The sequence below is a fragment of the Electrona antarctica genome (genome assembly GCF_951216825.1).
Source record: "Electrona antarctica genome assembly, chromosome: 20".
NCBI classification, from domain to species: Eukaryota; Metazoa; Chordata; class Actinopteri; order Myctophiformes; family Myctophidae; genus Electrona; species Electrona antarctica.
Genome location: NC_136801.1, coordinates 12,271,872 through 12,503,682, shown reverse-complemented (window position 1 = coordinate 12,503,682; position 231,811 = coordinate 12,271,872). Strand labels below are relative to the sequence as shown.

At 42.7% G+C, this 231,811-nt stretch overlaps 5 protein-coding genes across 6 annotated transcripts; 2 read left to right on the top strand and 3 right to left on the bottom strand.

The window, feature by feature from the left end:
* Positions 1 to 8,661: 8,661 nt before the first annotated feature.
* pou6f2 (POU class 6 homeobox 2) lies at positions 8,662 to 124,618 on the bottom strand (the record flags this gene model as incomplete). The annotated part of the gene is made up of 11 exons (XM_079489319.1): positions 124,566 to 124,618; positions 119,392 to 119,514; positions 115,642 to 115,831; positions 92,938 to 93,035; positions 86,724 to 86,943; positions 61,505 to 61,848; positions 40,631 to 40,771; positions 31,305 to 31,511; positions 25,814 to 25,970; positions 21,847 to 22,015; positions 8,662 to 9,178 (listed from the first exon to the last, which is right to left on the bottom strand). The coding sequence occupies exons 3-11, from the start codon at positions 115,811 to 115,813 to the stop codon at positions 8,662 to 8,664; spliced, it is 2,025 nt and encodes a 674-aa protein (XP_079345445.1). The 5' UTR covers positions 115,814 to 115,831; positions 119,392 to 119,514; positions 124,566 to 124,618.
* Positions 124,619 to 127,109: 2,491 nt separating this feature from the next.
* On the top strand, positions 127,110 to 162,874 carry vps41 (VPS41 subunit of HOPS complex). The gene is made up of 28 exons (XM_079489450.1): positions 127,110 to 127,324; positions 128,346 to 128,384; positions 131,373 to 131,480; positions 135,205 to 135,282; positions 136,993 to 137,067; positions 139,320 to 139,382; positions 141,285 to 141,350; positions 143,902 to 144,021; positions 145,598 to 145,744; positions 145,839 to 145,905; positions 146,415 to 146,512; positions 146,981 to 147,110; positions 148,511 to 148,626; positions 148,954 to 149,072; positions 149,665 to 149,746; positions 150,488 to 150,580; positions 150,712 to 150,839; positions 152,489 to 152,633; positions 153,186 to 153,227; positions 153,329 to 153,379; positions 154,192 to 154,329; positions 154,478 to 154,532; positions 157,213 to 157,353; positions 157,535 to 157,671; positions 157,883 to 157,982; positions 158,755 to 158,799; positions 158,907 to 158,983; positions 162,531 to 162,874. Exons 1-28 carry the CDS (start codon positions 127,301 to 127,303, stop codon positions 162,615 to 162,617), a joined length of 2,571 nt encoding a protein of 856 aa, XP_079345576.1. The 5' UTR covers positions 127,110 to 127,300; the 3' UTR covers positions 162,618 to 162,874.
* A 1,146-nt stretch (positions 162,875 to 164,020) lies between these two features.
* Positions 164,021 to 180,740, top strand: LOC306913509 (uncharacterized protein). Of its 2 annotated transcripts, none has more exons than XM_079490209.1 (10): positions 164,021 to 164,117; positions 165,650 to 172,928; positions 173,045 to 173,147; positions 173,319 to 173,400; positions 173,696 to 173,801; positions 174,666 to 174,797; positions 175,616 to 175,705; positions 177,325 to 177,468; positions 178,132 to 178,316; positions 178,974 to 180,740. In XM_079490209.1, the coding sequence occupies exons 2-10, from the start codon at positions 165,651 to 165,653 to the stop codon at positions 179,143 to 179,145; spliced, it is 8,292 nt and encodes a 2,763-aa protein (XP_079346335.1). In that variant the 5' UTR covers positions 164,021 to 164,117; position 165,650; the 3' UTR covers positions 179,146 to 180,740. The 2 variants fall into 2 exon arrangements, with proteins under 2 accessions (XP_079346335.1, XP_079346334.1); XM_079490208.1 differs by having other exon boundaries at positions 173,693 to 173,801.
* Positions 180,741 to 183,208: 2,468 nt separating this feature from the next.
* On the bottom strand, positions 183,209 to 193,154 carry LOC306912863 (uncharacterized protein; the record flags this gene model as incomplete). The annotated part of the gene is made up of 4 exons (XM_079489318.1): positions 183,209 to 187,691; positions 188,730 to 189,722; positions 190,520 to 190,676; positions 192,492 to 193,154. The coding sequence occupies 4 exons, from the start codon at positions 193,152 to 193,154 to the stop codon at positions 183,823 to 183,825; spliced, it is 5,682 nt and encodes a 1,893-aa protein (XP_079345444.1). The 3' UTR covers positions 183,209 to 183,822.
* Positions 193,155 to 214,597: 21,443 nt separating this feature from the next.
* On the bottom strand, positions 214,598 to 217,034 carry LOC306912913 (transcription factor Sox-17-alpha-A-like). Its single transcript, XM_079489372.1, has 2 exons — positions 216,482 to 217,034; positions 214,598 to 216,003 (listed from the first exon to the last, which is right to left on the bottom strand). The coding sequence occupies exons 1-2, from the start codon at positions 216,819 to 216,821 to the stop codon at positions 215,075 to 215,077; spliced, it is 1,269 nt and encodes a 422-aa protein (XP_079345498.1). The 5' UTR covers positions 216,822 to 217,034; the 3' UTR covers positions 214,598 to 215,074.
* Positions 217,035 to 231,811: the final 14,777 nt, after the last annotated feature.

Here is a 231,811-nt window from a genome sequence, read left to right as displayed (position 1 = left end):
TCCAGCCACTCTACCCCTGAGCCACCGCCACCCTGTACATGCATACATACATACAGTACCTACATACACCACGTTTATGTGTGTGTGTGTGTGTGTGTGTGTGTGTGTGTGTGTGTGTGTGTGTGTGTCTGTGTCCTCCCATGTACTATACCCTGAGTATCGGCTAATGCCATCAGGTAGGAGGTACGAGGTCCATGCGTGCAAATATAATAGGTACAAGCATTCCTTTGTCCCTCTGTCAATCACACTCCTTAACAGAGTCCTTGCAGAGGGCAGACAGGGTAGGGGTCGAAGGTTATGAGGTGATGTTCTTCCTCTTTTGCACTAGGTATGTTGGTGTGTGGTTTTGTACGGGTCACTGTGTGCCTTTGTTGTCTTGTATTGTACTGTATTGTATTGTATCTGTATGCTGCAGGGCGGGTCCTTGGGGTCCAAGACAAATTTCTCCCTTGGGAGACAAAATAAAGAAACCCTGACCTTGGAAGCATGGTGCGTGTTCAAAATGTGTAGAAATGTGTCAAACTGTTGTAAGGTGTGCGGCCAGAGCCCTATGATGTCATCTAAAAATCTGAAATACATTATGGGTTGTAGTGGACACTTTGCCAAGGCCTCTCTCTCCCACTCACTCATGTATATGTTTGCATTAATTGCATAAGTCCCCGGGGGGTCCCCGGAACATCCAGACCAACAGCAACGTGCCCAGGGGGCTAGCTGGCCCGGTTCCGGCGAGCCGCCCTGCGTCCGAAACGGTCGAGAAATTACAGAGTTACCGTGTGGGGGTCCCCAGGTACAGTACTACTGTACTGTACTGTACTGTACTGTACTGTACTGTCACTGTACTGTACTGTAACACCCCAAATCATCATATATACATTTAATGTGTGTGTGTGTGTGTGTGTGTGTGTGTGTGTGTGTGTGTGTGTGTGTGTGTGTGTGTGTGTGTGTGTGTGTGTGTGTGTGTGTGTGTGTGTGTGTGTGTTAGGCTGCGCAGCAGTGACATTTGGTTGTGAAAACTAACCAAACGCTATTTCGTGCTCAGACAGACCCAGCCAGCCATGCAGCCAGCCAGCCAGCCAGCCAGCCAGGGACAGACCCAGCCAGCCAGGGACACACATAGCTGTCTATAGGACTCAAAAACCCACAAAAACGCACTTAAGCTGCAAGTGCAGACATTTTTACCATTGAGCCTGCTTGCTCAGGGGATACATTGAATCTTGACCTTCAGGCCAATATTGTGCCTAGGTGAGACATGACCTTTGACCTATGATCTAAATGTCTCGATGGAAGAGCAGGGAGACACAATACAACCACCCCACATATGGTATTAACATACTCTACCTGCATATAGATTGGACAACATTACATTTCATTCATTATCCCATAAAACATCTGTTTCATTTTAGATGTTTGCATTGGCTATTCGAATAGCACTATTTCTCTTTTAGGAAAAACAAATAAATAGAAAAAAATAGAAGAATCTTGAAAGTGTGAGAACTACTGGTTTAAGGCGGCCTCAGGTATTAAAAAAAGTGAAGCTTTAAGTGCAAGTACTTTGTTACACTCCACCATATGGCTACGGTGTTGTTAACAAAGTTGTAGTCCATAGAAGAAGAATATATATAAAAATTTTAGCATCGACCAACAGTTTCAGATGCTGACAAACAGACTTGGGTCAGGCAGCACTGCATCTGACAATTACATTGTTAATAGAACCATGGGGGATATAAAACAAAAGAATAACAAATAATGCACACCGCGTATCAGCACTCAAAAACACATTCAGTATTTTGAAATCAAGAAGGGGGGGGGGGGGGACTGAAAGGAAGAAGAAAAGACATTTTCAACATCAGTTTTCAGTCTAATGTTAATAATTTATGTTGTCTGTGCTTTTTATGATTATTATTTATTTATTTACCGCCGTCTTTTTCCAGCAGGCAGTCGGTTATTTCAAAGGCATCGTGGATGAGGCGTCTGTTTCAAAACTTTGGAGTTTAGTTTTCCAAAGGCTTTCACCCAAGAATGATCCTTTCTCCCCCCCCCCCCCCCCCCGTCCTCTCTTCTCCTTGTCTTGTTATTGTTATTTGTGCAAGGCAAATACTGTACATGAAACATTGATGTGAAAAATAACCCTGATATTTATACATTGTTGTCTACTGACCGTATTGAAATCTAAACGAATTGCTAGTGACCCAGGAGAGCATGCTGTATGTATGCTTGTTAGCTTTGTTTAGGTACAAAGGCTCCAAAACGTGTATACATACCAAGGTGTGAAGGTCATTGTGCCCACAGTTTCATAAATTCATAACAGAGATTAATCCAACAGAGAGAAAGGGAGAATATACGTAATCTTTTCTCTGTCACCTCTGCCTAATCGGCCCTGTTGTCGGGCATAACCAACTATCTGTTCTCTTCTCTATTATATCTTTTTTATACTGTTACGTATGTACAGTATGTGCATGGATTTGACTTAATCTTGGACCAATGAAAAGTATTTTAAAAGCGCTTCTGAGTAAACCTCCTAACTCCATTGGAACCTTAAACGTTAGGTGGTATGTCGTTCAAACCACCTAACTCCAATTTAGGTTGTTTATTTTCCGTCTGACTTGAACAAAACAGATATGTCCACATTACTTGAGCTGTATTTGGGTAAAGTGATGATAATAGCCTATAAGGAGGACACATTGGCCTTTCTGACGATGTATGAAATCACCACACAGACTTTGATGAGGCAGTATTGTTTTTTAGTTTTTTCATTTCCTAAAAAGTTAATATTTTGGACATAGTTGGTTTCTGCCCGACACTAGATATATACTGGTACACTGTAGTGTGTATAAAGTTTATTATAAAGTATTTGGTAGATTATTTCTCTGTCGTAAACAATGCTTCTTGGAAATACCTTTTATACTATTGGAAAAAGCCTGTTAATTTCCCTTAAACGGTGCCCCATTTGTAAAGGACATGCATGTGTGAGCTGCCCACTACAGTTCAGTATGTGGGTTGAGTTCATGATAAATGTGACAAAACCTTCTCTGCTCCAAACAGCTTATGGACTCTTGTTTGGTGGACTGGATGATTGAAGTCGACTCATAGTTGAGCCGTTGCTATACTTTAGAGGAAAAGGAGCCCGTTGAGGTAGTTCTGGCATATACTGTATGTATGTGTATATGGTCATTGTCGGGTATAAACCTCTTAAAAAACATGGCTATGCTCAATTCAAGGCTTCATGGGCTGTGTAATGATAGAAAGTAAGTCATTTTTGGGTGAACTACTCCATGTGGCCTATAGTCGCTTCTTTTGGGCTTGTTTTCATAGACCTGCATGGTTCCTTATTTCGTTCCTTATTTGGCAAATTCTGGCAACACTGGCTACAGTATGTTATGTATGTTTCTGTGTCTATCGACTCCCTGGCTCAGGCCATTTGTTTTCTGTAAATAAGAATGTGGTTTCATTCAGCTTAATTGCCTTTGCTCTAAAATAAAGATCTATTGGAAACAAGACAAGACATTTCATGTCAAACAATTGTTTATTACTAATTATGGTACAAATCAATATGACAGACATGAAGCTTTTTAGAAATACACAAAGTGCTGCTTAAAGTCTAATTACTCCTTCAGCGAAAAAGTGTGCGTGACACGTCTTGTTTTTGTCTTGCTCGACTAAAATTACATCTCCAACTCGTCAGACCGTCGACACATGACATGACGCATGACACTTCCTTTTGCATCAAGCATAAATTAAACTTAACTGACCAAACAGATATTGCTCTATAGATTAAGTAGTTTTCACTCTATAAAAATTAAAACCAACCTCTGCAGGCTCTTTAAACTTTGGTTTAGAGTTCTTCATTATTATTGATAAAATGTTAAAACCAGTTTGTGTGTGTGCGTGTGACTGTGTTGATAAAATGTCAAAACCTTTAATGGTTCAATGTTGATTATCTTCTTTCTTTTTCTTTTATTTTTAATTGGGTAGCTAATATCAAATGGCCATGATTTGTCTCCTATCTGATGACACTGTTTACTTAGCCTGGCTAATAAGACAGACCGAAATGGCCTGCCCCACGACAGTGTTGTGTGATATTAGTCTGGCTTATTAGCCAGGCTACTGTTTACTAGGCATGTAACGATATATTATCGTAAATCGATTAAAATTGTGATAAAATTGCAATTTGAATCGTGATGCAAACAGCAGAGGTGCAGAAAAAGAGAAGAAAATACAGGATCTTTGTAAGAGAATTGATTAAAAAACTGTATGTATGTTTGTAACTGTATTGAAAAGATGATGAGAAGAAAAAATCATGAACATTTGTATTGTGAACCATGACTCGAACCGTATTGTGAGTTGAATGAATCGTTACATGCCTACGGTTTACCTCACAATACAAGAGATTCATAACAGACAAATCAAATAATATATCGCATCTAGAACGTCATAAAACATGTGGTGGCCCAGGAAAAAAATGCTTGCTAGAAATAATGAATGAATGTCTCACATTATCATTGTTAAACACGCACGCACGCACGCACACACGCACGCACGCACGCACACACGCACGCACGCACGCACGCACGCACGCACGCACGCACGCACGCACGCACGCACGCACGCACGCACACACACACACACACACACACACCAGGGGTGAACAACACAGCCAACAACAGTTAATTCAAAACAACAGTACAGTGAAAGAGTAGTGTTTTTGTTTTCTTTCATGTGTTTGCATGGCATTTGAATTGAAAAGGACAAGTATACTGACTGAGGTACAAACAAAGAAAACAAAAAAAAGTTCCAACTCTTCAATTCTTCTTTCTTTCAACTTTTTTTTAAAAGATTGTCAACATCGTGAAACTATTTAATCTGTACAATGTGCATAACTATAGGGCTTTGGTCCAGCATTGAAAAGATGAGTGAAGGCATAATAATTCTGTGTTTCTTTTTTTGTTTGTGGTTCTCTGAAAACCTCAGAACAGAGTGTGTTACACCGGGAGCCGGCATGGTTTCTCATAGTACATTTAGTCTGGTGGTATAGCTGGTCAAACAGTGAAGAAACACACACAGATAGGAATTAAGTTCTTGGCCAAAGATTCGTTTTAAAAACAAAACAGTAAAGTAATTTTCCTGGAAGTAATTTGAAAATGTTCAAATCTTTAAAAAATTTAAATAAAATTAAAAAAAGAAGAAAAACATTGTATAATAAAGACAAGTGGATGTTCGGTGGTGTTGCAGACGAGTGAATGTGACGGATTATGATAGATGACGATGCAGCACAAACCGACGCGTACTATATTTGGTACATGTACGTTGGTCCTTGGCATGTACAGTATGGATGCTGCCTGCTATTCACCATGTTGTCATCATGCTTTAAAATACATTTTTGGTGGGAACCCATTTTGGTGTTTGAAGCATTGTGTTATACTTTAGCTAATGAAAAATAGCAGATCTAAAAGCTCATAGCGCGGCACCGAGTGTAGGTCTGCTATTTTTGAAAAATGGTGAAAATGTGGTCCAGATCTTTGAATATAATTTCAGAGTGAACATTTTAACTCAAATCTTTGCTTCTGGGGCCTAAATGGGTCAGGCCTAAATGGGTTAAAAGCCATCAAGACCATGAGGCCGATTCTACGAATGCCTTATGAAACAGTAGTTCTCACACTTCCAGAGATTTTTCAAAACTGTTGAAAAATGCCAGACGTACAAGCTCGCAGTGCGGCACCAAGTGTGACGTGCTGTGAGCTTGTAGATCTGCTATTTTTGAATAGTCAACGCAAAAATCTCACACAGAAAAAGTAAAATAAAAATGTATTATAATCAATTCTACTTTATGGGGGGACACAATGTTTCATGCTTTACTTTCCTTCTTTTTTTTTTTTTTTTTGCATGAAATGTATGTCGGAATTATTTGTTATCCCCCAGCAAGAATTATATTCAAAACAAACCGACTTTAGCAACACACGAGGAGTGGAGAGGGGAGGGGGGGTGGGGGGAGTAGAGAATGGTTTATCCCACCAATGTGACATGGAAGGAAAGATATTGAACAGACATATGACTTGGAATACATTGCATCACATTTCAGCTCAGTTCAAATTATGTTCACTCGCTGTGACATGATGTGACACTTTTATCCTCTTTGTCTTCATGGATTTATGTGAATTAAATAAAGTATTGGTGATGGTGGTGGTGGTGGGTCTGGTCTGCATTGTCCCCAGGTAAAACAAAAACGAAATACAGTACTTAATCTGTTAATATATAGTAATTACTCAAAAGATTTGTTTTACAGTACATGAGGTGAAATCCTTGAAGCTCTCAACGAGAGTCTGATCAGCTGAATAACAGGACTTTCTAATCTTTGTGACCATGTCTAAAATCACCCTTCCTAAAGGGTCTGCATATCCAATTGTGTCCGTGTGTGTACTGTATATCCACCACACATGATACTATTTTAACAAACATATTGTCGCTGTGCTGTCATGGGAAGAAACCTTGCATGTCCAAAATGTCATAATTATTCAGATCGTGAATAATAACTGTAATAACGATCAAAGCAGGAAAACAAACTAGAGTTTTCAATTTCATCGATGGCATCACTCAAAATTATATAACTGCATTTTTATCCTAAAGAGATTTATTTGGGTAAATTCAAAATCAGGAGGGGTTGATTTGAAACCATGCAGAGGCAAATCCGTTATTAAAACAATAAATAAACAAACGAATAAATAAATAAATAAATAAATAGAACAAAATAAAACATTGAATTGCAATAAAAAGGGGTTACAACAGACACTTTGATCAAAAACGAACAAAAAAACAACAACCAAAAGACATTACAGTACATTAGTCTAGTTTTTTGTAGCATGAAAACCCCACTGACTGAATAACACATGAAATGATAGAAAAGGGATACACAACCATGTCCAAAACAACTAAAAAGATAAAATCTTCCCGAGTCCTTGAGCAGAAGTGATGTGTTCTTTGGCTATCAGGCTTTGGCAACAGAAGGACATGGTAGTATACAGTTAGTAGATCCAAACGAAGCTGCAGAATATAGACTTGAGAGACGCCCTTAACCCATTAAGGCCAATGCTACAAATGTCTTCTAAATCCGAACCACTGATACAGAAAAACTATATCAGTGGTACTCAAACCTTTTCATGTCAAGGACCCCCAAAATGCTATGCATTTGGCTGTGGACCCACGTGTGAAAAGGTTTTGTCCCAGGGACCCCAGAAGCAAAGATTTGAGCTAAAAATGTGACTTTAAAAATATATATATATTCAAAGATTAGCACAAATTCTCACGATTTTTCAAAAATAGCAGATCTAGTGAAGCTCTATGAGCTTGTACATCTGGTATTTTTGAATAGCCAAAAACATCTAAAATGACACAGATGCTTTCCTAGTTTTAATGGGTTAATGACAGTCCCCCAGTTCACTATTCTTTTCCGATGTCCCAAAAATAATTATTAAATGATCAATAAATACCTGTAAAAATTGTATAAAGTTTACACCATGACAGAACATATTTTGCAGATGTAACACAACTTGGAGGCAAACGTTATGCAATTGCTTAACAGCAAATTTTACATTTTTTTTTCCTTTTTCCAAAAGAGAACTTCAGTGCGTTTTTAAATATGAAGATGGTATTTTCCCCCTAGATATTTACATACAAACAATGAAGGAAAAAGTATAAGCGAGACAAAGATAAAACGTGTACCCAACCTCACACATACATATAGCTTAGATTTGCTAGTACAAATGTAAAAATTTAGAACACATTTACATTACAAAATTATTCTTCGTACTCAGATGCAACAGACTTTGGTAAATAGTGTTTTTGATTTGGTATGTTCTCTTTACTAAATCCCCCTCATCACCGGAACCAAAACTTTTGGGAACAATATTCTGGTCTGTTTGGCCAGAATCTAATACTCTTTGAAACAGCACACTGTATGTTTGTACACAATTTTCAAGATATTAATCTCTTTTTTCACGTTTTTGGTTTTTTGTCAAGGTCATTTTACATACTGTAACTTGTGGTGATAACACTGACAACACATAGTTTTTGTTCGCAAACTCATGACTCGCCATAGCTCCGTTCGGAACCTCTTCCTCCGCTATATAGCTGCGAGATGAGGTTCCACTCCGCAGGGTGCCGGCAGAGTGTGATACTGGCGAATGGTGGCCAACAGTACAGCTTTGTACGTTATTGCCAGTTCCATATTTTTTGGCTGAAACTTCCGGGTGGTAAAACACTACGAAGAAGAGTGAGAAAATATGGAACTGGCTGAAAAAGGCGACTTAAACACTGTCGCTTAAATGTCCTTGACCGGGAAAATTTCAAATAGCTGAGAACAAGGAGGACTACCTTTACTTTTTGGATACAATGTGCGGAAAAAGGTAAAAATAGGAACGTTTTGCCACCGTTCACCGGTTTCACACTCTGCCAGCACCCTACGAAGTGGGTCCTCAACTCAGAGATATGGAGGAGGGTGATGTTCCAAATGGGGCTAGACTCTCCATCCAGTTGACTTCATAAAAGTTTTTTTCTCTTTTTATTATTCTTTTTTATTCTTTTTCAGTTTCGTTCCATTGTGGTTTCGTCCACTTTGTCGTTTCAAGACTTTTCGCTCCAACCTTTTCTTTTATTTGGTAAAAAGCTCTGTCAATTCGGGAGCTCCTCGAGGGAATCGACGAGAGGGTCCATCGTCACCGAGGCCGGGCCGAGGTCGAGCTCGCCGGGCTTCAAACGCTTTATCGTGTTTTTCAACGCCTGCCTCTTGTTGCAGAACCAGACGCGCACCACCTCCCGGTCGTAGTTCAGTTTCTCCGCGATCTCCGTCATTTCCTGTCCGGACGGGTGCGTGTTCTTCTCAAAGTGACTGTTGAGGATCTCCAGCGCCTGCGGCGTGAACGAGGTCCGCCGCTTGCGCTTTTTCGAGGGCTCGCTGCCGATAAACTCAGTCAGGTTCTGCATGCCGGACCGGTGGCGGGCTTCTGCCTCTGCCATCCAGCGCTCGAGAACAGGCTTTATCTTCTGGGCGCTTTTAGGGGTGATGTCCAACTTCTCAAACCTGGCAGGATATAAAAGGCCAGGGTTCAGTTTGCCTGTCAGACTGCTACCTATAGTGTTCTCTTGGGCTTCCTGTGGTAGGAAAAAGTGGCTTCTCAGGATGGTGTGTCTGGGGAGAATTGAAGAGAGAAGAATCTTACTTTAGGTGCCCTGTGCCAGAACATAAGGATAAGCTGCCTGTCTTTATAGTGAATCGGTCTCCTCGAACCAGCATGCCATTGGGAGTGGGACCAGAGACTCCTCGAACCAGCATGCCATTGGGACTCAGTGGGACCAGAGACTCCCGGCATACAGGCATAAATCCATCATGCCAAACGCCCTCTATGTCAGTGGCTCTCAAACATGAAGGTCAAGGACCACCACATTGGTACCGGTATTTGGTCCCCGCGCGGGCCCCCATCTGGAAATACTTTGTGCCCAGGGATCCCCAGAAAAGAAGATTTGTGATAAAAGTATAAAACATTTCAAAATGATAGTCCCAAATCATCCGATTTTTGTCACGATTATAATGTTTATTTCTATTGCAAACGTATACAATTGGGTTAATGTGATTAAACTGATTGAGACACTATATAAAATATTTCTTTCTGGGGACCCCTTGACCCCCCCCCCCCTTAACCCCGGACCCCAGTTTGAGCACCACTGCCCTGTGAGTTCCACGACTGGGAGTACAGCGGCAACGGGAGGTCATGGTTGCCATGGGGATCAAGTGGTGTTTGGATTCTCTGCCCCAGATTGGCAGTGATGGAGCAAGGAGACCCTGCTATTGGCTAGAAGTTAAAAAGTTAGCAAAAATGTAAAAAATAAATAAATAAATCAAATAAATTTAAAATGAGAGCAAGAATCACACCAATATCCCATCCTTCTGTCAAGTGATAAAAACAGAAGAAAAAAAACACAATTGGAAGCACTTAAATATAGAACTATCATTTATTAATACAAAATAAGCTTGAATTATTCATCTAAATGTACATTTAATACATTTTTCTAACTTTTCTTCCCCATCTTATATCCTACTATACAACCTCTCTTTGTATTGTATATTTAATATGAAAAACATTTGCACTCTAATCTTGAATATTTTCACACGTTTTGTGGTCTCTGGGCACATAATTCTAATATTGTGCACTTTGGCAAGCCTCTTATGAGACTATTGTAGCTGTTCCCATTATAGTTACTGAAGACAGCTAGCCGGTGACTTAAAGCAGCAGTATGCAACTTTTTTTTAGGAATAAAATGTAATTTTGTCTATAGTGTTCTCAGGGGATGAATTTTATTTTGACCATCAGGTCAAAATTAGTGCCAGATTCTGTTTCTACGTTAGACATGACCTTTGACAACATCTAAATGTCTCAATAGAAGAGCAGGGAGACAAAGTACTACTGTACCACCACAATTGTATAAGTTATATTGTATTAACATACTCTGCCATATAGATTGGACAACATTACATTTTATTCATAAGAAAATACAAGTTGCCACATACATAGTGCCACTTCAATGCACTGGTCTAATGTAGTGCTATTTGAGCATAAACATTTGGACATAATATTATGACACATTTATTTGTGGATTTTGTATTTTATTAATGTATAAATCACACTGTAGAATGGCTATTAAGAATATCAGTATTATTATATTCATTATTATTATGCTATTGTGGAATTGTGGTACATACAGTATACGCTTTTTGTTTTGTTTATTACAACTAAAATAAATTATGACGTGCTTTGTAAAAAATACATTTGTTATGACTGTGTGTCACTGGAGGTTTAATACACTATTAATATAACGTATTGTATCATGTACTATACAAGTACAGTGTCACTGGTTTAGTGGAAGGACGGAGCTGTACCTTAACAAAACCCCCAAAAAACAACAACAACATCTATCTGGGGTTATGTGGTGCTTGTCGTCCCAAAAGAAAAGCCCAAGGTACTCTCTACTAGTAGTTTCACAGAAAGAGGTTTGGGACAAAAACGCGAAGTGCAAAGATGCTTTTAGGTGGACTCAAAATGGACAGGCAGTTGGCAGAAATTCACAGGCAAGTGGTGATGAGACAGAACAGCACTACCAGGAAGTGCTCCCTCTCTGAGGAACAAACAACGCAACAAGAGACCTTTTTAGGAATGAGGTGTGTTACTACTGTACGTATACAGAACAAAGAGGTAACCTGCATGAATGCTCGCCCCAAAACACACTCGCCCTCATCTTTAAACCTCAGTTTAGGTTTAGATATCGTACTGATACTAATATTACTGCATACTGGATACTACGGTAATACTGAGGTTACGTTTAGGAATAAGGTTAGGTTTGTATATAGTTTTACTGAGGTTATGTTTAGGAAAAGGTTAGGTTTGTATAGTTTTACTGAGGTTATGTTTAGGAATAAGGTTAGGTTTGTATAGTTTTACTGAGGTTATGTTTAGGAATAAGGTTAGGTTTGTATAGTTTTACTGAGGTTATGTTTAGGAATAAGGTTAGGTTTGTATAGTTTTACTGAGGTTATGTTTAGGAATAAGATTAGGTTTAGGCATAGTTTTACTGAGGTTACATTTAGGAATACGGTTAGTATAGTTTTACTGAGGTTACATTTAGGAATACGGTTAGTATAGTTTTACTGAGGTTACGTTTAGGACTAAGGTTAGTATAGTTTTACTGAGGTTACGTTTAGGAATAGCAGTATAGCAGTCTATGAAACAATGAAAATTGTGTCAAACCACGCTCATCAGGTTATTATACATTTCATTAGACACTACCACATCTGTGAGATAGAGCATCATTGGTGTGATGATGTCCTCATGGCTGTCCCTTTCTGATCAAATGTGGACGTGGATAAAACTAATAATAAAGTCCAAATACAAAGCTGAGAAATAGAAGGAGACAAGATGGAAGTAGGCCTACATCTGTCACTGTCACTTCCCCTGATCCTGTGTTCAGACCCCCCCCCCCACACACACCCTCAGGTACCACCAACTCCCTCTCCTCCTCAAATGTCCATGTCTCTGTTGATGTTAACTAAACCAAAGCATGTGGGGTTTGGCCCTCTACTTAAAGCATGAGGAGATGCCTGTCATGTCCAATGTCATACAAAAATAAAATTGTCACAAAGGCATGTATAAGAGTCCACAGAGTGTTTATTTTTTTGAAGCTAATGGTCTTTAATGTATGTTATAAATATTTCAATTATGCACGGTTTTGAATATTTCATGCGTGATTTTTTTTAAGACTTTAAACATTACTTGGTGAAGGGCCGTTGCCTGATAAGAGAGCTGCCCTCTCTGTGGAGTTTCACATTTTATCGGCCGTTTGATGTTGATGTAATGAAATTTTCAAAGGTGCGTGGCAGCGCTGTGTCACATATTTAAACAGGGCAGGTTATCAGTAAAGCAACATGCATTTCAGGGGTACATTTAAAATTAATGTGACGTTTTGCTGCAAACGCAAGGGAAAATTGTAGTGCAGAAACCCTGAACATTAACAAGTAGTGTAAATTCTTTCGAAAGCTTACTTACAGTATTTAACACAATGTTTCTCAAAGTGGGGTCCAGGCACTCCCAGGGGTCCATTGTTTTAGTGGACCGTTCGCCTTTTATTCGTTTTACTGAGGTTAAGTTTCTGGTTTAAGGACTTCCGTGTTTTGTACCATATTGTATATATAAGTACAGAACAAAGAATGTTCGCTTTCGCCATCTTTGTTGAAGAAGAGTCTGGGCAATAGTTACTGAGGTTACGTTTAGGAATAAGGTTTAGGTATAGTTTTACTATGGTTAAGCTTACAAATAAGTTTAGGGTAGGCATAGTTTTACTGAGGTTACGTTTAGGAATAAGGTTACGTTTAGGCATAGTTTCACTGAGGTTAAGTTTAGGAATACAGTTAGGTTTAGACATACTGTAGTTTTACTGAGGTTACGTTTAGGATTATCTGGTGGCGACTATTCTGAGATTGCCGGATTTGAGTGTGTTTTGTGGCGAGCGTTATTGTATCCATGAGGGGGTTCCAGGGGGTCCCCAGCAAAACAGTAAATCAGTTTAACCCTATATACAGTTCATCGGCTATTTGAAATTCCTTGACAAGAACATGTTTGAGAATCACTGATTTAATAACTATTCTGATAATCAATGTTATTCCATTGTATACTATAGTATGCGACTGGGCACCCCCCACAATTACGCCCCCTTCTGTGACGCACATGGAAATGCTTCGCCCCAATGCTTCGCCCCATTCATTATGATGAATTCCTGTTCTGTTCTTTGACTATATATAGAAGTGTCTATTTGTACGTCTCTAAATGTTTTGATGAATTGAACAAGGTGGACCCTCTTGTAAACAAGTGTAATGCTTAATTGGGTTGTCCACTCACAGTTAACAGTCTTTGTATTGAGTTTGTGCTTGAAATGTACTGTAATTCTGCAAACTGTTAAAAATATTACAATCAATCAATCAATCAATCAATCCCTTGTCATGCGTCACATTGCAAGAGGACAGCACTGCCCGACTTTCCTCGTTGGTGGGAAATATTGCTCAACGCTGACAGTTTTTTTTTTACCTAACTCCTGTAGTCTTTTCTCACCAAGTGGGCCGAGTGACATAAAAAGGCATAAAACTATTATGCCTAAACCTAACCTTAATCCTATTAAAATAATTTGCGGCGCGTATTAGAAGATAAATAAACACTGTGAAGCATTCGATCCTGAGGCACTCGGATTGAAAGGCTAATGCTTGACAGGCAGCGACGCCACAGTGTCATCTGGTTTGGCAGAAGTTTTTGGGATTATTTAACACGGTCCGCTCATAGTGCCACGTGCGTCACAGAAGGGGGCGTCACCAATGGAGCGTGTCTTGAGTGTACAGGGTTTGATAAGGTCTGGCCATATATGGAGCGTGTCTTGAGTGTACAGGGTTTGATGAGGTTAGATCAACATATGGAATGTCAGAACAGGTCAGCTCCATATATGGAGATCTAAGGGTGGCCGCGGGGGCAGTGTCTTGAGTGTACAGGGTTTGAAGAGGTGACGTGTCACAAGGCGTAACGGGCTGATGGCCATATATGGTGGCGTGACCTGACAGACAGACAGGTTTTGCAGGTTTTTCATATACTAACTAACTATACTATGCTATACTACCTCTTTAAATAATGTGATGATTTGATATACGCCTCTTCGTCTGACATGAAACAGAATTGTCGGCCTGGGCCATGGCTCAGTGGTCCAGGCACCTTGGCTGGTAAAATTGGGAGTCGAGCCACCTTGTCTCTCTCCCCATTTCCTGTCAGCCTACTGTCTGTCCCTCCATACAAAAATATAAAATAAAGGCGAAAGCCAAAAAAACAACAGAGTTGTCTTTGATAGATGTGGCTCACATACTTCATATGTCATTATAAGTGTCATCATTCAAGTGTAAAGAGTACAGAGAGGGATGAGATGTATTGTGTTGCTGTCAGGGAGAGACCTCACATCTCCATATCGTTTTTCATAAATGAATGTTGTCCCCATCTACAAGCTCACAACACGTTGTGATGCGTATATTCTCTATAGTGAAGGTGGTTAAGTGTGCCTGTGGGTTTTATGAACATTGAAACAATTACAAGTATTAACAAGAGCTTGTGACTAGATAATAAGTTAACTAACTAATAACATTGGATTTTAACCCGTTCAAACACGTATGAATGGCCCAATGGCACAATAACTATAACAATAAAAGTATAACTAACAATAAAACTGTATAATAAAGGTATAGTTGCACCGCTCAGTTCACACAGGTGTGATTTTTTTACCTTTAAAAAAAATCCTGTTATCAAATTATTATACATAAATTCAAGGCTGGGGTGTGCAATTGATATAAAATAAGTATTTTTTTGGGGGGGAGGGGGGGTTAAACTGTTTTGTATATAAGGTTTCCACCCGACGACAGTGGAGATTGTCTGATTACCTTATGAATATGTAATGTACTGTAGCATTTATGATGAGCGAGCCTCTCGGCACCCAGTAAAACATGGTAATCTTATTAACAGATCATCTCCTGTCAAGTTCTCTCATGCCAAAGCAGAGTGAACGGGCCATCGTATGCCTTAGTAATTATTTAATGCTTTAAAGTGCTTTCGTGTCTAATACTCCGCAGCGCGTTTTGCATAAACGACATGGGGCTGTCAGGGCACAGGGTGGGGGGGGGGGGGGGGGGGACTCGGAGAAGACGTGACGTACTTACAGTAAGTGCATGAGAACTTAATTCGTCAGGTTGTTTAATTATGTATTTAATATCTTAATCTTGTCTGTTAAAGTTTAAACGGAATGGCAGTTCCAGGCGGCAAACAATTAGGCGCACTAACACGGCTGAGTGGCTTCATCATCTGCTGCTATATGCAGTCTTACTGAAGTGACAGCTAACCTGTGGTAATATGGAAATAATATGCATTATATATTTTCTTTTGTAAAATGAATGCCCTACTCTTGCGTCACACAAAAGCATCAAAAGTAGCAGATCTGAAAAGTAGGGATGCATCGTTTTGCATAAACGAGTCAAACGACATGGGGCTGTCAGGTCACAGGGTGGGGGGAGGGGTGGGGGGACTCGGAGAAGACGTGACGTACTTACAGTACTCACAATACCCTTCTTATACCATGTTTGTATATACTTTTGCTCTCACTTGTTGCTTTGTTGTTGTTTTTTTGTTTGTTTTTTTCTTTACATGCTCTTGTTGTTGCTCTGTTCTTGTTTACATGCTCTTGTTGTTGCTCTGTTCTTGTTTACATGCTCTTGTTGTTGCTCTGTTCTTGTTTACATGCTCTTGTTGTTGCTCTGTTCTTGTTTTACAATACATGCTCTTGTTGTTGCTCTGTTCTTGTTTACATGCTCTTGTTGTTGCTCTGTTCTTGTTTACATGCTCTTGTTGTTGCTCTGTTCTTGTTTACATGCTCTTGTTCAGCACTTTGGTTTGTCTTCGGTCAATGTAAATGTGCTATACAAATAAACTTTGATTTGATTTGATTTGATTTACAGTAAGTGCATGAGAACTTAATTCGTCACGTTGTTTAATTATGTATTTAATATCTTAATCTTGTCTGTTAAAGTTAAACGAAATGGCAGTTCCAGGCGGCAAACAATTAGGCGCACTAACACGGCTGAGTGGCTTCATCATCTGCTGCTATATGCAGTCTTACTGAAGTGACAGCTAACCTGTGGTAATATGGAAATAATATGCATTATATATTTTATTTTGTAAAATGAATGCCCTACTCTTGCGTCACACGAAATCATCAAAAGTAGCAGATCTGAAAAGTAGGGATGCATCGTGCACCGATATATCGGTCGCATATTTGCCATTATCGCTATTGGCAAAAAAAAGGTTACAGGAGTTTTTACACTATGGTGTTTGTGATATGAAATGTAAGCTTACCATAATCACAGTAAACATTATCACGTCATATTCGAGGGCTTTGTTTTAAACTCTAGTCACTTTCAGTTCAGCACAGCTGAGGGGTGTGTCACTGTGCAGCTGACGCTCGTTGACACTTGTTAAAGTTACTTGCATCAAGACAGAATTATTTTTGGGGGCACAGTGGCACAGTCGGTAGTGCTGTCGCCTCACAGCTAGAAGGTCCTGGGTTCAATTCCCGCTGGGGACGCTGTGGGCGCTGGGGGTGTGTGCCCATACCCGAGGCAGGGTTGGCGAAACGGTCTTTCTGTGTGGAGTTTGCATGTTCTCCCTGTGTCCCCTAAGGTAGGTACCCTTACAAAAAAACATGCAGTAATCCTGGTCTCTAAACTACCTCCCCCTGGCCAGCCGGGGCGCCTGATGGAGGGGAAAGGAACTGGTCGGAAACAACGTGTTCCTTCCACTACGTCCAGCCGGGGATACTCTCCCCTGTCAGGTGAAAAGAAGCAGCTTGGACTCCTCATGCATAGAAGGAAGCATGAGGTCAGATTTATTTTCTTCCTTGGCACAAAAGGGGGAAATAATAACACCACAAACTAAACTAGAACTAAAACTCGAGTGCCTACTTGTGCGTTGCAGAGCGCGCAATTACTGTCGACCGCTACGAACTTTCAAATCTCAGCCTCTCTGTAAAACAATGAAATTAAATGCTAAAGTCGGGTTATAACTGGCCGTCAATGGTGAAGTAATTACGATATGTTTCAATATTGGTTAGCTAACAGGTAACGTATGTATGTGTATGTAAGTTGTAAGTTGAAAAGTACTATATAATACTGTGGTCGGCTGGGTTTTTTATGCATATGCCGTGGTATATATACTGATTTTGAGTGTGACGTAATGAAGATATGTATCAATGCCAGGATATAACTGGCTTTCGATGGTGACGTAATAAAGATAGGTTTCAGATTACATACATGTATACATAGAGACATTACCTTTAATCCACCCGACACTGAAACATATCTTTATTATGTCACCATCGAAAGCCAGTTATACCCCGGCATTGATATACAGTATAACTTCATTACGTCACTCTCAAAATCAGTATATATACCACGGCATACGCATAAAAAAGCCAGCACGACCACCTTACTTTTGCGCTCTGCTTGTGCAAGTAATAAACAAATATCGCTATCAATATCGGCTCTCGGCTAAATTGTTATTTTAATCATCAGTCTTGGCCAACAATTTCCATATTGGTGCATCCCTAGTGAAAAGTAACAGCTTTGGACATGAGATTTGGAGAAGCTTTCTGAAAACAGAGTTTACAAATTGCTTTGCACACCGGTATTATCAAACTAATGCAAATAAACAAATCAAAGTGATACAAGTGATGAGATGAGATATAAAACAATATTGAAACGATAAAGGACTATGAAGATGCATAGAAAATAACAGCTAAACTGCTAAACTGAGACAAAACATAAATGGTTGCACCTCGTGCAGAGTCAACTGGCAGCAGCAGCCGTCAAGAACATCTTTCATTCTTTCTTTCAAGGCTGAGAAGAGCAGTTCCTATAAATTAGGCAGAGTCACAATGAAGAGACTAGTCTGTTTGGCTCTTTTGGCCTGTTTCGGATCTAGTCCGCCTTCTAAATCCTAACCTAAGTTTTCTTTTTTTGCTATATACAGTACAACATCTAAAATGACGCAGATGCTTTCCCGGTTTTAATTGTTACACATAGGCTTGCCCGGTCTTAATGGGATAGGCGAAGTACAAGCTTGTTTTTCAGTAAAGTCGCTTGTAAATTATTGGTAGTTTTTGGGGGCTTGTTTCTAAAACGTAGTTTCTTATTTGGACTTGCTTCCTAATGCTTCCTAATTGCTTCCTAATGAACCCGTGGTTCTCAAATATTTTCATGTCAAGGTCCCACAAATGAATATATGTATTCTCCAGGTAGCTCCCTAGTCCTACCAAACAGACTACAGATTACTACAGACTGGCAGTCGAATGAACTCGGGAGATCAGTCGTTTGAAAGGTGTGAAAAACATGTGCGGAATGCACCTGAGAGTGGACACCGACAGACGGCTACTATGGTGCTACAAATATAGACTATGGCTTGATGTCTTTTTTCAACAACAAGCCCGGCATCGAAAGCTTCTCTACAATTTACGACGTAAAGCAACAGTCTACTCACCGCCCATTCAACAGCAGATTTTTGGGAACAGATGCTTCCCAACATTTACCACCGTCGCCGTCCGTGTGGTGGAGAGCTACAGTACGTTTAAATGTAGCCAGGCAGCCCTGAGCTGTACTGTAAGACTGTTGCTCTAATTCATAAGGGGTTCAAAGGTTAACAATGTAGCAAGGGGCTACATTTGACTTCAATAGAATTCAATAGAATCTTATCGATCCTCAATCTCAGCTGGCAACCAGTGTAAGAATGCTAAGATGGGAGTCTCTTCTTTTTGTGCAAGTTAGAATGCTACAGTAGTTGTGCCATTTTCCAACAGTTGGAGACAAGACAGAGATTTTTCACTAAGATCTGTAAAGAGAGTTGCGATTTGACTTGAGTTCTGATTCCTAAAATTGTTCCCCAAAGATCAGGTCACTGTAGCAGATAATTCAGGACCAAATGAATCCATCTCAGATTTGTTCTGATTCAACTAGAGAAGTTTGTACAAGTGGTAACATGGATTAAAGCTAAATAAAATCTCATGAGTACTTTCTACTTTTGGTACTAAAAAAGTTTGTATTGTCAAGTCACGATATGTAAAACAGTGTGAAAGGAGGCCGCTGCACTAGTGCCGTTTCCCAACAATTAACAATTAACACAATATGCAAATGTATTATGATGTTTTAGTAATTTTGTTTCTGCTGTTCTGCATACTGCCAACGAGTTGAAGGATTGTTGTTTATTGCTTACCCTTTGCTTTTATATGAAAATCCAAGACTATTGAGATTTTTTTGGATATTGGATATTGGATATTGCTAGTTTGACCACTTTAATGCTCTAAACTTTAAATTTATTTATCACTTGACAGAAAGGATCAGATTGCTGCAGATTAAAAAACAAGACAATCAAAACAGGACTGGTGAGAAACGCAGAGACTAACCGAATATTATTTTTAAATAGAAAAACACCAACTAAACATTTTTGAAGAAATACTCCAAATATGTCATTATGTCAGGCAAAGTACTTTTTTAGTTATCTGAATTTTTAGTTATGAATCATAGATTATTATTATCGTAGGTACATATTTTGTAATTGCACAATTTCAATAATTTCATAATTGCATATCGGTCGATAGTGCTGAGTACCGATCCGATACCAGTGTGTAAAAAGTCTAGGTCACAGTGGTTTTCAAAGTGGTTATTTTATAGCCTGGGTTCCAGCCTGATTCGCTGCGTTCCGCAGATCTGAAAATGTCACTGCGCTACTCAGTCTGGAAAGTCTCCTATTCTCCACAGGTAAGTGGGACATATGAAGGTTGAAATGGAATCTTGGCTTCTGATTGGTCTGTGGTGCGGTTTGAGGAAAAACACCAGTTTGACGTATCAATGCGCACTGTGCAGCTACTACTATTGTCCTGCAACGTCCAGTTATCGTTCACTAAACTCACCCCACACAGCTACTGCTGTTGTCCTGCAACGTCCCCTTATCGTTCACTAAACTCACCCCACACAGCTACGGCTGTTGTCCTGCATCGTCCCCTTAACGTTCACTAAACTCACCCCACACAGCTACTGCTGTTGTCCTGCATCGTCCCCTTATCGTTCACTAAACTCACCCCACACAGCTACTGCTGTTGTCCTGCAACGTCCCCTTATCGTTCACTAAACTCACCCCACATAGCTACTGCTGTTGTCCTGCAACGTCCCCTTATCGTTCACTAAACTCACCCCACATAGCTACTGCTGTTGTCCTGCAACGTCCCCTTATCGTTCACTAAACTCACCCCACACAGCTACTGCTGTTGTCCTGCAACGTCCCCTTATCGTTCACTAAACTCACCCCACACAGCTACTGCTGTTGTCCTGCATCGTCCCCTTATCGTTCACTAAACTCACCCCACACAGCTACTGCTGTTGTCCTGCAACGTCCCCTTATCGTTCACTAAACTCACCCCACACAGCTACTGCTGTTGTCCTGCAACGTCCCCTTATCGTTCACTAAACTCACCCCACATAGCTACTGCTGTTGTCCTGCAACGTCCCCTTATCGTTCACTAAACTCACCCCACACAGCTACAGCTGTTGTCCTGCAACGTCCCCTTATCGTTCACTAAACTCACCCCACACAGCTACTGCTGTTGTCCTGCAACGTCCCCTTATTGTTCACTAAACTCACCCCACACAGCTACTGCTGTTGTCCTGCAACGTCCCCTTATCGTCCACTAAACTCACCCCACACAGCCGTCTTTCTTTGTACTACTGAATCTGACAGTGGACTACTGAATCGTTTACTTTTTACCGTAGGTTTTTACTCTCAAGCATGGACAGAGTGGCGCTGACTGATGACGTATCAGCAACAACGTGGCTACGTAACAGTTGACGTTATGAAATGCGAGTCAAGCAGCCTCTGTCAAGACTGAGAGTGACAATTCAGAATCACGGAACGCAGCGATACAGTCTGGAACCCAGGCTAGTTTCTTTAGGGGGTTCCAAATGGACCTTTACAGTAACTGACATAGCATCACGTGATGATAAATGATATGGTATCGGATCGCCATACAGTAGACTGGCATACTCGCCGATACCAATACCAGCATTTTAGGCAGTATGGGCAGCTTCTCCAATACTGGTATCGGTATCGGAACAAGTCTGGTAATTTTGGACCAGAACTCTACAATTTTGTTCGTAATTCTGCGTCAGTGGTTGTCAGTGGTGTAAAGTAACTATTTACTCAAGTAGCACGACCTGGACCAGACGTGGACCACTTTGTGTTGAAAACTTTAGTTACTAGTTACTTTGTAGATTATGATTATTATTACAAAACATACACTAACCACTTCAGCCCATATATATTTCGGCAATTTGAAAATAGCCGAAAAGCTCAGCTATTTTGAAAATATTTCTATACATTTTATTTATTTGAAAACTTGTGAAATGGTACATTATGCCTAATGAGTACTTTCTACTTTTGGTACTAAGTACATTATGAGTATGACGGAAATACTTTTGCACTTTATGCCTAATGAGTTCTTTCTACTTTTGGTACTAAGCACATCATGAGTATGACGGAAATACTTTTGCACTTTTACTCAAGCAAATTTTGAATTCCGGACTTTTACTTGTAACAGAGAAGTTCTACATTGCTAGTATTGATACTTTTACTTAGAAAAAAACATGTGAGTACTTTTTTTTCCTCCTTTTTTTTGGGTTGTCCTTGTTCTTACCTGCAGATGGCAGACTGGCTGTAGGCAGGTCCCTCGGCGGCACTGAGCGCCTGGCCCACCTGGGTCTGGGTGAGGCCCAGGGACAGCCGGCGGATCTTGAACGCTTTGGCAAACTCCCGGATCTCCTCCAGGTTGACCCCGTCCACTTCACTGGGCGCAGTCTGGGGGTCTATGAAGCAACACGTACGGACATATGTTTTCAAACTTTTTCATTTCAAAGGCCCATTATTTATTCTGCATTTGAGCCACGAACCACCATTTCATTTAGATGAGATTGAGTCTCTCATATCCAAAACTAAGTCATATTTTGTTGTTGTTGGATAAGATTTTGTCTACAATTCCTTGCTTTTGGCAAAAGTTGATCAAAATAACAATTCTTCTACATTCTCTAATTGTGTAGACTTCTTGTAAATTAAGTAATGCAGATGTTTAACAATAATTTAACTCTTGAGAGCGTAAAATGAAATCAGATGGACTGGATTTGTTTTTATGTTAAAGCACTATATTGATAGTAATCATTGCTATATAGAGTGTTTGTTCAGTCACAGGATTCTCCCTGTCTCTCCAGCTCTTTAAATGAATGAACAGAAAATACATTTCAGGTCCATCAGCTTCATCAGCTTCACAGTGTTCCAGTTACGAGTTTGTCTGCTCATACTTTGTTTTTTCACTTCCAATTTCACTAGTTTAAATCAGTATCGTGTCGTGAGTTCTCTATCCCGATTGGATAAAATTGATATCCCAACATGAACATGCATTTTCTGTTTGATAAAGACCTGTTACTGAACAAACACTTTATAGCAATGAGTACTATCAGAATATAGAGCTATATAACACTTATTTTAACCAAATAAAATAACTTATCCCACCTTTAAGTTCATTATTTTTCTACAAGCAATGTTCAAATCTATTAGGTAATTAGAAATTATTTATTTTACGGCTTTATGCTGTCTCCTAGATTCATTCATTCATTCATTACTATATTGTATGCTATACTATACACTCCTCTGGAGTGCGGATAAAAATGTGCCATAGTAAACATAAATCTACTATAAAAGCACATTGACACAAATGGATGGACACAGATGGACTGAAAAGGTAGATAGATGTGGGGCAGAAGGCAGCATTCTCCGGATTCCTTTTCATTCCTCTTTCTGTGTTGAAGAAAACAGACATTCTCCCATTTACAATAAAAGCAAGCATCCCGGAATGCATTAAAGTATCATTCCTGCTCCTTCCATTCAAAGAGGATGACAACTGACAACCTCCACGCCATAAAGGCGTGTGTTGTTGGTAAAAATGATATCCATCTTCATTCAAAGAAATACACATTTTTTTTCCTCTCTACGGGAGAAATGCTGTTTGTACACCACCAGCTTTTTCCATCCACATTTAAGCCTCTTTGAAAACGTAACTTCCCTGGAGCATTTGTTTTTGAAGAATTTCCCGGCTAATAAAAAGCGATTTCACATTGTACATCAATGTCAGGTGCCCTGGCATCCTGCTTACCAAAGCAAAGTTTATGCCCCTGAATTATTCATCTTGGTCATTATCAATGAATTATTAAAAGGAATCCTCCATGCGTATTTAAGCAAAAATCTATGGCGCTGCCATCTCGCAGTGCCTCATAAGTGATGCGTGGCATTCGGGAATGGCAGTGCGCGCCTCCATACGTGTGAACATTAACCTATTTTGGGCGGGAACCCCTTTTTGGTGTTAGCATTATGTTATGCTTTAGCTATTGAAAAATAGCAGATCTACAAGCTCATAGCGCGCCACCGAGTGGCGCGCTACGAGCTTGTAGGTCTGCTATTTTTGAAAAATCGAAGAACGACTGACATAGAAACATAGCTTTTTCAGAAAACTGTCAGGATGTAGAAGACATTTTTAGAATCTGATCTCAGGTCAGAATGGGTTAAGGAGAGGCGGCAAGGGACCGAAGACTCCTAAGTTGACTGAAGGCGGCGGGATGAGCATTAGCACCTTCGTCATCTTCATCTCTCAGGGGAGATCCAAGCAGGAGTTGTCTTTACTTTGCGCTCATAGTTGAAAACTGTCCACTGAGGCGGTCTTCATATTAAATAGCACAAGTTTTTGTTTTGATGTGGCATTTTTGCTTCGCTGATAATTCCGGGGGAAATAAATAGAGTTGTTCCGATACCAACGCTGCCAATGTGGCCTAGAATATCACCTGATGATATGTCATTCACAGTCATTTACTATTTTGAATGCTTCAGTTGGCGTTGCACTACTGTTTTATACTCTTACTGTATTATTTTCCTGACTGCACATACATTTTTATTTATTCTTAGATCAGTGGTTCTCAAACTTTTTTAATTTCAAGGAACCCCATAACTCTGAGTGTACAAATGAAACCCAATAGACCCGTAACCTATAAGGGTCCATTTGGACCCCACTTTGAGAGCCACTGTCCCAGATTATCTTCGGTATCGGATCGTTACTCGGTATCGACCAATACGCAAGTTATGCGTATCAGAATCGGTATTGGGAAGTAACAAATGGTATCGGTACATCTCTAGAAATAAATCGGACTGTCGGTGCACAATAGCAGTATATACGTTGTCACGTACGGATGACACTCTCGTCGTGGGATTTGCGCTGTGCACTATATAAGCATATTGAGGATAGATGGCTTTTACTTTCAGGAGAAAACATTAACTTCATTAAACAATCGGACTGATAGGACTGCTCCATTGTGCAGCCTCGGAATTGGCTTATAGGATATTTGCCAAGGAAGGGGCAAGCAACAAACTAAACTAAAATGTCTACAAACAGTTGATCAATGGCAACTTCGTTTCTATTACATTGCCCGGCATTGTAGTTGCCTCTGAAATTAGTTTACCTGGAGCTTAAGAGAATCGACTCTGACAAATGAAATTTATCTGAATAAAATAGTTTTTTAAGACGAGGGCATGCTGACAGGCTGTAGCCTAGTGATTTATAAGGCTCTGGCCAAGTGCCCGGGCAATGAGAGAGTGAAGCTTATGTTCATTATATAAACACACACAACTTCGGAATTGACATAGCCAGGGAGAAATAACCCACGTAGACTAGGACAGGGTTGGATCAATCAAGCTTCCTATACTGAGAGCCATGTAAGCACGGCATGTCCGTCATGTTCAGTGCCCGAGCGGTGATGTTAATTTAACAAATTTGCCATAAATCTCACACTAATGCTACAGTAAGCAATATGCTGTGTTCAGGAAGCTTCACTCGATATTACATGCAGTTTACAAGCCATGTGGTATATGTTCTCAACGTCAGGTCCGGGGGACCACCAACGGTCCAAATGGACCCTTAAAGCATATTTATAAGTTTGTTTACTGACTGTAACAACACTGTTGTTTTAAATGTGCTCTATAGCCCTCAGGGCGTCTTACTGCATGGTATTACAGGTCTGTAACTCTGAGTGTACACATGGAACCAAATAGACCTGTTAAATACTGTGTGGATTCCCAGGGATAATGCATAATTGTACTTCTCTCATAGTAACAGACTTGTAATCTACAGTAGGTGCATGTGTACTTATGTTGGATGTAATTAAGGAATATTCGTTCATTACGATTACTGCAACTGCTCTCTGTTCAATAGAATAACATGTATACACTATACAGCACAGGCACAGATAAGCTTTGAACTTCAGCCTGACATTGACAGGGTTCCCGCAGGTCCTTAAAAAGTCTTAAATCGTCTTAAATGTGATCAAATGTATTTCCATCAACCAGAAAATTATGCATTTACAGTATGCAAGGTTTTATAATATATATGTGTGTGTGTGTGTGTGTGTGCGTGCGTGCGTGCGTGCGTGCGTGCGTGCGTGCGTGCGTGCGTGCGTGCGTGCGTGCGTGCGTGCGTGCCTGCCTGCCTGCCTGCGTGTGTGCATGCGCGCGTGCGTGCGTGCGTGCTCTTGTGCCTGGCTGTGTGTGTTGCGTTGGACACTACTTACTGCTGACTAACTGTCCCACACTGAGGGCAGAGGAAGAGGAGGAGGTGGACGATGAGGAAGAGGCCTGGTGGAGAGGGCTCTGTCTGTGGGCCATGTGGAGGCTGGCCTGCTGCGACGGAGACGGACCGCTCTGACCCTGCTGAGCCTTGCAGGGCAGCTGGATGGATACACGCACGCACGCACACGCATGCATGCACACGTGCACACACACACGTGCGCGCGCACGCACGCACGCGTCACACACACACACGCGCACACACACACACACACACACACACACACACACACACACACACACACACACACACACACACACACACACACACACACACACACACACAGACACACACACACACACCTTTATTTGCCGTTCACATTTTTTAATAAGACATTCTTGAACACAACACTATCTTTATATGCCGTTCACTTATTTTTTAACAAGACATTCTTGAACACAAACAGTGGTAGATGCAGAAACTTGGGAAACTCAACAATAATGTTTCAGCATACAGATCACGGATAGAATCAGAATCTGCTTTATTGTCCCATCACAGTTTTACTGCAGGGAAGAAGAGAGGGGGGAGATCAAGGCAGGAAAAGAAAGAAAGTTTGAGCGCTTTTGACACAAAAAGTACAAGGGTTTTAATTCTTCTGTGTGTGTCTTAGATATATACAAGCTTTTGCTGCAAACGGTACAACCGAAGGGTCTCTTATAGCTTATTTACAGGCTTTTGCTACAAACGGTACAGCTGAAGGATCTCTTAGCTAGAAAGCATCATCTCCTCCATAATGTATGTGGCGACTGCTAATTACCACAGACACTGAACAGAATTTAGCCTTATTATAGCTCTTGGCCTGCATGGGCATACTTGAGCACCTTGGTAAGGAATGCGTCTTCCATGGGCCCGGCTGTGGCCATCACTGGCCGAATGTACAACCCATTTACAAAATGGTCGCACGCACGCACACACGCACGCACGCACGGGCGCACACACGCACGCACGCACGCACACATGCACGCACACATGCACGCACGCATGTATACAATACGTACGCATGCAGGTCGCAGGTTGATGAAGCAAAACGTTGCTGTCTGGCTGAAACCTCTCATCTCCATATTCCAACTGTTTGTGTTTTTCCGTAAATCAACGCTCTGCTTGATCGTACATCAGCGTCACACAAAAGCATCAAATGTATAGCAGGTCCGCAAGCTCGAATAGTTTCAAGCTTGCAGAGCTGCTACTTTTGCTGTTTTTGAATTTACATCGTGAAAAGTCAAGTAAAGGTTTCGGACATATGAGGTTTCCACCCGACAGAGAGGAAAAGCATGCCCACTTATATCAGCACAATATCATGTCAACAGCCATCTTAGATAGATAGACCTTGATTGATCCTGCAAAGGGAAACAAATGTGCAATTACACATTAATCATTGAATTATCGCAAGCTGCAGGGGGACGCAGCAATAAGTCAATAATGCCAATTACTGAATTAGCCACTTCCAACTGCACATACACATCAAATGACCAGACATGATGATGACGACTATAATAATGGCAGCCACACTTTTTAGAGTGACAGTGTGTGGAGGACAGTGTCAATACTACAAAAGACGACCCACCAGACCCTATATCCCACTGGTTCCCAAACGATGGGAACAAACGGGCACAAATGGGCACAAACGACCCATTTGTGCGTCGTGGACATTTCTTTTGCCAACCCCAGCCAGGGCATGGGCACTGATGACGCGGAGGAGAGAGCACGCTCCCAGCACCCCCAGCGGGAGTCAAACCCAGGACCTTCTAGCTGTGAGGCGACAGCGCTACCGACTGCGCCACCGTGCCCCCAAATTATATGTATTTGTCCGGACTCTCCCCCTTCCATCTAAAATATGTTGTGACCCCCCCACCCCCCAACCAGATTTGTGTTGCTAAATGTTCCAAAACAATATTCAAGATCATTTTTGAAAATAGCAAAGGTTGTGAAATAGCCAATGCAACTAGCTTGTAAAGTGCTTATGTGAGCCTATAATTTGTATAGTCGCTTCTCGTGGGCTCGCTTTCATAGACCTGGCTGCTTATTTGCCTTGCACAATGAATCTGGCAACGCTGTCTGGAAGGAGCTGGCATAGGTGCTGGCTCAGCCACAGCGGTTGTATATTCGGCTGCCACCACCCCCACCCCCTCCACACACACACACACACACACACACACACACACACACACACACACACACACACACACACACACACACACACACACACACACACACACACACACACGCACACACACACACAGCACTTTGGAGTGAGAGCGGTTCATGACAATTAGGGTGCGTTTCCTCCCGTCATCAGACGTGCGGTGTGGAAGCTAATAGCAGCCCGTGGCAGAAACATGTGGAGATTGTGGACACAGCGGTCCTCCCTCCTCCTCCGTATCAAACATAATTCATGATCTGCCGCGCGATGCACTACAGACGGCGGCGGGGGAAAAAACGATGTATTTTCATGTTTAACCCATTCTGGGCGGGAACCCCTTTTGGTGTTTTAAAGGAGCATTCAGTGATTTGGGTGATTTGGAAAACCACCCAGTCCGCCCCGGTAACAAAATGTGCACATGCACACGCTCTACAGTGGGGGGAAGTGCAACAGCATGTGCACCAAGTCCCGCCCCCACACATGATTGGAGGAAGGCCCCTCTCATCCTGATTGGATGAAGGCTTTGCCACCCGCCACCAAAACTGAAACTAGGGTTTTTTGACCCCAGGGGCTCACTGGGGACTCCTTATATGGTCAGCACACTCTATAGTAGGAAGGATTATCCAAATAAAAAGAAAAAATAAGTGTTCATATTTGAATGAAGCGAAATCACTGAATATACCTTTAACTAAGCATTATGTTATACTTTAGCTATTGAAAAATAGCAGATCTACAAGCTCATAGCGCGCCACCGAGTGGCGCGCTATGAGCTTGTAGGTCTGCTATTTTTGAAAAATCGTAAAAATGCGGCACAAATCTTTGAATATATATTATTTCAGAGCGAACGTTTTTTTTTTTTCGATGTCAGGCCTAAATGGGTTAATGCACATTGGAATTGCTCTTACAACATCAAGACGGGGTGTGTAACCGTATACACGCGTCTCTCTTCGCTGCGCTGGAAGTGAAGGTCGTCGTCTCTGCCACACTAAAAGCTATAGAGGCTGGCTCCGTTTTCCACTATCCCTCTTTTGCTATTAATTATTTTCTCTCGCGGCGGCATGTGTTTGTTTGGATGGTTTTTTTGGGGGGTGGTGGGGGGGGGTGGGGGGGGGGATGTCAACAGCGATGCACACACTGTCAGTGGCTGTTGACAGGCCCCGGGTAGAATTATCTGGCTTCACTGGGAATATTTCTAGACTGCATGAAGCTCCTTCTGACAACCGTAAATTATGCCCTCCCGTTGGAACAATGTGTACACGAGGACGGCTTTGAGGTGGCGACAAAAGCATAAAGATTATTACATATGCATTAATTCATTCAGGAGTGTGATTGAGTGTGCCGTGTGGCCATGGTGACAATTAGGGCGTCCGCGGCGGGTTCATCCATCCATCCTAGCAAACTGAGGAGGCCCTTTGCCATAAACCGCTATACCCTGTAATTCAGCACTGACGATGTCATTACCATGAAGGCAATAGCATTTTGAACGGGGTGTGTCCCTGTGTGTGTGCGCGTGTGTGTGTGTGTGGCTCCCTTCCTGCACCCTTACAGTAGCACAGTATAGATACTAGAAAAAGGAGGAAGGGGGGGGGGGGGGGGGGAGGGCGAGGGGGAAGAGTTACCGTGCATGTAGGCCTATAAGCCAAACTCTATACTGTGCAAAGAAAGACGACACGAAACAAAACAAAACAGACAATTAATTAACATGGTGATACTGATGTGTATTTTTTTCTTTTTTTTTAATGCTGGACACAGAGGTTCTCTCTCCCTTTAAACATCTGATCAAAGAGAAACTCAAACGGCTGCAGTCAGAGAGGACAAATCAGAGGGTTTGAGAGAGTGTGATTGAGGATGAGAGAGGAGAGAGAGAGAGAGGGAGGGGGGGCAGGGCCAGAGGAAGGAGTGTGTGTGTGTGTGTGTGTGTGTGTGTGTGTGTGTGTGTGTGTGTGTGTGTGTGTGTGTGTGTGTGTGTGTGTGTGTGTGTGTGTGTGTGTGTGTGTGTGTGTGTGTGTGTGTGTGTGTGTGTGTGTGTGTGTGTGTGTGTGTGTGTGTGTGTGTGTGTGTGTTGCCACACCGGGTGGCAATGCAGGAGTGGACTGGGAAATGGTTTCCTCTGGTGGTCCAGCCTGGGACATACCCGCTGACTGGTTGTTAGAGGGGGTTTCGAACTTAGGATGCAGGTTACACTACTCCTTGTGCCCATGGAATGCTGGGTGACATGACATGCTTGCTGTATCGTGAATGAGGACATATGCCTTGATTTTGTTGATGTAACTTTGCTGCACCTGAACTATTTATGTCCTTGTATGCAATTTCCTCTATGTGGACATAAATAAATCGTTAAAACGTGTGACTGTGTGTGTGTGTGTGTGTGTGTGTGTGTGTGTGTGCGTGCGTGCGTGTGTGCGTGCGTGCGTGCGTGCGTGCGTGCGTGATAGTTTTATAAATGGGGTGATGAAAAGTGATGGGTTTTTTGTTCAGCTCTTCAGGGGTCTGCAAGAGCGAAAGGTTTCCTGACAAGCGCTCACATTATTACGCGCGCCCACAGAGAAGCATGCACATACAGACACGTGTGCAATCACGTGTGCAAAAAAAAAGAAAAGAGAGAAAAATAATAATAATAATCTGTTACATTGAGGAAAGGAACAAACAAAAGGAAAACATGAAACGTTCGACAGACTTTGATTTGTGCCCGAAGAAGTCACCACCGTATCAGTAATCTGAACTGTGCCGAGACACTAAATTTGAGCGATTTTCACTGAAGATAATGGCTGCCAAACAGTGAGATGATGCAACTGAGAGTTATATGACTGTGGATGAAAGAGCTGTCACACTCTCAAGGCGTCTGTTAAAGTTTTCGTCAAAATAAGAAGCCACAACGCAAGACTCACAGCGACAAAACTGGCCAGGCTAGTTCTGTTTGATTGTTTGCATTGGGTGCATATAGAGTATAGTAGTAGTAGTGTTCTAGTCCAGGACCACTAGGTTTTAACAGAGATTAATGATAACTGATACAGTGGGAATAGAAGTGGAAAGTGGGAGACTTAACACCTCTGAGGGCCCCTGGGCACTGAAGCTGGAAGGGCACCCCTACATGCACGTGCGAATCTTTGTGCACATGCATAACGCGCGCAAATATTACGGTATATAATTCATGAAATCAGGCCGAGAATTATCGGGCCGTTCGTGCTTCCCTAAATAAAACACAATGCATAAGATCTGTGTTTTCTCTCTCTATCTCTGTATGTGCGTGCGTGTGTACGTGCGAGTGCGTACGTGCGTTTATGAGTTACAGTACCTGCTGTCCAGGCTTGATTGGTGACAGAGTGATCCCCTGGGTGTTGATGACAGGCAGGATCTGGTTCCCGATCACCGTGGCGATGATCTGGCCTTGAGCATTGGTCAGCAGCTGCGGTGTAATTGGCTGCACCTGCATCGCCGAGTTGCAGCCGGCCCCTGATTGGCTGGCTGCAGAGTTGGGCATCAGTGGGATTGTTCCAATTATCTACAAAGGGGAGGGAGAGAGACGAGTTACAATCAGCTGGGTTGCTTTTACATCAGTGGTTTTCAACCCTATTCATATCAAGGCCCATTATTTATTCTGCATTTGAGCCACGGACGACCATTTGATGCCATTTAGCCTTTTCAGACCCAAAACTAAAGAATATGTACACATCTCCATGCTGTATTGATGTTGGTACCGTGGGAGAGATAACAATTCTTCTACATTCTACACTCTAATTGTGTAGACTTCTTGTAAATGAACTTAAGGAAAGCAGATGTTTAACAATAATGTAACTCTTGAGAGTGTAAAATGAGCATCAGTGGGATTGTTCCAATTATCTACAAAGGGGAGGGAGAGAGAAGAGACACAATCAGCTGGGTTGCTTTTATAGCAGTGGTTTTCAACCCTATTCATATCAAGGCCCATTATTTATTCTGCATTAAGAGCCACGGTTTCATTTCACACTCTCAAGAGTTAAAGATCTAAGGGCTTGGTTTGGTTACCAACTCTCTATCATTTAGCTGAGGACCACCTGGGACCCCCTCAAGGACCACGGACCACTGGTTGAGAACCACTGTTTTGTATGATGCTAACTACATCCTCCTCTGACTGGTGTGTTTGTGTCGCTTCGTCTGCCAACAGGTAGGAGGCGAGGGGATCGTCATCAGCACTTATATCCCATGAGTGCACCTGAGCCTGGCTCAAACGATTAGCTTATTGTTAGTATCTCCAGGTTGTAACAATGACCTGTTACTATATCTGGTTGCTGTTACAACCAGGCTTCCTGAGAGCCTGGTTGTATCAACGAGAATAGAGAGAGAGAGAGAGAGAGAGAGAGAGAGAGTGAGAGAGAGAGAGAGAGAGAGAGAGAGAGAGAGACGTACGTATATGTAGAAGTGTCCACTGATCATCAGTCACTAGGGTGGTTTTACAGCCTGCTGGGAGCACACTGCAAAGGTTAACGCTGAATACCTGTGTGTGTGTGTGTGTGTGCGTGTGTGTGTGTGTGTGTGTGCGTGCAAACATATAGAAACATAGTCAGCAGGGAATCACAGAGAGGAGAACTATAGACAAGAGAAGATGGTCCTGCAGTTCCAACACAGCTTTTACACTGGGTCCATGTGTTCCCACCCCCTCATACAGTACCTCTTCCTCAAGACCTCCCTCTCCTCTCCTCTCCTCTCCTCTCCTCTCCTCTCCTCTCCTCTCCTCTCCTCTCCTCTCCTCTCCCTCCCCACTCTTCTCTCCTCTCCTCTCATCTCATCTCATCTCCTTTCCCCTCCCCTCCTTCTCAATCCTCCCTCCTCTCCTCTCCTCTCCTCTCCTCTCCTCTCCTCTCCTCTCCTCTCCTCTGCTCTCCTCTCCTCTCCTCTCCTCTCCTCTCCTCTCCTCTGTGGCTGTACTCAGGAAGGGCCAGATCAAAGGGAATGGCAGAGTGTGTCACTGCAGTGTTTTAAGCTCTCAGCGACTGTGACTGTCAAGAGAGAGTGCTGCTGCTTTGGGTTCTTAGCACCTCTTCATCATGATGAAGGTTAATGTTATCTGTAGGGGTCATGGGTGCTTCCGTGCTTCCCAGAGGCAGGCCAACCACCACCACCACACAGCTCTGTTCTCCACCCCAGCCTCATTATGGCACTGGGTGGATGAGAAGCCCATCGTCGTTCTCTAAAGCTGTGTGTCATGTGGTCTGGGTCAAGGCATATGGTTATAAAGGGGGGCCTTACTTGACCTAAAATCAAGTCACTCTGTGCTTTTGAACATGACTCCTCTTTGATAAAAAGGGGATTCCATTTACAATTGTGTTTCTGTGTTGTTTTACACTACTAAGATTAGAACAAACATACAAAGTATATTGTTTCTGTCGGGGCGGGAAACCTCTTCTCCACATCGTGTTTTTTTTGTAATTGAATGCCCTGCTTGATCACAGCGTCACACAAAAGTATCACTATACAAGTCTCATCCACAAGCTATAGAAACGCGGCGTGAAGCGACGTGTTTTTAGCTTGTGGATCTGCTACTTTGTGATACCTTTTAATTTGAAGCCTGAAAAGTAACAGTTTTGGACATATGAGGTTTCCACTCGATAGAGACGCTATATATTTTGACCGTGCAGGCGTGCACATACACCAGCTGGGTCTTTTATCTCTCCCCCTGGCCTTATAGCTGCTGCTCCGCCACGGCTATAGCTAATCTGATTCCCCCTCCCTCCTCTGTCTCATGTCTCCACCCCCCTGCTCCTCTCTTTGACATAATGGGGAAGGATCAGCCGGAGAAAAGGTGGGCCGGCGATCTGTAATTCATCCCGCCACGGCTCATTTGCTTACGTTGCTTCACATTAGAAGGGAGATAATTTATCTCTCTCTCTGCGCGCCCCGCGTCGCCTCTACAAATTCCCCCTGTAATGTAGTCTCCTGCCACTTAGCATATTTTATTGCCACCGCCTGACGCTTGTGTAGCCCCCGTCCCTTCCCCTGCCTCGTGCTGTGCAGCGGGGGACACTTGTTCCACTCAATTATTCATCGTCATTGGACTAAGTGGTTGTTCTATAAGCATAATAAAAGAGCGATGTACTGACAGCTCGGCTCTCATCTCAGCCGTTGCCACCGTGCGTTGCTACTCGCCCCTTTACAAACTCGGCGTACAGCCGGCGGAACTGCGCGGCCTGGTATTCCTAAAGTAACCTAAGTAAATTATGCCTAAAACTATGCCTAAACCTGACCCTATACCTAAACTTAACCCCAGTAAAACTATGCCTAACCCTAAACTTATTTATAACCTTATTCTCAGTAAAACAAAATAAAGAATACCACAACCGCGGCACTGAGCGATCGGCGTGAGGTCGGCGGACGAAAAAAACGAGGGGCGAGATGGTTTAGGGGCGACCGTCCGTACCTGATATCTATCTTTTAGGCAACATGCAGGGCCACACCTTGGGCCAAGTCTGGTGGGTAACTTAATGGGATTGCAGCATTGAAAAACATCCTCTCATGCAACAGGATTCCTATGTCGTCTGTGACAGTGACTGGCATTCTCTCTCTCTCTCTCTCTCTCTCTCTCTCTCTCTTAAGCAGAATTAAGCAGATGGGGACCCCCAGAAATAATGGGGCCGTCCGTGTCCTGCCCTTGCGGCCCATGTAGAACTCATTAAGATTATGCTGGCGCTTGTTTCCACAGAAATGTCATCTCGTCTCACCGGCCAGGGCAATCTGTGACTTTAAGCCATCATGGTCGCTAGGCAATAATATGTCCATTCTTTTCTCTCCTCCATCCTCCGTGCTGTACTGTGAATTGAGAACCCACGTGTGGGGAAATGTTTTAAGAAGTTTTGGACTTCCATCATTCTGTCCCCTTTTGCCCTTGTAGGGGTTCACAATGATCTAATGCACATTTCCATACAGTGGATACTCTCTCTGGACATTTCTCCCTCTATTGAACTATTGGCTTTAAACTAGTTGTACACTTTGGGAGGCCAGTATCAGGTTATACAATAGTGTATTTATTATTTTTCTGAGGGTCCATTGACCTATAGGAAATGAATTGTCTCTGTACACACGGTACACATGTATCTATAGTCTATAGTCATGTGATCAAGATGGATGTGTCCGGTATTTCATATTCCATCCGAATTGGCTAACATTGGCTTCCAACGTTTGCAGCATTGGCCCGTTTTGAACAAAATGCCTCAAATCATGAATGCAGAGTGCAATTTGAGGGAAATATTGCACGCACATTCCTACTAGGCTGAGGAAATAATCACCACCACCTATGCACTTATTGGTTAGCACTCCTATGCCACTTTTCCTGAGGTGTTCGCCCAGGCTTTTTTTTTTTGTCGGAAGCGAGCCCAAATAATGACTCTTTAAAAACAAGCCCCCCAAAAAATGCAATGCAAGATCAAAGCGAACACATTTCCAAACACATTCAAGCAACTACCAATATTTACACGCCCAAAGTCGCTTATAATAAGCAGACATGGCAACCCTGGCCCTGGGGGCCCTACATGCCTTTTCCACCAAAGGCAGAGGAGACACAGTGAAGGGAAGTGCAGCCGTTGAGGGAGGTTAGATTAACACACCAAACACAACCACAAGGCACCGGGGTTAACAGAAGTGGGATTTCCCCACACACAGAGTAGACCATGCACCGTTCAAGGCATGCAGGCGATACCCTTTTCAGGTCATCCTTGAAAGAAATCTTTTTCTATTTTCTCCAGGATAGAAGCCGAAGGTGAAGTAAATAATTCACAGGGAACAGATTTGTTTTATAAATATATATATAAGAGTGCCAGGTATTAAAACTGTAGGCTACAATGAGGAACCTATTTTTTACCTATTTTTGGGGGTGTTTTTTGCCTTTATTTGGATAGTATATAGTGGAGAAGGACAGCGACAAGGAGAGAGAGAGACAGGGAGTGACACGCATCAAAGGTTGTCAGGCTCAGGAATCGAACCAGCGACTTGCTGTCAGGCTAGGCCTTTAGTGCTCTTCAATGAGAAATTACTGAGGAGGAGGAGGATATTCTTAAAACTGACAATGTAACCGTATTAACAGTATTTTCTTTGCTTAATTAACATTTTAGTTACCAAGAAAATAAAAGAAGCTTATCGATTTTCTCTCTTCAGAGGCTAAAAAGCCTGGGGACTAATGTACTGTAGTAGTTACATTAAAAAAATAAATTAAAAAAACAAGATCAAAGCGAACACATTTCCAAGGTCTTCCAGACACATTCATGAACGCATCTCTTTTATAAGACGTTGAGAACAAAAGAGGTAAAAAAGGACACACTGTCCATGAATTCCGCCCAAAAAATGATAACTAGTTTGTTTTTAAAATTCCTGGCATTCAAATTGATTGATTGAATACTTTATTAGACAGGAATGCAAAGCCAAACACTTTGTCTAAAAGGATAGCACAAAAAAAGTACTTGCGGTTTTGTTTCCATTCACGACCCCCATCTGAAAATATTTTGTGCTAGGGATCGGCCCTTGCCATCTGTGTAGTTAAAATGTTTATTAACAATATTAAAAAATGTGCAACTTTTTTCAAGATATGTTTTGAAAATAGACTATTTTCAAATATCCAATGCATATCGGATTGAAGAATTCATGTGCCCTATAGTCGCTTCATTTGGGCTTGTTTTCATCATAGACCGGGTTGCTTGTTTCTCCCGTGAAATCCACTGCAAAAATATCAGAATCTCGCAAAACACTGGTAAACATTAGCCCCAAATATATGGGGGCGGAAGGAAGCTTATAGGGAGAACAGGGGGGGGGGGACCGACCCTCTGATATAGGGGTGGTGGTACAAGTCACAGCCAGCCCCCGCCCTCCCCCCTCTCTGAATAATGCCAGGGAATAATAATGAGGAGGGGCAGCAAAGGCTATAGCTCAGGGCTTTGACCGTCTTAGTGACCTGATTATGTCAGGCAGTGTCAGCCGCCAAGATACTACAAAAGCACAGAGCGTCCCATCAAATCCATATCCATGGCGATCTGTCCCCCAGTAGCTCCAGGCTGCCTCGGAGCCGCACCGAGGCTCCATACTGTATCATTACCAGCGTTTAACATCAAGGGCTTTAACCCGTTTAGGCCTGACGTCGATATTAAAAAAACGTTCGCTCTGAAAGAATATATATTCAAAGATTTGTGCCGCATTTTCACGATTTTTCAAAAATAGCAGACCTACAAGCTCGTAGCGCGCCACTCGGTGGCGCGCTATGAGCTTGTAGATCTGCTATTTTTCAATAGCTAAAGTATAACATAATGCTTAGTTAAAACACCAAAACGGGTTCCCGGCTTCCCGCCCAGAATGGGTTAACCCGTTAAAGCAGCACCATGTAACTCTCCTCTTCTACCCCTGGATTTGAACCTAGGTTTATTCTGCTTAAGTGCTGACATTTTCTTTCCAGTGAGCTAATAGAGCCTGCCTACTTCTGAATTGAATCTTGACCATCAGGTCAAACTTCGTGTCAGATCCTGTGTCTAGTTGAGACACTCAACCTTTGACACGATCTAAATGTCTCAATAGAAGAGTAGGCAGACAACAAACTACCACACCAATTGTATAAGTTATAGTATTTATTAACATACTCTACCATACAGATTGTATGAGTTATATTGTATGTATTAACACTCTACCTTACAGATTGTATGAGTTATATTGTATTTATTAACATACTCTACTTCTACTACCATCATTAACAGTTTAAGGGCCCCAGACGGAGATCACCGTCAAGTTCAAGTTCACGGTCAGTTGCCCGAGACAGAGATTGATAAATAGGACGGAGATTAATGATATCAAAACAGGTCGCATCGCTCCACAGCCTAGGAGCGCTTGTTGCCCAATCCTCGGTGTTGCACAACAGTGACACGTCATCGAAAATGTTCCCTGCCTGTTTAGCGGACGAAAACGAAAATCTTAAAACGTTCATAACTCGCGATCTAAATCATCCCGTCTAATTATGAAAAAATATCCTGTGTTAGACGGCACTCCGCGGTCCAGTCGCTAGTCGCGATAGATGTATTCTTACCTCCCGTTGTTGTCGATCGACTCTAGAGTGGTGTGGCTATTGTTAGCTGCTACACAGACATTCACAACAACTTCCGGTCCGCCGGTAAAAGTGGTCCGGGCGCTATAAATGATGGGCACATTTTATTAATGGATTAAATAGGCCCGGGCCCTCAAGGTGCTAAAGAAAGGTTACATAGTGGTGTTTTAAGACCTGATTCTACAAAGGCCTTCTTCTAAATCAGTAGTTCTCAAATGTTTTCATGCCGCGGGCCAGTAGCTACCCTCGATCAGTCCCACCAGGGAAAAACCATCCGTTCCTCCGGAACTACTCTGCCGGGACTGGGTATGCGGGAGGATCGCATAAATCTGGTGCGTGGAAGGACTAGGCTCTGTGGGTTGACTCCTGTCCGGGCCCCTCCTACGTCTCACCAGGTCCACTCCTGCTCTCACTAGATCAGGCACCTGTGCGTTGCACCAGACTCCCAGCACCAGGCACTTCATTCAGGAGTGGTCGGCGCGGACCCCAAAATGATATGTATCAAAAATATTAAAATCATACCCGTGTGAAGTGAGTGGTGCAACTCTGTGTGGGGGTCCCCGGGGGGTCCCCGGAAGTTCCAGACCCACAGGACCACATCCGAAATGGTAGAGAAATGAGAGTTACCATGTGGGGGTCTCCGGGGAGTCCCCGGGGGGTCCCCGGAACATCAAGACCCCCAGGAACGCGCCCATGGGGGGCGAGCCGATTCCGGCGAGCCGCCCCACGTCCGAAACGGTTCAGAAATGACAGAATTACCGTGTGGGTGTCCCTCTACTGTACCCTCTGCTGTACTGTACTGTACTGGCACACCCGAAATCATCATATATACAGTTAATATGTGCGTGTGTGTTTGTGTGTGTGTTAGGTTGCGCACAGATGGTGAAAAACAACAACACAATAACGGTTAAGTTAAGCCTGAATTATACTTGGTTGTGTCATGCTACAAGCATGTGCTTCGAGTCGACGCATTGTGAGCTTGTAGATTGGGCTAGTTTTGGTGTGCGGCACACCCGTGGACTGCGCAACTATGTATACAAAAATCACCCTTTTGGCACGCATTGGCGCTGCACTTTAGCCTGGCTAATAAGCCAGACTCAAATCACACTGTCGTGTGGTATTTGAGTCTGGAGATGCCAAAGGTCTCAAGCATTGAACGTCACTATACCAAAGCCCGCCCATATTGCATACCGTGTCCCGATTGGCCACACCAGTTCTCTGGTGTAGGAAATGGGCGTACAATTGAGCCTCTCCAGACCGTAATCCGCCGGCAGGCAATTTTTTTTTGCCAACGGCTGATTCGGTCTGGCTTATTAGCCAGGCTAGCTGCACTTGACTGCAGGCTGTATGCGTGGCGTGCACACCGCCCCAAAATGAGGTGTTGGTAAGCGCCACGTTAACATGATCAGTAAAAGAGTTGTTTAAAGGTATGTTTAAAGGTAGGTTTAATGCTATGGTAAACAACATGGTCTGGCGTGGAAGGGCACGTCGCCCATACCATTATCCTTTATAATATGCCGTGTGCACCTGGCGATAAGATGATTCATTAGATAGGGTCCCGCCGTGACAAGCATCATCGTTCAAGCCTCTAGGCTACTGATGGAACAATTCTGCAGCCACCCTGTAAATATGACAAGGTCAGCGTTTTACTGCGACAGCCAGCCAGGCGAATGTGTGGATAAGAGAGAGAAGGGCTTTGTTTATTTCACCCCAAAAAATACTTAACAATAAGACATGCTGTTGACGAACTACTGCGAACTGAATGGCAGAAATTCATGTCATGGCACCCTAGGGTAGCCTGGTTAGCCCTATAGATTGCCTTGATGCAACTGAATGGCTGAAAATGGAAATTTAGAGTTTACATAGTACATGCATAAACTTTCCTTAATGATTATATATGGTTTCAGTATTTATTTATGATGTATTTCTCTATTATTAACGTTATTGTAGCGGTCAATGTGTATTGGTATTGGTAGGGAGGGGGGCGGGTGTGGATCGCGAGACATGGCCAAAGCATTTTCGTGAGTCCTCAGCCAAAAACGTTGAGAACATAGAATACCAGACATAGAATACCAGAGGGCCACGGCCGGCAGACTGAGAACCACTGGCCTAGATGATGTACATGTACATTATTGCTTGACTGGGCGTTCATCGAGTCCCTTTGGTGTGTGTGTGTGTGTGTGTGTGTGTGTGTGTGTGTGTGTGTGTATGTGTGTGTGTGTGTGTGTGTGTGTGTGTGTGTGTGTGAGCGTGCGCCACAGTGTGGGTTTGGGTCCAATGCATTGCAACATCTTTGGCCAGCAAGCAATGTTAGTAACGTCTTGTGGTTTTTAACCACTTAAATAAAATCCACACTTCCGTTTTATTGCACTGGCCAGGTACATACACGGGAAATCTTAAAATTGGGAAGTTCAGCTACAATGTGCCCTAAAAAACCTCTTGTAGATCTATCAAGCTATTTTATCAAGCTGTTTTCCCCCCTGAATAGGGTGAGGCTACTGTAGGGTTCGGTTAGATCGTGTGCATGCCATGAGGCATTAGTGTGTCATCCTGCCACGATGTTGGTCACTCACCTGTCCTTGTGCATTGGTGACCAGCTGTCCCGTGGCTCCTTGCAGATTGGACAGGGCGTTGCCGAACACCTGTGAACCGGCCATGGAGCCCAAAGCCGCCGCTGCTGCTGCCACTGCTGCCTGGCTGGCCAGCGGATTCAGCTGGTGAGGAAGAAAGAAACAATCACCACCACAACTATTATAGCCCCAAATGTTCTCATCATGGACCCATGATACTCATTCTTGTTGTTATAGATACAACATTTTCCCGACATTCTTCCCGATACCGATTCTAATTCCCAGAGTTTTCGATACTGGTATCGGTATCGGAACAACTGTAAAATTCCTGTGCTGCATGCTGTGGAAGAGGACAACACAGTGATGAAGGCTTCATAAAGCAAGCAGCAGCTCCGGTGCTTTGTTAGCGGGGCCACAATAGGCCCAAACTGCACTGGAGGTCTGTGGAGTCCAGTAGTGTAGCGAAGGACTGTGCAGTCCATCATACATGCTCCCAGAGGTCTGTGCTCCACAGCCCACAACCCAGCAGGAGGCTCCCGTGGAGGGAGGAGCAGTGAAAAAAAGGGGGAGGGAGATTGTGAATAAGTGGCCATTTTACCACTTTAAGTGTTTCCCCCGGCCCCCCCGGGGCTCCCCATGGGCCGAGCACATGCTTCTCCACCGGCACCAGGAGAACCCACGGCCCGACAACCATCTACTTCTTACAATGGAGCCGGGCGATGAGGCCATGCATCAACATATATGCCTGCCCGGTCAAGCCGCCTCGATATACGGTATACGCTTCGACTACAAAATTACTCTGCCCGTCATAACGCACTGCTTCTGTTACTTTTGAAGGAGAGAATGGTTTTAAAATGATCACCCTCCTCACTCCCATGTTGTAAATGGACCCATCTGGTGTAGCCCTGTGGTCATGAAAAGAGGCTCCCAGTGATGGTTATAGAGGCTGTAGCGCGTCCCGGCCACATCGTTGAGATTACCCATATAAATCAAGGCGATAACCACTTATTAGGGACTGAAAATGCACTGCTGATTTGGTTGCAGCACAGCAGAGCAAAGTCTTATTAGGTTGAGTAAGTAGATCAAAGAGCAGGCGGGCAGAGGAGACCACCCAATTACTCAACAGAATAGAGAAATAATAGAAACACTAGTGCTTACTCCTGGCTGGTCATATTAGTGTTCTGATGATGCACACTCAACCAGGGCAAGTGGTTTGTAAATGATAAATAAGCTAAATACTTTGTGCCTCAACAAAAGAAGAGAGAAAAAGAACAACAACCTTTTTAAATGATTTTAACTTAATGTGAGTTGAACATGTTTTTGAATGTATTATTATTTAAATTGTCATTATTATCATCATCATCATCATCATTATACAAAATATTACTATTATTATTAGTATTACTATTAATAATAATAATGTTATTAGTATTATGATTATTACATATATTATTATGAATAATAATATTATACTTTAGTATTATTTTTATAAACATTATATATTACAGTGTGGTGTGACAGTCAAGATATCCTAAATCATTTTCTTTTCTTTTTTTTCTTTTTACAAAGGGCATAAACTTCTCTCGTTTCTCTTTCCACACTTTCCCAGGTCTTCGGGGGAATTAGGTTCTGTTCAGTCGGGATCATTGAGTTGCCATTCATCTATTTTCTTACTCCCACCACCATATATTATTACACTTTCTGAAATCAAATGATGAAAAAATGCCACGGAGCGATCGATACTTTTTCATTGACAGTAAAGGTTAAGCACATTAAGAATGACACCGCATTTGTCTTATGAAATCATATTTCATGTTGGTGGCCTCAAATTGGCCGTGATTGATATTGCGTCCCCTCCGTCTGAAAGTCATCCAGTTCTTTCTCGATAATCGCAAGATTGTTCTTTTTATGTGCTCCGGTGTTTGTCCTTCCTGCGTCTCAAATGTTAACTCATTTTGGGCGGGAACCCCTTTTGGTGTTAGCATTATGTTATGTTTTAGCTATTGAAAAATAGCAGATCTACAAGCTCATAGCGCGCCACCGAGTGGCGCGCTACGAGCTTGTAGGTCTGCTATTTTTGAAAAATCGAAGAACGACTGACTGTCAGGATGTAGAAGACATTTTTAGAATCTGATCTCAGGTCAAAATGCGTTAAGGGAGTATAAAGGTGCCTTTTGACTTGACATTTTTCTTTCCTCAAAGGGCACGGGGGTTGTTGGGGAATCACAATAAATCTCTAATTCACAGTCTGACATTGGTCACGGTTTGTCAAAAAGTTAACCGATGAACACTTCAAAAGATTCAATACAGGAATGTTACATTTTACAAATAACTAGTGATAGCTGGGCTCCGACAAAAGAGTTCAACAACAGTGACATAAGCATATATATTTACCACAGTTTGTACAGTAATCATTTTGGAAACATGTCACTCCACTGTGTGATCATATATGTGCCCCGAAGTAATCTTGTCATTTTGGACATCCATCGTCGGTGATATCCACTGACTCTTAACCTTAAAACACATTTTATTTCATTTAAGATTACATTTGAGACAACGTTGACAGAGATAACAAAATAGTTTGTCTGCACACCAAATTGCCCTTTTCCAGAATATCTTGCCAAAAGAAAAAGACATATTTATTCATGCTCGTTCATAATCTGATTGCATGACTGAAATGTCCATCACATAATACTACGTAGTACAAAACGTCACTGCTGAGGTTTTTCATTTTGTTATTTTAAAGCACTATTATCATAATAGACGCTTTAATACATTTCTTGAACAAAAAAAATGAAATGAGCTCAGTAAAGCAATGTACTTTGTCTGTTTCTTTTTTTTGGGGGGGGGGGGGACTGCAGATGTAAATTTGCATCTTTGCTAAATCCGGTGGATTTACATGACATAGTTAAATCGATGTATTCATTACTATATTAAAGGAGCATTCAGTGATTTGAGTGATTTGGAGAACCACCCAGTCCGCCCCGGTAACAAAATGTGCACATGCACGCTCTACAGTGGGGGGAAGTGCAACAGGCCAACAGCATGTGCACCCCACTCGATCATGATTGGAGGAAGGCCCCTCTCATCCTGATTGGATGAAGGCTTTGCCACCCGCCACCAAAACTGAAACTAGGGTTTTTTGACCCCAGGGGCTCACTGGGGACAGGGAGGAACTCCTTATATGGTCAGCACACTCTATAGTAGGGAGGATTATCCAGAAAAAAAGAAAAAATAAGTGATATTTAGATTAAGTCAAATCACTGAATATACCTTTAATATGTTCTTCATTAATATGCGGTGTCCCGTCTAAATAAACAACTAAAGTAAAACATTAGAAAGATACATCACTGGCTGCAACCATATAAAGAGACAGAGTGTGCTTTGTCACTGCAATAAAGGGGGAAGATTGAAGGGTAAGGAAAGCTTTATCTGGGCTGAAATCTCCAAGTAAATACATGTATCAGTGAGAGGGCACCTGGGGCCGGATGGTGGATGGTGATATCAGCCAGGGATTGCATTAGCAGATAATCTGAACCACGGATCCCCTTCCGTCACCGCTGAGAAGAAGTAAATCAAACACGTTAGGGACACATACTAATAAGGTCCAGTTTTGGAGAGGAAAGATCGAGCGATAGGAACTGGCTATGATTTTAGCTGAGATGACCTGTATACAGGATTGTATGTATGTATGTATGTATGTATGTATGTATGTATGTATGTATGTATGTATTTGGTTAAAATGGGTAAGGTTTTAAAAAAGGCAAAAGCATGCTCTGTTGCACTGGCCTAAAAGTGGGTCCTCTAAAACTGCTTCAACTTCTGAGAATGTGTGTTTGGTTCATTAGCCACCAGATGGCATACCTTATAAGTATGTATGTATGTCTGTATGTCTGTATGTATTTAAAAGGGGGGCTTTTTTGTAAAATCCCAGCCTACAATACCTTAATATATTTAAAATCCAAAGTAAGGTTACCAGTGAAGGGCAACCTGCCTATTCACTGGGGACTATGCAAGGCAGAGGCGTCCACCCCCCTGAGTCCAAGTTAGACTAGACCGCATACCTAAAAGTCTTTACCACCCGTTGCAGGGCCTTCCGGTCAGACACTGTGCAGCTGTTATACCACACTGAGATACAGTTAGTTAAGATGCTCTCAATGGTGCAGTGGTAAAAGTTCACCAGAATCTGAGGAGACAGGTGAGCCTTCCTCAGTCTCCTCAGGAAGTAGAGGCGCTGCTGCGCCTTCTTAATCAGGATGGAAGAGTTGAGGGCCCAAGAGAAGTTCTCAGAGAGGTGGACAGGACACCCAGGAACTTCAAACCGGACACACGCTCCACCACAGTCCCGTTGATATAGATCGGGGTGTGGTCACAGCGATTGGCTCTCCTGTAGTCCACAATGAGCTCCTTGGTCAGTGTGGTGTTGAGAGCCAGATTGTTGCCGGCGTACCACGCCACCAGGTACATCAATTTCTTCGTAGCAGTGTTTCGCCAATTAGAGAATATCTCTCACTATACAAGCAAAACCCATTTAGCTGTGCTTAATCATCTGCTTTCCAGATATTTCATTAAGACATAGTTTTCTCAATCTGTAATTACATAAAGTTTAATGAAATATAAATACAGCAAATTCGCCTAAATTGCAAAGAGTAAACACAATAAAGTAGCCTACACCTATCAGTTATTGCAATAGTTGCTATGGCAGCATAATGGATGTGCTCTCGTGGTGAACAGAAACATACAAAAAGGAATATAACAAGGCCACATGCAGAGCTGAACGATGGTCATGTGGAGCTTGGAGAAGGTCTGCTCTGCACTTCAGTGTTACTGTAACACGCTGACAGGCATAGCGAGACGCTTTCTAGTGGAAATGTAGAAGAATGTATCTTTGATATCATCATTATGATTTATTCAATGATAGCCTTTTGGGATCATGCTATGTTATATTCTAGTAAATCTAAGGTGAAAAGAAAGCGGGGACTTATAATAACGTCCGGGATTTCTTTATTTTTCTTTATTTTTCTCTGGCGGTGCTGGGTGATGACATGGATAGGTTGGGAGAAAGAGAGCCAGAATATAAGGAGAGGGGGGAGTGAGGGTGTGTTCAACATGGATAGGCTGGGAGAAAGAGAGCCAGAATATAAGGAGGGGGGGGAGTGAGGGTGTGTTCAACACCTAAACAGGTGATTTTCCACAGCGGTGGTGCCTCTCAACAGCTCGGCAGGAGGCAGAAAATGAGAGACCGGGCCCTAGCATCTGTTCTGATTGCATGTGTTGGAGGAGATAAACAGTTCCAGTTTGCAGAGGACTGCATTGTGTGCGTCGTTCTTTTATGTCCCATATGACTCGTGGGGTCTGTATTGTGCGTCATTCTTTTATGTCCCCTATTAATGACTCCCGGGCCTTGACAAGGTTCCATGTTTGACAAATTATACACGGTGCCACACAAGAGGGTCAAAGAATACAAAATAAATGTAAAAAAGTACCTGGCAAATTGTTAAAAATGCATCCTTTGCAGTCTGTAATCTCTGTATGGGCTAAGTGGGCAGGGGTATAACTCCGGCAAGGCTCTCCGCTCAGTCCGCTGGCCGTTTGACCATGAGGGTCAGGTGTGCAGCAACCCGTGTAATCTCAGGGATAGAAGGAGAAATAGCTTTGCCGAAAACCGTGGAGAGACAACCGTATGGAAGCTCAAATTGTCTGACACAAACTATAGTGGAGTTGATTCCTGGTTTACTCTTTTCATGTAGCCACTTGAAACGTAGTCTACTTGCTTTATTGGCGTATACGTAAAAACAAAGCAATGAAGATACATCATGGATGAACTGTTGCAGACACCATAGCATGCACATACTGTACGTACATACTGTACTGTAGTCCTCTGTGCTCTATGTCAGGGGTTCTCAACCCGTGGGTCGCGACCCCTCGGGGGTCGCCAAATTATTTTAGGGGGTCCCCAAATTATAAAAAAAAAAAAAAGGAGAAAAAAGGCAAAATTGGAATGAAATATGTATTTATATTAGTTCTTCTGACCAGCTGAAATGAGCATGACAGCACACCTAGCCATTAATAGAAGATTTGAGGATTAATTAGCTCTGGTCCATAGCCTTCTACTGCTTCTACGATTCTGCCCTGCAGTATAAGGCTATGGGACTTTCAGTTTTAAATCTCAAATCGAAATCAGACCAGCCTCTCTTAGCGTATTTTAAAAGAACGTTTTTGCTACTCACCAAAACAAAGGCGGGTTGTGTCATTAGAAAGCCTACTTTCCTTAGTGGACCCCCACCACACGTATAAACGGTACTTTTTGGCCAGAAAGGGATTTTTTATACGTGTGGTGGGGGGCTCAGAGTGCGTCCACTAAGGAAAGTAGGCTACTGGTCAAATACGCTAAAGAGGAGAGGCTGGTCTGATTTCGATTTGAGATTTAAAACTGAAAGTCCCATAGCCTTATACTGCAGGGCAGAATCGTAGAAGCAGTAGAAGGATATGGACCAGAGCTAAGGATTAATCACATTAGAAATATTATCAGTTGGTATTACAGTTGCCCATAGATCCATCCCTTATTATTTCCTTATTTGGTGTTCTTCCTGAAACCATCTCCCTGCCTAAATATCAATCAGACCTTGTCGCTTTTGTGACTCTTCTGGCAAGACGACTTATTCTGATCCACTGGAAAAGAAACATACCCTTAACCCTCCCTCACATTCACGTTGGATCTCTGATATCTCTGCATGTATACTGATTGTATTGGAGTTTTTTTTTCTTCTTCTTCTTCTTGCGTGTGTGTGTGTTGTTGGTTTTTTGTATTTGTTGTTTCTGCATTTGTTAAAAAAAACCCAATAACTTTAAAATCGAATAAACAGAACGTCAGAGCAGCAGTAAAATTGGCTTAGGAATGGAACAAAAACAAAATAATTCAAAGAATAAATTGCATTTTCTTCTGAAATGAGCATGACAGCACAACTAGACATTAATAGAAGATTTGATAACTGATTAATCCCATTACAACTATTATCAGTTGTGGGTCAGAGCAGCAGCAAAATTGGCTTAGGAATGGAACAAAAACATAACAATTCAAAGAATAAATTACATTTTCCTCCTGTGTTAATAATAGATAGATTGCGTAGATGGGGCAGGTCTACGCTCCTGTATTTTAACATCAGTTATTATGGTGGTACTTGGAGAGACAGATATTTTCTGTGGTGGTACTTAGTATAAAAAGGTTGAAAACCTACTGGTCTAGAGCACATCTATAAGCTTTTTTCAAATCAAGAATCAAGACTTTACTTTGATCTCGATTCTCGACTAAATCTACAGGTGATTTAGTCGACTAAAATGCATTTTGAGGGCCTTGATGCCATCGTAATGACTGTTTTTACACTTGCTGAAAATAGCAGATCTACTGCGACGCGTTGTGGGCTTGTAGATCTGCTATTTTCAGCATGCAACCAAGTGTAAAATGGCTTATACTGGATCTCTTGTCCACTAGTCCCTTCCTAACATTTTAGTCTAGTTTTTATTTCTTGACGAAATTGTCAATATATTTAGTCTTAGTTTTAGTCATCATAGCTTAGTTTTTGTCAGTGAAAAAAGGTAGTCGACGAACATTTTTCGTCTTAGTTTTAGTCGACGAAAACAACACTGATAGTGACAGCCCACGGCAGAAGGATCCAAATGATATGTCTTCAAGAGACAATAAGGTGGCTGCACACACTGGTGGTAGCCAATATTTTATTCTTGCAGAGTAGGAAAAATAAAGTTGTAGCAAAGGCTTGTCAGTATCTGATGTGAGAAAGCACACGAGGACCCATACAGGGAAAAAAACCCTTTACTTGTACTTGAAAAAGCTAAGAGACCTTTGCTACAAACCTACAGTTTGCAGCAAAAGCTTGTAAATATCTAAGAAAGAAAACCCTTTACCTGTCATTTTTGTGGTAAAAGCTCTCAAACAAATGGCCACAGGACTTATACAGATCAGATCTTTGCAAAAATGAAAATAAAAGTATGAAAAAGCGATGTCAACTGAACGCCACCAGAGGTGATGTTGGGAGTCATCCACCAAAGTGCTCCATCTATCTCTGGCCTTTTTCCGGGCCTATACAGTCGCTTGTCGTCGCTCAAGCAAAAATGTTGCAAAGTGGACCAAAGAGCGGGGGAGGGGTTTGGGAACGAACAATCAATAGCACTATCGCTTCTGGAAGAGAAGAAGAAGTCCCTGTATCTCGGAGGGGAAACATGGACGTTATTTTTTATTGTACTCTGAACCCCACATCTCGGTCTCCGCCCTGCTCTTTTCCCACCCCAGAGTGAATGTAATCAGCTGTGACATGAGAAAACACGTTCGCCGTCTGTCAGGACTCGGCCGGTCCTCTGCTGACAGTCCTCTGTCGTTCCTTCCTTTCCTCCCACTCCCCTCCCCACCCACCCAATATCCACTGTGCTTATGAACATCAAAATGCCATTAGGCCCTCAAAAACACCTCTGGTCCCAGGGTCTACAGCCCAGGCCTCACACCGTATGGCCCTGCCCCTCTGAGGCCATCTCTGAGTGCTGGCTGTAGCTCCACCACTGGGCCTCTGCTTCAGCCATTGTGGAACAAAAACAACAACAACTGAAGCCCTTAAGAGGCACAATCGTGAGGCAAAAACCCAAAAAAACAACACAAATCGACACGGCAGAAAGTGACAGACAGACAGACAGATCAACTGGGTTGAAGATGGCATCTGACAAATATAATAGTGCCGTGTTGGGTGAAGGTTGGACGTTATAATTGGCTGAGGGGATCAAGGAGGGACGGCGGTGACGAGCGGCGCTAATGGAGTGATGTCATAAGGAGCGGGAGCAAAACGACGAGCTAGTTAAAACACGGAGGTTCGAGACGATCAAATAAGAGACACTAAACTTCAGGAAATGGACATCCCGGGCGGTGTCAGAAATGGCCCGGGCCTAATGAGGCAAAATGCAAATGGCGGCAGGAGAGAGTCGTGAAAACGTTCAAACTCACTATAAAGGAATGACGGAGTGCCAGACAGTGGTCGTCAATCTTCCCTCTCATTACCCTCATGTGAAATTAACAGCGGCTTTAATCATTACATAAAATCTGCTCCGGACCATTTGTTGGTAATTGTGAAGCACAGAGGTGCAGAGTGGATTCTCTGTCATCCATCACCGCAGCAGTATATTTCCACTGGTCGAGGGGAGGGGGGGGGGGGGGGGACACGACACACACTATGAGTAGAAAAAAAAAACAAGTTATACTACATTCCTTTTACACTATTCCTCTTCGTGAGGAATGATCTATAATATTTAGCTTTTCTCCAGTATGTATTAAACGTATAAGACTACACTGTGATTAAGTATATCCGCGGGAAAGTGCTGACCATTTCAGCCCCATGATGTGACATATTTGGTGCAGTTATTTCTGTACGGCACGCTGGTATAGTGTTGGGTTGAGAATCATGGCACCTTTAAGCCAAGGAGATGGACTATACTGCTCCGCCTGTGATTTCAAAGTAGATTCCTATACAGCTTTTTTTATTCATTGCCATAAAAAAGAAAACAAACACAATCCGTGAAGCAAAGACAGATATTATATTATATTATATGGGTACAGTATCAGAGGTATTTACCCATTCATCTTGCTTAACCCATCACAATTACCTAGCAAATAAATGTACACCGTAATTGATTTGGGGAATACGACGTCAACCACATGGAACCCACTCCATTCGTTTTCATTCAGAGGGAGAGGAAATGCCATGTCTTTTCACTTTGCTGTGTTGTCTGACATATGAATATAGCATTTGAATGACTTTAATATCGTCGTAATCAATGTCCAGTGATCTTTTGATGTCCACAATTCAATATAGAAAAGGGTCATCCTTTGCTCGCAGCTTTATAAACACAATAAAGGTAAATGATTACTCGCCACTGCGGTGTCCAAAAATACGGGCCGGTAATGAAGAGAAATGGAGGACTTTGAAGGGGGGAGGGCCTGTCAAGTGTCATTGGCCAACTCTGAGCCCCAAGATTAATCACGAGAGAGGGGCTCTGTGGCTAAGATGTGGTGGTCACCCTTGATCGATAAATGCGCCTCTCTGCCTCTCCCCCTCTCTCTCTCTCTTTCTGCCTCGCTGTTCCCTATGCTCCCTCTCTCATCTCTCTCTCTCTCTTCCCCCCCCCCCCCCCCCCTCTCTCTCTCTCTCTCTCTCTCTCTCTCTCTCTCTCTCTCTCTCTCTCAAACATGCACACTCTCATAGGCGCGAGCTAAATCAGCATTAAGTGGAGAGATGAATTGATGACAACTACAGACTTCTGTGTATTGATTGGACTTTTGTTCTGACTCTTATTTTGAGGAGTTAAGTTGAGAAAATGCACCGCTTGTGCTTGTTCTCATCCAGTTCATTTACAAAACGCATCAATTTTGCATCTCCCCTTTGTTTTTTTTACTAAATCAAATAATAAGCCATAAAATCATCAACCTGGGAGAAAAGCAACAGAAAGCTCAAGGCCCATCACTCACAATTAATACATAATCGCCTAATCGCAATTATTTGAGATAATCGCAATAATTATTTTGCATAATCTTCATATTTCCACTATTAATATATATTTTTATAGTATTAAAACAAAGTATAAAGTCTAACTAAGCCTGACTAATTTCTATTTATAATGTTCAAATGACAGAAACCCATAAAATCGTTAACCGCAACTATTTGAGCGAAAATGTATTGTCAAGAAAATGTTCATAATCGTGACAACTCTACTCCTTAGGCCAAGGTCCATTATTTATTCGGCATTTGAGCAATGCACCACCATTTGTTGATATTTAGCCGCCTCAGACCAAAACATTTTAATATTTTGTCTCAAGGACCGCTGGTGGTCTCCGGACCACTGGTTGAGGACCAGTGCCTTAGGGTGCTTGCCTTGAACTTGTTTGTTAACATTTCCAAAGTGGAGTTCACCTCAGAGGAGTCTAATGTGTATCCAAAAATAAGCCTTAGCCATCGCAAAATAAGCCTCCATCCGGGGGAAAAAACACTGAAGAGAAAGAATTCTCTGCTAATATTCCTTCAGGGACCGTAAATAGGACTCTTGACTTGAGTCTACAAGGGGGTCATAATACAATAATGTTGCATTAAAAGGTTTTTTTTTTTTTTTTTTTTTTTACAAACAGTGCTGCGCTGGCTGTATTCCCTGTGTGTGTGTGTGTGTGTGTGTGTGTGTGTGTGTGTGTGTGTGTGTGTGTGTGTGTGTGTGTGTGTGTGTGTGTGTGTGCGCCTGGTGCTCTGTTTGCGGTCACTAATGGGCATCAGAAATTACAGGCAGTAGGAATCGCGCCCCGCGGGGGTACTGGCCTCCTCAGTGGAGCGGAGCACTTAGACAGCGTCTGGGAGGAGGAGGGCTGGTGGGAGAGGAGAGGAGAGCAGGAGTGGAGGAGAAGAGGAAGGGGAGGAGGAGGTATAGAGGAGGACGAGGAGGAGGTGGGGGCTCAGAACTCAATGTCACAGGCCTGCCTCATAATTAAAGAAACCCTATTCTTTATCCACTGTTAGGTGAGCCTTAGCCCGGCCGCTCTGTCTGAGGGCTCCCCTGTGGGCGTCTAATGTGCTGGTGATGCCCCCTGATGCAAGTGCAAGGGCTGATGGGAGAGATCAGCCCATACCGCACCACCTCTCTCTCTCTCTCTCTCTCTCACTGTGGGTGTCAGAGCTGGAAACACTCTGCCCACCCAGGGAGGTTTTTCTTTTCACGGCAGGTAATAGAAGAAGGTGGGGGGATGAAATTATAAAACAGCAGAGAGAATGTTATAGCTCAGCGCTCGGTGAGTTCTTGGAAAACCCCAAAGTGCGGAAAAACACTACAAGCACTGCAGAACGTGCTGGGTGCATTTTTAATTAAAAAAAAAGTGCACATCAACAATAGAAATAATACGCCCGTACACTGCCAAATTGCACGGTATACAGAAGCAACGATTTATTCAAAGAGGCAACGTTTTGGTCACTGATGACCAGTAGTGGAAAAAGTACTCACATTTTCTACGTATAAGAAAAAGTATCAGTAGCCTACTGCAATGTAGAAATGCAATTCAAATGCACTTGAGTAAAGGTACTGTACAAAAGTATTGGCATCACAATGTACTTAAAGTACCAAAAGTAAAAGTACTCATGCAGAATGTCCCATTTAAAGTTTTCAAATAATTTGAAAATAGCAGATCTACAAGCTCACAATGCATCACATCGCAACGCATTGTGAGCTTGTAGATTGGCTATTTCCAAATGGCCAAATGTGTATAGGGCTGAAGTGATTAATGTATATATTTTGTCATAATAATCCAAATCTAACTAAGGTTTTCAAATAATAGTAGTGTAGTAAAATTACAATATTGCAATCTGAGATATAGTGGAGTAGAAGTAAGCAAGCAAGCATTGGAAATAGTAAATGTACTTGTTACGTTCCTTTCCATCACTGCTGATGACCGAAAAGTGACATGTAGCATGGAAAAAACAAACAAACAAACAAACAAACAAACAAACAAACAAACAAAACAAAGCAGCCATTCCATTCCATTCCAGAATATGGCTATAAGTTCATTTAACTCCTTGGTATTGGGGAGATGGAGCGGCAGCACCTTGCCTGGCTCTTAAGTCTGTAGATTCCCTCAGCGGCTAATCCCCTCATTTGAAGTAAATAAAAGTAGTAGAGCTTGTCATGGTCAGGCCGTTTCCTCTCATCTTACCCCCCTCCCTTGTGCTTCATAATTATTCATATGAAATGCGGCGCTGTTGATGGGCAACAGTCTTATTTTCTGCTTCAGTCAACAGTGCACATTTGTATTTCTAAATTGTGGCGCGCGCATGTTATGTAAGCTGCCTTCTTAAGAGCTGGATTTCCTGTGCATTAATAAGCAGCTAAGCCGAGCTGCTTTGCGTTTCTAAAGCATGTGACCGACGGAAAGCACACAGCCAATGGCATTGAGCTTTTTTATTTTAATTTTTATTTCCAAGTCCATTATAGTAAGATATTTAGAATTTTTGCATTTCATTATGAAAATTGTAATTACAAAACGAGCAATGTCCTAAATCTAAAATACATGAACATCCTCATCCACATTTTTGTCAAAGTTTTCTTTTACAAAAAGCGATACTGTGAGTGTGCTGTGTGTACATTATACGCACGCACGCATGCATGCACACACACACACACGCACGCAAGCACGCACGCACACACACACACACACGTACACACGCACACTGAACTGTTGTTAAGTATTCTCACTGCAACTATATCCACAATTGATTTAGAACTATAACGAATGACGCTGGAAAAGTTTAAATTAGATTGGCATATCTTGTGTCCAATGCATCTACTGACATGATGTCAGAGATAAATAATTTCACTTTCACTGACAGCAGGACACAGTATGAGCCATTGCAATTGCAAGCATGCAAAGACCATATAATTTCGAATTTTGATATAATAAATACGCAGTGGAATGATTGAGACCATTTTCTTCTTTTTTGAGAAATTAAATATGACGTCTGATGTGGAAAATCAACCGATCCATCACGATGTGCAGACGGCAGGGTGGGCCCCTATTTAATACTCATGTTAACCCATTAAGACCCGAGGCCTGTATTTTCCCCGATATCCGACCCACATCTCAAAATATGACCCCCAGAAACCACGATTTCAGTAAAAAAATCACACCCGTGTGAACTGAGTGGTGCACCTCCCCTCTCCCCCTCTCCCTCTCTGTCATTAGCAGGCAACAGTGCAGCACTATCTCTCTCTCTCTGTTTCTGGCACAACAGCACCCCTACTGGTACTCATAGTCAATAGTCACACACAAACATAGTCAGGTTAACACGGACATTGCTGTTCCTTGGAGTGGTTGCACCACAAAAAAAAAGTTCACAAAAAATGATGCGAAGCTTGCGTAGCTAGTTCAGGCAGACAACTCGTGAGCGCGCCTACCTGATCAGGTGACTAGTCTCATGCACTCTTTACCTGATCAGAGCGGCTATTTAAACGTATCTGCCTACCTGCTCATTCCTGGCTTCTCTCCTGCTGTGCGGTCGTGCGCCGTTGCTGCTGCTGTCTCCCTGCCTTGCTTGCTGCTAACCTGCTGCTCATTAAGTTTTTGCCCACCGCCTCCCCAGCATCCACCTGTAGGCTCTGTTTCTAGATCCCCCTGCATGGGGGTCCTATTCATTCCCTGTAATCCTATTCGGCTTATAACTTAACTAACATGTTAATGTTGCAGGGAATGAATAGGGACAGAGCCCTGATGCCAATCTATGCTTCTTATATCTATGCTCAATTATGCTCAATAAATATAAACTCTAAATTCACTCTAATTAGGGCTGTATTTTGCGTGTCTTAAGTACCAGGTCTTATTACTTAACTTAAGACCTGGAGGCGTGATCAATACCATTTGGCTATTCTGAGTGGCCAAAGAGCATTGACCACGCCTCCAGGTCTTAAGTTAAGTAATAAGACCTGGTACTTAAGACACGCAAAATACAGTAAGAGTTGTCTGACTGAAATATATTTAAAATTCAAAAATCGCAGATCTGCAAGCTCATTGTAGTATAAAATATGGCTAAAGTGGTTTAAATCTAAAATGACACGATGATGCTTTCCCGGTTTTAATGGGTTCACACACGTGTTAATATAACGTGAGAAACACCTGGAAAAAGTGCGTGCGTGTGGTGGGGAAACTTACAACAGTAACAACAAAATCAGAGTTGGACAGTGGTGATTCTAACAGTGGCTGACATGAGTAAAAAAGTGCACCGCAGTGGAAAGACAGTGACATGCATGGACGTCTGGGGGAGGGAGGGAGGGAGGGAGACCTCAGCGGGGAGACAAAAGCAATTGAGATGGGGCTAGAGAGAGACTGAAGAGGATGATGAGGAGGGGGGAGGAGGGGAGGGAGTGAAGGGTGGTTCTTGGGGAAGAAGAAGAGGAGGAGAAAGGAGAAATGGAGGAGAGAGGGAGACAGAGAGATAGAGAGAGAGAGCGGAGATATAGCAGACAGCCAGAGAGAGCCCCTGAAAGGCTGTTGTGGTTGGCAGCTGGCTGACCTTGGTGACGATGGGTTTTTCACTAGAGGCCTCTAATGAAGGCTGATTGCCAGGGAATAGTATGAGTGGAGCCAAGGGGAGAGCGAGGTTGAGAGGAATGGGGTTGGGGTTGGAGGGGGAGGGGGGTTGGGGGGGCAGAGGAGTTGAAAAAGAAGGAGAAGGAGAAAGAGAGCTCAGGTAATTGCAGCACTTGTATGGGTCTGAGGCCCCGCGGTCCTCCTGTGATGTCGGGGGTGCAGACTAGAGGCAGCGGTGGAGAGAGAGAAAGTAAGGAGAGAGATGTCTGCGCACGTATTTTCGGTGGTAAATTGTGGAGCGCGGCGACGGCCAGGGCAGGGCCCCCTAGGCTGTAATTACTCTGTGTGTGTGTGTGTGTGTGTGTGTGTGTGTGTGTGTGTGTGTGTGTGTGTGTGTGTGTGTGGGACGGGGAAAGAGTGGACAGGCCCAGCGTGGGGTTCTGACAGAGCGACCAAGGAGGAGACAAGGGCTTGCGAGGGACGGGAGGGAGGGAGGAGGACGGGGGGTAGACTGACAGACGATGGAGGAGGAGGAGGCCGGGGACAGGGGTGCGCCTCCCTCCATCTCCAGTCGTGTTCTTGGCCACTGAAACCAGCCAGCCGCCATGCAGTGGCTGGACCAAGGTCAGAGGCTATTAGTGAACACACAGGACGTCCTGGTGACGAGACAGGGGCGAGCCATGACAGGGACGGACGGGCAGCAACATGGGGAGACGCTATACTAGTAGTAGGTATAACGTCATGTTTTTCCACTTTACAACATCAACTCATATGGCTTTATTAAAGCTTATTTAAAAAGAAAGGCAATGTATTTTTAATAATAATCATACATTTAAATGTGCTCTATGAATTAATTGGATTTTTAGATTGTGTAATTTTCATGATTAGACCACAGCTACAGGTGTGGCCTGTTGGGATATTTAGCCACTTAAAAACTCAAACAATAGTTTGTTTGTATGTAAAATAGCAACAACAACAAAAAATAGACGATCTACAAGCTCAAATGTGACACGCTGCTGCTACCTGTAACCAGGCTAACCTTGCCCCCCCCCCCCCCCCCCCCCCCCCCCCCCCCGTGCCCATAGGGATGCTGTAGGTAGAGGTTCATGTGGTTAAAAGGATGCGATGACGAGTTATTACCAAGTGAGGCCGATGAAATTACTGCAAATGCTCAAACTGCAGACGCTGTATTTGTGAGTAAAACAGAGGGAGGGAGAGAGAGAGAGAGAGAGAGAGAGAGAGAGAGAGAGAGAGAGAGAGAGAGAGAGAGTGAGAGAGAGAGACTTGGTATAGGGTCAATGGGGGGGGTGTTCTGGGGAGCACACAGCATGGAATAAGAGAGTTGATAGGCTGGCCTAAGCCTCCCACTGCCATGGATCAGTATGTAGCGCCTCTCCTCTCTCTGCCCGGGCCGATGTAACTCACTGGAGTGGCAAATTACACCAGACCTACAGCTGTAGCCCCGACATTATGATTAATTTGATCAGTAATTTCTCCTGTTTTTCATTTTAATCGGCGCGACCATTCTGCTGTGGCAGGTCTTTCAGATCTAATTAAGATCAATTCCGGTGTAACAGACTTGGCGGTGAGCGCCGCCCCACACACCCCCCCCCCCCCCCCCCCCCCCCACCCCCCCCACCGCCACCACATCAAATCCCTGAGCTCTCTGGGCGTGGAGTAAACCCGCCGCAGCTCTAATCAATCAACTTCCAGTCTAAATCCAGCGGGCTCCCACAATCAGCCCATTAACACACTTAAGCAAATTTCATAATCTCCCCGCTGCCTATTTGTCATCGCCGCGTTGGATATTTCAGACGGGCCACGGGCCGCAGGCTTGCAGTACCGCGCATGGCGACTGTGTGTGTGTGTGTGTGTGTGTTGTGCATGATGTGTGTGTGCGTGTGTGTGGGATTCCTATTCTGTTTCAGCCAAATTAGCTGGAGTAATCGGAGTTGGGAATCCGCGACTCAAAGGCAAAAACAATTCACATTGTACTCTAATTCTACTCTAATAGCCATAATTAATGCATTATGTCTCCCATAATTAAAACTGGGGGAGATTAAACTACATTAAGGATGTAGTGACTTGACTGCCCGTATTGTTGGCTTTGTCTCCATCATCCCCTACGGGGAGGCAATTGTGTTTGGGAAGGTTAATTGCAACATAATAACACGTTCTCTCATGGCGGTTTTCCTCCATTTAGTCAACTATTAGTTGGTTGGCTGGTTGTGTGATCCAATGAGAGGCTGAAAGAGGAGTGTCACAGTATCTGTAATATTATGTGGGTTATTAGCAGCAGGGGCGGTATTGCAGCAGCTGTAACGTTGTGTGGTGACAAAAACAAGAGCTGAGTCAGAAGGCAAAGCTCTCTCATTCACGCTGAGGAAGGCCGAAGGGCCGAAACGTTCGTTGTTGCTGCTGCTGGGGGGAGAACTCTAAATAAACAAAGAATCCTAAATGGATAAAAAGTGAGTGCTGGTTTTCCTTTCTATAGATTATTGCTACCAGAACCATGCACCCGAAAGTCTCTTACTGTAAACTACTCAACTGAGTGCTTGCTTCTCCTCTCTTCAAAGCGCTTCAATAAGAGTAGCTGCCATGGCTCATGCGGGGCAGAGGGCCGGGTGAGGACCGTGAGGTTCCCAGTTCGATCCCGGGCTCCCCCAGAGTTACTGTCGAAGTGTCCTTGAGCAAGACACTGACACTGGGGGGGGGGGGGGGGTGTTCTCTCTGATTAGATAAGTGTCCCGCAGTCCCTCCTTGGACAGAAACAACTGAACCACATGATAACCGGTGAAATTCTGGTGACTGAAAATCCAATCAGTTGACGTGTGTGCAGTGAGACAGGAGGAGCCAAGGGCCATGCAGGCGATGGTTATAGGCCCAAATCCTATTGCCTGACCTTGGGAGAGCCACTGATTCGGTGACATATGGGCACATTCTCCCTCTGACCCACCCAGCAAAACTAAACCTTTTACTTCTGTCCCTGCTCACCGGTGCACAGCACAGCACAGCACATCGCGCACGCATGCACGTACGCACACACTTCACTTAATCCCATTTGATGAGCCAATATCTTAATGATGCCTGATTTGGCCCCTTCACCTCCCACCCCCCCCATCATCTCTGTCCTCGGTCATCATAATCAGCCTCTCAGCTGTGCTTTATAGGAAAGACAATCTATATAAAGCAAAGGGTCTCAGTTTGGTCAGTGTAGCATAGAGGCCAATAACATGAGATACCCCTCCCCCCGCCCCGCCCCCTTCTGTCTTTACTGTGCCCCTTGTGTTGCCCCGGAGGACTGTTATTCGTAGATTCTTGGAAATTTATCAAAGTAATGGTTTCCTGGAAATATTGCAAATTGAACAAGACGTAAGACGGTCGGTCATCTGACCACAGTGTGTATCTGATCAAAACCGTTATCCGTCATCTGGAAAATATCAGGGACTCTGTTGCTGTGGCCCCACCACGATGCGAGAGGCTCAATGTGTGAGTCTGTAAAGTGCAGTGTTGATTTTGATGGCAAATTTGTATTTAGTCTACTGTAAGTCGTTTTGGGTAGTTTTAGTCATATTTTTGTCATTGAAAATAGTTTTAGTCTAGTTTTAGTCGACTAAATATCATAAGATTTTAGTTGGCTAAATCTACACTTGATTTTGTCGACTAAAATGTATGTTGGCGGGCCACCTGAGCTTGCAGGTCTGCTATTTTCAAAGCACAACACCGGAGCGCAACCAAACATAAAATTACTTGTCTTTAGGTTCTACTGGATCTCTTCTCCACTAGTCCCTCCCTAACATTTTAGTCCTGTTTTTATTTGTTGATGAAATTGTCGCAATGTTTAGTTGTACTTTTAGTTTTAATTTAGTTTTCGTCAGTTAAAAAAGGTGGTCGACGAACATTTTTCATGTTAGTCGTCAAAATCAACACTGCATGTTGGTCAGTGCGGCTCTCATCCCCATGGCTGGAGGGAGCGTGGACAGTCGAGTCAGTGTGTGTCTGTTACAAGTTCCTACAAGTTCTGTATTCAACATGTACTTAAAAAGTGCAAAGGTATTAGCATCAAAATATAATTTGAGTATTGAGTATTGTCTCATTGTGCAGAATGTCTCATTTAGCAAGTTTTCAAATGTATAACACTCTTTAAAAATAGCCTATCTACAAGTTTAAAAACAAGTGGCTTGTAAATCGGCTTAGTAGATTGGCTATTTTCAAAAATCCAAAGCATACAGAGCTGAAGCGGTTAGTGTATGTTTTGTAACAAAAAATTACATTTCAATTAATTGTAGTGGAGCAAAAAGTACAATATCTGCCTCTGGGATGTAGTGGAGTAGAAGTAAAAGAAGGTATTGAAAATTGGAAGTACTCCATTAACCCATTTTGGGCTTTTAAAGCATTATGTTATACTTTAGCAGATCTACAAGCTCATAGCGCGGCACCGAGTGCTGCGCTATGAACTTGTAGGTCTGCTATTTTTGAAAAATGTGGCGCAAATCTTTGAATATATATTATTTCAGAGCGTTTTTAACTCAAATCTTTGCTTCTGGGCGAGGTCCCTGGAACTACATATTGTCAGATAGGTGTCAGCGGCCAATTACATATATGTTTTGGGGGTCCTTGACATGAAAATGTTTGAGAATGACTGACACAGAAACATGTCTGAGTTTTCTCAGAAAACTGTCAGGATTTAGAAGTCATTTGTAGAATCTTTTCTCAGGTCTAAATGGGTTAAGTAGAGTATACTTGAGTAAATGTACTCAGTTACCGTCCACCGCTGGGGTTGTGGGTGGAGGAAACAAATAGCCCAACTCATCCCGGCCATAAAGAAAGGTTGCACCACAACCCAATAAGGGTCTGACGCTGATGAATGTGACCGGGGACAGAGAGGCGACCCTGGCCAGTCTCCACCAGAAATGAAACCACAGGGACATAAAATAGGTTATTATCGTCACGCGGTGACAGCCCGAACGGACGGAACACTGGGGGGAGATAGATGGACAGACAAACTGACAAAAAAAGGAATTTGAAGGGAAAAAGAGCCCCCTCAAAAAACGGGCCCCGATTTCGCCGATGATAAGTGCGTGGAGAGATAACCTCACAGGATCAGCCAGCGAGGGACGGCAAGGTTTCATGTGCATAAGCACATCTTCTAACCCGGCAAAGCGAAATGCATATTCTAATAGCTCAGCGTGGACGAGAAGAGCTCCTGAAAATGATTTAAAACGCTCCCACTTGATCAAGATCAAGGGCTGACGGACGATCATATACCAGGCTTTGCTGCTGCTTGAAGTTTTATCTCAAGGTTGACCCTCAGCTCAGCGACATAATCACACTATTCAAATACACTCGCCGCTTCTTGACTTCTTAACTGATCATTGATTTCTTTCTCTTTTTTCATTGTCGCACTGATGCTGGCTTTTAATTCATTGTACAAGGGAGGGTTCAAGGGATTTTATATCACTCCAGTCGTGTAGCAGATTCATTGCGAGCGCAGTCAGCGCACGCGCGCACGCACGCACGCACGCACGCACGCACGCACGCACGCACGCACGCACGCACGCACGCACGCACGCACGCATGTACATGTAACGGCCCGGAATAGGCTCCTCACGGGCCTCTTCCGACTTCCTTCACAGGTGTTCCCACTAGCTATTAAGGGGAAATCCCACTACTGCTGCACATGCACGCCACGCACACAAACAACCATTGAACTAGCTCCCAACAACAACAGTGCAGGCATGCAGAGCGGAAGCTCTTATGAAACTCACCTGCAGCTGCATGGGCGGGGTGACGCTGACGGGCGAGGGCAGGCTGCGGGCCGGCGACTGGCTGTGCCTATGAGGCGGAGAGTGCGGCCCGTGGCCGGAGGTGGAGGAGCAGGTGGAGCCGCCGGGAGAGGGGACGGACGACTGCTGCTGTAGCCTGGGCGGAGTCATGTGATGCTGTGACAGCAGCGCGGTCTGCTGGGCATGGTTGGTCTGTTGTTGGTGGTGGTGGTGGTGGTGAAGGTGCTGCTGCTGTTGTTGTTGTTGTTGTTGTTGCTGGTGGTGGTGGTGCTGTAGCTGCTGCAGCTGTTGCAGGTGTTGGAGCTGGGAGTTCAGCGATGAGGTAGCTGTGGACGGACGAGCAGGAAGACAAGCTGTTAGGACTAGTCCCTCGCACAGATAACATTCTTTCTTTCTTGAGTATTAGTGCGGTACGAGGCCTTTAAAAAAAAAGCTCCCGTAGGATTTTTGTGCCAAAATTGATGGGGTTCAAATTTCAAAGCCAGTTAATGTCCAATTGTCATAATATTAGAATTGTTTTGTATGTTTTAAAACATTCTGAGTTGATTTCTTAAACTTTGAAAGTGTCCAGAAGAATCTTTATTGACTTTTGGTAGGGGTGTTTCCTCACCTGGGTGCCCCCGGACTGACCCCTATGCCTATAAGTTCTCATTACATTCCTCGCTCTGCTCCTGTTCCAGAATAACGTCAAATTAGATAAAAAGAATAAAAGTAGTTGTAGCTCGGCTGTGATAACACAAATGAGTAGTAGCTAATACCAGGGGTCTTCCACAGGCGGCCCATGACCCCTAGGGGGTCCTCAGAGTTACTACATGGGCCCACCAAATCTTTGAGGGTTAGGAACGTTTTTTACACATTAAACCTCTTGAACCATAGCATCCCTATTCTGAGGAGAACTTTAGAGATTGCATTGAGGTAAAGAGAAAATGCTCTCAAGCAACGTAAATTGATTGAGTTGCACTGTGGATGCAATCCGTTCCAAGAGAAGACATTATTGAAGATTCTGGTTTCATCAGCACTTGTGTCAGATGGGGCAAAAAATTACACTCTTCAGTTTGCAGATAAGGGCCAGAAGCGCTTTGAGGAGTTTGTTTGTAACGATTCATCTCTACATCAAGTCTCTCAGTGTGGGACAAAATGACGAAACTCAAGTTGAAGACATTTTCGAATTGGATGGAAAAAACGAAAGTACATATTGGAGACAAAGTCATCAAGTTGCGTGAGGAACGTGAATTGCTGGGACGATTTTTAAGCATCCAAGGCAGCCGACAAAGTTTAGTTCCCAAAGGAGACAATTGGTGAATATGAGATGTCAATAGTACCCCGTTCTCTGTGTGCTGTTGATGGCACCCTGTACATTCCCACAGCATGCAGTAGAAGGCAGAGCCACTTGAAGTTGTCCCACAGCCTGATCTGATGCAGGAAGATCTTTCAGGTATCCCACAGCCTGTCAACGTTCTGATAGGTGACTCCATGGGTGTTCTTCAGAGTATGAAGAAGACACCAACCATGCTGAAGCTTGCAGATCTTCAGGATGCATTCAACAAACTGACTATGATGTAGGACGCATTGTCTTTGATCGGTATATGGAACAGTCATTAAAGAATAAGACTCGATAGAAGAGAGCAACTTCATCTGTAGAATATAAAATCCATCCAGAGATGAAGCCCACCATGTCCATCAAGGACAGTAAAACCAAATAAATAAACTGGAGTTTAGGGTTAACCAGCTCACTAATCAATGACATGATGTATTTGTTTTTGCCCTGAAGTAGGGTAATTGAAAGGCAGAGAGTTGACAAAAGTTAGCTTTTTTTCCTTGAAAATAATGAAGACCAAATTATGATGTCTGTTTTGCATAGCTCAACTCAACTCACTCAAGGACCCCTAAATTAATATGTATTTAACTGTGGACCCCCATTTGAAAAATATTTTGTGCCATTAGTGTCACCGGAAAGACAAGAAAGACCCCAGTCAAAAGTCAGAAAAGATTATTCTGGCTACTTTAAAAGTGTAAGAAATCAACTTAGAATATTTTAAAACCTGCAAAACAACCCTAATATTATGAAAATCTGACATTAATTGTCTGGCGTACTATTATGGGAGGTCCCAAAATAGATGACCCCTCAGAAAAGGGGTGGGGGTCGGGAAAATTTGAACCCCATCATTTTGTGACAGTTTGGTTCCTATAAAAGCCAAAACAGCAACAAAAAAAAAATTGGCAAAAGAATCCTACGGAAGTACACTATATCAGTCGATACCGAGTACCGAACCGATACCAGTGTGTAATTTAAAAAATATAATATAAAGTGGTTCTCAAAGTGGTTTCCTTGAGGGGGGGGTTTATTGAGAAAAAAAGTTTGAATACCACTGATCTAAGAATAAATACAAATGCCATTAATAATTGTTAAGTGCAGCTACACGTTAGTGAAATACTAATGTCAAATAATATGATTAGCCTTCTGTAAATTATCATCAAGTGATATATACATTATGTGGCATCGGATCGGCATAGAGTAGATACCAGCATTTTAGGCAGTATCGGCAGCTTTCTCCGATGCTATCGGTATCGGAAAACCTCTACTCTCACACCTATAGTTCTCTCAATCTCAAACCAACTCTCACACACAACGGACGCGACAACATGGCCACAACAGTGAGGTGCACGATAATTGAACAACACCCTAGAATCGAGTCTCGACACATGGAAACATGTACAGTAGGAGTGCGAGTAGCACAGTGTGAGGAGTGGTGGGGACACTGATGTAAAATGCTCGGTGCCACAATAAGGTGCTGCATGATTCTAGCTTCAGTGGCAAAGAAGAGATGATAGCCAGCCTGGAGGACAAAGCTATCAAGTTTGAGTGATATAATTGCTCTCCGTGGAGCAAAAGCTCTCCATTGTGTCACTTTGGAGAAGAATGTCAGAATGTTTTGGCTTTAATGGCTTTAAATCTCGTAAGAACAGCAATCCATCTTCTCTGAGAGTCTCGAGAAATTAGCCCCCATTAACTAATTGGATTCAGTAATGGCATGCCATCAGAAGAACTCCATTTCTAGATTTAGATGCTTGTAAAAAAGAATTAACACACTTTTGAAACTGTTATCAGCCACTTAGAGATGGACTACGTACTAGTCTCTAGCACTATTAAACAGCATGGATCCACACATAGCATCTGAATTAAAAGAGCATATCAAACACTATGTTGGTGGTGTGCAGTTATGTAATTCAGCTTTACAGTAACATACTGTATGTGCAGTATAATCATTTAAAGCTGCAATAATATGTCAACATTTTAATTACCTTTTTTTTCTTTTCTTTTTTGGTGTTCAGACAGCCAGCAATGGGTAGAACTCTCCCAAAAAATGTAGTCTCTGTGACACATCTAGGGGCCGCAATCTGCATTCAAAGGTTTTCCTAGAAGCTTTGTCATTGGTCGATTTGCCTGTCTGCTTCCTGATTGGTTAGTCATTGCGACCGGGTTTTTTTCGACCAATGACAAAGCTACTAGGAACATCTTTGAATGCAGATTGCGGCCCCTAGATGTGTCACAGAGACTACTTTTTTTGGGAGCGTTCTACCCATTGCTGGCTGTCTGAACACCAAAAGAAAAGAAAAGAAAAGGTCATTAAAATTTTGACATATTATTGCTTATAGCAGCTTTAATGGTAGAATTCGGTGGTGCCATTTCTTTCTTCCTGAGAGACATTTTTGTAAGAATGTTCAGCACTTCAAATCGTTTAATCTTTTAGCAGGCGGGGGGAGTAACAACACAAAACATTTCTATGAGCATGCACAGTTGGTAGTAAGGCATAATTCATAATACTAAATGAAATATTTTCTTCAAACTGAGCTTAACAACTCCTTCAAAACAGGAGCAGTTCTAACCTTAATGTCTATAATTGACACAAAGACAAAAAGTATTGTAGATTGGCAAATTTCAAATGGCCAAAAGGGCTGAAGTGGCTAATGTTTTATAATAATAATAATAATAATAATAATAATAATAATAATAATAATAATAATAATAATAATAATAATAATAATAAATGTAATAATAATAATAATAATAATATGGGTAATAATAATATGGGTAATAATAATAATAAAACCCTACAAAGTAACTAGTAACCACATTTCAAATAATTGAAGTGTATACTTAAGTACAGTACTTGAGTTGAGTAACTGTACTTGGTTACTTTACACCACTGAATTAAATATTTTCTCCAAACTGAGCTTAACAACTCCTTCAATACAGGAGCAGATCTGAAAAATGTCTATGACTGAGTGACACAAAGGACAGAAACATTCGAGTTAGATGTTTCCTTGATCTTATGGTCCGTAAATTGACTGGATTATTTTTCAGATAAACACTGTAAGTGTGGAACCTCTGAGATGTGTATTCAGTGCTTATGAAAACAATTGACTGTGACTCTAAAACAGAGCTCCAGCTACAATACTGTACAGTATAAATTAGCATTAATGAGTACGTAATACATAAAATAGCTACAGTATAAGAAATATAAAAATCACACCCTTTTCAGGGGTTCAGAATAACATTCTTAAACCAACTCTGCTATAAATATCACAATTATAGTGGTATCGGTGATGAAAAATAAATAATTCCCAGGATACAGTATGTAAATATAGTACACTAGAATTCGGCCCGCAATGTTGCACCGCTGAACTGACTGATATGCCCATATACAGTATGAAGATCTCTGAATCTGTCAGTCCTTGTTATGCCCATATATGGTCATGCCCCCTTTTGTGCCCATATGGAGCTGACCGGTTTGTTTGCACCTGATGCAATCACAATAGATTGACGTTAGACAACGTTACACACCCCATATTTGAGGTGTAGCTGCATTGGGAACTCCTTATATGGTCATGGCTGAGTCATGGTGACATGAGCATGACATCATAGGTCCACCCGAGGTCGGTCCTACCTAAAGCCAATTATTGAGGGGCGCTTACATCACCATTACATCACCTAATCAACAGTTAGACTTTAATATATCAGCGCCCCTCACTTCACAGGGGTGTGATTTTTATATATAAGAGGATAAATAAATACAATTCAAATTCATAAACACAAAATGTATTATTTGAGGTGCTACAATTACAATTTAGGCATTTAGCAGATGCTCTTCATTCAGAGTAACTTATAATAAGTAAGGTAAACACAAGGAATTAGGCGTACTTTAAATGTAACTTCAAAATTCATCAAATACTTAGATTGCTGTCAAAGTGCAGGTAGTATGTGTAGAGTCAGTAATGAACAGAAGAGACATCTAAATTCCTTCATGCTGCTAAGAAAACATGACTAGCCTTGAGTCGAGGCTAAGATGTATCAGGTTTTTTCCAGTTGAAAAGCTGTTTTTTTTCAACAAGCAACATGGTTATTATGACAAAAGTGTTCCCTGTCACAAAACATTTTCAGATGGGGGTCCGCCACCACCACCGCCACCGCCACCGCCACCGCCACCAAATACATACAGTTGGAGGCCATCGATATTGTCCTTTTCTTTTTGCTGAGGTTTGCGTGATCTGCGCAAAACCCCTTTTGGTGTTTTAAACATTATGTTATAATTTAGCTATTGAAAAATAGCAGATCTACAAGCTCATAGCGCGCCACCGAGTGGCGCGCTACGAGCTTGTAGGTCTGCTATTTTTGAAAAATCGTGAAAATGTTTATTTCAGAAAACTGGAGGATTTAGAAGGATTTTGTTTTAATTTTGAGGTCAGGCCTAAATGGGTCAAATGATAAGGGACAATATCGGTGGCACCCAACTGTATGATTTTGGGGGTCCTTGGCATAAAAGAAGTTTGAGAACTAAGAGATTTAGAAGGCCTTTATAGAATTGGCCTTATGTCTTAATCAATGGGTTAAGCAGTGTTGGCAATAATAAATCACAGTATGTGAGAGAGAGGAAAGAAGAACAACAAGATAGTTGGTCAGGCAGTTCAAGAGATGTATGTCTCGGATGTCTATTGATAATGCTGTGTGAAACGAGGCACGGACAAGCCTGTACACAGTACACAGTACAGTACATACCGAATCAATGCACTTCAATAATTGAAGTGTGGTTGTCTCATGAAAAATGAATTAAACATCACGGGCAGATGTGCCTTTGATTAGCATGGTCATTCAGACTTCACGGAGGGGCTAAGATGAAGATTTGATCAAGATGACCCCCCCCCCCCCCACACACACACACACACACACACACACACTGTACTGTACTCTTACGTACAGTAAAGCATCAGAAAGAACAGTAGGAGAGAGAAAAAAAGACAGCCGAGTCTCGGCCAGTAAACAGTGCACTTTTTAACATCCCCCCCCCCCCCTCCCCCCCCTTCTCTACCTCCTCCTGACACATTGACACCTCCCTCACACCCCACCATGAATTATATATCATCTGCAACACGCAAAGAAGCCAAGAGTCCAATTCTCACTTGAAATGTTGGGGCAAGTTGTCTGGCAAAAGCCCCGAGTCCCTGACAGAACCCGGCCTCTCTCTTCCCTCTTTGGCACAGTATGCTGCCACGAGAAAACACTGAACCCTGTTTAAAGACAGGGGTTGGGATGAAAGGAAAGAAAGACAAAAAAAAAGAAGTAGGGGGAAAAACAGAGAATGAAAGAGATAGAAATGATATTTCTGTCAGGAAAATTATCGCAAAACCGGGGCGAGATCAAAGACGGTTCGAGAATTTCCTCCAGCGTTGGCCGGCCATTAAGGCAGGAGGAACAAGAGGCACAACAAAAGAATATGAAGCAGAGAGAGAGAGGAAAACAAATACAGAGGGAATATGGGAGAAGCCCCATGTGGCCTTATTATAAGGGCTCCACCGCAGGTAACCATATTCTTTTAACAGCGGTGCTTTATAAATTCTGTCATCTTGTTAGGACTGTCAGGACCACTGACCCTCCCTTCCCCTCTAACTGGGCAACTGGCATTTTCAAAGCTCATTCTTTTTAACTGCAGCTTGTCTGATTGCCTCGGCTGAGCACATAATCCAAAGCGGGCCTGTCTCGGCTAATTGTTTGTGCTCCTTTCCCTCCTGGCAGACACATGACCGAGGATGAGAAGTGGGGAGCTTCACTTATGATGGAGAGAGGGCAAAAGGGATGCCACCAGGATCCTATAGAGCTAATTATATCCTTCCACTCCTCTCCTTTTGTAGTGTACCCATGCTTGCTCACCGTGGTCTTCCCACTTAGACATCACGCCCGCAGGGGGCTCCGAGTTTGAGGGGCCCCCACTCTGAACAGCTGTTCACGATAATACTAATTGAACTGATGGTGTGTGTGTGTGTGTGTGTGTGTGTGTGTGCGTGCGTGCGTGCGTGCGTGCGTGCGTGCGTGCGTGCGTGCGTGTGTGGGGGGGGGTCCTTCTTTAAGTAAAAAATGAGACGTGAATTGCACTGTGGCATGTCAATTGACATGGCAGCCATCATCTTGGGACCATGAAATTTACCTGGGAGGAGCAGGTGGTTACGTGTGCATGTGTGCACAGAGGTGATGTCTTAAGGCTACGGACCGGCATGCTTTACAGAACCTGTCCACCACCTGTCTTTCTCCAGTCTGCTGGGGGTCTCTGGGGGGCTTTGGCTTCATCACAGTGCCACTACTGTAAAAATCAACTATTATGTTTTGACTGTGACGTCCCCCTGACTTGAGTGAAGTACCGAAGTACGAATGCGAGGCTTGATTGTCAGAGGTCGAAAGGGTGGGTCAAGCCAGCTCATTTGTCAGACAAACCGCTATTTTTGTTTCCTGTGTGGCTGAGGAGTGAGAGACAAGCACACAGCACTCTAATTACTATCTCAGTGGTCCCTGGCAGACATACCACCCTTTCCCCCCATCACAGCACTTGTCTCCCCTACTTTTGCAGCTGTTTACTTCATATGAGTTGTCTGTGTGTGGGTTGTACGAGCACACTGACTGATGACATAGAAAATTCATTTTTTGCGCTCAAGTCCCTGCCCATTAGCCTGGTTAATAAACCAGACCGAATCAGCCGTTGGCAAAAAAAAGTTGCCTACCAGCGGATTACGGTCTGGCGAGGCTCAGTAGCACGCCTCTTTCCTACAGCAGAGAACAGGTCGGACCAATCGGGACACGGTATGCAATATAGGCGGGCTTTGGTACAGTGACGTTCAATGCTTGAGACTTTTGACTGACAGTAGCTCTGACCAATTGCGTCAAAGAGAAAATGTTCCCCGGGAAATGAAATCCAAGTGGAGCCAGCCCAGACTGATATACCGCGACAGTGTTGTGTGATATTAGTCTGGCTTATTAGCCAGGCTACCTGCCCATCACCACGGAGGTTGTGGGTTCTAATCCACAGTGGTGCATCTGGCTTTGTCGTACATCTACTCTATGCCAACACAATTGGTGCATGTATTCCTATGGGCTGGGGTGAGGCGGCACCTATTAGCAGGGAGTGCTGGGCGGGAGGAGTAGGATGATGGCCTCCCGATTGGGGCTCCTCACTGGCAGGTGAGTCGGTAGAATTTAACAGGAGTGACAACTGACAACACAGTTAATTAATTGGAATTAATTGGCATAACGACTAAATTGGGGAGAAGGGGTATTGGGTAATTGGCTACTCTAAATAAAAAATGAAAGGCGTTTCATTTTGTAGCGTTTGTTGCACTGTTGCTCCAGCCCAACAGAAATTATTTTAGAAAAATGCACTGGACTAGTAACGCTGGATAGAGTAAGTAGATGAAGGGATATGGTTCCATCTGGAAGGGCCACTGTAGATGTACAGGCACTGGCACATGAAAGTGTATGTTGATGAGTTTATTGGCTACAGTGGTGTATACAGTAGCACAGGGTTTTAGTGTTTACTGTTCATCTTGGAACTAAACAAGCTCAAACAGATAGATGATAAAGCATGTCCATGCTCTGGGAGCACGGTGAGGTCGGTAGCACTGTCTGTCACCTCATAGCTAGAAGGTCCCGGGTTCGATTCCCGCCAGGGACGCTATGGGCGCTGGGGAGGGACATGTTCTCTCCTCCAGCTAAGAAGGTTACGCATTTCAAAAAAGATATTGATTCACTTGGGTTTTCGCTGAGTATAAGCCTATATAGAAAGCAGCTTGGCAATAGGTTGGATTGCTGGTAGGATCCTGTTATGTTCATCACATTATTTGTTATACAAAAGGGCCTGCAGTCAAGGGCAGGCCAACTTGAATGGTGACTAAGTATATATTGAAATGTTATTTAAAGAATAAGCCCCTTGAGATGCATCATCTCGTTTTAGAGGGGGTCCTCGGGCACAACACATATAGACAAAACATTACATCTTGCTGATGGAAATAAAATTCCTAGGTTGTCTATGGTGTGGTATACAAAAATGGCCATAACTTCTTTTCGCAGTGTTTCCGACAGAGCAGGCCTCTCATTCTGTGGACCTTAATGACAACATTAATAGAAAAAACACAAATAAAAAGTACGGCACGGCATGACATGATGACGGACCTGTCGCCCCCCGGCTAATAAGACTGCAAGTTTGTCAAGGCTAGGGCAAGTGCTCTGGAGACAGTATAGAAATATTCTTTTTAACTAGCCTACTGTTACAGCTTTATCTGTCTTTGGCAATGCTAGAGAGAGAGAGGGTAAGCTGAGGCTGTAATCACATACAGTAGTACTAGAAACTGAAGAGTTTCCCTGTCAGGAGTTAATGAAAATGTCCAATGTGACCCATCCTGTGTTTATAGCACCAAGCACCATCCTAGACGTCATTCCCTCCTAACAAGCAGAGGTACAAACATTCCCCTTACTGCCTGCCGGTCTGCATCACGTCCCACGATGGGAGTCCGGATAAACCACTAGGTCGCAATTGCTTCGCTCAATGAGTCACACTCATAATAATTACCCCACTGGAGGTATAAAGGAGCTTCAGCCGACGATGAGATCTGGTCATTATGTGAAGGTGGTCAAAGGAAGGTCATTTTTACTGGAGAAGCACTCGGGAGACTGATATCATCGTCGGATGATGAGTACCTCAGGTACTGACTGACCTTACCACACCTTATGTCTTACAGTAGCTCAGGTACTTACCGTACCAGATAGATAAAAGGTACTACCTGTAAATATGTAGATTATTTGTTTGGTTTTATTGATCTCTCTCCCTCTCTTTGCCTTGCCCCCTCCCTCTTCTTCCTTTTCTCGAATAAAAAACAAAATAAACAAAACAACCCCGATGCTTTCACTGCACTAAGTTGATTCTGATTGCGATCTATTCCCCGGTTAATTTTGTTCTTTAGCCTTAAGGCGCTGTACAGCAAAATAACTTCTTTGTTTAGGGTTACAGTATGGATATGTGTCAGCTTCATCATGATTTCAGGCATTTTGTTCAAAAAAATGTGTTTTGCAATAATCGACCTGCTGGTGGCGCTTCAACGGGCCAATGTGGAAAGGGTGGGATTTATTTTATTTTTTTATTTTTTTAAATGTTTTTTTTGTGGCTTTCGCCTTTATTTTATATTTTTTATGAAGGGACAGACAGTAGGCTGACAGGAAATGGGGAGAGAGATGGGGGGAAGACATGCAGTAAAGGCCGTCGGGATCGGGAGTCGAACCCGCGGCACACCGCCAGACTGGACTACCAGCCAAAGTGCCTGGACCATTGAGCCATGGCCCAGGCCAGGGTGCGATTTCTTCCTCTGCCTAGCCTCGGAAACCCAGACATTTCTATTTCCAGGGAGAAAAAAAATGTCTGTGGCCGAGTCCACTTCAATGCATACAGTAGCACAAACGTCGATCACTCTCTGCTGATTTCTGATCGTCTGCACCTTTGTTAAATTGACGCACACACGCACACATGTACACACACACACACTCCTCTCTCTCTCTCTGTCGCTCTAATTAATTAGTCTCATGTCGTGCAGCTGCGTCTAGATTCCCCCGGCGGATCCTGCCCATGCCATAGAAAGCATAGGTGGACCCCAGGCTATCCTCGGCCTAGATGGAATGTGCGTGCAAAACTTCATTCATGATTTGATTTGATTTTACATGAAAATGTGTTTCACATAAAAGTAATATAAAAATCAAAATAAATACCACTATATGGCGCTATAACAGGCCGATCTAAAAAATCCGGGGCAGAGTTTCTGCTCTGGCATCCAGGGAGTGTGTGTGACCGGGCCAACAGTGCCAAAGATTATCAGACAGACAGACAGAAAGACGGACGGACGGACGGACGGACGGACGGACGGACAGACGGACGTGGCCAAGACATAGTCTTGGCCACGTAGTCTTTGGCCTGGCGGAGAAATACAAATACTGCACACAGTATCAGTGTACAGTATACCAGTCTCGCTTTAGAGCGAGTTTACAGACTATATGTAGGCAATTGGTATTTGAAAAGAGTCAGCCACGGGTTCTAAGACCAAAACACAACGCTTGTAGGGATCCAGATATAATGCTTTCACTTTGTGATGCAAGGCAATATCAAACTGTGCTGTAGAATTCTCACTCCAGGGGAGGCATTTGAATCCTCTCCATGGACATGCTAGTCATACAGTACAAGTAAATCCCTTGTGTACTTTACAAAGTTGGCATTTGGTGACATGTACTGTACACACTCCACAGTGGTGTAAAGTAACAGTACATTTACTCAAGTAATGTACTTAAGTACACCTTTGAGCTAATTATACTTTACTGGAGTTCCAATTTTCAATACTTTAAGTTTTACTCCACTATAATTATTTGAAAACTTTAGTTACTAGTTACTTGGTAGATTTGAATGAGTACTTTTACTTTTGGTACTTAAAGTTTTGAATACTGGACTTTCTACAATAGGCTATTGACATGTGAGTAACTTCTTCCATCACTGATGAATAACGGTGAGTGTCATATTTCTGGTCGTAGTGTAATCGCTGGCAAATCCCGATACTGTACATCTAAAAGCCAAACAAGTTTGGTCTTCATACAGCTGTTAAGCTCATCAAATTCCATCCCCATGACATTACAGAAAGGTTTCTCCCAGTGATAGCAGAGTTTAATTGACATCGTCACTGGATGGTACATGTCAACAGACAGTGTAACACAGAGGTTTGGCTCAGGGCACCCCTGTACAATATGTTTTCACCCATGGTACCCCTGAATTATGACATATTACGCTACGCAAATATGTAAATATTTCCCCCTAAAATACAGCATGTCATGAGGACAAAGATTATCTTTCATCTTTCCATTATAAATTGTTAAACTGAAGTGATATTGATGAATTCCAAAAGTATCCTGCGGGGCAGCCGTGGACTTGCATCACGGCACCCACACCCTGCACTAACCTTCTGTCTTTGGGTTCTGTCCTTCATGGAGCCCACATGGCTCAGGAGTCAGTGTCCACCCTCTCCCCCCTCCCGTAAAAAAAAGAAAAGAAAAAAAAAACGAGCCAGTTTTGCTCGTCAGGACAGGCCCGGGGTTATTACAGCGTGTTCACGGGTCCCATCATGTGTCGTCAGACCGAGGCATGAGGCCGCGAGTAAAAGCCTCATGCAAAATTTATGTTCATGCGGCTGTTTCAGTGGGTGGAAGGAAAAAAAATCAATATTGCGGGGCCTGATGCGCGGGGATGACTGAGTGCTCTCTGACTGACAGTAAAAGCTAAGAGAGATTGAGGGGCTACATTTACGGCTCCCAGAAATGGAGTGGAGTAGAGTTGCACTAATAGTGGCTGCTCACCTCAAATTAGAATCTCATCGTCGGGATTATTTTTGATCACGCGCGGCTTTGATTGTGAGGGTCTTAAAGTATTGATGCCCTTAAGGTGGGAGAAAAACAACCCCTCTAGAATTCATCTTTCACTGCGGCTTCTCTGAGTATAGCTATACACAGTGAAAGGGTTTATTATGCCTTGCCTTCCTCTCCCCAACTCGCGCAGATACGAAGCGATTGTAGAATAATGAAAAGACAATGTGGGTATGAGTGGGACATCATAGGGCCTTTGTTCTGCGCTGCTCAGCTTACATTATGCTTTTGATATAGCGCGCCACATACCCACAGTGCATTTGGGGAGGCATGCGCGAGGAGGATGGAGCGCGCATACAGAGAAACGCGGAGAGAGAGAGAGATAGAGAGAGAAAGAGAGGGAGGGGGAGAGGGAGAGAAAAAGAATTCGGTGGGATGAAATAACCCCAAACAATGGGATTTGCTTTCCATTCTTCTGCCTCCATCTTCTGTCTTTAATTATTCCCTTTGGTTGTCTGAGGGAGCGTGTAAGCACTTTCACACAGCACAACAACATGCCCGGCAGCACAACACTGTCTGCCTTAGTGATGTTGGGTTGAGAGTTCTGAGTGACACGGAGCCTCTTGTGATTATTAATGCTGTTTAATACAACACAGAGCGCAAGCCACTGTGATTGGGATGACGGAGGGGGGTCGGAGGGCGAACAACAGATTCCGAAATGCACGCACGCTCAGAAACACAAGGGCGAAATGTTGAGAATTATGAACGCTTGGGATATATTTATCACCGCGTGTGTGTGTGTATATATGTTGGCCCATGCACTGCAAAAAAAATTAAATAGGCTAATATTTTGTGGACGTAACATGTAATATGCGCTATGCGTTTGATAACAGATACCATTACCAAACAGTGTACTGTGTTTTTGTACACAGGCCGTTTTAATGGAACCTCGGTTATGCTCCTGGAGGGACTCTTTGTGCCGGTTTAGTAGTTTCTTCTTTTCCTCAAGACTCGCATATGAGATATTTGAGAGCCCAGAACGATGTATGATGAATGAAGAGGCATGCTGCTTATGCGCTTATCGTGCTCACTGACTAGCAACAGGTTCAGCAAAGGGCAGCAGCAGTAAATGAAATTCCCCACTGGGACAATATATCATCAAAAGCAATGTATGCACCTGAAAGTTACAAGCCTTCTTCAAATGCGGGACATGGTGAGGTTGACGGTCGGGGAAGGAAGGGGTGGGGTGGGGTGCGATGGTGATGGGGGGTGGGGGGTTTAGGTAAAATAGGGAGGAGGAAAGAGGGTTCTTGGATGGGTGAGGAGCAGGCCAGGCGCAGAAGCAGCAGATTTTGTTGAATCGGTTCTATTTTCATATTGGCTGATCTGCGTCTTTTTAACCATTTCACTGACTGCTGCACGGAGAATGAAAAGTACGCAGGGCTAATTTCACAGTGAGAGCTCACTGAACAAAACCCCCACGGTCTGTGGATGGAAAATGGAGCTAAAGTCTACTTTGTCATTGTGAATTATGGGCGGCGTAATTCGGGAAACAGCGCTTGAGAGGGGGAGGGGAGAGAGAGAGAGAGAGAGAGAGAGAGAGAGAGAGAGAGAGAGAGAGAGAGAGAGAGGATAGAGATAGAGTTAGAGATAGAGATAGAGAGAGAGGGTGGGGGGAGGGAAGGATAGATAGATAGATAGATAGATAGATAGATAGATAGATAGATAGATAGATAGATAGATAGATAGATAGATAGATAGATAGATAGATAGATAGATAGATAGATAGATAGATAGATAGATAGATAGATAGATAGATAGATAGTGATGGGATGGGATGGGATAGAGAGTCAAAGAAGTAGTATAGGAAATGTGCTTGAAGAGAGGCAGGACGAGCGTCTATACTCTCTGTACCCAGAGACATACTTATCAATGTTCCCTCATGATCTGTAAGTAACGGATAGCCCTCTATCTCTATGTCTCTCTCTCTCTCTCTCGCTCCTGCCTTTCTCTCACACTCTCTCCAAACATGCCATCCTGTCCCGATGCCACAGGATCCATCTGTGATGTGTCCGCAGTTAGTCCAGGAAGATGGCACCCCTGGGGGACGTACATGCTCCTCAGACGTCCCAGGGGACCTTTTGAGCGGCTACTGATGCTGATGAAAAGCCCCCTCGAACTAATCCGAGCCCCCCAGATACACCACCGGGCCCATTAATTAAGGTAATTAGGCCCTGGTCAGCAATTAGCAACCGCAGATAAGCTTTTAGCCGCGGCTCAGACGACATCCCCCCAGTGGTGGAGGGGGTTTGGTTCCACACCATCTGCTGACAAATGTCGCCATGGCTTCTTTGGTTACACAGGCGAGGGAACCGGAGAGCCATGTTTAATAATGACCTTGGTGTGATCTGGGTTAGCCCCTGAGACTGTGGGAGCCCACGCTTCTTTTAACGGAGTATGACTTTAGTTCTCTTGCTGGCTCTTTTGGTCCTGCCTCCCTTTCAACCGTGGGGGAACTACCAACGCTTTGAAAATCTATATCCAGCCAGACCTTGGTATGGGAGTATAGGAAACGTTCAGTGCACAGGATATCGATCAACATTAGAAAACGCAGAGTGGATTATAAGCAGTATTGAGCGGTAGATAAAACTGTATTGACTTTCTTGTATTGTTTAAGTTGATGATAGATTTGTATTGAAAATATGTTGGTTCGTATTGATAATGATGACGACGCCCCGGCGATATTGACAAAATGATATTTTTAAATGACAATTTAGCTACACTTACACTAATCTTTGATCATGACAAACAAAACAAAGAATATAAGAGTTACAAATACAGTAATTGCATTTTTGTCAGGATTGTCACAGGGTTGTTACTATAGGTTTGTTTGTGGTTACATAGTTTGAATGTACAGATTATAGATATTTTTGGTAATTATTTACCTACATACATGTACTGTACGTCAAATACATCTCCTGTTCTGATGAATAAACAACACGATGAACCAAGAAGAACTTCTGGATAAAAGTGGAACCACTGAGCCGCAAATTCAACTCCTTCATCACAACTTTCACATCTCTAAGCGATAGAGGTTTAATGCTCTAATGACCTATGTCAAATTTCTGGAGTCACTGTGAATTCCAATGCTTTGGCAAAAAAAAAAGGGGTGTGTGCATTGTAGGATGCTGTGAGTAAGAACGGCCTGATAAAAATAGGCTGAATACACACATTCAACCTTAGAGGACAGATCATGCAATAACTCACATTACTGAGGAAATGGGAGGGGAAATAACCCATTACGACCTGCAAAGGCTGATTCCACAAATAACTCCTAAAGCAGTTGTTCTCACACTTTCAAGATTTTGAGCTTGTGTACAGTTGGAGGCCATCGATATTGTCCTTTTCTTTTTGCTGAGGTTTGCGTGATCTGCGCAAAACCCCTTTTGGTGTTTTAAACATTATGTTATAATTTAGCTATTGAAAAATAGCAGATCTACAAGCTCATAGCGCGCCACCGAGTGGCGCGCTACGAGCTTGTAGGTCTGCTATTTTTGAAAAATCGTGAAAATATTTATTTCAGAAAACTGGAGGATTTAAAGGATTTTTTTTAAATTTTGAGGTCAGGCCTAAATGGGTCAAATAATAAGGGACAATATCGGTGGCACCCAACTGTATGTGCTGTTTTTGAATAGCCAACGCAAAGATATCTAAAATGACACTGTTGCATTCCCCGGTTTTAATGGGATAAAGGATGCGGCTTTACACAATTCTACATTTGAGGCAATCTGCGATAACACCATTTTCCATTCCAGTTCAGTCCCATAAAATTACCATTAACATTACAACTCATGCAGAACACAGATAAATGTAAAATGTCACCCAATTCTGCCAGGCGGGAATTCCAGTTCCACAAGATTACCATCTCTGTCTGCGCACCCTCCCACTGCACCTTGTCTAATATTTCATTTACAACATTTCATAAGTTCATTTTCCCCTCGCTGACCATGTAAATCACAAATCAATTTTCATTTAAAATGCTTGACTACAGATTGCTCCTGAAAGCTTCTGAATGAATCGCGCCTCAGCAATATGGCAGACCTTTAATGTGAGGGGAGCGAATCTCTTGGAAATCTGTCTGGCGAGGAAAAGTATAAGAAAGAGTGCAATCTAATCGTGTAAAACAACAACTATGGGCCAAGTGGTCAAGCCATATCACAGAAAACATTATATAGGTTGTTTTGAATCGCATGCAAACAACATAGTGGCATAAACAATTATATTATATTGTTCAAAGCTGGTAAAGCTGCAAAGCTATGGTATATTTATTGTGTAGCTGCTGGCACAGCATTGGCAATATGTACCCGGTCTGCAAGATTATAAAATGTTAATTATGCTGTATGGAATTTCAATATTCTGTAAATTCCACTCTCATAAGCTATTTAAATTCCAAAGAGCTTTCGATAGCAGGTTCTACCTAATAACCTTGAACTGCAAGAAAAGCAATTTAGGGAACATGAAACGGTACAAAGTAAATAAATAGTAAACTTCGTATTCAAGGACTAAACGGTAAGTGTCAGACACTGAGGTACAATACCCCCCTCTAAAAAGTACAACATCAATTTTAAGAATCATTTTAATACTGTCTGTGACCAGCCTTCGTGGGGGCCTGCTGACGTCTAGTTACGCAGCTGTACTGCATCAAAAGTAATCAACAAACTATACTATACAAGTCGCGTGCACGCATCCGCCAAAGTTGACGGCCGGCGGTTGGGCGAGCGCTGACGCTTTGGCATGGGACGTCAGATCAACATGGAATTAATTCTGTACTGGCCATATTAGGAGCATGTCTTGAGTGTACAGGGTTTGATGAGGTCAGATCAACATGGAATGTCAGAACAGGTCAGCTCCATATATAGAGATCTAAGGGTGGTATAGCGGGGACATTCTCTTGAGTGTACAGGGTTTGATGAGGGCCGGGCCTTAATTTTCGGGCCTGTTGAGAACTCTAGTTTCCGCCGGCTTCCAGGCGCGGCTGCACTAATAATTTGGGGCAGGCCAGTCTAGAGTTTGAATGGACAGGTATCCGTCAAAATGGAGACATCGAAGAAGAAGGATGGATGGGAAAGGATCAACATATGGAATGTCAGAACCTGTTCTGACATTCCATATGGGCTTCCATATGGGCATAATTGCGACAGCAAATCACATTTACTATGACATCAGATGTCATAGTGATAGTGATGTCACGAGACCTGGGCACCATACAGTGTATATGGGGGCTTTCCCATGTATGGGTATTTTGAGTGATACACTGACGGGAATTGCACGTTTTCATAGTAAATGCAACATTCGCAAAAAACTGGTCAAACATTGACTAAATTGTCAAATAAGAAACAGGCAGCATTTTTGAAAATCTTTTTTTCGCAATATTCATCTGGGGAACCGAGTCAAACTAAATTGGAATACCTACTATTTCAAGTGCTTATCAGGGTGGGGGGTCTCCAGTTCAATTGTGATTATTTCTGGGGGTCACAGCCTGAAAAGGTTGAGAACCAGTGTTTTACAGCATGGTGTTTAGCAGTGAGGGCAGATGCAGCCATGTCTGATCAGCGTTATTGTCCTCTACTGGTAAAAAATAAATAAAGAAGAAAAAGAAAAAGACTCACCCTCCCTTTTCCTGTTTGTCTTTGGGTTTTGTGATGTCCTGTGGCATGGTTGAGCCAAATAGAGTACTGAAGTCCTGACGTCACTCTCCCACTACCCTTGGGTCAAGGCCTTATTAACCGATAAATCAGGCTGTTTTTTTTTTGATCACAGGAGTTTTTAAAGTTACAGGGGTTTTTACTCGATGGTGTTTGTGATATGAAATGTAAGCTTACCATAATCACAGTAAACATTATCATGTCATAATTATTCAAGGACAAGTCCGTCACTTTCAGTTCAGCACAGCTGAGTTGTGTTTCACTGTCCAGCTGACACTCGTTGACACTTAATGTTAATGTTACTTGCATCAAGGCAATTATGTTGTGTTTCCGCAGATTCTGTCTGAACAGTTATTTCTTATATGCTCTCCATTGTAAGCCTATGCTATTAGACCTAAATTAGCGTATACAATAATTTAACAGCAATATCCCCCAATAACATTTTGTATTATTAGATTCCCTAGAAGCTTGAAATATTATGAGCATTTCCATGCATATACTAAGATGACGTTTTTAGAGCTTTGTGTAAAACAGCAGTGTAGCAGCTCCAAGCATCCATCCATCTATCTATCTATCTATCTATCTATCTATCTATCTATCTATCTATCTATCTATCTATCTATCTATCTATCTATCTATCTATCTATTATGGTATGGTTGTCTATCAATCAATAAATCCTTGAAGGTCAGGGACCTTCATACAAGATTTGTGTTCTTAAAGGTCTGGTGACATATTTTGATGATGTGAAAATGCATCTCAAACAATGAAAAGTAGAAATAAATATATACTATATATATACTGCTATTTTCAAATGGCCGATGCATATAAGTTTCATGTCCTCATGTAGCCTAGTTGCTTCTTTTGTGCTTTTTTAAATAGCTTGCCTGTCTGATATCGCCATGCCGTCCACAACAACATGAATGTCTATACCAGTATACAGTAAGTCATGACAAACAAAGCCATACCGACAGAAAACAAATCAAAGAATCAAACAAATACCGGTACATAAATAGAAATAAAAGCCTTCGCGTAAGCATACGGGATCTGGGAATTCCGTTTTAAAAGAATCTTGCCAAACCGGGTCGTCAGATGCCATTTTCACACAATTATTGAAATACATCTAGCGGAAATTGTGAACAAAATCATCATTAACATGTTCATATAGCAACAAGTGAACCACCAGGGAGAAAAGATTTTCTTACAAGTGAACTTCAAAACAAAAAAAGATGGCAGGCAGTATTTTAAAAATTGGAATTCTCAAGGGAATGTGTATACTGTATGCACGTGTGTATGCGCCCATGCACAATACGCTCCAAAAACAAAAACTGTGAATGCATGTGTGTGTGTGTGTGTGTGTGTGTGTGTTTGATTCTAACCTTTTGAACGCTGTTCTGTACATTTTAGATTGGTTAGAGTTATTTTTTCCCTCCCCTGAACTGTCACAGAGGCAGTAACCTCACACGTTCCCAAGCTGCTTATTGAAGACAAACAATAAAACCGCTGGCAGATATCAATGGCAGAGATGAGAACCCGGCAGCAGCACCGCCACCATATCTGCTGTGGGATTGCATGGCGAACCTGCCGGCGTCAACGCCTCGTCTCTGCCGGCAACCTCTCACTCTCAATTATTTGGCTCGCTGTCACAACAAATCAATCAAATTACCACTCTCCCGGACTGTGTGCAGCTGCTCCTATTGCATCGCTAGTTGCATTAGTTTTGAAATGTATGAGGTCTTACATTTTATCACCGTTATTTATTTAATGCAACTTTCTCTCTTCGGGGCGAGCTCCTCGTCTCGTGCTGGAGTTGAATCATTAAAAGGACGACGTGGAATACACACCTCAAATTAAACGGCGCAGAGAGGGGTGGGCTGGGGTGGAGGGGCAACCTTCCGGCCTCCTCTGGGGATATAGTAATGCTATACTCATCCACTGTCCTATAATCTACATGATGATACCTCACACATGTTACATGAACCATACAGTAAGCAAGGTAAACACGAGCTAATACATCAAATGGATAGAAATAGTAATCATAGGTAAATTAATAACCTACTGAATCATCAGACTAGAACAGTATACTATCAAAACAATAAAGAATCTGTACACTGAAACTATGTATAGGATGCCAGGTCAGCAAATGAACCTGGCATCATGTCTACATAACATGCCATCTAAATTTTAACCTTTGCTTAAGCCTACAAGGTCTTCAAGGCTATGAAAAGTGGGAAAGTGCTGCTACAGCAAGTGCTACAAGCTAAGGTGGAGTCTGAAAGAGGTGAGTCTTCAGATCACGCCGGAAGATTTGGAGTGAGTCTGCAGTTCTAACCGCAATGGGGGAGTTCGTTCCACAGTTTGGGAGCCAGGAGGGAGAAGAGTCGGGGACGTGCGGTGCGTTGTCCCGGATGTTTTAGGGAAGGTTTTAACAGCTTCCCTGTGTAATCATAAAAAAAATACATCGTCTTTGCCTGCACAAGAAGCCTTGCGAGTGTGTAGAAAGACTAATCCAGCGGGCCTGTAATGAGTAGTAAGGGACACAGAGGCTTTCTATCCACAGACAGAGGTTAAGTCTGCGGCTGGAACCCTGCGGTATACATGTGCTAACCTCTGACAGGAGCAGCAGCATATCCTTGGCAGCCGAGAGGGAGAGGAGATGAAGTCTGACACGGACTAACTAGCGAGGAAACATTTGGGCTCGTCTTGTCCCCCAGGGGTCCGCCACTCTTTGGTTGGTGTAATGAGCAGAGATTTCCCTAATTTGTATGTCACTGAGGCCCACGCCTGCCTGCGAAACCCCTACCAACACAACACCACTGAGCATTTTCATCAAACCCGATTGCAGACATGCACTGGGGTCTCATTACCGCAGGTGAGTGGGACTACACAACCTTTATTGATAGAGAACTCAAATCTCTTGATATTTTTGGTTGTTTTCTTCACAGAGTGCAAATAAGATGGGATGTGCTTCATCCTACAGTATATAAGTGAGTCACAGAGAGCAGCCGTAGACAGAGAACATTGAACATTTCACACTGCTCTTCTCACTCTGCTGCTTTGATAGCCCCTTGTTCTACAAGGATAATTGCATTTTTGCTTGTTATGAAATCAGGCGAAATGTAAACCTATTAGGGTATGACAAAAAACTCTGCATGCTTTATGGAACATCCATATCAAGATATAGTTAAAGGAGTAGTTCACCCCCACCAAAAAATATTTTCTATCAATAATTACACACCTCATATGAAGCCTTGAATTCATGGATATGTTTTTGTTCTTGTCGCATTCCTAAGCCAATAATTTCATGACCCGGTCGGTCAATAGGAGACTCAGTAGATGACCACCGGCCATCAAATTATTGGTTTAGGATTAGGAATGCGACAAATGAGTCCATGATTACAAGGCTTCATGGGGTGTGTAATTGAAAAATAAGTCATTTTTTGGGTGAACTTAAATAAATAATACACAGAAGTGTTGTGTTAGTTCACCGTTGTTTTCACCTACGTATATATATTTGAAAAGCTGAAATCATGCATTAACTTTTTTCTTTTTATTCATATGAGCTGTCACATTTACAGACCTCTAGTATGACCCAACCTAGTTTCCGCCTCATGTGAAGTCAGCTAGAATGGTGTGTGCACTCTGTCACAAAAGATAACTTTCTCCCTTGTTTAGTTTCATTGGGAATTTGTTTTTACTGCATGTTTGTGGGCATAAATCATTCTGACAAATAACCAGTTACGGCCGGTGCCTGTGTTTACTGAGTCTGCCACAAGATGCTGCTCAGTTTTATTTAAGCAACCGCTCCAACTTTACAGCACAACCCCATTACAGTGATAGTTATTCATCACAGTCTGTGAGAAGAGAGCCAGCCACCCTACGAATGCTCACAAGTCTCCCCAGCCTCTTCTGCCTGGCCTGTCCACATTCACACATTATAGAGAAGGGTCGTGAAATAATGCAGAAAAAGAAAAATGGTCTGTCCATGGCGAGCATGTACATCTTCTATTTTTGAAGATTTTTGAAAAAATCTTTAAAAAGTGTATGATAACTATATTTAGAAGGCCTCGGCATCAGGTCTTAATGGATTACAAAACAAATCTGAGAGGTTATAAGAAAACACATGGCTTCCCGCACGAATATAATGCATGTAAGCATGCAGTACATAAACGCCTCAGGGTGAGGAGATGCTACGCTGCACTCCTTATGTAAACTGTACTGTATCTCCCCTCTGCTGAGAAAACAGCCAGTCCCAAAGACAAACAGCCTTATTAGCCGGTCATTAGACGGCTCATTACATTTAAATACAGCCATCGCCTCCCTCCCTCCCTCCCCCCCCCCTCCTGCCGTCTCATTACCGCGCCTCACAGTTGTCTTGCGTCTGATCTGACGCTAATTAGCTAGCAGTGTGAGTGCTGTAAAACACACTCTCTCCCGAGGTCATGAAATGAGCTGACTGGTCCCAGGCGACAGCGAGACACTGTATTATATGTGTGATTAATCAGGCCTGGGAACCCAGGGCGGCGGGGGGGGGGGGGGGGGGGGGGGGTTGTCGGTCGGAAGAGGGAATTAGGGGGGAGGAGGGGAGGGGGAGGACTTGTGTGTGTTGGATGAGGGGGTTGGGGGCGCCGAGGCCAGAGCTACGGTCGTCTTGACAGAGGTGCTGTGCCAGCAGGCCTCATTCAGCTTTGGCCGTGATGAACTCCGACAGAGGGGGGTGAGGTTGCACGGGCCGCCGCGTGGCCGGGGGGCTCCCGGACACAGTCAAGACATGTAGCTTCACTCGTGTGACTCGTGTCACTTCCCTTCCACCCACTGAGGGGACTCTTCAGGGCGCATTCCCCCGCCCGCCCTTCAGACGAAGAGGGACATGTGAACAGGCGGGGCCGCCTGTCAAGTCGACGTGGTTAAAAAAAGATCTGCCCACAGTCAGACGCATTTCTTCTTCCAAAAACAGCCTTTCCATTTCCTCCATTGGGAAGATACTTTGAATTGGAGAATTATGCCAGGACGTTATAGCTAAGTTATAATGTGCACGCTATAGCACGCAATGAGAGTGAGTGAGTGAGTGAGTGGGGTTTGTTTTCGCTCTTCGGTCACGGCATCCTTACATGTTGTTTGTCGATCACTTATCGCGGCAGGACCCTTGCCCCGCACGCACCATCATTGGGATGGTGCGTTGAAGTGCAAAACAGATGGACCTGCTGGGCCCATTATCTTTCCTTTTGCTCCAGGATACATTGAGGTCCCTCCACTGCCTCGCTGGATGTGGGGTTTATTAAAAGCTCTCCCCACAGCGATGGTGCTGTTATTTATGCATGTTTGTGTCCATTAGGCTCCTACTTCCACATTTCCTCACTCAGGGCATGTGTCCATCTACTTCCTTCCCATACACACACACACATATGCGCGCGCACATGCATGCACGCACCAACGCATGCACACACAAAGGGAGCTTCCTCTGCACTTTGTGCTGTAGCTGGCATTATTGTAATCTCTGGGCCCGGAAAAAAAAAGAAGAAAAAAAAAACACACTGCTTTACATGTAGCCTGGCATCTTTTTACATTAGCGGGCCTCTCTCATCTAAGATTCATGACTGACGGCTTCCCCCATCCATCCTTCAATCTAATGGTTATAAAAGAGACAATGTTTTAAACATTAAAATGAAAAACCATTTACAACTATGATCAAAAGAGAACACTTGGGCATTAAAGTTTAAACGGCGAGAGCGTAAGTACAGGCATGTGGACGGACGGACGGACGGATGAGGTGAGGAGATAAGGCAGGAGGAGTAACGGTGCACTCTTATGCAGGAGGGAAGAAGCATAAAGTGCCTTTTGCGCTCAGCTCCGCTGCAAAACGCTGACCTGTAATTAATATGGCTGTTCGTCGGCTCCTGGTGAGTTGGGGATGGCAGCTTTTTTTGGTGTGCAGCGCAACCCCCTGTAGAATTCTTACCTGGTCTGGGTTTCTTTTTTTTTTTACAGATGCAGTATGCACAGAATGTCGATGTGTTTTTATGTGCACTTCCATTCACTTTCTCAGTATATCGTCGCTGAAACCTCTGATCTTCTATGTTCTGTCTGATGTTCTAACTTTGTGTAAAATGTTAATGCCCTACTTGATCATACACACATAAGCATCAAAAGTAGCAGATCCACAAGCTTGAAATGTGGGGTGAAGCCGCGATGCGTTTTGAGCGTATAGATCTGCTGCTTTTGCTATTTTTGAATTTGAATCCTGAAAAGTAACAGTTTTGGGCAGATGGGATTTCCACCCGACAGAGCAGGCTGTTGTGTGAATACGTTTCGATGATCATCTTGTCGCCAATTTGTCCATCTTAACTCCATATAAGCCCAACAAATATGGCTGAGGTTTAGATAAACAAAATACACAATAAAAAAACATGGTCATTCTATGTGGCATATACTGAACCAAAAACACCAAAAAATAATCGTTTTAGTGTGAGAACTACTGATTGCAGGCATTTGTAGAATCGACCTCAGGTCTTATAATGGGTTAACCCAGTTAGACATAACAAGGCCTTCTAAATCCTGACCTGAGTTTTCTGAAAACCTTCAAATATGTATACACTCACCGGGGTGGTTGGAAAGCTATACAACATGACGTCACTGGAGTCACAGTGATAAGCGACTCACCGCTCACCCCAACACGTCTCTCTGTTTTTTACGAACCGACATTACCTAGAAGGTGAGTATGGTTATCGCCTAAAACTGGAGTATCTGCGGGCATTTTACAGGTAAGACCTAAGAAGACCCTCTTCTCACCTTGCAAGTTCTGTAGAGGGAGCGTCATGATCCCCCCTGCGGCAGCGGCAGCCACCAGGCTCTGGATGTTGGCGGTGGGGAGGGAGAGGACCAGGCCCTGCTGCCCACCCAGGTGCCCGCCGGCGTTGAAGGGGATGAGGATGGGCTGGTTCATGCCCTGCGCCGCCCCGGACATAACCCCGCCCACCGCGTTGGCCAGCTGCTGGGCCACTAGGAGGGACTAGAATAAATAACACACACACACACACACACACACACACACACACACACACACACACACACACACACACACACACACACACACACACACACACACACACACACACACACACACACACACACACACACACACACACACACACACACACACACACACACACACACACACACACACACACACACACACACACACACACACACACACACACCAGTGTTAACTAAAACTATGAGGAAAAATGTTCGTCGACTACCTTTATTCACTGACGAAAACTAAATAAAAACTAAGCTATGATGACTAAAACTGAGACTAAATAATATACTGCCAATTCCGTCAACAAATAAAAACTACACTAAAATGTTAGGGAGGGACTAGTGGAGAAGAGATCCAGTAGAACTAAAAGACATTCTCATGTTTAGTCATTTTATGTTTAGTTGCATTCGGGTGTTGCGCTCTGAAAGTAGCAGATCTACAAGCTCACAACTTGTCAGCTGCGACATGCTGTGAGCTCATAGATTGGCCATTTTCAGCATGCAATCAAGTGTAAAATCAGGCATTACAACTCCATCAAGGCCTGCCAAAATATTTTTTGTCGACAAAATGGACTGTAGATTTAGTTGACAAAAACTACACTAAAACTAAAACATTTCAGATGACTAAAATATGACTAAAACTAAATGACAATGTATTCAAAAGACTATGACTAAAACCACACACACACACACAAATATTAGAGCAAATATTCCAATTTCCATGTACACTTCAGAAGTCTTGTGCTACAAAGGTATACGAAAACTATAGAGTGATCACATAATAGTCAGATTTTATTGGAGGGCAGACACAGGGCATGTGTGTGTGTCCAGGAAACTAAATTGAGATAGGCAGAAGGAAATCAATGGGAGAATAAGGTCAGCACACCCCATACTATATAAAGCAGTTGTCACTGGAGTGACTGCATTGCTAATCAATGGGTTTTGATGAATGCAGCTGTTTTTTTGCTGCCGACTTGTGTCCATGGCCTGACACAAGTCAACACGCAATGCCAGTGGCACTGAAAGAGTTCAAATTCCATCCTTGCATGGGAAAGAATGGATAATTTGCCTGGCTTTCACAGAAATGCGGAGCGATTTGTATGTCATCTCATTGAACAAACTATCCATCCATCCATCCATCCATCCATCCATCCATCCATCCATCCATCCAAGAATCCAGAGGCGTTCCCAGGCTAGCGTGGACATATAATCCCTCCATCTGGTCCTTGGTCTGCCAGGGGATCTTATCCCAGTGGGACGTCGGCATCCGTACAGGATGCCCCCTTAGCTGGCTCTTCTCCCAGTGAAGGAGCAGAGGCTCTACTCCTCACCCTATCACTATAGACACTAGACGACAGCCACCTGTTTGAGAAAATTAATTTCTTCTTCTTCTTAACAAACATTAATGCTGCAGAAATCAGCCACCAAAATACAGTGTAATAAATAATCACCTTTCTGAAAAAACAAACAAAGAAAACATCTGCAATTGACTATTTTTGGTGGGAAAATCAGCACACCAATCCAGGCTTTTCATGTTACTTGCATGTTCACTTGCATTGATTAAAAGTTTAAATGCAGTCATACATGAGGCGAAGATATGTTATCTGAATGATCTCTCAGAGATATTTCCACGGTTGATTGATCACTTCAAATGTATTTTCAAAAGGAAGTGGGATTGCACTTTCACCAACAGGAGTGGGAACACCATGGCTTAAATCCACAAAATCAAAAGGGTTGGCGTCGTTCTGATACAATTTTCAAAAACATGTCAGCTTTTGATCGGATCAACCGAAAGTAGGCCTGACACAAAAAATTCAGCAAATGCAGCAAAATAGTATCAAATATGCAAACACACACTCGCTTGGGACAAATATGACAAAACATCAAACATTTGGCCTTCAAGTCAAACGGCCTGCCGGGCACTTGCGCACTCTATGCGGTAGTGCCCTCCTCAAATCCAATACATAAAAGGGTGACGCCACCACCAAAAAAATAGTTAAAACTACGGATGTACGGAATCTAAAACGGACTTGCCACAGTCACGAGAGGCCGTGCCGAGTGTTGACAGTGACACATTGAATAAGTGTACTGTACATACAAACATGGATATAAATTGTTGACTGACTGAATACTAATGACCGCCATAAACAATAAGCCCTCTGACAGTCCAGCTAAGTCTAGCCTGGGCTGCACAATGTTAACTCCTATACCTTGACCGGAATCCCCCCAGCCTTTAATGCCATTTGTCAGCTATCTGCTTGTGTTTTGCATGGCACGTGGGCAGCTTGCAGAGCGCAGGGTCAACTTATGTAGAAGACACACCACTAGTACTCCTGGACGCCAGGTTGCTTCTATAGGTGACAGGCTCTGTCGCTGCGATAACCCTGCAAGCACGCCTTTGCACGGTGCACAGAGCGTTTTGCATGCTCCAATGTTTGCAAACACAGGTTAGCCAATGTGAGGTTAGATGGGGCTTAAAGTGAACTCAAGAGGTCTTGGCACAAAAAAGTAAATTTATATAGGCTATATAACAGAAACTATCCTTTTTATTTCTAAACTGTTAAAAGAAAGAGACATACTGTATGGGGAGGTGCAGGGAGAAATGATTGTTGCTGGGCGAAGATAAAACAGTGGCAGTGATGCTCTCTTTCAACATTAGCTTGGATATATACGCAACATAAAAAATGACAATCGCTGAGCGGATCAGGAGCATTCAAAATGACACTTGCCATTATAAACTTCTGGAAAATAATTAATAATTTGAGATCTCAGACATTTCTCAAAGGGTGGTGATAGCTAAAGGCAGACCGTTTGTCAGCTTCAACTGACATACAGAGCTCTATGTTTAATATTGCTTTCTTAACTATATGTAATCTTGAACAGCAGCAGCAAATAATCAAAGGCACTCTTTGAACATTTCAAATCAGTCAAACCAAATGAGACCGGCAGGCCTTGACACCGAAGACAGCCTTACATAGAAGGGAATAACATTAAAAGACAATGCAACAATTATCAGATGTACCTCTGATTTATTTATCATTACTGGTAGCTTTAGAGAACTATGCTTTTTGATTGGGTACATATAGAGGCAGCTTTTTTAAAGCCCTTTGGAGATATTGAAGTATACAGGAGCACTTGTCATCAGGTTGTTTGGTTGCGTAAGTTTACAACATTACATGTCTAAAAAATGAAAATAGCTTGCATACTGTATCACAATCTCAGATAATAGGACAAGAACATACCAGTATCCATTCAGTTTGAATGTAATTATCTCTACGTTATGCCAAGACTATTTAGTGCCATATTAATTATGACTATGACCAAAAATCTAGGTGCATTTCCTTTGAAACTCTATCTCGCTGTGGCTCTCCCGTTTTTCTCTATCTCTCTCTCCATCTTCATCTCTTGATTTCCACCCTCCTTCATTCTCTCCATGGGCACTGTTGGAAACGCTGCACAATGCTTGTCAGGCCTGACAGCTGAGCGTTGAGAAGTGGTCTCCTAGGGGCCACAGACACGTACGTACGCTGACCGCATGGTGGGCTCTCCGTATAGTGGTGGGGGCCCGGGCTTATAGTCCTGTATGGGGCTAACCCAGCATCCTCTCTGCCCAACAGGGGAGAACGGGCCCTTCCATCTGCCTGGCAGCTCTGGCACTGAGAAATTGCCCGTAATCACCCAGATAGCCGACTTTTGTCATCCTAGCTCTAGCTGTGAGTGGGGAAAACGGAGAGAAGGTGGATTCATGTTGGGTAAACTACCATCGGATAATGGTTGTTCGAACAATATCCGGCTCCAGAGCGAGAATCTATCAAAACATATTGATCCTTGCAACAAGAGAATTGGGTATGGCGTGCGGAGCGCCTTTGTTTTTTTTTCCTGAAAAAGCGTTCGCTTCACAGAGGACTGTGCTGACAGCATTAATATATTAGGCTGTGACTGTTGAGAGAGGCGCCCGCAGAGGCTCGCTCTACAACCACTCCCTGCTTATTGTGTGTGTACTGTGTGTGCTGTGTATGTGTTCCTTATCCGTTACTAAAGCAGCAGCATTAGACTGTGTGTACTGTGTGTACTGTGTACTGTATGTGTTCCTTATCCGTTACTAACGCAGCAGCATTAGACCAGCAAAGGGGAATTATAATGAGTATAGACCGCTTTTAATTAGGCTCATTCCTTATTTTACGTCAGCGGAGAAGTGGAATGAGTCATTTATCAGAGAGAGTTCACACTCTATGACGTTGGCTTCACAACAGTTGATCTCTCTCTCTCTCTCTCTCTCTCTCTCTCTCTCCCCCCTTACATTTCCTCTTTTGTTAATGCTGATGAGAACTGACTGCATGGCCCTTCGTGGAGTAACACTCACTGAGTGCTGGAAGAATGAACTTATTAAGAGAGGTTGTTTGCGTGCTGAAAGAACCCAACGCGTGTGTGTGTGTGTGTGTGTGTGTGTGTGTGTGTGTGTGTGTGTGTGTACATTGTGCAAGCCTAGTGTGTGCAAACTGTGTGCACACGTTTTTTCCTGTGTTTTATTATGTGCAACAAGCACATACCTATGTGTTCATGTGTTCATGTGTGTGCGTGTGCGTGCGTGCGTGCGTGCGTGCGTGCGTGCGTGCGTGCGTGCGTGCGTGCGTGCGTGCGTGCGTGCGAGAGAGAGAGAGAGATATCGTGCGTGTGTCGTCGTTTATGCAGTGACACCGGGCAGCACTAATGAGATAGATGTTCATTAAAGCTCAGAGAGCCACCAGGCCAATAAATCCAATCAGATAGGACATATCGCCTGACTGAGCTATTAGCGGTGGCTAGAGGCTGGTGGCTCTTTGTGCCCCTGCTTGTGTCCAGCGCCACGCTATTGTCAGCTCATTACCGCCACTACTCAATCACTATGCAGGTTGATCTATGGTGACAAAATGAAGGACAGAAAATGTGCTAAAAGCAGGAAATAAGCTCTTGGCTTAGACAGCAAGGGAGTTCATCTGCATTCAGCTATAGAGCGTCGCAGTCCCCCTGACGAGCGGCCCGGGAGAGAATTTCCAATTCATTTTTCCCATAGACGTTTCAGAAAGTATTTATTTAAAGACCTGTAAGCGTCGGACAAAGCCAACTCGGATGGTGACAACATTCTTTTGGGCCGAACAAATAATTAGAAAGAAGAAAATGTATTTGATATACTACTTACTACTTACTTACTATACTTTGATATATTATTAATATACTTTCTGAAACGTCTCCGCTCGTCGTCATGAAAGGGGGCGGGACTGCGGTGCTCTATAGAGCGTCGCAGTCACGCCCTCTACCATGGACCAGGAAATGATTCTCCGTTCATTTTCCTCATAGACATTTCAGAAAGTATTTATTTAAAGATGTTTACGCCGCGGACAAAGCCAACTCGAGTCGTGACAAATCATGACAACAAACACAATTTTTGGGGCCGAAAAAATAATTAGAAAGAAGAAGAAAACGGCAGGTTACAACACTTTTTTTGTTGTTTTTCTTCTTTGTAATTATTTGTTTGGTCCAAAATATTGTTTGTGTTGTCATGAGTTGTCACGACTCGAGTTGGCTTTAAATAAATACTTTTTGAAATGTCTATGGGAAAAATGCATTGGGATTCATTTCCTGGTCCATGGTAGGGGGCGGGACTGCAACGCTCTATAGGGGTGTTTATTAAAGTAATTATTGCATTTCGATGCCATTTCATAATTTAATGGCAAAAAAGGGAAGAGAGCTCCTAAGGCACACTTGTGGAAAATGTAAAAGCCTTAAATAGCTAATGCAAATGGCTATAGAATAAAAGATACTCAAAACCAAATCCATGTGCAACAACAACTTCTGCAAACAAAGTGGATATGATTGTGAATGCTATTGGTAGGACAAGGAGGATATCATTTGAGAACCTTCTTTCAGCAGAGCATTCTGTGTTCTTTTGGCACGGTAGTTACAGAGAGATAGAGCTCTTTATTACCTGTGCTCCCAACGCATACGCCGGGTGAGACTGTCCCATCTGGCTGTGCTCTGAGGGACTGCTGCTAACGTCAGACTGCACAGAACCATCACGGGTCCCTGAGAGAAAGAGAGAGAAAGAGGAAAGAGAGAAAGATGGAAACAGAGCACAGAGAATGAGACATTCACCTCAATTCATACCTTACATTACATTCATTTTTTAAAAGGACCATACACTGTGGTCTGGTAATTCAACAAACGAAACCTACAGTTGGAGACCATCGATATTGTCCTTTTCTTTTTGCTGAGGTTTGCGTGATCTGCGCAAAAGGACAGTTAACCCATTTTGGGCGGGAACCCCTTTTGGTGTTTTAAACATTATGTTATAATTTAGCTATTGAAAAATAGCAGATCTACAAGCTCATAGCGCGCCACCGAGTGGCGCGCTATGAGCTTGTAGGTCTGCTATTTTTGAAAAATCGTGAATTTTTCGAAGGATTTTTTTAAAATTTGAGGCCCTGTTACTGAACAAACAATAACTTTGTTTTAACCAATCCAAATGCAATGATCACCATGATTCACGCTCGCACACGCGCGCGCGCACACACACACACACACACACACACACACACACACACACACACACACACACACACACACACACACACACACACACACACACACACACACACACACACACACACACACACACACACACACACACACACACACACACACACACACACACACACACACACACACACACACTGGAAGTCAGAGAGAGAGACAGAGAGAGAGAGAGGAGGGGGGAATTTGTATTTAAGTGCTTTATCAATAGCCACCGTAGCGCTGCTGAATAAATTACCACCCAGCGGAGAGACGACTCATTGGTGTGGAGGGGTGGAGGAGGGTTAGCGGGGGTGATGCATAGTGGCGGGTCCCCGATGGCCCAGATTAGTGCTGAGAGATGGGAGCTCAGCCACAAACGCCGGGCCCATATTATTCAGCCATTTACATCGCTGAGTATCACTCATCGAACCTCCCCTCCCCTCCCCCCCACCCCCCATCTCTCCTCTGTATCTTCTTTGCCCGCAGCCACGAGACACAATTAGACCTGTTTGTTATGAGGCCAGGGAGGAACGGGAGCAGACAGGGACATGATAATAAGGCTCTCACTGAATTGAAAAGGCTGCGGGGGAAGTAAAGGACATCCGACTATTTGATACAGTATACAGTATAATAACAATGACTTTAATCTCTCATGCATCGTTTGCAACGACCCCTGGACTTTTTACACTGCTTTAAAAGGGGGTTTTAAAGGTTGCGTTGACCTTTTGACACTGACTGCGTTGTATGATACCTGACTGACTGAGTCCAAAGACTGCGGGATTCCAAGTGAAAAATGTATATGACAATCATCTGAGCGACATTGACTTGACCATTGACCATAATACAATGAAAGTAAATTTTTTCAAACAATATTCACATTATGTTGATAAAATGTAGGTACTTCCACGGCTAACTGGCAAGCAAGCAATTGGTATTGATATAGTGCAGGTCCAGCAGCTTGTGAGAGTTTGTGCATGGTGAGGTGATCAATGCTTCTTATCAAGTCAATTGCCAAGATTCAGGTGTCACAGCAGCAAGTATGAATGAAACACAGGACAGGATCGAGTTAAAGCCTATTCATACTCCACTTTTAGGTGATAAGGTGACCACCGAAAACTACAACATGATGTCCCGCCGCGGTGGTAAGCGACTCACCGATCACCCAAACACATCTCTCTGTTACTAACCACCATTTGGGTGGTCACCTTATCAATAGGCTTTTAGGCTAAGAGCAAGTGTCAAGAGCCATTGATGATACATTTTAAGGGGGTCTCTATGTGATTTTGGGGGTTCCCCGATTGACAGTGAAATGACAATTTAAGGACTTTAATATATTTTTAATATAATATAATATAATAAGAAAGAAAGAAAGAAAGAAAGAAAGAAAGAAAGAAAGAAAGAAAGAAAGAAAGAAAGAAAGAAAGAAAGACAGACATTACTGTATGTCTGTTGTGAATGCATCATCTCTCATACTCTCCATTATTTGAAGTTTATTTTCTAAACAAACTCAGAATAACCAAGTGGGAGAGGAGAGCACTCAAGGCCAGACTCCTAACAGCAATTATACTAATATTGTTGACCATGAGCATAAAAAATATTTCAAAATCTTCACACAAAGACTTTTCCTTCCTCATGAATGCTTTTGTTCATGAGGAAGGCCATGCCTATACAGAATCAACTCGCCACCAAAAATCTCATTGCGCAGCTGTCAAAGTGAATTTATTTATATACTGTATAACGTTTAAAACACCACTCCGCCAACTAAAATCACATCGTCCTTACATAAAATCCAAGTAATTGGTGAACGCCATGACCTACCAAATGAACCCTGAGCCTTTGATGGCTGATTTAAAAGCCTCAAGGGGGGGGGGGGGGGGGGGGTCTGCTTTTTGTAGCTGATTCCTAGTCCTAGCTACCCCCCGACTCGCTGCCCCTTGCATCCCGATATAGGCCCATGTCCTCCGGCCTATCAACCTCACAAGCAGTAGGTGTTTCGACAGCCCGGTCTCTTTTCACCAATTATTTCACCCATTATGGATCACATGTGCGTGACCGGCCCCACCCAGTGGCATCAGTACCGACAACAATGATCCGTCTGAATGTGCACTAACATTGACTGTACCGTATATGAGAGACCACACGCGTACATATATAGTACAGTAGTTACAGTACAATGTTCTGTGTCTGTGACTTAAGTTAAAAGGGTTAATTTAAAATGTGGAAAGACCTGACACTATCCATTCAATTAAAGGATGTGTATCACTGGTTTCTTTTAAAAATTGGCCTGGAAAAATAAAAACAATCTATCAGGGAGGTAAATGTAATTTTCTATCTCTTTTGTGTTTGTAGGCAGCCTGTTTGTAGGCAGCCTCTGTAGACATTTTTAAAGCACAGCTCAAGACCCACTTCTACACTCTTGCTTTTAATTGATCTTTTAATTTTTTTGTTATTCATGCATATTGCATTACTGCTATTATTTTTTATGTTTATGCCTTGCTTTCTTTCTCCATTTCTCTATAAAGCACTTTGAGCTGCATTTCATGTCATGAAAGGTGCTATACAAATAACGTTTTATTATTATTATTATTATTGTATTTGTTGGTTGCATGTAATATTGTAATATTGTGTTCATTTTGTATGCTATGTTGATGACTTGAATACATACAGTAGGACCACAATGGAAACAAGTCCCCAGGACATTTTTGTGGCATCCTTTTGTGGCATCTGTCTTACTGTGTTTACATTTCTGACTATTTCTCATTAGAAAACAGATTTCATGAGGCCATAAGTAAGACTTATTCTATACTCAATGTATTTTGTCAAGGTATTACGCTTAAAATAATAATTTCTAGTACGGCGACGCCATCAAATCTCCCTTTAGATGGAAAAAAATAATTAACCTTTATTAATCTTGTCTCGTTATCCCCGATTACTGAAACGACCTGGTAAACATTAATTAAAGATTTCCCGGCAAACCTGTGGGCATCTCAATGTCTTTAATTGAAATTCAACTGACACCAGATAATAATAATAATAATCTACTGGGCAATGTCAGCAGGCAATTAAGCTTTCATATCAGCAGATGATTTGAGTAAATATCAAAAACCACAATAACAATCGCCTGACTGTCAATTAATATGCTCCCATAATTAATGAACGGGGTCAGAGTATTACAAAATGCCATATAATACCATCAATAAGTAATGATCATAGTTCTCATAAACGAATAGATGGAGATGGCTGTGAATAATATATTTCATTTGATAAACAGCGCGAGGACTAGCTTATTAAATAACGACTGCACTGCGCCTTTCATCGCATCACCTCACAATAACTTAGAGAGCTTGATCCCCTTTGCAAAAATATCTGTAACGTTAACACATTTATCGCCGAGGGAACCGGTCGATAATAAATAAATACACATGCACATCTTTCCCCCTTAGGATTTGTGTAATTTCTTTAACTAAATTAAATAGCTGACAGGAGGAATATCCCGGGAGTCAATCTTCAATTCTTTTTTATTACCCGATTCTTTGTGCCTTTTTTCTAATCTGCTTATCCAATGTGAAATGTTTCTTAACCCATTCATGCCTGACGTCGAAATTTAAAAAAAAAAGTTTTCTAAATCATGACAATTTTCGGAAAGATTTGAGGCACATTTTAACGATTTTTCAAAAATAGCAGACCTACAAGTTCATAGCGCGCCACTCGGTGGCGCGCTATGAGCTTGTAGATCTGCTATTTTTCAATAGCTAAATTATAACAATGTTTAAAACACCAAAAGGGGTTCCCGCCCCAAAATGGGTTAATGGTTAATGTGGTTAAACGCTAACGTGACATGGATGCGTTCCAGGTCTCAATGGATTAAATGGATTTCCAGACAGGAGATTAACACTGGATCGAGGAGGAGGGGAGAAAATGAAACAAAGATATGCTGATCAAAACTTAAGTTGAAAAAGAAAATAAAAAATAAAATCCTTTGCTGCTATGATAATACACAGCTTACACAATGAATGGGTGCATGGATTAAAGTTCTCAGTCGCCACGACTGATTTCAGTCATTTGGATTCCATAGAAGCCAGCATGTCTTCTATGGAAGCACGTTGAGCAGCGGAAACAGCCTCGCTTATTATTTTAAGCATTTGAAGTGGTCAAACTAGGAATAATTATGTTCAGAAGCATATTCCATCAAATCTTAATAGTCTCAGATATTTCATACTTCTGTGTCTGTGATTTCTTCACCTGGTTGGCAGTATGTAGAACAGCAGGAACAATACTAAAGCATCATAATGTTACATATTGTGTTAGTTGTTTAGGAAAAATCCTATTGCTAAATAAATTGCTAGTGTGAAATGGGGAGGGGCTCGTTTTCACACTGCTTCACAAAACAGGACGTGGTCATACAGTATGGCCATATCTGTGGCCTGATCAACAAGTGAGGCAGATAACATCACATAATGTATGTGTCTGTAGCCAAATGTTTAGGGCCCATACCACATGGGTGCAATGATCTGATCAGCTACTGTAGTCCCCTGTTTGATTCTCGGCTGGCCGGACACATTCACTGAATGTCATCCCCCTATACCCTCTGAGTCTCTACATGTCACTCTCCAGTGTTACTGTCAATAATGGATATATACACAGGCACGCAGGCACGCAGGCAGGCACGCAGGCAGGCACGCACGCACGCACGCACGCACGCACGCACGCACTACTTGACACTTGGCCTAACTTGAGACACTTGAGTGACACTTTGTATCTGGCAGAACAGATAGTAGTAAAATTGCAGGTAAAGCAAGCAGTTTCCACAGTTATGATTGTGCCACTTTTAGGGAAGCATTATGTGAATTTGTACATAAAGAGAATTTCACTTCCGAAGTGAATTGCAGTTTTAACCGCTTAACCCTATATGCTTCATTGAGGGGACGGAGTCCCCAAGGGGTCTATGCTAGGCCCCCTGCGTTTTCCCCTCTACACCTACTTTGCCGAGGCATACCAGCTCACAACGTGTTGCAGAATAGTCACGCTGCTATGTGGCTAACTGAATGAACGTTCTCAGTCACATCTTTCCCATAAGGTACGCCGAAATTGAGTCTTTTCTAACCATAAACAAAAACTGGAAAACCGAAGTTCATTTGAGGTCTACATAAACAGACAATGTACAGACAATATGGCACTCTTTCTAAAACGATTGTTTTATTATTACAGAGCCCAGTCGGTGTGTGATTTGATGGGTGTAACAGCGTGGCAATAATGCCAATATCCAGCAGCCACTACATGAATTCTCTTGCATTGATTACCAAAGTGGTCACTGGAGAGCTACTTTCAATGTCATACAACGCAGAGGGCTTTTATATGAGGTGGGTTGTGTGTGTGTGTGTGTGTGTGTGTGTGTGTGCGTGCGTGCGTGCGTGCGTGCGTGCGTGCGTGCGTGCGTGCGTGCGTGCGTGTCAGGGGGGGCAAAGAGCTGTATTTATTTGACATCATTCAGCCTGTCTTAATGCACACTGCCCCAAGGACACACCACAAGACAATTAGCCTGGATTTCATAAAGCGATCAGCATGCCACCTTCACAAATGCGGCGGCTTCATACATTGACAAATAGCTGTTATTGAAGGGTTTTTTCCCTTCAATAACAGGGTTAGCTTTCGCCTCAGTGCATTTGTGAATCAATTTACATCCATAAAAGAAGCTTTAACACTTACCGTAGAAATATTAGTGGAAAATGCATTATGTAAGTTGTCGAGTGTGGGGAGAGAGGCCCGGTAACGATTCAGGCTTTTCAGAATCAAATGCTAACACCTCTTTTTTTCATAATAGCCCTTTTGAAAATGCCTGACTGAGTGCATCTGTTTTGCTATTTCAATCATTGGTGTCTGACTGACCTGATAGCTGACTGTACCACATGGGAAGAATGCTCTGAATCTAGCAAATCAAGATCAGAACATTGAATTGAATTGTAGCTATTAAAATTACCCGATTTTCCCAGATTGTTCAACCATTGATTTCATCACTGCCATTGGGATTAGCAGCATATAGGCCTATAGCCTGCACATTGCAGAGAGGAGGGGTGATACAGGTAGGTTTTCTTCTGCTTCTCCTATGGCTACCAGCTCAGTGGCCTTGTGGTTAAAGTGTCTGCCCTGAGACTGGAAGGTCGGGGTTCAATCCCTGGTCATGCCTCCCTGCTTGGGAAACAGGAGATACTGGTAGGCTCCTGCCCATGGGCCTCATCATGGCTCGGCAAGGCCTTATCTCCTATGGCTCAACAGAAGTAGCATCTATCTATAAATGCACCACGTCTGTGTACGTACGTACGTACGTACGTACGTCTGAAATCCACATAACTCGAGAACCGTTTGCCCCACCGATTTGACACAAGCATTCCACACCGATATCGGTATCGAGTCCGTCTGATAGCCAGTTGTCCCGAACCAGCACAAAAGCCTCTGCCCGGGATCCGGGACATCTGCATAGACTCCATATTTGGGCCTGCTTGCCCACCCAACATTGAAACATATCTTAATTACGTCACCATCAACAGCCAATTAGGGGTATGCATACCATACATACATACCACATTTGGTCCAGCCGACAACAATACTTGCGCGCTCTGCTTGCGCAAGTAATAACTGGGTGGGTCATTCATTTCCAACTTGCGTCTGTGGGGGTCTTCAAAAGGGGGTTACTACAGTTTTACTACTACTTTTTTACCAAGTACAGAATGAAAGGCCAAGTTTACTAAGTATTGGCGGTTTAAGCGGTTAAATGTCTGATGATAGCCACTGATGACAGTCTATGAAGCTATCTATGACCATTTCATACAATATATAGTGGGGGGTCCCTGCTTCAACTCTGTCTCGACTCTCAGCTAAGAGGTCCCTGGCCTGTAAAATGTCAAAGACCACTGCTCTACTGAATGCAACAGACAGAGAAAGTGTACAGCTCTGCACCACCTTTGAAAAGATTGCAAATCACTGGTGATTTGGCTATGCATTTCATTACTCCCTCTAAGGCTCTCAACAATAACACTAGGCCATAATCTGCTGCCAATAACCCCAGGTGCTCTTAGCGAGACGGCTCCCTCTGGACCTGCAGCGTAGTAATACTCTGTTTATAGGCTATGGGCTTGGAGAGGCTGCTGCTGGTGATAGGTCAATAGTGTTTTGGAGGAAAACCACCAGAGACTGGTTTGGAGTGGCCGCCTGTAATACTATTAGCTGCATTATGTCCGCCTCTGCTGGTGCCGCAGCTATGAGAGCTGTCATTTCCTTAATGAAGAGCCCAGCGCAGGACCAGGATGAGGGGGGTAGAGGCCAAAGCACTTGCTTTCTCTCTAGGCCTCAACATTAAAGGCTGATTTCCCACCGAACGAGGTCACGGACCTCACAGGGAAGGAGAGTATCCAGGTCGTTCATTATTCTGCCAATGGGTGGAATTACGGAGTTGAGGAATCCTCCTTGGTGGCAAATATCTGTTATGGCTGGGGGCGGAGATGATACATTCTGCAAATCAATGAAATGTGTTTTGCTTCTTATCCATGTTTCTCCTCAATGTAGTTATTATGCTAATCATTTGATTCATTTCCTATACCCACACACATTTCTGTGTTGTAACTGCTGTTGTATCGTACAGACTGCACCTGCCAGTGAGGAGCCCCCACCAGGAGGACGGAGAGCCTTCGTGCTACTCCTCCCGCCAAACACTCCCCATGCTGACAGGTGCCGCCACAGGTCATAGGAAACACCCCCCCCTAGCTCTCTCTCCAATTGTGTTCATATAGATGCTCGACAAAGCCGGACGCAACACGGTAAATCGAACCCACAACCTCTGCGGTGGTGGGCAGATACTTTACCACTGCGCCACCCGTGCGCCAGGTGATGCTACTTATGACATGGTTACGCCAGACGATCGGAGCAGTCCACCTACCGATACGTCGGGGGACTTAAATGCAAGGTAGTTAAGAGTAGAACACCGGTAACAAAGTTTGGAAACCAGTCAATCATATCACAATTCAGTGGTTTTCAACCTGTGTTGTGAACCATAAGTGGGTCACGGAATGTTTTCAATGTAGAATCAAAATGCATTTTGAGTGAGTATTGTTTGTGCTTGACACACTTTTTTTTCCTTCAAAAAATGTTTTTGTTATTGATTTTTCTTTACAACATAGTATTCTCAAAGCAATTATTCACATATTTTTTTCCCATACCCCTAAATGGCAGCACAAACACTAAACAAAGAAACACCAGCATATGTCCATGAATAAAAAAGCAAATGGAATGTCCATTTGTGACAACTGATACACAGCACTTATCTGTTACTTGTGTGTGATCTTGACATGCCTTGTATGTTGCATTCCATTATTAGCCGCTGAACGGGGTTGACTGTACTTGGTCCATTCTTTTTTTACCACTCTACACCAAATAGCAGCAGCGTGTGTGCTTGCAGATCTGCTATTTCCCCCCACAATAGGGATCCTAGGGTTCAAGTGGTTAGCGTGTGTTTAAAGACTGGAAAGGGGAATACTGAATTGATGAACAACATACATATTAATTCACTCACTTTTGTGACTGTAATGTTAATTGTTAATTTTACAGCACTATAGAGCGTCGCAGTCCCGCCCCCTACCAGGGCCCAGGAAATGATTCTCTGTTCATTTTCCTCATAGACTTTTCAGAGAGTATTTATTTAAAGACGGTTACGCCGCGGACAAAGCCAACACGAGTCGTGACAAGTCATGACAACAAACACAATATTTTGGACGGAACAAATAATTAGAAAGAAGAAAAAAACGGCAGGTTACAACACTTTTTTGTTGTTTTTCTTTTTTGTAATTATTTGTTTGGTCCAAAATATTGTGTTTGTTGCCATGAGTTGTCACGACTCGAGTTGGCTTTGTCCGCGGCGTAACCGTCTTTAAATAAATACTTTTTGAAATGTCTATGAGGAAAATGAATGGAGAATCATTTCCTGGGCCATGGTAGGGGGCGGGACTGCGACGCTCTATTTTGGTGGGTCCTTCTGGGCCAAAAGTATAGCCTTTGTTCACAGATGGGTCACTACTGGGCACAAAAGATTTGAGAACCACGGCTCTACTTCCACAATGTTTTAGCAAAGAAAGCTGGGAGATTGACTCACAATAGTGATGATTCAGGTATCCAAACCAAAGAGACATGGAGAGGAGATGGTGTTTTGCTTCGATACCAAAACCAAAACCGTGTCGGATTCATGGAGAACCCCTTTGTCTTTTTCTAATGAATACAGATGACACTACAGAAATCTTGAATATAAATTATATTCATGACGGTGTAGGCCCTTTCCTCACTTACTGTATACTTACAGCATGCTCCAACTCGTGGCCACATGTCTTCTTCACCAACATTCTCTTTAAAGCCTGATTTATGCGTCAACCCTTTTTTTCCCCAATTGAGAATACCTGGAATATTTTGTCAAGTGACACGCCGCAAAAACACTTTCTCTAAATGAGGTAGAAAGAGTGCTTGGCGGTACTGCTCTTACCTGTCGCTCCCCTGACACTGGAGTGGAGATGGGACCATTACGGCCACAAGAAGAGGTAAATTGGTGAGAAGAGGCAATGCCCATTTCAAAGGTCAAGAAGGAGAGGGGGTGATGGAAGGGAGAAGAGGAGAGAGGTACCAGGGAGAGAGGAAAGAAGTGTATAGAAAAGAGAGGGGGGGGGGGGGGGGGTGTTTCGTGCTGCTCTCAGGGGATTGGAACACTTTGCACATGAGCACATCTGTTGTGGAGTGTTCTCCTCATTCCCAAAGCAATGTCAACCTGATTAGCTCAGGGTTGAAAGAGGCCAAATAACAATCCAAATTATTCCTCATCCTTTTACAGCCACGAGCGAAAGGCGGGATATACAGAGATCAAGCTTATAGCCTCGGAGAGAGCTCTAAGCCTTTTAGGGGGGATGCCTACCTCGCCATTGCTCCTCCTTTTAAATTACTTAAAGGATATTTGCGGTAAATAGGATTCTGTTGCGTGCCCCCCCCCCCCCCCCCCCACCCCCCCCACACACACACACACACGCACGCACACACACACGCACACAAAGACTATGTCCTGAGCGATCAAGGCCTATCTCACATCACCCTTTGATTTTCCTAATTTTGTTGTCAGTACTGTCTGTTTAAACAAAAATCACTCATTTGCCATACAAATCCGAGAAATAATGTATTATTATTCATTATTAAATGTCTAAGACAATACTCCCTCTGTACAGAAAATGCATTTTCAGTTTGGGATACCAATTTTATCCAATCAGGAAAAGATAACTCAACACAGGAAAAGGGGTAAACAAAGTGAAATTGCAAGTGATGACGCGAATGAGCAGCCAAAATTGGAACTGGAGGACTATAAAATTGAAGCCGATAAATAAATAGACACTTTTCCCTGATTGGCTGCAGATTGGCCACCCAACTTGAAAATGTATTGTACAGTATATGTACTGTATTTTCAGTTTATTAAAGAGCTGGAGCAGAGACCTCTGCTACTGAACAAAAACTCTACTCTGGCAATGATTACAATCAAAATATAGTGCTTTAACCTTTAAAAAAAAGAAAAGTTGGGGTCCTTGTCACGAAACGGTTTGAAAACAACTGATGTAGAGAAGGTATTTGTAGAATCAGCCTCAGGTCTTAACAATGGGTTCAAATTAAAATATGAAAATATCTACAAGCTCTCAACTCAATCTCTTAACATTGCCATTTGTCGCACAACAAAGTAAATAGGGCGTAAACGGTCAATAAACACTAGCTTGTGTTGAAAATAACACAATAGTCCTCCTCTCCCCCTGTCAGCCTATAGCGTCTAGCCAAGCGAGAGCAAGTGGTGTACATTTAGAGAGAGAGGTAGCCAGTGGGGTGTGAGGGCGGGGTTGAGGCCCTGGTGGTGTGGGACGGAGGAGGAGGAGGGGGGTAGACACTCACATGTCATGCCTGACACATCAGCCAGTGACCCCCAGGCAATCCAACACTAATGTTGCCTATGTCCTACTTTCTACCCCCTTACCGCCACCCCTCGGAACCTCCCTCCTCCAACCCCTGTTATGTCCCCCGTCCGCCTGTCCGTACCCTTATACCCTTGCCTTGTGTCTTCTGAGACGCATTAGAACAATGGATCATGTCGCTGGCAGCCGCCCACGCTATACAGAATCTATCACTGAGACGTGGCATCATCATCATCATCATCAGCTTGTACTGGTACCGCATCTCACCTCCGCCACCATGCCAAAGACAAACCAAGAATCCATCCACACATTGGGAGTTTATGTAACACACACACACACTCGGTATCTACCGATATCAGACCGAATCCACTTCTTTGCTAAAGGTAAAGGTACAGCAGCAGGAAACAAGCAAAAAAATAATCATGAAACTATAGAAGACAGACACCCGCCCAGCATCCCCCCCCCACACACACAAAAGACAATTCCGCGGCGTAGTCACATATAGACGAAGGAGGGACGTCAGAGGATGTAGTATTGCTTTGAAGCCCCATAACTCTATTCCCGCCACCGAAAAGAAGCGCCGGCGTGTTATTCCAACCTCCTCAGATATAAAGGGGAAGGAACATAATAACTTCTCCATAGCCTGGATCTCCACTGCCCTTATACTACACCCCCTCCCCCCCAAACCTCCCTCCACCACCGCCTTCCACCCACTTCTCCTGCCTCAATCTTTGGTTTCAAAGGAAGTGAATCAGCCCAGAAGGACAGAAGGTTATGCATTAGTACTGGTCATTGCTCAAAGAGCGGAGCGTTATAAATAATAAAGGCCTGTGAAGGACACAGGGGGGCTGGCGGTGGATACATCTTGGTTCACGCCACACACAAGTCAAAGACGAGATTGTAATTTCCATTCTGAAAATGTGACCCTTCGCAGCTTCAATTACTGTCTCAACAACACGGAGCCACGTCCGTGCACAGGAGATGTGTGTGCGATTCTTTGTTAGTTCTACATGAAAGGCTTATTGATATTGCCAATGGAGCACCATATACAATATGCACTTTATTTTTCTTCTTTTTGTGTGGAGAATATTTGAACACCTCTGTTCACGTACATGTACAAAACCTTTTTTCTATAGCGGCAGGAAATATATAAATAATGCTGAATTAATTTCCACGATATAGAAGAAAACAAATTGTATGGAGAGAATGAATTTCACCCACACTTATACTTACATGATCTGTATGTTAACTTGTGATATGACAAAGTGAAGTGGAAGTTCAGTTGGAGTTGAAGCCATGTTGTTAGTTAATTTGTGATGCCTATAATGTCTCTTCTCTGTAAACAATTTTATATTAAGTCATTCAAACTGGGAAAGCACATTGTGTCATATTAGATTTTAGTTGGCTATTCAAATATGGCAGATATCAAGTCACTTACAAGTCAGCCTGTACACCTGTTATGTTTTAGCATTTATGAAGTCTTGAAAGTGTTTCGAATTACGAAAAGGTTTGAGAACTACTGATTTGGAAGGCATTTGTAGAATGCCCTCCGAGATCTTAATAGGTTAATATTATTATTATTATTATTACTATTATCATCATAACCTGGTGTTGTGTGACAATGTACTATGATGTCCAACTAGGCGATGCAGTTTTCTGCCTCCATGACAAGCGCTCCCTGCTCCCGTCATGTCTTCTTTATGGTCTTACAGCCTGGCTGGCTGTATCCCCCATGCGTGCTACAGTGTATCCCCCATGCGTGCTACAGTGTATCCCCCATGCGTGCTACAGTATATACGGTCACATTAGGGAATGCGTTACACCTGTTCTTGCAGGCATGCAATGCATTAAGCCTGTTTTCACATTTGCAACACAGACAGCTGAAATCCCCATAATGAGATCCGCCTCCCGGGGAAATACTCGCACCCCCCCCCCACCCCCCTCCCTCCTTTATCCACTCTTATTTACTCAGCGTGCACCCATTCAGCGCTGGGTTTATGCCACTTTATTACTTAACCCAACCACACCACATTACCAGCCTCTTTGCATCAGCAAGCAGGTCTATCCCACCATGCATCCCACTCACTAAGCTGATTACACACAAATAATAAGGCTGCGTGCCTCCGGCTGTGTGTGCGACTGTGCGTGCGTGTGTGTTTGTGTGTGTGTTCATGTGTGTCTGTGTGAATATGTACAGTGACCAGGTCTAAGCTTGAAAGATTTGATGAGGAGTCCCCATACCTAATATAGCAGTTAAGTCAAGTGAAAGGTACTGCCTAAGATAGTTGTATTGGAGCTCAACAGATATGTTCTGGGGGGCCTAACAGTCCAGGCGCATACAGGCGCAATACAATGCAATACAATGCAACCTGACAGCAAGATGCAGGTTCGAATCCAGATCCCGATGACCTTTTCTGCGTGTCACTCCCAGTCTCTCTCTCTCTCTCTCTCTCTCTCTCTCTCTCCCTGTTTCCTGTCTATCTCCACTGTATACTATCAATAAAGGCAGAAAAGCCCCCCAAAAAATAAAAAAATTAAGATCAACTCCACCACACAAACATGTAGTGTGTGTGTGTGTGTGTGTGTGTGTGTGTGTGTGTGTGTGTGTGTGTGTGTGTGTGTGTGTGTGTGTGTGTGTGTGTGTGTGTGTGTGTGTGTGTGTGAGTGAGTGAGTGAGTGAGTGAGTGAGTGAGTGAGTGAGTGAGTGTGTGTGTGCGCGCGTGTGTGTGAGAGAGAGATAGAAGCGTAATTTGTATTAACAGCAACTTTAGTCTTGAAATATAAATACATCTTGAAAGGAGTACATGAAAAAGCCATGTTGTTGTGTACACAGAAGATGCTTTGTTCTGAATCACCTCCGATTCTCTCTCTGTTTAGGCGTTTTAGTGCTAGTGGTGGTGGTGATGGGGCTCTGCAGTGACCTTTGCGAAAACGCTTCAGAATTTTGGCAGAGCGTGTACAAATGCGGGCCATTTCATGCAGGCCGTAAGTGTACAAAATGAGTACCTCCGTTGTTCCCGCCCGGCTCTCTTTGACAGCGCAATGATAGAAGCATCACGTCTTTGTGAGGGTAAATGCAAACTGACAAGCGATGAGCCTTTAGTTGCTGAATATAATACAGAATTGTGCTCCAAGTATCTTATTATCTTGTCTGTTGATGTCTGAAAGGGAGGGATTTTGCTTGAGGAGAGGACAAGACACCTGCACACATACACATTACGCAGACAAGCATTTACGTGACCCCTTCTCTGAAGCGAGTGTGAGGTTTTTGTAGAAGATGGCTTGAGAAGGGAGTATTTTGTGGTCCCCCAGCGGAGGGACAATAGCTTTTACTGCTTCGCCCAGAGGCTAGCTGCTCAGATGGCTCAGTTGAGCTCATCAGGGGGCTGTTGTTAGTGGTTAGGTGTCTTGCTCAGGGACACTTCGGCACATAAGACTAGCTGGGCAAGCCGAAAGTCGAACCGACGAAATTGTAGGCAAAGCTAAGCCCTATACTGTCCAAGATCAGTTACATTAACATGTGGGTTACTTGTGCCAGCGCCAAACGGAAAAAATACATCTTTAAGTGTGGTCAAAGATTTCAACAGAGCCTGCCTCTCCAATTTCTTCATGTAAGGTGTTCGATAACTTGGGAGCATAATGAAAGAATGCGGCATCTCCAATGTTACGGTGGGAAGGGACCGGGTCATGCATTTCTAGCAACTAGCAAGCCTTTAGGATCCAAGGGCTTGTGAATGAACATACAACAGCAGGGAGTCTGGGAAGGCAGATGCATTGAGAGCTTTAAGTAGAAGCCACGACTTTAAAATGGACTCTGAAAGACACAGGAGCCAGTGTAGTCTAGATAGCTAATACAGAGTGAATTGTCCGCTCGTTTTGTTAGCAATTTAGCAGCAGAGTTCTGAATAAGCTGTAACCTCCAATAACCGATTGGAGGTACCGATAATAAGTGCATTGCAGGAGTCCAACTTTAGATAAAAGCATTGGTTGTTCAGCATCTAGCTGTAGGAATGATCATGCTATAAGCAATATTTCTGAGATGAAGGAATGCAGTTTTGGTTACTTTGTTTATATGGGGTTAAAAACTCAAATCAGAGTCTAAAATAAAGCCTTGCTTGTTACTTCTGGCTTAATGAAGGCAGCTAGGTTGAAAAGTATTTTAACCCATTAAAACCTGAGGCCGATCAGTAGGTCTCAAACTGTTTCTCTGGGGGCCAACTAATAAGATTTCTGTCTTTATCCTTAATTGTTTAATTAAGTTATCACTCATCCATTTATTGATTGCAGACAGCGAGGGAGCTCAAGGCATGTGCATCTTTTGGCTCAACAAATATGCGTATCAACAAATTGTGTATCATCAGTATAGTTATGGAGGCTAACATGAAATCATGCTATAACATGACATCACATACATAGTGGAATAGTGAGAACAGCAAATGCCCAAAACAGCTCTCTTGTACAACACCAAAAGTGATGAAATATGTCACTCTGACACATTTTCCTAAGACTAATTACAATTTCTTTCCCTGTAATGTCTGTTCGTAAACCAGGTTAGATCACATTCTGAGAGGCCAACCCAGCTCGTGATGCAATTCATGAGGATTTCACAGTCATCTATATTGAATATATTGAAAACTTAAATCAAGAAGAATGAGAGCAAATTAGTGAGAGCAGTTTCTTTACTACAGTACGATTATTAGCTCTGATATCGGCTTCTTTAGTGAGGTTGTCACAACAGCAGTTATGAAAGAAAAACTGTATGACTGTTTACTTTGAAATGGTATTGAAGATGCTCTTAAGAGCTATTATGATTATTGAAAGAACAGGGTCAAGACAGTGAGTGGACGTTCTGAGTTTGAGATGCCATTACATTTTGGAATAGTTTCCTGCCTTTCACAAGTTTCCTGCAGAGGACATTAGCAGTGTTATAACAAAACATTCTCAGGTCTGATGGTTGTGATTTTATTGCTAATGTGTTTTGCTAATTCTTTCTAAGATAAGAGGGAGGGTTTAACATGCTATCAATAGTGGAAGAAATAGTTGTCCTGCAGACAGGACAATAATGATGATGTGCACAGTTGTTAAATAAAATTGCTGTAATGTGATGCATTTGTATGCGAGTTTGCTATGGTCCAAAGGTACAGGATCAAACAAAAGAAAAGCACGCACATCCACTCACTAAAGCACAAGCTGCTGGGCACAGGTCAGAATCCAAAAACAGTAGAGTCTGCATGTGGATCATCTGATTTTTGTAGAGAGACTAGAGATGGTGAGGCTCGAAACGTCACGTCCAAATGGTGGAAAGATACAGTATACAAATACAAATTTGCGCTCGCCCAGCAGCCTGCCGTCAACGAGGCGAATGCGTGCACGCGACCTCGCCTTTTAGGGCGAGGTTGCTTCTCGCCCTCAGGCGTGTTACTGGTATCATTCCATTTGTACATGTGTACACTGGGTTATGGGGGTCCTTGAACTTAAAACGTTTGAGAACCACTTATCTGGGAATAAATAAAATGCCCATTAATAAAGCGCAGCTACAAGTTAGCAAACATAATAATGTAAATAGTACAATTAGAGTGTAAAACAATAGCGCACCATCAACTGAAGCTTCAAAATACAAACAGTGATGTAAATAGGTTTTCAATGTAATGGGTCCCGAGACCCAGGGGCGGTCTTTTAGATGGGTCCCAGGGACATTTTATGACTTCTACTTCAACAACGTTGGAGTACAGTAATGAGTACAGTATTTCATCCCAGGACCCCCGGAGAGTGACATGATTGTGTCCTTTCTCATGTTGGATGCAGGAAGCAGGCTATACTGTACACCAGGGGTGCCCACACATTTATGACGTGAGATCTACTTTCAAAATGACCAGCTCAACAAGATCTACCCACTGAAAAAATAAGTGTACCATTGCTGAAAATAGTTTAAATATATAATGTACCTGGGGGGGCTTTGGAATAGGGAGGGGGGGAAATTATGACAGGCAGTTTCTGCTGTCAAAATATGTCCCCCCCGTATTTAACTTAAATGCCCAATGCATTCTCAATGGCAATAACTTTGCCATGCTACTACTACTAGTCCTACATACTTACACCTAGAAACCCCATTCAAACCTATTTAGGTGCATCTTACGGTGGACATGCTTGCCTGAAAATAAATCTTTGAAATGTTTCATAGTTTTATATAGTGCAAGGACACTTCGACACCAACTCTGGGGGAGCCCGGGTTCGAACTGGCAACCTTGCAGTTACCATCCAGCCACTCTACCCCCTGAGCCACCGCCGCCCGGTTTTGGTTTGGTTTTACTATAGTTTATGACAGAATGGAGAGAGAAAGCTAAATTCATTGACAAAGTACATTTGGAATTTGTCACCCATCCTACACACCCCACTGTACAAAATAATTGATGACATTGATGATTGATGTAAATGCCATATCATCATGTGATGAATTACATGGTAACGGAATGGCATACTCACCGATACCAACATTTTAGGCAGCATCAGCAGTTTTCTATACAAACTGGTATTGGTATCCGAACAACTCTAGTGGAGACCAATATAGTTTACACTTTGGAGCACGGTCCAGTGTGCAGACTTTATTGTTTTTCCAAAGGTACAGGATGACCGTCTTTGAATACGCAAGTTGGTGCCTTGTAGGGGTGTAACGATACATTTTAACAGCGATACGATGCGTATCACAATACATGGTTGACGATACGATACATGGACGATATTGGTTCATTATGGCGATCCGATCCGATTCAATGATTTGAAATCGTTATCATTATCATCATTATCATTATGTTATTTTCTTAGTTTACTGTCAGTTTTGTCAGCTTTATTATTATTATTATTATTATTTTTTTTGGTTCTGTAAACCAAAAGGGTAGGCAATTATAAGCTTTTAGCTTCAGCCTACACCTTTTCGGGCCACTTAAGTGTATAATGTATTATGTATTATACATGTGAAAGGTTTGAAATAAACTAAAATAAAAAATAAAATAAAAAAAAAGATTTGAAATCGATACAGTAACTATTTAAAATACATTGACATTATTTTAAACAAAGTAATTAAACCCCTATTTTTATTTTTTCTTGTAAAAATTGCTAAATACCACGCACAAAAATGTAGTATTGATACAATCGATTATTTGCATAGCAAAAAGATTCGATAACGATTATTTGCAATGAAAAACGATACGATACGATACATATAGTAATTTCGATATAATACTTTGATTCTTGAAATTAAAATCGATTTTTCGATGCAGTTACTATATCGTTACACCCCTAGTGCCTTGCATGGTTTCCTCCGCCAGCGGTGTATGCATGTGTGTGTGAATGGAATGGGTGAATGTAATGCACAATCTCTGTAAAGCGCTGTTATGAAATATGGCCTCAGCTGCCTGACTCAGTGACAAAACCAAACATTTATCTGCATAAGCATATTGATAAACATGACATGATGATTGTCCACTACTGTATCGGAGAGACTGACTGTATGTGCAATATGATATGAGATGCATGCTTGTTCCTGCTCGTTCTGTTCTTATCTTTGATTCCATAATCTGCTATAGGGACGTCATACATCCACTGTTCTTAAGGCCTATTCATAGTCTGGATTTTCGGTGGTGAGGTGACCACCGCTCCGGTGGTGAGCTGACCACTGGAGCTGAAATAACGTTGAGCGGTGGTGAGTAAAAACAGAGAGAAGGGCTGGAGCGGTGGCGGTGGTTTTCTCTTCACCGCGGCTTGTGACGTCATGTTGTAGTTCGGTGGTCACCCCACCACCGAAAATCCAGACTATGAATAGGCCTTTACTCTGTATATATTTCTCTGTGTGTGTAATAAACTTCAGAAGATAATGTGTTATACTTCGCTGTCTTGGCATTATGTTCAGGTTTAGAAGGAGACTTCTAGAGGCCTTATACTGTAGATGGTCACCCAAAAATCACAACAAGCGCCTTGGATAAAGGTGCTATATAAATGTACCATTTACCATTTGGGGGAAGTCCTAGTCCTATAGTTCGGGTGCGCACCACACACGTGAACTGCGTCATGTGTCCTTGCTCTCCACCTCCTCGTTCCTCTCTACCTCCTCCACCCACACTAACTGCTCATAGTAATTGCACTCTGACTCTAAACATTTATACTGTAAGGGTTTTTTTAAAGACGCAGTGGTCTAGCTATCATCCATCAGTTCCAAAGAAACCTTCAAGCGTTAACACCCTCGAAGCAGACCTAAGGTGCTCTTAACAGCACCGGTGCTGCTGTTACACTACAGCAGGCAATCCCACAATGGATCTTTAAAATTCCATATCATGTAACATCATCTTCTCGACCCTTCAATTCATCCGGGGCGCCATGTGAGGAAATGTGTTGAGAAAGGTGAGCATCTCTCTCTCTCTCTCTCTCTATATCTCTCTCTCTCTCTGTGTATAGTTGAAGCAGAACTGTGACAAATCTCCCGTTGGCCTCTGTGTTTTCCTGCAGACACAGGTTATGTGAGCAGTATATTTCAAGGTCCAAGCCTGTGTTAACTGAAGGCCTAGCAGTCTGGGGAGTCCACAGAGGGCACTGCCCAGGGGCATGGCCACCGGCCAGCGTGATGCCATTCACACAGCTTCACCAGACACACAAAACTTAAGAGCATTTCCCAACAATCCACATTATGAGGATACATTGTTGCCAAATACAGTATATACCTCCTCTGGCTGGTGCACAACGGACATCAATTTGAAAGATAAATGAAGAAGCAAATCAACAGCATACCGCATGTTTCAAAAATGCTCTACCCCTTGGAGAAAATGGGAGGAGAATTAAAGGTTCATTGAATACCCCCCCAAAATAAATAAATAAATAAATAAATAAATAAATAAATAAATAAAGCTTAAGTGTCAGACAACTTAACTGACATAAGTAGTAGAAAGCGAGGACGAGGGATTGATGGAGAGTCAGAGATAGATTGATACATATAACTGTAGATGGGAAGAAGTAAGCGAGACTTGAGGCTTATTAGGGATAATTCCTATACGCTTTGTGAGAGAAATGTTACGTTTCACTGTCCTTGTTTAGACTCTGGATCGTAGCCTCGGGATACAGCAGATGTACCAATTTAAACAGCTGGACGGCTGTTGATTAGGCTTGATCGAAAGCTTGGCAATCCTTCCCCAAAATAGTCAGAAGAATACTGTACACTTGTAGGTCTGCTATTTTCGATGCATAAATTAGGCTTCAGATCTATACTGTAGGTGTTCTCTTAAACATACTTCCCAGTCCCATCCACATACAGATGTGGACGCACGCACGCACGCACGCACGCACGCACGCACGCACGCACGCACGCACGCACGCATGCACGCTCGGACACACACTTGTACTATTTAAATCGGAATGTACAGTAGCAAAAAATATATATCCACATTTCTATGAGTGAGAAGTGGCATCATAAATTGATGATGAACACAACATTGATTGTATGCACCAAAACATGTGAAAAGTACCAGAGGCATGCACGCAATGCTGCATGCACACGCACACACACACACACACACACACACACACACGCACAATAAACAAATAAAGAAAACAAAGGCGAAAAAGAAGTTCACAAACAAGCTCCATATTCCTCACAGCATCAAAGGCTATCATGATACATGTGCGCTTGTCAAGAAGTCACTGTTGGCCAAATGCAACCACAAAAGAATAGAATGATCATTAATATATAATGTTATAATAATAAATAGAAAATTAGAGCTACTAGGGATGGCAGGGAGTTTAACCTGGACATAAATACATTTCTTTCACGTACACGGAATGTAAATTACTAGATTTCAATTAATAGGCTCTCCTATTTAACAATTAAGCATTCTACAAATATAAATGTCAGAAATATAGAATATTGGATTTCACCCATACAATGAAAAGCTACAACGTGTTTGAAAGACTGCACATCAAGTGCTTCCAAACCTAATCGAAACAATAAAGAAATGACATGAATGCCTAAATGAGATGACATAAAAAAGATGATTCGATGATCCAACTCATTAGTATTACCCTATTTGATTCATTACTAGGTCCATGATTCAATTAGTGGGATCAAACATTTGTTCATTTACACACATTTCAAATTGAGTTTGAACAGTGAATTAATTAGGAGTTAGAACAATTATCTGCTACGGACTGCAGCACAAGCAAATACTGTGTACACTCACACAGTTAAATGATCATCTAGTATTTGTGTGAAATATAATATATTAAGTTATAATATTTAATTTCTTTCCACACTTTCTGAGATGGGATCGCTATAATTTGCAGGAAGGGTAAGTCGTTCCTTTTAATGTTACCGTCTAAATGAAAATACAAATTACGAATAAATGTGTTCCATCTCCAAGAAATACAAATGCATTGTGAATAGATATCAACAATGCAACCAGCCATCTCTTAAATAAAACAGACAAAAATAGGGTAGGTAAAATTTAGATTTTGTTTCATCTAATTATTGCATCAAGTAAAGTTGATGCAATACAAACAGCCTAATAAATGTGACAGTTACTCTCTTATCTGACACATCTATGCGGAATATTCTGCTCATTTGCAGTAAATGTGCTTAATATTCACATGTTTTCACACACACACAATTTCAAATGCTCACTGAGATTACAGCATATTTAGCCAGATGAACATGGCACCACACACACCAATTAATTTAAAAAAAAACAAATAAAAGTAACTACAACTAAAAAGCAAGTACTTTGACTTTTTCAAGGATAACATCCCATCTCAAGTGCACAAAATAATATATTCTCGCCCGAGGACAATGTGAAATACCCCCCCCCCCCTCCAAGACACACACACACACACACACACACACACACACACACACACACACACACACACACACACACACACACACACACACACACACACACACACACACACACACACACACACACACACACACACACACACACACACACCTATAGTGCGCTTCAACTTAGTTGACGCTCTGACGCCGACACGGACACCTGTCCCAACAGGCAACTTGCCTCAACATCCCTATACAGCCAAATGAACCACGGGGAGTTAAACTGGAGATGCTTATGCCATGTGTGTTGTGTGAGTCCTTTCCCACTTACCGTACAGCTTGCTGGGAGTGCCCTCTCTGTCCGTGGCCTCGGAGGACAGGAGCAGGGGCTCATCGTTGAGATCGCTGTCTGAGTTGGCCGCTTTGTCGTCCGCCCGGAGTTCTGCCGCGCTCATCTCGCTGCGCAGGGAGAGCAGCGGCTTGCTCAGCTGCCCTGTAATCATCGGATCCCGGGGAGGGAGCTGCCGGAGGGAGAGAGAGCCCAGGTGGTTGGTGCGGGAGGGGGGTATAAAAAAAGAGGGGAAAAAGAAACACCCTGGTTAGAGACGCCGCGCCTCTCACCGTATCACTCTCACTGGCTGCTTCTGTCTCCCTGCCCTTTTCACTCACTCTCACTCTCTCTACCCCTAGCTTCTTCTCTCCCCTCTATCGCTCACTCATCACTCTCTGCCTCCCCCCTCTTCTCGCCCTCCCTCCCTCCCTCTCCGGCTGTTTCTTTTTTATCTGGGGCTGCTGGTGCTGATGCTACTGTAGCTGCTGCCTGCTGCTGAAGAGCTGTTACAGATCGCATGGCTTTGCCATTATACCCCGACAGCCTTAAAGGTGATACAGGTAGATATCTCTCCAAGGGCTCATTATGACATGACACGTGTGTGTCACATCTTCAGTAAACAGTGCACTGACACTATATGGGCTGGGGGCGCGGGGGGGGCACCAGGATATAAGACCTCACCGAGGGAGAGTAAGAAAAGTAGACAGAAGACTAAGAATGTGCATGGTAATTGGATAATTTTGCATTGAATTGTCTTCACTAAATGTTAAGTCGAGGGTGACATCGTGCATTGCAGATTGAGGCAACAGGAGCTGAAGGCCTCTATTTACAGTTGAAGCTAGAGGTTTGTTCACGATAGCTGAGCTACAAAATATACTTCAGTCAACATTGACGATACAAAAGGAAGATAATACATTTTGTATAGTGACATTTAACAATTTAACAGAAACCCCTTTAGAAAACATGCTGTTTGGGAGTAGATAAGAACTCTTTAAATAACACTCTTTCAAATAAAAGATAAAATAAAATGAACTGAATTAGACAAATACAATTATGCCACGTCAATATACCAAAAACAAGGAAGCTTCAACACCAGCCAATACAATTATACAGACATTTTTAAACAGATTTCTTTATGAACCTTAAGTTAAAGACAACAATTTGTTGAAAAACTAATTCCACATAATACAGAGTAGTATAGCCTTACCTAAACAGAGCTCCAGAGAATAACAGAAAGAAAGAGGAATTTCAGAATGTCCAAAAAGAAATCAGTCACCAGCTAAAGCATGCCCACCACAGTGCAGGGACCAGCTGGTTCATACTTGCTATTACAGAGTGAGTAGTATATAGTAGTCACCTAGACCTTCATGTATCTGAACTGCTTACTGGAGATTCTAACCAGAAAGTCCCCTCCAAAGACAAGCACTGGAGACGTCACCTCCTCTTCTCTCTTTACCTCCCTCTATCCTCCTCTCTCTCTCCCCCCTGCACTCTCTCTCTCTCTCTCTCTCTCCCTCCCTTGTGTCTTCTGAGCGGAGAGTTCCTCAGACAGTGTTCAGCCCCCCAGGCTTTCAGGCATATACAGACAAAGAGCAGCAGGATGGTTTAAGGAGGAGGGCAAAAAACAAAAAAAACTCTCTCTTTATGCTTCCTTATTTATGAACCTGGTTTCAGCCTAAATAACATCTGAGTGGAAGGACAGGTGACCCCGGCATGTAGGACAACGGATGGAGCGTGAGGGGTACCCCCCCCCCCCCCCTCCTCCACCCCTATCAGGGTGGTCGATGGGGTTGCTTGCCCAGAGGGGCCTTTTGAATGCGTTCGTCAGGGGAAGCGGGGGCCTCTTTGATATGACACATGATAATCTATGAAAATGTTAATCAATAGGAATAGTTTAAGCTGTCATCGGAATAAAAATAAGAACGTGACCCCGGACAGGTCAATACTACGTGTATATACGCCCGGTAACAATGTTGCGAGTCATCAAGGGCTTCATTTGTGGAGCACTTAAAAGAAAAAATGGGAAAATGGGACACTGCGCATCAATGCACCCCTCTCTGCCCGGCGAGGTAAACACATTTTCCCCTCTGTCTGAGACGGGGGGCCATACTCTGCATGCATTTAGGTCCACCCCCCCACTGCCCCCCCGCCCACCCCCCCACCCCATTCCCATCTACTACCGCCTTCCCTTTGAGCCGCTTGATAGGTCCACTGGAGGGCAAAATTAATACCTAATTGAATCTTGCAGTCATCAAAATAATCAATAGTTTTTTATTATTTATTCTTCACAGTCTGTTGGCTGTTTGAAAGCTCAGAGGGACAGCCGAGAGAGAGAGAGAGAGAGAGAGAGAGAGAGAGAGAGAGAGAGAGAGAGAGAGAGAGAGCAGGGGCAGCTCTGAAATTTTCTACCGTTTCACAATGTAATTTTCACTGGGGCATGAGTTTGCGAGACCTGTGGAAAAAAACAAAATGAGAACGGTGGCTTTTGTATGGCGGGTGGGTGGTTGAGGGGAAAAATACAGAAAAAGATGGGAATATTTGCCCCAACAGCTTCAATAAAAAATAGAATAAAGAAGCCTGCACTGACACGTTAGAGGGGGGGGGGGGTCTTTTCTGTCCATCCTTCCATCTTTTTCCTTTTCCTCTTTTCTCCTTATTTCATCATATCAGGAGTGTGGCGGCAGTGCTCTAATGCTGGCATTTCTCTTCCTGACAGACTCCAAACAAGTGCTGGGAATGAGATCAGAGCTCTAATCTTCCCCGGCCTCAGAGGCAAGGAGGATAGGATACGTAACATATCCCATTTTCTAACACCGTTAATTACCTCATTTCAAAACAACGAGCTGGTTGTTTGGCTGTAGTAACGTGTGTGTGTGTGTGTGTGCAGTCGAGACTGTGTGTTAATGATTTCACGTTTGAGAAGGAAGGTAGTTACAGCGGTTGGTTTGATTATTGTAAAAAAGCACAACTGTATTTACCGTATGTTATACAAAGAATAACGAATCAGTCAGCATACTACGGTTCTAGTGCATAATTAATTTGATGATTGCATAGAACTACTACACTAGTGTAACATGATTAACCCATTTAACCAAATTGAATATTATAGTAATGTATAGTAATTAATGGTCTCTTTAACTTCATCTATATATATATATATATTTTTTTTTTATCCCACGATTTTGTAACCCATTTTTCACCCCTGTGTCAATTATCTAATGTGATCCTGGGCTCTACACGCCCTCCACCAACCTGGGGAGAGCAACGGACTTGAACTCATGCTTCCTTCATGCATGAGTGTCCAAGTTGCTCCTTTACACCTGACAGGGGGGAGTTTCCCTGGTTGGACGTAGCGCGTGGAAGGAACACGTTATTTCAACCAGTTCCTTTCCCCTCCATCGGGCTGGCCAGGGGGAGGCAGTTTAGAGACCAGGATTGATTATTGTAAAAAAGCACAACTCTATTTACCGTACGTTACCAAGAATAACGAATCAGCATACTACGGTTCAAGTGCATAATTCATTTGATGATTGCATAGAACTACTACACCAGTGTAACATGATTAACCCATTTAACCACATGGTTTATAATTAGTAATGTATAATTAATGGTCTCTTTAACTTCATCTATATTTTTTTGAAGAAAAATAATAATATGTTGGATTATACCAGCAATACATTGTTGGTTGTATTTTAAGTGCTAAGTAAGGGATGTGGTGTACCTTTGTTAGGTACACCACATTAGGTGTACCTTTGTTAAAGTCAATCACACAGGGCTCACATGCAGCCGGACAGGTTTGAATCTGGCCCGAGGCCCTTCGCTGCATGTCCTCCTCCATCTCTCTCGCCTGCCATTTCCCATCTCTCTCCCATCCTAAATAAAAGAAAGAATAGAAAGAAAAACTTAATCACACAACCTGTGAATGTGTGTGTGTGTGTGTGTGTGTGTGTGTGTGTGTGTGTGTGTGTGTGTGTGCACGTGTTGTGTGAGGTGTGTGTGTACACACGCAGGATGTTAGGAGGTAGAGAAGGTGTAAAGGTAGAAACGAAATGAATGAGGAAGAGTTTCTAGGGCCCATATATACCATTCCATCCTTGTTCCCTCAAGCCTCATTACTTAGTTCCGTGCCAGTGCTGTGCTCTGTAAACAGCAGATCTACAAGCTCAAAACGCATCACAAACCCATTGTAACCCATTGTGACCCGTTGTGAGCTTATATATATCTTCTTTTTGTGGCATGCAACACCAACGGACAACCAAGTATAAATCCGGCTTTACACTGCAGGCCACACACAGTGCAGGATCAGGGACAGCCACTTGATTCCCCCCCCCCCCCCCCCCCCTCCTACCATCACTGCAGAGAGAATCATAAGTGGTAAGCAGAGACTCAAAAGTGCTCATCAGATATCCATGCTAATAGCTAATGTGCTTACCACCACTATCCCTGGAGTGTGCCCCAGGCTAGGAGTTTCAATCACTCTGACCACATGCTCCGTTTTGACACTCAAGGCTTCTCCGGTCAATGGGGGGAGGGGGTCGAAAAATCAATAATTATAATCATTTTCATAATGTTGCTTAACCGTACTCAGAATGATTAGCAGCATAGTCATTGGGGACTTCTTGTGCCGACAGCAGGATATTAAATTTATATTAAGAATACACGGACACCACAAGACTGATACCCTCTCTAAAGGGAAATAATTATGTCGGAAATATAATCTACCCAAAAGAAAGCCAGATGAGTTATGTCAGGCTGATAATTCCGACTTTCGATATTTTCCTAAAACTTTAACTATTGCTTAGTTGTCAGATAACTCAATGCAAACATAAGCAATTATATAAACACATACAGTATACAACACTACAGTTACAGTATATGCTGGGTTTTAATTTACAATTGTCCTTCTTTTGTCAAGGATGTAGTGTGAAATTAATGTTAGTGTCTTTGAAAATGTATTAAACTTCATTAAAAATGACTGTTTCACTAGAGATAATGAAACAGTGTGTCCTAAATTTGACCAGTGTATAATTTGGCGGTGGCAACTGTGGCAAATCTGTATGGATCTAATCTAACTACTTTATTTGATGTTTGTTCTTAACTGTTTCTTGTTTTTAATTTTCATCCCACGATTTTGAAACCCATTTTTTTCCACTTAGTGTCAATTATCTAATGTAATCCTGGGCGCTACACTTCCTCTGCCAACCTGGGTGGGCAGCAGACTTGCTTCCTTCTATGCATGAGGAGTCCAAGCTGCTTATTTTCACCTGACAGGGGGGAATTTCGCAAGCCAGAAAGGGGGGGGTGATACGAACGTTTCTTGTCACAATGTTATGCTGCCCACACGGGCAGATGCAAAAGATACAAAGATGCTAAGCTACACAGAGTCACATACACTGTATTTGTGGTCGTTAAGCAGCAGGAGGACGTTTGTTAGCAGCTCAACCACTGAAACCAAAACAAATGTCCAACACAGATAAAATGTATTACTCCCCTATACTGCTGCAGGTTCCGTGCATGTGTAGTGTGTGTGTGTGTGTGTGTGTGTGTGTGTGTGTGTGTGTGTGTGTGTGTGTGTGTGTGTGTGTGTGTGTGTGTGTGTGTGTGTGTGTGTGTGTGTCAGTGTTTTGTGTAACTTCTGGGAGTGCTGCCGGAAGTCGTATATGTAACATAGAAACTCGTGGGGCACGTGGTGGCCAATGGAAAGACGGGATGTAGTGTTGCCAGGTCCGCGTATTGTAAGTGAGTGATAGTGTGTGTAAGTAGGCTGTAGAAAGTCAGGGTTTGCGGGCTTGTTTTCATAGACGTGGCAACAATGGTGGCGGCGGAGCCAATGGAAAGACGGGCTGCAGTGTTGCCAGGTCCACGAATTGTAAGCGAGTTGTAGTGTGTGTAAGTAGCGTGTTGTGTGTGTGTGTGTGTCTGTGTGTGTGTGTGTGTGTGTGTGTGCCTGCCTGTGACAGGCTTGAGTTAGCGTCACTGCACGTTTGCATAGTAAGTGTGCGACCTTCGGTCGCAACAATATAACTTACAATTGGGGTGATTGTTCTCCCTGGTCTTCTTGTGAGACATTTAGATCACGTCAAAGGTCATGTCTCACCTAGACACAGGATCTGAAACGAATTTTGACCTGATGTTCAAGATTCAATTCATCCTCTGAGCTAGCAGGCAGGCTCTATTAGCTCAATGGTAAAACAAATTCAGGAAACCAGGTTCAAATCCGGGGTAGAAGAGGTCAGGAAAGTTACAGTTATAATTCCATTCAAAACCAGAACCCTCTATCCTGGGCAGATGCAAAGTTGGCATGGGAGCAGGACAGGACATGGGTATAGACTAGAGATTCCAGATTCCATCTTTTTTGGATTGAGTGTACCTAGTATTTTTCATTTTGTATTAGACATGGTCTTATTCAGTTCAAGGTTTTTCATCAGAGAAAAACACTCAAACACTCAAAGGAGACATTGGCTAAAATGTATCTAAAGTACTTCAAGTGCCCAAGATGTACTAGATGTACTAGATGTACTAGCCACAGCCCCGCAACTGTGGGACATACCGTATGGTCTGGTCCTGTCAATCTTTGACAGATATCTGGAACCAACATTCTCACATATTTTCAATATGATAATTAATCCCAATCCATATACAACCATCTTCGGGGTACTCCCCACCGAATATAAGCCTTCAAAACATCTGTCAAACGCTATAGTCTTCGCTCCACTCCATAATTTGATGTATCATCCTTACTAATTGGAAATCTATAACACCTTCCTTCCTCATGTGGTTCTAGATTGAGGTTTGCTGCCCCCCATCTGAAAAACTATACATTTTAACCAAAGGGATAATCTTATCTTATTTATTTTGTATCTCTTACAGGTGCACCAATATATTATCTGCGTCAATAGCTTCTACATCGTTCCTACTGTGTTAGCCCATAGGCCTGATGTTCCAACACCACACATCTAATGTGGTATGGAAGATGATGATTTGTCTCCCCCTTAGGGTTATGAAACATACTGTTCCATTTTGTCATCATCGGACAGAATGACCCAGAGAGCATGTACAGTACTGTATAGGACTAACAGGAGGAGGATGTCAAAACAAATCATCCAGTATAGAAGGGTATATTTGTCACATCAGAAATTCATTCCTGAAGAAGATCCAAGTGATCGAAACGTTGAATTAATAAACCAGTGGAGCTGAGTTTTCCTTACCAGTGTTGCGTTATTTCTTTCTTTCTGTACTGCCGTTTGTCCAGCACCTGGGCTAGAGTGGATGACTTGCACTATTTAAGTAACTATAGACTGCAGCTAATTTGTTTCAGAATCTAAGTCGAATTTATTGGTATATCAGCGACATCAGAAACAAAAGAATTGGTCGAGCCAGTAAAAATGTTATGCTTTTAGCGGCTAAAAGAACGTCATAAAACATTACACTTTACTGTAATATATAGGCAACATTTATGACCTGTTAATGTGATAAAGTGTTATGAGTCTCCACCGACACAAAAGGCCCAAACACTCCCCAGTGGATGTCTGGTGGTTCAGGGGAGGCTGAGGACTATCAAAGCAGTGTATTAAAAGCAGCTCTTTGAAGCTTGTAAACCACGGAGCACAGCAGGTCCACATGGCAAATAGAAGCCTCTGATTGGTCTGGCGTGTGTGCGCGGTGCGCGCGTGTGACTGTGTGTTCGCACATGCGTGCGTGCGTGCGTGTGTGCGTGTGCGTGCTTTGGTATAGATTGATTCACGGGGCTGACATTCTGAAGCATCAAAGACTTCAGAGGTGTGCTAATCTGACTCCTCCTAAGAGGGCAACAACGGTTGTTTTTATTATTTTTTCCTCTTATTTCTTCTCTGAAATGCTGCTTCTTACCTTTAACAGAGTCAGACAAGCAGCCGATCACAGAAGACCGAGCTAATCATCTGTTCCTACAGGTACAGGTATGAAAGGGATTGCTGCAAATGCACTGATAGTCTGATACTTTATTTAGATATGAATACATTATGCAGAGAAATTTGATAGAGGAAAATAGTGAGAGCCAGGAAGAGAAAAGGGGAGAAGAGAGAGAGAGAGAGAGAGAGAGAGAGAGAGAGAGAGAGAGAGAGAGAGAGTGTCACACCATGGTAACACTGGCATTAAGCAGTGTTGGAATGGGACATTTACTCAAGTACTGTACTTGAGTTTAGTACAACTTTGAGTTACTTTTACATTACTTGATTATTACCCTTTTTCAATACTTAAATACTTCTACTCCACTGTCCACTGTCTCAGAGGGTATCAGGTACCGTCGCCCATAATCCATCTCGCCCTCGTTTCTTTCCCAGCCGACCACTCGGTGCGCCGGTTCTTGTATTCTTTATTTTGTTTAACTGAGAATAAGGTTAGAAATAAGTTTAGGGTTAGGCGTAGTTTTCCTGGGGTTACGTTTAGGAATAGGGTTAGGTTTAGGCATAGTTTTACTGGGGTTAAGGTTAGGAATAAGGTTAGGTTTAACCGTTTAAGCATCATTTACTACGGTTACTTAACTTACTTTAGGAATACCAGACTGAGCAGTTCCGCCGGCTGTACGCCTGGGGCGAGTTGGTAAATGGACGACTCGTTTGGTATTGTCTCAGAGGCAGGCTACTGTAATTTACTTACTTACTTACAGATTTGTATGATTAATAGAAAACCTCTTATTCAGCTATTAAAAAATAGCCGATCTGAGCTTTTGGATCTGGTATTTTAGAAAGAAATGTAAATATCTTCAAACTAATGTATTTGTTACATTGAATCTTGGTACTTTAAGTACAAGCTACATTTTGATGCCAATACTTAAAACACAAAAATGTAATACAGGATTTATTTTATTTTGTAACTGATTATTTCTAAATTTCTATTTCTACAACCACTTGGTATTAAGAAAAAGGGACATGACAGACGCTCACCTGACCTCATACAGCACCCTGTGGTTCTCCTCAAAGTCAGTGCCTCCTCAGAATCCCCTGAGAGTGACCTACAAACACACACAACCATGCACGCACACACACATGCACGCACACACTCACGCACACACGCACGCACACACACAGGGAAGCTGTGAAAATCTGATTTCCCAAAAAGGATCAGTAATTCTCTATGAGGGTGGAAGCTGCGGTCGATAAATCATTGCTAAGTAGATTGTAGGTAAAAGTTATTCCCCGTTGGTGTCTTTGCATTTAGGAATTCTTCTGTGGATGGATGTGGCTCACTTGTGACATGTTCAATCAACAAAAGGCATAGCCTACCACCATCATACCTTTAGAATTCATCTGCAATATAGCCAGAAATGGGTATGATGACAGATACAAGAAGAGTGGACACTAAAGGCCTATTCATCATACTCCAGATTTAGGTGATAAGGTGACCACCTTGATGGTTGCTTTCCTTATCCTGTTCGCTATGTAAAGCTGTCATCATATAGAACACTTTAATTACAGATGTGACTACATATTTTACAACTCTCTGTTAAAACAGAGCGTTGTGTTTGTGTGAGCGTCATGTTGTAGTTTTCGGTGGTCACCTTATCACCAAGAGTGCATGGGCACCTCAAAGTAGGTAGTAGTTAGTTTGTCCAAAATGTCCAAAAACGCCCAGTGGGACGTGCCTTGAGGACCTCCCTATAGGGAGATGCCCGAGAGGCATCCTAACCAGATACCTGAACCACCTAAGCTGGCTCCTTTCCAGGCGAAGAAGCCTGGCGAAGAAGCCTACTCCGAGTCTCTCTCGCGAGACTGAACTTCTCACCCTCTCTCTAAGGGAGATACCAGACAGCCACCCGTCGAAGAAAACTCATTTTGGCCGCTTATTCGCAACCTTATTCTTTCGGTCATGACCCACACTTCATGACCATAGGTGAGAGTAGGAACGGAGATTGCTCGGTAGACAGAGAGCTTTGCTTTCTGGCTCAACTCTCTTTTCGTCACAACAGTGCGGTACAGCGACTGCAATACCGCCCCTGCCGCTCCGATTCTCTGGCTGTTTCCATATTGCTGTTGCATTTTGTAAATTGTAACATTTTGGAACAAATAGACAATTTTAGACACTTTTCCTTATAGTGCCCATGCATTCTTCCTGTTATGGATTTAATTGATTGATTGAATTTTTTATTTCACAGTATGCAGAATGGGTACATTTCAAATGAAAGCACAAGTCATGAAGTCAATAGGCCTACAAAAACTGTTACTGTGGATGACGGGCATCGGACATGACGTTAGCAGAACATTTCATCTACACAATAATTATTCTCATGGTCGCCTGTCGCGGTAACAAGACAACTCACCCTTTTTGCACCTCCAAGTGAGTTGTCCGGACATCTCACCCCGAAAGTCCGGACAACTCACCAGACATCTCACCCCGGTGAGATGTCTTCACTTTCGGGGGTGAGTTGTCTTCACTTCCGGGGCGAGTTGTCTGACTGAATATGTACCCTTTGAGCTATTTTATATACTGAATATTTCACAAGAATATAACACAAGAGTCAAATGTACGGTCAAATGTAATGTGTGTGTGTGTGTGTGTGTGTGTGTGTGTGTGTGTGTGTGTGTGTGTGTGTGTGTGTGTGTGTGTGTGTGTGTGTGTGTGTGTGTGTGTGTGTGTGTGTGTGTGTCACACAAACATTCTAAGTATCAACCATTACTTGGAAGTAAAACTGTGTTGGCAACTTGGCCATAGATATGTTACCTGGATCCCTCCTAATTTGTTTACTCAAGATAGTTAGAACCGAAATTGAATTACTGTAATGGGTATAGGCCTACCACGGAAAGTACAGACAACTCACCCCGCAATGTCAGAAAGTGAAGACAACTCACCGGGGTGAGTTGTCCGGACTTTCAGGGTGAGCTGTCCGTCTTTTCCCTTTACCAACTCGCCCAACTTACCCCAGCGGAAAGTACAGACAACTCACCCCGCCATGTCAGAAAGTGAAGACAACAGTATTCCCTGTCGCCATGGCGGTGATGAAGACCGCTGTTCACATTGCATCATGGAAGGACATGTCAATTTTGTTTCTCTGCAAAAATGTCAACAATAAACAAAGTCCTCTCTGTCCTACAAAGCCAAAGTCCAGTAGCAAAAAAATACTGATAAATGGGTTTTCAAGTAGCCTACGGGTCGGCCAAATGAGATATTGGCATCACGCATGTAATATTACACTATTGTTTGTCCCCCAAACCAAACCGGGATACACACAAATAAGTCGGGCAGGTGTGCACGTGTGCCCAAAAACGTACTGCATTGGCTTTGTAGGGCAGAACATGTCTAGTGTCTAGCTAGCTTAGCTTATGAATAGTTTATTTTCCGTCATTATTATTATCTAATACATAATACCTCATTATCATAGATCTTCGTCTTCATAGTCTCGTTTCAAGTGCCAGTTTGTGGCGCGCGTGCCTTTAGTCACAGAAAACTCCATTACCCACAACACCCCGCGCCGGTTCTTGTGTCATGTGATTTTGCCATAGAGTATATGGATTTTGCTCATGACAGTGGAGAATGGAGATCTGGATATATCGTCAACAATGCGCACTTTAACTGTGGTATATAATAACTATAGGTAGTTACAGACGCACATAGAGATGCCTACGACTGCTTATTAAGATACGTACTTAATACACACATACACTCAAATAAACAATACTAAACAATGGCGGAAGTGGAAGATCTGCAGGTAAGCAAAAATGATGTTATGATGCTAAGGTTAGCTGGATCTGGGCGTATTTACTACATTTACTACTGTTATGAACTCAAATACATATAATATTATAATTATTAAATAGGAATAATTATAATATTAGATGTATTTGAGTTCATAACAGCTTCTATTCACAATTTCGTTGAGGTACCCTCGCTGTCAATGTTGCATTTCTAAGGAAAGCGGATGCAGGATGCTCTTGATATTTTGTTTTGTGTATGTTTACATGCCCCCTCACGTGACTGTTATTTTTCCATGCATCCTTTTCGTAGTGTCCAAGTGTATTCGTTTTAAAACAGCACAACACCACTATAGTCTCATCTTTTTGTTTTTGAGGGTCGCTCCTATGTCCAGCTTTGAGTGTTCGTGTAAACGCAGACAATGTCCTATTAAACACAAACATTGAATGCCATTGACAATGAATGGCCAGTTCTGAGTGTTTGTGCAAACACAAACATTGAATGCCATTGACAATGAATGGACAGTTTTGAGTGTTTGTGCAAACACGAACATTGAATGCCATTGACAATTAATGGCCAGTTTTGAGTGTTTGTGCAAACACGAACATTGAATGCCATTGACAATTAATGGCCAGTTTTGAGTGTTTGTGCAAACACGAACATTGAATGCCATTGACAATTAATGGCCAGTTTTGAGTGTTTGTGCAAACACGAACATTGAATGCCATTGACAATGAATGGCCAGTTTTGAGTGTTTGTATAAACACAAACATTGTGTAAACTGTTTAATTTGTTTACGGTAAACACAATACCTCATTATCATTCATGATAATGAGGTATATGATGATGGTGAGGACGCAAATTCGGTAAACACAAACATTGAAGATGAAGGTGAGGATGCAAATTCTCATTGGCCGGAATGAAATGATGTATGATGATAAGAGCGCCCATCACTTTCACACGGTTGTAATTTCTCTACATATAAACAGCAATATATATATATAACACTATTGCTGCTTACTGTCTTCTTCATACAGAGCAGGAAATCCAGTGAAGAATTCACAGATGATTCTGAGGTAAGAAACGCCTCTGGTTTTCTCTTTGAAGAGTTTTCTTAATTATCTTACAAGGAAAGATGGGGAAAAAGCTTTTATTCAGAGGAACTTCCAAATATATAACTGAAATAAAAGCATCAGTTCTAAATCCCAAGAGTTTTGAGGGAGGGACTGTAGCTAAAATCTAAAATGACAGTTTTCCCGATTTTAATCGATCCACGGTAGGGCACATTTCTTTCTACTGTTTCTGAGACTCTTGTTGAGAAATAGCGATTTTTATTTTTTTATTTTTTTATTTTTTATAATGAAGTTATTCCCCAGAAGTACCAAGAAATTGCATCAGCATTATAGTGATGTAGAAATGCATCAACAGCAACATATTGTCCATGTCAGGGTTGTCAAGCATGGATGATTTTGAATTGGAGCAGAGCTTGCTTGCTCAAAAAGGGCTGTAATACATATCCAACCTCTATTGACAACTGGTTGATCCCACAAGGATCTCTTTGTCAGGTGTTGAGAGTTGTGTCAGGCACTCATGAATTACAGATAGCTTTCCTGGATCCATCAAGTATTATATGATTGAGCTCTAGCGTGTGTTACAGTACTCGTCCCGTGATTCTGGAAATCTCCTGTAGGCTAAATAAATTATAGCATCGCACGTTTGGCAAGGTAGTAGGAACAGAGACTTGTCTTCTTACTTACGAGTCAATGTGTTGAATGGAATGTCAGAGTTAAGACTATTGTACATAGACAGTTGTACTTGTGTCAAGAAGAACTAAATCAGTTGTGAGGAGGAGGGGGGGGGGGGGGGGGGGGGTCAGAGGGAAAATCCCAGGCTAGTGTATAGAAAGAACTACTCATACATTTGTGTTTGTGTGCAAAGAATCCTCAGTAGCCTACTTTATCATCCCAAATACCCATGGGGAAACAAGCACTGAGGGATGTTACACTTACATCAGTGTACAACAAACGGTGTACCGTCCCCAAGTCCAGGACAGGTGTGCCTTGGGATTTTGTTACAACTTTCAAACTGACACCATTGAATCGGAAATAATGTTACATCAAAAATATATATATGTAATGGTATATACCGGTATATAATTTAATTTCTTTTCACATACATTTTCCAAAATAGTGAAAATACTATCTAGTACTGGGCACACAATACAACGTTTGTATTAAGAAGTGCATGTCTCCTCTGAGTGGCTGTAAACAGCTTATTATGTCGGCATAGCAACTGCTTCGACTGCTGTAATGCAGCTTGTCTTGTGCTTGCTGCTGATTGTTGTCACTATAGGTTGGCATTATTACTACTGAATAAAGGTAGTGTGGCTCAGTGTGTTTTGGGGCAAGCGTTCTTGTACCCGTATTCTTAGTTAGAAGTGTCTCGTTCAAGGACCCTTCTACACATAGACGAGGACTGGGAAGCAAACTGGTTCCAGGTGGTCCCCAGCTAAATGATGTAAAGTTGGTAACCAAATGGACCCTTATAGATCTTTAACTCTTGAGAGTGTAAAATGAAACCTAATTGACCCGTAAGGGTTGAATTATTGTTAAACATCTACATTACTTAATTTACAAGAAATTAGAGAATAAATAATTGTTATTTTGATCAACTTTTGCCTGTTCTGTTGTGTCTCCTATGGTATGGTACCACATCAATACAGTATGGAATTGTGGACAAAATCGTATCCAATGAAAACAAAACATTCTTTAATTTTGGCTAAATCTCAACAAATGGTGGTCTTGTGGCTCAAATGCCAGACAAATAATCAGTGTTGATATGACAAATGTTGAAAACCACTGAATTAAGCTACCAAGTTTGTTGAGAAGAAGGAAGATGTTGGATAAGGACTCGTCTTCCTTGGTTCCTGAAACTAAAGGAAACAAAGTTGACAATTTATCTTGTGTCTAAATGTTATTTAGTGTTATTTTTGAATCTTGGTTTAGATTGTATATTGTTTTTCTGTGCACAGGAATTATTGCTCAGTCTGCAGCCAACATCTAGGCAAAATATCTACTGTTCAAAATCAGGCACAACAAGGCAACTCTAAACAAAGCAAAGATAAACTTGCAGAAAATGGCAAAAGTTTTTAAATGGGTAGCTAGCTTCTCTACGGGGATAAAGTTTGCCTTTTTATTGTTTCGGTACACCTCTGAAAGCCATGACAAATGTCCTCGCGTCGGAAATGTCACAACCAGAATACACAGGAAATAGCCTAGATATACCATTGTTGAATGGGGTAGGATTGTTTTTGAAAATAACATTTTCTTCACGCTATTCCCCCCCCCCCCCACACCTTCCACCCAGTATAGCACATAATGGCAGACAATGTTTTGAGTTGATGCATCCTCTGGGCGGCCACAGACTGTACAGCATTGGTTATAAACTGAATTATGAGAAATATTCAGGCTGTGACCGGCTGCAAATGTGAGCTTGCAATACAGCAGCATAGTAGAAATGCCCTGAGTTTGGTACATATGAGAAGACCAAATTGATGTTTCTCTCACTGGGGATGGATAGTCTTATAGGATTAATCATTTATTGTCCATATTTCTTTCTGCATGATGTTTCCTGACATGTCGTCGTGCATGCAAAGACCCCTAAATATGTGCATTTTGCTACAGAGTCACAAGTGACAATACAGCAGTCGTTCTCAATCTTTTCAGGTCGCAACCCCCCAAAATGATCATATTAGAACTGGGGAACCCCCCCATCCTAACAAGCACTTGTAGGAGTTGGGGGGGTAACCCTAACCCAATGTAGGAGTTGAGGCATTCAATTTAGTTTGTATCGGTTCTACAGATAAATATTGTGGAAAATAGCCAATCTACAAGATCAGCTATTTTTGCAATTTTCGCCCCTCTTATATTATTTGACAATTTGGCCGACCAGTGTTTGACTAGGTTTTACAGTATAGTGTGATGATTTGGTTCCATTTGTAAACTTGAAAAGGATTGAGAAGCACTGATTGGAATTATATATTATACCGTTTCTTCTGTTGTAAGGAGGAGGACAGCGAGGAGGAGCCAAAGTTGAAATACGAGAGGCTGTCCAATGGGGTGACCGAGATTCTTCAGAAGGATGCAGCCAGCTGCATGACTGTCCATGACAAGGTAAAGGTCATAGCACTCAACTCCCACAAGGACATTCTGCCTCAAACACACACCCGCGTTTCACATTGTAGTTTATTTACATGTTTTTGAGCGATGTCCCATTCAGAGTCAGTTTGCATCCATCCCCTTGGTTCAGATTCGAAAGGCAGGTCATTCTCTTTTCCCACCATCCCTCTGCCTGCGTCCCCCTGGGATAAAGTACTGTTCTCCATTTCCCCTAGCTGCCATCTTTTTTTGTCTCCTGTCCTCTGCTTTTGAAGGGGGATTTGTTTTCAGGGGACACCTGTTATACCATCTTAATCACCATCGGGCATAGCAGACACTTTCCCTCATGATTTATTTATTTTGTATTTATTTGCATAGATATATATATATATATATTTATACAGTATGCACCTAGACACTGCACTGGCCACTGCTGTTGGTTGGAGCATAATGGACCCTTCTCTAAACCCCACCCCAAAAACGATTGTCCAATGCTAGCTTAGCAACCGTCACTAAACTGTCATATGGTCTGGCAACGTCTGGCAAGCTTCCTTCACCTGTCATAGCTGTCAATGTTATTTCGCCCGCACACACAAACAATTTAGGCATTTAGCAGATGCTCTTAATCCAGAGCGACTTACATTAAGCAATAACAAAAAGCATGGCAATAAATCACATGCATAAAAAGTTAGTTATCATGAAACATGCGTAAGCTAAGAACGTAACAGTGGAGTATCTATATAATGAGACTATATAAACTATACTAGTATACTATATACATATGTACTATAAAGTGCTATGACTACATAAAATGCAATTCTAGTGCTGTCTACGTAACATGCTATAAGCCTGTATAAAATGCTATCTAAGTCTACATAAAGTCCTATCTAAGAGTCTAGGGCAAGTGCTACGGGCCATGATGGAGTCTGAAAAGGTGGGTTTTCAGACTACGGCGGAAGATTGGGAGTGAGGCTGCAGTTCTGATTGTAATGGGAAGTGCATTCCGTAGTTTTGAGGCCGGAGGGGAGAAGAGTTTGGGACGTGTGGAGTGTTGTCCCGGCGTTTTTAGTGAAGGTACTCCCAGTTAACCTGCGTTGGCTGATCTGAGTGCGCGGGAGCGTTTGTAGGGTTCGATCATACTTGCAAGATATGGGGGAGCCATACCTTTGGTTGCTTTGAATGCCAGCATCAGAGTTTTGTATTCTGTGCGGGCAGTGACCAGGAGCCAATGGAGGGAGCGGAGAAGGGGGAGATGTGTGAGAATTACAAACAATTGGAATATTTGGCATGGTGTATCCTGAATCACTATTAGTTTTATAACCATGTTTAGGAACACTTGTGTAGTTTAGGCTGTTTGATAGGAAGACCCTTATGTAAACAAGTCTTAAGGTCCCTGCACACTGGCTGCGTTTTTCAGATTTTTTGCTGAGTTTTCCTGTCGGTTTTCTGAAAAACGTGTCCAGTGTGCAACCACCTTTAGTGCTTTTTATACTCTTAGCAGATTTTGAATTGACCTGTACCTTCCTTGAACTGTACCATTTCTACAAACTGTTAATAACATTTTCAATCAATCAATCAATCAATCAATCAATCAATCATGTGTTATGGAGACAGCCAGTAACTTCTAAAATCCAAGTTCCAAGTTCAACACACCAGAAATTCAGAATCACAGCCTGACTGTTTCGGATTCCACATGTTAAAGTACATTCATTAATTTTGTTGAATGGGTTGGATAGTCCTTGGTCTGGCAGCCTGGAGTGGGTGGGGCTTAGGGAAGGGTCCATTGTGGTTGTCATACTGGCAGGGGCAATCTGTGCCTCCTAATGCATGTACAGTATTGTATATCTATTCAAGCAGAAGGTCTCTCCACAATATATGATCCAGTAGAATCTATGTACATTGTCTCTTTATTTCTTGTACATTTGAGAATTCTTCCTCCCCTTTCTTTACATTTGAAATAAAACGTCTTTGAAATAATCGTTTTCATGTTATAAATGTTCTGATATTTTCAAACATTTAAAGAAATAGTGGAAATAGGTCTAATCTACAAGTTCAAAATGTATCGCAATGCGACACGTTTTGAGCTTGTAGATCGTCTATTTCTACTATTCATCTTTTTTGGTTGATAATAGTGTTAATGTTAACCCATTTAGACCTGAGGCTGACTCTAAAAATGCCTTCTAAATCCTGAACTAAGTTTACAAAATGACAAAAAAAAAAATGTTGCTATACGGTACATAGCAACATAGCAACAACATAGTTCCCAACTTCCCGGATTGAAAGGTAAAAACTCTAATAGGGGTTCCTTATTAAATCTATTCTGTTATGTCATGTCTGCCCTGTGCAATGTTCCAATGTTCAATGACAGAAATGCAATTCAATCGTTAATCACAATGATTGTGAGTGACAATTAATCGCTAAGCTAAATGTGATCATCCTGACAGCCATACACACACGAGAGACATCGTTGTACTGAAAGTTTTATTTAGTTTTATTTTTATTCTCGAAATTACACTTGAGTAATTAAACTGATTTGCAGTGTCGTTGAGTAATACAATATCATATAGAAAAACATCAGAAGATCAGGAAAAGAAAAACAAAAAGGTATACATGTGAAATTACATAGGTTTACAAATAAAAAGCTAAGACAAATTTCAGAACGATCTAAAAACATTTGCATATCGTGGGGGTCTGTTGATCTGACTATCTGTCTATCTTCTTTGAATGTCTGTCTGCATGTGTTCCTTCTGCCAGCACCCTGGATGGTCACCCCCAGCCAAGCCCATCTCACCCAACCCTACCCCTAACCCAACCCTACACCTGGAATCATTCTTGAACACACCACCACACCAGCCAGCCCCCCACACATTGCCTTATGCCGCCTCATATTTTAAGTGCCTGAATCGGAATTTCATTTGAACAATTCCATTCTGATAAATCCCTTTTAAAAAGTCGCTCCTTCTTGCAAGGTTGACCCCTTTTATTTATTTATTTTTCCAGGTTATTTTATTTGGGGGAGATTGCAGCGGCTCTGTCTGACATGCTCAGCTGTGCCTGTAAATATAAGCATTTCATTATAGACTGCACTGAAGCATGCTGGCCTCGCCGCACATGCACATGCTGGCCCTGGAAGGGAGGGGGATTAGGGCTGGTGGGAGGACTGGGGGGGCATGGGGCTGGGTGGAAGAACACACACTTAATCTAATGCCAAAAGCTTTGCCGTTTCTATAATTTTTTGTCCCAGTGGACTCCCTGCACACACACACACACACACACACACACACACACACACACACACACACACGCGCCTCTACTGAAGCACAAAACATGGAAACCAGTTGCTGCTCAGTAGAAATAATGGCCTTATGTTGCGGGCAGGGTAGGCCATTGGATTGCTGCTGCCAGCAGGGGAACAAGCCAGATGTACAGTGCATTTATTATGTTTAAGCATTTTAATTTGAGGAAAATACCATTTCACACTGTCTGCTTTAATAAATAGGGGTTTTTCCACTCCCTGTAATTTCACAGTTTTTGCTTTCAAGCCCTCACTCTTTTCCACCTCCCACCAGCTACAAGGCACTTAAAAAAAGAAGAATCTCATCCCCTGCCACAGTCTTCCACAGCACCAAGACTTCTCTTAAATCTTGAATTGTTTTTTCTGGCATGTCCAGCATTTATTTATTTTTTTCTCTTTTTCTCTTCTCTTTTTTTCTTTTCTTTTTTTTCCTTCTTTTTTCAGTTTCTGGCCCTGGGCACTCATTTTGGAAAGGTCTTCCTACTGGACATCCAAGGAAACGTAACTCAGAAGTTTGAAATTGTAAGTACTGATATTATATCAAGAACCATTTTTAAAGGGTCACTTCACCATTTTTACAAAAAGATATATGTTAACACCCCCAACGCCCAGGGGTATTTAGGACCATTAAATCAGGGCGCCCAGCGATTTGCAGCTTCAGGGCTTATTTCAAGGTGGCACGGCACCATCTTGGAAGTAGCTAGATGTAGCCAAAACACCTCCGAGGGCATTGACAACAACAAGCGATGGGCAGTCAAAAACTTGGTTAGAATTGGAAGCATTGATTTAGATCAAGAGTTATTCACGTTTTAAGATGGAACTTTTGATTAATCTCCGTCCTGGGCGCCGAGCGTAACTATTTGATACCTCAGACCTCAGTTTATGCCGTTCAGGGTAATGACGTTTAGAAGATTTAGAACACTTTCCTGGGGTCTTTATGTGTGTAATGTGGTTTTAGATATTTTAGATTTTCGCAGTGTCCATGATGTCCATAAGGAGGAGCAGTGCACCAAAGCATTATGGGAATTGTAGTCTAGGAATGTTCTAAATCTTCTAAATGTCATTAACATATAAGGGAAGTGTCCCTTTAAGATTGTTTTGCAAGCAGCATCTTTCGCAATATCGGTAGTCCCTATGTAATGGGCAGAAATTACATTGCGCTTTATAGAGGCCCCTTCAACATCCGATTCCAATTTGGGGTTCATTTGGACATTACACGTATTTGTTTTTGTGTGTATGTAAGAATTAGGCCCCACCCACTATTCTTTTTTCGGATCATGAGTTGAGTGAATGTTTGCATGCCTATTTTTTCCTAATGTATTCAATAAAATAAACTCCATTTGGTTCCATTTTGTACACTCTTGAGTAGGAGGGATGTGCCGATGAAACATTTTGGCCGATATCCGATATAATTAATTGGTGTTATGGCCGATAACCGATATTACCAATGTTGATATGATCTCATTATGTATTGAAAAATTATGAAAATAATTTGTCCATTCGGAAAATTACATGTAACAGGGTATCTGCACTGCAGGCTTCGGCAAGTCAGATTTAACTTAAATACCTTTTATATTTAATATTGTGAGCTTGTAGATCTATTCAAGCTGTTCATTTGGGCTAGTTTATCTGTAAAGACAGACTGATTAATCGGACCTCTGATTGATTAATCGAACCGATGCGGATTAATCTAAAAACAACTAGAATCGGTCGATACCGATGTGTTTGCCGATGAATCTCCCATCACTACTCTTGAGTTATGGGGGGTCCTTGAAATTAAAAAAAGTTTGAGGAGAACCAATGAGGTATGTGAAAGGCCAATGGAAAAAAAAAATATATATATATATATTTTTATGTCAAAAAGTGGGTCTAAAAGTGGGCACCCCACGTTGCCATTTTGAAAGAATGAAAGGGCACATAATGTGTTTAATAAAGTTTGAGTTTCGGTACGCAGGCCTTCCTCAGCGTTTCAGAAGGCCTGCGTGCTGAAACGCGTTCGTTTCTCTAGGTGGACTGCTGCTGCATGTGATTTTATGAAATAAAGAAACTCAAACTGTATTAAGAGAGTGCGGATATTCCCCTTTTTCCATTGATCTTCAAGAATCTGCACCCATCAACTACAGAGACTTGACTCCCTGAGTAGAGCACGCCTTCACCTATAGCGGAATGTGAAAGGCCGACGTACTGCTTTGGGAAAGATGTTATAATAACATGACTGTCTCTACTCTGCAGAGTTCAGTGAAGATCAACCAGATCAGCCTAGATGAGAGTGGAGAGCATGTGGGCATCTGCTCCGAGGATGGAAAGGTGAGATCTTCACTTAATCAAACCAATCCATTTAATCAATTATTAAAAAACATAATAGAATCGATAATTTAAAGGACAACTTTTTTTTTTTCCAACCAAGGTTCATGTTTTAGGTTGTTATTAGACATTATTGTTATTTGTTGTTATTATTATTAGACGATTAACGATTTTAGCTTTTTTTGACAGTGGGGGGGCATTCAAACAAGTGGCTAAATATGTAATTTTATTTTTTTTACAAAATGTTACGCCGTTTTCTTTAATATTATTTACTAGTACTACTAGAACCCAGGAAATTACATCTGGCCACAAAAGATCACGGGATCTATTGAATGTGAAGGGGGAGGTGTGACAAACTGACATATTGAGCCTACGACACATAGTATGGCACTATGGCAGCCCCCCTAGTAGTCAGTTGTTCGTTCAGACACACAGAAACCCCCCCCCCCCCCCTCTCTTGAATAGTTTTCATTTAGTTTTAGTCGCATTTTAGTCACCAGGAATGCTTTAGTGTTAGTCAAGTTTTAGTCGACTAAATATCATCATAAGATTTTAGTCGTTTAAATCTACAGTTGATTTAGTCGACTAAAATGTATTTTGGCGGGCCTTGATGCCGTCGTAATCACTTGCTGAAAATAGCCGATCTACAAGCCCACACTGCGACGCGTTGTGAGCTTGTAGATCTGCTATTTTCAGCATGCAACCAAGTGTAAAATGACATACTGGATATCTTGTCCACTAGTCCCTTCCTAACATTTTAGTCTAGTTTCTATCTGTTGACAAAATTGTCAATACATTTAGTCTCAGCTTTAGTCATCACAGCTTAGTTTTCATTTAGTTTCCATTTAGTTTTCCTCAGTGAAAAAAGGTAGTCGACGAACATTTTTCGTCTTAGTTTCAGTCGACGAAATCAACACTATTTTGTGTAACTGACACTGTAGTAGGAAAAGTTTAAATGTGGAGATAGGAGGTTTCTTATATCGCTGATATAATGCCCCCTCTTCTAAATCTCCTGCATTATCAGCTTTGAGGGTTCCGGTGATTATGCTAATGATCCGAAACGCTAGGGTTTTTGGTGCATCTGTAGTATTCTCTTTTTTTTGCAATGAATGAATGCACACACCCTACTCTCAGAAGATAAACCTGAACTTTTTATCTTCTCCATAGCTACACATAAATCTGCATTTCCCCACCCCACCCCTCATGATGTCAAGATTTAACCCATTTTGGTCGGGAACCCCTTTTGGTGTTTTAAACATTATGTTATAATTTAGCTATTGAAAAATAGCAGATCTACAAGCTCGTAGCGCGCCACCGAGTGGCGCGCTACGAGCTTGTAGGTCTGCTATTTTTGAAAAATCGTAAAAAATGTGGCGCAAATCTTTGAATATATATTCTTTCAAAGTGAATGTTTTTAACTCGGGTCTAAATGGGTTAAATATATATAAAAAAAACATCTTATGCCCATTTGTAGTGAAGTGGAAACGATTGCACTCTCATCCACTAAGCTGTCAGTCAGCCATCATCAGCCATCATCAAGTCTATGGATCCCCCCTCCAATGCTCTCCCACCTTGCTGTTATCTTGTCTCTGCTCATCATTACCACCATCCTTCGTGGATTCTTACAGTCAAGATATGCTCGCTGATATCACCCCCTCCCCTCTCCCCTCCACCGGCACTCTAGCGGCAAAAAACAAGATCTTGTCGCAAGAGAAAGTGGAGCAGACAATTAAAATCGTTGCCACAGCAATTGTTTGTCCTCATCCAATTCAGCTGGCTGTTTAATCCTACGAAATCTAACATAATCCTCAATCGTCGATGCAGTTCAAAAAAGAAGATCGCAGCAGAGCATGATATTATTTATCCTTTAAAAATAACATTTTTCCCCTTTGTGCGTGTGTGTGCGTGCGTGTGTGCGTTGCGTGCGTGCACGCGCATGTGAGGGTCTCGCATACAAGAAAAGGTTGCAGTCACGCACTAGTTGGAACATTAGAGTTTGCCGTAGACCACTGAGGCAGCAGTTAAGACAAAGATTAGGGCCCTTGTTTCTAAGCCCTGGGGGGTTCAAAGAATCAACCTGTCCACTAATTGGTGACCTGGTGGAGAGGTACAGGGAGCCAATCAAAGCCTTTTTCCCCCACTGCAATTCCCCCTGTTGACCTCAAGACAGGTGCAGAGTCAGACACAGCAATTAAAGCAGAAATGTTGAGTATTCGTTTGCCCTTGCCATTGTTTCTTCTTTCTTTTTTGTCCAGGTGCAAGTGTTTGGGCTTTACACAAGAGAAGGTTTCCATGAGAACTTTGACTGTCCCATCAAAGTAAGTTAGTTTTTTCTCTTGTTTGTTTCTTAACCCATTAAGACCTGAGGCCGATTCTACAAATGCCATCTAAGTCAGTAGTTTTCAAAGTTTTTCGTGCCAAGGACCCCCAAAATGACATGTACAGGTATTTGGCAAATTCTGAAAATGTTTTGTGCCAGGGAACCCCCCCCCCCCCCCCCCCCCCCCCTGGGTTCAAATGTAATCCCTGTCTTGTCACTCAGATTAGATGTCATTGATGTTTCAAATTATAATTATAAGAGGAAGAAATAGAGTCCGCAACACTGGTAGAAAACTCAGCTCCACTGGTTTATTGATTGAACGTTTCGATCACTGGGATCTTCTTCAGAAATGTGATTCCTGAAGAAGAGCCCAGTGATCGAAACGTTGAATCAATAAACCAGCGGAGCTGAGATTTCTACCAGTGTTGCGGAATCTATTTAATTCCTCTTGTACTGCCTTTTGTCCAGCACCTGGGCTAGAGTGGAGGTGTATGCTCTATTACCTTTGTCAAATTCTAATTATTACATTACTAATTCAAATTTTGTTAGGGTTAACCCAAGTTCACCGGGGGCTGTAGTTGGTCCCCTCCTTTTCCCCACTAGGCTAAGGGCTGTATTTTGAGTGTCTTAAGTACCAGGTCTTATGACTTAACTTAAGACCTGGAGGTGTGGCCAATGCTGTTTGGCCACTCAAAATAGATAAACAGCATTGGCCACACCTCCAGGTCTTAAGTTAAGTCATAAGACCTGGTACTTAAGACACTCAAGATACAGCCCTAAATCTCTTAGCCGAAAATGGCCGATCTACAAGCACGGACACTTTGTGAGCTTATAGATCGGCTATTTTTGCCAAATGTTTGCCTATTATGACATGCCCGGAATATGGACAAGAGAGGACATCCCACATTAACGTATGTGGATGTACTCAAGAAAGACGCAGCAGCGCAACGAGCTGGCCAGATGTATGGAGAACCGGGATGACCGGAAGCGACGATGGAGGGCTCGTCTGACGACGACCTAGAGCAGTGGTTCCCAAAGTGGGGTCCGGGGACCCCCAGGGGTACTTGAGGGAGTTCCAGGGGGGACCCAGCTAAATGATAATGTGGAACCAAATTGACCCTTATGGGTCTGTAACTCTGAGAGTGTACAAATGGAACCAAATGGACCCTAAAGGGTCAAATGGACCCTAACGGGTACACTCTCAGAGTTAAATTAGCATTGATTTTACAATATAAATTGGGGGTCCCAGAGATAGAAATGCTATTCAATGTGCGGTCCGTAGACTAATGCATGTCAAACTGGGGGTCCTTGAAATTAAACGGGTTGAGAATCACTGCTAGAGCCGTAAAAATCTTCTCTTATTGGGGTCCCTGGCATATCTTTTCAAATGGGGGTCCGCAGGCTATTTAGTATCAATTTGGGGGTCCTTGACATGAAAGAGTTTGGGAACCACTGACCTAGAGAGATGTTGATCCATTTAAAAAGTTACCATCCATTTTTATTTACTGTTATTTACTTATTTTACCCCCTTTTAAGTTGTTTATTAATTATTTCTGTGAATGTAACCATGTGATCCCTTTCTTTGTATCTTAGTTATGTACTCAACCTATTGGTTTTATACCTGTATATATGTTGTGTGTATCTTAGTTATGTACTCAACTTATTGGTTTTATACCTGTGTATATATAATTTATCTTGTTTGTATGTCTGGCCTCGTGGGGAAAGATGGTGGGTGGGTGGGGAGGATTGGGAAAGGAGTTGTGGGAGAAAATATAAAAACAGAGTTGTATTTTCTTTCTGTGAAACTTGCATAATATGATGTCATACTCTTTGAATAAAATTTGTTTAAAAAAAAAAAAAGTTACCATCCCAACTCTGATCACCATGCTTTTGTCTTCAGGTGGTGTCATTGCATCCTCAGTTCAGCAAATCGAACAACAAACAGTTTGTCACCGGTGGTAGCAAGGTAAGTTTGAAAGAGATTTGTCACTTTGAGCTAGGGTCTGGATCCAGAACCGGAGGAATTCTGGAGAAACCGGATCCAATATTGAGCAACCGGAATTGGTTCCATCACATTTGGAACCGTTTCAGAAACCGTTTTCACACTTTCAGAGCTGGTTATGTGGACTTAACGTCTGTAGTTCTCAGACTTTTACATGTCATGGACCACCATAACTCTGAGAGTGTACAAATGGAACTTACGGGTACATTTGGTTCCATTTGTACACTCTCTGAGTTACAGACGTGTAAGGGTCCATTTGGAACCCATAATCGTTCAAATCCTAAAGGATCCCAACCCTACTTTGAGTTAGGGCTGGGTGGACTAAATTAAATATACGGTAACAATATTTTTGAAAATAATGTTTATTTTTTGGAAAATAAAAACGGATGCTGTGAGCTTGCAGATCTGCTATTTTCGCTATAAAAAAACAAACATTTTTACAACAGTTATTTGTAAGTATAAGTGATTAAAACCAGAGATAAATGCCATATTACAACATCCAAAATCCAAGAACATTCCTAGTATAGGCTCGTATCACGATATCTATATAATATCGATTGCCCAGCCACAATTACAATGCTTTTTACAATGATGTCCGGGATGAAATGGAACTCAAGCTGAACTCAAGTGCTGTTCGGCAATGCTTCAATCACAAGCACAGCAGATAGATGTCATTATCATGCTGGTCTATATAGTCTGTTGAAATTCTGAGCACATAATACCGTGACTCTTTTCAAGGTCGTTTCTGCCATACTGTACATGTGAATTGTCTGTATACATTGTATATGAACACACAGATCAATATCTTCCGTTTTGAAAGGTGTAATGTTGCCCACATTTATAGAAAACGACACATGCGCAGAATCAACATGAAAACAAAACACGTTTATTCTGCACAAGGTATATCGATGTGTCTACCATAAAAACAGTGGTGAGGGAAAAAACTGTAGTTGTGATGAAAACCACCCACTGTTAGTAGTGTTACTTTAACATTTTCTTTCAATTGGCACTGATTTCTGTTCCCTTTCGGAGAGCGGTTGAAGGCCTCCACAAGGTGCCTGTGATGGAAATCAATAAGCCCACAACAGGAGCCACATCCTGTCAAAGGCAATTGAATTCTGTCTCTGCCGTTCCATTGTCATATCATGTCCCATGTGGAGAAAAATGTTAAGCACACAAAGCCTAATTCATGCTTCAGCGCCGCAGCTTTTTTTTTTTGCTTGCTGAAAATAACTGATTTTCCAAGCTAACAACGCAACGCCCTCCTTCCACCACTTTGGTAATAGCAGCCGGTCACTACACATACTTAGACGTGTGTGTGTGTGTGTGCGCGTGCGTGTGCGTGAGAGAGAGTGTGCACACACACTAAGATCAATAAATCAAGAAAAAAGCACATATCTTTGTGCTGAAGGCAGTGGTGTAAAGTACTCAAGTACTGTACACAAGTACAAATTTGAGGTATTTAATGGTTTGTTTGTTTCTTCAGTACTTCTTCAGTACTTCTTTCAACACTGGCTGACTGGCTGAAGGTCTGACTGATGTGGCGTTGATGTTACAACTCTGTGGTCACGCCCTAACACGTATCATTAGGGCTAAAACATTCTAACCTGGAAGTACATTAATAAACACAGTTGCTTGTACTTAAGTACAGTGCATGAGTAAATGTACGTAGTTACTTTTCCACCACTTCTGGTATATCACATTCAAATACATGATAGATTAAAGCTCAAATCCCTTATGATATTTGCAATAGCCTACCTGTGCTGTTGAGTGTTGACTAGTACAATACATGTATTGCAAATATAAGAAGCTGTGATCATTATTAGTTATTACCACTAGATATAAATAATGTAAGAAATGAATAGTGCACTGATTAAAAAAATACATGAAGTTTCGAATTATCTCAGATCTCAGATTATCAGAGATTCACGATTAAGAAACTCATCCATTCACTACTACAGTGAGTACATATGCTGTCCTCCATTGCCCTCTAGAGGTTAGACTGCACAAGTGCAACCCCCAGGCCCAGACCATTATTTGCTGATATTTTGAGAGGCATTTAGAAAAGGCAGTTTCTGTGCTACAGTGTTATTAGGATTTTCTTTTTCTTTCTTTAGGGCACTACACTACAATGATTCAGTTCCAGTGCTGTTGCTCAGTTAATAATGACTATAATGACCGAGCAAAAAAATATCCCCTCGTGGGAGACATATTGGGGATTTTGACCCCTGGCGTCAAAATTAAAAAAACGTTCGCTCTGAAAGAATATATATTCAAAGATTTGTGCCGCATTTTTACGTTTTTTCAAAAATAGCAGACCTACAAGCTCGTAGCGCGCCACTCGGTGGCGCGCTATGAGCTTGTAGATCTGCTATTTTTCAATAGCTAAAGTATAACATAATGCTTAGTTAAAACACCAAAAGGGGTTCCCGCCCAGAATGGGTTAAGATGTAATGAAATGATAACAAATACAAAGATAAAATAATAAACTAATTCTCCCGAATCCCTCCTCAAGCTCCTCCTGTATGAAAGGAACTGGCTGAACCGCTGGAAGACGTCTGTTCTGCATGAGGGTGAGGGCGTCATCACCAACGTCCAGTGGAGAACCAACCTCATTGCCTGGGCCAACAATGTGGTAAGACCTATAATGTTTGTTAACACCATGGAGGCCCGGGGCGGAGTTCTCAGTCAAGTTCAAGGTCATGGTCAAGTGCCTAAGCCGGAGATTGATAAATAGGACGGAGATTAATGATATCAAAACCGATCGCTTCGCTCCACAGCCTAGGAGCGCTTGTTGCCCAATCCGATCACATGTCAAACAGTGACACGTCATCGAAAATGTTCCCTGCCTGTTTAGCTGACAAAAACGAAAATCTTAAAACGATCATAATTCCCGATCTAAATCATCCCGTCTAATTATGAAAAAAGATCCTGTGTTTGACGGCCTTCCGCGGTCCAGTCGCTAGTCGCGATAGATTTATTCTTACCTCCCGTTGTTGTCGATCGACTCTAGAGTGGTGTGGCTATTGTTAGCTGCTACACAGACATGCACAGCAACTTCCGGTGCGCCGGTAAAAGTGGTCCGGGCGCTATAAATGATGGGCACACACATGGATGAAATGGATTAAATAGTTCCGGGCTACTAAGGTGTTAACACACCCCCATAAAGGCTAGCAAGTTGCCTGTCTGTCTTTTGACCAATACTCCGTGGAACATTTGCCACGTTAGGTGTTCAGGGAATACCACTTATTATTAGTCAGAAACAATTGAAATCACTATTATATGTAACATTCCAATTTTACCCTGGATTTGAACCCAGTTTCCTGCGCAAGTGCTGATATAGAGCCTGCCTGCTTGCTCGGGGGATAAATTGAATCTTGACCATCAAGTCAAAATCCGTGTCAGATCCCGTGTCTAGGTGAGACATGACCTTTTGACCTTTGTAAATGTCTCAATAAAGAGCAGGGAGACAAAATACAACCACCTCAAGTTATATTAACACATTTTGTGCTCAAGACGTCCACAGACGTCCTAGGAATTACCGCATGTAGTGCCCAGGACGACGTCTGTGGACGTTCTTTTTTTTTTTTTTTTTTTTTAATGTCAAAAAGTGGGCACGCTGGGTCGCCATTTTGAAAGATTAAAAGGGCACATAATGTGTTAACATACATTAAGTGAGGCTTTAATCAGAGGAAGGTGTGTGTGACTGCCTCCTAATCATTTCATTTTTAACAGACTGTAAGCCTAAAAAACAGCCTTTGTTTCAACTGATGGGGGGGGGGAAACAAATCTTTGTTTTTCAATTTTGGTTTAGTTTAGTTTATTATTTACACATAATAATACAGGTATACAGATAAAAGGTAATATATATATTGAAAATCATACCCGTGTGAACTGAGTGGTGCAACTCCCCCCTTACACCCCCCCCCTCTCTCTCTCTCTCTCTTGCTCTCATTAGCAGGCAACAGTGCAGCACAATTTCTCTCTCTCTGTTTCTGGCACGACAGCGCCCCTACTGGTACTCATGAGTCACACACAAACATAGGTTAACACAAGTCACATAGGTGTCACACGGACACGGACATTGCTGTTCCTTGGAGTGGTTGCACCACTCAAAAATATAAATTACAGATGTGCAGGAGAGGTAAAGTTATCCGGCCTGGGTATGTTTCACACGATCCTAATGTCATGTTCATGTTGTGTTTTGCCAGGGGGTTAAAATCTATGACATCAGCACCAAACAACGGATCACCAATGTGGTGCGGGATAACATTGGTCTGAGGCCTGACATGTACCCGTGCAGCCTGTGTTGGAAAGACAACGCCACGCTCATCGTTGGCTGGGGCACTTCCATTAAGGTTAGCCTTGGATAGTTATTTTAATTAACCGGTAATTATGAAAATATATTTGTGATATGTTGGATATATTCTTTCCTTTCTATCCCTTCCTCAGATATGTGCAGTAAAAGAACGAAATCCAACTGAAATGCGAGACCTGCCCAGTCGCTATGTGGAAATAGGTGGGTATTGAAATGAATACGCCACTAATCAAAACGATTATTACTTTGTTTGTCAAGTATTATGTTTTCAGTGACAAATTCCATGTGGCATTAGTGATGGGCGTTACAAATGAGGTTACTTTCTGTATTGCTTTAATGTGATAAAATAAAACATTTGGATTTCATAGAAGCCAGCATGACTTCTATGGAAGCATGTTGTGTAGTAGGGATATTTCCGGTTGTTATTTTAAGTCTCCCATAAAATCGGGGATATTTCATATAAAAGCAAAGGTTAAAGCCTCAATCTGTGATTTCTTCACCTGGTTGGCAGTATGTAGAACAGCAGGAACAACTAAAACATCATAATTGTACACACTGTATTGTGCTAATTGTTTCACATTGTTTCAAAGATCACACATTAGGACCTGGTCATACAAACATTTTTCAGTTTTTTTTGTTCAAGATTTTGTTTCACTCTAATATCCACATGTACTGTAGTGTTCTGAGTGACTCACTTCTCTTACAAACAGTGTCTGCATTCGAGACTGAGTTCTTCATCAGTGGCCTGGCACCCTTGGCAGATCAGCTGGTTACCCTGTACTTTGTGAAGGAAAACTCTGAACACATGGTAATAACGGTTGCTTACACAATCCTACTGTTTGTGTACAGTGTGTGCGAGTGGTGTTTACGTATTTAGGTCAACCAAATGTCCTCACGAGGATAGAAAGATTAGGGAAATCCTTCAAAGTGGGGGATTTTTTGCTGACTGAAATGTGCCGTTTCAGGACCCAAGTCTCTGGAATTAGGAATTGAATTTGTGTAACAATTATATCTTCTCTGTCGGGTGGAAACCTCATATGTCTAAAATTGTTACGTTTCAGGATTCTAATATTTTTAGCAAAAGTAGCAGATCTACAAGCTCATAAAAAGCTAGTGAAGTTAAAATAAGGAGATAAGAGATATCATACCATATCAGAATAGATGCTAATATTATGCACGTATCGGATGAAGGTCAAAGTCAGGATTATTGGTTGGGGAGTTAATAAAGAACGGTCCTCGCAAGGAAATTAACACGGATGTGTTTGTATGTGACCAGGATGAGGAGTTCCGAGCCCGGCCTCGTCTCGACATCATCCAGCCTCTGCCAGAGGGATGTGAGGAGATCTCCTCAGATGCACTGACAGTCCGCAATTTCCAAGACAACGAGTGCAGGGACTACCGACTAGGTGAGACAATTACAGACGATCTTAATCCAGAGCGATTTACAGTAAGCAAGGTAAACACAAGGTAATCGCTTACTGTAAGTCGATGCCACATCAAATGCATTGGCATAGTAATCTAGGATCATAGGTAAACCAAGAACCAAGAATCAGTCTAAAAAATATATATTATCTGAACATTGATATAGGATGCCAGGTCTACAAATTAATCTGTCATCTGTCTACATAACATGCTATCTAAATCAGAGGCGTATCTACAATAAGGCGAGGGCAGGCGTCCGCCTGTCCAAATCCGTTTCTGGCCTGGCCAAAATCCATACAATGAGAAAAAAAGATGACAAAAACAAGACCTGAGAACTATTAATGGACAGCTGATTGGCCGTCGCGGTAGAGCGCGACCCTCAATCACCCATTGGAATGTAAATGCATGCCTTTCAGCCTTTGTATCCTACTCGTCTGGCAGGTATATCTCTTTGAAAACCTTTTGTGCTACGATTGTGTGCGGGGAGACGACAATTAACACATCTTGCCTGTCCAAAATGTAATTCTTGCCTGCCCAAAATGTAATTCCTGGAAACGCCACTGATCTAAATTACATACCTTTTAAATTGCATTACCTTTGCATAAGCCTGCAAGGTCATCAAGGTTAGGGCAAGTGCTAATAAGGGCTAAGGGTCTAAAGAAGTGAGTCTTCAGATTATGGCGGAAGATTGGGAGTGAGTCTGCAGTTCAAACTGCAATGAGGTTTGTTCCACAGTTTGGGAGTCTGAAGGGATAAGAGCCTAGGACGTGTGGAGCGTTTTCCCAGATGTTGTAGGGAAGATTCTAACAGCTTCCCTGTGTTGCCTGATCTGAGTGAGCCTGAGGAGATATAGGAGAGCCAAACCTTTGGTTGCTTTGTAGCAACATCAGTGTTTTTTACTCTGTAACACAATTTAGTAGTTAATCACAATTACGCTATTTGTTAAATACAATTAATTGTAAAATACCATGATCATGACAGCCTTAGGTGGGACTAGAATGTAAACCACCCTGAGGGAAATGTCATGCCACTCTCCACTGTGTGCTCTGATTTCATTACACTTTGATTAAATGCAATTGTCGTTGAGATCCAAAATGGAAGCACGCACATCTCAAAAAACGGGTGTTGAACAAAAAAATATACATACAGAAAGAATTTAGGATGTCCGCACACCATTCTTAAGCTCCCAGTAGTATTTTATTAGGATTCAATGTTTCGACCCTATCGGGTCTTCATCAGGAATGAATTACAACAGAGTAGGCCTACTCATTCCTGATGAAGACCCGATAGGGTCGAAACGTTGAATCCTAAAAAAAAATCCTACCTTCTTTCTAAATGCAATTGTCACCTTCCAATTAGCCAATCAATTCTCTCTCATCAACAGAGCATTCCGAGGGTGAGTCCCTCTTCTACATCATCAGTCCCAAAGACATTGTAGTGGCTAAGGAGCGAGACCAAGACGACCACATTGACTGGCTGCTCGAAAAGAAGAAATATGAGGTTGGTATTGTTGTGTTGTACGTACAGTATGGTGTGGTCGGGTTGCATGAATGACTCAGCCTGTGGCCCAGTCTGTGGAGCCATCTGATTTCATTATAAGGGATTGAATTGTTTATTACCCTGCATGGTATGGTACTGTGTGTGTGTGTGTGTGTGTGTGGGGTGGAAGTTGAATGTTGAATTTCACTTTTGGGTTGAGAATTTACATAATCAGCCGTATCTCAGGAATGACGAGACAGAAGAGATGTTTGTGTATATGGGCAAGATTTGGGCGTGTTTTTAAATTCTTTCATTTTGTCTTTCTTGACTTGCTTGGCCTTTTGACAGGAGGCACTGATGGCTGCAGAGATCAGCTTTAAAAACATTAAACGACATGAAGTCCAGAAGATCGGGATCGCTTACATTAACCACTTAGTGGAGAAAGGAGACTATGACACTGCTGCAAGGTAATTTTTTTTTAATAATAATAAGCTAGTCAGTATAAACTATCATGAAGTCGTCCCATAAGTAGATTCAAGAGTTTTTTTTATTTCACCTTTATTTATTCATTAAGATTAATTGAAAGTAAGCTCTTTTTTCCAATGACGCCCTGATTACAGTAAACATAGCGTTTTTTCTTTTACCAAAACAGATGACAAGATAATGGACATTTCAAAATTTCAAAGAGTGCAAATACAGACGGATCTCAGAGTATTCCTCGCAAGCTGTTTAAAGCAATCAAGTGAACTTTAGCTATCCAGTTTTAAAACTGACCACAGTTCCACAGGGGCACAGTAATGAAAGGCAGTCTTACCCTGCTCAGAATTTACAGTGGGAATGTTTAAAAACAAGTAATCTTGTGAACAGAAGATGAGATGAAAGGTACAGTTGTGGAAGAATGATTTAAAACTTTCTTCTGATGCATCATTTTGAACTACCGTCGTCTTTGCAACGTAAACACTTGAGGCTAGTATACATTCAATTGTAAAGATGGTACAGATTATGGTACTTCATCATAGTGTGAAAACTGCCCAAAACATTCTTATGTCTCCCATTCAGGAAGTGTCAGAAGGTTCTAGGCAAGAACATGGAACTATGGGAGAATGAAGTATACAGGTTCAAGACTATTGGTCAATTAAAGGTACGTATTGCATTGCAGGTCAGGTCTGCTTTGGTTCAACTTCAGTATTTAAACCAACCAACCAACCATTTGAAGGGATGCCTTTTAATACTGATTCTGTTCACGTTACAGTTAGAGATGTACCAATACCATTTTTCCATTTCCTGATACCGATTCCGATACCTACAATATTGGTTGATACTACTGATCCGATACCCGTGTGTAATTTAAAAAGTATCTACTACAGCGGTTCTAAAAGTAGGGTCCATGGGGTGTTAGCGGGTTCCATTAGGGATACTCCGATCCGTTTTTTTGGGACCGATCGGAAAATATGATACATTTCAAACGCAGTAAAAGGAGAAAATAAGAAATTTGAGAAGGAAAAAAAGATTTAAACTAATTACTATGGTAGGCCTCTACTCTAATTACTATGGTAGGCCTCTACTCTAATTGTGGACTGAGAGTCATACGTGATCACAGGACTGGACGACTGGTTGTTTTTTAACCAGTTTCGATTGTCCTTTAAAAGCTGTGAAAGTGGGGATCTCCCTCATAAAGCAGTTGTGCGACAAACCGAAGCATTCAAAATGTTACTGTGAATTAAATGTCTTCATGTGATGAATTAAGTGGTATCGGATTGGCATAGACTGGCATACTCGCCAATACCGATACCAGCATTTTAGGCAGTATCTACAGCTTTTCTGATATTGATACTAGTATCTGAACAACTCTAGAGCATTCTGCCTCTCTGTCCTAATCTAGGCCATTAGTCAGTACCTGCCCAGAGGAGACCTGCGCCTCAGACCTGCCATCTATGAGATGATCCTGCATGAATTTCTCAAGACTGATTATGAGGTACAGTACACACGGTCCCCGATAATCCTGACGGATGACTGACTACTTCAGTATTAAGACGTTGGTTGATAAAATGTTTGATCAATGTCAAGTAATAATCTGCTCCTATTTTCTGTGCTCCTCTACTAAAGGGTTTTGCCATGTTGGTCCGGGAATGGCCCGGAGAGCTCTACAACAACATGGCCATCGTTCAGTCCGTCACAGACCACCTCAAGAAAGACCCCACTAACAGCACCTTGCTCACCACATTGGCAGAATTGTGAGTTGATGCTGGAGTACTGTAGAGCCAACGTGCATTATCACCACTGACATTATCATGTGAATATTGAATGCTACAGACCCATTGAAACTGGGAAAGCATCACTGTCATTTTAGATTTTACCATTTGCTACTGCTAGATATAGCAGATATACAAGCTCACTGCGAGCTTGTACATCTGCAATTTTTTTATGTTTTTGAAAAATCTTGAAAGTGTGCAAACTAGAACTACTGATTTAGAAGGCCACTTCGGTGGTATTTGATTTAAGTTGCATTTATAGCTGAGCACCCACTGCCTAAACTAAGGGCAGCAACCAGAGGAAGCGCACCTGCCTTTCTTTCTTAACTGATTTAGAAGGCATTTGTACAATCGGCCTCAGGTCTTAATGGGTTAAGTATACTGGGAGCGCTGCAGTAGCTCACCTGGTAGAGAGTACCTTATCAAGGCTAATATGGCTAATCCTTGCCACGGCTGGCCTGGTTTCAAATCCAACCCGAGGCCTTCTGCTGCATGCCACTCCCTCTCTCTCTCCCTCTCCCTCCTGCCTTTTCTTGTCTCTACTGACTGTCAATGTCAAATGATATAGATAATGCCCAAATGTTGAAGTTACAGCTATTAAAAAGTGTGCTAAAATTATGGCAATGATCATGACATAATTTACAATACAAAAAAAGAGTAGTGTCATGATAGTGAGAAGACACGGACAAGAAATTGGTCTTCCCAGCTTTTCACTTATGTGAAAGTTGTCTTTCTTCATGCCAGGAAATCTAGTACCTTGGCTGGCCACATTTTCACTGAAGATCTCCATGATGATAGAGATATCTCTAGACAGTGCCGCAAACTTTATGCCCAGGCTTATATGTTGGTTCAGTATGCGTTCAGGTCCTGTCAAGTGTGCACCTTTTTAAAGCATTTTGCACTCTCATGTATACAGCTTGGTGCACATACAAGAAACGTAGAATGCAGGGCTTAAAGTGGCCTACAATGATGGCCTACTTAAAGTCCCTAGATGGCATAGTGCCAGTCACCTGTTTGTAACGTGTGGAATCCATACATGTGAGTGAGGCTGTCGTATTAGTCTTAAGGCACTCTATGTATGGATTCATGTCTCGCCTGGATGAGCCTCGGAACAGTATTATTGAGGATATAGTCATTCCTGGGAAGAGCTGTCTCCGGTACTCGTCCAGGCTGCGTAGACACTGGAGAGTCGGCCTCTATTTATGATTTTTATGTTTTTTAGCTGTTTAAAGGAGCATTCAGTGATTTGGGTGATTTGGAAAACCACCCAGTCCGCCCCGGTGGGGGCAAGTGCACCAAGGCCCGCCCCCACTCGATCATGATTGGAGGAAGGCCCCTCTCATCCTGATTGGATGAAGGTTTTGCCACCCGCCACCAAAACTGAAACTAGGGTTTTTTGACCCCAGGGGCTCACTGGGGACAGGGAGGATTTCCTTATATGGTCAGCACACACTCTATAGTAGGGAGGATTATCCAGAAAAAAATAAGTGATATTTGAATTAAGTCAAATCACTGAATATACCTTTAACTTGCTTATTTTGTCTGTTTTTTGTATGTGCTCTCCTGAGTGTCTGGAATAAAGTTTGAATTGAATGAACCTAGTTGATGTTGGATGCTCATACCATTCCCAGGTACACATACGACCAGCGTTATGACAGAGCCTTAGAAATCTACCTGAGACTGAGGCATAAAGATGTCTACCAGCTCATCCACAAACACAACCTCTTCTCTTCAATAGAGGACAAGATTGTTCTCCTCATGGACTTTGACAAGGAGGTGATGGTCATATCAAAGGAGCAGTTCCCCAAAAACATTACTTATTTTCTATGAAATTACAGACCCAATGAAGTCTTGGATTCATGGATATTTACTTCTTTTTTTTGTCGCATCCTGAGCGTTCCTAATTTGACGACCGGCGAGAACATGCTAATGTTTCTGGTCCGCAAGTCTCCTACCGGAGACTACGCCAAGCATCAAATTATTGGTTTTAGGAATGTGACAAAAACAATAAAATCTCCATGAATTCAAGGCTACATGGGGTGTGTAATTGATAGCAAATTCATTTTTTGGGGTGAACTACTCCTTTAAATTTGTTTTTCCATTACCTTTCATTATCACTGTAGACTTCCAAGTTGCTTTTTACTGTATGTTAAGAGCGAGATAATTAAAATGCTGGTGTTGTACTCCTTGTCATCATGTGACGTGATAGCATTAAAAATACATGTTTTATATAATACATCTTACACATGTATAAAACATTACGTCCAGGGATTGATGTTAACAGCATGTGTGAACTGAAAAATATATTCTCTCCTTTTATGTTTTCAGAAAGCTGTTGACATGCTCCTGGATAATGAAGACAAAATCTCGGTACGTTTGCTTGCCTGCAACCTTTCGATCTCTAGCTATCGATGCCACAACAATTCAAGGTCCGCTAATAATCCCATTTCTCCTCTGTTACGGCGATGCAGACGGATCGAGTGGTGGAAGAATTGGCAGACCGGCCTGAGCTTCTGCATGTGGTGAGTTGATGCGCTGTATATTCATGCATAAGAGAGCTCGACTTCTACGCTCTTAATCGAGAGCGATTTACAGTAAGCGAGAACAACACAAGGTAATAACATCAAATGCATAGAAATAGTCATCTAGGCTCATAAGTAGACTAAGAACCTAATATCCGTCTAACAGTAGAATATCTGTACAATTAAAGTATATGTTATAGAATGCTATGTATACATAATATGCTATCTAAATTACATATTTTAGCCTTTGCATTCGCCTGCGAAGTCGTCATGGCTAGGGCACTTCTGATGTCTAGGCCAGCGTTTCTCAAAGTAGGTTGCTGGGACACAGGTTCAGGTGCGCCGCAGAATACTTTGATAATATTAGAAATGTATCAATTTAAGCAGTTAGACCCTCAATAAAATTGGGGCAACGGTGGCCTAAAGGTTAGAGGAGCGCACATGTTGCCGAAAAGTTCCCGGTTCGATTCCCCAGACTGGCAGGAAAAATCAGGTGGGGAAGTGAATGGTCATCACCCAACACCGCTGAAGTGCCCTTGAGCAAGGCACTGAACCACCAACTGCTCCAGTGGAGCTGCTCAGTGACCAACAGTATAAGACTGGTTGTACTGGTCAGCTCCCAGGTTTCTATGTCTGTCTGTGTGTTTCTATGTGCAGGGCGTTGCTGAAAATGAGCACTCGTGCTCAGCTATACCCTGGGTAAAAAACGTATCAACGATTAATCGTTGTGTAAAAATGTATACCCGCGACAGCCCTACTGGTGTCGACACCTGTGTGATCCCTGTGTGAACCGATCATATCCCTCTCTACAGTACCTCCATAAACTCTTCAAGCGGGACCATCACAAAGGGCAGAAGTACCACGAGAGGCAGATTGGCCTGTACGCCGAGTACGACCGACCTAACCTTCTACCATTCCTGAGAGATAGTACCCACTGCCCGCTCGAGAAGGTGAGACAACATAGCATCTGACTGCTAACAGTCATAACCCACCATATAAGCTTTTTAAGCGCATGCTAAGATTATGCAAGGGGCTTGCATTCATTCAGTAGCAGGGTCTAACATTCTGCTGGTTGTCTTTGTCTTTTTTTTCTCTCAGGCTCTTGAGATTTGTCAGCAGAGGAACTTTGTGGAGGAGACCGTCTTCCTGCTCAGTAAGTGAGCTTATTAACTGATTGATTGAATACTTTATTAGTCAGAAATGTAATACAGAAGGAGGTTCAGTAAGACATTAAGGGCCCTATTAAGCAAGTGGAATCTAATTACATATAATTTTACAGTTTTTAAGACGTGGGGGCGGGTGCAATGTCATATTACAATTATGGGCCAGGTAAGAAGCGCTTTCGACACCCCGTGGTGTGAGCAAAACGGCCTTGAATTAGTCATGGGAGTGTTTAAGGGAGTTTTGAGGCTTACCCAATGAACATGTCCGTACTATTCTCTTTACGACACCAGCTGATGATGCGCCCTTTTCGGCAAGTGGTATTACATTTCTGCAGACTGGCACCATAGACATGACATGACTTTGTCACATTTGGGTTAATTATTCATATTGCACTGCATGCTGTCACCTTTATGCCTCCAAAGAACAGATCCACAAGCTGTCACAGCCATGATGTGCATAGCTTGTAGGCCTATGTCTCTATTTTGTTAAGTAACTTGCAGTTTTCATTGGAAAGTCATTACAGCGGCGCAGCCATATGCTAAGGGAGGGAGATATACGCACATCATCACTTCATTTGTTTCTGTTCTAAGCATGAAAAACAGCTGTAAAAATCTTTATTCTAGTTCATTTGATTCATAAATGAATAACTAAGACTTTGAAATGGCACCTACCTATACCTTTCAGATCGGAATGGAACTGCGAGTAGATACGCAGCATTGGCTGGCAAATTGGCAATCCATGCGTAATGTTCCCAGAATCGTCTAACCCCCGAACATACAAGTTCGTTTGATATTGTTTAATTCGATAAAAATAGAACCATGTACCATACAGCGAATGAAAGCAAGATTCCTAAGGAATATGGGGATTTTTACATTTTAAAAAACGGTTGAGAAATGAGAGAACCATGAGTGTTTATAATATCAAATATTATAAGAATAATATGAAAGACAAACGGGCTGTGAAGAGCTCAGCTCACCATCCCGACAAGGAGGAAATATAGCCTATAGTGCATGCACGTATATGCACTGACTGTTGCACACACGCTCTTTATTTGTTTCTATTGAAAAACACCAGTAAAATAACGTTTATTTTATTTTATTTCATTCGAGTCACGACGAAGGAATGAGTTGAAATGCCATACGTGCGCCATGCGTATTGCTGCGGCCCCAATGTTATGGTCTTCGCTCGTAGCATTTTATTGAAGAAGAATTGAGTCGGGTGTGGTACAGCGTATGAAAGCAAACTTCCCAGTGATTATGGAGATGTTTTAATTTTTAAAAAAGGTTTAGAAATGAGCGATATATGACCCTTTATAATCTCAACGAGAAAGCCAGACAGCTCGCTGTTGCCATGTCTCATAGAAACAAGTAAATAGGTCTATAAACATACTCCCAAAAGAATCGCATATAACAGGGGTCTACAACCTATTTTAAATGAAGTGCCATGTTTTTATTTTCTAGATAGTGAGTCTGCCATATCAAGATTCCTTTTAATGACACCACATTAAAATTTCCAGCATATTTTGATTGTCCACAAATATAAAGTTCTTCCTTCTTTTTACATATTTTCTTGCACATTGTTAGAATGATCATTATAAATATATATCCCCCTGCAGTCAGAGTTCATTGTTTTAATGAATGAATGTGATGCATTGTGAGCTGGTAGATCTGCTATTTTCAAAAGTAATCTTTGCAAAAAGTGACAATTGTGGAATATTTTTGAAAAATGTTATTGAAACATTTAAAAACACAAATCTGTCATGGGGGTCACTGGCTTAGTTGGGCAAATGCATTAATCTGGGGGTCCTTGACATGGGAATGTCGCTGTGTGAGGATCACTGGTTTAAACAACATTAGGAGAAAAGCCCAAATAAGCACTTTAGAAACAAGAAAAGCAACCACAACTACCAATATTTACAAGCATCTTTGCAGAAAAAGAAGCCGCTTATAATAAACAGACATGGCAACACTCCAGCAGCACTCCAGAGCCGCTCAAGTGTCAAATCAAACAGTGCTTTTTGCTTTTAAGACGTGGTCAGACCCAGGCGGAATCGGTATGCGCTGAGTGTTTTTAGGTCAAGGGGCTTAATAGCAAATTAGCGCAAAGCGAAAATAATTAACATATGGACACTCCCCCAATGCTAAATTATGCAGGAACGTGGTATTCCATATGAGTGAGCGCTCACCACGGCTTCCATAATACGAAAAGGCGCAGAGCGAGGGCGAAATCTGTATTACCGCATGGGTTTTTCGTCTTGCTTAATAGGGCTCTAAGGCTATAAGGACACACAGGAAACACAAAAACGTCCTGGGGACTTGTTTCCATTGTGGTCCTGTACAATGGAATTGTATTTGGTTCAACACAATAATGCATATCATCAACAAATATAAAACGATATATGTGCAAAGGAGAAAAGGGGAAATGTCGGCAGTGAATATCACCTCCTTTCTATGGGAAAATGTTGTTTACCTCCTCCGGAAGGTGTTTTATTTTTCAGGCCTGTTTTGAAAGAAACCAGTGATTCACATATTGTAATGGATGGTGTCAGGGCATTCCACATTTTGGTGGCAGAGCGTAGAATGAGAATTTGTCCTCTAGTATTTTACTTAATATGTTTCCTTTCTACAACTGTTTGGAAGAAATTAAATATTTTACCATACCTCTCCCAGGCAGGATGGGCAACTGCAGGCGAGCTCTGCAGATGATCATGGAGGAGCTAGAAGACGTGGACAAAGCCATAGATTTCGCCAAGGAGCAGGATGATGCCGAGCTCTGGGAGGATCTCATATCCTACTCTATTGACAAGCCACGTATGTTACAGTCATCTATTGACAGAAGCAACTCCATTCTACCATTCCCATCTCTCTTTCTCTCGACTCTCTCGGCTCTCTCTTTCTCTCGACTCTCTCACTCACTCACTCACTCACTCACTCACTCACACACACACACACAGACACGTTCATGTAATATATTTATTTCTTGCCTCCGTAGCATTCATTACTGGCCTCCTCAACAACATCGGGACGCACGTGGATCCCATCTTGCTCATCCATCGCATCAAAGAGGGCATGGAGATCCCAAACCTCCGAGATTCACTTGTCAAGATCCTTCAGGACTACAATCTACAGGTCGGAAGACGATCTGTAATGCATATGTCTTTGTTTCTATAAATAAGTACTCGTGCAATCACAAAACCCCAGATCTTTTCCACATGTTGGAACTGACATTATTGTTTTACTAATTTAATGTAAGGAAATTAGATCACTGAATTGGCCTAAATTGCTGACCATGACAGGCATTTATTCCAACTGACTATGTTTTGTTTCCTTGTATCTTAAGATTCTGCTGAGAGAAGGATGTAAGAAGATTTTAGTGGCTGACTCTCTCTCCCTGCTCCAGAAGATGCATAGAACACAAATGAAAGGAGTCAGGGTAGACGGTAGGTGTATTGTTATTATTTATGATTATTTATTGTCCCTGCCAGGCTGTGTGTCCATGTGTTTGTCTGTGAGCAGCTAATCTCCGGCACCGTTGGACCAATTGCTATGGAACTTTGTACGCGCACTCCTGTGAGATTGAGTCCAAGGACGAAGCTCTCCCCCAGATGTTTCTGTTATAGCACCACCAAGAGGCCAATGTTTTTTTATATTTATTATCTGCAGACTGTAATCCAATGCATCCATCTTGCCATAAATATTATGACCAGAAATATTTCAGAAAGTGTGCGTTTGTCATGGTTTTAACTGAAGCACAGGATAGTATAATAATTGAAAAATAACAGACTTTTTGCTACTACTCTTACAGATTTCTTTACTCACACAAACGGTACACATTATCTCTGGGATCATGTGATCAAGATGTACAGTATATGTCTAATTTGTTTTTCCCCATTCCAATTAGCAACCCCGCCAGCACACTTTTACAGTTATCTATGGTTTTGCTTGGATCCTGCAGCTACATTATAGGGACTGAGAGACTAGTTGAAACTGAATCAGATCAGCTAACATAGGGAAGCTGTCAGAGCCTTCCCTGAAATATCCGGGAAAACTCTACACATGTCCCTGACTCTTCTCCCTTCTGGCTCCCAAACTGTGGAATGATCTCCCCATTGCAGTTAGAACTGCAGACTCACTCCCAATTTTCCGCCGTAATCTGTTGTAAACATTCAATTGTAAATTGAATGTGTAACGCCGTTTTTCTTTGCGTTTCAGAGGAGAACATATGTGAATCGTGTCACGCTACAATATTGCCATCAGGTGGGTCGTCTGAATTATGTTCCAGTTATTCTGTACTGTACACTGTGCTGTCTTTGTTATCCATTAATTTGCCTCATCCATTCATGCTTTTTACTCTTGTGTTTTAGACATGGCTAAACCCTTTAGTGTGATGGTATTTCACTGCAGACACATGTTTCACAAAGACTGTTTACCATCTTCAACAGTAAGTACCCGTGCTATACAGTCATTGCTTTGTCCCCAATAGCTTTCTAACTCTACACATCCTTAGCTGTGACATTCACGATGCACCTTTGTTCTCTTTTGATGTTGGTTTTATTTTATATTTTTGCAGTCTCTCCTACTACAGTCGCTACTAATCCAGAGAACTCTAAGGGCCCTATTAAGCAAGTGGAATCTAATTACATATAATTTTACAGTTTTTAAGACGTGGGGGCGGGTGCAATGTCATATTACAATTATGGGCCAGGTAAGAAGCGCTTTCGACACCCCGTGGTGTGAGCAAAACGGCCTTGAATTAGTCATGGGAGTGTTTAAGGGAGTTTTGAGGCTTACCCAATGAACATGTCCGTACTATTCTCTTTACGACACCAGCTGATGATGCGCCCTTTTCGGCAAGTGGTATTACATTTCTGCAGACTGGCACCATAGACATGACATGACTTTGTCACATTTGGGTTAATTATTCCTATTGCACTGCATGCTGTCACCTTTATGCCTCAAAAGAACAGATCCACAAGCTGTCACAGCCATGATGTGCATAGCTTGTAGGCCTATGTCTCTATTTTGTTAAGTAACTTGCAGTGTTCATTGGAAAGTCATTACAGCGGCGCAGCCATATGCTAAGGGAGGGAGATATACGCACATCATCACTTCATTTGTTTCTGTTCTAAGCATGAAAAACAGCTGTAAAAATCTTTATTCTAGTTCATTTGATTCATAAATGAATAACTAAGCCTTTGAAATGGCACCTACCTATACCTTTCAGATCGGAATGGAACTGCGAGTAGATACGCAGCATTGGCTGGCAAATTGGCAATCCATGCGTAATGTTCCCAGAATCGTCTAACCCCCGAACATACAAGTTCATTTGATATTGTTTAATTCGATAAAAATAGAACCATGTACCATACAGCGAATGAAAGCAAGATTCCTAAGGAATATGGGGATTTTTACATTTTAAAAAACGGTTGAGAAATGAGAGAACCATGAGTGTTTATAATATCAAATATTACAAGAATAATATGAAAGACAAACGGGCTGTGAAGAGCTCAGCTCACCATCCCGACAAGGAGGAAATATAGCCTATAGTGCATGCACGTATATGCACTGACTGTTGCACACACGCTCTTTATTTGTTTCTATTGAAAAACACCAGTAAAATAACGTTTATTTTATTTTATTTCATTCGAGTCACGAATGGCAGCGGTGGCCGAACGGATAGCGGCGCGGTCTAGATACCGGAAGGTTCCCAGTTCGAATCAGCCGTCCGACACGTTAAAATTACCACCGCTGAAATGCCCTTGAACAAGGCATCAACCACTACGATGAAATGTGTTCTATGAGCAGGGCCTGGCTGGAAACAAGTTCTTGAGCTTAGCCCAGATACCCTGGGTAAATATAGATTTCATTTCATTTCATTTCAGTTGAAATGCCATACGTGCGCCATGCGTATTGCTGCGGCCCCAATGTTATGGTCTTCGCTCGAGCATTTTATTGAAGAAGAATTGAGTCGGGTGTGATACAGCATATGAAAGCTAACTTCCCAGTGATTATGGAGATGTTTTATTTTTTTTAAAAGGTTGAGAAATGAGCGATATATGACCCTTTAGCCAGAAAGCTCGTCTCCTGCTGTTGCCATGTCTCATAGAAACAAGTAAATAGGTCTATAAACATACTCCCTAAAGAATCGCATATAACAGGGGTCTGCAACCTATTTTAAATGAAGTGCCATGTTTTTATTTTCTAGATAGTGAGTCTGCCATATCAAGATTCCTTTTAATGACACCACATTAAAATTTCCAGCATATTTTGATTGTCCACAAATAAATAATGAATAAAGTTCTTCCTTCTTTTTACATATTTTCTTGCACATTGTTATAATGATCATTATAAATATATATCCCCCTGCAGTCAGAGTTCATTGTTTTAATGAATGAATGTGATGCATTGTGAGCTGGTAGATCTGCTATTTTCAAAAGTAATCTTTGAAAAAAGTGACAATAAGAATATTTTTGAAAAATGTTATTGAAACATTTAAAAACACAAATCTGTCATGGGGGTCACTGGCTTAGTTGGGCAAATGCATTCATCTGGGGGTCCTTGACATGGGAATGTCGCTGTGTGAGGATCACTGGTTTAAACAACATTAGGAGAAAAGCCCAAATAACGCACTTTAGAAACAAGAAAAGCAACCACAACTACCAATATTTACAAGCTACTTTGCAGAAAAAGAAGCCGCTTATAATAAACAGCAGACATGGCAACACTCCAGCAGCACTCCAGAGCCGCTGAAGTGTAAAATCAAACAGTGCTTTTTGCTTTTAAGACGTGGTCAGACCCAGGCGGAATCGGTATGCGCTGAGTGTTTTTAGGTCAAGGGGCTTAATAGCAAATTAGCGCAAAGCGAAAATAATTAACATATGGACACTCCCCCAATGCTAAATTATGCAGGAACGTGGTATTCCATATGAGTGAGCGCTCACCACGGCTTCCATAATAAGAAAAGGCGCAGAGCGAGGGCGAAATCTGTATTACCGCATGGGTTTTTCGTCTTGCTTAATAGGGCTCTCTATGTGTTAATATACTGTAGCGTCACAATTTCTTTTAACCACTTTAATCATATTTTATACGTTGGCTATTCAAAAATAGCACATATACAAGCTGTATGTATGAGCTTGAAAAATCTTCTCTTCTGGGGGTCCCTGGCACAAAACATTTTCAGATGTGGGGTCCGTGGCCAAATATATATACATTTTGGGGTTCTTGACTTCAAAAAGGTTTGAGGACCACTGCTCTAAAGCAAGGTTTACCAAACTGCGGGTCGGGACTAACCTTGCTTCACCGGATTTTAAATAAATAATTAGCGTGTGACTGCGCACGTCTGTAGGAACCGATAATTGGAACCGAAATTGAATTATTCTAAGCAGGTTCCTCGGGACCTGCTTGGTCCCGAGGTTCGAGACCCACCCCTAGTCGGGACCTATTTTCTACAGTCTATGGTCGGGACCTGATTAGCTTAATGTGCAACATTGTTTTCTCACTCAATAGTAAACAAACATACAGTAGGCTATACAGGTACGTGTATACAGGGTATCTGCACATTTCTAAAGTGATATTTTAATAACTTTTAAGAAAATTGAAATGCCAAATTTGTTAAACATGTAAGAAAGAGGCAAACATTTTGGCTAAAGCTCACAACAAGCTTGTAGATCTGCTGTTTTCACAATATTTATATAATATCTAAATGTAATGCCTACAATTCCAAGTGCTTGTCAGAGTGGGGGGAGTTCAAGTATGATTATTTTGTTGGTCCCCAGTTCAAAATATGATCATTTTGGGCGGTTCCCAGTTCAAATATGATTATTTTGGTGGTCCCCAGTTCAAAATATGATTATTTTGGGCGGTTCCCAGTTCAAATATGATTATTTTGGGGGTCACAGCCTGAAAGGTTTGGGAACCCTTGCTCTAAAGGTAAAATTGAAGTGTGTTGTGAGATTGTTGTCACAGCCTCAGTGTGTTTGCCCTCTCAGATTCCTGGCGTGCAGTTCTGTAACATCTGCAGTGCAAAGAAGAGGAGAGGGCCTGGAAGTGGCATCCTAGAGATGAAAAATAACTAACGCACTTCATTGTCATTGTCGCTTTAACTGATAAACTTTTACCTGAATTATATCACGTTCCCTACATCTGTGTACAGCTGCAAAATGCATAACAAGTATATTGTAACGGTGTTTACCAATATCTGACTGTTCCGCACAATGAAATGTATGCCCTTTCTGATTGCCAGTAGTTTAGCTTGGTGATTAGAATTTAATCACATTTAATGTCTGCAGGTCGAAAAATAAAATGCTGTCAAATAAAACCCGTTTTTATCTCAGCTTTGTTTGTTTTTTGAGTGGTGCAAACACTCCAAGGAACACACCAAGAACACCTCTTGGTACCACAGCACCTCAAAGGCCCTTAAAACAAGGCTCCAGACTTCCCAAAACAAACTGGTCAGGCTCCTATACTTGGCCTCACCCCCTGAACCCACCTGCCCACTTTGACAGGCTGGAATGGCTTAGGTTTGACGACAGAGTACAGCATCTTGCAATGGGTCTGGTCCACAAGATTCGATACACCACCAAGATACCATGTACCTGTCTAAATACTTCCTTAATGTTAACGAAGTCCACACCCACAACACCAGAGGGAGTGCAACAAACCATTTACAACCCAGATTCGGCACAAACCAGGGACTAAATTATTTTCGCTCCTATGCCACCAAAATGTGGAACGCCCTACCAACAGTCATTAAGACATGCGAATCCCTTGACTCCTTCAAAACCTCTCAAAGGGCACCTACGGACGGCTGCAATTCGAAACTGGCTCCCGTAAATTCGGAATTCCCCCCCACCCCTTTTACCCCTCACTGTATATGTTTCTTTTCCCTTTTTACCTCCTTTATGAGGAATTCCTGTTCTGTTCTTTGGCTATATAGAAGTGTCTATTTGTACGTCTCAACAAGGTGGACCCTCTTGTAAACAAGTGTAATGCTTTATTGGGTCGTCCACTCACAGTTAACAGTCTTTGTATTGAGTTGTACTGGAAATGTACTGTAATTCTGCAAACTGTTAATAAATATTTCAATCAATCAATCAAAGCAATGTCCCTATGTCCTAACCTATGTGACTATGACTATGTTTAGAGTACAAGTAGGGGCAAAAGTGGCGCTGTTGTGCCAGAAACGGAGAGAGAGGGAGATAGTGTTGCACTGTTGCCTGCTAATTACAGAGAGAGAGCCAGGGGGAGAGGGGAGTTGCACCACTCAGTTCACAAGGGTGTGATTCTTTTATGTATGAGCTTGAAAAATAGGCTTGACATTTTTTATATATATGGTTTTAGGTTACCTAAAAAAGGTTACCTTTAGTCATTCAAATGTACTAGATATAAATAAATAATATAAATATATTGTAAATAATTACTAAACCATATTATTTTGACCATCTAGATGTACTTGTACGTCACTTCCGCTATTGCTCTCCCCGGAAGTGTACTACGTTTTTTTCCCGTCATTCACAGGAAAAGGAAGAAAAAAATCCAGCTGCTGCTGTTTGGGGAAAAAGAAACAAAACATCAAAGTGAGTTTCATTGACATATGTGGCCGAGTTATTGTTTCACACATACTATGAATATGATGACCTTTCTCATAACGGGATGCTCCAGTCGGCTGCTGTTTTGAATGGCTATTTACCTGAATAGCGGCTCTCATTTTGCTTATTTTGTTGCGAGGAGTTAGCCGGGGGGCTAACATCATTAGCTTCCTCCACTGTTGACTTGAAGGCTAGCGTATTAGCCACATTTAGCTTGTTAAGGAAACACTGCCTGTTTGCATAAGAGTCCGTTTCAGCGATAACTCCTAGCTCGCTTTTCTATTGTCTTCTGTGAAGATTTAGCCAAGAATAACTACATATCGTCCCGTTTGTGGGCAGCTAACTAGCGTCTAGCTCCACTACAATACTAGTTGTCCGTTAGTTAGCATTCCTGACAGGTATCATAATACAGTCTGCGATGGTGATTGCAGTGTGCAGATCAGAAAGACCAAAACACACACTTTGATTGTAAGCCTTGCATTGTATTGCCCGAGATTTAACAATGACTGCATTTTTATTGGACCGTGAATTTTACACACGCATTTTGATAGTGACTTGTCATCACACCACCCCTAACTATTAGATGTTGTCGATATCAAAATGACAGCTAATGCTACCATCATATCAGTTTATTGATTGAAGTATTTACTATTTATTAACAGTTTGCAGAATTACAGTACATTTCAAGCACAACTCAATACAAAAACTGTTAACTGTGGACGACACCATAAAGCATTACACTTGTTTACAATAGGCCAGGGTCCACCATTTTCAATTCATCAGAACATTTAGAGACATACAAATATACACTTATAATTTCTATACAATCAAAAACAGGAAATACTCATAAAAGGAAAAACAAACAGTGAGGGGAAGTGGGGTGGGGGGGGATTCAGATTTTACGAGGACATGCTTGTGTGTGTTCATGATTTCAATTCCTGTCATGCGTGTTCTGCTGATTAGTTATCCCATCAAGAACTAGCCACAATTTGCACTAGATTGTTTTATAATGCGATGAATCTACAGTCCCCTCCATTGACAGCCCATTGATCCAAATACAAATTTCCGATCTGCTTGTATTAACCACTAATCTCACCAACATTGCAGCTGTAAGGCAAGCTTGAATTAACCGCTTGCAATCAGGGTACTGCAACTCTAGATTCTACAAATGTCTTCTAAATCCTAACCGTTTTCTGAAACAAATCATGTTGTGCTATCAAATGTTCAAAGATTTGCAGATTTAAAATAAAAAATCACACCCGTGTGAACTGAGTGGTGTAAGGTATTATATAGCCTGATCAGCTGTGTTCTGATGTAATGTCTGACGTAATGAAATCAGCATCAACCAATCAGCATCAACCATGCTCATTTTTTTTGCACAGACAGACAGACAGAATAACAAAGCCAGTTGTAGGAGTGGTTTACACCACTCAAAAAAAGCAGATCTAGAATGAGATTGTATTGTATTATATGTATATATTATGTATTGTATTAATGGTGTCAAATCTATGTGTTGCCAGAATGGAAGCCCCGAAGAGGAAATCCACTGCCCATGACCCTGAAGCCAAGATAAGAAGGTTGGATGAGGACAGAGGGGCTGCTACACCATCATCTAACGCCGCACCACCAGCTACAGTAGAGAGCATGTTTTTCCACAAAACGGAAAACCCACAAGAAAGGACAGTAACTCCCCGAGCAAAGAAAAAGGCATATATCGAGGAGGAGATGGAGGGAAGTACACCAGACGAGTCTGGACACCATTCATCCAAACAGAGCTCCCCTCGGAGGGAGTCCAGCACAGCCGTGTCTGACCCACCCTTCAAAAAAGCCAAGCTCTTCTTGAAAGCCGCAAGTGCCTCGGCGTCTGAAGTGGCTCCTTCGACGGATGCCAATTCAAAATTTTCCCTGAAAAGACCGGCCAGCCCCCTTTCCAGACCGGCCTCCACGGAGTCAGACAACGAGCTGAGTAGCAATGCCGCTGGTACGACTGACCACTTTCCGAGGAGGGAAGACGACAAAGACGAGGCCCAGTGTGTCCAGAAATATTCAAACAGCATGAAAACCATACGTGTGGCCACGGAGCCCATTTCAGACTCACAGGAGACGAGCGAAGTGTCACCAACGTCGCCCACAGGCCCAGTACAAGCTGACCACAATTATGGTAGATTCTCAGAATCCACAGGCGTTGCTGAGGATAATGAAAGTAAGGACTCAAAAGAAACTGTCACTGTGCCAGACAGACAAGAACGCGTAGGTAATGCAGTTTTGGCATCTTCACAGGAAACATCAGACTCTGTGACGAGGAATGCAAACGGTGGTATAGTCAGTGAGGCTGCGTCACATGAAGGGAAGGACTTCACTGAGCCACACCTCCAACAACACGTGGATAAGGAAACATTATCTGTAGAATCATTAGAATCTGTCCCTGCCGATCATAGGAAAACGGGAATCAAATCTGAGGGAGGTGCTGGGGAAAATGAAAGCAAGAATGTCACAGCGGCAGAGAGCAAAAAACATGTTTATATTGAAGCTAGTGTACCGGAACCTATTGAAGAGGTGTGTGTGGAGACTCAAGCGTTGTCATCGCCATATGACACAACACACTCTGCCCCGAAAGGGCTTAAGTCAGATCTAATATCAGACACTAACAGAGGAGACGAGCACAAAATGCAGGCAGTCACAGAGTCGGAAGCCGTTCCAGAGGACCAAAGAGATGCTGCTGAAGGGCATCCTCGAGCACTGAGTGATGCCTACCCTGCTTCAGAACGGACGATAACAAGTAGTGAGCCGGAGACAAATCTCATCATGGCATCCAGGTCTGCGGGAGAACCAGAGAAAACAAGAGACCTTCATGTTAAAACTCAAGTTAATTTAGAGATGGGACATTTTGAGAAAATTGTGGCAACATTTATGCCTGATTCATTATCAAATTTGTGTGATGCAGTGAATAGAAAGTCTGGATTCACAACAACTGAGGACAGTGACACAAATGACATATCGGTGCCCAGTGAATCAGTGACAGACTCTGTGTCAGTTAAAGTGCAGCAAAGCAAACATACCCAAGAGTTGAAAGATGAAACAATTCCCACCTCTGAAGTGATTATACCAGATTGTAAGGCCAGCGGTGAGCATTGTAAAATAATCAAGGTCCTAGAAGAATGTGTCACTGTCCCAGCAAGCCAGAAAGATTTAGATGTGCAGACTAAAACTAAAACGGAGGAGATGTCTCGTCTAGCACCTAATGTAGAACTGCAAAGTCAGGCCTGTGAACAAATTAACAGACAGACTGTAGACGTACATACAGAAGTTGAAAAGGCTCTGCCCCTTGCCGGTTTCTCAAGTAAGGAAAATGAAAAGAGGGTTTCCGAATGTGCTCCTGCTATCCCACAGAGTCGACTAAACATGCTTTTGTTATCGAAATCACTGTTAGAGAAGATTTATGTCCCAGAGAATCTGAAATACATGGTCCTTCCGCCGACCAGAATGTCACCAGAGAAAATGCCTGCTCCAGTAGCAGCAATTATGAACCAGGGGACCCAGGAAGCTGTCCGTACTGTGGCCGTGTCTAATGACGTTCAGGGTGGTCTGGCATGTTCTAATTCTCAAATGAGTGCAAACCAGTCTGAACCAGAACCTAAATCGGATATACAAATCCCAGAGAGCCAGCAGCATGGTTATGGACAGACTGCAACAGCTGACGTCTCTAATGAAGCTAATACATTTGAGTCGATGGCAAAATCTGAAAGTAAAGAAAATCATAATGAGACGATTGCTGCGGCGCAGAGAGTCACATTACCAGAGAATCAAGTGGTAGACATAGATGTCCTGATGAAAACCATATCCCAACGAATGCCTGATCCGGAACCTAAAGGAGGAGGGATATGCGACCTGTGGACCCAGGAGGAAACTGTTGAACTGACCGCAGCCATGTCTAACGTAGTTCCACAGCTGTCGTGTTCCAATCCTGTAATGAAGGGAAATGAAAACCAGGCGACACTAGTGAGTCAAAAAGAAGACATGAATACACAGATTACAACGATATCACAGATGTTTAACACAGTGTCTAAACAGGACACACCAAGCCTGGGGAACCAGCATGCTGCTGCTGCTGCTGCAGCTGACCTCTCTAATGAAGCACACAATGTTGAATCAGTTTCACATTTTGAAAGTCTGAAAAAGATGATCATAAAACGTGCCGCTGTCCCAGAGAGAGACGTGGATGTCCTGACTAAGATAACATCAGAGTTGTGTGAACTAGGAGCGAGAGGGGGAGTACAACACCAGAGCACCCAGGAGGCTGGTGAGCATACTGTGACCATGTCTAATAATGAAATTCAAGATGCAGCTCATAATTCCGAAATGAAAGCGGATGAAGACAAGGCGATCGTTGCACACGTCACAGTACCGGAAAGAGACGTTGATCCAGTATCTAATCAGGAGATTCAAAGTCAGGGAATTCATCAAGGTTACAACACTTCAGCTGTCACCTCTAATCAAATTCAGAGTATAGAATTTGGGTCAAATTCTGAAAGTGAAAAAAGTCAGAATCAGATGATCACAGAAGGTGTCACTGCTCCAGAGAGTCACACAGGAGAAATGGATTTCCCAATGACGTCAGACCAAGTGTCTGGCACAGTACCTAAAGAAGAAATACAGAGCCAGCATAACCAGGAAGTACATGTGCATGTCGCTGTGGCTATATCTAATGAAGTTGAAACCGTTGTCGCAGTTGACGGTGCTGAAATTGAGAATGTGCCACAAAGCAACAGTGCCCCAGATGTACAAAGGGATGCAGAGGCAACGATGGGATCGACAGAGCTGAGGGCAAAGTCCATACCTGAAGAGGAAGTTGGATGGCAAGTCATTTGTGAGATCGACAAAGGTGCCCAGTTATCCAGTGAGGAAGTTAACAAAAATGGTCAGGAAGACATGGATGGAAAAAATGAAATAGTTGTCTGTGGCCAACAAGGGGATGCTGCAGGCGTAGCACCAGCTTCGACGGGAGACACAGCAGACTATGTTACAGAACAGACTGAGACAATTAAGTTTAGTCAACCAGAAGTGAACTTAAATGAAAACATGATTGTGTACGAGAACATTAGCAGCCCAGAGAGTACTGTAGATGCAGACGAGCATACAGCATGCAATGAAATGGCAGACACTGTTGCTGTGCTGGACACTGAGACCATTGAGGCCCAGGAGGTGAAAAGAGATTCTGCAGCCACCTCTACTAATGGAACAATATTTCCAGCTGCTAATCAACAAGTGGAGGACAAGGAACTTGACAAGGAGGAACTAATTTGTGTCCCCGACAGCCAAGCACACATGGAAACATTGTGTGGGGCAGCGAGTGCTTCTTTTGTGCAGATGGAGCAGAGTAACGAGGCTGCGGAGGTGAAACAAGTCACACACATTAGTTCCTCCAGTGATGACATAAACATGCCAGATGGCAAGATGACAGAGGACTTGCAGGCGAATGCAGTTACAGCATCGAGCAGTGGCCCAGAATGTTTCGAACAGGTGCAGGAGGCCGAAGGACATCAGGAGGAGATGGGTGTCACAACGACTGGTGTCACATCCACCGTCGAAGTCGAGGCCCCAGATAGCACATCTGAGTTTGTCATTGTCTTAGAGTCGATCAGTGTCCCAGACAGCCAAATGGATCACATGGATATTGTGACTCAAGCAGCAGCAGCATCTGGTTTGCCAACTTCGGTTTCGGAAGAGATCAATCCGGACAGCACATTAATAGGTGAGCAGGAGGAGAGTGAAGCGGTGTCAACTTCAGACATGAAGCAGAGCTTCCTCTCCACGATAGAACTGCGGCAGTGTGAAAGGACCGGTGTAGTGGTGAACGAAGCCATGGCGACCAATTCAAGTGAGGAAATGCATGAAAACACGGAGACAACACCTGTAATAGTGAACGAAGCCATCGCGACCAATTCAAGTGAGGAAATACGTGAGACAACGCCTGTGGCCGATGCAGCACCTCTGCCATCTTTCGGTGAAGTATTTCAAGTCGTTCAGGAAAGTGATCAATACAAGCCACTGTTACCTGCCCCAGATGAGCCTAATGCAACGGAGATTGAGATGGATGATTCTGAGGACCGTGCGCCTTCTGATCCCCTCAGGGCCAACTGTGATATGGCTACTGCTGAGGCTGTCGTGGACATTCAAGAGGTGTGCATTGTCGAGGAGTTGGAGATTGGCCGTGAAGTCGAAGTGGTTTTGGCGGGAGTGAATGACGAAGATGCTGATAGTGACATCGAAATAATTGAAAGAACCATGGAAACAATAATAGAGGCCCCTTTCGAAAAGGCTGATGAAAAGTGCAGCGAGGAGACAGTTGCATCTGCTCCACTTTTGACTGCAGCGGAGACGGAGCCTGCTATTCAAAAGGCAGATGTGCCACCTGTCCCCCAGAAACCCCAGAAGCAAAAAGCTGCACCTGGTGTGAAGGCTAAACAAAAGGGCAGTAAGGAGAAAGTTAGAGCTCACACAAGAGAGAGACAGACAAAGCAAAACGGCACAGTCAATGTGAAGGCTGAAGAGGGAGACGTGACTATAGAAAGGCCTAGGAAGCAGGAAATGAATACGCAGGCAAAAACCAAGGCCCGCCTCGCAGCTCTGGCCGAGCAAAAGGCTGCAGCGTCAAAGAGGTCCAACAGGCAGCAACTCAACATCTTAGCCCTGTGTGAAGAAATAGCCGAGGACATAGCTACGGACAGCGAGATCCTGAAGAGGTTAGAAGAGGAAAAGAAAGGGGCAGCAGCTAAGGCGGAGGCAGCAGTGAAGGCGGGGGCAGCAGTGAAGGCGGAGCCAGCAGTGAAGGCGGAGCCAGCAGTGAAGGCGGAGGTAGCAGTGAAGGCAGATGCAGTAGCGAGGACGGAGGCCATTAAAAGCCTGTTAGGCTGGAAGCCTGTTAAGGAGGAGGAGGCGGATGTTGCCATCAACGTTCCCACCCCAGCAGGACCCGTGGAGGCCTCTCTGTCTGAATCCAAGCCCCCTCCTCCCGACAAGGATCCTGCAGCCACAAAAGCTGATTCCATCGGTGCCTGCGCGTCGTCCTCCACTGAAATTCCGAAGCGCCGCTTCTTCATCAGCCAGATCACTGTGCCACTCAAAGCTTACGAGAAGAAGAAGCTCACGCGATACCAGAGGCTAAGGCAGGTGGAGCTCCAGAGAGAGAAGATGTCATGGACGCGTGTGAAAAAGCTCAAGTCTGACCAAGCAAATCAGATGATGTTTGCAGACATAGATGTAAAGTCTCCCCTGTCTCCGTTTCACCAGCCTCTGGTGGTGAAAACGTGTGTTTTGCTACCACCTCCTCCAACCCCTGCAGCCAGTCCGTCTACTACGGCAGACCCCAGGCCAGCCTCTACCAGCATGCCTACAGTACCCAAGACGGAACCAGCCGTTAAAGAGGACGTGAAAGCTACATCTGTGACCTCCAAGGCTGAACCTACCAAGGTGGAAACCCCTAAACCTGAGCTTCCCAAGGCTGAAACCCCAACGGTAGCCCCTACTCAGCGGCCTACCAGATCAGCCACCAGGAAGCTCCTCCCAGCTGTACCCCCTCCTATGCCCAATGGACTGAAAGCTCAGAAAGTGAAAGGGAAGCCTGTGGAGTATAAACCATACAAACCCAGGCCAAAGTATTCTTTCGATGACTTTGAGCTAGATGATGATGACCTGCCACCAAAGCCCACGCCTCAGTCAAGACCCACTGCACAAGCAAGACCTAACATTCATTCAAAACCCACTGTGGCGTCCACGCTTCAGTCAAAACTCACAGTTTCATCACAACTGACGAAACCCAATGGGCAGACCACTCCTGTGGCACGAGTCTCGGGGCAGTCAAAACCCGCTGTTCAGACCCCGGGACAGCGGGTTGCTGCTCTGCAGGCGAAGCTGACTGCTGCCACTGCTGCACAGTCAAAGCTAACGGCTACTGCTGCGGTGCAGTCAAAGCCTGTTGTTCCAGCGAAGGCCCCGTTAACCCCCCCCATTTCAACCACGACTAAGTCAAACGTCCCTTCAGCTCCAGGTCAGTCAAAGCCCACAAGTTATTCTACTGCTACTGGCTCTACTCCCCAGTCGAAAAGTACTGGTGCAGCTACAGCCCAGCCGAAGCCTAGTGCACCGATAGTAGCTCAGCCGAAGTCTGGTGCATCAAAAACAGCTCAACTTAAGCCTGCTGCTGCACCAACAGCTCAGTCGCCGAAACCTGGTGCACCTACGACCAGTCAGCTGAAACCTGGTGCGCCTACGACCAGTCAGCTGAAACCTGGTGCGCCTACGACCAGTCAGCTGAAACCTGGTGCGCCTACGACCAGTCAGCTGAAACCTGGTGCGCCTACGACGAGCCAGCTGAAGCCTGGTGCGTCTACGACCAGCCAGCTGAAACCTGGTGCAGCTACGACCAGCCAGCTGAAACCTGGTGCACCTACGACCAGCCAGCTGAAACCTGGTGCACCTACGACCAGCCAGCTGAAACCTGGTGCACCTACGACCAGCCAGCTGAAGCACAGTGCATCAACAACAGCCCAGGTGAAGACTGATGTTAGAACCACAGCCCCGCTGAAGACTGGTGTTAGAACCACAGCCCCGCTGAAGACCTACGTTGCTGCAACAGCCCAGCCGAAGACAGACGTTCCAACGGCGGCTCAGCTGACATCTGCCACACCTTTGACTGCAGCAGAGACGAATCCTGCTGTTCCAAAGGCACATGTGCCACCTGGTCCCCAGGAACCCCCCGGAAAGCAGCCGTCTTCTACATCGGAAGCCGCAAAATGCGAGGTAACTTTGTCTAAGAAAACTACACGCTTGTGTGTCATTAACACTGGTTTTGCACTGCAGATGCAGTTGTTGTGGAAACATTATTTAATCACCCCCTTCCCACTTTCTATACACAGGACATTGCCGAACCAGTTTCATCATCTCAAACACCCTACCTTCCCTCTGAGGAGTGCCTGAGAGATTCTGATGAGGCACAGCAGTCTGAAGGAAAGCCTACAGGTATGGTGTTTATTTGTTTTCTTTTGAGATGTAGTGGAGTGGAAGTAAAAGTATTGAAAATTGGAAGTACTCTAGAAAAGTGCAATACTAAAGAAATCCTTTTAATGGTTTACTGTCTGCACTGTACTGTACATGTATATGAATACATTATGTTTTGTATTATTCCTATAGTTGCCAATATTGTTAAACCTGATCCAGAAAGTAATATGGAAAACATCAAAACCGAGCAGGCCACGGGACATCTTTCTGAACGGTAAGTGGTTGGTTATTAACCCATTACATCTGCTATTTTAGAAAAATCTATCTAATGTTTGTTAAATCCAGAATAATTTCTTAACACAAATATTCTCTTCTGGGGGGTTCCCTGGCACAAAACATTTTCAGACGGGGGGTCCGTGACTAAATATATAACAATTTGGGGGTCCCATGCTTAAAGTTTGAGAACGACATGATTTAGAAGGATAATTGGCCTCAGGTCTTAAGTCATGGGACACATCCATTTTCCCTCCCAGTGATGTGAAATAACACCTGCTGTTATGTCTTAGCAGAGAGCAGAGTCCACATGGAAGCAGAACTCCCCTCTCAGATGCTTGTCTGCAAAAAGAGGTCAAGGACTTTAAGGATGCTGACAAAGCTGGCGAGCAAACTATCATTGTGAGTTATTTTCACTCTTATTCACAACTGAACAAGGCACAGAAATGGGTACTCCTTTACGGAGAGATCATGTTCTTACCGAAGCCAACTGTATATATTGGGGTTGTTATTGGGGCGGCTGTGGCTCAGGAGGTAGAGCAGGTCGTCCAATGATCCATGGGTCGGCGGTTCGAATCCCGGCTCCTCCTGTCTGCATGTCGAAGTGTCCTTGGGCAAGACACTGAACCCCAAATTGCACCCGATGTGCTGGTTGGTACCTTGCATGGCTTCCGCTGCAATCGTTGTATGAATGTGTGTGTGAATGGGTGAATGTAATGCACAATCCATGTAAAGCGCCTTGGATAAAGGCGCTATATAAATGCACCATTTACCATTTACCATTGGAGAGAACACCAGAATTAAAGGTAGTGCAAGTGACATTTTGTTTTGTTAAAGCAGCACTATGTAACTTTCCTCTTCTACCATGAATTTGAACCTGGTTTCCTGCTTAAGCCCTGATTTTCTTTTTGTACCATTGAGCTAATAGAGCCTGCCTGCTGCTTGCTCAGTAGATAAATTGAATCTTGACCATCAGGTCAAAATTTGTGTCAGACCCTGTGTGTCTAGGTGAGACATGACCTTTTCACACCATCTAGATGTCTCAATAGAAAAGCAGGGAGAGGAAATATAACCACCCCAATTATATTGTATTAACACACATACTACCATACAGATTGGACAAAATTACCTTTTATTCATTGCATAGTGAACCTTTAAAATATAGTGTTAAATAGCTCTATATTCTGATTGTACTCATTGCTATAGTATAGACGGGCCTGGTCCTAACATGTGAGGACTGTGTGCGTTTCCTTTGGCCTCTCCTAGGATGCGGGGCAGAAACACTTTGGAGCGGTGACCTGCAGTGTGTGTGGGATGCTCTACACCGCCTCCAACCCGGAGGATGAATCCCAGCATCTACACTTCCACAACCAGTTCATCAGCGCCGTCAAATATGTGGTGAGAGAGAACATTGTACAGGTTTACATGATCACAATATGCTTTAGGTGCCATTTCCTCTGAAATGTATCACTTTTCCAGAATCTCCACGCTATACACTATACAGATGTGCAAAGGAGTGTTATATTTCCAGATGTGAGATGTTCAAATGACTTATTAAGTTTGGTATTAATCGATTGTGTTTCTCATGACTTAATCACGATATAGCGCCCGGCATGTTGGTGGTGCAGGGGTAGAGTTCCAGATCACCACTGTGGAGGCTTCAGAATTCCTAAAATTCATGAATGACGTGGCCTGTGATTTTTATATACTCCCTGTTCAACTCCCTTATTTTGTAAACAAATGCAACCATGCATAGATACACATTGTTTACAAAACCCATATACTCTTGATCTAAATCAATGCTTCCAATTCTAACCAAAGATTGTGTTTTTGACGGCCCATCGCGGTCCCGTCGCTTGTCACGTTAGAAGTAATCATACTTCCCGTTGTTGTCGATCCTCTCTGGGATGTTTTGGCTACATCTAGCTACTTCTAGCTACTTCCAAAATGGTGCAGAGCAACCTTGAAATAGGCCCTGAAGCTGCAAATCGCTGGGCGCCCTGATTTAATGGTTCCAAATACCCCGGGCGTTCGGGGTGTTAAGGAAAGATTCCCCCCAAAAAGCTAGGATTATTGGTTCCATGAGGAATTTCCCAAGTGAAACAAGACATAACAATAAATGGGAACAGCTGAGATGAGTATGAACCACCACTAGATCGGCTAGTTTCAGTGCGTGTTAAGTATAAATAACACTTAACTTCTCATATGCTCTTCAGGGATGGAAGAAGGAGAGGATCCTGGCGGAGTATCCTGATGGCAAGATCATTCTTGTCTTGCCAGATGACCCTAAGTATGCACTCAAGAAGGTATGTTTACAGTGTGGTGGCGGTTACAAAATGTGGTGGCGGTAGGACTGGGTGATGTGGCAAATACATGTTGTCCATATTGATGGATATCAATATTCATCACAATACTATATTGATAATGCTGCCATTTTGAAGAGAATCATGATAATGACAAATAGACCTGTATGGGTCCGTAACTGAGTGTACAGAGTTATATTTAACTGTGTTAAAGTTTGGATTTTACTGTGTGTATATTGGAGTCCCAGAGATTAAAGAAAAAAGAAAAGAACATTATCTCAAATGGAGATCTGTGGTTTTATGCATATCAATTAAGGTTGAGAATCACTGAGTTAATCTATAGTCCAGTGGTTCCCAAACTGCACGCACCTTCTAGGGCAGGGGTTCTCAACCCGTGGGTCGCGACCCCTCGGGGGGTCGCCAAATTAGTTTAGGGGGTCCCCAAATTATTTAAAAAAAAGATGAAAAAAATAATAATAAAATCACAATTTTTCAAAAATAGCAGACCTACAAGCTCGTAGCGCGCCACTCGGTGGCGCGCTATGAGCTTGTAGATCTGCTATTTTTCAATAGCTAAATTATAACATAATGCTTAAAACACCAAAAGCAGTCAATTTATATTGGGGGTCGGGAGGGGGCGGGGCGGGGGTCCCGAGACATTGCCAAAGCATTTCCGGGGGTCCCCGGCCAAAAACGTTGAGAACCCCTGTTCTAGGGGGTGCACAACATGAAAAGGCTAATGGTGGTGCTATGGTTTTATGTTCAATATATTAACATATTATGCCAATATGGCAAGTATATGCAGAATATAGCCTATGCTGCATATGCTATATTCAGGTTCATGTATGTGCATAAATAAGAAATATATGTCTCTATATAGCTTATGCAATTTATATTCCCATGTGGGGGTGCGTCAGCTAGGTCGGGAGTTAACAGGGGGTGCATGGCCAAAAAGGTTTATATTCCCATGTGGGGGTGCGTCAGCTAGGTCGGGAGTTAACAGGGGGTGCATGGCCAAAAAGGTTTGGGAGCCGCTGATCTATACAATATAGTTTATTAACATAAACAATACAATAACAATTTACACACACATTCCGGAATAAGCCTATCTCACAGAATTTCCCCGCCCCCCTTAATACGCCCCCTTTTGGGGTTAGTGGTGATAGCGTGACGTCACTCCATAGACGCTACATGTTAACAAAGGTAATTTAAGAAGTCTACAACTTTTGTTTTCTCAAGGTAAGGTTTGTTCTATCTGTTCGAGCTGATTTACCATCTTGTTTGCTTCATAATAATATTGGTCTGTCACATTTTTACATTAGAAAATGTACTTAGATTCTCCAGAGAAAAAAACGTGTAAATGCTAATGTTAAAGACACCACTATTTACCGGAAGTGGGCGTGAAAAGCGGGCTGTGAGATAGGCCTATAACCAGAATAAAGTCAAATTAGACTTTTTCATACTTTTGGTATGGTATGGACTGTTTTATACTTTTGAGACATCCATTCCAAACCATGTGTTAGACACGTTTTTGTATTGTATACTTCTGTTGTCTGTTCTATTTGGCTATAGGAGGATTCCATATGGTTTGTTCACTATGCATTTAACTGCTTGTTTTTCAGGTGGAGGAGATCAGAGAGATGGTGGACAATGACCTGGGTTTCCAGCAGGTGGAGACCAAGTGTCCATCTCAGACCAAAACATTCCTCTTCATCTCCAATGACAAGAAAGTGACTGGGTGCCTTATAGCCGAGCACATTCAAGAGGTTAGCAATGGCATATTGACAGGACATTTGCTTTGATTGGGTGTTGATTTTTCATCTCGGTAACTTGAGAGCTAGGCTACAGTGGCATCGTAATGTTTGTTATAATTGTTTTCATTGATTCACTGTGGTGTATTCGACACTACATGAAAACACGCATGCTAACCTACTGATGACATTACTGAGGGAAAACATTCAACTCATCATGTGAAATTAAATTGTGAAATAATTTGCCTGTTTTTATTCTTTCATTTGGTTGCAAATTCCCCATTTAAACTGTTAAAACCGGGAAAGCATCTCTGTAATTTTAGATATTGGCGATGTATAGCACATTGGTTCACCATTGTTATAATTTGGATATTAAAAAATAGCAGACATACAACCTCATAGCGTGTCACTCCGTGCTATGAGCTTGTAGATTTGCTATTTTTGAAAAATCTTGTGAAAATATGTACAAATCTTGGATCTCGGAGATGGGGGTCTGCGGCCAAATACATATCACTTTGGTGGTCCTTGACATGAAAAAGTTTGAGCGCCACTGATATAGCAACATAGTTTTGTTTGTTTTCTCCATAAAACTGGTTTTAGAAGACATCGTCCCGTAGAATCGTCCCCAGATCTCTTAATGGGTTCATAATCTTGACATTTGCATCATGTGCACACTAGGGCTACAGGGTGATCGAGGACCCTGTGCCGGACGGCTCGGAAGCATCAAAGGTCATGTTTGAGCGTCAGAGAGCCTGGTGCTGTTCCGTCACACCAGAACCAGCAATCTGTGGCATCAGTCGCATCTGGGTGTTCAGCATGATGAGACGGCAGGGCATCGCCTCGCGCATGATCGAGTGCCTCAGGTCCGTGGAGTCTTTTTGAGTGGTGTAAACCACTCCTACAACTGGCTTTTGTGTGCAGAAAAAATGAGCATGGTTGCTATGTTCAAAATAATTTCTGACGTAATTAAATCACACCCGGGTGAACTGGATGACCGTAGCAACCATGCTCATTTTTTCTGCACAAAAAAAGCCAGTTGTGAAATCACATCCGGGTGTGATTTCATTACGTCAGATCAGAGCTGACGTAATGACCACAGCTGATCATGCTATATAAAACCTTACACCACTCAGTTCACACGGGTGTGATTTTTTTTCTCTATTCTTTCATTAGTGTTATCAAAATAATAATCATACTTTCTCATACAACCGTATTGCTTCCTGAAAATAACTGATTTGATCGACAAGCTCAAAACGCATTGCACCGCGCTTCGAGCTTGTAGATCTGCTATTTTGCATACTTTTGTATGATCAAGTAAGGCATTCATTTATGAAAAATGTAAAAAAATATATATATGGAGGAAAGAGGTTTCTGCCCGACAGCAACGATATGTAAAAATGTGTATACACTTTGTGTATTAAGTTGCTATGCTCATTATTGATTATTGTCTTGTTTTATGTACACGAGAAATGGAAAAGGTTGAAAAGCCCTGACGTACTGTTCTTCTGTTCCCTGCACAGGAACGACTTCATATACGGTTCGTGCCTGAGCAAAGACGAGATCGCCTTCTCAGACCCCACCCCCGACGGGAAGCTGTTTGCAACGCATTATTTTGGCACCTCTCAGTTTTTGGTTTATAACTTTGTCAGTGGTACGCGCTCATCATCCCAACCCAAATCTGATGCAAAATGACTGCCGTCAAGAAAGGTAGCAGTAACAACAAATTAAGATTGATAGAAGTAAGTGAAATGATGCACTCACTGACCAATGGGACCTGCCCTCACTCACCGGGAACCCCAATCTTGACCATTGATATAATGACGTGAAATACATAGCCAATCACAAAACAAACAAACAAGACAAAAATAACACTGCTGTAAATTACTCCTCCGATGGGGGAAAAATATTGGTTTTTAATCTCAGGTTGATAACAACCAGGTGTTGTTGAAAAGCATTAAGAATTCACCTTTTAAATCCCTCCCTGCATAGTATTTTGGAACAAAGAATATTTTCTTTTTTTCTTTTTCTTTTTTAAGTAAACATGCTGGTTTTATTGGGAGTATTAATAGTTTACACACATGACCTGACAGCAATAGAATACAAAGAGCATTTCACCATTCAAATATTTTCCAATTTGAGCCCCGTTGGTAGGAAGATGGCAGAACAACATGGGACTGCCATGGATCAAGTGATTATTTTAAGAATTTTACCACGATGTTGTCATTATAATGCTTTGCATTTTTTACATACTGTAGTATATTATTACGTTAATTTTACACTGCAAAATGTGTTCATTTAACTCTTTGAGTAGTGCATGTACATTATGTACACAGAGAGAGATTTCATGTGCTGCCTTCTCACCTCAGATGCTGTGTTCGAAAGTAACACTGATTTGTTTAAATGTCACCACTGTATGATTTTATCCACATTTTTTTTAATATTCTTTTCATTGTTTTCATCACTACGTTTCACCAATTCTTCCAAATTGGAGTAGGTCATATTAATTACAGGTCTGAATTTCAGCAAGAATTCCACTTTCGAACACGGGGATGTGGGTTAATTAGAACTCCACATTGGGCATTAGCCGTGCTCTTTATAAATTCAAGATTCTTGGATCACGTTGCGTCAAAATGTTTATGTTCAAGCTGAGCCATATACCGTATGTCAATTGGCAGAACATAGTAGCCTATATCATAATGTATGACTGATCGTTTTAATTTTAATTAGTCTCTTTTGCGTTGTCTGTGCCTGAATGAAGTGACTGGCGTGAGATATGGGATTCCTTAATAATTACTTATTTTTTCTTTCCTTCTGAGAGCCACATGTTCCTCCTTGAATGAAATACTATTTGTTAGCAGATGCTACTTTTTATTGATTTATTTTAGTTACTAAGGGAGTATCATCCTTGTATTCATAATAGCCATCAATTAATAATGTATATCAATTTATGAGGTAGATTTATACAATACTCACATTTTTATTGTGTACCGAGATGGGCAAAGTCTTACAGCTCAGGTGTAAAATGGTATTTGAGCGATGGTAAATGTCAAAATGTATTATTGCAAGCAGGAATATTGTGGTGAACATAAACATTCTCTCTCTCTCTCTAAACCTATACAGTATCATTGTAATTCAGTCATTATTGTTTGCTTCTTCCTTGTTCAAACTGATGAGTTTAGTAAGATGTGTCATGTGTAAGAAAGCATTTGATTTATACAAAGCTGTTATGTAAATATTTATTTAAATAATAAACGACCTTAAAAAAAAAAGGGATATTTTTTTATTTTTTTGCTCGGCAGAGCAGCAGATTTTGTACGATTCTTATACTGTGATGTCTTAAACTAGCGATAATTCCTAACGTCACTATTCTGGGCATGTCATACAGGGCGGCTGTGGCTCAGGAGGTAGAGCAGGTCGTCCAATGATCCCTAGGTCGGCGGTTCGAATCCCGGCTCCTCCTGTCCACATGTCGAAGTGTCCTTGGGCAAGACACTGAACCCTACACTGCCTCCAATGAGTTGGTATGAATGAATGAACCATTGTAAAGCGCTTTGAGCACTTGGAAAAGCGCTATAAAAATGCAATTCATTATTATTATAGGAGACTGAACATTGAAGATATCAGCTACTGTAGCATGTACAGTAGTATCCGCAACCTGAGACGTGAGCTTGTAGATTGGCTATATTCAGCAAAGCAGTTTGGTGTGCCTTCTGAAAGGTGTGATCTGTTTCTTTTTCATTTTACAAATAAAATAGAGACCAGAGACCTTGGTATATTATGTCCCGACAGTACTGGAACAGACCATTTCTTGTATGAAATCCTATCGATGCAGATCACCTGCCATTTCTTGCATGGAAATCCTATCGATGCAGAGCACCTGCCATTTCTTGCATGGAAATCCTATCGATGCAGAGCACCTGCCATTTCTTGTATGACATCCTATCGATTCAGAGCACCTGCCATTTCTTGTATGAAATCCTATTCTTGCTCATTGCTATTCCCCTGACTTGTTTCTATCCAGCCTGAAAAGTGCATTGGTTCAACCACTACTGAAGCAGCTGACACTGAAAGGTGCCCATTAACTTTATTTCTTTACCAGTATATTTGCAGTGCACTTTTTATTATTATTTGAGAATATTAAGGCATGTTTAAAAATCTAAAATATTTACTAATGACACACTAATGCCAAAGAGATAAAATAACCGTCTAAGACAAAATGTTTTTTCTTTCTTTTTCTGAAGTGTGCTTGAATTTGACCTTTCAAGACCTGTACAACAAACCGTGACAGCCAGGTGATACTGCACTCTTATTCACACAGCCACTTACCCTTTCGTTGATTGACGAGAGTTCATAGCATACTCTTGACCCCAAGACTTTGCATCTCACTCCGTATAAGCGTGTCTGCCAAATACCTTAATTGTAATTGTCAATTATCTAATATATACACGTGTGGCTGTGGGTTGTATGTCTGACCATGTTCTGTCTTTGTAGATGGAGATGTAAACACACTCTCAGTGCATTCCATGGCTCTCCTGTCACAACACCGGCCGGCTCAGTGGTAACTTCAACACTAACAAAAGACCCTTAGAACAACATAGATGCTTCCTTCGGGCAGTGAGTGTGAGAAAACAAGACGTCTTTCTTGATACTGATCGCAGTGAGTAAACAACTAGGCCCGAGCTAGGCAATCTCGACACTTAACTCACCTTGCCCCCAATAACCTTTAACGATCACTGGGAGTCAGGAGTTGACTTCAGTGACTATATCCACACTGAGGATTCAGAAGCTGTGTTCGACGAACATGTCAACACTGATAATGCTTTAAAACACTAGCATGACTGAAGTAAAATCAGACACAAGTAGCATGTGCTTAAATTCATATTTAGAAAATGTTTCAGATGTCAACCTGAGGCCTATTCTACAAATGTCTTCTGAATCCTAGCAATTTTCTGAAAATCGGAAAAACTTTGTTTCTGTCAGTGGTTCTCAAACCTTTCCATGTTTTTTTTTGTTTTTTTTCCAATATTTGCACACATTTTCACGATTATTCAAAAATAGCAGCTCATAGCGTGGCACGAAGTGATGAGCTTGTATATCTGGTATTTTTTAAAAGTGTTATGTATGGGCTATAGCTAAAATCTTATGGTTAGAAATTTGTGTCCTTGATTTGGCTTTTAAAATGTTATGAGGGAACTAGAGCCAGAGAGCTCATAGGGGTCATGGCTGTGTCCGCAAGATTACAAGTAAAAGCAAACAAACAAGATTTCAAAATTCACACTTTAATTGTCAAACACCAAATTAATTACGAAGTTGTAATTTTTCAGCTGCCAGATTTGAAACTGTCACTATTTGTTAAATCACCAGTCATATTATTCATCTATGGTTCATAAATACGGATCTATGTATGTAAATGTTGTATTGACACTGTACAGTTGGAGGCCATCGATATTGTCCTTTTCTTTTTGCTGAGGTTTGCGTGATCTGCGCAAAAGGACAGTTAACCCATTTTGGGCGGGAACCCCTTTTGGTGTTTTAAACATTATGTTATAATTTAGCTATTGAAAAATAGCAGATCTACAAGCTCATAGCGCGCCACCGAGTGGCGCGCTACGAGCTTGTAGGTCTGCTATTTTTGAAAAATCGTGAAAATATTTATTTCAGAAAACTGGAGGATTTAGAAGGATTTTTTAAAAATTTGAGGTCAGGCCTAAATGGCTCAAATGATAAGGGTCAATATCGGTGGCACCCAACTGTATATACAACTAATGGAAAACAATAGGAAATTGACCAAACCAAACCTGCTATTCACACACTTAACAATTACTGTAAACAACCACTGCAACAGTTCAGTTGCTCTGTGCCTGCAAGAGTGACCAGCAGGCCGAATGGACAGGCAGAGCGCGTGCAATGGGATTGGCCTTATTGCCTGTGGCATCTGCGGGGACTTGATCTGTTTTAAGCTTTGTGAAACAAGATTACAGTAATGCCCTAGATGCTCATGCACGGTGAACAGGCAAACTCAGCGAGATACTAGCTGCTGCACTGCAGGGTCAATGGCAAATTCAAAATGGTGATGATTTTACTTTGCAAATATTATATACAACAATTATTTACAATATATTACATTATTAAACAATGGGTGTGAACCCATGTATTAAAGGGTTTGCTGAAGGTACATTATAAAATGTCAAGCATTAATGAACATTAATGCAATGTGTAATAAAATGTGGTGTTGGAAAATTGTTACAGAATGAGCCAACTTGCCATACGATATTATATTTAAGCCATGGCAACATTGGAAATTGAGGCACTGGTAATTGTTTTTACTGTAGCCTGATAATGTCCTCCATGTTTAATGGATTAGCCCAATCACAGGATGGGACAGTTCTGACCACAAAAGTTATACAATATGTCCAACATGTCTGGTTCCTGTGGTCTCACGACGCCATGGCCCTTCCCAGGCTGCTTGGCTATAACCTGGCCATCGGGAGGACCGTCCACCAGTGGGTGAACTTTGTTATCCAGCATTTTAAACTCGGCATTGGGCAGCGTTCCGTTCCTCTCTGCCCAACTCCTGGTTTCCTCTGACTCCTCCTTTGATTGTGACACACATGTCAACATTTCAACATTTGTACTGCTCTGGTCACCCTGAGCTTCCTGTATGTCTGAGTCACTGGTCTGGCGAACAGAGAAGTAGATGCACTTTGATTTGTCTTTGTCTTCTGAATCAGACTTGGTATTGACAGGGGAGTATGGGTCTTTCTCTTTTGTGTTATCATTTGCTTCCTCATCTTTGGGAGGTTCGTCAAAGGCTTTGTTTATACTAACTGGCTCTGAGATAGACTTTCTGATCTGATTTTCCTTTACAAGCCATTTCTTTTCATCAATTGTGACATCTACAGGTCCGACCTGTCCTGCGTGCAACGTGATGCATCGCGGCGCTTCGCTATTGGTGGAACTGAGGTAAGACAAATCGGACATTACTTTGGAGAAAATGCTTGCAGCCGTACTCTGTGCAGAGGACGGCCTTTCACCTTGAGCACCATTAGTGTTGGTGTCTTTCTTGCCATAAAGTCTCTCAATCGTTCGCATCACCAAGCCTTTGGCGATTGACTTCCTGGATGAGTCATCGTCGCCACTGGACGGATCACTCGATTGAGATTGATAACCGCCGCTGTCTGAAGTCTCTGTTCTGTAGTCCGACAGCTCAGAGGTGTTCGGGCTTGGGAATCTCCTTTGACCGTACTGAATGTCTCCGACACTTTTGGCCATGAACATCTCTTTAATGGACTTGACCTTTCTGCGCTCTGGCTCTCTGGTTATGACACCACTGCAGTCATAGCTAAAAGATAACGAAGATTGCAGTGCTGCTCCAGTGCAGAGGACTGCCTGGGGTGGTGCGACGTCTGTAATAACAGGCGCTTCTTTTTTTGACGAGTGTCTGACTAGTGAACTATTTTTTTCCTGGCTCGAGTCAGCCACCTGTTTTTCCAACTTATTTATCCTCTCTGCCACGGATTGTAATTTTTGTTCAGAATTACATTTTGGCTCTTCCTCCACCTTTTCACGTTTTCCACTCTCTTTGGATTGGCTATCCGGTTCATCGTCTGCTTTGGTGTGTTCTACCTCTTCGGTGTGTTCTCCACAACTTCTGTGGTCATTCCCACTGTCTTCGTCGACATCAGAATCACAATGTAGCTTTGATGTGCTTTGAAGGTTTATCAAATTGTTAGCACGGTGTTCGAACTCCAAACTGACCTTGTCCAACATAGATGTATTTTCACTCTCCTCTCTGCTATCCTGTAGATCAGAGGATTTCTCGCGGCATAAATGATCGTCAAACTGACTGTCTTGTTCCTCCAAGCTATCCAGCCGGCCTGCCTCTGACAAACTTTCTTCAATAATAACATTTAGCTCCTTGTGTTCGAAGTGGCGTTCCTCTTCATCTGAGGTAGACGCCTGCTTAACGGATCTTTCTTTTCTAGGTGAGTTGACTGTTTTGCTGCGCTGCTGCTGTGGACATTTATTGTCTGGTTCCTCTCCCTCTGAAGTTGACCGCCCTTCCACATCTAGACTACAACCGCTCTCTCCACTGCTGACATTTAGTCCCATGCAGTTGAGCGCTTCTCCACTGTCTGCCTTACTGGGTGACTGCGTGTCCTCAACCTTTTCCCTTATGTCTTTGTCATCCAGAGAGCCGGGAGAGCTTGTCTTGTCAGCATGAACCTCACCTTGCGAATCTTGTGAATTCTGCTCTTCATTTTGATCGAGCTCGCTATCGTTAGCGCCTTCTTCTGTGTGGTAGAAGTCTAAATTGACTTTTGCAATTGTTTTGGCGTCCATCTTTCCGTCATCATCGCTCTCAGTTCTTATGTTCTCAGGCATTGCAACCAGCTCCTTCTTGAGCTCGTCAGGTATGCCAAGTTCATTGATTATCTCATCAATAACATTTTCATCAGCATTGCTTGACACAGTCAAACGCTCATGCTCCGAGTTATTTGGTGTAGGGGTACGACTCTTGTATTCTTCACTGAGTTGCTTAAAACCCTTCCAGCTTTGCAGAAGTTGTGTTGAAGTTGACTTTTGCAAATCTGACAGACTATTTTTCAGCTTCTGGTCATCCTCAATGTTTGCAAGTTCTTTAAGAGAATCGATCATTTTCAGAGCCTCAGCACAGCTTACATCGTTTGCATTCATTTTAAGTGTTGTGTTCGTGTTTAAGTTAGAAAGGCCTTCTTTTAAAGTCATAACAGACAGAAAAGCCAAGAGAGCTTTAGTTGATGAGCCAAAAATTGAGGCCACGTGACCGGAAAAGTCAGGCAAACTGTTGGACTTCTCCAGACACGATGGACGGTTATGTGTGATTTGTCTAATTGATTTAATGGAGTAGCAGAGCTTTTCAAGCACAGGTCCAATGTTTGGCTGGCTCTGCATATTTAATGGCTGTGTCATCACCTGGGTTTCTACCATCAATTTCTCTTGTATTGACTTTTCTTCGTTGATCGTAGTCTGCTCATTTTCATCTTTTAAATTATTCAGAGGCATGGAAGTAGATTTTTCCAACTGTGATTCTTTGCGTTTTTGTAGTGAGGGTGATCTTTTCAGTGTCTGGTTTTTCTGCTCTTTTTCTGCATTATCAAGTGACATATGTCTGGACAATAGCTTATTTTTTGACTTGAGCTTTGGTGACAGCACTTCCAGTGACTGAGTATATGGAGAGGGTTTCTTTTGCAAAATATCTTTACTGGGTAACGGCTTTCTCTCTATGGAGGGGCTGCTCTTTAGTGTTGCTATCTTTTTTGTAGCCAGGCTCGGTGACATACTTTCATCCAGGGAGCGGTGATTAGATGATATAGAGGTGTTTCTCATTAGTGTAGCCCTTTCCAGCGAAGGACTCCTGGATGTTGGTTTGTTTTTAATAAGAAGATCATTTGGAAGTTCTGACTTCTCAGTAGAGACTCTGCTGCTATTTTCCATTTTGACCTTTTTTGCCAGGAGTTTAGGTGATGATGACACTTTTTGAGTGGAGAGTTGAGATGTTTTAATTGCTTTTGTCTCTGTAAGGGGATTATTGGTTGGGGTTGGGTCCTCATCTGACGATAGGTTCGCAGATGAAGCTCTCTGATCAGATACTAAACTAGTTGGTGATGCAGACACACAATATGAAGGACTACTAGCAGCCAAATCTAAGACACCATTTGATGTTGGTGTATCATCTTTGCTTGGCTGTTGTGTGCTATTCAACACCGGGCTGTTTAATGTCATAGTGTGTTCAATTGCCATCTCAACAGGAACGGATGCTGCTGTTGCCTCCAAAGCAGCATCGCTTGTTAAAGCAGATTTTTCTAGCGAAGCCTTTCTGAGAGACATTTTCCTCTCAAAAGAGAGATTACTTACCAGCCGTGCCTTTCTCACTGACGGATTTCTTGATAAAGGGCTGTCTGTCATCGTGGGCGGACTCTGTGTCTTTTCCATGGTGCAGTCTGGAGGTGGTGACGGCTGCTGGTCAGATGTGGGACTGATAGATACAGGTCTAACACCCTCTGATGTTAGACTCAGTGATGACTCCATGTATAATGGAGTGCTGTGCACCGAGGAGGCCTCTATTACAGTGTCTGATAGCTTCGGTTTATCCACAGTCGTCTTTGGAACTGAGGTTTCTTTAGGTGTTGATTTGTTTTCCACTTGACTGTCTGAACACGCCATTGTTGGGGTCTCGGGGGACGAGGACTTCTCTTCTAAAGAGTTATTATTAGAGTTATTATTAGACGGTGGTAAGCAGTTGTAGACTGCCGTTTTCACTGAAGTTTCCTCCAGCGGTGAACTTGACAATGATTGTTTGTTTTCAAAGGACTGGATTCTCTGTTTCACGTTGCATTTTAGTGAACAACCTGGCGATGGGATAGTTTCTAAAGTTTCATTGGACGTAGGACCAATCTCTGTTCTGTTCTGTGTTGTTTGATTGTCCTCATTTGGGTAGATGCTAGGGTTGGGCTGGGCCTTCTCCAACCAGTGCTCAACATATTCATTATTAACAGAACTGGAGGAGTTGCATGCAGGGAGTGACATGCATTCACTGAGGTCAGAAGACTCCCTGCCTTTTTTTCTCTCCTTATGCATTGAGTTCTGACGTTCTAGTTTCCCCCTGGATGGGCTTTGTTCAGTGGGAGCCACATCCAGCATGTTCTTTTCAAAAGACATGGCCTCGCCGTTCTTGTCTTTCAATGGTGATAATATGTTCTGATCATTAATCGTATATTTCAATGCTTCTCTAACAGTGCGTGTCGACTCTGAGCTCTTTGTGTGAACTCCTTTGTCATCCTTTTTTTGTGGTGAATGTCTATTCTTGTCACTTGCACTTTTGACATGATTAGGTTTATTTCCATAAATTCCTTTTAGGAAGCCAGTACTGGAAAATGGTTTGACCATTTTGTTGTTCTCTAATTCATCTGCCTTATTTTGCTTAGCTCTCTTCCCTGGTGATCTAATGCCCCGAACTTGCTTCATGATTCCTTTGGGCTTTGGGGACATTTTCTTAGCTTTCTTAGCTACTCTTTGCTGGGGACTTTCTGACTGTGACCGTAACTGAAACGAAGCTCCACCCTTAGCTGGTTTGGGCAAGACTTGTTTTTGTTTTCTCTTTTTTGTCGATGGTGGACAGTCCATCTCCGGTGGCGCTGGGAAATCAAACAACGGTGAAACGTTGTCGGCCCTCCAGATGCCGATAGACTCTGAAGCTGTGGAGGGCCTCCCGAGCTCTGTTTCAAAATTATTACCAGTGGAACACTGTGTCGCGTCCGAGGTGGCCGGTCGCCCGCAAAGAAATGCAGACATGGACACGTCCTGTGCGCCGAAGTGGCTATTTGCGAGATAATTATCCTGGCACGCCTGCTGCTCGTATATGTGTAAGACAGACTCTGTAACCTCCTCTCCGCTGTTCTGAACCACCTGTAGAATCTCACTCATTCCTTCTGATTTGAAGGTGCTTTGGTGTTTGCCGTCCACAGAGTTGAGCCTTCTTGGCTTGGGCACCGGCCTGGTGCTGCTCTGTTTGACCACGCAGTATTGCTCGGTCAACTCCCCGCTCTGTGTTTGTTCCGTGTAGGAGTATGAACCCACCATGCCCTCATGAACTCCCTCCGGTGTCACCGATTTAATGCTCTCCACGGAGGTGCGCTCATGCCTAAATCCCCGGGGACCTGGTGTAGCCGCTCTCCTGGGGGATGACGCATCTGACTGTGCTGCCATATTATCCCCTTTATTCTCATCCTCACTGGGAATTCCATTTTCCAGTAGCAGTGGCTCCTCCGTGGACTCGACCTGTGACGCCAGTGGGTTGGACTCCGTCGAGTTCCTCTCCTCCTGGGTCTCCGGCTCAGGCAAGCCGTTTATGCTGAGCTCATTGGCCACGCTGGACCGGGTCAGGGTGGTCGTCCAGTGGACGGTTTCCTCCTCTTTCACGGTCAGACGCACTCTCATCTCCACTGTCATGCTCCCGTCCTGGTTCACCCGGAAGGACTTCTCGATGTCGTCGTCCCCCGGCGGGCAGCCTTCCTCGGTTCCGTCCTCGAAACAGGGCTCCTCCCCCTCCGTCTCGGCGACAGACTCCAGCATGTGGCACGTCTCCAGCTCGATGGACCCCGTCACGTGGCTGGGGAAGTCATATGAGCTCCCTGTGATGGAGTTCCGTATCTGGTTCAAAAAGTGTCGCTCGGAGGATGGGGAGTAAAGCCTCGATTTAGAGGTATTCGTCATGGACTTCTTTTTACCTTTTTAGAGGTAAACGGAGTTCAAAGAATAAAACGAGAATGAGGTGAATTTCCCAGGATTTATGTGAGGATAATCCAGTTGTTGGAGAGGGAATATCCAAGATGCATGAAAAAAGAAGAGAAGGAGAAAATGTTAGACAAGACTTTAGAATGGCAAAACAAAGAAGCCCTATCCACTGTTCATAATGCACCTTACAGCTGTCCGTGGCATTGAGAGAGAGGGCATGTAGGTAATCTGCAGTATTATGAGGCATACTACCGCCTCAGCACTTTCTCACTGTTCATCCCATGAGTGGACTGGGAGCTGGTAGATTATAGCACGCAGGTTTATTGGACTGAGGTATCAGTGGTGGTACTCGACATTTGTTTTAGAATTCAAAATGTACTTGAGTAAAAGTATAAAAGTATTGGTATCAAAATATACTATATTAAATTTTTACAGGTTTCAAATGTATAAAAAAATCATTTGAAAATAGCAGATCTACAAGCTCACAACGTGTCTCGATACGACACGTTGTGAGCTTTTAGATGTTTTGTGATAATAATCCAAATCTACAAAGTCTAAAGTTTACTAATAATTGTAGTGGAGTAAAAAGTTCAATATTTGACTCTGTAATGTAATGTAGTGGAGTAAAAGTATGGAGTATAACAAATTGGAAATGATCAGTATATTAATGGCATAAATCAACATCCTTCATAATTATGAATTTGTATTTAAAAGTAAATCAGAAACAAATCCCCAGTGATATGATAATATATATCGACAAATAAAATACAAAACGTTGAAATAGACTTACGGTGCTTTGGTCTTATTCTTCTAGGTCCTATTTTGTTGGTGGGCAGCCATGTTGGTGCAGGAGATTTCTGGGCATCGTAGTCGCTAGCCTTGAAAGGCTCCCTGCCCGCAGCCACAACAGTTCCAGAGCACAGTATCAAAGTTGGAAGGCCATCCACCTGTAGAAGACAGAAAGAAAGGTGGGTTCAGTTTTAGGAGGAAATTATTTAGAGTAAAAGGAGAGTGTCCTTAGAAATATGCACCTTTTTTTACTAAAACAGGAGGAAATCAATTGAATGAGAACCCACTTCCGTTCCTCTGCAGCCAGGCCTATCCCATAATGCAGACTATGGGCTACTGTAGAATGAGATATCCCAGTGTATGACTTCTCCTCTGTTATTCTTTAACAAAACATGTTAACTCTACATGAAAATGTCAGGTATATTTGGCCTATAAATGAACCCTGGAGCAGGCCAATCTTAGCCTCACTAATATCTCCCAGTCAAGGAAGCAGAAGGTATGCGGCCAGGTTCACACTTGGCTCAGGGAGTAGGACGCCCCTGCCATGCCTAGTCCCCCGAGTCCAGCTGCAGGGAGACGTCCCTAAACTGCGGGCCCCGCACCATCCGGATGTTCTGGGATAAAAGGTCCGAAACATGAAGGAAGGATGGCTCCCAGCTGAGGGCCCTGACAGCTGGTACTTGCAATGCTCATGACCATCCGTAACACTTTAAAACACGTTTTTCCTTTAGTCCTTTGTATTTATCTATCCAACCTTTCTGCAACCTCTGCTCCTTATTCAGCATCCAGTGTATCCAGTGTTGAGACTGAGAGTGACATAATAACTGACATCATTAACGACTTCCTGTGGCTTCACTGTCATCACAAAGAAGACGCCTGTAAAAAGGGAGGTAGGTATCGACCCAGTTTCCTATACGCTGCTGCCTGCTATTGTCTACAGCCTATAATAGGATACAGAATATTAAAAGCAATTAGATTATTGCTCATATCGGGGCCTAACACCTCTGCCTAACACCTCTCACTCTCTCTCTCACACACAAACTCTGTGTGACCCTGCCTGGGGTCAGTCAGGCGGATGGCCCTAAGAGTGAAGATATAGTGCCATCGCCCGGTTTTGTGATTAGAATAAAATTACAGGACTGGACTTTTTTCCCAAGCATTTTCCTTTTCTTTTTTTTTAGAACATAATTTCCTGTACACAAACCATCCTTGCGAAGCATATTGTAGCTAATGTCTAGCTGTGTGTGTATGTGTTCCGTAATGCAAATGAAAATGCAAAGCCTAATGTTGTGATTTAGTTTGTGAAGCAAGTTAATCCTTTCTTCATGTTCTGGTCATTTAAATATATGCCTTACATAGGCCTAGTGAGCCAATAGGTGCCGTTGACAGGAAATAGTTCTGGTGGTGAGTCATTGCGCCCGAAGGTTAATTATGGAATCGTGCGTTTTTCGTCACTCAAAATCCCCATACATGGGGAAAGACCCCATATATTGTGCCCAGGTCTCGTGACATCACTATGACATCATCAGGGATATTAAGCCCATCGTTCTGACAATCCATATGTTTATCCTTCCCCATCCATCCTTCCTCTTCGATGTCTCCCTTTTGACCTGATACCTTTCCATTTAAACTCTAGACGGGCCTGCCCCAAAGTTATTTGTGCAGCCACGCCTGGGCAGCCGGCGAAAACTAGAGTTCTCAACAGGCCCGAAAATTAAGGCCCGGCCCTACCTGGACCCTCATCAAACCCTGTACACTCAAGACACTGCCCCCGCTGCCACCCTTAGATCTCCATATATGGAGCTGACCTGTTCTGACATTCCATATGTTGATCTGACTTCATCACACCCTGTACACTCAAGACACGCTCCATATATGGCCAGTCGAATATATGGCCAGGTTGCTTCTCGCCCTCAGGCGTCTTACTGGTGTTAAATGCGTTCATGTTAAATTGTAAATTGACAAAAACGTACACGTCTGCCGTCGGGCGTGTACAGTTTGACCACATGGAACTGCATCATCTGGGACACGTAATCCAGCAGAGACTCGAAGGTGGGCGTGGTCCTCCTCTGAAGCATCACGGTGTGCCTCATGGTGGGGTCGCCGTTGCGGAAGACCGTCAGCCTCTTGGGTGTGCGGACGACCACAGGCTCCTGTTTGCCGTGTTTGTGCCTCTGTCTGAGCACGACAGCCCGCCTGGGGCGCTGCCGCCGCCTGGCCTGCTGCACGGCCGTGCGGCGCCCGGTGAGGGGCCTGGCGTGATACCACGGCGGCAGCTTCTTGCTGGCCTTCGCCAGGTTGATGGGCTTGACCTTGCGGTTGTCGGAGCAGATGTAGGACTTGCCGTCCTCGAGCTCGTCCAGGGTGTGCACGGCATGGATGCCCCGCGGCGTGGTGATGTTCCTCACGCCGAACGGCAGGGGCACCTTTTTGGACAGGCTGTCCAGGAGGGCGTCGAAGGACTTGAAGGTGCGGCTGTTGATGACCATGCGCAGCCCGCTGAACTGTGGGTCGCCGCTCTTGTAAAAGCAGATGCGCTTGTTGGATATGGGGTCGATGAGGTTGGGGTGGCGCGAGGTGCCCAGGTTGTAGCCGCTCCCCGAGGACGGTTCCCTGGGGATCCTCCGAGGCCCCATCTCGTTCATTACAGCTGGCGGGCTGGAAGGAAGGAGACACAGTACAGGCTTATAGTACATATCATGCACATGCACACACAGACATCAAAGGAGCCCCTACCCTTTTACCCGTCAGTAAAAAAAACTGCCCTCCAGACTCCATGTCGTACACTGCATCTTCACCCAGGAAATAGCTGATGCGTTGAGAGCTATTTTCTCATTTCTTTGCTAAAAGTGCCCTTTTATTTAGCATTTAGCATTAGTCAAATCACTGTCAGTTAGGGAAACTTTTTTTAAATAATGTATAGCCTCTTTTCACTAGGGCAGAGACATAATGTCGACACGTTGTGAGCTTGTAGATCTGCTATTTTCAGACCACACCAGAGCGCAACCAAACATATAATGACCTGTCTTAGTCTTGGTTATAACATTTTAGTCTAGTTTATATTTGTTGACAAAATTGTCAAAATTACTCATAGCTTAGTTTTAATTTATTTGTATTATTCTTTTTATTTCTGTCAGTGAAGAAACATAGTCTACAAACATTTTTCAACACTGCTTAGAATGTGTGCTGGTTGGCATATTTGTAAACAGCCTGGGTCACATGTTGAGAACATAATGCTGTTTACTGCTATCAGGTTAAAGGGCCACCGGATAATTGACAGGTGACATGTTGTTGACAGGTGGCACTTAATTGATTAGCTGGCTTTGGGTAAACAGAATAGCACAGCAACAGATTTACATAGCACACAAACTATGATAATAAAGGTTTTATTAAAAGGATATATTGTTAGAAATACTAAAAAGGGACATTTATTAAATAATTTGCATCAGACATTTTGACTGACGATAATCAGTCGTCACTGATTCAAATAATCTCAGTATGGAATGGCATATATTATGCAGTAAGGATAGCAATATTGTATGAACATTGAACAATACATAAATTGATATATTGTAAATACATTTAATACAATAATTGTAATATTGTTTCTCAATGTGAATAGCACAGTATATCATTATGTATAGAGAAGAACATACATTATAACATTAATACTAAATGTACATTCATTTAGTTTCCATGCACTTTTGGTAATTTGTCATTATAACAGTTTGATTTGCACGAATAAAAGTGTTTTGTCACTAAAATTAAGTGCATAATAATTCAGACTCCACCTTAGCCCGTAGCCCTAACCTTGACGACCCTGCAGGCTTATGCAAAAGATAAAATATAATTTAGATAGCATGTTATGCCAGGTTCATTTGTAGACCTGGTATCCTAAATTTGTATAGTTTCAATTAGAGATTATTTTTTTATGTACTGTTTAGACTGATTTCTATGCATTTGATGTAATTACCTTGTGTTTACCTTGCTTACTGTAAATCGCGCTGGATTAAGAGTGTGTGCTTAATGCCTATATTGTAAATTGCAATAGTTTTGGATTTGGAAAACAGCATGGCTGTGCGACCCATTTACAGTAAGCCTTGAGGAGCAATGCGCAGCTAGTCATTGAACTGGCCAACATTAGCTGAACACTTCTGAATACGTTCGGTGACAACCATCCATAGCAATTCACTTTCATAAGTACCTATTTGGAAATGTATGAACTCACCTATATCAGCATTGTGAACATCCCAAATGTTTTGAAAGTATCCATAAAATGTTATCGCGTGCTCCACATCATGACCGTCGCTGAAACCAACTGCTCAGCAACAAGTTATTTCGGGAGGCTCCATCACAGTTAATTTGCTTAATCTTTGCTTAAAGTTAATCTCCGCTACCGCAGTAGAGTGTGTGTGTGTGTGTGTGTGTGTGTGTGTGTGTGTGTGTGTGTGTGTGTGTGTGTGTGTGTGTGTGTGTGTGTGTGTGTGTGTGTGTGTGTGTGTGTGTGTGTGTGTGTGTGTGAGAGAGAAAATCCCCCTCGTACTGTAGGTGTGTCATGCAGTAGTGCAGGTATGGTAAACCTTCTTGACATGCGTTATACTCCTGTCATTCTAATGTGTTTACGATACTTGAACACTGCATATTCTTTTTAAATATAAACCTGGGAACCTATTTTCAATAGCAGGACTTTCCTTTGGTGTTGTACAACCTATTCATTATTCATAGCAATTCATTTAAAAACATAAATAAAACAAAATGAACTCAATTCTTAGCTAATGTCTTAGCTTTACTACGGTATATTACATGGCCTGCGTAGAGAGTATACCAGCCTTATTGTGGTACTGCTACATAAGCAACTAAGCTAAGCACACTGTTTACATATAGAATAAGAACATTTCATGGATCTTAGCTGGGCCAAATTGGAGCAGATGGTATGCAGGTAAGTGGTTGTAATTTTCTAGCAGGGGTGTAATCTTGTTGAGGACGTCTTTAGATAACAAGGATTAAAGGGGCTCACCAGGACCCTCGGGAGAAAAGCACTGTTTTAAATGAACCCAGATGAGCAGAGCAGCGCACCACGGTTCACCTTTCACTTAAAGCAGGCCAGGGAAGTGACCAGGGAAGAGGTTATGACCACAGAGAAGTGACCAGGGAAGAGGTTATGACCACAGAGAGGTCAGCCTTTTCCTTCACCTTCATGCAAATGTACTTCAAGAAGTGTGTGACCTAAAAACACACATTTGACATTAAATTCAATAATAAAACATATATTTTATTTATTATTATGATTATTATTATTATTTTATATTTGAATCTAGAAAGGCAGCTGTATTTAGAAGTGTAGTGGAGTAGATTGTCTAAGTATTTGTATACTCTGTACAGTGACAATAAATTGACAATAAATTGAATCTAATCTAAATTAGATACCAGCGTATTATGGGGGGTATTAGCCCGGTCATGTTGACGTTTAACAGCTATTTTCTCTCTCTCTCTCTCAGGTTGCATAAGAGTTACCAAAACTAAGATGTGGGGCTATTTCGGTCCTGAAGGGATTAGTCTAAAAGGGGGATGACATCATTCCACTGTGAACCTGGTTGTAACGGAGGGAAAGGTATTAAAAAGACTAGTTTGGTTTCAGCTTAGAAAATAAACTATGATTAGTTTGACAACTATTACCCATGGATGTATTAAGAGTACAATTGTTACAGGTTCCACAGCATGCAGAAAATATGAATCATAATAAATTAATAGTAAAGAAAAATCCTTGACTAGTTTGACTGCTGCTAGTGGTTATGGTAGTCAACTACTAGTTGGTGAAACCCAGAGAGAGAGAGAGAGAGTGAGTGAGAAAGAAAGTCAGACAGGAGAAAGAAAGAGAGAGAGAGAGAAAGTGAGTTCTAGGAAGGAAGGAATCCATGCTGAGTCTGACCAGGCAGAGATGGAAGAATGCAGGAATGCCACGGCGGGCTCCCAATGCACCCACCGCACGACCTGTTCCCAAAACAACTCTTAACTCTGAGCACAAAAATGTGAAAAATCCTTAAAAGGAAGCTTGGGGGAACAATGGAGGAAGCCTCCAGAGTAAACAGGTAGGCCGGGAGCCCGCATGCCCCTCATTCCAGCCCTCCACTCCAGAGATAAGGGACTCTAGCAAACGGTGAAATTAGAGGCGCTAAAAGAATGGGTGGGCACACAGGGATAGAGCAGCGACCGTTGCGGACCCATGTCACCAGTGTTGCCAAGTCCGCTTATTATAGGCAACGTTGGGCTTCTTTTTCTGTAAAGTATTTGAGCTTGCTTCCACATTTATTTATTATTATTTAAACCGGTGGTTCTCAAATATTTTCACATCATGGACCCCCAAATTAATTTGTCCTTAACCCCCATCTGAAAATGTTTGGTGCCAGGGAGCCCCATACCACATTTGTGTTTCATAAATATTCCAAATATTCCACATTTTATTTCACGATTTACAAGCTTGTAGATCTGCTATTTTCAAATAGCCGATGTATCATACAGTATAGCAGGGGTGCCCACACATTTATGACGTGAGATCTACTTTCAAAATGACCAGCTCAACAAGATCTACCCACTGAAAAAATAAGTGTACCATTGCTGAAAATAGTTTAAATATATAATGTACCTGGGGGGGCTTTGGAATAGGGAGGGGGGAGAAATTATGACAAAATATGTCCCCCCCCCGTATTTAACTTAAACGCCCAATGCATTCTCAATGGCAATAGCACAAACGTTGGCATGCTACTAGTCCTACATACTTACACCTAGAAACCCCATTCAAACCTATTTAGGTTCATCTTACGGTGGACATGTTTGCCTGAAAAGAAATCTTTGAAATGTTTCATAGTTTTAGAAATATATAGTGCAAGGACACTTCGACACCAACTCTGGGGGAGCCCGGGTTTGAACTGGCAACCTTGCAGTTACCATCCAGCCACTCTACCCCCTGAGCCACCGCCACCCTGTTTTGGTTTGGTTTTACTATAGTTTATGACAGAATGGAGAGAGAAAGCTAAATTCATTGACAAAGTACATTTGGAATTTGTCACCCATCCTACACACCCTATAGTCCAGGGGTGCCCACACTTTTTGACTACTTTCAAAATGACCAGCTCGGCAAGATCTACCCACCAAATCAATTATTATACCATTGCTGAAAATAGTTTAAATATGTACCTGAGGGGGCTTCGGAATAGTAGAGTTCGTGTTACATTCTGTACAGTATAAGACAAATGCACTTGGAATGGGAAATAGAGGGGGAGAAATGTTTTTTTTCTTCAATATATTATGAAATACTCTTTAGGGCAGGTGTGCCCACACTTTTTACACTTGAGAGCTACTTTAAAAATGACCAGCTCAATCAGATCTACCCAGTAGTACACAACAAAAATATATATTATCTCATTGCTGAAAATATAGTTACATATTAGACAAATGGATTTGGAATGGGAAATAGAGGAGGAAATGGAATTGGTAGAATTTGGTTTTGTATATAAGTTTGTAATACTGTTGTTGGAAAAACAATATTGCATTGTGGTTTTGAGCTGTCCTTTTTGATGTAAATCAATCAAGTGAGTCACCTTAATTCAAGTGGCAGATGCCAAAAATAGTTTATTTATTTATTTATTTATTTAAATTATATATTTTAGGGGCATGTCATGTGGTCTACCTGCACAGCCTGTGTGATCTACTGGTAGATCACGATCTACCTTTTGGGCACCCCTGCTTTAGGGGCATGTCATGTGATCTACCTGCACAGCCTTTGTTATCTACATTTTAGATCGCGATCTACCTTTTGGGCACCCCTGCAGCATAGGTATAATAGCTCATGTGGCCTATTATAGTTGCATCTTTTGGGCTTGTTTTCCTAGACCTGGTTGATTATTACTCACACAAAATCTGCCAACACGGCGTTGTCGGCCTGTCACAGCCATACTGAACGCGCAGGCCTGCACCGAAGCCATGTGCTTAGTAGGAGGCCTTAACCGTTCATTGTGACAAAACCTCAACTTCCATTAGAGTCACATAACCTGCGTCAGAGGTCTGACGAACCAGCTGGTGATATGAATACTGTTGTTTGTTCCCCTTCACATGATTACGCTTAAAATCACATGCAGCCATAACAGATGTCTGTCTTGTCGTGCCGCGTGCAATCACCGCCACGCTTGCCACTTGCCCTATTTTTAGCCCGCCTAGCGCCTATACCGCAGCTAATTGGCGCCACGTTACATTCAAACCTATGCTGTTAATGGGAAAAAATGTGTGATATGTTTTGGCCCTTGTCCCTCTTTCTATATTTGCTCTGGTGTCCTCCGCGCAGCTGCTCTGCATGATCTGTCCAGCTTTTGTTTCCGAACACCTCTTTCCAGTCGGTGTGTATGCTGTAGTCCCTCAATTCCACTGGCTTGAAGTCTTGCCCCCTGTATCAAAGGGTGGAAATACTTGGGTGGCTAACTGCACAGAAAGAAAAACGTATCGTAGACATTTTCTTTTTTTTTTGCCTCCACTGTCATTTTAACCCTATGTCGTGGTAAACAATGCCCCCCGCTGTTTGCTTTGTTCACGTTAGACAGATAAGAGGGCTGACAGAGGTCCCGACCAGCAGCGGCAGCTGCCAAGAAGTTAATTATAAGTAATACAACAGCAATGTGGCCAGAGGCGGTTTTTAACATTCACTTCAATTAAAAAGGCAAAGCAGCTGCTTAAGTTCCCCACCGAGGCATTCCTAACAATATTGTGACCCTGCCTATAAAGCTTTTTCCGACACTTTCCTTTACTTTTTCCAGTAGTGTTTTAAACCTGCCTCATCGGTAATACAAATTCCTTTTGTCCCTAGGGTACAGATGAATGTAAACTAAAAAATGTGGCCCCGAACAAGAGATCAAGTCACAATTATGCTTCCTATTCGGAATTCCATTCACGGTACAATGTGTGGATTCCATGTTTTTTCCCCAATAACTTCCAGTGGAATTCCCTTTTTTTATTATTTTTTTCCAACGAGGATTCTCTGCCAAACAGGACCCATGGGGTCACCACGCCTCCCCTCTCCTCCCTGCCAGCCAAGCCCTCAACACACACACACACACACACACAAGTCAGAGAGGTCCCCACCCCATCCATTTTGAGCACACTGTATCAGCTGTGCCAAGCTTTTAATCTGCCCTGGTGACATCCCTGTGTTTCCTGCACAGGGCCGAGAGAGAGATAAGCACGCTTCTCTGCGCTGTAAATCACTCCGCACGCCCACTCATTCACTTCATACGAGGCATTATTCAATTAGGGCTGCAGTCAAACTGGCCACTATTCTTGTCAGTTACAATCAAACACTTAGGGGGTGTTTTCCCGTATAGTCGTTTCTTTTACAAATGAGAGCCTCAGTCTGCTGAAACAGCCCCTCGCTATAATTACGCCCGATGCCAAACACCTATGTTTGTTATTTCAGTAGTAGCTACGTGAGTCCCCACTCTGATCCTTGTCTCATTGAAAGGCATTCAGATGTCTTTTGACTGGCCCCGCACGTATACTCCGGTGGAGACGTAACAACAACCCCCACGCCAGTCAAACATTAATGCAATGAAAGACATGATATTAAGGCTATGTGCAGAATGCGGGCTCTGTCTCTCTCCTGGGGGCAGCGCGGCTCAGCCTCCTCATGCCCCGATGCGCTCTGGAACGAGAGCGGGCGGAGGGCCAGCCAGTCTGCTGACGACGGGGACTATGCAGAACGCCCCAGATAGTGTTCCACAGGGTGTAGAGTGATTTATCCGTCTGACGCTGGAGACGGGGACCCGCATCAGACAACCTTCCTGATTATGGCTGAGCGACTGTACTCTGTGAGCGCGCTGCCTGCCAGCCCCAGAGCGGGACAGGGCCAGGCGAGACGGCCAGCCTCCCTCCCTCCCTCTATACCAGACACCGTGGCATCTTGGATACCCAGCCAATGGACTTTTTCCATAATTCCGAACCGTGTGTGTGTACCGTACATGGACACACGACTAACATGTACAAAGTAGATTATCAACAGGACTCGATTCATATTTATATTCTCCCCCCCGACCCCCCCCCAGACGCACACACACACACACACACTCTGTACACATACAGTACACCAGTTGGATTAGACATAGGAATGCACACATGCTTAGTTATTATTTGTCTTCTCTCTGTTTTTTCTTTCTCGTGTAACGGGTTGTGTCTGTCTGTGTATTTGGTGGAGATGTATATGGTGTAGAAGTGATGACACGGCCACACAGGACTTGCTCTCACTCAGGTCTTTACTTTGGAGTTCCTGGTATGAACAATAAATGAACACAGATGTCATCTACAGCGCAGCAGCAGCATACAGTACACAAATCTGCAGCATAGAAACCATTTTCCTCTCTGAGGCAAATGTGATCGTATAGTGGGTAATTAATTAACTTGTTTCTTTCTTTTTCCATAGAGCACCTAACCCAATGAGAGCTATTTTTATAACAAACTTACAGAACATTGTGAAATGACACAAAACGGCTACACAAAATAAAGAACAGACTAATAGCCCAAGAAAGACAATGATAATGAAAACACCATGTAAATCTCTCATTCAACAAAGCCCACCTGGTATGAACAATAAATGAACACAGATGTCATCTACAGCGCAGCAGCAGCATACAGTACACAAATCTGTGTAACAAAGAGTGCAAATGATTAATATAAAACCCCAAAGATATATTCATTGTTTGCAACGGAGCTCTCTTGCACCCACCTGCAGCATAGAAACCATTTTCCTCTGCCGAGGCAAACTACGGTGCGCACAAAGGGACACTGCGTGCAGCTGCGCTGTTCATCCACCAGGTGGCTTTAGTACTCTAAGCAATACATTGAAAAGCAAGTAGTGATTTTGTAGAAACTAATACAAGCATATTTCTAACTCTGTTACACTCGCTCATACACAAAGACACCTACACGCGCACACATACATACGCAATTACACACACACACACACACGTGCGCACAGCCGCACACACAGACACACATATACTGAGCCAGACACATGGCGTTGGCCTTGACATTTTCTCAAGCCAACAACAAAAGGATGTGCTGAATCTCAGTCACCCACTGTTTAACTTGTCCCTGTGGGCTATTAAATATCAGTGTTCCTAATGTCCCGGGTTCAGCAGCAGGTTACGGCCTAAAGCCGCCCATTGATTTTCCTGAGGTTTTTGAGGTCTACTGTTTCTACTGCAAAAGACCCCACTGTGACGGATTCATATATATATATATATATATATATATATATATATATATATAGAACACAGTTCTATATATAGAACTGTGTTCTGTCGGATTTACAAAAAAAAGTGGTTGCAAATGAATCATAAAAACAGTATTTAACCGCAATAATATTTATAAACAAATAATATAGCAATTTCATTGGAAAGTATTTCGTTTCCTACTGTAGGTATTAAAGGAAGTGACTGCTAATCGGTAATCTAAATGTTGAACAATACACTGTAAACTGCCCATATAACAATACACTGTAAACTGCCCATATAACAAGTCACTGACATGCATCTCGAAGGCAAACTCTGCTTGTGATTGCTTACAAGACTTTATAAGATCTGAGGAAACAGAGGACAAAACCTGGAAATATATGGACCAGTTTAAAACAGGCCATGACCCATGTATACAGTGTTTTATGTACCGTATATTTGCAACTCCTTGCAGCTTTTCATGCAGACACTACGTTTTGATGGATGGTAGCTCTGCACACAGTTATTTTCTGGAGTGTTAATTTAACCACTTTATTACCCTGTAACCCCATTTTATTTTATTTTCAAAACATGAAATATATATATATATATTGAAAATAGCAAATCTACAAGCTCACAACCTGTCGCAGTGCCTTTTGTTTAATGGAACAAGTCGTGGTCAATAGACACTTGAGTTTTTAATCATCTCATGCAACTTAACAATACAGCATGGCAACAATTTGCTGAAATTCTTCTGCTTAGATTATCCATTTCTCAACAGTATATGGATAAAACTAATTACAATAAGAAGATCAAATAGGTGGCATTCTAAAGTTCCACACTTAACAACACTCCTCTGAAACAGGTTGATGACTACAAGTATTTGGGTTCATATATATCTTCTTCCCAAAAGGACTTTCAAACTAGGAAGGGTATGGCCTGGTCAGCCTGCAATGACATGCATAAGATCTGGTCATCCCAGTTTAGTAAGATGTTAAAGATGGAGTGCCGTGATTTTTTCCCACCCTAAAACATGATCATGCAGGTCTTATTGGTATATAAGGAGGTATAATGTTTTCAAAAAAGTGTACAGTATTTGTTAAAATGTTGTTTTTATGTGGGCACGCCCACCAGTTCATTAAGTATGCCTGGTTTGCCTGGTGGGTAGTGACCTGAACTGAAGCCGCACCCACAGCTGTAGTCGTATGATAAAGGGGGAAGGGTTAGGGGAGGGGCTGATAGTGTGATGTCACTATATTACTGTTTATTTCATTGGCCCGTTTGACTGTCAAGGGTTCAGCCTATAGGAAGAAACCCTAAATACAAAGTTAACACACCATTGCACATAAAAACTACTCCAGGGTGTCTAATGAAGTACTGTCACCTCATAGACACATGAATAACTGGAAAAATACAAAAATTGTGGCACTCCCTCTTTAAAAGTAAAAATATTTAGGACGACCGTTGAGCCGATTCTACTCTATGGCTCCGAGACATGGACACTTTCAAGGAAACTAGAGAAACGGTTGGATGGCACTTACACCCGCCTTCTAATGAGAGCGCAAAATCTGTCTTGGAAGAGCCACCCATTGACTAATCTAATATACGGAAACCTTCCCCGTGTTTCTTCACTAGTCCGATCCAGAAGAACACAGTTTGCCGGCCATTGCTACAGAGCTGACAATGAGGTTATATCTTCCCTTCTTCTCTGTCCTGCCTCAAAGCAGACCAGAGGTAGAAAACTGTCGTTCCCTGATGTCGCTAGGGACACATGCATCAGTAAGCAGGAACTGGAGATGGCAATGAAGGACCGTAAAGTCTGGCGTGGCATTGTGAAATCCATGATCTCGACCGCGGTCAAAAAATGATGATGATGAATGTTCCTGACTGTCTACCACCATAGAGAGCATGGGTTCGGATCCCTCATGGTGCATCTGGCTTGGCTAGTGTGCTCCAACGAACATGATCGGCTGTGTAGCTAGGAAATGAGGGTGGCCTTCAGGCTGGTCAGGGTGCCTGTTCAGCAGGCAGAGAACAAATACATTTTTTGCTTGTTTTTTTTAATACAAATCCAGTATTATCGGCAACCTTGTAGATCTGCTACGTTTGAATTTGAATCCTGAAATATCACAGTTTTGGACATAAAGTATGAGGTTTCCACCCGACGGAGACGATGTGCAGCTAAAATCTAAAATTACACAGATGCCTAGTTTGAATGGGTTAAGATTATCTTCTTGTTGTGATTTGTGTTGCATAGCACATAGTCTGCGGAAACAGGCTTCACCAGCATTTCACTGCTTTCCTTGTACCTGTAGGTGTGACTGTGAGTGACAAATAAACCTTGACTGTTGAATCTAGGACGTGTGGGAAGTGGGATGGTGTTTTCATGAGGCCTACTGCCGGTGAAACTCCCCACTGTCAGGTGAAACGTGGCCGGCAACTCCATGTGTATCGGAGGAGACATGCTCGTCTACACCCTCCCATATGACCAGCTGTTGGGTTCAGCAGTGACAGGGACTACACCAGTGTGTGTAGAGGTGACTGGGAATTGGCATAATGACAAAATTGGGAGAAAGAGAGAGGGGTATAATGATTATAGGCATAATAAAGAAAAAACAATGAACAATTGTTCATGAGCCTCTACACTCACACACATGCACGCACACTGTACACACAAGTTTATGCATTCACTCACATTTATACAGGTATGCTATGCATGCATGCATGTATGTACAGTATGTACACAGAAAACAAAACCAACCCACACACACACACCTTGTCAAACATAGCCTGCTGTACATACGGTAACATATGCTGACTATAGTGACTAAAGCAGCACAAGAAATGAAATTAGCCTGTAAGGAATCATCAAGGAAAACATCACCAGTTGATCTATGTGACAAGGGAACAATGACACGCGTAGAGCAAGAGTTGCGGCCTGGAATAACATGGTGTGTGTGCATGACCGTGACATGACTTCCCTGACAGGGATTACTGGGACGCGCCCTCTCCCCTCTCTCACCTGGTGCTACTATACGGTAGCGCAGGCTCACGTGCTTGTACTTTCTTTCACCCGCTTAACTCTCTTAAAGGACTCTGGCACGCACTTCCTCTGCACATAAGTTGAGGGACCAAAAGGTGGAGCCTTTCTAATTGGAACGTAACAGTGATAGCTGCAGGTTCATAGCTGCAGGTTCAGGTTCCTGCCTCATTAGTGCTGCTGGGTTTAAACTATTCCTTTTGTGGGCGGAGCAGTGGTTCACTACAGCAGGTTATCAACCTGTGGATCGGGACCCACGTGGCACAGGTCCCCAGATGATGTGCTTAATGTGCATTGTGCAACATTGTTTTCTCACTCATCAGTAAACAAACCAATACAGTATAAGTGTATACAGGCCGGGTATCTGCACATTTCTAAAGTGACAAATTCATTTCTTGTATGACCTTTTTAATACCAAATTGGTCAAATTGTTAAATATTATGCAAGAAAAAGGCAATGAAAATAGCCGATGTACAAGCTCAGAACGAGCTTGTAGATTGTCTATTAATGTTTTTGTATGTATTTACCTCAGTCTGACCAGAAGCAGGAATAAAAATCACACCCGTGTGAACTGAGTGGTGCAAGGTCTTATATAGCCTGATCAGCTGTGGTCTGACGTAATGTCAGTGACCATAGTAACCATGCTCATTATTTTGGGCCCCACGTACAGGTACACACAAACACGGATACAAACAAAGCTGGTTGTTGGAGTGGTTTGCACCACTCAAAAACGTATATGTGGACAAATATAATCAGATGGAGGATATCAAAAGCAGAGGCATGAGTCCCCAGCTAAATCATTGATAGTTAACCAAACAGACCCTTACAGGTCTGTAACTCTGACAGTGTACAAATGGAACCAATTAAGGGACCCTTAAGGTGTCCATTTGGTTCCATTTTTACACTGGCCGGCCGTGGACTATAAGATTTGGGGTTCCTTAAAAGATTACTTATTTTCTATCAATAACACACCCCATGAAGCCTTGAACGCAGGGAGATTCTTTTGTATTTTGATGACCGGGTCATCGGTCAGTAGGAAACATATCAATTTATTGGCTTCGGAATGTGGCTCCATGAATTCAAGCCTTCATAGGATGTGTAATTGATAGAAAATAAGTACTTTTTTGGGAGAACTACTTTGTTCTTTTACATGTTGGGCCAGGAAATGTTTTATATGGATTTATATGTCAGAGGAAAATGACAAGTGACCTTCAACTGAGAAAAGGTTGATTCAAGAACTATAGCCTCACAGCTTAACATGCTGTGCACAAGTGACCCCCAGTGGCCAAAACTGACGATGCAAGTGCTGTAATCTGGAAGCCAAATGGATTGAAGCCACTTGTTGACAGTTGTATTTAAGGACCAGGACCACCAAGGACCATATCATGCCATTTGGGGGAGGCAGTTTTTATGCATTTGCATTGTCACTTCACCCCTATAATAGCTGACATCTTAGATGGACAGGTCAATGAGGATATAGAAGTACTCTGATTGTTTTTTTCTCTGTTGGAATTAAAAGGCCTGTATTTAACAATGTAGTTGCGTAATAATGACATAGGTTAAAGTAAGAAAATAGCAGATCGGCAAGTTCACAACGCGTCCTGATGCGACATGTTGTGAGCTTGTGGAAGGCCATTTTTTGCATTAATAATATACATCTGCAAATAGTTACTAAAGATTTCAACTATACTTTTAGTGGAGTAAAAGTAAAATATTTGACTCTAGAAGTTAAAGACTTAAAGTAAAACTACCTCAAGTACTTAAATGTACTTAGTTGCCTTTCCACCATTGGGAGGAACACATTGTCAACTTTTGGGGAACTGGAAGTGGGCTGTTTGCTATTTCAGTGTGAATGTGGTTGATATCTGTTTGAAGTTCATAGCCAACAACAGCGGCGCACAAAGACTTCCTGTGCAGAGGATAGCTTCTTTTAAAGATCAGGGCAGGACAAATGGGAATTTGTGTTGTTGTTGTAAAAATGCAACAGCGTATAAGAAGAAAAATAAGCAGGGTTGATGTTAATCAGTTTAACTTAAATCTTTAAATAAGAAATGTATGTAATTCAACTAACTTGTGCGGACACCAAGTACAATTTTGTAAGACACGTTCATAAGACAAACTGTGTGTGTGTGTGTGTGTGTGTGTGTGTGTGTGTGTGTGTGTGTGTGTGTGTGTGTGTGTGTGTGTGTGTGTGTGTGTGTGTGTGTGTGTGTGTGCGTGCGTGCGTGCGTGCGTGCGTGCGTGCGTGCGTGCGTGCGTGCGTGCGTGCGTGCGTGGCTATAAATCGATTCAATAATTTTGATACTGTTCATCTATTTTGTTTTGTACAGTATTTCAATGTAAAAGAAAATCTGCAAACGTGCAAATTACAAAAAGCAACAACACTTGTGATGCATGCACAGGTTGCACACAAACATACAAAAATACAGGGAAACACATGCATGCATGTTCATTTATGTGCGCACACACACACACACGCACACACACACACACACACACACACACACACACACACACACACACACACACACACACTAAAACAACAAAGGCTCCTGACCTGAGGTCATGCCACTTTGCCCTTTCTGCCTTTATTTAGAATCAATTTCACATTATTTTTATTATTTAGGAAATCCTACCGGATTGTCCCAAAATTGTAAGAGTGGTGTGAATTTGACAGGGCAATGGTTTCCTCTTGCATAGAGGATGTTCCCAGCCAATCTTTCATGGATAGAGCAAACAGGAGTCATCGGAACCAGGAAGTAGGGACAGGTGCTCTCGGAAAGATTTAAAGATCCATAGAAAAAAAGATATAATGCTACACACACAATGGTCCACATCTGTGTGGTTAGGATCGCCTCTCTCTGAGGACACCCGTGAGTATTTTGGTAATGAATGTGAAGATAGCAATCACATATGACTCAATATTTCACACACAAAATAAATTAGATCCTTTGACACGATATACATTAATGGTTTGGCAGATCCAGGTAAAAAAAATAATTCCAGTACAGGGGTCATTTTAGATTTTGTTTTTACATCACATCATTATTTTGATCGTAAGACCCGATTGAATGTCAGTCTCCAGGTTTTCTTCAGAATATGTATATGTATGACTATATGTATGTCACATTAGGAGTGTACAAGTCCATTTCGACCACCTTTGGTGAACCCTGAAGGTCAATTCACTTTGTGGATCAGAGCACTAGTAGTATACATTCATGGCTATTTCTGTTTCTGGTGATATTTGTCTGTGGCAAAATTTGACAAAAATGTCCACAAGCCGGCATGGCGATGAACCCTGTTCCAGTATCACTCACTTTTTACCAAGTTGATAAGTTACTATTACTTTGCTTTTTTTCCTTACTAAACCAGACCTAATCCTGTTAGGAGTTAGTCACTGATGTTTTTAAGTTTGTCACTGTGTATCCTGTGAGTATATTCTAAGTCATACTGACAGACGTGTGCCACACAGTACAGCATTGCTCACTGCTTCCTTGTATGTTCCCCTACGGAGGGATGTCTAGACCTAAGTGCAATGAGAAGAAAGGTGCACAGTGCACACACACATGCGTACAGCCGTACACAGTACACATGCGTACACACACGTGACCATGACAGCAGTGCAGGGTGAGATGTTCTAAATGACCCTGGCCTTAACAGGTCTGTAACTCTGAGACTTATGGGTGTCCTTTGAATTTGAGAACCACTGATCTAGGATTAAATAACAAAATCAATTTATAATAGTTAATACCAGAATTTTAGGCAGTATTCTGCATTTTCTTTTGGATAATAACAACTCTAGGCCTACTCAATTTGACCCCCACAAAAAAGATTTAGTTTTAACCCAAATATATCAGCACCTTTAAACCAATGAAAGGCATTAACAAGAGCTTGTGACTATAATAACTACATTTCATTGATTGGGAAAACCTTTTTTTGAGGGCTATATTAAGCTATACATTTTCGTCTAGATTTTCGTCTTACACAAACATTAAATTCCCATTGACATTGAATCGAGAATTGTACGTCATAGTGTCGGAGCAAATCGGCCTAGTGTCTATTTTTGAGGGGCGATACAGCTTTTGTCCTCGCACCTCTCAATATTTGCCATTGACAATGAAAGGAAAAATTAGGTCAAATGTCCACCAAATATGACGTAAATTTTGTCCCCACATGTCTCATATTTGCCATTGACAATGAAAGGAAAAATTAGGTCAAAATGTCCGCCAAATATGACATAAATTTGTGGCAACACAAAGCGCCCCTCAATCAATTTTACGTCAGTGTCTGAGCAAATCGGCTATAGTGTCTATTTTTGTCTTAAACAAACCTTAAATTCCCATTGACAATGAATGGAATTTTATGTCAGTGTCTGAGCAAATAGGCATAGTGTCTATTTAACGTCATGATGATGTATGATGATAAGAGCGCCCCTCACTTCACACGGGTGTGACTTTTTTCTTTAGTTTCCCTGAAAAGTAATGGTTTTGAACATACAAGGTTTCCACCCCACAGCAACGAATACGATGCATGTAGTCTGATGCATGTAGTCTTGTTTCCCGGTGACGCCCCCCCCCCCCCCCCCACCTCTCAGCCCTCCAAAGAAAAACAGTGGAAAGGAAACTGACTGCTGATGCAGTCATCTTCTAATCATTCCCCAGCCTGGACACAAGCTAAAAATTGTGCGGAATGCCCACAGGGGGATTCAGACAGGAGAACGGGACGGAGGGCAGAGCTGATCAGGACGGCTGCTCTGGAATGTATTCGGCTCTCTGTGGCTCAATCCCTGCCTGCCACTAGTGTCACCGCCGCCATACCCTCCTTGAAAAGTGTTCGTTCAGGCCATTTCTGAGTAGCTTACTTGTTACTCGTTCATTCATAAAATAATTAAGTGATTGACTGACTGATTGAGTCAATAAATCAATCAATCAAACTTTTATTGGCCTATATTGGTCTATATTGTGTTTTCTACTAGATGTGTACTTCAAAGTTTAACAGAGGTGATGATGATACAAAGTGGTGGTCAGACTCAAATGCTATTATGTTTAATGATGAGTATACACACTGTAGCAAGGGCTGAACTAGGAAAACACCTTAGAACAGTGGGGTCCGGGGACCCACAGCGGTCCTTGGGGGGGGGGGGGGGGTTCCAGGGCGCTAAAATGTGAGGGGGAAAATCTTGAAAGATTTGAATAATCTTGCATTTTCCTTGGCATGAAAAGGTTTGAGAACCACTGCCTTTATGGACACTGAGGTCACGGCAAAGAAAGAAAGGGGCGTCCCCCCCCCAGTCCCATACACACACATTTTCTAACATCCACACCCCTCATGAGAGTCCTATTTATAAACATGAGACAAACACAAGAGCCAGAATCGGGGAGACAAATAAACTATTGAGTCACAGCTTTGAGCAGAGATTGACTACTAGTGCTTGGGGGAACTATATATAGTGGGGAACACAACTGGACGGAGGGTCCTGACATGCTAGGCAAGGGACCATAAAAGCGATCAGTGCCTGGGAGGGAGAGCATATGCCTGGGATTACCGACAACCCTGCAGCCACGGGCCCGCTTTAGACGGAGGGCAGGCCACACCCTCCCCTGCAGCTGCCACACATACTGTATATATGCAATCCACTATCAATGACTTAATCAACTAGGTCCCCTGATGCCCTCTCTCTCTGTCCATGTCTCCCTGTTGCTCTCTCTCTCTCTCTCTCTCTCTCTCTCTCTCTCTCTCTCACTCTCTCTCTCTCACTCTCTCTCTCTCTCTCTCTCTCTCTCTCTCACTCTCTCTCTCTCTCTCTCTCTCTCTCTCTCTGCCTCTCTCTCTCTCTCTCTCTCTCTCTCTCTCTCTCTCTCTCTCTCTCTCTCTCTCTCACGCTCTTGCAGTGCCAGTTGCACAAATGACAGCATAAAGATTCCAGGGATCCTTACAGTTAGAACTCAATGACTTTGTGCAGACAGGGGAAAAAGAACAATACATTCTAAGAATCAGTTTTGAGGTCTGTAATTTTCGGACACAACATGAACGACGAACAAACAAGAGAGGAGAACACAAGTACATTTTACACATTTTGTCACTGGTTGGCTGTTATGATAAAGGTAGAAGGTTGTGTTACATCTTGTGTACAAGTCCATAAGAGTACAACCTATATATTTGTTTTAAGCTTCCTTCAGTCAATGCAGCAGCATAGGTAATAATAATTACAATAATAAAAAAGAAAGAGAGACAGAGAGTGCAACAAAAAAAAAGAACATCAGTGTATGTACACGTGCATATGATCTTGGTATATTATACACACCAACAGCATGTTTTCAGTAGCTGCCACATTGCTTTATGTAAACACCTTCACCGTATTATATGCCATACAGGCTGGTTTCTATTGTCATTTACATGGGCTACAGGACTTAGATCTCATTGCTGCCCTGCTGTATGTATGCGTGCGTTTTGTTGTCATAGTAATCCTATAGTAATCCTACATGGGCCCTGTGCTGCATGCCATGGTTTCTGAATACAATATAATACATCACAACTTTTCATAACGCAAGGAAGGAATGCAAAGCAAATCCACAAATAGCTTATAGCTTATTATGACATATGTCATATGTTCCACTATGTTCCATTAGTGTTCTGACTCATTTATACTTGTACATGCAAGTACATATACGTCAATTGCTGAAAATGACATATTAAAAAGTTGAAAAAACAAAACAACAACAACATATATTTAAGTATAAATTAGGCTTTGCTTGTGTGCCGATTTAATAGTCAGTATACTATAACATGTTTGCAACTACTACTGGTCAAATATTTATGTACGGCCGGTGCTGGATTTGCACCTGTGGATTGTATATAAAACAACCAACCTGATGGGTAAATGATTGTAACTGTATTTTGTCAACGGAGGTTGGTTACCTCAGATTATATCAGTGTGATCTGAAGTGTAGTAGTTGAAGTGCTTGTGTGTTCATGAAGGCAGCTGCAGCTGTAATCTCTGCCTCTCTGACTGTGTCTCTATCTGTCAGGCTGCCGCGGACAGAGGGATCGTCATAGTAACAGGAACACTGCTGATTTCCTATAGCTGTAGGCCATGCTCTCTCTCTCTCTCTCTCTCTCTCTCTCTCTCTCTCTCTCTCTCTCTCTCTCTCTCTCTCTCTGAATTCAATTAAATTCATTTAAAGGAGCTTTATTGGCATGAAAAAACATACATGTATACATTGCCAAAGCAAAAGTGGAACAAAACAATGTATGTACAATTAAATATTAAATGTAAATGGGAATAAATAAATATATAAACAGAGCTGTGTTACATATTTGGTTAGCTTATAAAACCTTTGTGACAAATAGCAGGACTTTAATCAAGTGTTATTAAAGGTAGTTGCTCTGTTCATAATGTACAGTATTTCTACCGAGGTCATTTGGTGTAAACAGTGCAGGGATACACAATGTCTGTCAATTGAAAGAAAAAATAAGAAATAAATGTGTGTATAATTAAATAGGCTTACTAGAATAAAGACACCTCTCTCTCTGGAAAACTACGTTTTTTCAAAGTAGGCTAACCATTGTTATTCAATGCACGTAAAAAGAACAAAAAAATCTATTAAAGCAAGAAAAAGAACAAAATTGTTGATGAATGTTTTGCTGCTGAATTTACTTTTCTTTTCTTTCATTTTCTTTTCTTTTTTACATTGAATGTCATTCAAAATGGGCCACATCTACTTAGTGCTTCCTCTCATTGATTAGCCTGAGGGTTGGATTGGGGGGGGTCTCTCCGTGCAGGTGACCCCCACCCACCTTGCTGATCCCCCAGGGATAGTAGGACTTGAGCCTGTCGTTATGCCCCCATTAGCTATGACAACAGACGGGCTAAAACTGCCACTCAGCTGTATAGGCTCCATTTAAACATATTCACACCAATTAGAATAGATTTCCTGTCGCGCGGCCTGAAGCAAAGTGTTTCAGGTTGTGTAGGGAGGGAGAGGCAAGGAGGTTTAAGGTAACACACATTCAACCTAGTGTCAGGTGTGTTTGTTTTGTTTGTTTGTTTGTTTGTGTTGTGTTGTATTGTATTGTTTGGGTGGAGAAAGCTCTTGTGAATGTATGTGTGTGGTGTGTGTGTGGCACACTCTTCAGTGTACTGACAGCTGCCTGTTAAACGATACACAAGTGTGCACATGTATGCTGATGGTTTTAGGTTTTAGGGTTTTTAGGTTTTTTACTGAAATTATGCATAACAGTGCGCGTCTCGCCATCACTGAAGCAGCTCAAGATTCCTAAGTTTACATTTTTAGATAAAAGAGCACCTGTCTGCAATTTGCAACTGGACCTAGACAAGTCTTTCGCGTGCCAAAAGAAGAAGATAGCACAAAAAAAAGTCCTTGCGGTCTGTTTTTCTGTAAAAATACTTTTACTGCTACTATAGTATTGATGATTTCTTGATGAATTGAATACAAAGGACCACAGTGGAAACAAGCCCTATTCAATCAATCATATATATTTAAAGAGGCGGTGACATGACCATGGGTGACCGTGGGAAGGAGCGGTCCAGTCCTATTTACCTCTAGATACAGCCTCTGTCTCGGCTACATGCAGACCCTTATTTCAAAACATTATTCAACATGAACAAAGCACACATAAACATACACCTCTGGAACATGTTTCCTCTGAAGTGCTAAAAATGGATCGTAAGGGTTCAGGGTGATTGACCCCTGCGAGAAGAAGCCCTTCCTTTTAAAAAAAAAGGAGATGTCTATTTTAGGTCTATTTTTAAAAATGGTAACCTCTCAACTATAAATACAAACTAAATCATTCTTTGCCTCTGGCCTTGTCCGTCGAAAGGTCATTACTTTTATCCAACAAATGTGATGTTGTTGAAGACACTGCAGAGACCGGTATGGTACTGTGAAAGGGCACAGGTCTGTTGTAGGTGGATAACTTGTTCAGATGTATAATAAAAATAAATAATCATAATATCATCACAAATGTAAATATATTTTATTTTACCTGAATTGATCACTATTGCATAATTTGTTATAAAATAAGTTGTTCGTTTCAAAACTATGCCTTGAATTAAAAACGTTCTAAAACAGGCCTATTATAGAAGATTTGAGAATATGTCTCAACTGTTTGGTATAGAGGTGTGTAACGGACACGCTGACATTTAATGGTCCTTTCCATTAATCAGGAGAGACAAAAATCATTTACAGACAGGATGTCCGGAACATAAACTGAGCTCCCGTCCGTGCTGTGAAAACAAGGCGCCATATGTAAAGGCAGGGACCCTGAGATTACCTCCTCCGTTCAGGGCAGGTCAGGAAGTGGAGGTCACGGACCTCCACTGTAGAACGGTCGCTCTGCTTCCAGGTGAAAACACCCGTCGTCAGCGCCATGAGCTCACCGGGCCTCCTCACGTGGAGGAGGGACCAATAAACCAAAATATACGCCGTGATATCGAGAATAATATCTGCTCGCTGAGTCAATGGCAATAAATAAACACCACCCATGAGGAAGAATGTGTTGACAAAATGTAGGCTTTATCCGTATTCAATTAAAGAACCTATGTTAAAAACCTTGACTTGACTCTTAAATGACTACTTTCTGAAGTCCTCATATAAGGCAAATTCAAATTAATTTAAATTTGACGCACAGTGCTTGGATAAAAGGAAACAGTCTCGCTGCTGTCCTGTAAGCTACTCTGAATATGGAACGTTTCATCAAGTTCCATCATAAATGTATACAAAAAAACCCAATGAAACAACCAAAATGTAATAACGAAATCAAGAAGGAATGGGCTATATTTTTCATTTTATTTCTCAAAAAAGTGCAAAAAGTATAAAACACCTCCTGCAGTATATACATACGATTTAAAATACTGACTGTACAATAGTTTATTACCACAAAATGTAATCATATTCCTGCATAGAGAAAAGGGGCAGTTAAAATCCAGTGTCAGGTATATTCTACAGCACCTCAATATATTGTGTGTGTGTGTGTGTGTGTGTGTGTGTGTGTGTGTGTGTGTGTGTGTGTGTGTGTGTGTGTGTGTGTGTGTGTGTGTGCGTTTGTGTACGTGTACGTGTACGTGTGCATGTCAATCAACAGTTTAATATCTCATGGGATTTCTGGTTCAGTTGTAACTGAATTAATGAAAGAAAGAAAAAAAAAAAAACAATTTCAGAATTAGAGACAAAAGTATTTTGAGGTCAGGCCTTGTGTCCTCATAGCCGCGGCCGGACGGTCGGCCTGTAGCGAGGGAGGCTACAGGCTATGAGTTGTAATTACAGTAGTACACAGCTGTGCTGGCGTCGGACAGCACAGACGATATGAGGCTCTCCGACCCCTGCATGCTAGCGTCGTGAGCCCCGTAGGACAGGCCCGTCATGTCCGCTCCTCCCCGCGCCGCTGAGGAGGACGAGCTCAAGTACTGCTCGAACTCGCTGCGGTCCACCTCACCCAGCAGGTCCGTGTGGTGGTGCATCTGTTGCTCCACGCTGTCCGACGAGTGGCCGAGAGAGTCCGGGGGAGGGGAGAGCTGTCCGGCCCCGCCGCCACCACCGTGGCCCCCCGCGTGCCGCTTAGGGGGCCCGCCGCCGCCGGGACTGCAGTGCTGGCTGTAGTACATGGCCAGAGGGTTGGGGCATCCCATGTAGGACGGCGCGGACTGGGAAACCGTCTGCTCGGGAGGGGCCGAGGTCAGGTGTCTGTGCAGGAGGTGGTTGGAGTGGTGGGGGTGGTCCTGGGGCGCGTAGTCGGACGCCTGCGAGTGGTACGCGTACGCAGGCACCATGTGACAGTCCTCCTGGGGGTGCGGCGGGAAGAACATGGAGTCGGCATCCACGGCGTCCAGCGGGGAGGTGTCGGGCGTGGGCAGGCTGTAGGGCTCGTAGGAGCCGCCGGCGTCACGGTAGTGGCCGAGCACCTGGGGCGGCAGCTGGAAGCCGCTGTGCTCGTGGTGGTGGTGGTAGCCCAGCGCGAGGCTCTCCATGGGCATGCCGCCGGACGAGGCCGGGTGGTGGTGGTGGTGGTCAGACACCAGGAAGCCCGAGTCCAGCCGCTTAATCCTCTTCACCTGCTTCCGGCGCCGCGGCCGGTACTTGTAGTTGGGGTGGTCCTGCATGTGCTGGACGCGCAGGCGCTCGGCCTCCTCCACGAAGGGCCGCTTCTCGGTGACAGGAAGGGCCTTCCATGACTTTCCTGCACACAGAAACGAGAGCAAAGTGCATGAGCGATACATACAACGTCATGATACGCATGTTGGGTCGTGTGATGATGTGGTCAAAAATAGCTCACCTCCATTTTAGGGGGGTCTGCGATTTCCAAAATAACATCTCTATATAAGCTTTGGCCAATATTAATAATAACCTTTAGAGTGACATGCATCAACTAATTGTCACTGCATTGGGAGGGCCTTACTGGGACATTTTCACCCACTGTTGTGTTCATTATAATTAGAAACAGTAGCAAGTCTTTGTCAAATATAAAACTGTAAAAATGTAATATAAAACTAATAACATTAATTGGTGCAACTGCACTCTTCACTAGGTTTGTTTGTAACTGTCTAAAAGAATTGGGATAGCACGGTGGACGTATGCTGTATAATAATAACAATAAAGTAGCCTACACTATGATAATTAATAAATGCCACTGGGGGAACAAAGTCTGAAATCCTTACCCAACATTTTGCTCAGCTCCGCGTTATGCAGGTCAGGGTTCTGCTGAGCCAGTCGCTTGCGCTCATCCTTCGCCCACACCATGAACGCGTTCATGGGCCGTCGGATCCGCGGCTCGCTCTTATTATTATTCCCCGGCCGGTTCTGGTTGCCGGCGCCGCCGGAGCCGGACGCACTGCAGGGCGGCTCGTTCTTCACCTTGGAGGAGTCACCCCCGAGGGGACTCAGGGGGTCTGCCCACTGGTGGCAGTGTCCCATACCAGGCATCATGACTGACATCGTCGTCGCACACCTTGCCTGGGTCGGATCGTCGCTGGCGTACCCCGCATCGGGACTGCTCATCTCTCTGTCCAGCTGAGGGAATATGAGAACCAACGCTGGTTTCACTCACACACAGAAAGAGAGAGTGAGAGACGCAAAGAAGTATATAAACTACCGACAACTAACCCTAAAAAAAAATACAAGTCCTTGAGTCAAGTTCTTCAGACGTTTCAAGTTTTCTTCAGAGTAAAATGGAAAAGCAAAGAGCCGGGGTGCTGTAACCTGCAGGACTGAATCGTCTACTCTACTGACCGAATATCTCCAAAGGTTGATGCGCTATAAACGCAAAGGCAACCAATCACAACAAAGGTGGGAGTGACCCAATACCACAAAGGTGCAAAAAAAGTTGAGAGTAACCACTGAGTTACCCCGCCTCCTTCGACCCTTGTTTGGAGTGAGCCTGTCCGAGGATACATGGGGATTTCACATGCAGTGTATGCCAAAACCTAAAACTATAATTCTCAGACTGTTGGCTAATTAGTGGCAAATCAGATTGCTATTTAGCCTGTACTCTCTTATGAATTATACATTTGCATGACACATTATATTTTTTATCATTATTATTATTATTATGATTGTGCTAGTATTATTGTCATAGCAAGTAATAATGTGCTGCCTTGAGCAGGCTAGTTGAGTATAGTTGAGTTGTAGAAAGATAACGTTGCATTTGTAATTAACATGCAGGTCGTTTAGGCTAATTGTTTGACTAGCCATGGTTCAACTGAAACTGTTATTTCTCACTGCTATTAGAGTCACGCTGCCGATCAGAGACAATACGCACGTTGCTCTGTGATGTCTGTGTATTGGGCACTGGGCAGTTAACGGTGTGAAAATGTGGATTAACAGGTTTACGCACGGAAACAAAGGCATCATTACGCATGGTGATTTTCGATACCATTGACTGTGAGTTTAATGAAACGCCGTTCATTAAGGCACTAATTGAGGATTTGGTATGCACATTGTGATACTGAATACAGTATCACTACAAAAGTCAAGATTGGGTTAGATAAACACTGATGCCAACCTCTCAGACGTGAGGCCAGTGCTATGAAATTAGCCTGGCTAATAAGCCAGACCGAATCAGCCGTTGGCAAAAAAAAAATGATTTGAGTCTGGCTTATTAGCCAGGCTACTATGAAATGTGATTAGGCTATTGCGCGGCTGCCTCTATCGGACTTTTGATGTTTGACACATCAAAGTAAAAGTAGGCCTATCAATACTGCAATGTAGAAATAGTCTATTACAAGTAAAAGTCCGAAATTCAAAATGTACTTGACCAAAAGTAAAAGGTTTTGGTATCAATATAGGCTACTTAAAGTATCAAAAGTATAAGTAGCCTATACTCATAACTCATTATGCAGAATGTCCAATTTCACAAGTTTTCAAAAGTATAGAAATGTATACAAATCTTTTCTAAATAGATGATCACAATGCATGGTGTGCATTGTGAGCATCTGCTATTTTCAAATGGCTGAAATGGTGAGCCTATAGGGCTGAAGTGCAGGGACAGATTAACCCCCATGAGGGCCCCTGGGCCGGTAATATTTTGGGGGGCCCCCATAGCGAGTGTGTGTTTACCTAAATTTATCACAATCAACGGCCAATGAAGGCCCTCAAACCCAGTACCACGCGGTTCAGTTTCCCAGAAGGGCCCCTGAGAGCCAAGGGCTAAATTGGCCCTGCTGAAGTGGTTAATGTGTGTTTTTGTTTTGTAATAATAATCGAAATCTACAAAATAACTATAGTAACTAAAGTTTTCAAATAATTGTAGTGGGGTAAAAAGTACCATAATAAAGTTTAAGTTGAGGTGTGTGTGTGTGTGTGTGTGTGTGTGTGTGTGTGTGTGTGTGTGTGTGTGTGTGTGTGTGTGTGTGTGTGTGTGTGTGTGTGTGCGTGCGTGCGTGCGTGCGTGCGTGCGTGCGTGCGTGCGTGCGTGCGTGCGTGCGTGCGTGCGTGCGTGCGTGCGTGCGTGCGTGCGTGTGTGCATGTGTGTGAGTCAAACATGTGAAAAGAGCTGAGTTATTTCAGGCTCGCACTCATGAATCAAAAGGACAAATCGCTCTGAGCGAGAGAGAGAAAAGAATAAATGCCCCCAAAATAGACAAGTCTTATCAGTTTGGGAATGGTCATTACACCACCGAAAACAATGCACTGACGAGATGGGAGCGAGGTTGACCCTAATAACATGATCGGTCTGAGAAGGAAGTCAACCGTACTTCTGTCTTCACGGATAAAAGTAATAAAAATGATAAACACGGACAGGTCTCAATTAGCCCCCAGTTAAGACAATGTGCTGGTTCACTGTTGTATAGGGTATGAAGGTCAGGCCAGCGAAAGTGAAGGGATGAAAGACATGACTCTCCCATGTGGCTGCACCTCCCTGCTCACTTCACCGTGGATTTTTTTTTTCTTCTTCGTGGCCCAGTCATTGATTTTGTTACCACTGCCACTGATCATTCAATAGTCATTATGAATATACAATTGCCATTACCAGGTCATATACCATTTCCAAGTGCTTAAATGTTTTGGAATTTTGTATTTATGTATTTTGACACAATACACATCAAGGACTTTGAAAGGCACCTTCATACTGAGGGGAAAACATGCAAATGCATGAGACCAGCAGGGAAAGGAATCATTTGGACATGAGTGTCATGAACAGCATTACATTATCGGTTTTCTGGTACATTGCACATTTTTGTTATAATCAAAACTCATTCAACCTAACATATCATATCCTTTAGATATAAAAGAGGAATCGGTGCAGCCTCGTAGTCGTAGCTGGTCTGAGAGAATTGACTGAACCGTGGATGTAGGCTACTCTCAGGAAAGAGACGTTGATTATTTTACTTTTCACTTCCGTTATATTGTTGCTTCACCCCTGGCGGCGCACAAACCACAGAGGTCACTACAACTGGTGGTGAAAAGTTTCCAAACATCCTTGTGTTGAGCATAACTTTAAGTCATATTTAAGATTTATCTTGGATTCAAGGATTTGTTTTAATCAAACACACGGAGAATGAGGGCGAGAGAGCCGGAGCGGATACACTCGCTCGTATAGCAGAGCTCAGCAAGAAACAGTTATAGGCCTATACGTATCGTTATGCCGCAGTTCTCTCATTTTAATTATTTTATTCTGACATGCTTGTTTTTCTTTGTTATTGATATTATTTTTTACACTGTTGAAGTAAGCTTGGAGTACAAGAATGTCACATTCGGCAATGTCGCTATACCTGCTGCGGTGTAGTGCATGTGACAATACATCCCCTTGAACCTTGAGCGATATCAGTAGCAGCCAATAGAGTAAGAGTTATTGGTTTAGCACGGTGCTAAATTAGAATGTTGCATGGCAACAATCTCCATCGTTTTTGCAGAGTTGATGCACACTCACTGATTGAGAAAATATGATACATGACAATCTGATGAATCAATTAAAAGAAATCTGCAAATGATTCAATTTGCAGCTGCGTAAACTAAATTCATAGTGTTTTGGTAAAGTCATGGCTTTACTGATACAGAAGATGATACCATCTACTGTATAGCAATAAATCAATGTTCTGTACAAGCAAGTACTCAAATTGTTGCGGAACAGCACAATGTTTATTGTTTGCCTCTGAGATGCATGCAGTGGATTGGAAATATAAAGTATCAAAAAACATACTTGACATACTCTACTCAAAATTGTACTTAAGTACAATACTTGAGCAGTACCACTGGATGGTACTGTACATTGTTGAACATGATTCATCTGTACATCCAGACTTCTTAAATGCATAAAGAATTTAGTAGAAAACAGAGCTTTCCGAAGGAACAGCTAAGAGAGTCCACACAAAATGCTGACATACTGAATTATGTCATAACTCAAATCTGTCTAGTGTGTTTTTTTTGTTTGATTGTTTTGTGTGCGTGAGTGCGTGCGTGCGTGCGTGTGCGCGCACGTGCGCGCGTGTGTGTGTGTTTAAGAAACAAAAATTGTCCTAGTGCAACATGGCCAAGGAGATTCCCAAGTGATTCCCAGCAGATCCTTGACAGATTAACGCCTCCAGAACAATGAGAAGAGAGTGGAAAGTGCTTCCTCTGTGTTTGGTGCTTGTCTGAGCGACACACACATCCCCGTGCTGTGTGTGCACCCCTTTCCTCAGGGTCGGGGTGTGTGTGCTCCAGGCCCGAACAACGTTCCCAGCAATCCCCTGAGGGAGGAGCCAGACTATGCCCTCCATATACCACAGGCAAAACATCAACAAGTGCATGTGTTTGCGCGTGCGTGCGTGCGTGCGTGCGTGCGTGCGTGCGTGCGTGCGTGCGCGCGCCCGCCCGTCTGTCCGTGCGTATACGTGTGTTTGTTTGTGTGTGTGTGTGCGTGTGTTTGTCTGTGTTTGTCTATGTTTGTGTGTGCGTGCGTGCGTGCGTGCGTGCGTGCGTGCGTGCGTGCGTGCGTGCGTGCGTGAATGTGAATGTGAATGTGAATGTGTGCATGCAAGTTGAAGGTAGCTGAAATATAGTTTCACTTTTTCTTCCTATCATAATTTAACGTCACACAGTGAATCTGATGGGGTTAAGCACACGATTATGCAACCTTTCACATCCTGAATCTGGATATAGTTGAACCACAGCACCCTGAAGATGATCTTTCATATCTCCTGCGACTGATTCTCAAGAAGGTTAACAATCATTTGCTCATCAGATGCTGTACATGCTATACACAGTATACACTAATGCGCCAATTAAAAACTTCATGCACTTTATGCACGTCTTTGATTTAATTAAGACTTAATTTTTCAGAACTCAAGTGAAAGGTGATGGTATGACGTTCAATCACCGCGTGGTGTGAGTTTATTAGCGCTCGACGACTGGAACCGTGGTAAGAAAACGTGTGATTTCTATTTACAGAGTGGATGACAGGCAGGAAGCCTCTGAACCTTTATTCCTTTCTTGTCAGAACATCTGTTATATATGCGCTCCCTCCTTAACCCATTCAGACCTGAGATCAGATTCTAAAAATGTTTTCTACATCCTGACAGTTTTCTGAAAAAGCTATGTTTCTATGTCAGTCGTTCTTCAATTTTTCAAAAAATAGCAGACCTACAAGTGTGTGTGTGTGTGTGTGTGTGTGTGTGTGTGTGTGTGTGTGTGTGTGTGTGTGTGTGTGTGTGTGTGTGAGTGTATGAATGTGAATGTGAATGTGTGCATGCAAGTTGAAGGTAGCTGAAATATAGTTTCACTTTTTCTTCCTATCATAATTTATTTATATGACCATTTAACGTCACACAGTGAATCTGATGGGGTTAAGCACACGATTATGCAACCTTTCACATCCTGCATCTGGATATAGTTGAACCACAGCACCCTGAAGATGATCTGCTATATGTAGATCTTCTATTTTTCAATAGCAAAGCATAACATAATGCTAACACCAAAAGGGGTTCCCGCCAAGAATGGGTTAACCCCAACATCATTCTCTCCTCCCCGCGCCACCCTCCTCGCTGCCCCCCCCACCATCCTGAAAACACCTTCCGTTCCCCATAGCAGGTGTTAGAGGAAGTCATAATCAAATCAACAGTCCAAACATCCACTAATATATCACCACATAATGACAGATGTCATATACAAGTCCAGTCACGTCCAAGGAAATATATGTATTATTGATTTTTGCTCATTTTATTGCTGATATAATACAAACAATATATGTCCTATAGCGGAATTATATATATCCCCTGAGTCTTGTTTAATTTTAATGTCACATTTGTCTATGTTTATAAAGCACCGCTGACATAAGATAACATTTAAGTTATTGGTTATTTTACAGTGCCTCTGTCTACACAATACTTTGGATCATATACTGCAGGGACATATTTTAGATAGGGTGATGACTTTATCAGAACTGATCATTTTCCACAAAAGGGATATAGACAGTAGTATTTAATGCAACCTGTCACATTTCATAAATGATTGACTCGTTACAAGCAGTGCAAGTGTTTATACTGTAGGCGATGTATAAGACAAATAGAGAGTACAGGAGCATGATTGCACTGACGCTAGCATTCGCAGGCGATGGTGATTAGCTTTTATCGTTTGAACTTGAAATAATAGGCCAATTGGGTAACCCTTTGCCCCTCGCATGGCTCTGTCCCAAATCCAGGCCTCGTGAACAGCTCGAGTGTGACCCTTGGGGGATCGCCGCGGAGTGCTAACATATATACACCTTCCGTCCCAGTGATTTAAACTAACATCGCTTGCCTCGCCACTCAACACAAAGGGAGCCAGTGCGAGCGGCATTGTGCAATTCCCAAGAAAGCCACCCACCCACAGACATTTACACGGCGTGGCGGGGCCTGGCGGCCAGCCGCTCTCTGCATGTGTGTCAGAACTCCACTCGGAAGGCGGACAGTTTGTGCTGCCGCGCCAAGGACAGGAAGTGGCTCGCGGAGGGACAGGAAGTGCTCACCGCTGCAGTAGCCGAGGGCTGGAACTGAGATAATGCCATTGTGTAAGCAAGCCGAGTGACCTCTCCCAGAGCGCTGGAGTCCAGCGGCTGGCGTCGAGAGCCCCTGGCCCCCACCCAGCCCCAGACTCCCCAGGCACGGGGCGGGGGACATGTTGGTGGTGGTGGTGGTGGTGGAGGAGAGAGAGAGAGGGGGGGGTTATGAGGTGTGTCGCCTCCCTGCAGCCTGAACGCCCTCCCCACCCCCCCAGTTGACTCTGAACCTCACCTTGTAGAGGAAATGTGGCTGCGACTCCAGACTTTATGACTTCTTCCATCAAAAGCCCAGGATTCTTTCCTCTCCCACACACACACACACACACACACACACACCCAGGTCCACACGCACACACAGAGAAGCATGCACAACATGCAACGTCATGCTCGCTTGCACGCTCACAAATTCACAGATATCCAGATTCACATGCTGTACATGTTATACAGTGATGTTAACGGGGTCCGTGTTTACACTCACAGTCAGCGTTAAATGGACACGCTTATTGTGTACAGTAGATGACGTGCACATGTGCATAAATACTCACGCATGTCGGTTGCAGCAGCAGCAGGTTCTCATACAGATGCACGCACGCACGCACGCACGCACGCACGCACGCACGCACGGAGGGAGCGCCTTACTCTACTCTCTTGGGAGTCAGGGGGGGAAAACCCTATCAGGTCATCAGTGGTAAAATAGATGATGACAGTATTATAGGCCAGATCCTGTCCCAGCACACTGGGCTGAACACCCCCCCTTTATGGAGTTTTCATCCAGTCTGCCCTGGAGTCCCTGTCGGTGTCTGTGCGGCGGCTGGGCCACCAAAAGGTTGCATAAGCATCTGTCACACTGTCTGTTGGCTCTTTTCTACCTGTCAGAGGAGAATAGGGATCAGCTTGACAGACAGACACCTTGTGCTGTATCACATTGTATTGCATGGTGTGTGGTTGTGAATGACTGGAGGACGCGACACACTAAATCCTAAATCGCTTTTGCTTATTATAACCATGCCTCGCTTCTGTGGGCAACACAGAAGTGCCTCTGCCTACAACTGTGGGCTAGATTTGACAGTGCGCCGTCTCAATAAAACTAGCCATATGAGGCACCAGCGAGTGAGCTAAATCGAGCGATTTGCCGTGACGAAGTTCGATTGAGCCGACTCAGCAAAACTAGGCATCCCTAGATCAGCTTTTTCTGCTCTCGGTCAGATTCCAATCATTTGAAAATGACGTGAGCGGCCCCGATTTCCGATCACGTGATCGGATCGGGACAACCCTACCCAAAACACATCCCTGGCGCTCTGGGCTTTCAATAAAAATACGTCCATGGCGGGTTGTGAGTTAATACAGAATTAGAATAGAGAAATGCTCCATAATGATGTATGATGTATCTGTTTTTAACAGAGTTCAAAATAAAGGCGATCTACAAGCTCACAATGGCATTGTGAGCTTAAGTTGTAGATCTGCCATTTTCAAAGGATTTGTATACATTTAAAAACTTGTGAAATGGGACCTTCTGCATAATGACTTATTTTTGGCACGCACGCACGCACGCACACACGCACGCACGCACGCACGCACACACACACACACACACACACAGACTGAACTGCAAACACTTAATAATAATTATAACTCTGGTATAATCCATTCTACATCATTTTATTCAAACACAAACCACTGTCTATAAAGTGGGCCAAACTACTTGTGAGAAAAAAAGAAGTAAATGATAGATCCTGTTGAAGTGGCACATTATTGTTTCTCTGACAGCCAGCAGCCACATAAATACTCGCTCTCCACAACTTGACCTGCTTTTGACCCTTCCACCCAGAGAAGTCCCGCAATCCATCTAATCTGTCTGACACCGAATCCTCCGTGCACTGGAACCGTACTGCACTTTCACTCTCACAGATGCACCACTGTGGTGCGTTTTATCAGCACGGTAGTATCCTCACAGACCTAGAAGCATGTCTGTTTGATGCCTTCCATGATGAAAGACAAATGCGTTAATTACTAATCAGGGCCATGCAGGCTGAGGTCGTTCAAGGAGAGGGGGAAAGACAGTGAGGCCTTTGTATTGTAACAATCGGGGTGTGAATTGATTCCCTCAGTTAGCGGTCAAACACTCCGGGTGCCCTTTCATGTGTGGCCTTTGCCTTGCCTGAGGCGCTAAGGTGTGACGGCAGAACAAAACGCTGATATCCCTTGGCGGGTGCTTGAACGCTGTGTGTTGGGTTAAGCTGACCCAATGTCGATCAATAGTGTGTGATCAGTGGCATCCCCGCGCCTACATCTCTCTCTCTCTATAGTCACACAAGGCTAAGAATCTGGATCAATAAAGACAAGGAGGGCGACTGCAAAGGAATAGTTATCTCTCCCAAAGAAGATAAGAGCCGCATGCAGACTGCATGATGGGTCAGCCGAACATAATCCGTATTCTTGCAGAATCACAATCCCTCTATTACAGGGGTCTTCAACGTTTTTTTCCCAGGCCAATTAAGGACCCCTTAGCTGAGAGAGAGATGAAACAGGGACCCCCCTCCCACTACATATAAAGTAAGAGGGTCCGAGAGGCTTATTGTCAGTATCAGCCAGGGTGCGGTAGCCTATCCCCGTTTCACAATGCGCCAGACTCCTGGGAGATGGATTGCTGAGGTGGAGCGCAACACCTACCATCAGTTCCGTACACTACACAATACTATATTGTATAGAATTGTGTTGTAGATTAAACTTTTTATTATTGATTTCATAGACAGCTTTCATAGACTTGTTTGACAGCACTATCGTCAGTGTTGTGTAAATTAATGTTTTTTGGTAATGTGTATTTTCAGATATTTAAGCACTTGACTCTCTCTACTTTCACTACTTTATCTGCTTTTGCCCCTTTACACCAAATCTGTTGGCTGATATTTTGGGCGAACGTTTCCCCCGATGCTATGGTTCAAATGGATAATGTAAAAAGAAAATAGTTCCTATCACACAAAGATTTGCCGGCCCCCCCAGTGGTCCCGGACCCTCTGTTGAAGACCCCTGCTCTAATATGTATTCATTTGTTTCATAAATTACAGAACATACACTTCGGAATTAATTAGTACAACTTCCTCTGACAGACACGGTAACTTCTCTATTTGGTGGCTTGTGGTCAAAGGCTCCTTAAAACGGTCACCCTATATTCACTTCATGCTTTACTCGCTCGTGACGCAAGACATGTCGTACATTGAGGTTCAGATTGAGATTAACCTCGTCATTGTGGTAATACAGGCACAAGGATTTGTTCAAATGTGAAATGCAGACGATGGAGGGAATGCAGAGTGATGATGAGGCACAACGCTGATTCCATGCGTTTTCATCAGTGACTGCAGTCCGCACCACGGCCCTATATTGTTTGTCCTCGACTGTGTTAAAGTCGGAGAGAAAATGGCATGTGGAATGTGTTGTTTTCATGCAGCTGTGGTTTTATGGAGGAAATGCACTGTGTGTGTGAGTGCTTCCTCCCCGGGCTGTTCCCTTTACACCGATAGTTGCAGAGAAACAAGTATCATCGACATACAGGAAGATATCCTACTTTAATAATGTCTGCTTTTAATCCGCTTCAGACACACATTGATATCGCTCTATCAGGACTATAGAGCAGTGGTTCTTAAAGGGATAGTTGTGATTTTTTTTAACGTAAACTGTATGAAATACCTGCCATTAATATAGTGGTTGCAACTGTATTAATTGATTGCCTGAGTCCCGTGGTGGGAGTTCTGCTCTGGTTTTGAAGTAGTTCCGGTCATTTTGTGGGGGGCACACATTAAAAGTAAATGAATACACAAAACTAACATCATTTGTATTGTTGACCTATTTCTAAAATATTAGTGCAACTTTTGCTCATTTTGACCCCTCTATCACACAGAACTATGTTTTTTGTGTCCATATCACTACGCCCCAAAAAATAGTTCCATGTGATAGAGGGGTCAAAGTTGAACGAAAGTTGCGCTAATATTTTAGAAATAGGTCAACAATACAAATGACGTTAGTTTTGTGAATTAATTTACTTTTACTGCATGGCCCCAGTGCCCCCCACAAAATGACCGGAACTACTTAATATTGACCAAAACCAGAGCAGAACTCCCACCATGGGACTCGGGCAATCAATTAATACAGTTGCAACCACTATATTATTGGCAAGTATTTCATACAGCTTAAGTTAAAAAAATCGGAACTATCCCTTTAACCTTTTTCAGGCCGCGACCTCCCAAAATAATATTTGAACTGGGGGGACCCGACCACACACCCTGACAAGCACTTGAGATTGTAGGAATTGAGGCATTACATATTGTTTGACTCGGTTCCACAGATAAATATTGTGAAAGTAGCTACAAGCTCACTACGCCTCTTTCTTATATTATTTGACAATTATGCCAATGAGGTTGAGATGAGGTTAAGAACCGTTGCTATAGAACAAGTTTCCTATAGTTTTCTCACTCGATTCTATCAAATTGATAATAAGACCATTAAATATTCAGGCAGTAGCAAGCAAGTGTCAAGTAACAATATTGTGGGGAAAAAATAGATTGATATTCCAGTTCACCTGCCAACCCCACCTGCAACATAAAATGGTTGTAGTGATTATTAAAAGCAATTTACTGTGGGGGTCACAGTGAAAATGTACACACTGAGATCAGTTTTTATCTCAGCTGTCTTTCCTATCTTAAACTTCAAGGGGACCCTCGTGCCTGAGCAAATCTCTCAGTGTATCTGAGATCTCTCAGAGTTCACCTGGTGTTAATTATCTGGGTTCATTTACAAACAATGGTCTGAATATCAACCGACAGATTGTATGGTAATCCCTCAATTATGAACATCACATGGTTCGTGGTTGAAGAAATGTTGCATCTTAAAGCTGCACTATGTAACTTTCCTCTTCTACCCTCGATTTGAACCCGCTTTCCTTGGCAAGTGCTGAGGATAATTTGAATCTTGACCATCAGGTCAAGATTTGTGTCTGATATCATGTGTCTAGGTGAGACACGACCTTTGACACGATCAAAAGGCCTCAATAGAAGAGCAGGGAGACATATGCAACCACCCCAATTGTATAACTTACATTGTATTAACATAGGCTACTCTACCATACAGATTGGACAACATTGCATTTTATTCATTAAAAAAGTTACATATGTACATAATACAGTAGACGGTAAATATCTAAATGAAGGCATCTCTATTAAACAGTGCATGTTTGACCTTCTAGCTCATTATCAGTGGCCAAAATCAACCGATTAACCGACACATGATATTCTCACACGATAATACTTAATAGGGAAACGCTCATATCAGCAAAACTTAGGAAAGTCCCCCTGCACTGATATCATCTCACGAACCAAATGCACAAATGCCCACTGGCTGTCCTGACACTCGAACAATGGAGACCCCAGACGACTCTGCCTGCTGTTGAATAATGGCACAGCTATTCCGATCGATGCCCGTCCCGTGGACTTTGCACTTTTGCAATATAGTAATTGTTGAATTTGTGCAGCCCATGTACGTACGACTTATTTGGCCCGGTACCATCCAAAACAGGCCTTATCGCGGTGGGCTACAGAGTATGGGGCCTTATCAGATGGCCCCGTGGTCTTACAATAACACAGGCTCTATCACGCCTCAGCAGACCTCTATCTGGCAGCAGTGTCATAGAACAACAATAAGCACTGCATTGCAAGCTATGCACATTAAGCCTCTCTATGGTTAAGTGTGGAATCAAATGTATATCGACGATATAATTGTCCTCGCATTTGTTTATAGTGAGCTTGGACCACAATGGAAAAGGTTCCCAGGACCTTTTTGTGTCATTCTTTTATCCTTAATGTACCTTGTGCTGTTTACATTTTTTACTAATAAAGTATTCAATCAACAATGTTAGTTACACACATTCACTGTGCTCCTAATCTGTGATAGGGCCTTTATTCAAATAGATTTGTAATAGCCTGGATTAATATTTTTTCCAATGTGCTTTATGAATGTATGTTAACCCAGGGTGCAGGCAGTCTGCATGCAAATTGCAAGGCACAAACCTGCTCATCAGGAGCAGTTTAGGAGTTCAACTTCAGTGCCTTGCTCACGGACACTTCTACGGGATGCCAGCAGGATAGTCGGGGATCAAATCTGAGAACCTTCTGATTCCCAAATATCCTCTATACCTCCTGAACATTTGCTATAGGAGTGAACATTTGGTCTATACCCTATAACTTAAAACTCTCTGAAGTGAGAGCAAAATGAGTATAGGACCCCTTTAATGTAGCTCATGTTTCATGATGAAGTGCACCTCACTGCATTCATACGACGGGATCTCCTGTCTCTGTGGTAAAAAGGCACAGATTTTGTGGAGTAAATCAAAGCCACCAATTTCCTCAGTTCATAGGAAAGCCCCTTAACAAAGAGAATGAGCTGATAATGTCACACTGTGCCCACGGCTTCCTCTCCGATAAATAAATACATAAATAAAAACACGTCCGACCCTTTCGAGATTTATTGTTCCTCTGTAGGCTGTGAAGTAGAGGCCATATTGTTTATAATAAATAAGAGCATTGGCAAGATTTGGCCAGGTGGGTGACAGGGGGCATCCGACGATACCACCCCCCCGGATTTCTTTCAACACATCCCCTTTTCCAACTCCCCCAACACGCACACACAAAAGCACACGCACGCACGCACGCACGCACGCACGCACGCACGCACGCACGCACGCACGCACGCACGCACGCACGCACGCACGCACGCACGCACACACACACACACACACACACACACACACACACACACAGGCAACTACACGCTGAAGCCAGAATGCTTCCATTTAAGGTGGTGGTGACCAAGGAAAAGGGGAATAAGGGGGGGTTAGTGTTGGTTTGACTGGGCTGAGCCCATGTCACGTTTTCTGTGGTGATAAGACCAGGAGCAGGAAGCCATGAGAGGGGCAGGAAGGAAGAGAGCAAGGGCCTGGAAGGAGAGGAGGAGGAGGGGTGGGGGGTGGGGTGCTGGAGAGAGAGAGAGAGAGAGAGAGAGAGAGAGAGAGAGAGAGAGAGAGAGAGAGAGAGAAGGGAGATTGAAGGTGCGAGGAGATATAGCAGGGAGAGGAGTCTGCATGGGGGAGAGAAAATAAATATTTGGTGAAAAGACGAGGGAGTCTTCGTGCTGAATGGGAAGCATGCTACGGTTGTTTTACCGTCATCTACTATATGGTTTTCTGAAGATTACAAAGTATAGTGTTCGTTCCCTCGCCGTCGCAATTTTTTCTTCTTCTTTGAAAACAATTAAAGCCCAAAAGAAGCGATTCGATTAACACATGTCATGAGTCGATCTGCAAGCTCACAATGCGTCCCAGACAGTGCAACGTGTTGTGAGCTTGTAAATCTGCTATTTTTTAAATAATCCTAGAAAAAAGGAAAATGGTAAATGGTGCATTTATATAGCGCCTTTATCCAAGGCACTTTACATAGGTGCATTACATTCACCCATTCACACACATATTCACACACCGATGGCAGAGGAAACCATGCAGGCACCAACCTGCACATCGGGAGCAATTAGGGGTTCAGACTCTTGCTCAAGAACACTTCGACACTAACTCTGGGGGAGCCTCGGTTCGAACTGGGAACCTTGCGGTTCCCATCCGGCCACTCTACACCTGAGCCATGACTGCCGGAAGATTCAAATCCGGAAGATTCAAAAACAACACAAATCTGATACACAGGTTGCTGGCACAAACTATTTTTTGTGCCAAAAATAGGCAACCTGCAACAACCAATATTTACAATCAACATGGCAACACTGTTCACCGCTGTGTCACGTCACATGCAGGCAGGTTAGAGGCAGGGCCAAAGTGAGTGATCAGCCAGCCATACTCAGTGGTGGAAAAAGTATGATTTTTTACTTAAGTAAAAGTATCGATACTGCAATATAGAAATAGTCTGTTACAAGTAAAAGTACGAAATTCAAAATCTACTTGAGTAAAAGTACAAGAGTATTGGGATCAAAATAAAGTACCAAAAGTAAAAGTACTCATTATGCAGAATGTCCAATTTCAAGTTTTCAAATGTATAAAAAATAGCAGATCTACATCCTGCAGATTGGCTATTTTCAAATGGCCGAAATGTATATAGGGCTTAAGTCGTTAATGTCGTTTTGTAATAATAATCAAAATCTACAAAGTAACTAGTAACCAAAGTTTTCAAATGCATGTAGTGGAGTAAAAGTACAATATTTGACTCTGAGATGTAGTGGAGTAGAAGTAAAAGTATTGGAAATTGTCTATACTCAAGTACAAGTACAAATGCCTCCAAATTGTACAGTAAGTTAAGGTACTTAGTTATACTTTCCACCACCGGCCACACTTGACGGCCTGACTTCTCTGTTCGGAAACCCAGAGGGAACCTGGACTCCAGGGGGAAGTGAGTGAGTGAGTGGATGACTTCATTTGCTCTGACAGATCCTCACCAGCAGCAGCACCACAACACACCTGCTTCCCATTAGCAGACACACTGTACAATGG

Coding starts and splice junctions, on each gene's coding strand:
- vps41 (XM_079489450.1), top strand. CDS start 127,301: ATGGCGGAAGTGGAAGATCTGCAG. Junction 147,111..148,510: donor GTGCAGGGACTACCGACTAG/GTGAGACAATTA, acceptor TCTCATCAACAG/AGCATTCCGAGGGTGAGTCC. Junction 154,330..154,477: donor CCCACTGCCCGCTCGAGAAG/GTGAGACAACAT, acceptor TTTTTCTCTCAG/GCTCTTGAGATTTGTCAGCA.
- LOC306913509 (XM_079490208.1), top strand. CDS start 165,651: ATGGAAGCCCCGAAGAGGAAATCCACTGCCCATGACCCTGAAGCCAAG. Junction 173,401..173,692: donor ACGGGACATCTTTCTGAACG/GTAAGTGGTTGG, acceptor GTTATGTCTTAG/CAGAGAGCAGAGTCCACATG. Junction 174,798..175,615: donor TCAGCGCCGTCAAATATGTG/GTGAGAGAGAAC, acceptor TATGCTCTTCAG/GGATGGAAGAAGGAGAGGAT.
- LOC306912913 (XM_079489372.1), bottom strand. CDS start 216,821: ATGAGCAGTCCCGATGCGGGGTACGCCAGCGACGATCCGACCCAGGCA. Junction 216,004..216,481: donor GGAGCTGAGCAAAATGTTGG/GTAAGGATTTCA, acceptor TTCTGTGTGCAG/GAAAGTCATGGAAGGCCCTT.